Raw genomic sequence first — 264,147 nt, forward strand, 5'->3', positions numbered from 1 at the left:
GCCCTGGGCCAACCAAGCAGCTTCTTTTTTTCAGTCCTAGATTATGGGATGTAGCTTATACAGCAGTCTGGTTTTAGTGGGCTGTGCCTTTTGGTATTGCAGTGCTCTATCTCTGACGCTGTCTGTGTCCTCCTTATAAAAATGACACTTAGCATAAACAGCTAAAGATAAACTTAGACAAACATAACAACAGTTGCAATAAAAGAAAGAAATAGGTCACGTCAGCAGTGAGCCCACATCCTGTCAGCCACCTGAAGTCAATGCCATTGCCACTACTGCTTCTGCTCATTTTCTTTGTCCCCTTCTGCCTTCTGTTAATGAGCGTGCTGCCTGATGTGCAAATGTAGAGCCCTCTGTTGTGCTTTATTTCTGCAGTGTAATGAACAGAAAATGTGCAGGGCTAATGAGAACTGGTGTATGTTTTTTCTGCTAAACCAATAATGTGTAGGAGGTTAGTTCAAAGCCATCCAGTGTTTGGCACTGGGTAGGTGTTTTATGCATTTGGATTTGACCACTTATCCACCCACACACAGACAAAAGCATGTGCCCCTGAAACACCTGGCTCCTTTAATGCCAGGGAGAAGAGTCAGGAAACAAACAGGTATGCTTAATTAGCATACATCGTACCATTGAAACTGCTATGCTAATGTCTCCATAGTAAGAGTTTGATGTTGTCAGTTCAGTGGTAGCCAAAAATATGCTTCATTTTAACTCATACTGGGAGGTACTACAATGATTATAGGACTATGAGACTAATAAATAAGCATCATAAAAGTTGAGTGAAAAATACTAGTCTCATCTTCAGTTGAACTTGTTGTTCTTTATGGGCAAACGCTAAAGTGCTACTATTAAATAAGTGTTCAAAGGAGAAAGGGTGGAATTTTTCCAAAAGCCTCTAGCATTGGCCTAACTCTGCTTTCACTAAAGTTGGTGGAGCAGAATTAGGCCCACACTGAGCACTTCTGAAAGCCTTAACTTTATAAGAAAATGGAGGAAATGTAATGCTGAATGTTATCACTTGCCTCAGTGAGGAAACTGTAGAGATTAGACACCCAGCATAGTATGGATGGGGTGAATATAAGACTGACTTGATTTCCTGTTTGTACTAGGGTGACCAGAAAGCAAGTGTGAAAAACCGGGACAGGGGTGGGGGTAATAGGAGCCTATATAAGAAAAAGACCCAAAAATCGGGACTGTCCCTATAAAATTGGGACAGCTGGTCACCCTAGTTTGTACAAACTCTTATTTTCTTGCCCTATACAACCTAGTGGTCATGCTAAACATTCACAACAAACATCACATCCCCTATTCTGAAAAGAGAAGAGTGTTAAAACTTTATCTAAACTTTACTTTACACAAAACCATACAACAGAAATGAAGTATCAACACAAAACAAGAATGAACATCCCTATGAAAGTCAGAATAGACTATCTGAACCTTCAGCCTTGTGTCAGAGATTTATTCAATGCATTTAAGGTATTCAGCTACTAGTCCTATGGAGGAATAGGACAGTGGGTATTAGCCAGGATGGACAGGCATGATGTCTCTAGCTTCTGTTTGCCAGAAGCTGGGAATGGGAGACAGGGGATGGATCACTTCATGATTACTTGTTCTGTTCATTCTTTCTGGGGCACCTGTTATTGGCCACTGTCGGAAGACTGGATACTGGGCTAGATGGACCTTTAGTCTGACCCAGTATGGCTGTTCTTATGATCTTATGTTCTCTGACTTTCCTGAGTTCTCAAGATGTTATGTAATCCTTCAGGAAGACAGGAGGCCATTTTTTCTCTTGCTGGATGTCTCCTTGCAGGGCGGGGATCTGGAGGACAGACTGACACTTCTATGAACACCACCCAGCCTGCCCATATAGATTCAGTGTCAGGGTTAGTGGTCAGGGTGTACTGGAGGTCCACCTGGTGAGACAACAAGATGACACTGGTTCTGGATGATTTCTTCTGGCACCCTAACTAAATAGGATCAAGGTGTCCTCGCATATCCCTGTGCTGTCTCCTTTTCTTGAGAATCTTTCACCCAAGATTTCCTGGATTCAGTACTCCCAAGGATGTGACCCTATGGCTCCTGTCAAAGCCCCTCTTCTTCTGATGGGTTTTAGATCAATATTCTTTCTTCTGTAGCTCTCTGGAAGTCAGGCTGGCAAGGTCAAGCTGGGAAGGGATAGTTGGGATAATGGACCTCAACTTCCTTCCTATCAAGAGCCCTTCAGGGCCGAATCCATTTGCTGGAGGTGTTGACTGGAAGGCCAATAGGAAAAGATGAGGACCTGAGGATTTAGAAATAAGTTATGTTTTTGTCATTACTGCATGTACAGCTTCACCATTACTCTGAGGGAATTGTGGGCTGGATGTGATATGAGTGAAACCATAGATATCTGCAAATTTCTTAAAGGTATCAGAGGAAAACTGAGGAGTATTGTCAAAGATGATTAGCTCTGGAATCCCAAAATGGACAAAGATGAGTTTTATCTTCTCCACAACTGAAGCTGATGTGGTGTTGAGCAACCTGGCAACTTCAGTGAATCTTTAGAAATAATCAGTCCTCAAAAAATAGGTTGTATTATCCAGATAGAAAAGATTAATCCCAACTATCTGCCAGATCCTTTCTGGTAAAGCAGATGGTAGCTATGGCTCCAGTGTGTTGGTTATCATGTGAGCACATATCTCTTGTAGTTGTTTGCTTCATAAAGCTCTCTCCTTGCATTTTGTAATACCTTGCTGTCATTCATGCAGACTGCCAAGGATTTCCTGTTGCAGTGATATAGGGTAACCAGCTTTCAATAATTGATGTTGGTTTGTGATAAAATCCCCAAAAGTTTCTGACTGTCTGTTTTGTCCAGCCTTCTTTGCTCAGTAATTCATCAGCTTCTGGCTTCTTTCTCAGTTCTTGCAGGTGTTTTTTTGTGACGGGTAAAGTAGTAAATATTGCATCTACAAAACTTTCTAAGAGCAGCCCTTCCTGTTTACACTCTTGCTGTGGTGTGTCTGGTATCAGGGTCCTGGAGAGCTTACTTGTTTATTTTCTTTATCCCTGTTTTGCAGAGGTATTCTGTGATCTGTTGGGTCTTTAGTCAATCCCAGTCTGACACCATGCATAGATTAGAGACCCAGCACAGCATGGCTGAAGTGAATGCAAGACTGAGTTTATTTCTTGTTTACACAGACACTTACTTTCTTGTTTTGTGCCTCCTAAATATTCACAGCTAGCACCACAGAAACCACCTTAACATGCTTAGTCCCCATGGCCTTTTCAATTCTCAACTTCATTTCTGGGATTTGCCAATATGTGCCAATTGTGTTAGTAGTTTATGTGATTACCTGTCCATTTGGAACTGCATTGAAACCACCAATGTATGTAATAGAGACTGAAGAAAAGTCCTCATTATTTTTTCAAAGCCTGAGGTATACTAGATACAAATAAAATTACATGCCCTGAAGAGCTTACACCCCAATTAAATATGCCATTAGTAGAGCCAACAAAATAAATGGGGGGGGGAGATGACATAGCAAAATATTGATAAGTTAAACAGTGAAAATACATGTGTCATGGTAATATTCCTGTACAGGTTTTGTGTAAAACTATAACTTTTCTTATGTATTGCAACAGAAGTCTGTTTTCAGGAAGAATTTGAATGAGGAGAGAGTTGTAGTCTTAAGGACCAGCTGAGGAAGGGCATTCCAGCCATAAGGAAATGGTGTGGGAAAAATACCCAGATGGTTGTAGGAAGAATGGACATGAAGATGTTTAAATTTGATGCACTAGAAATGAATTTTGGCTACAATCAGTCTGGCTATCTATTAACTTTTTACATAGTACTGATTTGAACTGTTGATCTTCTGGATCTTTGCTACCATATGTCTTGTCTACATTGTGAGTTAGTGAGCAGCAAGCCAGAGTCCGGTTTTACAGCACACCAGCTATAGATTTACACCATGGCTTGTCATGCACTAACTCACCATGTAGACAATCCCTTAGAGAGCCCCTCTTTCCCTATGTGCTGCCATCTCTACAACACTGAGATCAACTGAGGGTGATCTCACTAAAAGTCCTCAAGATTTGGGGAGATGCAGCATGAGCTTTCTCAAGGGATAGTCCTCCATAGTGGAATTCATTGTCCTTGTCCCAATGAAGCCTGAGTTTGTTGACACTGAAAATGTGGTGCATGGCTCATGTATTTCTTGAGCCTTTGCCTGAGTGGAATGACTTAGTAATCTGAGGGAGTCGATTCTTGGTTGACATTTCTCTTCTCTTTGTTGTGCTTTATATTTCTATCATAGGTACTTATATGAACCTCATTACCATAATATCTGAGCACCTCATAGTCTTTAATCTATTTATCTTCACAGTGGATATGTGAACGCAGGTTTCCAGAACTGTAGAATAGTGCCCTAACCACTGAATCAGCTTTAATTTTCTGGATACTTGTCCAAATGTCTGATGTTGGGCACAATTTTATCCATTTACATCCAATATCATTGAAATCCAAAAAGAAGTAAACTAGTTTTATTACAAGTAAAGTTACCCATTACTAACCATCTTTCTATGTCGCATTTATGAAGCTTTGCAGTTGCTCAAGTAGGTGAGAGTAATAAAAGTCATGATTTTACATGGAAGGGTTAGCTTAGAAGGAGGTATGATAGAATTTTCCCATCAAAACGTTATTTAGGCACTTAGACCTGCTTTTATTTTTCAGTGGCTGATACCGTACTAAAAGCAGAGACTTTCAGATTTCAGATACATTCATTGATGATGCTATATTTCCCCCCACAAATGCAGTCTTTTACTTCATAAATACTAACTGTGGTCCTTGGTCTGCTTGTAAAATATGACTGTGTAAAGTCGATACATTATTAAGATGAGTTGTGGTTTTTAGGCTAAGATGTAGGTCTATTCAGTTTGAACATCAATGTCTCCTATTTCAGAAATGAGTTTTCAGGGAGTTTAGGAACACACACCTGCTGAGAAACACCCTGACAATTTCTTAATCTTCTGTTAAATTCTCTTTCTATATATTTTTCTGTATTTCATATTCCCACTATGTCTGCCATGAATTTTCTCAATAACTCTACTTTTTGTAAGCAGGTGTTACAGAAAACATTTTGTCTGATTCCATGATAAGTAGTCACACTTCATGGGGATTTTGTTAACCTTCTTTAAAGTCTGCTTTATTGAGTTGCTATGTAGAACCTGTTTGCAATGTGTTGGAAGCTATGTTAAGTAACAATATTTTAAATTCTGTGATTGCTAAATGAGTTGGTGGTTTCAGTCCAGTATTTGGTGAGCAGGTACCTAAGTTAACTAAAGTCCACACTTGTTAGCAGTCTCAGCAGCAGTCTAGGACTACGTAGGAGAAGGATGCTGAATTTTGTTCAACCTTATGCTCTCTCCAGGTCAAGGGAATAAGAGTTATTGGCAAGGAAATGCATGAGGGCAGAGACAGAGTACACGTGGAGTCTGTTTGCACTGACACTGCCCATGTTCTACTTGTTCTGTAGATAACTTGAAACTTCCCACTAGAGTGGTTTTCTGCCCTGTAAATTTTTCAAGAGTTCAAAAACTTTTCCTGTTCGGACTTGAGTTTCAAATTTTGAAATCTCAACATTTTCACTAACTGGATTTTTTTAAAAAAGGTTTGGACCAATTGAAACATTTATTTTGTTTCAATTTCAACCATTTTCACTTTTTTTGTTTTAGCTAGCATACATTTTGAAATAAAGTAATTTAAAACAAAAATGAGATTTTTCATATAGAAATGTCTAAATGAAATGTTTCAGACACCTTTTTTAACTGTTTTGAGTTGAGAAATTTGTGGAAACTGACTATTCCCTGTGAAAGGCTTTGGTTTGGATAAATCGACATTTTTCAACAAAAAATTATGCTGAAAAAGCCCTGTCCAGTTCTATTTCCTGCTGCCTGTCTGGTGCATTTAGCCAGCCGTCAATTTATCTTTAACACAGATGATTTAGCTACCTTATTAATGTTTCTTTAGTGTGATAACTTTCAACAAAACAAAAACAAAAAAAATTCCACGTAGGGAAGGAGCCATAAAATGCAATTTAAAAGTTTGGACATTTATTCAGATGTGATCTGAGTTTCTCCCCACACTCCCCTTTATTCCCCCACCCCCTCAAGGGGGAGTTTTTGTAGAAATGGCTTTAATTTGTTTGTTTTCTGAATTTGATTAAGCACCTAGACAAATCCTAAGCACTAAAAATACTACCAGAGTAAACATCTTTAACACAAAGGAAAAGACTCTGAGCCAGGCCACAGTAAAAGATCACCCACATCCTGATTTAAGAGCATTATGCTTTCCCCACTTCCACCACAGACAACATCAGCCACCCCTTGACAGTAAATCTATCAACATCACATAAAAACACCATAACATATTATGCTCTTATTATCGTAAAGCCCACCATTACAAATTATATTTTAATTGGGGCTTACATTCTTCAAGAAAATAACTTGCCAACCCAGTGGAGTTAACAGACCAGTTTTTGTCTTCTTATTATTGAAGTAACTTTAGATATCTGTGATTACTCAAAGCCTTAAGCACCTGCAGTCCCGTGGTCCTATGGTGCATAGTATGGGCCCTCAGCTCATGGGCAGTGTTAATAACTGTGAATGAAATTAACGGAGTTAGGTTTCTTGCCTCTCTCTTCCCCCTTGAGGTTACAGCCACTCTGCATCAGTGACTAAGAGGTGATTATGGGGATGATCAAGGGTACTAAAGAGCCCATGTCTTCTGAGGTTGCAGGGCCCCTCTTAATGTCTGACTGGGGGAGGGAATAACAGATGAATCATAATTGTGTGGGGTCTTGGCTCTTGCACTTAAATTGAATTAGGGTTGCTGAAGGAGCATTTGGCAGATGGGAGGATGTTATCTGGGGACACCTCTTCGGTGAAATGAAGAACTCTGGTGGTGTTCTCTTCTGTGTGTGAGAAGATTTGGCAAATGGGAGGAGGAACAGATACACTCTTTCACTAGATAAGAAAGGCCACCTTGAGAGGAGACAACTTCATATTGGCATCTTGTACAGCAGTTTTGTCAGTGCCAAGTACTGATGTCAGGATGATGTCTAGTACTCTATAAACGCATTGAGATGTACCTTTGGCTTCTATGGATTTGTGGATTTGTCATATCTTTGGGTGATTATATTTACTGGCTGACTAAACAAAAAGTCCTACTTTAATAGATGCCTTTTGGAATTTCCTAAAGGAGACAGAACTATTTATGCTTCACGCCACTAATGTCAGTGTACTGGTGTTTGACTCAAGATTTAACTCCAATGTTGAAAATGTTTTCTCATTGTATTCTGTTTTCCCAGACGGAATGAACACTGCCTCATGAGTATTCAAACCACCTTACTCATGAACAGATAATTGTATTGCATCTAGTATCCCCTCACTCAAATTCTCTTCCAAGACCTTGGAGCTGGCTCCGCGTCTCATTGGTTTAGAATCAAACCACCTTGTGTCATATACTTTGGAGGTAAGTCTCCTCAGAAGAACTTGGTGTTGCAGGAAGTTGTGTTGGTAGCTCAGTAGCTGTCACTGATGCTTCTACAATTTGTTCTACATTAGCACTTCCACAGTCACTGACGGAGGTAGAGCTGAACCAGTACTAAGTCAAAAGTAGAAGAATTTCAGAAAAACTTTGTGGGCTGTCTCTGTACCAGCCTCTTTCCAAAAATCGTCCAGTGTTCCCATCACAATGGCAGCAGCAACAGCAGGATCAATAATGTAGAAAAGTCACAGACCTGGCAGGACTAGATGACACAGTGGGTACAAATATAACTGGGTAGGCTAGACTTTTATGCTCCCTCTGTTGGAGCTGCCTTATATACATCAGTAGGGTTTCAGTGTAGATGGGCCTGCCATGTACCTTAGCAGCTGGTGCTCTGTACTCCCACAAGGGAGGGTCTTATATTAATCCTGTACAGTCATCTCAAAACACAGACTTTTTTTAACGCTTCCCAAGCATTTAGTAAAATAGTAGTAATACTGCTAATATAGAAATATTTGACATTTTAAGAGCCTCCAAAGAGAAATGGGTTTCGTTCTTTCTGCATCATATTGACCCTTCTGTGGTTCTCCAGGATTGATTGATCTGTTTTGAGAGAAGCTTTTGCACTGCAAGTGTCAGAGCACTTATAAAAATCAAAGAACTGTTTGAAAAAAAAGGGAGAGAGATACATAGAAAGAAATCTCTCATCTGCTCTACTGTATCAGTGTTTTTTTTATAGAGCTTATGATTTCTTATAAATAGGGCTATCTGTATTGTATGAAACAGCATGCTGCATGACAGCCCATTAGATATGGAGAAAGAGAGTCTGCTTTGGAACTACTTCACAGCAGCACCCCCTGTTACCCACACCACAATCCCTGTTTATGGTGGGATTATCTGCCAGCTGTTTGAAACATCATTTTAATACCAACAGAGAAAATTATGATTTTTCCCTTTCAAAAACATAGAATCATAGATTATTAGTGTTGGAAGGGACCTCAGGAGATCATCTAGTCTAACCCCCTGCTCAAAGCAGGACCAAGCCCCAAATGGCCCTCTCAAGGATTGAGCTCACAACCCTGGGTTTAGCAGGCCACTGCTCAAATCACGGAGCTATCCCTCCCCCACAACATAATAATACCCACAGTACTTTACCATAATGACCTAGAGCAATACAACACCAGTGGAGCGTTTCGGTCTGCTATGCTAGGATATTATAGTATCCCTTCACAGGTGTCCCTGTGGGGACAACTGTTAACATGTAGTTAGGCCAAATGACCTGGTTCATCAGAATTGGGTGGCTGCTATGATATAACTAAGTGGTTTATTGGCATGGAGTGTCCAAGCTGGGAATTGCAGCTCCTTTACAATACCCTAAGGGTATGTCTACACTACAATTGGATACCTGTGGCTGGCCCGTGCCAGCTGACTTGGGCTCACGGGGCTTGGGCGAAGGGGCTGTTTCACTGCAGTTTAGACAATCAGACTTGAGCTGCAGCCTGAGCTCTGAGACCCTCCCACCTCAGAGGGTTCTATAGCCCGGGCTCCAGGCTGAGCCCAAATGTCTACACCACAATTAAACACCCCTTTACCCTGAGTCCCTTAGCCGAAGTCAGCTGACACAGGCCAGCCACGGATTTTTTAACTGCAGTATAGACATACCCTGAGAGTGCTGCAGAGGCTAATGATGACCCTCTCTTTTGGAAGGCAGGCTGCAGCCAACTTCTGGTTACATAACTGACAAAACAGCAAACTTTTTAAATAAAAATGAAATGTGTTAAATATACAAGCTTTCCATGCTTTAAAAAGAATAACACAAGCTGACATTTATCTGTGATACAGATTAGTCCCAGGAAGCACCTCCAATCTAGCTAGGAAAGGCAGATAAAATAGCAGCAGAAATAAGAGCTGCCTTCTTTAAGAAGGAGACTACTGTGCATTGAAATTTGGTGTGCAGCAGCCTTTTCAGAGGCATTTTTGCCACCTGTCAGACTCTACTGATTGTACTTAATCCTTTGTCTGGGCAGTTATTTACACCAGAACCTGTCCCTAATAAAGGAACAGAATAGTAAACTGCTGAAAGGAAAACAACTAAACTCTCATCACATGGACTGTCAAGATCCCACCAGTTCTTTTTTTTTTCCTCTGGCCATGTGATGACCAGATTATTTTTTTATCACAGGTGCAACTTCCCATTGTGGAAGAGGGTAAAAAAGAATGTGTCTAGAGCAGGCTCTGGGATTTCTCCACTCATATTTATATCTTTTTACTAGTACTGTATTCCGCTTGTCAAAATACTCTGTTCTAAGGCCAAACTTCATTAAAGAAAAATGCTCCCCAGAAAATTACAATGGTGATTTCATAGCTGTTTATTAAGATTTATTATTTTCGTTTAGCCTTCAGTAGTTGAAAGGACTTAAAGCTATGAATCAATCTCTTTTTCAGCAGTACATATTAATAACATTCCAAGGCAACGGTGTAAGTGCTCCCTCTAGTGAGCTGTGTCCGGGCACATACGTTTTGTTTTAACTGCTTCCCTTGGGTAGCTCATGTTGTTACACTCAGTGTTTTCCCCCTCCCCCACACTTTTAGAGTAGAAATTGTCATACTCCATATTGTTTCTGTGCCCACAGGCTGCTCAAGACAATCTGCTGCCCTAGGCAAAACCTCAGCGTGCCACCCCTCCTGTCCCCTAGAATTGAGGTTCTCAACCCAGGTGGCACTCCCCCATCCCTCTTCCCGGACCTTCTGGGGGTGAGAGGCAGTGAGCGTTCTGGTTGTTTGGTGGTTATGGCAGAAGTGTGGGGGGGGGCACTTGGTCTAAGCACCGCTTATTCAGGTTTGGCCTGGCCACTCCTCCTTCATGACATGGGCGGTGGGGGGGGGGGGAAAGCTGGGTCAAATCTGGGTGAAAGGTGTTGTGACCTGGTACACAGGGTCTCTGCAGCACTCAGGTTTGGCCCAGCAGCCTGTGCAGCCTAGGTATCTGCCTAGTTTTCCTATAGCTAGAGTGGCCCTTGTCTGTGCCCCAGTTTACACATCTGTAAGATAAGGATAACAAATACTTACCTCCTAACCTCAGAAGCTGGGAATGGGCAACAGGGGATGATCACTTGATGATTACCTGTTCTGTTCATTCTCTCTGGCATTGGCCGCTGTCAGATGACAGGATACTGGGTAGATGGACCTTTGGTCTGACCCAGTGTGGCTGTTCTTGTGGTCCTACGTTCTTACAGTCTCATGGAGTGTTGATTGACTTTGTGTCTGTAAAGTGCGTTGAGCCACTCAGATGAAATGAATGAATTCTGCAAGTGCAAAGTATTTATTTCTCTTGATTGATTTAAAATAAATAATGGAGCACTTTTACCAGATGCTTGTGAGTTAGTGGCAGAGCTACGAATGAACTACTTACTGGCTTGCCATCCATTGCTCTGTCCATTTGACTGTGCTCTCAGTTTGCCCACACCCCCGGGCAAATTTGCTTAAATGTTCATATATTTGGGGATATTCAAGTAGAAATTATGAAAAGCATGTCAAAGGGATGAAGTAATAACAAGCTTCAGTGTGGGGAGGCAAGCATATGCATTGCTAGGGAGCCTAGTATGTGTAAATATCACATACTCTCTATAAACGCCAAACAATAAAACTAAACCATTACATGCCATATTTCTTAGGTGATTCTGTTCCTTCAGGATCACAAGTGAAAAGAATATGGAGGGGGAGTACATGGTAGTATTGCTCCAATTTATCATTTAACCTCAAAAATGTGAAAAATAAACACAGAAGGTCAAGTCACTTTAAAACAATTTTATGGTGATGTTCTTAGGAGAACTGACAGTGACAAACTATGCCTTCACAGTGGAAAGGCAAGGAACCTAAACCTGCATTCTCATTTATTTCCTGAAAAAAAGTATTTCCTTTCTGAACTTGGGCAACAACCTGAAAAAAATCCAAGATAGCTCCTAGAAGTTCTCATAGCAAATGTCAGTCTTTACTAGAATAACATGAGAAATGCACACATTAAAAGAAAAAAGAGAGAAATGTTTGTTTAGAATGTCTTGTCAGAGCCTCTGGGAACTCTGGATTTGGATAATCAAATTATGAGATAAGTCAGGGAAGCGGAACATGATTTTTTGAAACATTTCAATGATGAGGCTAGTCCCTAACACACACAAATAACTCTGCTTTCATATTAAATTCCTCCATGCCGAGGCTTGAGCTTGAGGGAAAAAAAAATAGATTGCACTAGTTTCCCTGTAGACCTGTGGAAAGAGCCAAAAACACTGGCCCACTGGAGAAAACAATAGTCTTGACATCTCTGCACCAGCAAACACAACTTTCATTCCAAGTATGATGAATGATAGAGATTCTGCCCTCTGGGCACAACTTAACTTTTTCTCATAACAGAAATATCCAAAGATGAAAGTATGTAACCTATAGCAGTAGTCTCTTATGGAAAAAATGTGTAGCATTTAATAATCATCTTTTTAATATAGATATTTTAAACTGCACATAATTGTCTAAAATAATATGTGTACATACCCTATTGAATTTTTCAGCAGTGGGTATATTTTCCAGTCTTTATTACTAGGAACCAGTTGGAATTTTTAGTTTTTGCTGAGGTATTAGAGACCACGGAATTAGCACAATTTCTAGATTTATATTATATCGAAACAAAATTGTATTCCATATTCTATTACTAAAATAATTCTGTCATATTTTCCCAGTCTCTTTGAAGTAAGGACTATGTAAAACTGAGGGCCACAATCTCTAATCCTCACTCAAACAAAACTCCCTGTGACTTCAAGGGGAGTTTTGCTCAAGAAAGGATTGGAGAATTTGACTCTGAAAAGGGACTTCAGGATTTAGCCCACACACAATATTGTGGTAATAGAAACCTGACTAATCCATGAAAACGAAATATTTTCTTTAAGAACTTTTTTTTTCTTGTGTCGATGCAAGGACTAATTTTGGTGTCAGCTGCTGCTGGCATGCATGGCATGTATCTTGTGAATCAAAATAATAGGAACTGCCTTCAGAAACATTCCTATTACACTAGCCACAATGGATGTCAGAGTGAGCTATTTACACAACTTGTATTCTGTTTATAACAGTATAGCAACATTTGCTTTTTTTAAACATGAGAATCTTTTTTTTCCTCAAAAGAATGTGAATGTTTTGGAGTCCTAATAGTGAATAAGCAGCACATCTCCCTGTTATATTTTGTAGAGATTCCAGAAATGACAAAATACTTGAGTCTAAAATGTACAACATCCATTTTGATAGATTAGCAAGACTATTTTTGGATTAGATTTAAAACTGAGGTCCTGGCCCACGAGAACTGAAAATCTCTAGGCAATTGTATTAGAAGTGTGGGTGTCACTTCAGCAAAATAATCTGAGTGATTATGTTTAACGTACCAAAATCCCATCATTAGTTTTATTTGAATGATGATATCACAACTCTTATTAGCTTCTGAGGGATTTCCATGCATGATGGTCTTGTATAACGATCCTGACAATTCAGTCCACCTGCAAACCAAAACAGCAGAACTTGATATAGATTTACTTGAAGAATTCTGGTGTTCTGTTTAGAGCTTCTGATTAATAAAATGGAGAGATCACTGCTGTTGGATATACAGTTCCTGCTATCTGTCTCTTTTGTTTAACTCAGCCTGGTGACAGAGGCTGAGTGGAATGTAAATAAGAGCCCTGTAGGAGAGCAATTGAGCTTGTGCTTTAAAATACAAAGGAATGAGTTCCCATTGTTCTATACAGCTCATTTTCATGGGCTGTTTTTTAAATAACATTTTCCTCATTCATACGGCTCACAGAGCTGTGACGTAGTGCTGACTGCTGCTAGGTATGGCTTAGTGTAATTGGCTAGACATTCATACTCTCTTGTAATACATAGCAGGCTAATCTTAGTCTAAAAGAGCAAGTAGACCAGCCAGCCTACAAACAATTTTACTGTGAGGTTTAGCTTAAACATAACAATATCCTGCCAAATCCTTGTTCACCTTACTGAGTCAGGTGAATATTCCTAGTGGAGCAAATGGACAACATCGGGAAGCAAGGCAAGCATCCACTGAGTGCAGATATAAATCTCAAATAATAGCAGACACAGAACATCCCTTAATTGTTTCCACCCTGTGACTCAAGAGACTAAAACCTTTGGTTGTAACTCTGCTGTTTCCCAGAGCTGACAGATTATTCAGCTGTTATTGACCTGTTGAATGTGTGGGTTTTTTGTTGTTTGGTTTGGGGGGTTTGAGCAAGTGATTTAGCCTTCAATTTTGCTTACAGGATTAAAATATAAGTAACCCCAGAGAGTGGATTCATGTGATCAAAGTAGGGGACTTAAAAGGAGTCAAGACTTCAGCATTCTGTTCCCAGCTCTGCCATTGGCTTACTTTGTCCCTTCAACCTCAGTTTCCCTATTTGTAAAATGGGCATTACAATATTCACCATGCCGGTGTGTTGTGAGGATTAATATTTGTAAAATGCTTTAAGATCCGTGGATGAAAGCTGCTATAACAATGCAAAAGTGTAGTATTAGAATTATTCCACAGTGTCTCTAATTCTCTATAATAGGCTCTTTAGAAATTACATATCATGCTTCTAGCAAAGCCACATAAGGATAGAATCTACTTTCAGTTAAACTAGTACAAATTTATTGATTTCATTAGTTATTTTGGATTCATCAGCCACACCATCAGGGGCTCATTCACCTGCACATCTACCAATGTGATATATGCCAGTATGTGACAGCAATGCCTCTCTGCCATGTACATTGGCCAAACCGGACAGTCTCTATGCAAAAGAATAAATGGACACAAATCTGACATCAGGAATTATAACATTCAAAAACCAGTAGGAGAGCACTTCAATCTCCCTGGTCACTCAATAACAGACTTAAAAGTGGCAATTCTTCAACAAAAAAGCTTCAGCAAGAAATTGCAGAACTGGAATTAATTTGCAAACTGGACACCATCAAATTAGGCCTGAATAAAGACTGGGAGTGGCTCGGTCATTACAAAAACTAATTTCCTCATACTAATTTTCCCCTACTGTTACTCACACCTTCTTGTCAACTGTTTGAAATGGGCTGCCCTCATTACCACTACAAAAGTGATTGTTCCTCCTTTGGTATTCTACTGTTAATTGAATTGTCTCTTTAGCACTGCCCCCACCCTCCCACTTGGTAAGGAACTCTCATCTTTTCCTGTATTATGTATACCTGCTACTGTATTTTCCACTCCATGCATCTGATGAAGTGGGTTTTAGCCCATAAAAGCTTATGCCCAAATAAATTTGTCTCTGATGTGCCCACAAGAACTGTTGTTTTCCCTTTTACCTAAAATCTGAACTGGCATGTTGCTAAGTGAGCTCAAGAAATATTAAATAACAATCTTTCCCACGGAGGCAGCTGTTTTACAATAATAAAATAAGAAAAAAAAGAGCTTCTGTAAAACTTGTGATAAGATTGTTGCTTAGATAACAGGTGTAGGTTAAATTTCTGGGAGTCACAACTGGCTATAGTTGTTTTGCATTGTGTTTTTTTTTTTATTTTAAGTACTGACACTTGAACCATTTTATCAATTTAACAAGAAAATGGATCAGAAGATGGAAATTATAGTCTAACAACTTGAAAAGAGATAATTGAGAGGAGATAATATAGAGATCAAATTAAGCTAGGTTAAAATAGTTCTAAAATATCATGTATTTAATAACAATGCTGAATTGTGGCATAGATGAGGCCCTGCAAAATAAATCCAGACCACATAACCTACAAGTAATAGGCTCAGCAAAGTTTGCTGAGAGTAATAACCAAATTATTTCATTGTCAAAATTATTTGAGGTATTGTGTGAAAAATTGGACCCTGACTTAGCAATACAGAGGGCTGTTCATTTATCTCCTTTTCAAGCCATGTTAATTTAGAAAGGAGTAGTGGGCAGGGAAAAATACTGGTGGTTCTTAATTTTTTCAGATCACAAAAAATATGTAAATGTAATAAAAAATACTAAGGTTATATTGGATGTTTAGTTTTGATAGTATCCAATATTATCCATGAGACCTGAAAAGGCTTCTCAAAAATTGTTGTTTTTACTATGATCTATCCTGGAAGACTGCTTTATATATAATAAATATATTTTTATCCTATGATGAGGCAATGATTTTCTGTTTTCAAGGTTTCCTCCTAAAACTTTAACTGTAAAATAAAGGAGAGATTAAGGATTTAGAAATCAACCATGAATTCCTCTCTCTCTAATTTCTAAAAATACCATAAAGCCAAATCTCAATTTAGATTTTCCTAGACTTTAAATTGTATTTCTTATTATTGGAATGTTTTGCTATGGGAAGAGTCTTGTATATTTTATAAGAGGCACAGGATAATCTGGTTTTTGATTGATATAAAACAGCAATATATATTTTTCTTGGGGATGGGGGATGAGGGGTGTTTCCTTAATCTGGTGTTTATGCCCATATTGTCCAAGACTATTTTTGTCACAGATATTCAATGAAAGAAGTTTAACAAAAAGTGGGAGTGGGGCAAATTTCCCAAATTATGAAATTAGCATTATTTTAGCAATTTGTTAGGTACCTAATTAATTTACTCATTTAATAAAAATGATATGCACATAACCATGTTGTTTGTAGCTTCTTCCAGCATCTTGTTTTGAGGATTGGAATTAGAGACTCAGATCCTCACATTCAGTTGACCAGCATGCAACACCTCTTGTGTGGGCTCTGTCACGATCATAAAAGGAGAGAGAGTTTCTCAAATAACATGGTCTGAAACTATTGAGCAGGAACTCTTTATGTTACGAGGCGAAAGGTCTTAGTCTCTGGTGGCAACTTGGCAAGAAATTCTTGACCCGCCAATTTGTTGAGCTATTTTACTTTGTCCTCCAACTGGGTGCAGAAGTTTTTGAGGTCTTCTCACAAAACTGTGTGGATTTGGCATGTTACTTGCTCCTGGTTTTCATCTTTTGTTTATTTTTCTTTAATTTTTGAGGAATTTGCTTCAGCAGCAGCTTGTGACAGCTGTCTCGGACAAAAATATTAGTTGGCTTTCTTACTTTTAGTGGTTTCTTTTGTACTGTCAAAAATTAGTTTACCACCATTTTTTGGTGACTATTTTACATAATACTACAATTGTGAAACCAGATAAAATCCTATTGAACAAGTCTTAGGTTCTACAGGTTAGGTTTGTTTAAAGTTATCCCATAATACTCCAGTGTAGGTTGTCACTTGAATCCGTGCCAGCAAAAGAATATAAACATTGAAAAAAAAAAAAGCACACAGCCACCTTATTTGCTATTGCTTCAAAATTCTTGGATCCAAGATTAGAAATTGAGACCTAAATTTGAGTGATCATTGAAGTACGAAAGTCATTTACATGTGTTTATTACAGTCAGTTCTGTATTTATTTAGCTATAGAATGTTTTTGACTTTTTAAAAATACCTTACTTCTATATACCTACTGTGTATTAAAGAGCTCCTATGTTCTACTGGGGTAAATTACATTTCTAACTGGAAATAACACTTGGAAAGAACATGTTTTCTCTCATGATATGTGAAAGCTGGCTCATTCTTAAAGGATTGTCTAGACTGAATTTCTCTAAAGCTGTTCAAGATGCAGTATGTGTTTCTTTCAGTATTTGTAATCAAATTTTAATAAATCCCAAAGGGTGTGCAGTGAATGCTAATTTGGCATACCAGTTTCTATAGAGGTTAAAAAGTAATCAGTCACTTTGTTTTGGGAGGGAGTTAATCAGTAAGACACTTGACTCAACTACAGAAGGAACAAAAAAATCTTTCCTTTGAAGCCTGTGCACTATAGAAAAAGCAATTTATCTCAAAAAGGGGACTGCGGTGGGGAGGGAGCTGTAATCCAGTGATTCAAGGCTAGGATTGGGAACCAGGAACTACATGATAATCTCAGTTCTACCGTTGACTTATCTCTCTAGACAGCAGCAGGCGCGCCGCCAGCGGCGGCGCGCGGGCGAGCGGGGGGCCGGGGGCGGGCTTTGGCTCGTTTGAGCTGCGCGGCGGCGGCGGCGCGCCGGCCGAGCCCGGCCGGGACGACGCGCTGCCGCAGCGGCGGCAGGGTCCCCGCCCCCCCGTCCCGGTACCGACGCGCAGGCATGGGCAGGAGAGCACAACAACCAGCGGGAAGAGGGGACCGCCGCGGACCGGGGGAGGCGGGCGCAGCGCCCGCGCTGCTCATCTATGGCCTGAATAAATCATGTAACCTCTCTGGGTATGACTACACTACACTACACACCACACACACACTCTCTCTCTCTCTCCTGAGGCAGCAAGTGTCAGAGCTCAGGTCATCTGTCTTAGGCTCGCAGGGTGTAAACCAGGAGTGCTCGAACAATTTGTATAGTGGAGGTGCTGAGAGCCATTGAACCACACTGTAAACCCTGTATAAAATGAAATCCACTTTAAGCCAGGGGGTACGGCAGCACTCCTAGTTCCAGAACCTATGGTGTAGACTTTCCCACCAGGATGGAGCCTGGGCTCTGAGACCTGGTGAGTAGAGGGGAAGGGAGTCTCAGAGCCTGGCACCTGCCCAGTTGGGAACATCTACCCTAGTATTTTTAGCCCTGTGGTGCAAGCCTGAGTCAGTTGACCCTGGCTCTGAGACTTGCTGCCCCAGGTTCTGTTTTTGCAGTATAGATACACTCAAAGTGCCTCCTTTATTTTCCCTCTCTGTAAATGATCACATTAAACAAGACACAATTAGGACTAATTATGCTTGTTGGGAAATAACAATATTAGACATAACTAGCTCCTCAGGGGTATTGTGAGGATTAACTGATAAATGTTTGTAAAAAGCTTTGAAGATGAAAAGAGCTAAATGTTGTTGTTGTTATTATTAGAAGAGCTTAACCCAGCTCCTACTGGTTGTGCTCCGGGTGAGGGTCTTGATTCACAAGGCAGAGAAGCTGCTTAGGGACCATTAGGGTGTGGGCCAAGTTTCAGCAGCAGGAACAGGCATGATGTTCCCATTTGGCATGTCCGTTCACCAGACAGTGAGCCCCAGTAACTGGTGAAGCCTGCTCTAGCTCTTGGCCAGCCGACACAACATAGCATAAGCTTTTTTTTTTTTTAATCTGTTTTATCCTAATTAATCCCTGTCCACATTTGTACTCAGTTGTCACTTTACATTAGTGGGGGTTTTTTTTGTTTTGTTAATACTGCACTCTAAGCAAAAAACTCATTGGAAGGTTAGAGAAAACTTGCGTTTTGTTGTGCTTATTTCTTTGACTTGGGTAACTGAGATCAAGTGCACTATTAACCTCCCTTTCCCTTCACTCTCTGGAGAAAGGTGGATAGATGGAACGGACTGAAAATGCCTTTAGGTGAGTTCCCTCCTATGAAGTGCTGATGTATTGAAGAACCATAAACCGCATTGTATTTCAGATTATGCTATAGTACCTCTTAAGTTTACTATATCGTTTAAAAAATTTGAATAGCGGTGTAAATATACAGAACACATTAGGGACTAAGGTCCTGCCTAATAACACCTACTAATAACATCAAGACAAGAGGCAGCAGCCGAGAAAAGTGAGGTTCCAGAGGCTCCTGGATGAGACGACTGTTGTGGGAAGTACTAACAGAATGCGAGGTTTAAAGAGTGGCTGAGAGAAAGAAAGCTCTTGGTCAACAAGAACGTATTTCTTTAAAGCACAGGAGACAGTATGTGAGAAAGAAATGAAGAGAAAAAATTAGGAGGATCCCTGGAAAAGAGAGTAGAAGGAAATGGGCATAGGTGTGCAGGAAACTGTGAGATACCAGAGGGCCTGGAAAATAACAATGAAGAGCTATTGCACTTTTCTACAGTGAAAAAAATTAAACCAAGGATTAAAGAAAGATTGGGATTGCGGTGAAGAAACAATTGTCACACAACACAAGAAAGGAATCAGACACTTTATTCTAACACTGAGCAATGTATTTTAATAATATAAGGAAATCAGAATAATGATCAAAAGAGGGAACCAGAGGGGAAAATCAGCAATTTAAAACAGTAGAAAAATTGGTGTTGTCAACATTTTTGTCAGTAATTTGGTGATAATTTTACAGATTTCAAAAGAGGTAAAGTAAACTAGTTTTCAGAGACTTTTGACAGGAAAAAATGGGTTTTATAATGCTACCACAAGCAAAATTTGTCTTTAAACTCTGATCTATTTAAGGAAAAATAACTTCTTCCTTCTCTTTGGAGTTTAGAAGATACAGAGCCTTTCATGTCCTATGTCATTGGTTTAAATTGAACCCTCATCATTACTGAATGAAAAATACTTAATATGGGATAGCTTTTCAGAGGTGTGTATGAAATGACATGGTGGTCTCAACTAAGTTCTCAATGCACAGATATCAGTCACAAACTATCATCACAATTTGCTACATTGCTGGCTGTGTGATCAAAGAAGTCAGGACTTGAATAGGTATGAAGACTGAAAGACCAGGTCAGAGCAATGTGTGGGGAGCTTGCACTGAGCAGCTGTAGGGCTAAGGAGTTGGCCAAAGTTCAGGAGTGGAACTCTTTTATGGACCTGTTAAAGATGTGCAGTATGCAGGGCTTTCCTGCAGTGGCTCCGTAGGCAGGGAAATTCTCAGGCTAACCTTCATAAAGGTAAGTTACTGTAGAGAGGATGTAGAAGTGAGTTATGGGTAAGACCTTTTATAAAAACATTATAGTTATTTTAAATAGCCATGAAACGCCAGGAAATTGTTGAGTGACAAGTAAAGATAGAACATGTCTATCTTCATATGAAGAAAAATCACTGGAGTGGAAATTGGTAGTTGCCTAGGGACCAGTGATAATGACTTGGTTACATTTAATATAGCCAAAGAGAGGGCCGTCCTGACAAGTAAACACGCGCGCGCGCGCGCACACACACACACACAGCTTCAAAATTATATAAATTCCCCAAAATTAATCTTAGTATTGCAAATGCCTTCAAGTATTATGTATCTGCCCTCTGGATCTGACCACAACTGAATAAATTGTAAAGTTAGGCTCTTGTGGATTAGTCTTTTAATTCATCTGCATCTTCACTTCTTAAATGGGTCTTCTGAAAGAAAGCTGTATGACATCCTCTTGATTTTAAGTGCCTCAAAGTTTTGATTCTCTTGCTGGCTTCATTAAGCCCCAGTACATTTCATGAACAAAAGTTAAAGGAGTTCATGAAAAAAATAGTAGTTGTTCAGCTGCTAATTGACAGCTTCTGAGTGCCTCTCCATTCAAAACAAAAAAACAAATCCCCACCCCCCTCCCATAATACCCTTCACATCACAGATTTCCAGTACAGGCAAATTCAGATCCCAGGTGGTATTTGCCTGCACTCGCCCTCCCTCACCTCCGAATTTGAATTAATTAGAAATCTGACAGAAATAAACCTATATTTACCTATGTGTGACAAAGTATATAAATTAATTAAACCTATTGCTTCAAAGATATGAATGGGTAAGTAAAGTATGTAAATGCTAATATGCACATGGTATATAAAAATGTATACCAAGAGACTAATGAATAAGGTAAACATGAAGTGACATAAATGATAATGCATGTGCAAATAAATAAATATATTATTACCATAAACATTATAAATATATTAACTTTAAGTATGGGTAGAAACATAAAAATAAATATACAAGTGCTCATGTAAAGTGATACATGTAGTCACAAATAACACACAAGTAGATAGTTATGAATACATTAGGATTATGTATATATTATAAACAAATACATTTATATCTATATTTATATGTCTAATTAGAAATGAGATAATCGTACTGTAGTTATGATGATTATATAGATATATTTACATTGGTTTATCAATATATTGAAAATATTGATTATCCAGCTATACTATATAGCTTGTCTAAGAGTACTAATTATACCCAATAACCCTATTTAATATATCAAATATTTCAAATAAATGTACATAAGTTGTTCTATTTTCCCATAGTTCTTTTTATTCAGATCTTATGCTCTCCATTTTCTTTCTCTTTATGAGAGGATCATGCTGTTACCCTTAGTGAGATCTGGTCTCAATTTTGGTAGTGCGTTTCAAGCATCCTATGGGGTTTTGAAGTATTTCACAGAGTCTGTCAGCTTCAGTATGAAGATCGCAGGATATCTGAGGCTGTACTTAATAACTGATCCCCTGAGAGCTCATTTGATGCCATTAAATGCTGCTCTCGTCTTCCTTAAACTTACAGAGAAGTCTGGATACAAAGAAAATTGTAAATCCTATACTTAAGAGTTCCTTTTTGCCTAGCAGCAGACATCAGCTTAACTTTGTCATTAAATTGTAGCAATTTAAAAATGATGGGTCTGGGGTTATTATTGTGCTTTCAACTTATGGCCCCTGCCACACAATGAGCCCTTTCAATCTCCAGGGGAGGCAAACTGGCATCCAATCCCAGTACCCCAGGGGTCCTCAAACTTTTTTTGCTGGGATGCCCTTTGAAAATATTTCAGGCAGTTATGACCTACCTCCCTACCAGGCCACCCTTGCTTCTGCGCTGCTGCTGGCAGCAGTGCTGCCTTCAGAGCTGGGCGTCTGGCCAGCAGCCACCACTTTCATGACCCCCCTACAGTAGTCTTGCAACCCCCTTTTGGGTTGGGACCCCTAGTTTGAGAAACACTACCTCAGAGAGTGTGTCCTTCAGAAAGTTAATCATGAGTTTTGCTTCCAGCACTCCAGGAACCACAGTAACTGCAAATTATTCCTGTGTGATCTGTTTTCGAGATCTTCTTGTTTCTCCTCAAGACTGGTTAGTCTTTTTTGCCTTAAGGAAGCATGCTCCATTTTTAACCTCCTCCGATGGCAGTTTTTCATAGGTCATTTGCTAAATAAGTCAAATGAGTTTTGACTTCTCCCATATATTTAGAGAACTCACATATACCTTGAGATTAAAAAGATCAAGTTTCGTAGTTAGACAGTCCTTTATAATTGCAAAGTCCTGTGTGAAAGACTGCTGGGTTTCCTCAGCCTTTGGAGAATCAGACTTGGGTCATTTGGCATTTCTGTTTTTCCCTTCAGGATCCATAATAATGTAACAAAAAGGGACACCCTGACAGAACATTACAGTTTAGATACCTGGGAACCCTTAACTGATGAGGATTTGTGCATGGGCATTGAGGTGACCCAGCTCCTACTTCAGGCAGCTGGGTCAGGCAGGTCCTACGTCTCTGTTGATCATGTGACCCAAGTATCCATATTTTTAAAAGGATGTTGAAAAACTAGAGATGGTGCAGAGAAGAGACACAAATTGTTTGGGGACTAGAGAAAGTGCCTTACAGTGAGAGATTTAAGGAGCTTGATCTATTTAGCTTATCAAAAAAGAAGATAAGAAAAGCATAAGAAAAACCAGCAGCTGGAAACTGAACCCCATTGAATTAAAATTAGAAATTGAGCACAAAATTTTAACAGTAAGGGTGGTTAGCCGTTTGAACAAATTTCCGAGGGAAATGGTGTAGTCTCCCTTTTTTGATGTCTTCAAATAAAGATGTTTGCTTTAATCAAATATAAGTTAATGATCTCAAAACAGGGATAACTGGATGAAATTTCAAAGCCTGTGATATTCAGAAAGTCAGATGACCTAATGGTCCCTTCTGGTCTTAGACTCTCTGAAACTAGGAAGTTATGCAAAAGTTTAAACTTACGATAAATGTAAGAATTGGGAAATAAGGACATGGACCCAGATTACTTCAACTCCACTACTGTAATGATGTCCTGAGACAAATCAACTCTTACCTGTCTATAACAAACAGCTCCATCTTCTAATTAGAGTGTAACACTAGCCTCATTATGTTCATGCATAGTTTGCAGAAACAGCTCTATCCAACTAGATCCTAATTAAGAAAATTGAAGGCAATCATTGTCACACTTCCTATCCCTCATTATGGGCCCCTTTGTGAAAGATGTTGAGGCTATAAAAGGATGTGGAAGATGGCAGCTGGTTTTACAACCATTCCACTAGCTCAGTGAGCTATGTTAAGAAACAGTAGACACAGCCACAGCCACAGCCACATTGTCCTCTGCTGATGACGGACCTTTGTGGATGAGACAAGGAAATAAAAGAGATGTGGTCCTCAGAGCCCAACAGGGACTTGGAGCCGATGGAACTACATGGAGGGGAGGGAAGGGAAGGGACAACCATAAATCTGCTTTTATTATGTAAGATTTTTTAAGAGGTTGACAGTTGGTATGGTGAAACTGTCTAACTCCTGTATCCACAAGCAACACTAACTCAAACTGCATATATACAGTTGAGTCCTGCCTGAGAGATGGTATAAAAATTAAAGCCTAATAAAACACAATGAAATAAAGTTAATATTCATGTTGGTAGCCATTTTTAAGCACTTTAGTTGCATTAATTCTTCATGTGTCTTTACATATGGGTTAGCAACCCTGTTGTTGCCGGCCCAAAGGGCCCGAGGAGGAGCAACAGCGGGGTTCGTTGCCCGGTGTGCATCGCACTAATTAACACATCAGGGTGGAGAAGCAAACCAAGTTTATTTGAGCTCAAAAAAAAGGTGCAAGGGAGAAATTACAATCTTAAATCCTGCACACCCGCACGCAGGCGGGGTCCCAGCATTTATACCCCCCTTGTTTTTCCCCCTTTCTCCCTCCCCCTTGCAACTGTTACACTTAACACTATAATGTAGCTTGTTAGAACTGTTCTCATTTGCATATTTAGCTATGGCCTTCACAGCACAGACGCATGCAGACTTTCCTCCCCCTTCTCCCTCGTCTTACTGCCGCTTTTTGCTGTTTCGAGCTATCCTGCAGCTGCAAGCTAAGAAAGCTGACAGTTACACATTTTGCTTGCTGTTTATTAGCATCTTAGGCTGGTTAAAGTTCACAGCATGGAAGAACTTTGGTTCACTCAGGCCCAGAGTCACAACTTTGGTTTACTTAGGCCTAGGGACACCAACACTGTTTTTCCATCCTATCTGTCACCTTTGATTCTCTCTGTTCCCCCTTTCTTTTTTGCTTCAGTTCTAGCTGCAATTTAAACATCTGTTTGTACAATCTTGGATCTGCTGTAGTCATGTTTCCTCTGACTTGCCTTCAGCTGTCATATTTCTGGTCTTTCCCAAAGACACAATTCATGTGCTACTTACAACTTTTGTTTATCTTGCTAGTTATTTAAGTGTGCTGTGCCAGATGCTATCCAAAAAAATGTTTTGCTTGCACTCTCCCATCTGTGCATTGCTCTTTTCTTTTAAATTCTCCATCTGCAGCAAGACATCTTCTCAGATAAACAAAAGTGTGTCATGTTTCATTGAGGGATTTGTGGTTCTGCATCTACATTTGTTTGCTTTGCACCCCTCAATTGCAACTGTATACAGTCCTCACATGCTCATCACTAAAGAACATTGGTGAGGGCGTATAATCATGACACATCTATTGGTCTAAGGTCAAAGGTGAAAGTAAGCCAATACAGTACAGTATGGAGTACCGGCAAGAGCCAGAACGCCGTGCCAGACTGCACTGGATTCTGCGGTTGGGATTAAAAGGGATCTGGGCTCCCCGCAGCGGCGGGGAGCTCCTAGCCCTTTAAATCCCACCTGCAGCTTCAGCAGCCGAGCCCTTTAATTTGCCCATGAGCCCCGGGGACTCCCAGCCACCTCTGCAGCTGGGAGCCCCGGGTTGATTTAAAGGCCCTGGGGCTCCCAGCCACAGCCGGTGCCCCAGGGCCTTTAAATCTTGAGAGGCCCTGCTTCTTCCAGTTGAGGCCACGCCTTTTCCGGGTGAGTCCACGCCCCCCTCAGGACTCCAGCAGTACCGGTAAGTCCTGTAAGTTACTTTCACCCCTGTCTAAGCTTGTTCAATCTGTTACAGCTTCTCTCCTTTTGTATGTGGTGAATGAAAATTCTTGGCTTTGTGGAGAACAACCAACCTCACAAGTGTTCCTGTCACATATTATCGTCACTATTTGCAACTTTGCTGGCTCTCTAAGCAAAGAAGTCAGGGCTTGAATGTACATGGAGTGTGAACTACGTAATTTTCTGAATCTGAAGATGGTCCCTCTAGGCCAGGGATGAAGAACATTGTGAGAGTAGAATGTGGGAAGCTTGCACTGCCGTGCCCACATGCTGTACCTGTACTTTAAGTGAGGGAAAAGAGGACTTTTGGTCTCCAGTGCTATCGACTATAGAGCCATTCATAAGTAATACAATTAATTTGTTAAATTTTCACATTATAAAGGAACCTACATGGAGATCTCTTGTTATTGAGATCTGACAATGAAATGAATATGTAGAGAATTCAGATGCTGAAATTCCTGTTAGATTCCAAAGCCACTGTTACGCTACACTGTGTATGAAAGTAACTTCATTAATCCATTCAGTGGATGATTCTATTATGTACAGCTCTTCTGATTTAGCAGATGGTGAGCTCATGTGCTACATTGGTAAAATAATATCTTTCAGATGAAAAAAGATAGCTTAGTTGTGGTAGCTAGTAGAAATCCAGTTATTGTTTATATAGCTGAATAAAACTGCTATTATAAACTAACAGGCCTTCTAGTTTGAAAAGTTGATGGCATTTTGGTCACATGGAAAACTGACCCGCATTTCACTGTCTGTGAATTTAGTTATTTTTATTGTATATTGCCGACGCAATATCAAATTTGGCAAGAATCAGGGATCAAAATATTGGTGATTGGTGAATGTATAGTTTGTGTGACTTTTCTGTGTATTGCCCCTTTAATTTTATACAAGCCACCTGTCTGTGGCTACAGTCAGCTATTTTGAGACTCTGGGCTCAGTGCACAGAGACAGAAGGGAGATGCACCTGTGAACTTTCTGATGGAGACTTAAATTTGTTCTTGCTTTTTAGGTTTCTTAATTTAAAATGAATGATGGTGTGGCTTAAAGTACAGTGGGCCACTTAAAAAGATACATCTTTTTTGAAGGATTCCACCAGTCTGAAAGATTCCTTCCACTAAATGAAGCAGGGATCCTGTGGGAAAATAGTATGTAATCATGCCATTAAAGACTCTATCATAATGCATATGCACAAGGGGGTTGAATTAAGGTTGCATAGACGGCCTTAATTCTGAAATTTCCTAACTTTTGAGTGTTTGACTTTACAATCTTAATATTATTTTAATATATATTTTTTTCAGATGTAATATACATACAGGGTATGGGCAATGCAAATTCTAGAATGCTGTAGAAATGGATGTAATTGATGGCAAATATGTTGAGAAAGTAAATATGGAACAGAATTATAATATTTTTTAAGGTTTCAAAAGTTTTTAGCTGTCATATTTGTGTTGCCCTTATTATTTCCTGTACCTCTCAATCTCCTGGCTTCTAATGGAAGGGAATATGAGAACCAGAACATGAAACTGAACTGTGTAGCCTCACTCTCCAAGCAAATCCAAGGATAAAAAGTAAGGCAAGTGGAAAAGTAAAACAAATTTTTAACATAATTTCCATGTTAATGATCCAGTGATCTGTTTGTCAGTAATACTGTATTGGAAGATTTTTAAAGTATAGTCAAGCCTCTTTTATCAAAGTCTCTGCCTAACAAACTCCATGGTTTGGTTATGATTATTCAAAGCTGTAGCATATCAATTGAGGTTATTTCCTTGAGCCTCTTTTCAATTACCCTAAAACTAACAGGTCAGCTCCTGTCTCTCCTACTTAGCTGGACCCATGACAATCCATATTTCCTGAATGTCCCTGAAGTTTAAAATAAATGAAGTTTTTATTGCATATGGACCAACTCTTGTCCCACTGAAGTCACTGGGAGACTTTACATTGATTTGAATAGAATCTTGACAGTTGATTAATGGCATTTTCAGTGTTCAAGAAGACACTATCAATTTGCATAATTTCCTCTGTCTGCACTCCCTATCTGGGATATTGTTGCTATGCAATATATGCAACGTATTGTTAGTTACAGGCTAAGAGCCACTGGATTACAAAAGACACTACAAAAATCTAGTTTAATTTAATTACTTCAGTAAAGAAGTTCATTGTTTTAATATTCAGAATGTTTCCAGACAATTTTGGGGCTCCCACCTCCTTTCCAGGAACTAATGGCCTTCTACAGATTAACTGGACCGTGTCCCAGTAAAGAAGCCTTTATCACATAGTAAATATTCTTAAACATGTACATATATTTATTAGCAATTAATAATCAATCAACAGAATACACGCACCAAGCATCTAATGCTCACCATGCCCAATAAAGCAGCTGGATGTCTCCCAATGGCCAGTCAGGATCCAATCTTGTCTGGGGCTCTGGCTTCCATCTCAGTCTAGTCATACAGGGGTTAAAAATCCTACCAGCTTTGATCTTGAGCCATATCCCAGAGTTAAGTTCCAACGAGCTGGTTTCCTGACTCTCATTATATAGTCAAAATGCGAGTTCTTCTTATCAATACCTTAAACAATTATTTTACTCAAAGCCTAGCTTTGCAAAAGCAGCAAAGAGTCCTGTGGCACCTTATAGACTAACAGACGTATTGGAGCATGAGCTTTCATGGGTGAATACCCACTTCGTCGGATGCATGTCAAAAACACCTTTGCAAAAACACCTACCAAATATTTGCACTATACTGTACAAAGATTCACATGCCTAAGACTGCCTATTCATTAGTTTTTGTATTTTTTTAAGTTAGTAAAAACTTCTTAAGGTCTACTTATCTTTATTCTTCATTAGTGGAATACATTTGCAACAGCAAAACCTTGTACTTTTAATTATCAGGAAGAAGCTGCAGGAACTCAAGGCTAGCTTGTCCTTTCTCTCCCCATTCTCATGACTTTGTGCATATAAATCTATCCCTGTTAGTAATGCTGCAGCTGCAGCTGATACTTTTCTGTCTGTCTGCCCACACAAGACCGAATTCTCCTGAATCTGTAGTTTTTGTTTCCAGCTTATGGTGGCTGAGCATACAAAATGGCTGTGGGTTATGCTAAATCCATACACAAGAAGGCTGTGGGTCATGTCAAGTCCAGGCCTCTCATTACACGAAAGGCAGTCATTTGTACAAATAGAATAGGAATTTTGCAGGGCATTGCAAAACCTCTTCTGGCAACAGGAGAAGCCTGGGGTTAATGAAGCAGCTTTTGTGGATGGGCCAAGCCTAAGAGAATTTGGGTGAAGTTTCCAAACACATAATGTTTTTCTCTAATTAACTTCTAAGAGAAAACCGTGCTAAGAAATAATTGAGGTGAAGTCCCATGGACAATGGCCTAGCAAATCCTTGGGACTGAATGTCACTGTGTGTGTGCTTGTGAGTGCAACAACATTAATGATGCTGCATTTTTCGTGACTTAAAGTGCTCAGACTAGAATGAAGGTTCAAAAAATATTGGCACTGTAATGCCAAGTGCCTTTTGGGCTCTTCAGAACTGGCGGGAGAAAGCTGGGGAGGGCCTAAGGACCATTCTATGTCCTTCTTGACGTCTTACTCAGAGCGTGGCCAAAATACTATTGCGAAGCCTAGTGTATTGCCCTTCCATGGGCTTTTATTTTTTGTAATGAAGTGGGGAGGAATAATGAGAAGGCAAGTCAATCAATATCATTATTCTTCACACCTTCACAGACCACAAAACTGAGTAGGCATGGAACCCTTTGCATTTTCTGTAGGGGCTGAGGAGCTACCCTCTCCAGCTGACTTTGACTAGCCAGAACTCCTTTTGGCACTAGTTACAATGCAGCCTCTACACACACTCCTCCAGCATGCTTCTAGTTCTCATGGATCTTACCCTGGCCTTTCAATAATTACTGGATCGTAAATGAACAGTACAGATGGTGTGACGTTGATTAAGGGTTAATTCAATATGCATTGGAAGGCCTGTTAAAAACTTACTTAGTGGTACTAAAAATCCCCCTACAATGGTTGGAATGTGTTATGTATTACATTTTGTATAGACTGAGGCTAAGAGAGGTGGAAGAGGGGAGGAGGAAAAAAGGAGGTACAGCAGTCTCTCTTGAAGAGGTCTTCTCAAACTCTTGTTCCAGTCTCTTTTCGCTCAGATACAAATAATAAGAGAGTTTGCATCACATTTCACCTGCCCAGCCCTGGCCACCATCTCCCCAACACCATAGCCTCAAAAAGAACAGAAAAGTTCATTTTAGGCACATGAAGACCTCATTACCACATATGACTCAGGAAAAAGTGATACTGATTACAGATAAGTCAGAATTTAAAAAAAAAATGTCTGCATGTGGAGAGTGTTAAGTTTGAAAGATGCTTCAAGAAATAGGGGGAAAATCGCATCCCTCTCTCTCTCTCACTGTTTTCTCAGGTCTTCTTTGAATCTCCTCTGGAGCAGATTGGAGCCTCCCCATGGAGCCCAACCTCACACTCTGAGAAACAGAGCTAGCATTCCTCAAAGGCACACCGTAGAAAGGAATTTTGTTTTCCTCATGAGCTCAGCCCTGGCTTTCCAAGTACCATTTCCTATCATTGCTGATCTTCTTGCCCCCTTACTTTGACCTTCACTTTCCGGTTAAAAGGATCAAATTATAATTAATTTCTCTGATTTTCTTTGTTTTGAAAGTCAGAATGGGAATTTCACACATCTCTGGACACTGCTCAGCAGCAGGTAAAGAATGTTACATCTTATGTAAGGGCCACTCAGAGAAAATAATCAACTGCATCGCCATTCTTAAAAGAACTTACCGTATATACTCATTCATAAGCTGCATTTTTTTAGTAAAAAAGGGAAGCACCAGAGAAGGGGGTTGGCTTATGAATGGGTATAGAGAGGGAGAGGTGGGACACAGCCCCTCTCCTGAACAGAGGGAGCAAGGAGAGGCAGCACAGCCAGGAGAGCCAGAAGGAAAGAGGTGGGGCCAGAGTCTCTCCGCTTCTGGCAACGCTGCTGTCCCCCAGCCTTCGAAGCAGCTGCAGCTCCGGGGCTGGCAGGCTGTAGCTGTGCTGCTCAGCCCCACCCCCCAGAACAGGCTGCGGCCATGCCGCCTGGTGTAGCGGCACAAACAGCAACCCTCCACTTTTGCAACTAGTTGCAATTTCCGCCATGCAAAAGTGAAGGTTACTGGGCATGCTCAGTTTGGGGGAGCATGCTCAGTGCACCCAAAGTAGTGAATTGGGAAAGGGAGCTTTTTGTGTCATCACACCAGCCCGCTGGAGCACAGTGTGGCTGCGCTGCCCAGCCTGCTGGAGCAGCTCCAGCCAGGCCAGAGACATCCTCCCCTGGCCCTCCCCAGATAAAGTGGGAAGGGATGGGATGAGGAGAGTGTAGGGGTCCCGGGCTAGGGGTGGGGTCATGTGAAGGGTGGTCACAGGGGTTACTCCCCTGACCCCCAGCTTCTCCCCCCCAAAAAATTTCTCCACTAGTTGCTGTCCTGGCCCGTCAGGGTTAGCAGCTGGCATGCCGGGACACTTTGTTTACCTCCGTGCCTGCAGACGTTCGAGGTAAACAAACCATCTCGGCCCGCCAGCGGCTTATGCTGATGGCCCGGGAGCCAAAGTTTGCTGACCCCTGAATTATAGGGTCGGCTTATGAATGAATCATAAAATTTTTCCATTTTTATTTATCCATCTTGGGGGGGGGGCATCTTATAAACGAAACGGCTTATGATCGAGTATATACAGTATTCTGTCCTCAGAAAATGGAGGTTTCACATCTCTGCACATGTCCAGCTTCAGATGCCCACTATTTTATGCTTCAGTTTATGGTGATTATTTAGCTATAACAGTTAAAATGGGGATAGCCCACATCAATCTTGATAGCAATCTTTCATTGTATTTTAACAACTGCAATAAGAAACAGCAGTATTCCTGGCTACTAGCATTATGCACACTGAATCTTCTTCAAAGCTGTAACTGTCACAGGACAGAGTAATAGCTGTTAACTGCCTTCACATATATGTTAATAAAGGAGACTGTCGATTCTTAGTTTAGAAAGCATTTGCTGCTGCTGAGAGAATTTCAGGTGAATATCAACTGTTAAGCACATTGTAAAGCTAGTAAGGAAGGCTGGTATAAGCCTTTCACAGAACAAATTCAGCCATAGTCTTGTTATCTCTCCTGTAGGATGGGCATCTAAATTAATCCCTACTCACCATGTACAGGGTTGAACGAAATGATTTGCTAGTGAAGAAAATCCTCCCTTTTCCTCTTCTGATGCAAACGTTAACCTTGCATCCGAACCATGATCAGAGTCCAGTTGAGGTGGGCTTTACATAAGTGACAGTGTCTTCCTTCTACCACTCCTGCAATCGGCGCCATGTAGGTGGGCATTGCATATATTTTTATTTAATTTTAGGACTTCTTTCTAATCTTTGTTATTTCTTCCATAAACTGAAATGTCAGCCATATAAACTTCCATAGCCTCCAGGCCTTTGCAGGATCTTGCTATTTTTTTTACTATGGGAGATTCTAGAGTACTTGTGATGCTGAACAAGAGATGACATAAAGAACATGATCTGAAAAGTCACAAGCTTGGCAGTATCAGGGTAGAGCGGAACTTGACAGAATCTGCTACCCAGAGAACATTAACTTTGAGACTAGCTTCAACAGTGGGGAGAATATATCAATGTCAAAATGCTCTTCTTAATTAAGAGCCCTTATAAAGGCTTCCATGCTTTCTCCCAGTCTTCTCTAATCCTTGGGTGAAAGCACACACAGTCCAGAGTGTTAAATTGCTTTTTGAAAGGCCATGTCCATCATCCTTCTGAAGAAAGATGTCAATTGTTCTGCCTTCTTCAGACTAATGACTGATCTCTATTTCCAGCTTCACTCCCCACTGCATAAGATAATGAGCTGACTTGTACTTCATTTCACTGTGTTAAGCATTGTTGCCATTCAGAATCTGATGATGCACTTGTGACATTCAGGCCATTCCATAGACTTGTCAAACTGTGAGTCTTTGGGATGGTTGAATTTGGCCATTCTCTTCTCCTCATTTGCCTAGGTTCAAAATGAGTTTACATCTGCCCCCCATCATGTGACAATAGTAAAAAATGATTCACTTCCTTCTACCACTGAACAAGGGATTTTTTTTGGAATAAAGAAAGTAGTTATATCCCTGAAAATACTATTTCTCTTGGCTTTGATGCAGAATGGCCTCCTTGGCCCCCTGCCTTTACAGCTTCAAAGGAACCAGACACATACCATTATGGAGGAGTGGAGAGGAAGGAGGGGAAATCTGAGTGTGGGTTTCTAGCATGCTGCAGAGGCAGGGTCCCAGACAGTTTCTGACTGGAAGCTGTGCATTGGAGCTGAGTCTCTTTCAGGGCCTTACTCTGCCATCACTGCCCTGCTGCTGCTGTTGTGGCCAGTGGTTGGTGCTAGGCCTTCCAGGGAAGCTGGGGATGCAGGGTGCAAAAGGCCAATTGTTTGTGAAGGTGGCAGATATTGGGAGGATACATGAGAAGGACAGTACTGGGACCTGTTGAGCCCAGATAGGTGTGGCTGATTGGGTGTGAGAGATGAATAATCCCTGCAGCCCTTCACCTCACCCTGCCCTACACTGTTTTATGGTTGGGCCAGAAGCAGTTCTAGGTAAATGGTTTATCTACTAAGTTTATTACCAGACTAGCAGTAGCAGACATCATCTTAAAAACCAGTCATTTAAGAAAGTCCTTTCTTTCCTATAGTGCTGTATGATCCTTTGATGGGACTCTGTACTAATCCACCAGCATCTACCTTTAACTGGCATTCTCCGTTTAATGGATATGCACTACATCATTCTAAGATTAATAATAAAGGCACAGTTCTTAATTTCAATTTTAGAGTCGGGGGTGAAGGGGGATATAACTTTTCATAAACATTAGCTCCAGCTGAACTGCCGCGTTCAAGGTCTCAGCTGTGGAACTATGTTTTTAATTAATTTTCAAATTTTCCACTCATTCTGAAAGCTACAGCAGGAGTCTTCAAACATTAATTTTAATCAGCATGGGTCAAATCCTGAAGTTCTTTTGCTCTGACACTCCCCCTGACTGCAATAAGAGCTTGCTTGAGTAAAGACTGTATAGTTTGACCCATAGGTGCAGCAATACCTAAGGCCACTGACGTGAGCTGAGGATGTTTGTTCATCCTTCATGCCCTAATTAAACCAGAGCACCGCAGTTGTAGGGTCCATGTTGAATGTGCACTGCAAAAGCATCATGGCAACAGAGAGAGTGAGTTCTGAGTTTCTTTTATTGATCATATGCAGATCTTTGTGACATTCTGAACCTTTAGATTGTAGTGATTTAATTCTGCACAGCCATAGCACAAGATAAATGAGGTAATTGTAAGCTCCCAGTTCTTTCTGGATGCAATACATGCAGAATTCAAAGAAGGAATCTGAGTAAGAATGGAAAACTTATTTATAAAAAAAAAAATTGCTTTGCTCTCTGACCCAGCTAAAACTAGCCCCTGCCACTTGTTATTTATCATCCCTGTTTTGTTCTGCTTTTCTCACTTCTTCATTGAACATGTTAGATCCCTGGTCTTGTGTTGCTATAGATCAAAGCTTGTACCTCTCTTGACCTCAGAGTGTGTGTGTGCAGCTTGAAGCTTCAGCCTTATTTCTGATGCCTGGCTCTCTCCCACTGAAGAGCAGGGCTTAGTCTCTTGTACTGTAGGTGAAGAGTTGCTTGTCACAGTGAGAAGAAGGTTCTGAGTAGCTGAGTGCTCGGCTAATGGAGCGGTACTTATAACTGGAAATATAGTTGTCTTAGACTTAACTGTATAGAAGGTTTCAGTAACTCAATACCTTGTTGCTAGTAGCATCACCACCAGGCAATTTAGCAGCACTTTCCAAGACTACAGGCAATAAAGATGTACTGAGACAGTCTTAATAAACGCTAATGGTTAGCTGGTCTGGCATGAACCAGAGTTCCTATGATTGCACCTGGCACCTGTTTTTCAAGGGTCAACTTTTATATTATATCTTGTATCCTAAAGAGTATAGTTGTTTGTCAGAGGTACCCTTCTGCACATCTGAGTTGGCAGCAACAAGGGCTGGGTTCAGTATCTAGGGGTTCCGTTTCAATAACGCAATGCAAAACGGGCTCGATCCCCCACCCAATGACCTGGGACAATTACATGTCACTCCCTGGGCGCCTCTAAGAGGCAATACTTCCCCTCTCGCAAGCATGGAGTCTGAGTGTAGCAAAAGCTTTTTAATAAAGGAGGGAAACAATGCAGCATTATGTTGGGGAAACACCATAAATAGGATTCATAACACAAACCATGAGAAAAAGACCCACCCCCAAGTAAGTTTAGCAGTGTCCTTTTCCCCCTCAAGGTCTTAAGTCCCGCAACCCAAAAAATCACCCAAAGTCCCAAAGGTCCAACACCCAAAAGTCTTTCTCTCCCTGGTCAGTGCAGCCCCAGAGTTCAAAAGTTTATCTGCAGAGTTTTACCTCCCAGCCTGGATGGAAATGGGGGGGGGCAGGGGTGTTAAGGAGCACCTTACATGGTCCGAGGCCGACTGCCCCACCTCTCCATGGGGTTCTGCTGCAGCCTTCACCGCGAGCCACTCTGCCAGTCTCTCCACTCCATCAGCCATTCCACGAATTGCTCTGCTAGCCGTTCCACTCCACCAGCCATCTCCCATACTGCACTGACAGCCACACAGCAATATATCTTCAGCCTCCCGCCACCCAGCACTCAGTGATTTCAGCTCTTAGTAATTTTAGCTCTTTAGTGATTTCAGCATGTAGTAGGGTAGCCTCATTGGCCCAAAGTGAATTCAGCTCAGCAGCCTGTAACTAGACTCCTAATGGAATCAAAATTAGCTCTCAAGTATCAGAGGGATAGCCGTGTTAGCCTGGATTTGTAAAAAGTGACAGAGTCCTGTGGCACCTTATAGACTCACAGAAGTATTGGAGCATAAGCTTTCGTGGGTGAATACCTACTTCATCAGACGCATCAAAATTAGCTCTTATATGCCACAGTGGAGAGAGGAGGAGGTGCAATTGGTGTTTCAGGCCCTTAAAAGGGGGCCTATACCATCAGGTACAAATGCCTATCCCCAGCCTCTCTCTCAATTCACTGGGTTTTGGAACCCATGTCCCTTGTCCAATGAGCACTACTTAGTTGATGGCGAGTCCCTCTGTCATAAATCAGTTCCACTGTCCTTGATTCACATAATCAGGGTAACAACACTTTATTCTTCCTGCCCCAATAACAGAGAAACTGGGGAGCCCACAGCAGCCAAAGTGACCATTTGGGCTGCTGTGGGCTCATGCTAGGCAGGGTAGGTGTGCCTATGCAAACAAGATCAGCCCCTGAAGTTCTTTCCCACAACTCGCCACAATTCACCACCAGATGTCAGGGTAGAGCTCATCCTGACTCTGCTTACACCTGAAACCAGAAAATTTGGGGGTCAGCTGTGGTCCGCCACATTAGCTTCATCTGAACTCTTCTCCCTAGTCTGGAAAGGGACTCCAAGGGTGCAGTGCAGGACTTTCCTTAGATAGTCTTCTTTGTTCCTCCTTATGTTCTAAGAGTGGTGTCCCAGTGCACAGTCTCCTCTTGGTCTTCCTACATAGCAAAAAAAAATTCCCTCTCCTGTAGAGCATGATGCTGCAGTAATGAGACCATGTTATGATGTGATGATGGAAAACTATAACAATTTCCACCTGAACTATTCACCTTATTTATGTCATGAAATTTCTATCCAGAACCAGATCTTTTCCATGCAGACTCTGGATAGACTTAACTATTACTCAGTGTTTTCAGATGGAGCTATGCAAATCTTGTCTGTCTCATTTTGCATGGACTTCAGCAAACTTTTCATCTATTTTGCTTTACTTGTTTTGCTTTATGATTCAGTTTCAGTTGAATCCAAGTTGGGAAGAGCAGAAACAACAATTACACCAATGAGTTTTGATAAGCTTAGAGTACAGACTTCAAGTCTGAAGGTTTGTTCAGTACAGAAGGCCAACCACGAGAAAGGTTTCCTAAGTTTTCTTATGAAATCATAGAACCTAGAGCTGACATACCTCTGGCCCTGGTGAGGCTGCAAAATATGGGAGGCGACCTCCTAGCTGTGATAGTCTTGCCAATTTTTATCTTGTGTTTGTGCTTTATGAAATTTAGTGGGATAAAACGCAGACCCCAACCAGTTTCTCTTGCAGTCACATGACTTATCTCTGAAGTGCATCACTTTTATTTCCTTACTACTGTTTCTATGCTGTTTCTAAGTACTCCTTACAAAGTGAACTCAACCTAGATTTCCCCAGAGCTGGTGCAGTTATTGGGTCTGATTCGACTCACATTTACGTGAGTGTTACATTGGTATAACACTACTGATATGAGCTGAGTTACTTTTGTTTCAGAGCGCAAAAGGAAAATCAGACCAATTATGTCCATTGCACCTACATTACTAATGTAAGGATAAAGGGCCTTCTCTGAAACTGAAGGCTAGCATACTAAATTACAGTCAAGATGAATACATGATTCACTGTAGTCTGTTTCCTGCATGCATTTTATCAGACATCATTAGGCATGCAGGAATGTGACTAGAAGCAATAAGTGAAAAAGAGATGAATTACTTTAAAATGAATGACAGGTAAAGAATAAGAGATCTGTTTTTTCAGGTGTTTTGTCTTGCAACTGGGAATTAGACAAGTTGTGCAGGCTAGCAGATTTAAATGCTGTTCTCCTTTATCTCTGATTTTACCTTTATATTTAAATAAATTGAATTTGTGTTGAAATGATTATTTAGTGCATCTTGGGGTTTTTTTAGTGTTATTAATGAAGTTATGGCACTTAGATCCTTGGATAGGCATTTTATTATTATTTTAAAATCTAAATAAATTAAAATAGTTATTTCTTCAAATGATATTAATTTTTATAAATTCTGACACTCATTTAGAGCCTTACTCCCCAAATATTTGCATTGATTTCAGTGAGCTTATTCTCAGAATAAGGTGACACTCAACATAAGTAAGGGGGCCAGAATCTATCCCTTAGGAATTGGAATGTAGTGCTGGTGAAATGTTAGAAATTAGCAGCAATGGAGATTAAAGGTGACTACTTCTCTGCTGAAAATGTGAATAAAGCTGCCAGTTGTGGTGGATTTTGGTGATACGAAAGTCTATCCCCAGTGATCTGGATGGAGACCTCCAACTCCTTTCATATGTGCCACGTAACAAGTAAACAGTCTCAGCAAAGAGGCAGATAACTGAATGTGCATAAGAACTAAACTTCCCTCTCACCCTTTTCATTTTCATTTGGGTTGAGGCCAGTTGATGGGGAAGAAAGAGCATGTATGTGTGAGTGTGAATATATAGAGGGGTATTTTGCTCTATTGTGGGCCTGCACTGTTCTGTGGTGTAGACCGGCATTCCTGGAGATTGAAGTCTTATCTTAATCTGGATCTTTCAGAAGCACAAATTACCTTATTCTTTGTGTGCCTGACCCCTGAAGTCCATTTTTAATAGCATGTTCAGTTCATCTGATACTTAGTCTATACATAAACTATTTTTTAAGATGTGTGGAAATAACATCAGGAAGCATAGCAATATCAACAATCAAAATAAATCCACTTCATGTCCAATGCTTATCTAATACAGAAAAGCAGTGTAATGATAGAAGGATGTAATTGTTTACTTGGCTTTATGGATTTCAAAGGCACCTAATATTTAAAAAAAATTCAGTAAATGGTGTGTGTGAGAAGCCTTTGAGTTAAAAATAAATTCTCATACACTAGTAAAACATAGTGCTAAACATTTTTAAGTGTCCAATTTGCCAATGACTTCCAGGTAACGTTAAAGAAGTCTTTCTATTCATACGATCTAATTTAACATGGCCATTACTTGTGGTGCTCACTTCATGTGAATTTTGGAAAAGAGTATTTGCCCATCACCTCACTAGCTCAAAATTTAATTACTCTAATACCTGTATCATAATGCATAATGAGGCTTGAGTGTCATCTACTGTGTATATAAATAGTATTGTCCCTTTACAAGGCAAAGATACTTTATTATGGAATAATACTGGTTGAATAGTCTTCAGCAAACCAAAAATTACACAAATTGCACAGATCTTCCATGAACCCTCCCTGACTTCTGTGAAAAAATTTGTGGGGGGGATGATGTTTGTTTGTTTTTGTTTGATTTTTCTTTTTGGTTGGTTGGTTTGTTTGTTTTTAAAATATTAACCCAGTATGTTGGGCAAAATTTTATCAGACTATAGAGATTTTATTATTATTAATACTGATAATCACAAACTGTAATTTGGCAATTCATAATTAATAATGTTTGTTTAATTGCATGGAATTATATCTTTTACCTTGTTGGCTGGCTAAAAATTTCAAATGGGAAAAAGAGATAAAAAGTGACACCATTCTTCTGGAACAAATTTCTGAAACTTACAAGTTAGGTGAATATTTTCATGAACACTGATGACCTTCTGAATAATTGTGAATATTAGTAATAGTAGTATGGCCTTGGAATAGTAGTAATTCAAATCTGAATAATTTGTTAAGAATATATTATGTATTTTGTAATTATTTGATCATGTCCACTATAAATTAACCAGTGGCTGCATTAATGTTAAGATGGCGAACAGTGCCTTTGTGTGCCGACACACCATTTCCTGTAAGTAATGTAAGTAGGAACAGCTATCGTTACTGTCTCTGCCTTTGGCTCTACCCCACCTGATATAACACAAATTTTGGTTAGATTGGCTGCTAACTATTCTGCTGTGATCACAGTAAATCACCCCATAAAATAAAAACACATTATATTATAAGAGAGGCAATTTGTGGCAAACAACTTGTGGCAAACTAAATCTTTATTTGCATAGATGTACAAAGGTTTGGACTAGAAACATCAGTGGGAGAGTGTTTATCAGGGGCAATTGCATCAGCATGTTCCCTCAAACTACCCAAGCAAGCATAAAGTGGCTGCATAGAAACCCTCTCATGGTTTTTTTCTTTAATGATACATGTACCCTGTAATCCTTTGAGAAGGTACATCGATGCAAGGAATAAGTGAACCTGTTCTTAAATACCATTTACAATTTGGGTCCCCAAAAAACTTCCTCCACTCTATCTGGGGAAAGACGGAGAGTAGGAATTCCTCACAACCCCTACTCTGATTCTGCCCTTTTCCTGCAGTCCCATCACAACAATAATGGTGACGTCTCTTTCCCTGCATCAAAACATCCATACTCTCCATAATGGCTATTATCAGCATAAAATTCTGATGCACTGTTTCAAATTGCTTATTCCGCAGTACTTGACAGGTTTTCTGTGTAATAAAAGGTAAATGTTTAATGGTGGGCAATGTCACTCTTCTATAATTTCCCATCCCTTTACTTTGTGTTCTGCTTTTCTCTTCCTAAAATAAGTCACTTTTATAACCTTATCTAATGTATTCTGTCCTGCCTCCACTCTCTTGCATTTGCAAGAATTCACACAGTCTGCTTAATTGACTTGTCATTGTAGGACCATAACTGTAGCTCCTATGCAGGTACTTGGTAACCATTCTGAATTCTGATGAACAAAAGGAAAGTTTCAAGACTGCAATGTTCAGGAGAAAGGGAACATCTGCAGGCAAAACACACAGTTATTATTCCTACTGGTTATTAGGCATCCGTGACTCACCACAAACACAGAGGAAACAGGGTGGTTCTACTATAATAAAAATGTATATACACTCTTACAGCATTTCAGCTGTTAGTTTAATTTAGTCAATTAAATTTACTATCTAATCTCTAGGACTATATTAATCTTTGCTGAACAGAGGCAGCTATAGTTTGAATAGGATAAATTGAAACTGAGTCAATCGAAGCCAACAATCTATCATAAGCCCCTGGTTCATCTCATCACTTTATTACTTTGGTAAATATTAATTTTTACAACGGAAGAGAATGGTATTGCTGGATCTCAATATCCTTTGTCACTGCCATGCAGCCCCAGTTCAGGCGAGCTCCCCATCCAAACATGGCACGTACACTTGGGCAATAAGAAGTGAGGAATCAGAATGCTCTGGGAGGCAGCCTTTACAGAGGTGAGAGGAGGGGAGTGCTCGCATAGGTCATGAGTGCCCCTACATCACCATTCGGGCCAGTGTACAAAATCTGTGTCTCTCTCAATAACCTCCTGAGATATAGCCAGCTGAAGGGAGCGTGATAATGAAATGCTGGGTTCAAGAATGATGTGGAAAACGGGTGGGACTCCAGAGTTCGCCCCCAACTCTCCCACAAAAGAAAAAGGATACTGTCTCACAACTAAAAGGATTAGCTCCAGAGGGACATGCTTACAATGAACTCTGCTGAGTGAAGCACCATTTACATTCTTCACTCCGAACCCTGAATGATTTCAATGCATTCCACCATGCAAAGTGAATTTCTAGTTATAGCTGAATCTGTGCATATAACTGTTTTGTGGAAAAATGCCTTTCGCTTTTAAGAGGGTTCCAGCGTACCTCTAAATCAAAACAAACTGGGAAATGCACTGCTTTGTCTGCCAGGACTACTAAGCATGTGAGTGTGAGATTGCTTTGCAAACCAGTACTCATGAGGCATCAGAGTACAAAAGAATTACCTCTACTATAAAATTGCACCTTCTCCTGCAGTGTCTCCAGCTTTAACAAACATTAGCAATGACAAAGCTACTTGGAGTGGCAGAGAGAAATTGCAGAAAAAAGGGGTTTTAGCCACAATAGGTGTAGGAGAGTCATGAGTGCACCTTTTATCTTTTACATTTTGCTATCAGCTCACAGAAGTTACTAGAGCCAAGACAGAATACAAAATTGTTATTGGCATCTGAGCCTGGCATTTGTCTCCATTAACATTAAAGAAGGGAGTGTGTTCATGTGACCAGGGGCGGCTCTAGGCACCAGCGGGCCAAGCGCCCGCTTGGGGCGGCATTCTGGGGAGGGCGTAATTTGGCTCCGGTGGAGCTCCCGCCGGTATGCCTGCGGCAGGTCCACCGGAGCCCGGGACGAGCGGACCTGCCGCAGTCATGCCTGCGGCGGGTCCCGTCTTCCCGCGGCTCCGGTTGAGCTCCCGCAGGCATGACTGCGGCAGGTCCGCTCGTCCGGGCTCCGGTGGACCTGCCGCAGGCATGCCGGCGGAGCTCCACCGAGCAAATGCCGCCCTCCCCAGGAAGCCGGAGCCGCGGGAAGAGGGGACCCGCCGTGGGACTGGGGAAGGGCGGCGCAGCGCTCCGCGCTGCTTGGGGCAGCCTACTTTGTAGAGCCGCCCCTGCATGTGACTTAGTCTCTCTCCTCAGCTACTGTGGTTTATTTTTAGGAGAGAAGATGGGAAGAGACAAAATAAATACTGACTAGTTTAAAATAAACTAGAATTCTGCTGTGAACCTAGGCGCATGCCCCCAAACTGCATTTTTAATGAAGTAATTGTGATACTCATTATTCCACTAGGATCAAACTATAGCTCCTCATGAAAATATCAAACTGTTTCCTAACCATGAACTACTTATTGTAAAGGCTTATTCAAATGGATCCTCTGCATTAGGAGCTGGAAACCAAATTCTAAACTTGCTTCCAAGGTCAATGGAAAATGGCAGTTTGTAGCGCAGGTACATTTCTGGGGAGTTAGGAGACAGGTTGTTATGGGCCACTAATATGACAATTAGTATTTTAGCTGATGGGGTATGAAACAGTACTGCAAAGAAAGCCTAGGTAGTTCCTCTATGTGTCAAGATGATGATTCTGGCGCAGTGGAGGCCTAATGCAATAATGGAAGTAGAAGGCCTCCTCCTAAGAAGCATTCATAGGAGCAATCATTAACCGATTCATGCACATACATAACTTTCCACTAAGATGAATAATTACAACCAGTCTGAGATACTGTACTGTTTCTTCTAATCACTTAGGGTATGTCTACAATTCAATTAAAAACCTGTATAAGCTGCCCCATGCCAGCTGACTTGGGCTGGCAGGGCTTGCTGCAGGGCTGTTTAATTGTGGTGTGGACTTCCAGGCTTGGGCTGCATCTGAGCCCTGGGACCCTCCACCTCACTGGGTTCTAGACTCTGCGCTCCAGCCTGAGCCTGAGCCTGAGCCCAGAAGTCTACAGTACAGTTAAATATCCCTGCAGCCTGAGCTCCGCGAGCCCTAGTCAGCTGGCATAGGCCAGCCATTGGTGTCTAATGGTAGTGTACACATACCCTTAGACCCCACATCCTGCTCCCTGAGCGTGGGTTGCCTCTCATGTTCCCATGTTGAAGGTTTTGTCCTGAAAGACACTGTCAGTTTCTCTCATGAAATAGAAACGTGTTGTAATCTTGCAAAAAGAACAAGCATAACATCATGATACAATATGATTATGTTGTTTTAACACGTTGTGATGTTATGTTAAAACATCATCACAACTCACTGTGTCATTGTTTTTCCAGACTGAAATTGCTTCCATGCAGAATATGGGAATTGCTTCAGTAAAATCAGGATGATTCCCAAAGTTTATGCGGGGTGCAGTTTTAGTTCCCAGAATCACTCAGCGTGAACCAGGATGACCTGCTATGCCCTTCCCGCATCCCTGTGGTGGTTCCATCAATTTCTCATGTAGAAGGTTAGCATCTGTGAAACAACCATTTTCTACCACATCTTCCAGTGTGATGAACCCTAACCTCAGTTGAAAAATTATGTTGTCCAAAGTAGGTGAAAGGCAGCAGTTTGTTCGGGCTGAAGGAAATTGCTAAGTGGGGTTTCTCAAGACTTCGAGTGAGACTACAGAATTGGTGCAGTAGCAGACCAGAATCCGCTGAAAATGAGAACAAGCACCCAAGTCTTAGAAATGTAGTGAAGACATTTTGGAGTGAACTTAAGTTTTGGGGGATATTCCCTTCTGTTACACTAATACTGGTGAAACTCCAGTCATGAGTGCTAGAGTAGATTATATTTGTTTTTTTGGCACCATCTCATCTCCCTTGCTCAGAGCAGGTCTCCTAAACAACACGATGGTTTAATTAAATAATTGATAAATAAAATAAACCCAGTGGCCATGTGAGTCCTGACTACACTAGTGTTCCTTCCATTCTCCTTCCACTGGAGCTGAAATGGTCATTACACCTAATTGTGGGAGAGTTTAAGCTTTAAATGAACATATGCACTGCTAGCAGGAAACAAGTTATTTGACCTCTGGTTCATGTTTCTATAAACATGTAATTTGGCAATGTATCGCTTTAGTTTGTCAATACGATGCGTTTCAGGCCCTTTCTCATTCATCATAACTGTCTTGTTTTATTGCGTTACAAACTATTGCTGTTAATGCTGTGTTTAATTGTGCTTAACATAATTTATGTGCTATCCAGTATTTGTAACTGTTGGACATAACAAAGTACTGTTGTTTTCTTTCCTACTTCCTTCTGCTTCTCATTTGTGGATGCTGAAAGCAGCTGGACCTGTTCCATGTGAATGGAAACCATTATGAGCGTATACAACAAATTCATTAGTCTCTAGAAAGCATCTTTTGTTTGGAACTAATTTTTCCAAGAGGTGTTCCCAATGATTCTTCTCCTCTCCTTATCTCTATATTTTTTCTCCCTTTAATTTACTACCACAACCCTCTTCCCATTAAACTACCCCTTCCTCTTACTGAGAAGAGCTAAAAGTGATGCCACTAGTGGAATCCATGTTCACTAGAGTTTATTAAATCAAGAAATGTTTCTTATCTGGTGACTTAAATGCCTAGCTAGTTCTGGAGGAAAATCTTGAGCCTTAGCTTAACTGACTTTTGGGCATAGGCATTAATGCTAATTTGAGGAAGTGGAATTATTATCAAGTAGGGGAATGCAAGATGTAAAGGCCAAGAATGGGCGACAGGGCATAGATCACTTGATGATTACCTGTTCTGTTCATTCCCTCTGGGGCACCTAGCACTGGCCACTGTCCGAAGACAGGATAGTGGGTTAGATGGACCATTGGTCTTGACCCAGTATGGCCATTCTATTGTTCTTATGTTATGTTCTTATGAAGATATGCAGTATTCGGAAAAAAAACAGATTTTCTGGAGATGTAATATTCCTTATCGGATCTTGGGTAGTTGTGGGGGGTTTGTTTGTTTGTGTTTGTGAGTGAGTGAGTGAGACATAAGTACTTACTGCACACTACTTAACATTGTTGTATTCAGGCCCAGAGGCCCCGGTTGGGATTTGGACTCCATTGTGCTCAACACTGTACAAACACATAGTAAAAGACAATTCCTGCACCTCTGGATTTACAATCTGAGTCGGGCAATCTACTGAACTAAACTGAAAGAACATACACAGCTTCAGTGGATGTCCCACACTTAAATCTGAGCACCAAAGTTAGCCATAAAGCAGCCCCTGTTCTGTCAGTGTTTGCATTGCATAGGAGGCCTTGATTACCTGCAGAGTACAGCAATACTGTGAGCAGGGTAGCAATGGAGCATCTAGCGTACATACTTCAAACTGCTCATTATCCACCCCTGATTTTCAAGATGGAGCACAGGGATTTGTGTGTGCACAGCCTCTCAGAATGGTTAATGATCTTACTGAGTTAGGAAAATAAAAATTGCTCCCGTGTTATGACACAACTTGAAATCAAAGCTTATGAAGGTTGCAACATTTAAATATAGCTGGGTTTGATCCTATCAAAGAGCACTGCCAGCTTCCGCATATTCAGTATCACATTAGTTCTGTTACTGCTATTACTTATTTATCACAAACATGTTTTGACACATGAGAACTGAGGCTAAAATTCTGCATTTGATGGAAGTCTTAGTGGCTCTATCAGCTATTGTTCAATGGAATAATGACAGAGGGGAGTCAATAGTAAGTATTGTACTCTTATGTTTGGCTATGGCAGAATACCATTCTTAGCATGTGAAATACAACCCCAATGTAAACACACAAAAAGAGAGAGGCTGGTTTGAAGCATGAACACATGCAAAGACCCCGGTATTTTTAGATGCAGACTGTGTGTATATGTGTAGGTAATACTAGCAAAGAGATTTCATGGAGCTGAGTAAAGAAACATAAGGAACTTTGAGTAAAGTACCGTCAGTCCGTTTTGCAGAGATTTGCGCCAGGTGGCAGTAAGTATTTTGAGGGTTGTCTAGTGGTGATTTAGCCTCATTCATTCATCTTATGGTGCACATGTGGATCTGACTTGCCTACCACATATGCAGTAGTGAAAAATTAACTATGGAGTAATAACAATGAAAATGTATCAGCCACTCTTTGCTGAACTCGGGTTTTTAGGTGAATTTTACTTATGTTGTAAATTCTCTTAAATTAGGTGATTCAGGAGACAGGTAATTGAATATGGAGCCTTTAAGTCACTAGTATGAATTTGCTCCTAACTGGTAGAAAATAAAAAATAAAGTGTTGCTTTATGAGATAACCTCATGGGCTCTGTGTCCTATAAAACAGGTGGAAACATCACAAGTTGCCATTATAAATGGTATTTAGTACTCTTCCTGCCTGAAAGAATTTCGTTGCTGCAAGTGTTCTGATCTGAAATCATAATCCTGTTTGTGATGTGACAATGAGTTGCTAGGGACTTTAATTTTATTATGCAAGAGATCATCCAAACCATTGCTAATGGAAATACTCTGTATTTCTGGAAATGGAGATCTTGGCTAACAATGGCTTCAATTTTGGCACAACAGTATTTTAACTTCAAAAGTTCATTTTTTACGATCATGTAGTGGTTTCTAGTCTCATGGCACTTTGATACCAGAGATGTTAGTGCAGTAGAAATAGAGAGCTACATAGTAGCTTTAAAAAAAAAGCACAAAAAAAGTAAAAGCTGAACTCTCTACGTTGAAGATCCGTTTAGTGGTGTGTAGCATACATACACTACACTTACCCCTAGCACAGGTCTGAACAGCCGTGTAGATGGGGAGGCACTACTAAACAGACTAGAGTAAAGACACTCCTGAAGCCTGTGAGTATGTATCCATGTATATAGTCACATGCCTCTCTACTTACCCAAGCAATGCCGCCCTGTCTGTACTGCTGATTTTAGCAGCATAGTGTCCCTCTGCCTGAGCTTTTCCTCATCATAGGGAGCTCCTGGAGCGTTTCCTCATTGCAGGGGAAAAGTCCTGCAAAACAGGGAGCCCAAGGCTCCAGCTGCTCCCTATTGCAGGCATCGTTTCTTGCAGCAGGGAAAAGCTCTGGCAGCTCCCCATTGCTGGCCTGATGCAGGAGCCTTTCCCTAGGACAAGGAAAGGCTTCAGTAGCTCCTTTTGAGAGGGCAAGGCTCCAGCAGCAGGGAGGAGGCACTGGGGAAAGACTCTGGCAGCTCCCCACTGCTGAGCCTTTCCTCTGTGCCTCACCCCTGCCAGAGCCTTTCACTGAGCGCATGTAGTTACCCACTGCAGTATGGAGAGTGTAAATATACATACAGTATATGCCGCTGCAAGAGGTGTGCAGCATGGATGTAGCCTGTGTACTTATGGCACACATTGTAGCTAGAGCTGACCATAGGGTGACCATTCCAAACACTTCAGTGGAACATGATATTTTGACAAATTTTCATTTAGCTGAAAATTTTTCAACCATCTCTAACTATGACTACAACTGAAACATTTTTGGCAAATAGAAATTTTGACAAAAAATGCATTTTGGGGAGGCTGTGAAACTACTTCCAAATTTGACAAATAATTTGTTTTCAAATTTGGCCAATTTTTAAAACTAAAAAAAAAGGTGAAAAACACCAGAAAACAACCAAACTGACTTGAAAGCATGAAAAAACAATTGTTCCAAATCAACCACAATGTTCTGATCAACTGAAAACAAACTGAAAAACTTTAAAAAAAAATTAATCATTGTGAGTCAACCAAAAACATTTTGGCGGATTCTAAATAAATTTTTGGGTTTTTTGTTTCCATTCAAATCCATCCAGATTTTTTTTTTCTGAATGTTTCTGTTTGGACCATGAGCTGAAAAATCGACTATTTGCTCAACTCTAATTGTGACACTTCTGTAAGTATTTAACACACTTTGCAAGCATTCTTAGGGAAACTCAGCTATTCCCATTTCAACAGTGGACTCTTGGATAAAGTGTTATCATACGTTATCTCCTATTCTAGTTCTGTATTTTCTAACACCTTTCACGTTTCCTATAATTTTTCTAGATGAAAATGTAAGGCATTTCCAATCATAGCTTTCCTACCTACGAAGAGGATGAATGAAAACTCTGTCTTCTTGAATACCAGCTTCTTATTCTTTATGGTATTGAGATTGTAGATCCCCTTTTTACCCTCCCCTTTGGGATCCTAATACACCATTTTTCTCCCTGCCGCTGTGAACCAGGTAGGCGAAATTAGAGCTACAGCCATTCCTTTAGTCAGATATCAGTAGGCAGAGAAGTCCTTCTATAAAAACTTTCTTCTGTTAGCAGCAAAATTTCTTCATATTTGCTTATGGAAAGCTCCATGCATAAACTAATTTGGAAAGAGTAAGATTATATGCTAATTCTAAAGCAATGAGACGATCACTCTGAAAGCAAAAGGAGTGGTAACAGCCTGTATGGAGGGAGAAAACTGCATGCTTATTTCTTCAGTGAGTGAGGTAATATCTCTGATTGGACTAACTTCTGTTGGTGGAAGAGACAAGCTTTCAAGCTTCACAGATTTCTTCACTTAAGACTCTATGGCTTGAGAAATAGAGACCGCCCCCCACCCCACCACCACTAATTAAGATTGTGGGGGGAACATCAGTTAGATCTGTATTTAGTATTCAGCAGAGCCAGTAAACCCTGCGAGAAGATTAGCTAGATTCATGGACCTCTCTAGGGAAGTAGAAGAGGTAAGGAAGTGTGACAGTAATTAAATATGTACAGATGCTGGACAAGAATAACTATATCAAACACAAATGCTGTTGTTGAAATCGGCACCATTTTAATTTGGCTCAGGTTAAATTTTATGCATCTTATATTTACCCTGTTTGTGGGTATTTTCCATGGAGTCTTAAATGTATAATTAATGTGAGGTTGAAGTGTGCATTACCCATGCTATTAAAATTTATCATGGCATTAGCTTTCAAAAATGATTTCCCTAACATGTTGCAGTTAATGCTGTAAAAATTAGTTTTTTTCATGACGAGCTCAATAATGTTAAATACTAATTTTTCTCAATATTATTTTATTAGTGCTTTTTAATTGCTATGGCAGATAAGCAGCACTGGCCATTATCTTGGCAAAACATTTCCATTAATAATGTCACATAATTTCTGACTGATATAGAATATTCCATCCTTATTAAGATCTTAATCATTTTAATTTGAAAAAGTCTAGCTTTTACAATGGAGAAGATCCAGCATGAACCCCTGATAGGTCTACTCTGTTTGGCTTCGATGTCAGAACCTAAATATATGACAAAATTGAATCAAGTCCTTTTCCTTTGCAATGTGGAGCACAATGGAAAAAAAATCTCAGATCATTTCCAGATTAGATCAATAACAACATATTATGCGGTGCTTGGTAATTAGAAAATTAGATGGTTAAAAAATTAATACAATCTTGTTTCTCTTTACAAGCCACAAATATGGCCATATTGCCATCCAGAACTGTACTTTCAGTTAAATTGTATGTGAATATTTTTTGTACCACAAAGGTATGGTATAAAACACAATCATGTGTTTTAAATTAGTGATTATTGAAGAACTCCATTATTTAATGGAATATTATTAACTTTAATAAGATTTTAGAAAAAAAGAAAGCAGTTCTTATTCTACATATCATGCAACTTTAACTGTAGTTTTTGTTCTACCCAAAGCTGTAATACTGCAGCACTAGCTTTTGGATTAGATTTAGCAAGACAGCATTCTAATGACACTGGGGGTGTTTATAGCATTAAAATGTCTAGATTTCTGAGAATGAATCATAGAGTTCAAGGCCAGAAGGGGCCATCAGATCATCTACTCTGTCCTCCACTAACAAGCCACTCACACTGTCCAGCACCCACACACTGAACCCAAAAACTGAAATTAGACTAAAATATTATAGACTAGACTACTGTATTATGTGCCACAGGTAGAGAGTAGGAGGAACCAAAGTGACTTTAAGACAAGAGGACATTAATATTGTAGATTAGAGTGATTTTCTAAAATGTGTAACCTGGCAACATTATTTTATAGGTATTTAATATCCTATTGGGTTCTGTAGTTATATTTGGATCATGCCTCTCTTGCATCAGAACACACTCAATTAAACATTGCAAAATTCAATGATCGGTAGCAGCATCACAAGAAGTGGTGGCTAAAGTTTATTCCAGCTTCCCTGTAATGAAGTATTTTCAGAACTGTTCCAGAAAAATTCAAATATCAATAATGGCTGCAAACAACTTCTGGGCCTTGAATTATCTTGAATTTATTCAATTCAGGACTGTCAGATGTTTGCATTATAACTTTCATAACATTAGAAATTAGAGATGGAAAAGAGGTAGTTCAGATCTAGTCCATTCCCAAAGCAGGATAGTTCCTTAAATCATAATCCCCATTGTTTTGTTCAGTGTCTGACTACAGAAGTATTAGACTAATGTAGGAAAAAGAATAGGTACAGAAAATGATCTACACAACATGAAGGTGAAGGGGCTGTGCAAGTTGATGGAAGTGGGTGGGTTTAATTTTTATGCTCATGGTAAAAGATAACAAGAGTGTTATGAGGACCAGACAGAGAGTGTCTTAAATTATGTAAGAGTAACTTCTGTAGGTAAAATAAAGAATCATTGACAAGGATGTCTACCTATGTCTTCACGGGAGAAATGTAACTGCTGTGTGGGGTATCATGCTTGCAAGATTAAGGGGTTATAAGTGTGTGTTGGGGGGGAATGGAGGGTCTCTCAAGCTCTGATAGGAGGTGAAAGATTCTTCATTTGATCTCTTGTTTATACTTATTTAATGTTCTGTTGGGTTCTGAGATTATCAATCTTGGATCTGATTGGGAAGGTCAGGGGTGGCTTCAGGCACCAGCACGCCAAGTGCATGCTTAGGGCGGCAAGCCGCAGGGGACGCTCTGCCAGTCGCCACGAGGGCAGCAGGCAGGTTGCCTTCGGCAGCATGCCTGCGGAGTATCCGCTGGTCCTGCGGCTTTGGCGGACCTCCTGCAGGCTGCCGCCGAATCCGTGAAACAGGGGACCTCCCACAGGCAAGCCGCCGAAGGCAGCCTGCCTGCCATGCTTGGGGCGGCAAAATACCTAGAGCCGCCCCTGGGGAAGGTAAAAAGGGGAGAGAGAATGGATTGAATATTTTAAGAATTGAATAGCTTGTCCTTTTATTTACTGGCACTTGTGAGATTTGCTTTTATTGGGCTGGAGAAGGGGAAAGAGTTGTATCTGAGTGAGAAGAAGCTAAGACTAATGCATCAAACAGTAAAACACTGGAAAATGGGATTTGTGCAACAAAAAAAAGCCAATTAATAGCTATTGTCTGCTAATCCTAGTGGAATAATTAGCAGAACAATAGTAGTTAAGATAATTTCCCACTTCTCAAGAATAATAGGATAAATGACTTGATATTTGTTTTAGAATGTCTTTTCTGTGGTGGTCTCATGCTGTTCCTCACAGGTTTTATGTTAATCCGGGATGCAGAAACTATGTGCAGATCAATAAAGGAAACTGCAGTTGAGAGAAAAATAAGGCACCAAATGGAAATTGCACATGTTAGTATCACTAAATGTTGTTTTGCCATGACGTACATCCCTGGCTGGAATGATTTAGTTGGGGATTGGTCCTGCTTTGAGCAGGGGGTTGGACTAAATGACCTCGTGAGGTCTCTTCCAACCCTGATATTCTATGGTTCTATGAATAGTTGGTGGTTTTGGCAAGAGTAACTAAAATGGGTGCTCTTTACCTTGCAGCCTTCCCCACTTTTTGTGTTTTGATCTCGATAATTAGCTTAACCTACTAGCAATTCGTTTTCAAATGTTAAGAACAATCCATTTCCCCTCAAACTTTTCAAAGTTGAGCCCCCTTCAGCAAATTGTAATCAATTGCATCCCTCTTTCTCTCTCTCTCTCTCTCTCTATATATATATATATATATACACACACACACACACACACACACACATACATATATACACATACACACACAGACTTTACACATTTTAATTTATGCCATTTGGATATGTGCAGTAGTAGAATAGTCCCACATGGAGCAGGTCTTTCTATCATTATGCAAGTCAACAACAACAAAAAATTATCAAACATATTCTTCATTGTCCCATGAAAATGGGGCACATGCTGCTTCATGGTTCTTAACTGATATCCCTGATCTCAGATTTATCCACAGAACAGCCAGTCCTTCACCTCTTTTGCTAAGACGGTGCCCACAGAACAGAACTAATAGGAGCAAAGTTACAGCACCATAGCCTATGATGACGTAACCCTGTACTGTAGATGAGCCTACCGCAATGGAAGAACACTGCTGTAGGAACACCACCTCCCTGAGCAACAGTAGCTAGATGGACAGAAGCATTCTTCTGTCGTCCTAGTCGCATCTACACCGGACGTTAGGTCGGCATAGCTGCAGCACTCAAAAGCGTGGATTTTTCTCACCCTTCAGCATCACAGCTGTATGGATTAGACCTGAGACTCCAAAAAGGGTGTCAATTGTAGGATGACTTCTGTGTTGTAAACATCTGCCCCCTTAGAAACTTGATGGTTAACACAAATTTATGTCATGTAACGGGTCACTAAGCAGATGGTTATAACCTGGTGTCATTATCAAACTGGATTTGAAGAATGTGGCCTTGATGATGTGAAAGATTCTGTATCCCATTTCTATATCACCCCTCTCATTTACCTCACTTAGACTGTACTCAGCTCAGCACATGAAATAAGGAAATAAAATTTAGCTTTCAAATTTAAATGTTTCCAGAAGGGATACTTAACTCACAAGGTCTTTCCACTCCACAGATGGAATCCACTTGCCAACAGCAGGAAAGGGAGGTGGTGGAAACAGAGGAGGAGAGATTTACTTACCTTGTACAGTAACTGGAGTTCTTTGAGATGTGTCTTCCTAGGTTGCTCCATGTGAGGGATGTGTGCACATCTGTGCACTCCTGACCATAGATTTTTGTCAGCAGTGTCTGTGGGTCTGTGCCTGTGCTCTAGATGCCCCAGCACTCCAGCACATGGGAGGGGTGGACCTCTGCCCCTGAAAAGGAAGTTCCTTGGGGAAGGCTGGAAGACTGCAGCAAGAAAGCTTAGTGCATGACTACTATTGTAGCCATGGAAATGTAGCTGTGTCAGTGGCATCAAGCAAGACCCGGAGAGATGTCTTAGCAACTATTTGGACTTCTGAAAATGAGGGTCTGAAATTGTTCTCCCTGAGCCTGATGCAGGTGTTCAGGCTGAGAACTTAGAATAGTTTGTAAAATTCTACTTCACCATCAGGACTTGATAATTAGTTACTCTGGATTGCAAAGATTCAGAGGAGTAGGTCTTGCAACCCAAAAGTCCAGTCTCTTTAGCTCTTTCCCTGATAGTGTTGAACAGAACCAATGTCTGTTTCTTTTGTTAGTGGCCTCAACCACCAAAGAGTTGGATGAAGGGTGTGAGAAAAAAATACTCTGAGCCCCTGGGTGGAATATTTCTTGTCAGCCCATTTGCACATAGGTGGAATGAGAGCTGGAGTTTGCCACACTGTGTGCTGGGACCAAGAGGCATCATTAATAGGCAGAGCAACCTCTGGGAAGATGTATGGAGAATGTCCAACAAGGAATACTGGGGTTCCTGTATCTCCTCTAATGGAATTTGTAAATTGTCCACTACACATTTTGTCAGGTCTTGAAAGGCCTTGAAATCATTGGGGTAAGATGGTGGAGGAGGCATGACAGCCTCATCTGGCAAAGAAGGAGGATTTGTGGAAAGCGGGTGTTTCTCCTCAGCTGGTTTCTGCTCCTCCATGCAATGTGCCTGAGGTTCAAGGCTCAACTGTACTGATTCTTCAACTGATGTGCCCTCTTAATAGATGGGACCCTGTACCACCGGTTGCCATAGGGGACTCACCCCTGCGGCGCCTCCTGCTGGTTGCTCTGCGAATTTAGGCCAGTCCAGCCCTGGAGCACCCTCTGCAGGCCGGTGATCCACCTGTTCGTAGGCCCCCCGTGTCCCTCCCTGGACCCGGTGCCCTTCTACATGGGGCGCTGCCCCCTAGCAGCAACCCCTTTCTCTCTCTGGGTCTCCCTTTCTCTCTCAGGGAACCCCCACCCTCTATCCCTACCTTGCCTCAGTATTTGGCTACTGCCAGTCATTGTCTAGCCCCACGCTCTGGGGCAGACTGCAGTCTCAGCCTACTCGTCACAGGCAAAGTTGGGTTTGGACCTGCTGCTTTGTCCTACCCCTAGGTTGCCCCCTGCAACCCCCAGTACCTTTGGCCCACTGCTAGGCCGCAGCCTGGGGCTTTCTAGGCTGGAGCTTCCCAGCTCCTCAGCCTTCCCCAGCCCTGCTGCACTCAGGTATCTAGTCTCAAGCCCTAAGCAGCCAGGCCCATCTCTCTCTATCGCCAGAGAGAGACTGTCTGGCTTCTGGCTTCCCTGCCTTCTTATAAAGCCCTGTTGCTCTGTTTGGGGCGTGGCCCCCAGCTGCAGCCACTTCCCTAATCAGCCCAGCTTTTTGGAGCAGCAGCTCTCAAGCCCTGCTAGGCCACTTTTAAACCCCTTAAAAACCCCGGAGCAGGGAATCCACCCTGCTACAGGAGCCCATGGCAGTATGCCCACTGAGGTGGAGCATAAGAGAAAGTAGGAGGGCCCTAAAGTCGTCTTTGCTATGGTCTCTGAATACATCATCTACTGGAAGTTTGCTCCTCATGTTGAATATCAAGGGAGAGAGGCAGAAAGGTGGATGGACAGCTCAGTCATATGAGTTGTCATCCCCCATGTCCATCGGAAGGGTGGAAAGTGGTAATACCAGAGATCAAGTAGGAACTGGATCCCAGAGAGAACCTGAATTTGTATTGGTACTGAGGTTTGATAGCTGGTTGGCTGTGAGGAGGTACTGGGAAATGCTGAGTCAATACCATCTTGAAATCTCTCTTGATACCCTCAAAGAGTCTGTGTGGGGACTATGTCTTTATCAGAGGACGAGTCATCATTGAAGATGATAGGGACATAGGTTAAGCAAATTATGAAAATGAGTCAGTACCAATGGAGAATCACTAATGGTGATTCAGGCTCTTCCAGAATGCAAAGGTCCTTGTGGAACAGGAGCCTGGATTGTACCAGGGACTCCAGACGGGGCTCTTCAGGAGCCCGTGTGTCAGGTGGTAATGGAGACAGTATCGAAGAACAAACAGTGCAGGATGATGAGCCTGGAGCCAATATCAGTGACACCCTGGGTCTGCAGCTTCTTGATATGCAGCTTCTCTGCTGGTGCCTTAGTATCAGTACCAGAGGGGATGAGAGCCCCAATGGCACCTGTAACAGGACATGAGGTCTCCTGAGACCTAGCCCAAGAGGGTCACATTACCCCTTTCTTATCCCATTCTGGACTATGGGGTCTTTTCTTCTTAGAGGGTTTGGGTGATGCCGCAGGGTTCCCAGGGTCTTTGCTTTCTGCCAGAGCAGAGGTAGTTGACAGATTTGATGTACAAGGGGATGACTCGGACCCCATTGGCCTCAGAGAGCATTCCATTAATCGGAGCGTTAGCCTGTCTTCCCTCAAATTCTTAGATCTGCTCTTGAAACCTGAGCAGAACTTATATTTAGAAGGGATGCGAGATTCCTCAAGTCAGTGGAGGCAGCTTGAATCTTTCACTGTGAGGAAAAGACTAATGGCATATCTGACAGGGTTTGAAGCCAGGGGTCTTGGACACAACCCAAACTTGAGGCCATGGATTGAGGCCCAAAGAAAAGAAAATTAAAGCTCAGATCAGAAAAAAAATAAGGAAGGGAAGGGGTAAGCACCCCACTCCCAACCACAAACTGTGCTAAATAACACAACAAATAAAATTAAAGGAAAATACTATGAAATAAAGGAATAAATGAGCAAGCAGGGTAGCAAGCCATGTGGCTAGCTAAATGGACATAGTGTGTGCTCTCTTTCAAGCCACAGGATCTGTGAGAAGAAACTGGAATGACAGTGGGTCTGTCCCTTCCTATATACTCCCTTCCTATATATATAATCCAGAATCCAGAGCACAGGGATGTCTATGGTGCAGGCACAGACCTGCGAACATTTCTGACAAAAATCTCTGGTCAAGAGTGCACTGTGACGAAGTGGGGGAGTTTCTTGTTTTTCTGTGGTTTTCCAATGGTTTGCATGCATAGGGGGTAGGACTCAATGTCCCTGGGTGTTACTGGTTTAACGAGGTGACAGGAGAGGGAGTTTGTTGTTACAGAGGACCAGAGAGGGGACTTGGGACCCAGTGATGGGTGACATGGGACCCAGAGGCCCAGCTCAGGAGTCGCAGCCAGTTCTGGCCAGTGGGAGGACAATGGGCTGTGAAGACCAGTGACCTAAACAGCCAGTTCCAGCTGGAGGGGGGCAGAGGACAGAAGCGAGGAGAGGAGGTCCGGGCGACCTGGTTTACTACCCTGTTTACCTGGAGATAAGACAATGGACAGAGGCAGGGCTTGGGGCCGGTGATATCCGATGCCGGCTGGGAAGCAGGGGGGCTCAGGGTTGGAGAGGGAGAGCAGGTAGGGCCCACCTGGATGCAGGGAGACTAGGATGTGTTGTGCTGAGGGAGGCCAGGCCTGAGGCCCGGAGAGTTTCCTGTGCTGTGTTCAACTCTCAATAAACCTTCCTGTTTTACGCTGGCTTAGAGTCACCCTGGGCTAGAGAACAGGGTTGCATCAACCCCTTCGGGAGGTGGAGGCCCTGGGGGTCCAGAGCGAGAGGACTCCCTGAGGGGCCCACGGTGAGAAAAAAGGTGTGCTAAGGCTCAGAGAGGTGCAGCTCCAGGAGGTTGAGGGTCCTGACCCTGGGAGAGAGTGGCCCCCTGAGAAGGGCTGTCTCACTGAAAGGGTTCTCCCTCACGGACTGCCCAGGGCCAAGAGTGGGCACGATCTGTGAGTCCGTGACATGCACAGGTGCACACACATCCTCACACGGAGCATCCACAGAGACACTATTCAAAGAAGAATCCAGTTTTTATTGCAGCTGCAGGAGGCAATGGTTTTGTTTGTTTGTTTGTTTTTGGGAGGGGGGGTGTTAATATAACAGTTTTTAAAACTGCCAGGCTGATTAGTCTGACTAGGGTATTGATGTCAGACTCTCTCCCCCACCTCCAGTTTTGGCAAACTGAAGTAGCTGCTGCGTATGTTCCCATCATCAATCACAGGGAAGCAATAGTCTGCTGAAAAGGGCAGAGGAATTCAAATTGTATTTCTAGAGCAGTGGGAAAGTCTTCAGTAATTACACTTCAGCTCCCTTTGTGCTGTTTGCTCTGAACCTCCGTCATAGTTGACATGGAAAATAGAGATGGGTGAACTAGTTCTAATAAAATTAGAACTAATCCAAACCTTCACTCCAAACTCAAACTGAACCTTTGAAAATTAATGTATTAAAACTTCTTGTCTTTTTAAAAACCTTTCTTATGGCAGGGCAGGGAGTCACCAGATGATGCAGTTTTACAAGTTCTTTTTCTTAGTGTGTTAGCAAGTTTTTACACCTAGAAGAAATGCTATGGTGGTAGTTTTTCTGATGCAGTTCTTTGAGGGGTGTGTGGAGTTATGCTGTGGGAGGGATAGCTTAGTGGTTTGAGCATTGATATGCCACCACCACCACCACCCGCTGGGATTGTGGGTTCAATCCTTGAATGGCCACTTTGGAATCTGGAGCAAAAATCAGTAGTTGGTTCTGCTAGTGAAAGCAGCTGGACTCAATCACTTTTCAGGGTCCCTTCCAGCTCTATGAGATATAGGCATATCTTTATTTATTTATAATCAGGCTCTCTGCTTTAATCTGTCTAATGAGAATAGATTCTTGAAGCGGAGTTGCTCCCTGGGAAACAGGCATTAAAGTTACTTGACATCTTCAAAAACAGGGTTGCTGTGTTACAAACTGACCCAGTATGAACACTAGTAAATTGCAAGTAGACCCAATCACTGGGTTCATATGCTTCCAAGCCACTGAGTCTGGGCAGAACTTGTCACTGTATCTAACTCTGGGCTAGACTCCTGGGCATAGGCCTCTTGTCTGAAAAGCTTCTCTCCAACTGCCCTAGCCTGTAAGACCAATGCCACAGACCTCCTGAGCCCCATCATCCCTTACATACATTTCCTCAGAGTTCCACCTAGATTGTGGACACTGTGCAGTTACTTGTGTAACCTCTTCAAGGATGATGTAGCAGGAAAGCTAAGTACTCAGACTTAGCAATGAAATTTCTTAACTGTATTGACTTTATTTTTTAAACACTGGAGAGTTGCACATCTTTGAAAAATAACAGACTAGAGAGGCACTCTCCCCTAGTCTGAGCTCACCCCTTCTTGAGAGTTTGTGGTTTATCAGCATTTCAGGTGGGGAGAGTTCCTCCTGCCCCCTCTCTACTGCATATCCTTCTTGTGCATGGTGATGGTCAGCCCCCTGCACAGAGCAGAACTCTACTCTTAAATAGGGACTCAATCTCTGCGCCATGTGCTCAAACTGAGATGTTCCAGACCCACTAGTCATGCTTGCTATCTGCCCTTGCAGACCGCTGTGTAGAGAGTCCATTGTTTCAAGTACACAGGCCAGCAGATGAGTCATTGAAAGTTGATGGCCCCAAATTGCAGTCTTGATGACTTCAGTGAGGTGTCAGATGTCTATCTCAGGCAGGGCAGCTGTCTGGAATGCACTATAATAGGCTGCCACTGGGCAAGTCCAAACTAGTGCAGCCCCTATGCCAATATTTCAACACAGGTACAAAACAGACAAACACAATTTGATAGTCAGATCCCATTCCATCAGAGCCTGCATGATGTTTGTGACCACCTCTGTTTCAGGACTGGTGTATATATGTAAATAAAATATGCAGATTCCAAGTCATTAACTTCTCCTCCAACATTAAGTCAACCTGCAAGGCCTCAACTGCTACCACACAGCATAATGACAACAATGTCTTCCATCTTCATGCACTTGCATCATCCAGGAAGTCAACAATTTTTTTAAAGGCTTTGGTCTAAGGGATAATTCCAAGGGAGTCCCAAGCCCTTCTGTGATAAATCATAGTCTCCCCTGATCTGCTGAAGAGAGAGCTGGGTTATCTCCTTCCATTAATCCTACTTATGGTACACAGCGCACTGACTCACTCTGTTATCATTACTAGTGTAATAGGTAAGTGCACTGCTGTGTGATTAAATTGCTCAGCTTTCCCATTACAAGCCTTGCGTCAAAGAGCATAGATTAATGCTATCACAACAGACAGAAGAAAGGCAGACCTTTACAGCATTACTATCCAAACCAATTTACTGGAAAACAGTGTTCCGTGTATGAGAGCTTTATACTGTTGTGTGAAGGGAGTGTGATAACAGCCCTGCTTTGGAGGAGTTCAGCTGTGCAAGACTGCAGCCTGGCTGGACTTAGGGCAAACTCCGAGCTTTGCTTTGGCCTAGAAAGCTGGTGTGTATGTAAGTACCACAGGCCAAGCTAGTACATTCTATTAAAGTATAATAAGAGGAGGGAAATTATATGCAAAAATCTAATGTCCACGCACTAGTGAGGCTGAGAAATAAATTAGCCAAAAAGGCAAGCATTGTTGAACAGAGATTTTTCTTGACATCATAACTTGGTCATTTTTTCCATATGTAGTATTTTCTATTCCTATTTTTGTAGCTAAATATTGACATTAATCAATGTCATTAATGAACTGCATAGCATAATAAAGATCAGTCATGGAGGCTGGATTTTTGCTTTGCAAGCCACATAGGACATTGGTTTTCCAAAATCCAAAATGGGCTTGACTTGGATCTGGTTTCCATTTCACCCAAACCACAAATGTTTGGGTTGTCAAAGAATGGGGGGTGGGAAAGATTCGTGTTTTAGCTCATCTCTAATATGTGCCCTATAATATATAGGATATGCAATGGGACAAGTAGATTCAAATGAAGTAAAAATCTTAAGCGAATCCACATGTTCCATAGAGTCTCTATGGATAGAAATTTCATGCACTAGTAAAAATATAACATTAGGGATCTATTATCGACCACTTGACCAGGACAGTAATAGTGATGATGAAATGCTAAGGGAAATTAGAGAGGCTATCAAAATTAAGAACACAATAATAGTGGGGGATTTCAATTATCCCCATATTGACTGGGAACATTTCACTTCAGGATGAAATGCAGAGATAAAATTTCTCGATACTTTAAATGACTGCTTCATGGAGCAGCTGGTACGGGAACCCACAAGGGGAGAGGTGACTCTAGATTTAATCCTGAGTGGAGCGCAGGAGCTGGTCCAAGAGGTAACTATAGCAGGACCGCTTGGAAATAGTGACCATAATACAATAGCATTCAACATCCCTGTGGTGGGAAGAACATCTCAACTGCCCAACACTGTGGCCTTTAATTTCAAAAGGGGGAACTATACAAAACTGAGGGGGTTAGTTAGACAAAAGTTAAAGGTACAGTGACTAAAGTGAAATCCCTGCAAGTTGCATGGGCCCTTTTTAAAGACACCATAATAGAGGCCCAACTTCAATGTATACCCCAAATTAAGTAAAACAGTAAAAGAACTAAAAAAGAGCCACCGTGGCTTAACAACCATGTAAAAGAAGCAGTGAGAGATAAAAAGACTTTCTTTAAAAAGTGGAAGTCAAATCCTAGTGAGGCAAATAGAAAGGAGCACAAACACTGCCAACTTAAGTGCAAGAGTGTAATAAGAAAAGCCAAAGAGGAGTTTGAAGAACGGCTAGCCAAAAACTCCAAAGGTAATAACAAAATGTTTTTTAAATACATCAGAAGCAGGAAGCCTGCTAAACAACCAGTGGGGCCCCTTGATGATCAAAATACAAAAGGAGTGCTTAAAGACGATAAAGTCATTGCAGAGAAACTAAATGGATTCTTTGCTTCAGTCTTCACGGCTGAGGATGTTAGGGAGATTCCCAAACCTGAGCTGGCTTTTGTAGGTGACAAATCTGAAGAACTGTCACAGATTGAAGTGTCACTAGAGAAGGTTTTGGAATTAATTGATAAACTCAACATTAACAAGTCACCGGGACCAGATGGCATTCACCCAAGAGTTCTGAAAGAACTCAAATGTGAAGTTGCGGAACTATTAACTAAGGTTTGTAACCTGTCCTTTAAATCGGCTTCGGTACCCAATGACTGGAAGTTAGCTAATGTAATGCCAATATTTAAAAAGGGCTCTAGGGGTGATCCCGGCAATTACAGACCAGTAAGTCTAACGTCGGTACCGGGCAAATTAGTTGAAACAATAGTAAAGAATAAAATTGTCAGACACATAGAAAAACATAAACTCTTGAGCAATAGTCAACATGGTTTCTGTAAAGGGAAATCGTGTCTTACTAATCTATTAGAATTCTTTGAAGGGGTCAACAAACATGTGGGCAAGGGGGATCTGGTGGACATAGTATACTTAGATTTCCAGAAAGCCTTTGACAAGGTCCCTCACCAAAGGCTCTTACGTAAATTAAGCTGTCATGGGATAAAAGGGAAGGTCCTTTCATGGATTGAGAACTGGTTAAAGGACAGGGAACAAAGGGTAGGAATTAATGGTAACTTCTCAGAATGGAGAGGGGTAACTAGTGGTGTTCCCCAAGGGTCAGTCCTCGGACCAATCCTATTCAATTTATTCATAAATGATCTGGAGAAAGGGGTAAACAGTGAGGTGGCAAAGTTTGCAGATGATACTAAACTACTCAAGATAGTTAAGACCAAAGCAGATTGTGAAGAACTTCAAAAAGATCTCACAAAACTAAGTGATTGGGCAACAAAATGGCAAATGAAATTTAATGTGGATAAATGTAAAGTAATGCACATTGGAAAAAATAACCCCAACTATACATACAACATGATGGGGGCTAATTTAGCTACAACGAGTCAGGAAAAAGATCTTGGCGTCATCGTGGATAGTTCTCTGAAGATGTCCACGCAGTGTGCAGAGGCGGTCAAAAAAGCAAACAGGATGTTAGGAATCATTAAAAAGGGGATAGAGAATAAGACTGAGAATATATTATTGCCCTTATATAAATCCATGGTACGCCCACATCTTGAATACTGTGTACAGATGTGGTCTCCTCACCTCAAAAAAGATATTCTAGCACTAGAAAAGGTTCAGAAAAGGGCAACTAAAATGATTAGGGGTTTAGAGAGGGTCCCATACGAGGAAAGATTAAAGAGGCTAGGACTCTTCAGCTTGGAAAAGAGAAGACTAAGGGGGGACATGATAGAGGTATATAAAATCATGAGTGATGTTGAGAAAGTGGATAAGGAAAAGTTATTTACTTATTCCCATAATACAAGAACTAGGGGTCACCAAATGAAATTAATAGGCAGCAGGTTTAAAACAAATAAAAGGAAGTTCTTCTTCACGCAGCGCACAGTCAACTTGTGGAACTCCTTACCTGAGGAGGTTGTGAAGGCTAGGACTATAACAATGTTTAAAAGGGGACTGGATAAATTCATGGTGGCAAAGTCCATAAATGGCTATTAGCCAGGATGGGTAAGAATGGTGTCCCTAGCCTCTGTTCGTCAGAGGATGGAGATGGATGGCAGGAGAGAGATCACTTGATCATTGCCTGTTAGGTTCACTCCCTCTGGGGCACCTGGCATTGGCCACTGTCGGTAGACAGATACTGGGCTAGATGGACCTTTGGTCTGACCTGGTACGGCCTTTCTTATGTTCTTATGTTCTTAATACAGTGGGGGGGAAATCTTAACCTTGAGAATTCCGACACTTTTCTTGAGTGGTGCTGGTTGTTGGTAGTGTATATTGTAGTGCCATCCCACAGATGTGCCAGGTATTCTACAAACATAGGAAGGCAGTCTCTGCACTGAGTGGCTTACATTTTAATATCTCTATCTTACCATTGCACAGTATGGGGTTTGTCTTGTTTTGTTTTGTTTTATTGTGTCTTGATAATTAATACAGATCAGTTCTCATTGAGGTGAACACCAAAGCATATGGCAGCAAGCCGGTGTGTAAATGTGAACCTGTCATAGAAGCTAAGACTGAAAGGCATGTAAGTCATAAATAACTTTTTCTGTTATACTTGGCATTCAGTCGTTCCAGCTTTTGTCATCTGATGTGGCAGGTGCGCTATCAGATTATTCTGTCTGGAAAGCAATGGCAGGCCTACTCAACCTCTAGATGAGTTATAATAATCTAAGTGTACCATTTTGGTGCAGGAATGTAGTCTTCGCCTGGAGTGATTCCCATGGTTCTCCTATGTAACTAGTTGTTGTTAATTTTTTTATTATACTAGCCTGTAGAGGCCCCAATTGAAATTGGGTCCCCATCATGGTAGCTGCTGTATTTATATGTAGGAAGAAATTGTAACAACTGAATTGTAACAATATTTTCTAAATACTTCCTTGGGACATTGTATTTTTACTGTAGAAATCTCAGTTCTGTTAACAGCCAATCCAGTCATCATTGAGGAATTTCTGGAATATATTAATTACTGGATTAGGTTGATCCGGAGGACTATACCCACTAGCAACCACTGAGGGACCCTCTCACCAGGAGGCTGGCTTGTTGTGTGATGTACTAATGGAAGGAAATGGAAACAGATCAAAGCATACATACAATAGCTGCCTTCAAGGACTTTTTTATATAAATAGTTGTGCTGCCACAAGCTAATAACAAGACTGTCACAAGATAATGTGACAGTAACATACAGAATCCATTATATTCATTGGATACATAATGACTTGTAGTGCTGTTATACGTTGCATGATCTCACACTGGCAAGATGATTAATTCATGTCGGTGCTACTCTGACACTGCAAGGCTTTCTGTATTTAGACATAGTGCATGGTTTGGTCTGCTGCAGCCAGGGTGTTCAATTCTAGGGAATGGTAGAACCAGCTCTTTAAGCCAAAAAAGTACTGATGCTGCAGGACTTGCAGCTGGTAGGCTCATAGGCCTGAGGGACAGAGGGAGCCAGAACACTATACACTTGGCCCTGGCCTCTGAATGTTTCAAAATCCATGTCAACCTTATGTATATTTCCTCATTCTAGTAACCAACCAAAATAACCTTAGTCCCAACATCATACTCCACCACTACACTACACTCCCCCTCTTTACACTCTGGACAGGTATTCCTCTGCTTAAAGCATTATAAATGTAGCAAAACCGTAACATTTCAGAGCATTGTGCAAAATAAAATGTAAAGGTAAAATTTCCTTTTGTGTGTCAGTTCCACTGCATGAAATGTTTGTGAAAGAAAACTAGATGTTTATTGGTGGTCCTGTTTAAAAACAAAACAAAGGGTTCTTTGGTATCATGCAGTTATCTGCCTTCTGATGTGCAGCAAAGCAAAAAGCGGATCAGATAACATCCATGACAAAACACAGTAGTAGTATTTAGGCACATACCCTCAGTGGCTCTTTAAGTCAACTCCCTTCTGGGCTAGACTAACTAGGAAATGTAACACACTGTAAAGACCAGATCAAAGACATTAATGGCATTAGTATTTAAAAGCAGCACAGTTCATGCCTGAAATACAATGCATGCCTCAACTATGATGCAAGCATATTTCTATGGAAGGCTCATTCAAATCATAATCCACTCAATTTCTAAATTGTAGAGATGGGACTAATGTATTATACATTTTTTGTTCTAGAAAAGCAAGTGGCCATTTCATTAATTTACATGTCAATATTTACCAATAGAAACCAGCTAATAGACTACCAATGTGCACAATCTCCTTTTTCCTATCACTGTTCAATCTCATCCTGTTCTCTCAGATCATTTGTGTGTCACACACACATTTATAAATTATATTATAAGCTGTGTGACTCTTACACTGTACAAGGCATTGCAAGAGATCGGGCGTTGGTTGTTACTGTAATATTGACAGCAACAGCAAGCACAATTGTAGCCTTCCTTATCCTAGATCCCACTAATTGGCTGTCCACAAAGCCAGTCATAGGGTGACCAGATGTCCCGATTTTTGGGTCTTTTTCTTATATAGGCTCCTATTACCGCCCCCCCCCCCCACACCCATCCTGATTTTTCACACTTACTTCTCTGGCCACCCTAACCTGTCATGATTTGGAGATATCAGATGTATGGGTTGAGAGAGAAGCTCACATGCTCATTCAACCTTTGCTGAGACTGCCAGAGTTGGGACTACTGGCAACTGGAGTGAGATTGTCAATGAAATCTTGTCTGTGAGCCAGAAGTAAGTGGCTGAATAGGAAGTGTGTCTCCAGGATGGGTTTCTTGTAATTCATATTAGGGAAGGAATCTTTTATGTCCTTGGTTCTAGAATGCTGGAATAAGGAGCACATTCAGACTCCTTCTACAGCTAATTGCTTGACATAAAACCTAATCTCTGTGTGGATCTGTAAAGGAAATACATTGAGAGCAAAAGTTCAAGTTAAGTAAATATTTTTGCTATTATCTGAAAAATGGCTCATCTAGCAGCACAGGGCCCTTCTAACACCATGGTGGGACACTGATTTAGCCTTGACCCAAAGGGAAGAGTGACACCTATTGCATCACCACACCACACCCCTTTTGCACCAGCTAATTCTTCATGATAGATCTCCCTATGCAAGCTACTCTCTATTTCACTGTATGTTGTTGAAATAGAGATGTCTTCCATAATCTGAGGGAAGTAATTACTGTAATTTGTTTTTCAAGATTCTAATTGTACATGAAGAATGCCAGTTTCTCTTCATGATGGATGAACATATTTCAAATGTAGATAATTACATCTTTTTATTTGAGCTGCCAGCCTAGACACTTCCAATTTGTGATGTAATTGCTAAACTTATTTTTGTCTCTAATTGGAGTGGTTCTGGCAATACCCCAATTGGTATATTTAGCCAGCCACTACTAAATTGCTTTAAATACAGTTCACTCTTGCTGTCACTGTCATTGTGGTTATTAGCATGAGATATATTCTTTAGATGAGTATCTTGTCACAGACATTTTGGATCAAGATAGGGACACTAAATGGTATATGTAAAATAAATGCATCAAAATGAAGCCTGCTGTATGTAGTTCATGACCATGTAGAAGCAAAAAGTCAAGTTCAGCTATCAATTCCATTTGTGTTGAAATTGAATTTATGCATATCTGCCTTAGTGTGGCTTGGGAGAGACTTTTTTTTTTCAATATATTCTCATAGTTGTGGCTATATAACACCTACCAACTCTAGGTGACTATCTTAGCCTTAAATGCAAAGATTGTGCTTACCGTGAGACTCCTGCCATTTGTTAGGAACTAAAGAACTTCAGTTCTTGTTTTAATGCCTACCTTTGTTACTGAAGAAAGAATGGATGGTAGTGGGCTGAAATAGTTATCTCTACTGGCCCATCAAGTCAACAGTTCTGGAGGCTACTGCCTAGATCGGTGGCCAAGAGGAGGAGGCAAGAGAGAAATCATACAATAACCAGATCACCTATGAGAGACTAATGAATGTAATTGTTCTTTGGTTTTTCTCTACTGGTGTTTATTTCTTGGCCATTAGAATGAATGAAATGTTGTACTGATGATTAATAGTATGAATGAAGTCATGGTATTGTAAGTGATAAAAGAATCAGATGTGTGTTTTCAGTTCCAGTCTAATAAAATATGTCCAACTGAGAAGATCAAGATCTTCCAGTGGGAAAACAGAAGCAGTTTATAATTAGTTTTACATTAAAAAAAAATTACTCAGACAATAATGCAATAGGAAACACAGAAATGCTAAAACGGTCTTTCAGCTTCAAAAGATTTAATGTTTTCTTTAGAGTTTGCAATCACTTCACAGTAGCTCTGGATATTTGTACCTATAGGAAAATCCACATTACATATGATCTACTTTATTAATCCAAGGAGGAAAACTAAAGTATCACAGTAAAAGCACCCTCCTTCACTTATGCTATTCTTTGAGAGGCCTGCAGCCAAAAAGCCTGAGACAATACGTGTCCTGATGGTCAAGTATTTTTGGATGATCAAATGAAGAGAGAATTTGAGACCTGTGATGGAAAATGCCTTGTCACTAGTCACATCCATGGTAAACAGGGTGCTGCAAATAAGTGTCTTCACTGATGACAATTGATGTGCTGTAAGGAGAGAGCAGCTCGCTTAGGTCATCAGGACTTCAACCATTTTGCACTTAAGAGCTCAAGACCAATACTTTCAATGCTGAAAGCAGAGTTTTGGAGGTAGTGAAGTGGAAGCAGTATTCTAAAGCATTTAATGTATTGGCAACAATATTAAAAGTTCTTGCTGCCTATGGTGAAAACTAGAGCTGACATGATTTTCACTACCCTCACACACACACACCAAAAGGAGGAGGGAGAGAGTGTTTCTTTCTTTAAAATTTCCTTTGAAATTTGGGTTTAGCAAAAAAAATTGAACCCCAAAATTTCAGTTTTCAGTAACTAAAATGCGAAAGTCTTTAGTTAAAGAAGTGAAAAACATCCAGTTTTCACTTGCCAGAACTGCAATATTTATTTAAATGGACTATTTTGTGGGAGTGGGAAGAGGGGGGATCCATTTAATCAAAAAGAAAAGAAAAAAACAATTTTTTAACCTGTCCTACTAAAAACCACTATGGATGCTGTGTCATCGTCACCATTTTTGTTCAATTTAGCATAATTTAACATTACATTTTTACCTGATGAATACGAGCTATTGACTTTGTGGGGCTACTGTGTGTGTGTTCCATCTTTAGATGTCTTAATAAGGTACAGGACAAGGTAGATGTGGTTGTGGCAAATAGCTACAAGTGTAACTCCTGGATAAAAATTCCCCCATACAGTACGTTGGCAGATACATGAAATTTCTTTGATTTAGTTGTGTTTTCTTATCTGCTGCTGGAGGTGAGCCCCAGATTGCTGTAGCATATCCATGTAAGACCTAATGTGGTCCCTAAAAAAGAAGAAATAAATCATATTAGGAAGACTCTGCTGAATTAATTCAAAGCTGTCTTTTTTTTAATATGGAACTGTGGGTAACACATTGATATTCTCGAGTTTCACAATTTCAATATCTGTTCTCTCATGTGCATACCTAAAAGCATCAGAAGTTGTGTAGCATTTGCAGTGTACCAGGCACTTAAACAGAGATCAACTTAAATTCCTGCCCTACAGAGATCACAGTTTAAGATTAACATCCATTGAAGTCATTAGAAAGAGTTCAGTGAGAACATGCTTAAAAGAGTTTACAATCTAAAATATGGGTTCTGCCTGCACATAACATAGTCCCATCAATGTATTGGTCTGTTTGTATAGACATAGGCGGCAGGTTTGTATAATTTGATATAAAATGAAGCTACAACGCATCAGTGCCACAAGATTACAAGGTTGGAGAAGGACAAGGAGCAGGGGGTTGGATGGGGCAGAGGTTCGGAGGGGCAGTCAGGGTACTGGCAGCAATTGGTTAGGCTTGGGTGTCCAGGGGGTTTTTCAGGGGACAGGTAGGGGGTGGGGTCTCAGGAGGGCAGTTGGGGACAAGGAGAAGGAGAGATAGGGGCTGGGGGGTCAAGGGGGACAGGGGGGCAGTTGTCTGGGAGGGGTAATGGGGGACAAGGACCAGTGGTGCTTAGGGGGGGGGGGGTCGGGGGCAAAATCAGCAGCCAGGGCTGGGATTCAAAGGGCTCTGAGCTGCTGGCAGCCACTGGGATTCAAAGATTCTGCTCTCTGGGCGCAGCCCAGAGCCCTCTGATTCGGCTGGGATTTAAAGATCTCTGGCCAGAGCCCTCTGATTATTTAAAGGGCTCTGGGCTGCCTGCACAACCGGGAGCCCAGAGCCTTTAATCCCAGCTGCAGCCGGGAATCAGAGGGCTCTGGGCTTCCTCTGATTGCTGGGATTTAAAGGGCTCTGGGCAGCCTGGCGGGCGCGGCAGCGGCAGGGGGGCGCTCCAAGCAGGGGAGAAAAAACATTGGTGGGGCAGAGCCCCTGCTTGGGATTTATTCATGGGGCTAAAGCCCCAGAGCCCCATATAAGTCGGCGCCTATGTGTATAGAGTGTGTCTTTTAAGGTTCATAGGAATTGCCATACCACTGGACTCATGTGGCGTACCTAGTCCTGTATCTTGCTGAACATCACCCAGTATCATAAGATTCAAAGGCGCATGCAAGTAGTAGACAATTATGATTAGGGCCCTACCAAATTCATGGCCATGAAAAACTCATCACGGACCCTGAAATCTGGTCTCCTCCCATGAAATCTGGTCTTTTATGTGCTTTTACTCTATACTATACAGATTTCACAGGGAAGACCAGCATTTCTCAAATTGGGGGTCCTGACCCAATAGGGAGTTGCAGGAGAGTCAAGGTTATTTTAGAGGGGTCATGGTATTGCTACCCTTACTTCTGCACTGCCTTCAGAGCTGGCAGGCCAGAGAGTGGTGTCTGTTCACTGAGCTCCCAGCACTGAAGGCAGAGCCCTGCCAGCAGCAGCATGGAAGTAAAGGAGGCAATACCATACCATGCCTTCTGAACTGCTGCCTTCAGAGCTGGGTGGCCAGAGAGTGGCGGTTGCTGACTAAGGGCCCAGCTCTGCAGCTCAGGACTAAACCCTGGTCTACATTGGAGGAGTGGAGGGTGTCGATCTAAGTTACACAACTTCAGCTACGTGAATAACGTAGCTGATGTCGACGTACTTAGATCAACTTACCATGGTGTCTTCACCGCGGTGAGTCGACTGCTGCCGCTCCGCCGTCGACTCTGCCTGCACCTTTCACCGAGCTGGAGTACAGGAGTCGACGGGAGAGCGCATGGGGGTCGATTTATCATGTCTAGACTAGACACAATAAATCGATCCCTGCTGGATCGATCCCCACCCGCCAATCCGGTGGGTAGTGAAGACATACCCTAAAGGTAGCAAGACCATACCATGCCATCCTTTCTTCCGCACTGCTGCTGGTGACAGCTCTGCCTTCAGAGTTCAGCTCCCAGGAGTCACCATTCTCCAGCTGTCCAGCTCTGAAGGCAGCACCACCAGCAGCAGCAGTGCAGAAGTAAGGGTAGTAGTACCGCAAACCCCCACCCCCACAATAACTTCGTGACCCCCCCCCCCAATCCTTTTAGGGTCAGGACCCCTACAATTATAACACCCTGAAATTTCAGATTTAAGTAGCTGAAATAATTACATTTATGAATTTTTAAATCCTGTGACAGTGAAATTGACCAAAATGGACCATGAATTTGGTAGGGCCCTACTTATGATTAGAGCTAGTCAGGAACTTCCCATCTGAATGATTTTCCAACACTAAAGGCCCTTTTCACACATTCAGTTTTCCACAGGAAAACAGATTTTTCTCTGTTCCCGATCAGGAAAATTGAAATGACTCTGCCCCACTTGTCTCTCTGGAAGACTCTGGTCAATTTTGCTTTCTGCCTGCAGGAAGGAAATGAAATTGATAAAAGCCTTTCTGAAAGGCAGCTGGGAAGCTTCAAAAATTCTGTTTTGTTTCTCCCTAAATGGAACTTTGTGGAAATTCCTTCTTGTGAAATGTTTTTGTGACTTTTGTTCCAACTTGTTCCAAAATAAATAAATAAATGCAAAAAAGGGAGGAATTTCCATTTTTCAGCCAGCTTTAGTTATGACTAGCCTGCCCTCAGAGTAGATTTCTTCCTAATGATTTGAGCCCTGATTTTGGAGGGTTTAAGCTTTTATTAAAAATCAAAGTGTTTTTGTTTCTTATAGCATTTGTCCCTATTCAGTGCTTGGGGTCCAGTTGTGCTAAGCATGTTACAAACACATGTGAAGATACATCAAAATAGTGACAGAACTGGAAATAGAGCAATAGAATTCCCACCCAGCCTCCATTTTTTCTTTCCCACCACCATAACACATCTGCCCATGTCGTCTTTTAATATTAAAAAGTCTAGAAGATAGGCCACATGACTAAATTGGAGACAGGGATTATATTCCTTCCTGTGTCCGTGACCTTGAGCAAATCGCTTCACTTCTCAGTGCCTCCACTTTCCTAAATGGGATTAAAACTACCTCCTTTGTAAAGGGCTGTGACATCTACCCTTGAAAAGCAATCTGTACAAGTAAAGCATTTATTCTTGTAGTACTATACATGTCAAACGTCATTGTTATTTAGAGACTGTTCCTTACATTTACTGTAGTCACTAAAAAAAAATGAAGTGTTCATCTTAACATTCTCCTCAAAATTTTCATATGACAACTTGAGACACTGGACTTATTGCATGTAATTACCAATCTGTAAATATGTCCATGTCTATCTTTTTCTCCATTTCGATCAATCATGTTTTTATTCTACACTGAATACAATCACACTACTGAAATTTATGCAGGAAAAAACTGTTCCTTCTTCCCTCCTTTCATGTTCTACAATGGGCTGCTTTCTATCAGCATTATCTGAATAGTGTGTGTTGGATCCAAAGTCAGAGGTCACTTCTGCGTACTTTGTTTATTTTATTTCTCAAAGTGTAAACAAAGCCCATACAAAAAGCTCTATGCATTTTAAAACTCCATTAGACTAACAATACCATAATAACCATAATAACCAGCAGCATTGACTCATCATATTTAAACTCAAACAGCCAGTAAAATTAGTAAAGCCCCTTTCACTCCAATTTTCAAAAAGAGTAATTTTCTAATCACATCTCTTGCAATTAAGACATGGGGAAACTCAGTACAGTATAATATTATGCCATTAGGATCCTTTTGTGAGTGCTGTTATCTCCTCCATCAATTATTTATACACACCCTTTTGTTAAGGTAAGTACTGTCTTTAGACAAAACTCACCGGGCAGTGGCAGGATCAAAGGCAAAAGATCCCAAGTCCATGTAGTATTGTGTTGTGGTTCTCAAAGCCATCCATGATTCACTAACCTGAAGTAGAACAAAATGGCTGGTGTTACTGGATTTGATACAACCCCAATAGACTACAGGTCTTTTGGTAGAACCATACCTAACCTGATATGCGAGTCATGTTCAAATAGCTTTTGTAGCATGGCATAAATTGCTCAGATAATTATATAGGAGGACTCAGATGGATCCTAATTCTGAACATTTTAAATCAAGCAGTAAAAGATGCCTGCAAAATCAGCCCACGGGAAAGCTGTGCAACCAGCTATGGATCTGATTATACAACTGTAGCATAGCTTGCTGTTTCAAATTCACACACAATAAATCACAGGCAAACCTGAAGCAAACTTCTGAGTTTTGTACTAAATTGAGTTTTGCCTCCATCCTACCATAAATAAGAGTCCCCTGTAGGGCCTCTGTATATACAGTCCCCTAGGGGGGCGGGAGGGGAGACTGAGGTCAGTACTCTAGCCATGAGATGAGTAAGGCCTGGGTGATCACCTAGAAGTCAGGATGGAGAGGAAAGTCATAGAGTTTAGGGATGTTGGTTCAGAGCTGATGAGATTTGATAACAGCTTAGCTCCCAGAGCAGAAGGAAAGAGAGTTTGAAGAGCACCCGTATTACAAGGCTGGGTGATGGAATACAGGAGAATTGTCAACACAGATTGGAAGCCAGACCGAAAGGAAGGTGCAGATGGTGAATGTAAGCTTGCAGTAGTATTGCCTGTGCCATAGCTGTGGCTAGAAGCCATCTGTTTCCAAGGCTATGAATCCAGCACAGTTTACCAGAACAAGGTTAGTCCGTAGCGAGATGGTGGTGGTGGTGGTGATGGTGGGGAGTTTCACTTTACAAACCCTTTATTTCAAGAGCAAATGTGCCAGATTATACAGGCCAGATCATCATCTAACAACTTTACAATTCTTAGAGGTAGGAATAAGGAAGCTATTGACTATAGTATAAGAGAATGTAACCATGAACTATTCATCCTAGGACTTTTCCAGGAATGAGTTCAGTAATGATGGAATTTTGGTGTCCCTTTAAAAGCCAGTACCATATCTGCAAACAGGCAATCAGAAGGCAACATATATATTTCCAATCTCATACACAGTGCAAAGTTATCAAAAAAATACCTGTTCAGCCAGAGTGTAACCCCATGCATTCTGGCTGTTGCTTGGATCCCAACAATTCTGAGAATATGGTGTTTGTCTTTTAAGTCGTATAAACTCATTTGCTTCTTCTTCAGACACAAATGGTGCTCCCAATACACCTGAAATGGAAGTGGTGCAATGTCATAATGTTTGTGTGTTATTTTAGAATTTACACTTTACATAAATTTGTAATCATGAGTCATTCCTTCACAGAACAATGTTAACCCTAAACCAATGTATTAGAGCTTGTTCAAAAGGAATATTTGAATCCAAATTAGGCCACAAGTTTAGGTTTTTGTAAAAACAAGATTTTACAAACCTACGTCCTGTGGAAGGGTTTCTGCAAGTTTTCATTTAAATCCAAATGGGAGAAGTTATTTAAAAATGAATCATTCCACTTTATTGTGTGTGTAACATAAACAGTCCACCAGGGAGAGTCAGAAAGGGGAATTGCTTAAACTGATCATTATCAATTCTGAGAGAAATAAAAAACATAAAACATAGCTAGCAAAAAGTAATCTAGACTTTACTATCCCTTTTCTTTTTGGTGTGTGAGTGATTTTTGTATTGATTTTCATTAAAAAATAGACAATGAAAAGTACAAAAACATAAATGATTTAAAGCTTGTTTGTTTCCAAATACCACACATTTCACAGGCTAGCCAATAGAATTACACAATGTCACAACATGTCCAAGTTGCAAGACCAGACAATACAAAACTCTTCTTCTCCCTCCATGCCCCTCCTTCCTTCCCTCTTCTACCTTTTCATGTCTTCTACTACCCTTTCTCTTATTACTCTAAGTTATTAGTACTATAGCAAATACATGTGTTCTCTACTCTTACCATCCAGGATGGGCAGGGGTCAGTCACAGGGAGGGGCCCTGATCTCCATCAGTGGTTCCATGGAAGCTACTTGGTGAATGGGCCTAGTTCATAGATGGAGAGGTGTTGTGTTTCTGGACTTGCTCTCAGCTTGTTCTGGGGAGACTTTTCAGTCCCCCCTGTTGCAGATCATCTTCTCTGTGAAATGAGAATTCCTCTCAACAAGAGGTGTTCTCTATTTGTCTCATTATTTCCACCGTATGTCTGGTCTACATCTAAAAATTAGCTCAACCTAGCTATTGCTTAGAGCTGTGAAAAATTTTGTACCCTATGAAACAGAGTTAGGTCATCCTAACTGTAAGGTGATGGAGTCACCTGTGAACTGGAACCTGATTAAACCCCATGGGTTGATGAGTCATGCTTGTGGTAGGCTCCAACCAATCCACAAGTCAGGTGCTAGTCTAGTGAATGCAGGGAAGGTATATAAGCCTCACAGGAGAAAGAGCAGCTCAGTCTGCTCAATGTCACTTCAAGGCTTCAGACTCTCCCCTGTCTGATAGTGGTAACAGACTCCACATGCCTTAGCCTGCTCCAGCCTTGCTCTTACTCTGGTCTTGCTCCAGCCCCACTCCGGACTCCTGATTCTGGCTCTAAACCCTGGTTCCAACCATAGGCCCAACTGCCATGGCTCTGACCATCCCCATCAGTTTCTCACACTAACCCCCACTGTAGATGCAGCTAGGTCAGTGAAAGAATTCTTCCATTGATCCAGCTCCCACCTATTGAAGAGATGTATTAACTACATAGACGGAAAAACCCTTTCCATTGATGTGGGATGCATCTACACTAGAGTGGTGCAGCTGCAGTGTTGTAGTTGTGCTGCTGTAGTGTAGACATACCCTTAATATAGTAAAAGGTTTTCCCTTTCCCTCTGCAACCTTAACTTCAGATCTTATGGTTTGTGTATACAAAAAAGTTGCAGTTTAATTTAAATTGTTATTTTAAACCAGTGTAGTTAAACTTGTAGAAACTTGTGTGGACACTCTTGGTTTAAAAACTGAAATAAAAAAGTCACTCAAACTGAAATAAGTGTGTCCATACACAGGATTGCCCCCATTTTAGCTAAACTGGTTTAAAACAACACTTTATATTAAACTGGTGCAACTTCTGTGTTTATACAAGACTATAGATTCAAGCAGAGTTCTGTACTCTTTGCACATTGCATCCAGTACTAGGAGTTGTGCAGGCCAAACTATGGAATCACTGACCTCTATCCAACTCCACGGCTTCTACTGAGTTTGTACAGGGAAACTGATTTGAACTTAGTAAACCCTTATGTTGATTATGCACAATAATGGATAGAATCCAGCTCACTCCCTCACAGTTAGCCCAGTAGTGTCCGTTCTGCTGGGCTAACTGGAGTAAAAAGCATTTGTCACTAGCAAGACCATGTACAGGGAACAGATTTGTGGAGTAAAACTGCTGCTTATATTTACAGTGCTGCTGCTTTTCAGATCCAAAAAGCACTTGAAAACTAGACTGGAAAACTGAAGAGAAAATGTCATTGTTCATAAACAGGCTAAAATGGGGCCCAATCTGGCTCTGATCTTCAGATATTGGAATATAAATGTAAAATACTTATAATACTAGATCAAACAATTTTGCTTTGCCAGAAAGATGGACTAGATTTCCTAAAAGGTCTTCTAGCCAACATTTGATATGCTTCTCATGCTTTGCTTGCTCAAACACTAAGTTAACGTGATTAGAAACAGGAAGCAGAAATCCAGTCATCTTCAAATAAAACTACTCTTCGGTTGAACCAACTATACAGATGAGCTAATGCATATTCCATGGCAAATTGTCTTAGTTTTAAGCATAAAATGCTGTTTCTTAGGTGACTAGGAAATAACTAATTACTCCTGGTTTTCTGAAAGCAAGAAAAATTCCACAGAGAAATATTTTCTGCCTTTGTGCATGCAAGTAATACATGGCTGTTTCAGAGTTCAAGAGATTCAAACAAGGCTTTTACCGAGAGTGTAATATTTCTTAGTCAACTTACTATGAGCTTCTATCTAGGCATATATTTTTATTTTTATTTTTTTTCATATTGAACATATTTTGCGAACGTCATTACTATTCTGTGGTGAGATACTTGAACTTTGGTCAAAAATAAACACCATAATGTGCATTGCAGCTAGGGTGACCAGACAGCAAAAGTGAAAAATCAGGACAGGGGATGGGGGCAGGGGCGGCTCTAGGATTTCTGCCGCCCCAAGCAGGGCGGCACGCTGCGGGGGGAGCTCTGGCGGTCACCGGTCCCGCGGCTCCGGTGGACCTCCTGCAGACATGCCTGTGGAGGGTCCGCTGGTCCCGCGGCTCTGGTGGACCTCCCGCAGGCATGCCTGCGGATGCTCCACCAAGGCACGTCTGCGGGAGGTCCACCGGAGCCGCGGGACCAGCGGACCTTCCACAGGCATGCCTGCAGGAGGTCCACCGGAGCCGCCTGCCGCCCTCCTGCGGGATGCTACCCCAAGCGCGCACTTGGCGTGCTGGGGTCTGGAGCCGGCCCTGGATGGGGGGTAATAGGAGCCTCTATACGAAAATGACCCAAAAATTGGGACTGTCCTAATAAAACCGGGATATCTGGTCACCCTAATTGCAGCTATCATAAGACTTAACCTTTTTAATTGAAAAAAATGTAGTTAGTTGGAATCATTGATGTTGCTTAAGTTTTGTTGCCGAAGAGTACTTTGGCCTTGTGACTTCTTGGTGAGTTACAATAAAAAGCATAAACAGAGTAGCTGTAATATTTCTCTTCAAAGAATGAGCATATAATATCTACTTTGTGGGGCAGTGATGTTTTAGCTTGACTCCACTGGTGGCAAGTTCTATGTTTTAAAGGTATTAGCTTAAATTTTTAATGGATACATATTCTTCCTAGACTGCACCAGTAGCCAATGGAAAATACCCTTCCATGAGAAATGTATTCTCATTTTCTCATGCAGAATTAATCTGTGCAAGAATGAGTGGGGCATTTTACTGAGAAATTACATACACAAAAGGAACTTTTTGACTGTTTGTAAACAGACAACTGCATACAATGCTGTTAGAACAAAGAGAAAAGATGGTCTTGTGAGTCAGAAGGTCTGGTTTCCATACCCATTCTGCCTCCTAACACCCTGTATGATCTTAAGACATGTTCCCTAACCTATGCCTCAATTTGTGCTTCTGTAAAATGGGTGTAATTCCTCTCTTCTTGTTGAACAGCTTGATTAATGTTTGTAAAAGAATTTATAATCTCCAAATAAGTATTTTATAGATGCAAGTCTTACCTAACAATTTTCTGCTGTATGCAATTCCAAATCTAGCAGCACTCTTGCACCAAAATTAGAAGAGCAGAATGTTGGCGCATCCAGCTGTGAGCAAGTGTGATGGATAGGGGTCAATTGCTCACAGTGCATAATAGTATCCTTAGGGACACCGAATATTGAAAGTTCCAGTGAAACAAAGATAAGTCAGTGGTAAGAAGGTCAAACAATGTTAGATATGTAAGTTTTTACTCTGTTTCTTTCTTCCCCTCAGGATGAAAATATTATGTAGGAATAATACAGAGTCATGGCCAGAAGGGGAAGATAAGAGGAACATCTTTGAGGAGTGAGCTGCTGTGAGGATTACAGCAGCTTTTACCAGGTTGAGTGTTTGATTCCCTGCATATATCACTCATGTTTTTGGAAGACTTCACTAAATATTCTCACACCTAAAATGAATCTTATTAAAGTCACCAAGTCATGCTTGGTGGCTTAGTTTTTATAATCACTGTCTGAGGCAGAGAGTTTGGTCTTCCCTGGAGATATAAACAATAGTTATCACTATTGTCCCAGTGTCTTCAGAGCATCTCATTGTGGATTAGTGAAAGCTGGCACAAGATTAAATTTGACCGTGAAGAAATGTGACATTCCCCAGGATACAATCTGGACTGCTGAAGAGCTGTGTCCCCTCAATTCTCCAACCTGGGGTCATGGGTGGCAAGTTTGTAAAAATTTTGGTGGGGCCCAGAACCCGCCCCCAACTCCGCCCCCCCAACTCCGCCCCCACCTGCCTAAGGCTCTGGGAGGGGGCTCGGCGGGGGAGGTCTGGGGTGCAGATCCTGGGCTGGGGATTAGGGTGCAGGAAGGGTGCTGGGTGCAGGCTCTGGGCTGGGGCAGGGGGTGGGTGTGCAGGAGGAGGTGAAGGGTGCAGGCTTTGGGATGGAGTTTGGGGTTGGGAAGGGGTGTGTGGGAAGTGGGAGGGAGTTTGGGGATAGGAGGGAGTGCAGGGTGAGGACTGTGGGGCTGAGGATGAGGGGTTCATGATGCAGGAGGGGGCTCAGGGCTAGGGCAGAGGTTTGGAGTGTGGGGTGAGGGCTGGGGATGAGGGGTTCATGATGTGGGGGCGCTCAGGGCTGGGGCTGAAGATTAGGGTGCAGGGGATGAGGGGTTCATGCTGTGGAGGTGCTCAGGGCTGGGGCTGAGGATTAGGGTGCAGGGGGATGAGGGCTCTGGCTGGGGCTGAGGATTAGGGTGCAGGGGATGAGGGGTTCATGATGTGGGGGTGCTCAGGGCTGGGGCTGAGGATTAGGGTGCGGGGGGAATGAGGGCTCTGGCTGGGGCTGAGGGTTTGGGGTTGGAGAGGCTCAGGGTAAGGGCAGCCTGCCTTGCCAGTAGTGGTGAAGGGCAGGCACTAGGACCCTGCGGCAGCAGACAGCAAATCTGCTGGGAGCCCTCCAGGCAGCAGGCAGGGGAGAGGCACGCTGTGTTCTGTCAGGCAGGGACGCAACACAACGCGGCGAAGGGGGGGAAACACACGGAGGGGGGGTGGCAGGCGGGGGCTGGGACCTGCTCCAGGCAGGGTCGCGGCGGCAGGGGGAGACCTACGGTGGCCGGGGCCGATCCAGGCAGGACCGGGGGGGCGGGAAGAGACCCAGCTCCAACTATTGCTGGAGCAGGGCGCCCAGCCCTGAATATTGCTGGGGCCCGGGCCCCACACAAATATATAACCTGCCGCCCATGCCTGGGGTGCCTTTTACATTGCTTTGCTGTGAGAGCTGCCACTCTTGGCCTTTGTCACACACAGCCTCTAGCATGGAAATTACTCCCAGCTGAGTTACATGAGTGCTTCTAGCCAGGCACTCCTGAATTGTATTGCAAAGTGATACCAACAAATTCCCAGTCTCACACTTGTCCCCCAAAATATACGTCCTTGTACAGCTCTTTCCTTCTGGACAACACGAGCTCATAGGAAGTCCATCATTCCGTTAATAGAAAATGATATGCACAAATCCTGTTATCTCAAGAGGAGGTTCCCAAACACTTCAATCCAAACACACACAGGTTTAGATAAACCAAGTTTATCTAACATAGAAAAATGAGTTTTAAGTGATTACAAGTAAGGAGCCATAAAAATCAGAATTGATTACAAAGAAATAAAAGGTAGAACACAAACTAATACCTAACTGAACAAACTAAGTGAATTTAAAGCTACAAGGTTTCTTTCACTACATATTTACAGCAGTCTGGCTGGATCTTTCAACCAGGACCCCTCCCTCAGTTCAATGATGCTCCTTTTGTCTTTCAAATGTTGTTGATGCCATAAGTGGAGATGAGGGGAAAGAGATTATACGTGTCCTCTGTTCCTCATTTTTATTTGTTTTCCTCTGCTTTGAGAATCATCTCCAGCTGGGGTTCAGGGATAGCCAATCTGTTCACACAGGAACTCCCAGCTGTTCCCTTGCCAAGATGTAAATGTCTGGTTCATACCAGTCTTCCTGCCAAATAATGGCCATTTACCTAGGTGATAGTCCATTTGATTCTATTGACACCTGGCTGAGGCATCACTTTTCCTTTTGTCTCTGGTTTGGGCTGCTTCTCCAGATTTGGAATATGCCTTAGTAACATCATCAATGTTATGTACAATGTTGCCATACATATTTTACCAGGACAATACTGATCAGTGAATGATGAGTTTTCAAATGATACCTCACAAGGCATACTTGGTACAAAATTTATCATAGCTTTGTAAAAGTGGTGAACATAAGAGTACAGTCTGTCACAAGAGAATCTGATTGACTCTTGTCATCTCTGTTCAATTAGTGAATGTGTACTCAATCCAGCCTGGAAGGTCAAAACTTGGCTGTGGAAAGGAAAATTAATTGGATTTAAATACTAGGATGGAATGAACTGAGGCAGGTCAAATATAAAAAGAGGGTAAAATTAACTTGAGTGTAGTTCTTAGTTTAACTTGTGTTTAAACCCTTAACACAAGTCCTGAGTGGGACTTTAAATCTGCTGCACAAGGACAGATTTCAGATAATGATTGCCAGCTGAGCACAAATCCCAGGAGTGCACAAAAGAGAGTTCCTTTTGTTCACCTGGTGGAACTCCAGGCTAGAAGGATCCCAGTACAACTATCGTAATATAAGGAAAGATTTAAGAATAGGTGCTTAAAGTTCAACTCCTGAGCCTTGTTGCACACCTATATAGATGGTGTGATTTTTCTGAAGTGCTGAGCAATAGGAGCTGCTGTGTGCTTAACACTCATGGAAAAATCACCATCTATATCCATGTCTAATTATGGACCTGGGATCCAAACTTTACCCACTCTTGAAAATCTTGACTATATGGGATGCAGCTCCCAGATCTTAAGTCAGCACTAGTATTTCACTACTAATTGGCAAGCTTTGACAATTGGGACTATATCTATCCCTTATGCAACTCCACTGAAGTATAGGATTTATTTTGACCATTGATATTTACCCCATACATTTTAATCTTTAAAACAATGTGTCAGAGGGTAGCAATGTTTCAGTAATTGGTTTCCATGCACATTAGCAAATAAAGCTACTTTTTCTTCCCTTGTTTTCTGATTTTTTCCCCCTTGTTTTTGCATGTCCGCCATTATTTCAAAACCCATAAGTAATTATGTACAGCAGTAGAACTTTAAAATTTGTAAAGTCTGCAGTTGCTATGGAGCCAATTCTTCTCCTTTTGCGTAATGTTTCTTTTAACCATCAGCTTTGAATGTGCCTGGTCAGAATGTCAGATTTAAAAAGCAGACTTGTCTGTGATATCAGATATTCAAGCTAGCACTACCTGGATTACAGCTGAACTCTCAACCTCTGACCCTTTGGTCCTGTTAACGTTGCTGATATTGACGTGTTGAGTACTTTGAAAAGGTAAACTGAATGCTGCTGCTTAGGGTTATTCCCTAAAGTTAGAAATGAGCCAAAACCATGTCAGAATCTCAGCTTCAAATATTGCCCCCCTCCCCCTCTGCCACCCCAACACACACACACACACACAAAACGTACTGAAGATTCAAGAATGTGGACCAGAATTTTGCAGCTTCAAACCCATTGCGATTTGAAATCTGTTTCAGTTGTCCTAATCAGAATAATTCATTTCATACTATGTGCTAGACACATTCATGACAAACATGAGATGGGGTTTGATAATGCTCTGCAGAGTCAAGAGAAATCTGGATTTGATTCTTATCTGTAGTCATTGTCAATTCCTCTGAAAGTTTCTGAGGGCTGGGAGCAGTATACTGAGTCCTTTGGAGAAATATAGAAATTGCTGCTTTGGTAAGAGTTTAGCTCAGCTACATTAACTATGAGCGATCATGTGAAACTTCACAGAGATCAAAACTTGCTGATTGGACATGACCCTTTTCAGGTACAGGAAGAGGGCTGCTATGAGATGCATTTTAGATTTCCACAGATTGCCTTTGAGATGCATGTTATGCTCCCTATGTTATAAGTTGTGATTTGAGATCACTGATCAAGTCAAAAGATATAAAACTAAGTTTTGATTTGACGTATTGTAAAATTGGTAACTTGTAAACATTTGAAATATAAACCTCATAAAATATAACCCTAGGCCAAAATATTTGTATTTGGATGTAGGCCCTTATATCAAGATTGAAGAATCTAAATAACCAAATAATTCACTTGGAGCTGTGGATACTCAGCAGCTCCGAAATACTGGCCATTTCTTGTTAGGTAACTAAACATGGGTAAAGGAACTCAAATTTCAAAGTTTTGGCCCTATTTGTTTGCCTTTATAGTTCTAACTATGGCAGCCTCCTTTACTTTTGTCCTATTCTTGACTTTTCCAGCATCAGGTCACACAATAACTCTGTGGTAGAACCAAGACTAAACCCAAGGTTTCAATCACTATATAACACACTTCCCAAAGCGGGGGAGGGAGACTGGTGCTGCTGGAGGTCATTTGGAAGGATGGTGAAGTGTAAGGTTCTAACCAGCAGATCCTGTGGGGCATGTTTTAATCCTCACTGCCTTGATTTTTACTGAAAGACCCTTCGTAGCTAATGAATGGCTGAGTACATAACCAATGATCAAAAGGGGCTGTAAGAGCCTATTAATATTAGTTGTAAGGAAAGCCTGAAAAGAGCACAAGTAAGGGGGTTGTGAAAGATGGAAAGGAAAATGAGATAGGGAGAAACAGCATTTCTCAAAAATTAATATCATGATACTTTATTGCTCAGAGCTAAACTGAATGTAGGTTTTGTGGTGGGCTTTAATGAGGGTAAGTGCAGTGCAGGTAGAGGGAACAGCACCCATGAAAGGTGTAAGTCCCTCTACTCAACCAACACCTGTTGTAAAGTTTGATTAAGAGGAGGACTAAGTGCAGAGCAGACCAGACAAGTGGAATGGGTGAGGTCCTATCAAATCTTGGAAAGCAAGGCCTCTAGGTGCCCCTTCCCACACCTCACATGCAGAGAGAGTCACAACATTGCCAACATATCCACTAGGGATGGGGAACATGCAGCATATTCCTCCTGTTCCCCGCACTATGGAGCACTGCTTCAGTAAGTCCATGCATCCAAGGGGCTTTGCAGGAGAGACAAGGGGCTTGGCCAAAACAGCAGTGGGAGGAGTTAATAAATAGTCTCACTTTGTAACAAGTTTCCCCTTCACCACAAATCTTGTTTTTAATTATTGCTCCCCCTCTGCCAGATGTTTGGTGTGTCTCTCTAGGCCTTTCAAGAAGAAAAATTGGTCTCAGCCAGGACTAGAATCCATATTTAGTTCATGAGTCATGAGGTGATTAATTAGTTCATGTTTCCTAAGTGTTATGTTTTGGTTAAGTTGGAACAAGTCACAATGGCACAGTTTCTTTATTGTCATTAGATACAGTCGGTTGCATGAGGTTCCTGGATCAACACTTTCAAAAATACTTGGTTTGGCAGTCAATACATTCACATGCAGGGGAACACCTCTTTATGTAAGGGATTAGCATAAATCTACTGTTATATCTGGTTACTGACTGTAGAACACAGCAGTCTTAAAGCATGTACGATAATTATGGTACTAGTTTGGGTTTAGGTGAAAAGTGCTTCTCTTAGCCATAGTGACATTTCACTGCAACTACAGTTCAACTTCAGACATTTTCAAAAATGATTAACGACTTTGGGTGCCCAATTTCAGATACCTTTTAAGGGTCTAACATTCAGAAAGTGGTGAGTATCTGCCCTCTGAAAACTAGGTGCCCTAAGTTGTTTGAAAAATCATGAGCTTCTTATGTCAAGTTGGACCATGCATGCATATGAGCTATTTGTTTTCTCAATAACTAGTAATAAGGTAAGGTAAGAATAAAGTTTACAGAATTATTTTTTAAAATAATAAGCATTTAGCATTTCACAAACCACGCATTCATCCTCAGAAAACCTCTTCCAGCTATGTAAGCAGTATTATCCCTGTTTTAAAGATGGGAAAGAGGAGAGAGGCTAAATGACTAGCCTAAAGCCATAGACAAGGAGCACAATCAGGATTTTGACTCAGAGATCCTGTTACCTAGTCTTGTGCTCAAGCCACCAGCCCATGCTCTTTCTGCTGTCCCCTTCAGTCTTTTAGAACACCTCTGCTTTAGTACTGCGATGCCTGCAGTACCACTTCTCCTGGCTAACTCTTTCGTATGAAATAAGACAATGACAGAATAACAGTACCAGGTGCTTACCTGTAAGCAACAGAACTGACACAGCAACTTGAACCATTTTAAGAGACATCAAGTGTAGTCTGGAAAACATTCTTCTTGCTTAACTATGGATATTCATGCATTTTGTACTTTGCTATCTTTAGGTTTATAAATCATTCACCAGCTACGTGTACGCAGTTGGTGCAGACAGAGGGCAGGGTACAGTGCTTAGTTCAGATTTGTCTTACGTGCATCTCTTTGTACCCTTTGGACTTTGCAAGCTGGGCTTCTAATATGCCCCAACGGTTATTTTTTACATGTACACATAGATGTAATTTTGTAACATGAAATAGCACATCAAGCTCATTCTGTAAATGTAGCACATGGCAGGGGGCTGCACTTCAGTGTAATATTTTCATAGATTTCAAGGCCAGACGGGACCATTGTGATCATCCTGTCTGACTTCCTGTATAACAGAGACCATAGAACTTCCCCAAAAGAATTCCTAGAACAGATCTTTTAGAAAAACATCCAATCTTAATTAATTACCATCATAGTTAAAAATGTACAGCTTATTTCCAGTCTGAATTTGTCTAGCTTCAGCTTCCAGCCATTGGATGGTGTTATATCCTTCTCTGCTGGATTGAAGAGCCCATGATTAAATATTTGGTCTCTATGTAGCTTACAGACTGTTAAGATCTTTGTTAAGCTAAGCAGATTGAGTTCCTCAAGTCCATCACAAGGCAGGTTTTCTAATCCTTTAATCACTCTCATGGCTCTTCTCTGAACTCTCTTCCCATTTATCAACATCCTTTATGAATTGTGGACACCGGAACTGGACATGGTATTTCAGCAGAAGCTGCACCAGTGCCAAAAACAGGTGAAATAACTCTCCACTCCTCCTTGAGATTCCCCTCTTTATGAGTCCAAGAATCGCATTAACCCTTTTAGCCACAGTGTCTCACTGGGAGCTCATGTTCAGCTGATTATCCACCACAACCCCAAATCTTCTTTGGAGTCACTGCAGTCCAGGATACAGTCCCCCATCCTGTAAGTATAGTCTCCATCCTTTGTTCTTAGATGTAAACGTTTACATTTTGCCATATTAAAATGCATATTGTTTGCTTACACCCAACTTAGCAGGCAGTCCAGGTCTATATAGGGGTCAGTGAGCTGCCCTCTTCACTACTTACCGCTCCCCCAGATTTTGTGTCATCTGCAAACTTTAACAGTGAGTATTTTTTTCTTTCCTAGGTCATGGATAAAAATGTTACTTAGCATTGGCTCACCTGGATAGGAACAGGTGGGACTTGTATAAAACCAGGTAGCTGAGGGCAGAGAGGGCTGCAGTGAGGCGGTCTGCTGTCCCTCTCTCTCAGGCTAGGGAAAGAGAAGGGAGCTTGGCCCAGATGGAAGGGCATGCCCAGAGGAGTGTGGCGAAGGAGCCTGACAGAGGCAATGTAGGAAGCAGCCCAGCGAAAGAGCAGCAAGGTGTGGGACGGTGCAAACCTTAGCTGCTGGTTTTAGGGTCCATGGGCTGGAGCCCAAAGAAGTAAACAGGCTTTGGTTCCCTTACCAGCCACTGGGGAAGTGGCACCATTGAGGGGCAGTGAATTGGAAGACTGCCTGGGCCAGTCGGTACAGAGAGACTTTGGTACATACACCGCCAGAAGAGGAAAACTACAGTAACCTGGCCAAAGGCCCAAGCCACGAAGAGAGAGCACCATGAACTGTAGAGTGAGAAAGAGGCATGGCAGGGAATGTGAATGAGCTGCAGGAAGAGGTGTCAGACTGGCAGAGCTAATCCCCAGACCAGCCAGGATGAGACACCCTCGTAGTGAGAGCACTCCATGACACCTAACAATTTTCTTATCACTATTTTCTTCAGTCTTGAAACTCTGTGTTCCCCACAGCCAGGTCATTGCTGCAGTCAGTATCTTTCATTCATCAGGTTTCCTCATATTCCAACATTCCGACCCATGCAGCAATTATCAGCATTACAGTTGCCTCATATACGCTGACTTTCATTATCGAAATGTCCTTATCCTTCCAGTCTTGCCAAGCTTTCTGAATGCCATAGTAACTAGTCTGATTCTTCTTTTTATGTCTTCTTCACAATTCCCTTTCTTCTATACTAGCCAAGTTAAACACATTTTTTCCACTTGTTCTAGTTCTTTGTCTCTGATTTTACCTTTTCCTCTATTCTTCTGATTCTTCTCCATGCTCGTCTTCAGTCCTAATTTTCTGCCATCCCGGTTTTCTTGTTGGTTACTCTCTGTAGAGCCTCCTTGGTCAGTGCTAAGAGGTCAATATCATCTGTGAAATTATGGTTAATCACTGTCCTCCCACATAGCATGACTCCTTCCATTTCATCTGTCAGTGCTTTAGCCATTACTGCTTCCAGTACAAAGTTGAGCAAATCTGGTACTAGCATGCATCCTTGTCTCACTCCTACAGTCGTCATCTTTTTGTCAACTTCTTGTATACTCTAACCACACTCATTGGCACGCTGTATATGTTTTCTGTTAGTTTAATCAGTTTCTTGAAGATACCATATAATCTCAAAAGTTGCCACAACCTTTCTGCCCGATGTGACCAAAAAGTTGTTTGATGTCTATAAAGTTGTTTTACAAGCTCGATTGTAGTCTGTGTACTTCTTCAAGATCAGTCTTATCACAAATAGCTGATCTATTGTACTTCATCCTAGTCTAAATCTGGCCTGTTCCTCTGCAGCCACTGCTTCCACATCCTTCTTCTCTGCAATGTCTTGGTGAATGCTTTTTGAAGCACACTCCTTAAGCTGACTCCAGTGTAGTTCTTATTTTTGCTCTTGTCTCCAATTTCCCCCTCTAAGATCGGTGCTGCTATTGCTTTCCTCCATTTGCTCAGCCCTTGCTCTTGTTTGCAAATGTTGTTGAATAGCTCGTGCATCACCTTTACCATGTGTTCCTCACTTGCTTGCAGCAGCTTTGTGGTTATGTTCTCACTTCCCAGTGCCTTTTTCTTTTTCAGCTGTCTATAGAGATCCTTACTACTTCTACAAATTCTGGCTCTCCCTTGTTCATACTGGAAAACTTCTCCAGGTCCTTTTCATCTACTTGTGTTCTGCATGTTGTACTGCTCTTCAAAACATTCATTCCGTTGCTTATTCAGCCACTCTCATAATCCCATTTTTTACACTCGTTCATATCTCTTCTATGATCGTTTCTTCTTTCACCAAAAACTGATGGTTTTTCTTTGTGGCTTCTTTCTATTCTTTCCTACTACCTGGCTCTTTCAATTTGTCCATGTAATAGATCTTAGTTCTTGGCACATTTTTCGGTTGTTCTCAGCTTCATGCTCATTGACGCCAGCAGTAATTTGTGACCCAGTCCAATATCGGCTGCAAATGATCTGCATGATAACCTACTTGATTTCCATCTGTGATTCACAAATATGAAGCCTATCAGAGTCTTAGTTTGCCCACCCTCCCCAATGTCATCAGACGCTACTGGTGTGGTGCTCTGCTCTGTTCAAAGTTGAGATCAATTGGCTGTGTGTGTGTTCCCTCTGTGTGCTGCCCTGGCTCTGCGCAGATAGCTAACACAGCAGACTCCGAGAGACCACAGACTCAAGTAAGGTACGAAGGCACCCGGGTACAGTTTCCAGCTCCCTGGCATAGAAGTCCAAGGTGCTGCTAAAGTGCTGCTAACTAGTACATATGTGCTCCCTGACAATGGACCAGCTCAGTCAGTGGCGGGACTTTCCACTGCCCCCTAGGCTGAACAAAGACATCCATTCAGGGGTGCATTCTTATACAGAGGGACAAACAAGTTACACATCACTCCTGACGTATTGAGGTGCAACCCCTCTACGTAGCAAGGTGCCACTTCTCACCTTGTACATGTTGGTTCGAACAAAACAACTCTATCCATCATATTACCCCTTTGGCCCTGTCATTGGGATGGGTCAGCTTGTTCCTTGTTATCTGTGTGGAATGTACAAGTATGCAAATGTTCTGATATCTGGTGTCCAGTACCTTTTAGGTACGTCTCTTTTCGCAGCATCAGCCCTGTCCTTGCCAGCTTCTGTGAGCAGGGCCTGCCTCTGGCTCACAGCTTAACTTTGCTTTATGTTAGCAAAGTCTTGACCATTACTTTAGTTCAGGCCTTGGGCCTCTGATACCAAGGTTTATATCTCAGGGTCTCCTCTTACTACACCCCACATATCTCCTTGTACAGATTGGTTCAACACAGGGAATGACAAGCTTCTTTTGTCATATCCCCCACCCCTAACCATAACCACCATGGCAAAACTGAACAAGCAGCTGAGTGTCAGCCTGACCCATGCTAGCACACACTGGCTAGAAGTGTCCCCTCTCTTAGTTGACATCTTACTGAACAAATGCAATAGCAGAGCTAGAACAAATGCTATGGGCCAGAGAACCATGTGCAAGATGGGCTTCAGCCATGAATGTAAGGTATTGATACAATGTGGAAAACTTCCAGTTATAAGACAGGGGGAAAAACAACAAATACCCCAGGTTGGGAATTTTGGGAAGGTGTTGGGGGTCTCCCAGAACTCAAGTTGACTGTGGCTTACTAACTCAGCAGCACTTAAGCTTCAACAACCCCCTGATGGGCCATCTAGTATGAGCTTAAAGCACCACTTAACGCAAGCTAGAGATTCTTATGTGTGGGCAGGAGTCAGGCTGGGGCCAATACTCAAGTTCTATCTTGAGCTAACACTGCAATGAAGACAAACCCTTAGAAACAACCCTCAGCATGTCTCGAATGTTTAAATGCATACTGATGGCTTGTCTGCTTTCAAATATCTCCTATAGCATGTAATGCAGGAGCTCATTATTACCTATTTTTCTCAGGTGACAGTATAAATGGATGAGCGTGTGTGCTGTGCATAGGATCAAATTAAGAGCTATGGTGATCGTTTATTGTGAATGATAGCTAACAGGACTAGCATTCGCTCCTACTTGAAAAGCATGACACTTTTAAAATGCATCACAGAAGAGTTATTGTCATACCATTAAGTGTTTATCATGATGAGGTTGAGCCATTTATGTGCATTTTATAGCTTCTAGCACTGAGAATAGTGTCACATTTTAGGTTAGCCCGCTTACTTTGAGTAGTCATAGTTTTTGATTTGCCCAGCCAGGACAACATTTTCACTCCAACTTCTGGGCCTGAATGGAAAAGTTAAAGAATTGAGATTAGAAAATATGTACTGTATCATAAATAAAAAACACTCATAATTGTAATGAGAGGTGGGTAGAGAGTGGAACCCAAATTAAGTAATTGTGTTGCTAAGGATCCGTAAACAACACTAACTATAGAATTGTCTCATCCTCTTTCTGCTATCTTCCTAGGAGAAAGGGCAGTCTTAAAGGTGATCTGCAAAAGAAACTGTTGTTGCCCTGTATTGAATTCTTATGATATATAACTGTGGCTCAAAATTGTTGATCTCTTCAAAAACAAATCTGTTTGTTTTTTCCCATTGGAAATGTCAGTCCTGTTTCTGCAGTCACTTTCACCAATGCCAAGTGAATATAAATACTGTTTGCTGGTTTGGTAGCTTTTTATAGTCACTCTGCCCTCATTTTTCTCTGGTGTACATAATGGCACAAGGTGGCTTATGATGAAGAATCAGACCACTCACGTCTTAGATTCATTACCTTTTGCTGGAAGACTGGAGCAAAGACATACTTTATAGGCTGCCACTGAAGCCATAACTTTCCCAGCCTTCAGCTGAGGGAGGAGAAGAGGACTGGTTGAGTCTGGCTGTTTTAAAGTAATTTGCATGTTTAACCCAAGTCTAACATTTAAAACAATATCAAAATAAACTGTTTTGTTCCCTCTCTAAACCTTTAGCTCCCTGAAATTACAACTCAGCTCTGCTGCCCTCACAGGGCTTGCTAGATGGACCAGCTCTTGCTTTCAATGCTTGAGTATACTCTATGTGCCTGTGGGTGGGTGAGGGACAGCTACCAAAATGCGACCAGCCCTATGTCCTTTCAACGTGAATATAATGTCCCTGTAGCAGGTTTTCTGGCACGCAGAAAAGGGAAACACATGGCATAGGCAGATCTTCACTTCTCCCACCATGTTCTAAGTCCCTCTGGCCAGGATCCATGAGTGAGGTGTGGTGTGGCTGCCCTTCCAGGGGCCAAATTTGAGTGAGTGGCATTGCAACATGGCATATGGTGTCACAGTGCCATATGACCCCATGTGCCATGTTACAATGAGCAGAGCAAAGAGCTGAGCCCATCCCCACAGGCAGGGGCGGCTCTAGAAATTAGGCTGCCCCAGGCAGCGCGGTGTGCTGCGCCGCCCTTCCTCGGTCCCGCGGCGGGTCCCCTCTTCCCGCGGCTCCGGTTGAGCTCCCGCGGCATGACTGCGGGAGCTCCACCGGAGCCGCGGGAACAGCGAACCTCCCGCGGGCACGGCTGCGGACGGTTCGCGGGTCCGGCGGCTCGCTTGAGCTGCCGCAGTCATGCCTGCGGGAGGTCCAGCTGAGCGCGGGGACGAGCCCCTCCGCAGTCATGCCTGCGGCAGGTCCGGTCGTCCGCGGCTCCGGTGGACCTCCCGCAGGCATGACTGCGGCAGGTCCACCGGCCCAGCCTGCCGCCCCCTAGATTTGGCCGCCCTAGGCAACAGCTTGGTTTGCTGGTGCCTAGAGCCGCCCCTGCCCACAGGACAGGAGCTTCCACTGTGGAGTAAGTGCAGGGCAGGCTTGCTCTCCAGCCCCATGTGAAAATTTGTGTAATATGTCTCCTGTTGTCAATGACATAATACACTTGAACAGCATTGCCAATTGCCATGGTAAGTCCCCATGGTGCAAAAAAAATTGCTTAGCAGCTCCATAGCCTGTATTATCAGAGTTTGGTCAACTTGGTGATTTGTTTTCTGTTGGTCGCCATCATCACTTGGTACAAAGAAACCCCACCTCCATGCTACCTTCTGGGTTTTAATGCCTGACTCCACTGCTATTGAAGTCACTGACTTCAACAGGAGCAATCCCTTCATATTTGTGTAAACAGCAGAAGTATAATCGACAAGCAACTTAAATGCATTGGATTGCAATGTTTTGATATTTGGTAAAGCTTCACAGAATTGTTGGCACATTTTAGTGAAAGACTTCCTCTCTCCTTGTTTCTTTTTCTTATTTTTTGGAACACATGGTTAACATATGAACTACATAAGAATTCCGGGTCATACTGCAATATTGGTTTTATTCAAATTATAGTGGAGTCTGTTTTAAATGCCATACTTTTGAATGTTGTTATAACATGCCATTTGAAATAAAAATCCAAAAATATAAAAGCTAAAAAGAAAAAATACTTTGACAGACGTGATAAACCTTAGGAAAGCTACTGCTTCAGTTCATTGGCATTTTAAAAACATTAAAACCGAATGTTAAATAAAATGAATGCAGAGTCCTTCTGCATGGATGAAAAAAGAGGTCCTTTTATTCAAAAGGGCAATTCTGACTCTTCTACTGCAAACAATTCCCCCTTTTAAATATACTGTGACAGGAATTAAGGCTTAAACATCCTAAATTAACTGTCAGTGGGGCTGAAAAAGGGGCTCTGTGAAAGCATTATGAGTGTTGCATGACTGAGCGATGGGCAAGAGGCTTTGTGTAGGAGACTGTTATGCATGGTGCCAGGAGCTCTGTAAAAAGGGCTGGGGGTGCTCAATGCCCAAGGAGAGCTGATGGGTTCTGGGAGGATGCAAGGGGACTAAGGGGAGAAGGATGTTTGGGGCTGCAGGAGGCAGGCTGGTGGGTGCCTGAGAGAGGTGGGACACGCAGGATGCTGGGTGGTTCTGGGTGGCTAGGGGGATGCAAGGGGCTGAGGCAGTGGGTGCTGTGGGGGTTCTGTAGGTGCCCAGGAGGGGCCTGGCTCATCCCCTGCCCCTTATTAGCTCCCCCACTGTCCCTACGCCTGTGAGTGGAGTTCAGCTCTGCCCACTCTCTTTAGGAGGGGATTTCCCCTTTCCTGTTGCAGTTGGCCAGACTCTGGCTTGCAAAATGCGGCTCCTCCCCGGGGTCCTGCCTCAGGGGAGGGGTGACTTGGAGCAGAACATTCCGCTCCCTTCGCCCCCGCTCAGGCGCTGCGGTTGCGTTGCGCGCTGCTGCCGCCGCCAGGGGCCGCCCCGAGCGCCTGGTCCCAGCCCCGTGCGGCCGCTAGGGGGCGGCGGCGGCTTGTCCCACCCGCGCCGGCGGCGATGGGCTCTGCCGGGCGCTACGGGGCTCTGCGCAGGGCGGAGCTGAGGCTGGACTATCTCCACGCCAACTCGTGAGTGGCTCGGCCAGGCGGGCGCGGGGAGCTGTGCCTGGTGCACGCCGGGCCCCCGGCCGGTCACAGCAGCCTGGGGCACTGCGGGTGTTGGGGGGCAGCGGCAGGAGGCGTGAGCCGCTGGGTAGCGCGGTGGGTGCAGGCCCTGTGCTTACAGGCGGCTCAGGCAGCGGGAAAGGGCTGTTCCCTCTCGGTGTGTGCTCGGGCTGCTGAGTCATACACTCTCAGGTCTTCCCCCAGTAAATGGTCTGTTCTCTTTAGAAGGCTAAAACTAAACCCACCCCACTCCCCCTCCGGCCCGGGCCCCTTACACTCGCCAGCTCACTTTGCAAGGGGAACTTTCCAGCTGTTATAAAACCAGTTCCTATCCAAGTGTTGGCAATTCCCTTTCAACAACATAGGGCAGTGGTCCCCAACCTTTTTGTGGCCAGTAGCACATTCATGTTTTCAGAAGGGTGTGGTGGGCGCCAACAATTTTTCAAGGCTTATTTTGTATTTGTACATTAAATAATATGAAAAACATTATATTTAATATTACATAATATATGAACCCATAAGATAAAAAAGGTAATTTTACATGTAAAAGGTATTAATTAAATTATTTGGCAATTACTCTTTCACCTTACCATGTGAATTTGCTCTTTTTTATCTACCTGTAAGAAAAATTAAGGAGTTTTTACAAAATAAATATCATAAACAGTTTTCATCTTATTTATTTTTAAAAAGTAAAACATTATTGAACTGCTGGTCCAAATATATTTATTATTCTTACTTTAACATAGAATGAAGCCTGCAGCCCCGGAGTTCTCTGCCCCTGGCAGGGTCGGGGCCATGGCTTCGAAGCCGGAGACAGAGAACGCCGGCGCCCGCAGCCTGCAGCCCTGGAGTTCTCTGTCCCCAGCAGGTGCAGGGCTGTGGCTTCTCTCCCCTGATGGGCATTAGGCGGGCCACGTGCCTGCCGGGGACAGAGAACACTGGTGCCCGCAGCCCCGGAGAAACTGGAGAAAAGCCGCAGCCCCGCGCCTGCCAGGGACAGAGAACACTGTCACCTGCAGCCCCAGAGTTCTCTGTCCCCGGCAGGGGGGAAGCCAGAGAGAAGCCGCGGCCCCGCGCCTGCCAGAGACAGAGAACACTGGTGCCTGCAGCCTGCGGGCCCCGGAGTTCTCTGTCCCCAGCAGGTGCAGGGCTGTGGCTTCTCTCCCCTGCTGGGCACTAGGTGGGTGCACATAAATGCCCCGGCGGGCGCTATGGCGCCCCCGGGCACCACCTTGGGGACCACTGACATAGGGAATGTCTTTTAAAATAAACCTCTGCTGTCTCCACTCAGTCTGTAACAACGACTGCTTCCACAGCACTTGCATCTGTAGCTCTCGAGCTTTAAAAGGGTAGGTATGCTATTTCTCAGGTAGGGAAACTGAGGCAGGGGGTTAAAGCATATATTTTCAAAAACATTTGCTACTTCTGGGTACTTAATTTTCTGCCCCAGAGTGCAGCGTTGTTCTTTTCCTGAAGCATTGAACATCAGCAACTGAAGGCAAGGGGAATTGCCAGCATCTAAGCACCCCAAAATAGCAAGCATTTAAGATAATTTGGATTGAGTGACTTGTCCCAAGGGACCTACATCAATTTGATAGCTAAATTAGTAACAGAACTATACCCCTCTGACTCCCACATCTATGCGCAGTCCATTTGACTGTAGCTTCCTGAGTTCAATAAAAGTTGGTTGTGGGGAGGAAAATTTAGCTGGTCTTCCTGCATGAAAAGCTGAAGAAATCTGGCAAATGTTAAGAAGCCTATGATGTGTTCCTATCTGACGTGCTTTCTTTTCCTGCGTATTTTGTCTCCCACGCTTGCACCACCACTGCAACTCTAGTGGCAGTAGCAGCCATCGCTGCTGCCTGCAGGAGACTGAATCAGCACTGGTCACAAACTAGTGTACACTGGCTGCTGTTGTCTTAACTATTGTCTTCTAATCTTGCTGAGACATAGGCAACAGTTTTACACACTAGCAGCTAATCTATTCTGGTTCTCCCTTGAATGGGTTAGGTAACAGTGGCAAAAAAAAAAATGCTGTGGTTGTTGGAGTCCCAGGCTGCATCTGCACTAGAAAATGCTACACACATTTTTTCCCGCCTTTGTGCCAACAATGACTTAAGCACTGTTGTACATAGTGCTTGGGTGGCTTAAAAAACTCTCTTTCTAAAAGGGCTTGGGCTCTGTCTAGTCTAGCACTTATGTTACTGCTTGCACTGGTGTGGCTGCACAATTGCTGGAATATGGGTGCAAAGTAAAAGTAGTTTAGTTAGGACAAGAAGTAATGATTTTTATTACCACTTAAATAACCTTTTGGGTGGGAATTGAAGGATATTGTTCCTTACGTGAAAGAGCAGAGTTTAAACCCTCTCTCAAGAGTCCTGTGTTGCTGTCATGTTTCATTTTTGTAGCTCAGAAGTTTGAGATGTACAAATAAACAATATTTGAATTTCAGATGCTCTTTTAATGTTAGAATAATGCTCTGCCAAAAATTCTTCATTGAGAGTATAGGATTTTGAGGACAAGCTTTAGTCTATAATGTGTCTCTTTATATCTCCCTATAATAAAACTTGAAAATACAGTGTTAAAATGAAAAGTCTGACAAGTTCCGTAACTAGAGCACCATTAGTATTCTTGCAGGCAGCAGTGGGCATTATCAGCTGTTGGTGTGACTTAAAGCACAGTTGTATTTAACACAGTTGAGCTAAATCCCTAACTCTGTGGAGAATGCCACCTGCCTTTGAGTCAGTCTGTTAATCTGGCTCCCATTCTCCAGCTCCTGTACCTTAAATCACCTGCTGTTGCTGAATGCAGGATGAATTGATCCTTATGTGCAAGTTTTTATTCTCGGATGCACAATTGCCCAGATGCATTGTTGGGGCAGGAGAGGTGGCAGAAGCACCACAGATTGGCCACAGCTGGAGGTAGGACCACGAATGGGTCTAATGCTCCTGAGTTGGTACAAGGAATCCTCTGAATTAGATGTCTGGCTGGTGGATCTTGATCACATGATCAGGGTCCGACTGATTGCTATATATGGGCGCAGGAAGGGATTTCTCCTGGGTCATATTGGTAAGGATCTTGGAGGACCTTCCTCTGCAGCAAGGGGAATAGATTGCTGTTGGGATTATCTAGACATAACTCACCTAATCAGTTCCTTGCTATTGCAGGGGTCTTTGGCATTGGTAGCACCTCAGTCTCTCCTGTTCTCTGCCAGTGGCACACAATAGTTTAGATGCTTGAGGATGAAAGTGCTTACTTTAACTAAAGTTATTGGGTTCAGTGTGGGGTGTCTGGTGTAATTTAATGGCCTGTGATATACAGGAAGTAAGCCTAGTTCAGTGTTTTCACCCTTTTTTCATTGGTGGGCCCCTAAAAAATGTTGAGTGGAGGTATGGACTCCTTTGGAAATCTTAGACATCGTCTGTGCTCCCCAGGGGTCTGCAGACCATAGGTTGAAATTCACTGATCTCGATGATCTAGTGATCTGACCTTGAACTATCTGAAAATATGAAATTGAATCCTCCTTGGGGAGATATGGCCTGATTTTAAATCTCATTAGAATAGTAAATAGAGAGTAAACGCACTGGGAATGGAGTTACACTGTTGTGAGACCAGAACTAGGCTCAAGAATATTGATGTCTATATAGTTCTTAATAGGTCGTAGCATCACAGGGAGCTTGTATTGCTACTTGCCAGTGCCACAAAATGAAATTAGCTTTTTCTACAAACTTCAAAAAAAAATCAACAGTGTACAATTTTTTTTGGCTTATATCGTAGCAGAAAACAAGCCCTTTTAACTGCTTCACCACTAGGGTAGTGAAAATGTTCTGATGTGTAACACGCATAATTAGAGAATGCAATATACATAACAGGTTAAAGTGCAGAGTGACCAGCATATTCCGCCTGCAAATTCAGTTTTTAGAAATCTTTACCACTAACCTTCACAATAGTATGTGTGTATTTGAATCTTAAGTTAAAAGCTGCTTTCATACAATTTCATGTATTTCAGTGTCAGGAACTGAACATATTTCTTATGTAGATTCCATAATACACAGATATTACCAATTGCTTGTAGGTTTTAACCAACTTTTACCTTTATTTTAGCACCACTCACAACTTTCTCTTTGGAGCGATTGCTGAACTGATTGACAACGCCCGGTAAATATTATACTTGTAGGACCCAAGTTCTTTTATTTATGGGTTTAAATGTTTTGCAAGGCTGACTCTGCCAGTGAGAGGTGGAGAAATGTTTCCACAGGTGAAAGTGATAAAGTAATTTTTAGGATTGCCCGACACCTTGTCTACACTACAAATATTTTGCTAGTTTGTCTATCTCAGCATAGCCTCCTAGTGTCAATGCTGTAACATAGACACGGCCTAAATTATATACAAGTGTACTATGGGACATGATCTCAGTGAAACAGTACTTGTCCTACTTCAGTTTTAATTGTTCTTCATTAATTGAAGTTGTGAAGCATTTTAAAGCGCTAATTCTGAGAGGCCGGGTGCCCCACTGGAATTGAGGTCACTGAACATTTCGTAGGGCTGGTCCCTCAAGTATCAGGCCTACAGTGTGTCTCACTAGCAAATCATGGTAACTTTAATGATTGAATGTAACCATAAAAGGTCTGATTCTGCAAACTAGGTGTGATACTTACTATTCACAGTAGCAAACGCTATGCTCAGTGTTTAAAGGCTTGGGTGCAAAGACTGCACATAAGGTGACAAAAACAAGTAAGTTCAGACTTAGGTGTCTTACGGAGGATTTGGCTGCAGGCCTGTTGTGTAGGCCTCACTGCATACGTGTTCTCTCTCAAGTGGGTTAATGCTGGGGTGGTGTTACATACAGGGCCAGCTCTAGGATTTTTGCTGCCCCAAGCAAAAAAAAAAAATTTGGCCGCCCCTCCTCCCTTTTTTTTCATGCCCCCTGGCCCCTCCCCAACTCCACCCCTTCTGAACCCCTTCCCCAAATCCCCAGCCCCGCCTCCTCCCCCGGGCGTGCAGCATTTCCCTCCCCATTAATTCCTGGGGCACCCATGACCTCCCACCCTAGCTCACCTCCGCTCCGCCTGCTCCCCCCCCCCCCGGTGTGCAGCCGCTCCGCTTCTCCCCACTCCCTCTCAGGCAAAGGAGGGCAGAGAAGTGGAGCAGCGGCGCGTTCAGGGGAGCAGGCGGAGCAGAGGTGAGCTGGGGGGGGGCGCAGGAAATAACGGGGGATAGAGGACCACTCCCAGCTCCAGCTCACCTCCGCTCCACCACTGCCGCCTCCCCCGGGCGCCTGCCGCTCAGCTTCTCCTTCCTCCCAGATTTGCTGCACAAAACAGCTGTTTCGTGCACAGCAAGCCTGGGAGGGAGGAGGGAGAAGAGAAGTAGTGGTGGCGCACGGAGGCGAACTGGTGGGGCAAGTTGGGAGGGTGGGGGCACTTTTTCCCCATGCCCCAGAGTTGGCACCTATGATGGCCGGCGCCAGAATGCTGCCCCTAGAAATGTGCCGCCCCCAGCACCTGCTTGTTTTGCTGGTGCCTGGAGCCGGCCCTGGTTACATATGCTGAGGCCAATCCTATACTCTAAAGTTAAATTGACAGCTATATTGCTTAAGGATGTGAAAAACCCATGCCCTGAGTGATGTAGTTAACCGGCTTAACCCCTGGTGTAGACTGTGCTAGGCTTGATGGAAGAATTCTCCTGTTGAACTAGCTACAACCCCATGGGGAGGTGGATTAAGTAAACTGATGGGAGAACCCCTCCCATCACTGCAGTGAGTGTCTACACTGAAGTGCAACAGCGGCACAGCTGCAGCATTTCAAGTGTAGACAAGCCCAGTGTGGTTAATAGTAAATTGATGCATGAGAAGTCCCCTTTATTCTGCACCCATTCATCTGCTTTCTTTGTACCTCTTCCCCTTTTTCTTTTCCCTTCTTTGTGCTCTCCCTTCTCATAATATAGAGTGTTTCCAATATGCCCTAACCCCTAGGGCACATCTGCTAGTTAATGTTGACTGGGCTCAGGTCTTGGAAATGGCTGTCCAACACACTCTGAGGAGATACTTGTGATTGGCTGTAGTTTTGCTAGCTGCAGGGACCCCAAAGTATCAACTAACTAAAACATTTTTATTGTGCACACATACAGCTTCATTTTAAGAGTTTAGTTGTTTTAAACAGGTCCAATTCTTTCAAGTATGCAAAATGATTAGTCACACTGTGCGTGACTCACTAACTGGGAAAGTATTTCATAATGCAAAGCTGGTTTTTGTAGTTTGTGCCACAATGCTCAAACATGGAGAAATTGAATTTTTAAACTTTTTCTTTAACTTAGTAACTTTGAGTATAGCTAAAAATAAAATAGCTCCTAGGGTAATGCTAGGTCTTCAGTGTGCTATAGGTTTAACTACTACCAGTTTTCAATGCACAGTTTTCCTATTATCTCCAACTTCAAGTGGCAAGAACTAGAATGTCAGACCCTGTTTCTGTTATGAAACATTTTTAAAATAGAAAAGATAGCTGCCTGGTTAGACTCATTAAGCTAAATTCAGTAAGAATAACTCTTCAAGTACCAAGAAAAATCTTGGCTGGCAGAAAAATCTTGACATGTCCTTTCAACTTGTGCAATAGAATTTTGCTAGTTAAAATGAAAGTTTGGGAGATATATTTCTGATGAATGAATTTTGCCGGATAGTCATTAGGTATAGGCACATGACAAGCAAGGAATGACTCCTCAAAAATATGCTTTGTTGATTGACATGACTAGTGTAGGTAAGTTTTAGTTCTTTATGATTCTCCATGGCATTTTAATAAATGTTTCTAGTATTTTTAGTAATATGAAGCCTTGGGAACTCTCTATTAAATACTTCCTAGTAAATAGAGAGGTGACCATTTTATTTTGCATGTGACTTAAAGGATTAACCAAGTTCTCCTGCACTTGTGGAAAAACTACTTTTCCATGGATATTTTGCATTGCATCTAGTCTCTTGAAGATTATATGTGGGATAATTGCTAATAATAGTGAAGCAATTAAAGAGGGATTGCACCTGGATATTGGGAAGAGTACAGAAAAGTTTTATTGGGCCAATATTTGTCTATTCCCTTTGCTGCTGCTGCAGACTTCTGATCCCTGTAAAGTTACTGGCATAATTCTCCTACATGACCCAACAGTGAAATCTGAATCTTATCTCTGCCATCAGTGAGATGCCGTGGAAAGATTTGTGACAAATTCAGCTATATCACTTCATTAAAAGATCAGATAAGAGGAGGTAACTTTGACAGGAAATGGGTGTTTGATGCTAAACTAACTCTCTCTAAAATCCATTATTAACCATTTTGGTCTGAAACGTGGAATTTCTTCCAGATCAGTAGCTCTGAGGTGTTCATAGAAATAGGTGAGTAACTGACAAACTATCAACATTTAAGGCACTTGATCTTTGGATCATGCCTTCTTTTCTATGCTAGACCTTATGTCACCAAGATTCCCATTAGCTGGTGCTCTGAGTCTCTGACCTACCTTCATTGGAGTGTTTGGATTTGAAACAAATCACAGATAGTAATATGAGAATCATGATTGTTGCATATTAGCATCAGGAACATTTAAGTGCTTTTTTCTTCACTGTCCCTGACTTATTTAAGCTTCCTGACCTTCCCCGCCTCACTGGCACTCTTGGGGCTGGTCTACACTGGGGGGGGATCGATCTAAGATACGCAACTTCTGCTATGTGAATAGTGTAGCTGAAGTCGAAGTATCTTAGATCGAGTTACCTAGTGTCCTCACGGCGTGGGATCGACGTCCGCGGCTCCCCATGTTGACTCCGCTATCGCCGTTCACGTTGGTGGAGTTCCGGAGTCGACAGGAGCGTGTTCGGGGATCGATATATCGCATCTAGATGAGACACAATATATCGATCCCCGAGAAATCGATTGCTGCCCGCCGATACGGCCGGTAGTGAAGACGTACCCTTGGCTTCATTTCTTCTGAAAGAGCTTCCATTCTAAAACTTGCTAATTCTTAATCCTTTTATTGTCTCTTTTGGTATCAACCATAGATGCTGATCTGACAGCTCTCTCCAATATGTTTGTGATCTGAATGGCTTGGATAAAGGCCAAAGAACATCGTGTCTCCTGGAGGGTTGTAGTAAACAAATATTGCATTAAGGCCTTGCTTCAGGCATTTTTCCTTTGAAAGACAGCTGAATTCTGTAAAGCTTGAGAAGGACCCGTAAGAATTGTTGCTCTTGGCCATTTTCATCGGTTGTGGGCCCTTTGGCATCCCTGTAGCTTGCTACAAATGGATATAAATGGCTTTGAAGTTAAAATTACATGTCTTTGTGGAATGATTTTGTCCCAGTCCTGTTGATGACTTATTAAAGGTGAAATCCAAAACTTTTTGCTAAGGCTTGAGTTCGGGGATCTTTGGTTCCCTTGGAACAATCAGTAGCATTGGAGTCTTACATGGTAACCTAGGGAGGACACAGCTATCTCCTCTGCTTTAGATGTTAGTGGTGCCATCCACTGTTGTAGGGGAAATCCAACAACCTGCTCCTGGAACTTTGCGGGTAAGTAAGGGCATAATTCTGGATTCCTTATATTACTTCAGCTCTCATTGGAGGCAAAAGATTTGGGTAGGCAAATAATGCAGGATTGGGCTCTAAAGGAGAAAGTGACTTTTCTCCACTTGGACTCTAACTTTTATTTACAGTTTCAAATTAATATAATTTTCTTGACTGCAAATTAATAATTTTAAGTCTACACACACTGAGTGCCAGTAACATGATATCCTCTACAAAGTTACCACACTGTAGTATGAGATAAATATTGCTTTAAGTGTAATGGATTACTGTAACATTTCAGATACTTCAGCAGCAACTGTTAGTAGAGGGCTTGTTATTGTTGTCCAAATGACTCATTGTGTGGTGTTGGTATAACCAAAGGGTGCTATACACATCTAGAAAAGAGACCATCTTTTCCTGTAAGGGCTTACAATCTAAAGACAAAACAAAGGAAAGGTAGGGGATGAGGAAACATACAAGCATATGAGCCTGGTGAAGAATTGGTACAGCTTGTTAGTCACATGTATTCTCCTTTTTTTTTTCTCTATGGGCAGAGGAAGGTAATTTTGTACTCTTGTTTTCAGAGATGCAGGAGCCACCAGACTTGACATATTTACTGGTAAGTGCTGTAAAAAATAGTTAAAGGGGGCGATGCCAGTTGTCAGCAAGAGACATATCAAGAGGGCATTGGTCTGCATCTGATTCCTCAGTTGCAGGTGTCTGCCTGCACGCTATCATGGTAGTTGAAAATTTGGCTTTGGAAATATCAGGTGATGGGGTTTCCATTTCCCTTGGGAAATCATCCCACAAATAAATGGATGTTGTCTTTCAGGAGGCTTGTTTAACTGTCGTTAACTATTTCTTTCAATGGCTGGGGTACAGAATGTATAATGGTTCTTCATGCTTATGAGTATTGTTGGCAGTATCAATGAACAAAGGAATGCAGAAGTATTTCAGCTTTCTTGTAAAATCAGGTTTTAGTATTTTCAGCAGGGCTGTTCAGTAGAGATATATAAGTAGCTTAAAAAAAATTCACTGTTTCTCCTCTCTTTTTTCTCATTTTATTCTGGTGAAACATCTATTTTGCAAAGCTGAACTCTCACTGACATTTGTATTGTTTGGCCAGCTAATCCTACTGAAAGCTGGAGTAGAGCTGGCCTAATCCCTTTGCCCCACTGAGTTACAGACTAGCCAGATTCCCACCATATAGCTTCCCTTATGGGATGCTGAGATGTCTCATGCTGGTTTCTACCCCTTGTTTCTACCTGTTTTTCAAGTTGCATCATTCACTTCACATGCCTCTGAGACCTCCAGCTGAGATATTGAACAGACATCAAGACTTGCACAGCTCTCTTTCTTTAGCTAAGTCAGGTTGGAAAGTGGTGTCCTAACAAGTTTCTTTTTTGCAGAACTTAGAACACACACACAAAATATCTTAATACTTACAAACCACTGGGTTTAGATTACAGAAAATTAGAAGTATAGTAAAACAGCGGTTTGTCATTTTATTATTTCTCTTCTTTGCTGAAAAATGACTTGTGTGAGTTTTGGGTATCAGTTACAGGGATCAAAGGGCAATCCAGACCAGTGAGGGGTTGTGTCACCACTTGTCCTGCAACCCTGTGCCTTACAATGCTTTGCTAATATAGCTCCTAGCTGAGATGCTCACAAGCAGCCTACAAGTGTCCGTGTGGTAGACAGCCCTGATTCAGCAGCTTTAACCTCAGCAATACCTCATTCTGGCTTCCACCAGCCTTGGTCACAGCCAGCAAGGTGACCCCTTCATACTCTCAGTCCTGAGTTTTCCTGAGACCATGTAGTCTATAATGTCCACACCTTTTCTGGATAGTTCAGAGAAATAAGGTTTGTTGGTTCCTCTAAAGACACAAAAGCACAGAACAGTTTATAAACTGAACTGGGGTAAATATACCCTTCCCTTTAAACATAGCACTGAGTTAACAGTAGGGCATGAGTTAAGTGATGTCAAGTAAAAGGAATAAAGTTAGAGGGTTACGAGCAAATAAAAGTGAAAACATGCATCTAAACATCTAAATCTTAACCTAGCAAGGTACAACCTTTGTTGAAGATGGCTTCTCACCTATATTCAGTTTCCAGAGACTTCTAACTCCCCCCCAATCTTTCTCAGCTTGTAAGCACTCTGTTCCCTTGTCTGTGTAGTGATGGATGCCAAAGATGGCTTCTGTCCTTGCTTAAGTTGAATTATTGTTTCAAGAGGCAGGAGGACCTCACACTGTTTTTTCTTTCCTGTGGCCTTCATTTCCTGTATGGAAGTGGAGCATCCAGTATTTTGATCCCACCAGACTTAATTTACATAGGATACAGGTAATAGCTGCCTTCTTTCCTGTTTGGCCACAGACTTTAAAGCATAATTTTATGAAGTATTATTTCTCCATATAATGTTAATACATTTCACCATGATATTACCACTAGTGTGTCATTAGCTTTCAGAGAAGACCTCACTCTATGCATTTTTATAATACAGTAATATTATATACAGTCAGTTGATTCAATCACTTCTCACTTGAGATTCAGACCCCTATGGCTTTATATACCAGTAAACATTTGAAATTATTTCTTCTGAGGGTTACCCCTCAATGTAAAGTTTATTCAAGTTGTGAGGAAGGCAACATGGAGTCTGGCGGCAAAGGAAGCACCATGCTTTTTTTTCTTTCCCCACTTGTTATCTTAATACATTTGTTTACCTAAAACATAAAAATGGACCTTCATCGTCTTTGCGTGGCAATCAGACTAGTCAGAGAATCAAATATATATTCCTTTGTCTGGGGCACACCTGTTTATCAACACCCCCTGACATGCCATAATTCCGGCATACATCCATAACTCTTAATACACACTGCGTACATACAGCACATAAGAATATTAACGATCAGTCAGTTATTAGTTTTCATATGATACCTCACAAGACATATTTTGTACAAAGATTATTACAATCGTGTGTAGGATGTGAATAGAGGGCTTGTTAGATCACAATCTCCCTTACCAGCAAATTAGGTTCTACAGGTATTTCAAACACGTATTTCTCTTTTTTTCAGTGGATAATGACAAACTCCAAGGGGGATTTATGTTGTGCTTTTTGGATGATGGATGCGGCATGACCCCTAGTAAGTTAATTATAAAGATGCTTAACTGGTTGTTCAAGGGAATATTCTGCAAATAAATAAAAATACCAAGTATATAGAGACATTATTTAAAATTATATATATATATACACAAATTTACTTACTGTTTTTAATATTTTTGCTAGCAGAGTAAATTAGTCCTGAAGTTTTTTTTAAGCTGTGCATAAAATGACTAAATTTTCTTGGAGAAATTAAATGTAAAATATATGGATTATTACAGAAATATAATTGCCCTGCTTTTAAAGCATAGCACCAACCACATATCAGAAAATGGTCAGAGTTCCAGGCACAGTATTACCAGTTAATTCACTGTTTTCAAACAAACAACCAAACACAACCAAACCGGGAAACATTCATTTGTTGTTAGGATCTCTCCCATAAAAGTATGGAGTTTAACATTGCTGTCCTAGCCACATTTAAAATCCTGCTATAATTACTTTTTGGCTCCCTGAACTTCCTCTCTAGCTTGCATTAGACGTGATATTTTTCCCACTGTGCCTATGTTTTGTCAAACTGCTGTATTTCAGTGTTCGATGATGCATTCCTTGCTTACTATAGGAGTTCCTACACTGTTTTTTTTATTAAAACAAAACAAAACAAAACCCCCTGGGATAGTTCAGAATAAAGGCTACAGTGAAAATGTAACATCAGACTAATTTCCACGTATCACCGTATTTCCAGCCAATAAATAGTGTACTTTCCTGTTCCCTAGGATGGTCACTTAATTATGCCAGTTTCAGGGAGTCTGTGAGCCCTGGCCTGCTCCACTCCAGTTGGGCTGAAGCCCAGAGCAGAGCCTGGCTGGTCCCTGGAGTTTTTATAGCATGTTGGTCTCAGAAAGGAAAAGGTTGAGAACCCCTGACTTAAAGCACACTTCAGTGTACATCATAGGCAGCAATCAAAATAAAAATAGTACTTGTTGCTCTGAATTTGTACATGACATTGATCCCTTGGTGCAATCAGTTGTCAAGTGTGAATATCACAGTTGGAGGAACAGAAATGATACAGGAAGCAGCAGAGATGAATGTCTACTTGATTTATTTCACCTAACTATAAGTCTTTATCTCAGTGGTGCCATTTTGCTTATAAGAAGAGGATCAGTAGATGTTCACCTCCGTATTCAATGGATTTTTTGTGTGTGGTCCCAAATAGACAATTCCCCTAAAACTCTAACAAAGGATCTTTATGATGGGACTTGCATTGGTTTAAGGAGTGTTGGGTGTAATTCTGTATATTTTGCTATCATATTTTTGCAAAAGTCATGGGGGTATTGTAATGCTATAGTACTAGGCAATGTTGTGCTACTAGCAGCTCAAGACTTTTCAGATAAAATAACATTGTACCAGTTTGCCATTGGTGGAATCCTTAGTAGTTTAAAACCTTATTTCTAGTGTGTTTCTCCTGCTTCTTTTTTAAGAGTGAATTTATTTTCCTTTAAGTATCCAAACAGCCTTCTATTGACCAAGCTGTTTTAGTTCATTGATATTATGGCAGTTTATGCTGCTCCTAAGTAGATAATGGAGAGTCTTGATCTTCAGGTTAGGTTGATACATGCTGTAAATAAACTGTTCCCAGAATGACTGTCAGACGTTCTTGGACGTCGTCCTTGCTAGTTAATTCTTTGAATGGCATTTGGCATGCGAACTTCCACTGCAAATGGAGAGAGCTACTCAGTACCTACTGCAGCTATCAACTGGTGGATTTCTTTCTTATGTGGAAAAAAACTATGCAGAAAGCATTTGCAAAGGGGGAGGTACTATTTTTTTGGCACAGGAATGTGGATCACAACCTAGCTTCTATTTCAAACTTGACCAGAGATCTTGTATTGTTTTGGGCAAGTCATGTAACTTCTGGTGCTTCAGTTTCCTTATTAAAATGAGCACAGTGCTTACCTCATGTGCTGAGGATCAACTCATTCTTGGTTTTTAAAATGCGTAGTTCTTCCAATGAAATGAGCTATAAATACAAAATAATATCTAATATTTGTTATGATTTAATTGTGGTGTGTACAATTCCAAGACCTACTGTCATTCCTGAGTTAAGAAGGGAAGGAGTATTAAGATTTGCTATATTTGATCAAACCATTGGTCCATTGAATCTGGTATCCTACTTTTCTCAGCAGTGATATCCAATTACAGTATTTGTTTGGCTTCCTCTGTACTGAGTCAGAGAAGCATGGAAACAACTTGTGTCTGAAATATATCTTGCTCCACGGCTAATAACACACATCATAAGATCTCAACAAATCCTGTGCTATAGCATTAATCAAGGTTTAGTTATGCAGGTTTTTAAAGTTTTCAAGTCCTGATGTTTTCTAATGAGTGTCCTATTTGCATGTTTTATTAATAACAATAAAATTCTATTGCAGAGGAAGCAACTGATCTGATTTATTTTGGAAGGTCTTCTAAGCGGACATCTCTCTCAAGAATGATTGGACGCTATGGCAATGGACTTAAATCGTAAGGGTGTTTTCTAAATCCTAGTGTCTTGATTGTCTCTGCCTCAGTATTTTTTTTAAGTATGATCCTTAACTCAAAAACTAAATGGAATAATGGAATATAATCCTAGAAAAATCAGTGTTCTATTTGGTCATCTAACCATCTCAGTATTGTTCCTAATAGCGCATACTGAAGCTCCTGATGGTTCTGGTTGTCCAGTTATATCTAATGTATATTTCAAAAGTGAATATATTCACCATATTGCCCTCTGCTTTCTCTTTTTCTGTAAAGGGAGGGAGAGTTTTGGGGGGAATTCCAACCATTTTTAGGCCAGATTCTTGCTAGTGCAAGGAGGCAAAAATGGTACCTCCTGGTGCTAGCCTGGCCCTGTGTGTCCTAGGGAGGAGTCAGTCTCCTGACAGACGACAGATGATAGACTGCTACTATCATTAGTGGTTCCACTGGGCAAAGGCAGCAGTAGTTGCTGCTGAAGGATCTCCACCAAAAGAAACTACTTGGGGGGTATTCTGGCGTTGAAGCCCAGTTTTGGTGTAGCTGGCTGACAGAAAGACCTTAGCAGAGAGCAGCTGGTGGAGACCTGCCACCACATCTAGAATTGCTTAAACTTTGGTATGGTATTTGTTTCCCTGTACAGCTGCTTTGATGCAACATTAAGCAGCGCTGTGCATCCTTTAAAATATGTTGATCACTGATCCATGGCTTGTAATAGTTGTATCACTCTGTATGTGTTTTGCAACCAGTAGCGTAAACCCACAACTTTTCTGTTAGTTTTGTGCACACTGTCAACATGATGTGTGGTTATCTCATTTTGGCTGAGGAGGGTTAGATGAGGAAAGGAGTCCCTTAAGGTTTAGGCACTCCCTCTTCCCAAGAGCTGCTTTTTCCTTGTTCCAAACTCCCATTGCCAGGAGTAGAACTGTAATTTGAACATGCTAGAACAGGGCCATTAGGCCAATTAATGATATGTTCTGTCTGTGTTACTTAAAGTAAATTAACATCCTGACAACAAGCTATCTGACAGTAATTGGCATCTTCTGTATCTTTACTATAGTGGATCTATGCGAATAGGGAAAGACTTCATATTATTCACAAAGAAAGAAGATACAATGACATGTGTTCTCTTCTCTCAAACATTCTGTGAGACAGAAGGCCTTAATGAGGTATCATTTTTATTTTTATTTATTTTTTTTGCTTTGTTTGTAAATAGTTTCAAATAGACCCTAGGCAAGACTTTGAAGTGCTTAGGTCTCATTGAAATTCAATGGAATTTAGCCTCCTAAAGTGGATGGTACTTTCTCAAGTGTCTTCTGCAATTGCTCTGAATGTTATATATTGTGCTGTAAAGCATTGCTTGTTAAAAATAAACGAAACTTCTCATTTTTCATTAGAAATATTATTTATGAAATACAGAGATGACTGTTAATGTAGGGAAAAAGTTGTCCAAGTCTGCTTTGTTTTGAGTTTTTTATGTTTTTTTTTTGTAGAAAAGGTGAAGCAGAGCTTTATCACGCAGTATGCTCTGCTGACATCTGAAGGATAAGCATAGATCAAAACTGGTACTGTATTTCAATCTGTTGGCTTCACCTTAATTACAGTCAACAAACTATATTCTTTGGACCCTTCCTGTGAGCTCTTATGTCAGATGGTGACCTGGAAGGGCCTATGAGAATCTTTTTTCTTTAGCAACTCCTTTCTATCTCTCAAAATGGACTAGATGGGATTTGGAAGCAGCCATGTGTAGCCTTCCTTCCTGGAGCTTTGATTGACCGACTGCTTGTACAGCAAAGCAACTTTAAAGGAAAAACTACTAATTAGGGTGACTAAGAAGGAGGTATGATGTTACAGCCCAAAGGTTCGTGGGGCGAGGAACAAGGTGAAGCTCAGGAACATGAAGAGCAAGGGATAGGACTGAAAATGAAAATAAGAAAAAGGAGGGCTCAGTCAAAGAAAGGAACAAGAAATGGAAAATGCAGCAAGAACTATCTACGTGGTATCGTAATAGGACATCTACTTGTAAAACAGCATCTGGAGACTGTAAAGGCTACAGCTACGCTACAGGCTATGGGTGTGATTCCCCTGTTCACTTACACGTATGTGTGCTAGCTTCACAAGTATAAATGGCAGTGTAGCCACAATAGCATGGGTAGCGGCAGCAGAGGCATGGCTGAGTCATGCGGAGTACAAACCTGCTCGAATGGGTGAGTATGTACTCATCACAGCTCAGCTGTGGCTCTGGTGCGGCTAGCTGTGCTACCGCAGCTACACTGCTATTTATACTCATGCTATCTCTCATCAAGCTAGCACAAGTATGTGTATGCGAACAGGGGCATCACACCACTGGCTTGTAGTGTAGACGAAGCCTAATGCCATGTATACGCCAGGGGCATCTACTGGTGTAGATATACTCACGGCTGGCCTTACCATGAGGTGAACTGAGGCAGCTGCCTCAGGTGCCAGACTGTGTGTGTGGGGGTGCCACTAGGACCCAGAGTGTAGAAAATTTTGTCTGCTGCTGGTGCATATGTATTCTCTCTGCTCTAGCTGCACAGAGATGGTGGAGTGCTGTGCTGGAGGAAGGAGGGCACAAGAGACATAGTAGGCAGGCAGGAGAAAAGGTGAGAGAGAATAACAGAAAGCAGCAGGAGCTGCAGGGAGAGAGAGGATGAGGAGCCTCTTATGTACCTCTCTGGAACCCCCAGGAGCCTGGGCTGATTAACACCAGCTTCTCAGGGAGCTTCCTGTTTCCTGCTGCTTCTATGAACCCACTTGAGGATAACAGGCAGTCAACTGAAGTGGTAGGAGCCAGTTAGGCCCTTAAGACACTGATATCTTCCCTCACTCAGGCCCTGCTACCAGCCTGCTTATTTGTCCCCTTCAGCTGAGTGTTGAGAGCCGCTATAGCTGGCAAAGAACAGCAGTCATGAGTGAAAGAAGAAAATGCCCCTCTGGGGCAGCATTCAGAAAAAGAAAGACAGCAAAGGAAGTTTTTCTGTCTAAGCAGGAAGGAGCTCTCCTGAGATACATAGACACAAATGGTCACGGCGAGCCTTCCGGCCCCAGTGAGGATGTGAGTGCTGAGGAGATGCCTGATCTTCCAGTTAGTCAGAGTGCAGGTGACCTGGCAGCTACTGCAGCATCCATATCTTCATCTCAAATAGATGTAACCATGCACATTCCTGAAGAAAAATGTAGATCAGAGAAGAGTGTGGTGGAGGTGCAAGAAACAGCTGCTGCTGAGTTTAGTTCCTTAAGTCTAGATGATCCAGGACTGTGGACCCACTTGAGCAGTAGCCTGAGGGACTTCCTTGTACTGCATGGGCCACAGCAAGTGAAAAACTTCATGTTCCCCAAAGACAATGAAAACAGAAGTTTCCATCCAACACATTACTGGCATGAAATCCCCAATGGAGAGGCCATGGCTTATGTACTCAAAAACCCAGAATGCTGCATACTGTGTTTGTTGCAAACCCTTTTGGTCTAATGTTCCAGCCACATTGGGTTCTACAGGAACAAAGGGACTGGAAAAATCTGGCTAGAAATCTAACATGCCATGAGAAGGCAGCAAATCACCAGAGAGCATTCCATAGGTGGAAAGAGCTTGATATGAGACTAAGGTTACAGGCCACCATAGATGTTCAGCATCAAGAGAAGATGGCATCAGAGTCTCTTTACTGGCAAAATGTTCTGAAAAGGCTCATTGCCATTTTGAGAATGCTTGCTACCCAAAACCTAGCACTGCATGGCACTTCAGATCAGCTGTATGTGCCAAACCATGGAAACTTCCTTAAAATTATGGAGCTGATGGCTGAGTTTGATGCTGTACTCCAGGAACATCTAAGCAGTCTCACCACCCAAGAAATGTACACACACCACTACCTTGGAAAAACAATTCAAAATGAGATCATACAGTTACTGGCAACAAAAGTTAAACAGAAGATTGTGGCAGATCTGAAGTCAACAAGATACGACTCTATTATTCTGGACTGCACACCTGACATCAGCCATATGGAACTGTAACAGGGTGCTGGCTAGGAGATTCAAGCCAGGCCCCTGTTAGCCCAGCTCACCTTAAAAGGGGGATTAGTTAGGACTGGCCCTAATCACCTAAGGGGATGCACCTGCGGGCCTAAGTGGCCAGCCTGCTATATAAAGCTGGCTGGGAGGAAGCAGAGGGGAGAGACAGGAAAGGGAGGAGCAAGGAGCTCTAGATCCCTGCTGGCAGGAGAAGCTAGCAGTCTCTCAGGGTGTTGGTCTGAAAGATATGTAAATAGTAGGTGGTGGGAATAGGCATGAACAATAAAAGAGCACTGGAGCATGTACTTTGGAGTGGTCTCCGACTGAGTTTGTGGAGGGGCCGGGAAAAGGCACCGCTACAGGAACAAATGACTTTAATGGTGCATTTTGTAACAACAGAAACCTAGTGAAAATATCCCTTCAATGTTGACTGTCAGAGAGCATTTTCTAGAATTTATTGACATTGATGATACTGCAGGAGCTGGTATGACAAATGTGCTTCTTAAAAAGCTGGAAGGTACGTGAATTGCGATAGCTGACATGAAAGGCCAGGGCTACGATAATGGTGCCAACATGAGAGGAAAGAACAAAGGAGTGCAGCCATGGATCCGAGAGTTAAACCCTCAAGCTTTTTTTGTCCCATGCAGTTCTCATTCATTGAACTTGGTGGTCAGTGATGCAGCATCAGCTTCTAGTGAGGCTGCTGAATTTTTTAATGAAATTCAAAGCATCTATGTGTTTTTCTCTGCATCAACTCATCGATGGCAAATTTTGAAGCAACATCTGGGAACATCCTCTCTGACACTGAAACCACTGAGTACCACATAATGGGAAAGTCGAGTGGAGGCGATAAAGCCTATGAAACACCAAATTGGGAAGAAAATGATTCATAGTTGTCATTATGGAGGATAATGCTATGACAGAAACTGTTGGTGGGAGAACAGTGGCAGAGGGAAATGGAATCACCAGAAACATACATAGCTTCAAATTTCTGTGTGGCTTAGTGTTGTGGCATGACATACTGAAATAAATGTTGTAAGCAAGAGACTTCAAGGTGTTGACCTGGATATATCTGGAACTATGGAACAACTAGACAAAGCAAAGTCATACATACAGTCTTACCAGTTAGATGAGGGATTTCAAAATGTTCTGAAGTGTGCACAGAAGTTGGCAGAGGAACTTCACACTGAAGCTATTTTCCCACCCATTCAAGAATACAAGAGTCACCGAAGAAGAAGACTTTTTGATTACGAGGAATGGGATCCCATTAGAGACCCCAAACAAAAATTCAAAGTTGAATTCTTTAGTGCTAGATTGTGCAGTCAGTCAGTTGAAGAACGTTTCATGCAGCTCAAGGAACACGGCAGTATATTTGAGATGTTCTATGATATTCCAAAACACCTCACTATACTTGAAGACCTACACCAGCAATGCAGGGCACTAAAGACAGTGTTGACACATGATGACATGCGGGATATTGATGCGAATGATTTAGGTGATGAACTGAAAGTCCTTTCAAGATATATTTCAGCAGGATCAACCCCAAAGGCTGTTCTGGAATATATGTGCTTGAATAAGATGACCACCCTCTTTCCAAATGCTTTTATTGCTCTACGCATACTTCTAACACTTCCTGTAACAGTTGCCAGTGGAGAACGCAGCTTCTCCAAGCTGAAGTTAATAAAAACACATCTACGTTCCACTATGACACAGGAGAGGCTGGTCAGCCCTGCAACCATCCCAATAGAGCATTAGCTGGCCCAGAGTGTGGACCTTCAGGAAGCAGTTCAAATCTTTGCAACCAAGCAGGCACGGAAAGCACCACTTTGATTATTCAAACAGATAAAAATGCCAGTGTTTGCTATGCAGATAAGTAAAGTTACATTTGCTGTTCAGGCATTTGAAAGTTAAGTGTTGTTTAAAATTTTTGAACAAGGCATTTTAAGTTGTTAGTTCTCCTTTATTAGGGTAGGTAGCAGAGCAGTACCATGAGAGGAGTAGAACAGGAAGAAGGCAGAATTGAGACCTTTCAAAGTTTTGGCCCAAGCAAGGGACATGGGGGCGTCATTTGAGCTCCCTGCCTCAGATGCCAAAATGTTGTGGGCCGGCCCTGGATATACTATACCAGCAAAACACCACTCTTGTGGACAAAACAGTGTTTTCTACCAGTACAGTGAAACCACCACCATCCCATGAGAGAAACACTTGACTGTAGGTCAGGACTGACAAATTACCCTTCTTGTCCTTAAGTTGGGCTTAACCCCGGAGCTTATGAGAATGGGGAAGTAATAAATGGGCCTCTCTCTCTCCCTTTTTTTTGCGAGGAGAGGAAAAGGGAAAAAACAGATTTATACTTTCTTAGAGCTCTGCTCTCTTGCACTCCAGGGAATTTTTATGTCCCTAGCTAGCTGAGAATAGTTCCCTTTGTGTTTAAAATGAAACATTCCATTGGAAATGTTTGAAGTTCAGAAATCTGCAAAAGGAGACATTTTGATTTCCCCGTGGATCTGGCACAACTATCATGTAAACCCTCAACAGTCCCATCCTATATTAACACACACTCTGTACTGTATATGAAGACGAAGAGCTATTGTAAATATGACCGTGGATAGCTGTGATAGGTGGCTCTATATGTGTAATGTTGCCTTATTAGTATTTGTAATAGCAACTAGCTGCTAAGGTGATGAACACTAAATATATATGAGGTAAAAGATGTGTGAATGTTTGAGATTGTGGTATATGCTAATCTTTGTACTTCAAGTACAGTATAGTTTCTCGTAATAGAAATGGGCTCTTCTTGACTAGAGGAAAATAATTGGATTTTCCAATGACTGTTTGTTTAGTCCACGCTTTTTTAGCCTTGTAAAGCAACTTCATTGTTACATGTATTCTAGATCTCTGTGAGGTAGGGTATTATATTAGCTGCATCTGATGCACAGAGACTTGGTTTATTGCCCAAGGTCACGCATGAAATCTGTGGTAGAGAAGAGAATTGAACCCACTTTTCCAGAATCCCAGGCTAGTACTTTAACTGTCCTTCCCCTCTAGGTTCCAAGACTGGTTTCCATAGCTAGGCATTGATGTTTGCCTCTAAAATAATCCCTATTGCCAGGGCCTGAGAGTTTATTCTGCAGAAATTGTTGGCATGTGATACATTGTGGGATTGTGTAAATCCCAGGTCGGGAAATAAAGAATCAAACCTAGTTTTTATCAGATTTCCTCTGTGGTTTTGTTTTTTTGTAGCAAAGATTGATTTAATTTAGTAGCTTTCTGTATCTTAGCTGTGTAAACCTGTTTATCTTAAAAATAATTTTAGCATTATAATTTCTCCACAAAATAATTAAAAATAAAAGGACAGCAACAATCAAAAATTTCACCTTGGTCTTTGATTATTTAATATGTAATTGTCCCTGAAATATATTTTTCATAATGTTTTTTGCAGATGATAGTCCCAATAACCTCATGGTCAAGAAGTACTAGAAAACCTGTCATAGATGATCTTGAGAAATTCACTGTACAGATGTCTATCATCTTTAAATACTCCCCTTTTACGAGTGAAACTGAATTGCTGCAGCAATTTGACACGATCTATGGGAGAAGTGGTAAGCTTTGCCAAACAATGCAATTTTCATGTAAACAATTATTTAAAATACAGAAATACTGATGTATCATTAGAGAAGCAATGTGCTTTTAACTCTTATGGAGAAGGTCAATTACTGAAATTCTTATTTAGTCAAACCTTTTTAATAAGAAGAAAATAAAAGGATTGAGGTATTTACCTTACACCCTGGTTGCTATTATAAAGAGAATAAAATGTCTGTTCTACTTGAATGTCAAAATTGAAATGTTTATTGGCGGGAGGAGGAAAGCTAGAAAGAATTCTGAAATTCTCCATGCACTTTGGTCCAGACTACTTAGATTTCCTCTCCACTAGTTGTTCTTATTTGACTGGCCTCTTCTGTCTTTTCACGCAGTGTAATGCTTAATGCAAGAGCCTTGTCCTCTGCATCACCTTCCATCTGGAAGAGCCTCTCTCTCACTCTACATCTCCTTTCATAGTTCCTAAGAAAGTGTCTGTTTTCTCCTTTAGTCTTATCTCTGAATTCTCCCTCTCTCTTATATCACTCTGGCTGTATGAATCTTAGGCCTTGTCTAGATGCAGAGTTAGTGTGCAGCTGGGGTGTAAGTCTCTGGTGCACTAACTGGCAATGTGGAGCCTGCTAGTATGCCTTAAAATTCCCTAATGCGCTTTGACCTTCTGCTGTTTGAAACTTTTATATCCCAGCTTGCTGTGCACTAACTGTATCTAGACAAGCCCTCAGTGTCCATAAACTCAGTTTGTATCAGACACAATACAATAAGTTGTACATACATATTTCCATGGTTTTTGTTTTAAACAGGCCACAAAAATTGCAGCTCTTATTCAGATATTATTTAGACAGGCTAGACTGACAAGATTAAAAAGTACAGAAGCCCCTGAAAAGGATCTTTTAAAATATTCAAATAGTTGCCTTTAAAAGATGTATATTTTCTCTCCCCAGGCACTTTCATTGTTATTTACAATGTAAAGCTTATGCTCAGTGGAGAGCCAGAGCTAGATATTAGAACTGACAGTGTGGATATTCAGATTGCTGGTCTTCTTGATAAGTGAGTGGCATAATTACATTACTGGAGCAAAGGTTTGGATGAATATCTGTAATCAATAGTACATGGTTACATACACCAGTAGAAGTATTTTATTGGGGAACTGTCAATTGATTAGGAACGGAAAAACAGCATGGATATGTTGTCATTCAAAAGTAATGCAGAAATGCCTTTCTTTGACTGGCGGGTGGCAGGGTAACATAGGATCAAAAGGCAAATATGGCATGGTTGCCCAGTTGTGCAAATGACCTTTTTCACTCACTAATAAAACGGGGTAAACCATGAAGATGAGAAATTGTACAACATATAAACATTCACTGCTCCCTGTGCTGTTTGTAGCAAATGGATTGTATGCTCTGCTACCTCAGATGTCCCATTGTGATCAATGTTGAGGAATTGCCAGCCAATATTAGGGGCAAGTAAGAAAGTGAGTGCAGTTCTTTAAATGAGAGGTATAATGTACCCATTGGATTTAGATGACACTTGATTTAGTATATCATCTTTTCAAAGCATTCTGGGTATTGGGCCCTCAGGTAGGTGGCCACAGTTTATTTCTGTAGGGAACTCACTAAGCCAACAGGGCTCCGCTTCTCCTCACATCTATTGTCATTTTAAGAAAGGGATGATAAAACTTTCTGGTTCCTCTCTTCCTTCCCTTCCTCTTCCCTCCTCCCCCCTTCACTTTGCACCTGGCCTACAGCAACCCCTGCAAAGAGATTCTTAGAAAATACCAGGGTAAAAACTTCATAGTAATGGGATTCTGTTGTAAAGAAGCCTAAGCAAGTTAAAAGCCAAACTCCCATTGAATTTCATTGGGTCTTGTGTGCCTAATTCTCTCATGCTTCTTTGAAAATCCAAGGCTAAAAGACTTGGGTTTCTGAATAACAGTTGTCCACAGATCTCAAAGCAAAAATTATGCAACCACTGTAATAATTTCTAATACACTGGAGACAAAATTGATCATTCAGATAACTGTAACTTAGATATTTGATCTTAAAATGCAGCTAGTTAAATTCTGTCTACTTATGACACAATTTTCATCTTCTCTGAGGCTGATTGCTGCAGCACATTTAAAATTAATTTACAGTTATTAATGCAATAATTCCAAGACTTGAGGTTTATTTTTAAATTTAGAGATCTGAAAAGAGTTCCAGAACTAAATCTTGACTATAAGATAGTTATTCACAATTGAAATAAGACCTTTTCTCTACTTACATCTCAAGTACAATGGAAATTGTTTTGGGAGACATTCTATGTATTGTATAGATAGAGAAGTAGCAGTAAAGATGATGTTGAAAATAAGGGTATGTCTACTCTATGAAATTAGGTTGAATTTATAGAAGTCTTTTTTTAGAAATTGTTTTTATACAGTCGATTGTGTGTCTCCCCACACAAAATGCTCTAAGTGCATTAACTTGGCAAAGTGTGTCCACAGTACCGAGGCTAGCATCGACTTCCAGAGTGTTGCACTGTGGGTAGCTATCCCACAGTTCCCGCAGTCTCCGCCGCCCATTGGAATTTTGGGTTGAGATCCCAGTGCCTGATGGGGCAAAAACAGTGTCACGCGTGGTTCTGGGTACATGTTGTCAGGCCCCCCTCTCCCTCCCTCCCTCCTTCCCTCCCTCCCTCCGTGAAAGCAACGGCAGACAATCGTTTTGTGCCTTTTTTCCTGGGTTACCTGTGCAGACGCCATACCACGGCAAGCATGGAGCCTCTGTCCTTCATGCCCTTGGAGACTTTTTCAAATATTTTGGCATTTCGTTTACTGGAGTTCAGCTAGCACAGATTCGTCTCCCTATACAGTGATCAGATGCAGTACCTCCCGTTCGGTCCATGCTGGAGCTCTTTTGCGATTCTGGGACTTCATGGTCACCTGTGCTGATGAGCTCTGCATGGTCACCTGTGCTGATCAGCTCGCTACGCTGGCCAAACAGGAAATTAAATTCAAAAGTTCACGGGGCTTTTCCTGTCTACCTTGCCAGTGCATCCGAGTTGAGAGTGCTGTCCAGAGCGGTCACAATGGAGCACTGTGGGATAGCTCCCAGAGGCCAATACCATCGAATTGCGTCCACACTACTCCAAATTTGACCCAGCCAGGCTGATTTCAGTGCTAATCCCCTCGTCGGAGGTGGAGTAAAGAAATTGATTTTTAAGAGCCCTTTAAGTCGAAAAAAAGGGCTTCGTCATGTGGACGGGTGCAAGGTTAAATTGAGGTAACGCTGCTAAATTTAACCTAAAATCATAGTGTAGACCAGGCCTGTGAGTGCACATTTAAATTAAAATGAATGATTTAATGTAATATGTATTTTTCAGATGAGACAGTAAAGAGAAGGGACAATAATAAAAAAATTAGAAGAGAGGGAGAAATAATGGGCTGAGGAAGAAAGAAAAGAAAACTCATTTCTAGCCAAATCAAGAACTGTACCATAGTTTTTAGTGCCATCAGCTGAAACCCAGTGCATAAATTGCAGTTTATTTGCAAGGTTCTGACAAACTTACTCTGGAGAAAACCTTCAAAAATCTTTTAATACCTACAGAGAGCACTGTGGGGATCCAGCACATTTTAGTTTAATGAGTCTGGGGGTGGGCATGTTGTCTTAGGTTATTATGCATCTGATTTTTCCATGTAGTAGAGTTCACGCTTTGTGGTCTTGCTTACATACTGGATATTTCAGCCTTCCAGAACGATGGTCACTCAGAGCCTATACAGCTGTATTGTATTTTGACCCGCATATGAGGATATTCATTCAAGCTGAGAAAGTAGAAACTAAGCACTTGCCTTACTGCTTTTACAGACCCAGGTGAGTAAGCTTCCGTTGCTGTTACACTCTTAAATATTTTAATTTTCAAACCAGTGCACTTGAAAGCCTAAATAGCCTTTTTGTCATGGTGGGAAATTGATTTTGATGGCAATGTGACTTATAATTTAAACAAAGTTCAAATCGCATTGGCAGGCAGGTCTGCTGAAGTGTAATCATCTGTGACAAATGCTTGGCAGTTACCTCGACCCAGGGCAAAGAACATGCTACATAAGATAATCAACTAAAAAGGGATTTTTGTTTTCACTTCAGTGCATCAAGGTGCTTCTGTTCTTGTACGAAAGATTCAATATAAAATTATAGGTCACTTATGCGGTTTATTTGTAATGATCCTCTAATTCTGTTAATTGATAGTTTTGTATGGGGTTGCTTCTACAGTAAATCTAACTGAGCCCAGTTAGTGCACTGATCATATTCTAGGGTGACCATGAGAGGAAGAAAATATTGGGACACAAATGGGGGGGTCGCTGGTGGAGCAAAAAAAAGCCGAGTGCTGCCAGCGGGACGTGGGACAAACGCCTAAATATTGGGATGGTCCCAATTTTATCGGGCCATCGGGTCACCCTGTCATATTCCCACTGTAGTTAGGGGCCCAACTCCTTCTGAAGTCAGTGGCAAGACTCTTACTAAGTGTACAAACCAAAGTGATCAGTTACCTAGTAGCAAAATTTTTAACGTCTTTAAGGAAGGAAAAAACGGCTTTCATTGTGGGTATAGCTGCGTGGTTGGTTAGCTGGTGTGTAGTCTGCCACAGTGATGCTAATATAAAAAACTAGCAGAAGCATAACAGTGTAGTTGGGGGCTTAGACACTGGAGTCCTGTTAAACCAGGCTTGTATTTTAATATCTAACATGAGATTTTTCAGCCCACGTGCGTAGGGTTTCCAAGCAGTAGAAAGATTAGTATACACAAATCTTGGGGTTTTCTAGTGTCACATGGTGAGATTTCTAAAGTGCACTAAGGTGTTGCACATTAATTGGTCCATGGGGACCCTGCTGATGATCTTTAAAGTAGTACTTTTTGAAACATTACATTGAGGAGCCTTTAGTGTGCACCAGCAGGGTCTACATGGACCAATTAATGTGCAAAATGTTAGTGTGCTTTAGAAATCACAGCCCAATAGAGTGCATGACCCTACTGATGCCCTTAGTCTTCATCCTGTGACTACCATGATGGGCTGAGACAAGAAAAACTTATGGCTGAAAGCACAGTCCGAGAGTTTCACCGAATTTAAACTAAGAGGCAAATGTTGTGACCAGGAAGACAGATAAGAGGCATATTTTAGAACTTGGAACTAAAATATGTAGGTTATTACTTGGTGCCCAATTGAATGTTTACAGAAGTGCTCAATGTTGGTCTAAATTTGTTCCTATTGAAGTATGAGATTTTCTTAAAAGAGAACAGAGTTTGGACCAACATGGACTAATTTTGAAAATCCCACTGTACATGTTGTTGTCAACCATCCTAGGATCACTTCAGGGGGAGTCATCATGTATTCTATCTGGCATCACACAACTGGATTTTATGAAAGTTACATCTGTTTTCAAACTCGAGTATCATTTTTAGACATGTTGTATATCATGCTATGTAAATACATACATGTAACTCTATATAGCAATCAGACTCGAGAGCACCACTTATCTACTGCGTAATTTAAACAGTGTTCTGACCACTGATCAAAAGGAAAATGTCAAATCAGTGACTCTAGCTTCTACAATTTATACTTCTCAAACTACAGATCATAAACTCGTGGCTTTTCTCCACTGACCATAGCTGACTTAAAGATTCCTTAATGCCCTAACTTTTCCTCAGTCGAAGATCACTCTAGCTTTACCCATCTCTGTTTTATCACCCTGTTGGGCCTGCTGTAGGGCTTTCCTGGAGCAGCTGACATTTCTTAACCTTGTTAAGGGACTTGGATTTACGATAATAGTTCTCGGTTCTAAAGCCACTAGCTCTTATCCAAATACTGGGTACAGCTCCTTCTAATTGTGAACTTTATTCTGTGCTTAATAGATTAATAATAGAGGAGAGACAGAGCCTGCACTGTAGAGAGTGCAAATCAAAGGTAGAAACAGTTCAGTCACACAATACAATCAAATTAATTACATCTCCAAAGAGCTGGGAATGTGTTTGTAAAAAAAATTAAACTGGGTTAGATACTGCATATATTGGTGGATCACAGAGTTTCATGGGAAAGCAGCAAATGGAACGATTTGAATGAGGCACAATTGAAAGGGGGAGATTCAGAGTGCAAAGGGCATCTTGTACAAATATTTGGTAAGTTAGAGAAGGATACCAAAGGGGTGCAAAGATGAGTGGCTTGGGATGAATGTAGACCAAAGCATTAAGGGGAATAGTAGGAAACAAGCTGACATGTAACCCAGTGGAATCATTCAATTTCTATCCTAAACTGTAATTGCCACATTACATCTGAGAGGTGGCTGCCTGTTAAGTGGCGTGTCAAGTAATCCTTTTGTGTAGTTTATCAGGTTAAACTGGAAAATACTCTGAGTTAAAAGTGATTATATAACTGTTAGGTCACTAATCTGTTGGCCTGGATATAATTTGTAGCAGCAGATACCCCAGTGTAAGTAAGCAAACTATTGTCCTATAACTTGCACCCTTTAGAACATAACATAAGAACATAAGAAGTCATCTAGCCCCCAGTATCCATCCGACAGTGGCCAGCCCCAGCAGCCCCCCTGAGGAGTGAAACCCCACAGGCAATGATCAGTGATCTCTGCCATCCCAATCCATCTCATCCTCCATCCTCCAGAGGCTAGGGACACCATTCTTACCCATTCTACCCTAACCCATTTTCCTACACTTTAGCTAATAGCCATTTATCCAGTCCTTTACCCAGTTTTTATTAACCTAGCCTACAAACCTCCCCTCTCTCCTGAGAGTTCAGACCAGGTCAGCTGCGTTCCACTGAAGAAGAAGATTTTATTTTTTTTTTTTATTGTTTTTTATTTTTAATTCCTTTTATGAATATTTTATTTTGTATAATATGGTATTATGGGAATATTTTCCATCTTCACTTTTATCCACTTTCTTTTCATATACTCATATTTTATATATCTTCTCTCCTTCCCTTTCTTCTCCCTCCTCCTCTCTTCTCTCTTTCCTCATATGGGACCCTCTTCCCTCCCTATCATTTTTTCCCTCCTCTTTTTTTTTGCTTTTTTTTTCTACCTTTTCTAGTGCTTTAATATCTCTTTTTGAGACACAGAGACCACATCTGTAGAGCGTACAGATGATGTAGATGTTATATATATATTTATATATATATTTTATATTCTTATTTTATATTATTTTCTATATATCCTTTTATTTTTTTTGCTTTTTTTTACACTTGCTGCACCTGCTGAGATCTTCAGAGAATCATATCCATAACTACAAGATCTTTTTTTCTGTTTTCCTGACTCACTTCAATTAGCATCATATTGTATTGTGTATTTATTTTTTATTTTTTTTTTTTACATTTTTCCACATTTAATTTCATTTTTCATTTTTTCATTTTTTTTTTTTTTTTATTTTTTTTTTGGTTTTTCTTCTTTTTTCTCAATCTTCTTCTTATCTCTTACTATCTTTTAGAGTAGTAGTGTGATCACAAACTTCACTGTTTCTTTTTTTTGTTTCTTTTCTCCAGATCATTTATGATGAATCCTATAGGATTGTTCCTAGGAGGACCCTTGGGGAACACACTCCATTACCCTCTCCCATTACCATTAAATTTTACATTCTACCCCCCCTTTGTTCCCTTTCTTTTAACCAGTTCTCAATCCATGAAAGGACTTTCCCTTTTATCCCATGACAGCTTTTTACGTAAGAGCCTTTGAGGGGGACCTCAAAGGGAAATCTAAAAATCTAAGTACACTGTGTCTACCTCCCCCCCTTGTCATGTTTGTTATTTGTTCTTCAAAGAACTCTAATAGATTAGTAATTAGTAAGACAGACCTTAGAAAAACCAATGCATATTATTGCTCAAGTTTTTATTTTTTTCTATGTGTCTTTTTTTTTTTTTTTTTTGTATTGTTATTTTTTCTGCACAAGCGTTAGACGTTAGACTCGTCTGTCTGTAGTGGATCACCCCTAGAGCCCTTTCCCGCTCCCCAAGTCAGTGCTCAAGGGGGAGAGATTGCTTGTCAGAATCCTGCTGGCATGTCTCAATATATGCCACTTTGTGACTGAAGCTTAGGATAATTTCAGTGTTCATGTTCTTGCAGTAGAGTAATAGTCCTCATATCAAGCTAAGTGTTAAAATCAATTTTGCAGCACCAAAAATATCATTTCTTCTGAAAATAACTGGTGTGAATATCCTAATAATTGTAGCAGTGTGTGCTCTAGGTGAAATATTCACTCTTTCAATCACTTTCAATATCTGTTCTATTTTAATCTCCTATGTATTTTTCTCACTCTGTTTGTGTGGCTCTCTTTATCTGATCACTTTTGAATATTGAGCCTGTTATCCTGGTTCTCAGTTATTTTTAATGGACTGTTTTGAGACTTAGTTCTATATCAAGTACAAAGTGTCAGTTTCCTTTAACATATTGTGTCTGCTCTTGCTCACTTTTACAGTGAAATGAGAATCCTTTCAGCCCTTACGTTGTACTGTCATATTTTAACAATTTGTTCCAAATTGAGAACTTGATGTTAGAATGTAATGAGTTCTTCAGGATTCCTTATTTATAGATCCATCTTTCAACAAGGAGTCCCCTCCCCCCCCCTAAAACTGCAAAATTAGTCTCTGCCACCAGCTTCCCCTCTCCCTTCCCAAAATAATTTTTGCTTCCTCAGTTTATGACTGGCTTTAAGTAGAAGTCAAGGAAAGCTGCTTGAGTAATTCCAGAAAATGCTGGCTCTGTAGTCCATATATTGGTCCTATATCCTTTCTCAGTAGTGGAGATGAAGAGGGAGCAAGCATATTAATCACGTTGGCCAACTTGAAGTGGTGCAAATGGAGCCTTAATCCAGTCTGGAAGCAACGGAGGCCATGCCTCATTCCTCTGCTGCTAATTCCTTGTTGCTTTATACTTAGTGCTCAACTTAGAGAGAACAAAAATAAAGTGCTACAGAAGTGCTATGGGCGGGAGAGAACAGAATAAAGGTGATCCAGAAGCCTGGGCTCACACCTCTCCTGAGGTAGACATCACTTCTTTTCAGGCCGCCTCATTGCCAATCGGCTTTCCCCAAATGTGGACACCCAGTGTCTGACTTTCCATTCTGATGAGGTTCCTTGGAAGGAACTGTTGCTCCACTCTAACTCAGAACTATATTCTGACAGCTTCTTGTGCTCTCCAGCATGACTCATTTCTTTATATGGCATTTCATCTATCACCCAACAATCTGGGAAGACAGGGTTTTGATCAGGCCAGCTCTGTGGCCTCACAAACTTGTGTGGGGAATAACTGGCCACATTTCATCTTGGAGTTTTCTGTATAAGGGTTTTCGTTCTCTGCCAGTGAGAAGTACCTTCTGTAATTTTCTCACCATAGGGTGCTTTGTATGGGACTACACCCTATATAGTTCATTTTCCCCTAATGCATTTCTGCCTAGTAATTTCTGCTTCCTGCCAGTCATTATTAAAACCCACCCAAACTCCATGTGTTTTAAATTCCCTGATTTCATGGATGGAATTGCCTGTGTTCTGTAGTACAATAATGAATCCTGTAGCTGGAGGGACACATGCATTTTTATGTCATGGGTTAACAGTTTACACATCTGATCCCTTGCTTTCACTTGATCCATAGAACTCTTGAAGAAAAGCCAGGTTAGACAAGGACACAGGCTCTTCTTACAGTTAATCGTTGGCTCATATATTTGTCTCCTTGACTTCCATGAGCTTATGGAAACTTCCACTTTCCCTCCACACCCTCAGCCATGTAACCTCTCTGTTTATTTTTTTCCAGATAAAACTGAAATGGAAAAGGGTTCTTAGATATTAAAAGTGATTTAACATGCTGGGATACGCCCAGCCAACATCTGAAAAGTGAATTAGTCTCATTACGAAGGCCTGGTGTGCACTTAAAATTTAGGTTGAATAGCTAGGGGGACTCAGGGTGTGACAATCCATGTTCTAGCTATACTGACCTACTCTTCTCCCTCAGTGTAGACACAGTTAGGTCGATGGAAGAATGCTTCTGTCAACCTAACTTTCGCTGTTTGGGATGGGGGACAAGCTACAGCAGTGGAAAAATCCTTTGCGTTACTGAAGAAAGTGTCTACGCTACGGCGCCACTGCACAGCCCATAGTGTAGACAAGCCCAAGGTTGTCTTTAACTAATGATTCTGTGAAAATAACCAGACAAATAATAGAATCTCAGGGTTGGAAGGGACCTCAGGAGGGCATCTAGTCCAACCCCCTGCTCAAGCAAGACCAATCCCCAGACAGATTTTTGCCCCAGATCCCTAAATGGCCCCCACAGGGATTGAACTCACAACCCTGGGTTTAGCAGGCCAAGGCTCAAACCACTGAGCTATCCCTCAAGGAGCTCGGACTGTAGGGCTGTTTAGTTGCAGTGCAGACTTCCAGGCTCAGTCTGCAGCCTGACCTCTGGGAAACTTCCGCCTCATGGGGTCCTAGAGCCGAGGCTCCAGCCTGAGCCCAGAAGTATAACTGCAATTAAACAACCCTGCGAGCCCAAGTCAGCTGGCGCAGGCCAGCCCCAGGTGTCTAACTGCAGTGTAGGCACACCCCCTACAGTCACATAAAGACATCATAGATATTCTGGATGCAGATGTGAAATTTTTCCTTTAGTCAGTAAAAGTGGGCAAACTATGGCCCACAGGCCACATCCAACCCACGGGACCCTCCTGCCCAGCCCCTGAGCTCCTGGCCTGGGAGGCTCGTCCCCGACCCCTCCCCTGCTGTCCCCCCTTCCCTGCAGCCTCTGCTTGCCCTGCTGCCGGCGCAATGCTCTGGGTGGCGGGGCTGTGAGCTCCTGGGGCAGCGCAGCTGCAGAGCCTGGGCCTAACCTGGTGCTTTATGCTGCATGGTGGCATGGCTGCTTGTCCTGCTGCTCTGGGCAGCGCAGCTGTAGTGTCGCGAGCCACTGGTGCTCCAGGCAGCGCGGTAAGGGGGCAGGGAGAGGGGTGGTTGGATAGAGGGCAGAGGAGTTTGGGATGGTGGTCAGGGGGCGGGGGTGTGCATAGGGGTCAAGGCAGTCAGAGGGCGGGAAATGGGGGTAGTGGTTCCAGGGGGGGCAGTCAGGAAGGAGGGGGGGGTTGGATGGGGTCGTGGGGGGCAGTCAGGGGCAGGGATTCTGGGGGTGATCGGGGACAGGGAGAGGGGTGGTTGGATGGGCAGTTGTCAGGGGGGGTGAGAAGTGGGGCGGGGGGCAGGCCACGCTTGGCTGTTTGGGGAGGCACAACCTCCCCTAACTGGCCCTCCATACAATTTTGGAAACCCGATTTGGCCCTCAGGCCAAAAAGTTTGTCCACCCCTGCTTTAGTGCCATGGATTTCAGAAGTGCATCAGTCAGTCTTTGTTTTGAAAATAATATTACAGAGGTGAGATGAAGTTAGAGGTTCTAAATTGCTTCTGGGAGGTAGTCTGTCTACAACTTGTTTAGCACTTATTAGCAGAGTGGCAGTTTTGTGGCAGACCTTGTTGGCATTGGCCTCTGAGAAGGTAAATTAATCCAAAGGTAATGTGCATTGTAACATATACTGCATAACATTTGTTTGCTCCTGTGAGTGCTCTGACATGTGTTGAAAATGCAGTTTGTAATGATTTTACCATTCTGTCTTAACAGAATGTACCCATACATCACGTCATCATTTAAATGCACTGCAATGAAAGAAATAAAGAAGGCAGAAGTGGATGTGAAGATTGGTATGCAATATCCTGAATTGGCCATTTTTATTGTACTATAACTTGGCTTTTTATTTCAAAATTGTGGCTTAATTATGCTAGTAGTAAAACTCTTTTGTGAATAGAAATCAATAACCCTTTTGTAGCACTTCATATTTTGATATGCTCAGAAATATTAGCTAAACTCCCATAACTGCTCTGTTGCAGTTAAAATATAAAATACAGAAAAAAGCATAGTCACAAATTGCCTTGCAAGGTACGATGGGGAGCTTTAATTCAAGAAAGCAAGGAATCTAAAGAAAAGTAGTGATCCTCCTCCTAAATCCAAGGTCAGACTGACATGGTGGGGGGACTCTATCATGGGAAGCAGTGACTCTGAAAAAGATTGTGGGCGTCATGAGGAATAATCAGCTGAACATGAGCTCCCAGTGCGACGCTATGGCCAGAAGTGTTAATGCAATCCTTGGACTCATAAAGAGGGGAATCTCAAAGAGGAGTACAGAGGTTATTTTACCTCTGTGTTTGGCACTGGTGCCACTGATGTTGGAACACTGTGTCCAGTTCTGATGCCCACAATTCAAGATGGATGTTGATAAATTGGAGAGGGTTCAGAGTGGAGCCATGAGAATGATCAAAGGATTAGATATTATGCTTTATAGTGATAAACTCAGGAGCTCAATCTATTTTAGCTAGCAAAGAGAAGGTTAAGAAGTGAATGGATTATAGTCTGTAAGTACCTAAAAGGGGAGCAAATATTTAATAATGGGCTCTTCAGTCTAGCAGAGAAAGGTACAACACAGTCTGGCAGCTGGAATTTGAAACTAGACAAATTCATATCAGAAATAAGGCGTAACTTTTAATCAGTGAGTGTAATTAACCATTGGAACAAAGGATTCTCCATTGCTGAGAATTTTTAAATCAAGATTAGATGTTTTTTCTAGAAGATATGCTTTAGAAATTATTTTGGTGAGGTTCTCTGGTCTGTTTTCTTCAGGAGGTCAGCCTTGATGATCAGAATGGTCCCTTCTGGCGTTGGAATCTATGAATCGTCTGTAAATCTAAATTAGTGACTAAGTATATTAGTACCTCAGGAGATGCTCACATGGTGCAGTCTCAGTCATTCACTAAGTGCCCTTTATTCCCACAGATTTCAATAAAACAGAGGATGCTCAGCACCTCACAAATGCATAATCTGAGATTTAAAACATTTAACAGTTCCAGGTTGTCATAGTGTTTACCCAAAAAATGTTCTCTTTTTCTGTAGAGCCGGTATTTTATAATGTCTCTAAGCTGTACTTTAAGTAATTGCTTTGCTTATGTTTTCTAGCTGAACAAGCTGTAGAAGAAGCTAAATGCCAATTAAAGCATTTAGAAGAATCTCTTCTGCATGAGGTCAATGAGGTACTGTAGCAATGATAATATTTCTTAAGCATATTCAGAAATATTGCTTGTTAGAGCTCTGCAGCAACCCATGTTTACTGGCCACAGGTGTCAGTGTGGAAAATGAACAGTAGTAGCTTTTTTTGGAAAGGTACCTAATTTCTTTTTAATGTAATTTTTCAAAAAAATAGGCTAGAAACAGTTGTAATGACAGGTTTTTTAAATTTAGCTTACAAGTAATATTAAACACCAGGGAGGATAACCAGAACTACTTTTCTGTCAATTACGTGTGTACCATTATTGAGGAGTTTTACAAAGATTAAGTGGTTATTCGTACTGGTCTTGGATTCAATTACATTGCCAAGAAAATATTTTAAGATGACCCGCCCCCCCCCGGTTGCCTTTAAATGTGATAATGATAGTGCTTATGTATGGAGATATTATATCCATAAAGCTGTAATAATAATGCTCCCCCCCTTCATTGGTCCGCCAATCTTCTGTCCCCATGCATGCATGTAGATTTGAATTTTTCATGATTTGCCTGCGAAATGCTGAAGACAAGGCTTGCTCTCAGCAGAAGGGCATATGTCATTTGCAAAACGTGAAATTGTGGTAGATGGAAGGAGAAGCAAGTATGGTGATTAATTCTCAAAATCTATTTTAAGGGTCCATCACCTGCAGCGTAACTTCTGCTCTCCATTCAAAAATATTGTAATGATTGTTTCTTTCTCTTGTAGAGTGTCACTGAAATCAGTGTTGGTTCTGTTTTGACTGGTCAGAAACACCAATAGTTTTTCTCCTGTGTCTTACCCTGCCGTTGGAGATCATTGACTGCTCTAACTTACACTCCATGCCACAGGTGTTTGGGTGCAAAGTGAAACAGACCAGAATCATTGAAGTTTCATTCTGTGGCCTCAGATGTATATAAATGGAGGAATAGAGTTAATTAAAACCTACTGCCTTCTGCTCTGTTCCTTGGGGTATTGTGCTCTGAGCAGCAGAGTGAAAATTTAACACTGATTCTAATATATCCTAATTTAATCTCCAGTACACTAACTGTGTCTGGAAGCATCGGGGTTGGTAGCAGACTGTAGTGATAGGTTTGGAAGTACAGTGGGTGTCCAGAATATTCACTTTCTCAGAAGTAGCTTGGGGAAAAAAACCATAGGGTATTAACTGATGCTAAAATAACTTGTTTTACTGCTTTTTCAAAATCTGCTTAGCTTGCATTACAAGATGCTCTAGAAAATGCAAAAAGAATGCGTGAGAAGCTGGAGGAGAAACAAAGGCAAGATGTGAGACTATTTAATCAGTGTTTCAGAAAAAGTGGTTGTGTACTGTATGTTGTAAATAGTTATTTGATCCAGAGTCTGATACTTAAATAGTGCTTTCCCAAGTTGCAGCTGTTTGTCATTTCAAGGTGCTTTTCAGTTACTTTGGATGCTCCAATCCTTTACCCTTTTCTGGAAAAAATTTTAATCCTTGTAATTTTTTGGTTAGAATCTTTTAGAATGAAATTCTTTTATCTGTTTAGAGACTTGGGTTTCCTCCCATACATCAGATGAAAGCAAGATTGTTTAATATTTATAATATGGCTACAAACATTTGAAAGAAGCTCAAATGCTGGTTCTCTGATGTTGAGACATTGGCGAAAAATCAACCCTGGGTTCATTGCTTCAAATCTAATCAATGTTACACAAGACATTTTGAAAGCACTACCTTGTAGCATGGCAATTCAGTTAGGAATAGGAGCATGCTAGAGACCTAGGGCTATTGATCCTGCATAAAAGCAAGTATTTTTAGGAGTCTGCTTCTGTCAAACCCTGACAGTATTTTAAGGTGTGCTTGAGCCTATAACACCCATCTGTTGGCTAGATTAGAGTCAGCTGCTTCTTTTTCTAGTTAATATCCACAAACAGCAGTTTGAATCAAACACCCTCTCTTCAGGGAAAAGAGAGATTTGTAGTCCCTCCATGTGGGTCCTTTTGGGCAGCCAGAAGGATACCCAGAGGCTGGATTATATTTTGTTTACCAGATCCTTTTCAGCATGGGTCCAACGGGTGCCCAAAATTTTTCCATGAGGAAATGATTATTCTGTATCCTACAGGTGGACATTACAGTCTCCTTGTCAACACGGCTAAAGCATAGAATCTTCTTTTAGAGCAGGCAGTAGCTGTTTGTCTCTATTTTTATGACATGCAAAACAGATTGCAATTTAACAGAATATAGGACTCCACCTCGACATACAGGCATATTTGTCAAACCAGGAGTACAAGAGAAGGAAACAGAGATTTACTTCAGTGTCCAAAGAACCTGGAGATTATAGGCCTGTATTACCCAGGTTGAATGATATAAAGTAATGTCCACTTTCAGACTGATATCCATAAGGTCAGACATTCAAGTAGCCAACTGAAGGCATTCCTCTGTTTACAGGATCTGAGAAACACATACTTGCACTTAACTGGGGTTTTGTTTGGATTTGAGGCCACTTACATAAACATGTTGCTGCATTATAACGCTACTTAACACAATGAATTGTTATTAAGTGAGGTGGATGTCTCACCCATTTCCCCATACCCTGACTGCTAGAAAAGAGGAAGCTTTCCTTCTTGTCTGCCATCCTGGCTGTTGGGAAATTATTTGCCCTCTTAATTCTTACCCAGGTACTATCAAAGATGCAGGTCTTGGAACATAAGAACATAAGGACATAAGAAAGGCCGTACCGGGTCAGACCAAAGGTCCATCTAGCCCAGTATCTGTCTACCGACAGTGGCCAATGCCAGGTGCCCCAGAGGGAGTGAACCTAACAGGCAATGATCAAGTGATCTCTCTCCTGCCATCCATCTGCATCCTCTGACGAACAGAAGCTAGGGACACCATTCTAGCTAATAGCCATTTATGGACTTAGCCACCATGAATTTATCCAGTCCCGTTTTTAAACATTGTTATAGTCCTAGCCTTCACAACCTCCTCAGGTAAGGAGTTCCACAAGTTGACTGTGCGCTGCGTGAAGAAGAACTTCCTTTTATTTGTTTTAAATCTGCTGCCTATTAATTTCATTTGTATTATGGGAATAAGTAAATAACTTTTCCTTATCCACTTTCTCCACACCACTCATGATTTTATATACCTCTATCATATCCCCCCCTTAGTCTCCTCTTTTCCAAGCTGAAGAGTCCTAGCCTTTTCAGTCTTTCCTCATATGGGATCCTCTCCAAACCCCTAATCATTTTAGTTGCCCTTTTCTGAACCTTTTCTAGTGCCAGTATATCTTTTTTGAGATGAGGAGACCACATCTGTACACAGTATTCGAGATGTGGGTGTACTATGGATTTATATAAGGGCAATAATATATTCTCAGTCTTATTCTCTATCCCCTTTTTAATGGTTCCTGACATCCTGTTTGCTTTTTTGACCGCCTCTGCACACTGCGTGGACATCTCCAGAGAGCTGTCCACGATGACTCCAAAATCTTTTTCCTGACTCGTTGTAGCTAAATTAGCCCCCATCATATTGTGTATGTATAGTTGGGGTTATTTTTTCCAGTGTGCATTACTTTACATTTATCCACATTAAATTTCATTTGCCATTTTGTTGCCCAATCACTTAGTTTTGTGAGATCTTTTTGAAGTTCTTCACAATCTGCTTTGGTTTTAACTATCTTGAGCAGTTTAGTATCATCTGCAAACTTTGCCACCTCACTGTTTACCCCTTTCTCCAGATCATTTATGAATAAATTGAATAGGATTGGTCCTAGGACTGACCCTTGGGGAACACCACTAGTTACCCCTCTCCATTCTGAGAATTTACCATTAATTCCTACCCTTTGTTCCCTGTCTTTTAACCAGTTCTCAATCCATGAAAGGACCTTCCCTTTTATCCCATGACAGCTTAATTTATGTAACAGCCTTTGGTGAGGGACCTTGTCAAAGGCTTTCTGGAAATCTAAGTACACTATGTCCACTGGATCCCCCTTGTCCACATGTTTGTTGACCCTTTCAAAGAACTCTAATAGATTAGTAAGACACAATTTCCCTTTACAGAAACCACGTTAACTATTGCTCAACAGTTTGTTTTTCTATGTGTCGTACAATTTTATTCTTAACTATTGTTTCGACTGATTTGCCCGGTACCAACATTAGACTTACTGGTCTGTAATTGCCGGGATCACCTCTAGAGCCCTTTTTAAATATTGGCGTTACATTAGCTAACTTCCAGTCATTGGGTACCGAAGCCGATTTAAAGGACAGGTTACAAATCTTAGTTAATAGTTCCACAACTTCACATTTGAGTCTTCCCCTTTTTACTCCTGCTTGAAGAGTATGATGTGATTACACCTATCTGTCTTCTGTTTTTTCCTTATTAGACTGTGCTTGTTGCCTAACATGGGCAGAACAAATGGAGTACTAATCAGATGCCCAGACTTTGCAAGAGCAACTAGTGGGCTGAGACTAATTAGCATGGAGATTGTAAAATCTTCTTGTGTGTGGCAATCCATACCAACTATCTAATGACCCATGGATATGTCCATATATAATCTATAAAGAGGTGAAATTGGGTTCAAACCTTGCTCAGAAGAGTAATCTCTTGCAGGTGGATTGTCTGGTGTGTAGGGATGATAACAAAATAATAGTGGGTAGATTCCTATTTCATTGGGCTATCATTCCTTTGTTCCCCACAAAACCCTTCACAGTATAGCTAGACAGTTTCCCTCCGTGCACTCTGTCAACAGAAACTTTTAAGGGAGTATGAGGAGAGAGCAGCTATTGCAAAAAACACACTACTTCAGTCAGTGCGGCAGAAAATTTCTTTGATTATTTTGCTTTTATCCTGCAGGACAAGTAATTCTATCACATTTGCCTCTTTGCTTCATGGCTTTAAATCTCAGTTTGGTAATACTTCCTCTGAACACTGCATCACAATGATGTGATGCCCAGAGTTTATTTTAAGACTTCCTGGGAATGACCCAAGAATTTTGGAATGGATAGCAACTCTGAAACAAAAAGTTTATAGCTTTGTAGGTTCCAAGGCCACAAGGGACCATTGTGATCGCCCAGTCTGACCTCTTCTATAATACAGGCCATAGAACTTCCTCAAAATCATTTCTGTCTAAACTAGAGCATATCTTTCAGGAAAAAAATCCAATCTTTAGCTCTTTAGGAGTCAAGTGTACAGCTGCCTCTTTAGGTAATAGCGAACACATTCTTGCTTATGTGACACCTCACTTCAAGGAAGTCCAGTACTATCATTTACCGAAAGTGAAATCTTCACTTCCTGAAATCTGAAGGTCACCTGTAGTACATGGGCTTCGTGTAATCCTTTAACTGGATAATGCTACATTTTCTAATGTTACTGGCAGATGCAGCATACAAGTAGTGATTACATGATGGTGCTTACCTAGGAGTTCTCATACCAATTTTAATACTTTCCATTCCTCAGGCCTACCCCCCAAAATGTGGTTCATGTTAGTTGAAGCTCCTTGTTCATGATTAGTTTCTTTGACTCTGGTAGCTCCTTTGCAGAAAGTTCTGCAAAGCCAAAGGGCACTTTAACCCTCCATTCTCCAGTAGTTGAATGGGAGGAAACATGAAGTGTATGGAATGATACAAGTCAACTCTGAGAACGAAACTGGCTAATTTTTGTGTTGCTTACTAATGGATGATGGTTACAGTATGCCTAATTTTTAAAAAAAAAATCTATCAGCCAGAAACTTTATGATATGAAAACAAGTGCCAATTTGGTAAAGCATTTTTCCTTTACAAATGCAACGAAAGAATGTCTTTAGCTATTCTCATATTGATAAACATGAAAATCTTCATAGCAATGGCTATCAGTCTTAATTTGCAGGTTAACAGCTAATGCTGTCTTCATTAATGTCAAGCTGCCAATGTGCTACTTGGCTTGTGTTTGATTTTAAGCAGGAATTTTCTGTTTTCAAAAATGGAAGAATGTGATCTGCCTCTAATCAATTTCCAGTATACAGAAGTCTGTCCTATCAGTTTGAAAACCCAAGAATCATGTTAGCCTTTAAAAGTTTGCATGTTTTTGTGGTTGATACTACTTTTTTATCATTTATATTTCTGGCTAAAGTGAACTGTCCAATCTCTGTATCTCCTAAACCAGATTAACAGTGGCTATTAAACTGGTAACAGTAAGTAAAATAAAATTAAATTAAAAACTTTAAAAGGAAATTTATAAAAGAAAACTGCTTATTGATTTTGCATTGCTTAGAGAATTGAAGAGGCCAAAGAAGCTCTATTTAATATTTGGAATAAACATAGAAAACAGAAGTCAAGATGGAATGTTCATCTATAACAACAGTCGCTTGGTCAGAATGTATGAGAAAGTGGGACCACATCTTAAACAGGGGTCTCGGTAAGCTTTCTTTCTTATTTATTTATTATTATTTATTTAGGGATCAGGTTTAAAACCTTGTTTTAAAATGCAGGTATTCTTAATACCTACAGGAGTCTAAAATCCATGATCCCACCTGAAAGAGGTTAGTTCCTTTCCAAGCATATGCGCAACATGGATTATTTATATATTTTTGAATGTTATATACATGCGTTAAGGGAAGAATAAATCATTCAAAATATAGTTCTGCAGTTCTCAAAGTAATTTTTTAGAGGAACTCACTGTTGTTGAATTTTTTATTGCAACTTGGGAGTTCTTGAGTTCTCAGTTTCTCTGAGGTTTTACCTGCATGTAAGTGTTGCTCTTTTAATATCCTCCAAATCCTGGTGTCTGTTCCTTTCCCTATCCTGCCTATCCCTATTCTGACATGTCCTCACATTTTAGAACTTAATATTTTTGAGGTTTATTTCATGTATTCATTTGAAATGAAGTAATTTAAATATAATTCTGCACATGACTATGATCAGACGGGATGCTAGTCTCCATTTTCTATTAGAAAAATATTACTTAATATGAAATACCTGTTTCTAAAGTGAGTCAAGGGCAGCTGCAAACAAAATAAATGACTTGTTCTTTGAACTTGGATCAAAATGCTTTGAACTGACGTTATTTCAATTTCAGCGGTGGTGCAGTTGGAATGGTGGATGTGCCCTTAGAAGCCATGGAGCCAACACACAATAAGCAGGCCTTTGTCAATGTTAAAGAATATAACCACTTGCTGATATCCATGGAGCATTATCTGATCCAGTACTGGAAGGACATCGGAATAAGTAAATCTTTATTGTTTAGCCTGGCTTGTTTTATATAGCTATTTTAAAAAAAAATCTGTGTCACTGTTAATTAATCAAATACATCCGATAAATCGGAAGTTGGTGTGACAGGTTCGGTCACAGAGACGCCCTTGGGACTGCCACCTGATGTGCTGAGACTACCTCTAAGCCCATTTTCCCTGCCAGGTTGGGACTTCAGAACCCTGTCTTGTTGAGCCAGCCATGCTAGCCTGCTGCAAACACAGACCCAGGTCTGAACCACGTCCCCCAAAGCTGCAGGCTTTAACTGAAAACCACTTAGCAGGTACTCCTATCTCCAGCACCCAGATACCCAGTTCCCAATGGGGTCCAAACCCCAAATAAATCCATTTTACTCTGTATAAAGCTTATACAGGGTAAACTCATAAATTGTTCTCCCTCTATAATAACACTGATAGAGAGATATGCACAGCTGTTTGCTCCTCCAGGTATTGATTACTTACTCTGGGTTAATTAATAAGCCAAAAATTATTTTATTAAGTATAAAAAGTAGGATTTAAGTGGTTCCAAGTAATAACAGACAGAACAAAGTAAGTTACCAAGCAAAATAAAACAAAAACATGAAAGTGTAAGCCTAATACAGTAGGAAATTGAATACAGATAAAATCTCACCCTCAGAGATGTTCCATTAAGCTTATTTCACAGACTGGACTCCTTCCTAGTCTGGGCCCAATCTTTTCCCCTAGTACAGTTCTTGTTAGTTTCAGCAGGCATCTTAGGTGAAAAGCAGGGGATTTGACATGACTGTAGCCTTCTTTCTTCTGTTTCACCCTCTTTTATAGCTTTGGCACAGGGCGGGAATCTTTTGTCTCTCTGGGTCTCCACCCCTCCTTCTAGATGGAAAAGCACCAGGTTTAAGATGGATTCCAGTACTAGGTGACATGGTCACATGTCCTGTGAAACCCCAAGCCTTCATTCTTCCTGGCCTGACTCACAGGAAGGCTTGCAAGTAAACTGAGCCATCTACAGTCAATTGTCCTGGTTAATGGGAGCCATCAAGATTCCAAACCACCATTAATGGCCCACACTTTGCATAATTACAATAGGACCTCAGAATTATATTTCATATTTCTAGTTTCAGATACAAGAATGATACATTCATACAAATAGGATGAACAGTCAGTAGATTATAAGCTTTGTAATGATACCTTACAAGAGCAAGAGATCTTTTGCATGAAGCATATTCCAGTTACGTTATATTCACACTTATTAGCATATTTTTATAAAATCATATGGAGTGGAACGTCACAGTTGGATCAGATTGTAGCTTTTAAGAACAGCCACCCGAGGGAGTCAGTGTGGACCAGACACTGAACCAGTTGCAATTCCTAGAGGCATGCTGCACGCAGAAAATAGAGGCAGAGAGATTACTCACTATTCAACTGTTGCTGCCTCTGGGAGCACACACGGGAGCAAAGGTTGCACATAAAGTCCTTTGATATGAAGTTGAGATGGAGGTGCTATAACAATGCATGCTACCTTTTCAAATGCGAATCCTAGGATCTGGTGGGTCAACCAGATAAGTTCAATTTGTGTAAAGCAAGAAGCCCTAGAGCCAGGATGACAAAGGGTAAACCCAAATGGGTATCCAGCTGTAAGAGTCAAAAGTACCGCTGAAGGAATCCTAAAATGCAACCTGAAATTGCTCTTTCCCAGTAGCCATAGGATGAAGACAAAGGAAACCAGGTGCAAGTTTTATGAGTAGTGAAATCAAGCGAGCATTTTGGCTCATCTAGTAAGGAGTTGGAAGTACAGGCAAATGTTACATCTGTTCATTTTTTAGATAAATTGATTCTACGTGTATTTACAAATTAGATGTGACCCTTGCTGTGTCCCAGTTCAAACAATGTTGTTTTAACCAATGCTGTAATCTGCTTTTTGTATAATTATTCATTAATTTCAGTGTGCACTAGAAAACTTCTACAGTGTGAAAAATGCACGGAGCTCCTGCATCAGATCTTGGTTTTGAGAATAATCAGATAATTTTGGGTAGCTTTCTTGTCATATAAAAGATGCAATATCACTATTTAATTCAGATCCATAGTAGTACTTGGAATAATTGTGCTCTAGTTTGAGTGAAATTATGGCCTTTTAAAAAAAATCTAAGCATGATTTCGTTCCTTAAAAAATAATGTGCATTTCTGTCTAATGCAGAGAAGTTGTAGCTCAAGATGTCCAGTTTCACCTGGCTACATTTATTTCCAAGCCCAGCTCCCTATCCCACACTGTCCCCATATGCAAGATTTTAGGCTGTCACAGTGGGGTTTGTGCTTTTTGTTTCTTTGTTGTAATATAAACATTTAAAACAGAGCAGGTGGTGTGGACATGTTTTGTAAAAGATCATCCCTTCCTTCCTCCTGAAGTATTCAAGTCCTTTTTGTCTAGTGTGCATATCTATAAAAGCCCCCGAATGTTGCAAGTATGTCAATTAACCAACGGCTATGTACCAATAGCATTAACTCCCCACATATCTGGTTCCTTTGGGACAAGTGTAGCCTCAATCCAACCTTGGACAAGTGTGCCTTCCTTTATACATGATCGATCTGCCAGTATTGCTCTGTATGAAAGAAAGCACAAGAAACACTTACATCTACATAGGCAGTTAATAGACGGTCTTTTCTAGGAAAAAAGTGGTAGAGTGTTTTTAAACTCCAGTGTATAAGAAACTGCTCCTGAAACCTTAAAACGGATATGTATATAGTTCCTTACTTTTGAAGATGGCTAGTGAGAAGAAGTTAGTTGAAGTAAACAATTACGTGCTTGCATGGATGGGAGCAGTGAACAGGGTTTCCTGTAATGCTGCATATCCTTATGCACCATAAGCTATATTGATGTTCTGCTTCCACTTAGCTTTAATGTAGGAGAAGTTGTTTAGATGTTCATAAACTACCCATTTTAATTTTTGGAGCAACTTTGTCTTTTCGGACCTTGGCTCCAAATATGTCTATGACATACACAACCAATCCACCTCAGGATGTCTGTGCACAGAGTCCTTTCTTTCAGTGCAGGTCTGAGAATCAGCCATCCAATTGGTCTTGGTTATTGTTATTTAATATTGGTGGATAGCACAGGTGTGCATGGCACTTGTTGGAGAACAGCATATAAAAAGATATGTTATGGTGGCAAGAGAAATGACATGGAGCAGAGAAGGAGAAAAATCTTACACAGAACAAGATAGAGGTGGCTTGTTTTGCAAACCACTAACGTGTTTTGGAGTTTTTTTAGTAGGCCGATATTAGAAAGTTAGCATTGGATCACATATGCATATGGAGAGGATGGACGTGATGGAATAGTGTTTGTTAGACCCTGTCAAATATAAAACAAAGCAGAGTCCCTGCCTTTGAAGGTATTTGAAGGAGGAGAGAGAGTGCAAGGCTCTTGGTACCAGATGTTTGAAGCTGCCCATGGAGATGTTTGAGGGGAAAGGAAACTAAGGGAGGCATGAATTGAAGCAGAATTGGTAGATCAGAAGGCTTAAGTGGGGCCTTACGTAAAGCAGACTGACTTGAAGCAGAGAGGTGCAATCCATGACCCTTCTTTCCTACTTTCTCCCACAACTTTCACAGATAGCAGCACACGTTTTTATTGACTTTAACAATTCTTCCCACTCCAAGCACTCTGCTTATGGTACCCAAGTGAAGTTGTGGCTTTGTCAACTTCCTAGAGCTAGAAATGTTTTGAAAGAAATACCAAGTAATTATTGCCCTGCTCTTGGATGCTACATTTACCATGAGAGACTGGAACTGATTAACTCTGTTGACTGTATTTATGTGCTTAAACAAGCTGGTGGCTTAGATCCAATTTTTTTTGCTGTTTATAAGATAAATTCTTAAAGTTTAATCCTTTAGAGCCTAATTTGCATTTACACTCTTAGTCTCATTGAAATAAATGTGGGAATAGGGGGCACAACATATGAACCTCAATGTAATAAGCAAGGTCCGCAAAGGGTAAAGTATCTGACAGAATAAGTTTATCAAAGTAACTGATCAAAATTAAAAAAATTACAACAATTCACACAGCTTTTCTGCCAGGTGTTTATGAGCAAAATAATTGTTCTTTCCAGTTAGTCTGTACGTAGAGTCATAGAGTTTAGGCAGAGACTGCCAGATCATCTAGTCTGACCTCCTGTGTGATATTCCTAGATAATCCTGTCAAGTGACCCGCACACACATGCTGCAGAATCTGACCTGGGGGAAAATTCCTTCCCCCTGATATGGAGATCAGTTAAACCCTGAGCATGTGAGCAAGAACCAGTTAGCCAAGTACCCTAAAGAGCCCTCTCAGAGTCTTGGCTCTCCCCATCCAATGGCCCATCTCAGCCATGTCCATCCCTGACACCTCAGAGGAAGGAGATAAAAAACAAAACAGAATACACTGCAACGGGTACATCCCTTCCTGACTGCTGCCAGTGACTGGCTGAAGCCCTGGAGTGTAAGCTTTTTATGAATATAAGACACAAAGCAGAAGTGAGCCCCACAGCTGCCGAGCCCCCTACTATCACATCATGCTTGCATTAGTTCCCTCTTTTGCTGATTGTGATGGTGTATTCCTAGTATATACTGTTGGCTCTCTGGGAGTGCGGTCTAGTGCTTGGATGAGAAAACAGTGGTTGAACACCTCTGGATTCTGTTTCTAGTCTGCCATTGACTTCATGTGAGCTGGAGCAAGTCACCGAAACTTGGGATAAAATTTTCAAACCCAGATGCCGTAAGTTAAGCTCCTAAATCTGTCTTTAGGCCTTCAAAATAGAATTTACAAAAGTACCTAAGTGACTTGTAAGCACAAATACCATTAACTTTAAATGGTGACACTGCCCTAAAATCATTTAAGCACTCTTTTCAATTCTACATGGAAGGCTTAAATACAGATTTAGGAGTCTAATGGTTTAGACACCCATGTTTTAAAACTTTGGCCTCTGTGCCTTCATTGTCCTATCTAAATTGAGGATAGGAATATGTTCTGCCTTGGAAGTCTTGTAATAATTTATCTAAAATATATTAGAAAATACTTCTCATGTCACTGGAGCTTTTAGTGAAAGAGGAGTGTTTCATGAATATATATTAATGTTAATTTTTTTTTGTCTTCAGTTTTGTTTTGTTTGGTGGCTTAAAAATGTGTGAGGACAGAGCTTCCTTTGTGGAGCAGATCACCGTTAAAAAGTTGAAGATTGAAAATTACTGCTTATCTCTGCAATGCACTGGATAACTACAGACATACCTAGTCTTTTTCTTAAATGTTTGTGAATTGGAATTTCACAGTAGTCTTTAGCTTATAATGGAGTTGAGCTGATAGAATGGTATTTGAAGGCTGACCCACCGGTCTCTCTGTGTGTTACTACCTTATTCGGTATAGAAACTGTAATATTTACATAGTGCTATGTATCTTCAAAGTACTTCACAAACATGGACTAATCATTCCCACTCATATAATGTAAGTAAATATTTGACTACACAGAAGGGGATGTGACTTATTTCAAGGCCACGAGAGTGTCCATTTCTAAACCCACATGAATGCTTTCCATCTTTCAGTCCTGTTTCCAGACCACATCTTGTTCCCACTACCTTAGGGATGGGCAGCCTATGGCATGCTTGCTGAAGGCGGCACGCGAGCTGATTTTCAGTGGCACTCACACTGCCCGGGTCCTGGCCACTGGTCTGGGGGGCTCTGCATTTTAATTTAATTTTAAATGAAGCTTCTTAAACATTTTAAAAATCTTATTTACTTTACATACAACAGTAGTTTAGTTAGATATTATAAACTTATAGAAAGACACTTTCTAAAAACGTTAACATGTATTACTGGCACGCGAAACCTTAAATCAGAGTGAATAAATAAAGACTCGGCACACCACTTCTGAAAGGTTGCCGACCCCTGCGACTACCTTCATGCCCACTTGCAACTTCTCTTAAAAGCTACTGGTCCCCCAGTTGCAAAGCACATTCTTTAACTAACATCTGTAGTTTACATATAAACTTATTCTTAAGTTCTGCTACTGAAAATTATATACTTCTTTAGGTCAGAAAGGAGTAACTTCATTCTGGAATGCGTTTGGCTATCTAAGTGACAAATGGCTGGAGAAACCCTCAGATGCAATTCAGTATAAGAGAAGACGTGCAGTGGAAATTTCTGCCCTGGTTCAGTGTGGTGAGTTTATATAATTGGATACATAAAAGGAGAAATAAGGAGAGGATTTAATAGGATAATAAAAAAGGCCTTTAAATTGAAACACCTTAATCCCAGCTTTCCCCAGCATTTGACACTGTATACTGCTGTGCTTTCATGTGCTTCTTCCTTCAGAAGATCTTCTTATAGCCCCTATGTTTCATTTACCATCTCCCCCTTAAAAAAATCCATTCGCGACAATTTTTTTTTATAACTGTGCATGTTCCACTTCTGTATGTTTCATTGCATCATATTTAAAGGGTGCCAACAAACTGCGGTTTTGATATGCTCCAGAGTGAAAGGGTTATTGGTGAAGAACTGCAGAACTGGAGCACAGCTTTGGCTTTTAATTGATAGTTAACCATTGTTTAAAATTAATTTGCCAAACGCCTTTTACAAATTGTCCTTACGTAACATGTTTTTGTGTGAAGCTGTTTCATTCTTTACAAGCAATGCACCTCTCTGCCATGCCAGGTTGGGTCCTTTATTGCTCTGCATCAGGACAGGATCAAATCTCAAACTGGACAGTTTTTATTTAAATTGGGTTTTTTTCAGCTTCTGTTAATTTGTTTCTTGCTTTTTACCAACATTATCTTTGTAAAGACACCTTGCTTTTTTAACTTTTGAATTATTGTCTGAGCTTCCCATTTCCTATGGCAAAATCTGAGTTTACAGATGGCTTGCTATGCCTCTGGTATCCTAGTATGAAATTGATCTCACATTTCAATTGATCACAGTATAATTTAATATTACAGTGCTTTGTTATCCTACTAAGTAGCTTTGAGCTCCTGTTCCTGCAGTTCTGAGTCAGAAGTTTAATAATAAGTAAATTCTCCCACATCAATGTCACAGAAATAAAGTGTTCCCTACATTAAGTTGTCTGCTCCCAGAAAGGAAACTGCTAGTCATAACACGGTGAGCACAGAATATGACATTTAAATTGGCTCTTGAATTTATAGCATATGAGAAAAATTTAATTTTTATTTCAGAAACTCCAGTTAAAACTTTTGTCAAGTAAAAAACATGGATGGAAAACATTGTTTTTAAATTACCCATTAGGGTACTTCTATACAATTAAGATTCTGAAGCTATTCTAGCGTAACAAAAACTTGAACCAGTATGAAGTCCAGAATTTGCTGTTTAGTCTTGGCTCAGTGCCAAAATATTCCCCCCCCCCCTTCTCCCCCACTACACAGAGGAACTTGTGATATACCTTGAATTGTCAGGACTCACTAACACTTGCCATTGATCACCAGACAGCTGGAATGTTCAGCTTTACAGTGGTAGATACGGTATTCATTTCCAGCCATGTCAGTGCATGCTGCTTGTTGGAAATCACATCGATCTTGTCTCCCCATCCCATTTCAATACAGTTGTAATCCACCATTTGGGAGAAACCCACTGCATTTCAAAGCAGTCTGGAGTTTATTTCTTAGACGCACAAAGCATTTTGCAAATTTGTCAGATCTGCTTGCTAAATTCATGTCAATTGAAGAGGGGCAAGGTAAGGGAGGGATGGGGCAAGCAAGACAGCAGCAACCTATTTAACATATAATATTTCGTGACTTGTCATGGTTAGATATAGTTTAACATCTTGAAAGCATTTGTACTGGTTAACTGATCCATAAATATTTCAAAATGCTGATCCTGCTCTAGAAATCCATAAAACTTTAGTTGCTCTAATATAGTTGGCACAGTAACTACCACTATTCAGAAAATATACTCCTCACCTTAATCCTAATAATAAGGCATTAAACCCAAATTGGATTAGTTCTTCCCCAACAGGTATTGCAGCACTTCATATTTTCCGAATGCCTGCTGCAGTGTGGTCAGCTACCTTTTGGAAAGTGTTCAATAACAAGTGTTCCCGGGGTAGAAATAACACCAACATAAGTGACAATGTTGGATAGCATACACTAATTATCTAAAGTTACAATAGTAAGCGGAGTATCTGCCAAACTGTATGTAAAATGTGAAATTATACATGGTGATTCCTTTGCTAACATGAGTCCAACTAACTGGATTGCCCTCAGAGGGAGAGAAATTATAACTAACGCATCTTAGAAACCTCTGAAAGTTATGTGAAACTGATATGATCTATGAAAACCTATTTCAAGGCCCCGTATCTTCTGTTTTAGTGTGACTGGAAGCCTTATGCCATAGAATGTGAGCTTGGTTTCTGACTTTCAAATAGAGGTTTGGGGTGGTAGAATCAGCCATTTCTAGCCTTGATGGGTCATGACATTCAAAACCCGTCACTTGTTCAGGGCTGAACACTGCCTGTCCTGGAACTTGGGAAAGATGAGCTTTGGGGGAATAGGGAAAGGTAACATTTATGTTGTATGTTGCCTTTTTTTTTTATGGCAGTCGTTTGCTGGAATTTCTCTTAATGTGCCAAAATTCTGACAGCTTCAGAGAGACGTTAGTAGACAGAGGGAAAATGAGACGGTCAAAGCTGCATGTTGAATTTCATTAATCACATTAGCACAATAAATGGGGGGTGAGGGTTTTTTTAATACGTGCTGTGATATAGTCATTTTCTTCTAAATACTTAATTAGATATCTGCCTTAAATGGAGGGTTCTGTCATCGTCCACCGATATCGAAAACAAAGACCACTGTGGAATCTGGACTTGTGAAATGATCCCTGGTCCTCTGGAAAACAAGTAACCTTTTGATTAGCAATACTATATCACTGATTAGCATATTAATAATGAAGTATCATTTATTAGCCATCTCCCTTGAAGCCAGAGTAATAAACAAATGCAGACAGTAAAGCATACATGGTATAGAAATATTTGCAAAAGCAAATACCATGTGAAACTTTTGCTATTGTGATCATTATATTAGAGAACAGAGACAGAGTAATGGGGGTGTATCTAACCTTGTTAACTGCGCTAAGTGGCAGGTAGTATGTGTATCAGCTCTGCTACTTTGGACACTTGCCACTGATGGTAATCCCTATCCCTGCTTTAATGATGAACTCCGTCATTGGGAGAAGGGACATTTGGGGGTCACTCACATCTAATCTAAATCTGAGTCTGTCTGGCACACACCATGATTTTAGTGCCCAAAGCTCCATTGCGGAGAAAGCACGCAAGGCAGGCAGCAATGTGGTTCCAGCACGAAAGCTGATCCTGTATTAATTATTCAGGCAGAGAGGTGTGTGTGTGTGTGTGTAAAGAGAGAGAGATTCCATGCACAGATTTATTACGAAAGGTGACTCTAAAAATGGCATCTGATGTCTGTACTAAATACAGTGAAACTACAGGTAAGTATTTTTTTCTGACTGCCAGTCCTATAATCCTAAACAAGGACAGTCAAGTTTGGTTCCATCTTTATCACACCATTAAGGTTCTAATGGCAAAACTGGGCCCTCGGGCCATGTCTACACTACAGAATTATATTGACCTAACTTAGCTTGGTATACAGCCACCACAGTTATTAAATCGCTTGTGTGTGCACGCACACTTGGCTCCTTGGGTCAGCGATGCGTGTCCTCACCAGGAACGCTTGTATTGATTGTATCATCAGTGTGAGGCACTGTGGGACAGCCCCTGAAAGCTGGTTACAGTCAATGTAAGCAATGCAGTGTCTACATTGACACTGCATCAATCTAATTACATGAGGCACTTACGTCGGTGGGAGCCAAATTTAAGTGAAGACACGTCTACAGCTGGGTTGATGCAAGGCAGCTTTTGTTGACCTAACTGTGTAGTGTAGAGCAGGGATTCTCAACCTTTTTCTTTCCGAGTCCCCGCCCAACATGCTATAAAAACTCCATGGCTCATCAGTGCGACAACACTGTTTTTCTGCATATAAAGCTAGGGCCAGCATAAAAGCAGGGCAATTTCTCGGGTCCCCATGCCATAGGGGACCCGAGAAGCTGCTAAGCTGCTCAGGCTTCAACTTCAGCCCCAGGTGGCAGGGCTTAGAGCCCTGGGGCTCCAGCCCCACACAGCAGAGCTTCAGCTTTCTGCCGGGGGCCCCAGCCAGTCTAAAACTGGCCCTGCTTGGTGCCCCAAAACCTGCTCACAGCCCCTCAGGAGGCCCTGGACCCCTAGTTGAGAACCACTGGTGTAGAGCAGGCCTTGGTGGCCGCTGTGCAATTAGCATTTAGTATATTGCACAGGCATATCTGCCTGGGTCATGGTAAGTAATTCTGGTGCACAGGAAGGAATAGAAACCAGCTCTCTTCCTTTAATCGGTGTTTGCACCCCAGAACTAACGAGAGTGAAAAGTAGTAAAGCTAATTTTTGTCACTGAAATTAACAAGTGATGTGGAGTATATTCAGAGAACAGTTCTATTGTGTAAGATGGTGTCTCTTTTAGTCACTTTGGAGGGCAGTACTGTAATTCGAACCACTGAAGATAATTCCTTGCCAGACAATACAGGATAACAGAGCACATATTCCTTTTCACTCATTTTTCTCTTATATCGATTTGAAACCATATTGTAGGTGCAATAGACCAGAACGTTTACCCTCCATCCCTTTGGGTACTTTGAACAGACTATCACTGTCACCGAATGAAAAAGAAAAACTCCTCATAGATTCAATCCAGCGACATCAAAAGAAGCTGGAAAACTTGCAGTCCCAGGTGAGCTGTTACCTTTAGTTTACACTGTTTTCCTGTGAGCTGTCTGGAGTTTGTCTTAGGGGAAGTTCCCACTAACTCAATGTGAATCTAAAAGTTAAACATTCTTGGTTTGTTTGGTTTGTTTTGTTTTTTGAAAGAATGGGGAGAAAAGCAGAATGTGTAAAAACTCTGATTCAGGTAGAACATGTGCCATGGCAGTATTTTTCAGTGATAGAGTTGGAATTATTAATCAAGTGAAAACAATTTGATTAACTTCGGTTTAGTAACTATCAAATTGTGAGTTGATCTTTGTTTTTTTCTGAAATACATCATGGGAAGTGAAATTAAGTTCTACTAGTCGGTAAGCAAAGCAATATGTAATTGATACTATCTTCAGAGGTGAGAATTGCATAATTTGCTTTTCTCTATCATTTATTTTCTAATAGAAATTAGGATTCTGGAAACTGCTGCTGCAATCTTCATTACCAAATTTTGTCTGGAAGTTAAATATGCACAGTCCATAAAGTCCAGAAATACTGGTACCTTTTGGTAGACTTAATATTTACTGGATACTAAAAGGATAAATAGCTTGATTTCCAGATAAAAAATAATCCTCTCAAATTGGAGTGTATATAAACATTGTTGTCCTTTTTAGGGTGGTAGTAGATATTGGGGACTTGTTTGTTTCCTGTAGGAGGCGAAATCAGTGGAGTAAGGTCAAAATATTTTCATAGTTGTGACTAGTTTGTTTTACACTACATACATCAGTCATTGAACAGAGCTGGTCACAATCAGCATGCAGACAAATCCTTCTTTTGGGAATACAGCCAAACACCAATGCCTGGCTTCAAGGGGACAACTCTTTTGAGCTAGGTTTCCAAAAAATAACTCAATTCAGAAAACTAACAGCACAGCATTTCTTCAGACTGAAGAGTGCTTGTGCTCCAAGAAGAAAGTTGTAAAACTCTGGAAGAGGGCCATAACAATAGTCTAGGAAAGGCCATTCTGTCAAACAAACCATTTCACAGCTTGCTTACCATATTTTTCGGCACTGAGTCTTATATCTTAGTCCTATACTTCAGAAGTAAATTCTAAATGCCTCTGAAATTCATTTATTATCATAGCTGTAGTTTTTCTCCCTAGTTACTCATTCATAAGTTTGCCTAATTCTGCTGAAGCAGTTCCATGCAGTGGGGACATACTCCACGATTAGATTTCAAAAATCTTGCATTGTTGCTTTTGATAACTTAGCACACTTGTAGTTTGGTCAGCTCAGTCTCCTTTTTTCCTGTTGTCTTATACGGTTAAATTGAATTATTCTGCGCCTTCTTCAAGAAAGATTTTATATAAGATTACCTATAATCATCAAAGATGAAGTCAAAATGTCTCGTATATAGGCAACATTGTCTCTTACTTTGTAGTAGCAAATGGAAAGAACACTATTTAACACCTGGTTTGCCTCTGAAACCACTGCTGTATGCTAAGATTTCAATATTTTTCCACAGTGATTAGCTTTGATTAGTTACAATTTTCTTATTTTTAGTATCTTCTGGAAACCTAGAGAACTTGTTTCCAGGATAATTATCCAATTCATTGATGGTATGCACAGGCTCCCATGGAAATGCTGAGGTTTAGCATTGGACTGTAACTAGTGTTATTGCGGTAATACAAGTATTCGCTATAGTATGGTTGTAACAATGCTAGTTCTGGTGGGACCCAACTGAGAGAGCCAATTCAGGACAAATTGCTTAAATCAGGGCAGCCCAAGGCTGGGGTTCCTTTACTATTAAGGCAAACAAAACCAGCCAAACAGAGAAGACTTCGGTTTTACCCCACTGGCTAACCACAAGTCACACAAGCAATTCCCTGAGACCCTCCAGTTTCCCAGTATCACCACCAGTGCCACTCGTTATGGGGACAAATGGTTATGAAAACCAATACACCAGTAAAAGAGAAAAGGTTCTCCTGATCCCAAAAGACCAAGCGCCCCAGACGCAGATTAATATACAAATCAGATCTTACCCACAAATCACACTGTTGCCAATCCTTTAGAATCTAAAATCTAAAGGTTTGTTCATTAAAGGAAAAAGATATAGATGAGAGCAAGAATTGGTTAAATGGAGTCAATTACATACAATAATGGCAAAGTTCTTGGTTCAGGCTTGTAGCAGTGATGGAATAAACTGCAGGTTCAAATTAAGTCTCTGGAATACATCCCCCGCTGGGATGGGTCATTCAGTCCTTTGTTCAAAGCTTCAGTTTGTAACAAAGCCCCTCCAGAGATATGAAGCAGGATTGAAGACAAGATGGAAGAGCTGCGGCAGTTTTTTATTGTCTCTTGTCATGTGGCCTTTCTTTCTTTGTTCCCAGGACATTCATCCAGCACATGGCAAGAAAAAACCTTAGAATTCTGTGCATAGGCATGTCCCTGCATACCTTGCTGAGTCACAAGGTGTATCTGCCTTCTTTCAATGGGTCAGTTGTATAGCTGATGGCCCTTAATGGGCCATCAAGGAGGCTAGGTAGTGCTAATGCCAATTGGCTGGGGTGGCACCCAGAAGCATAGCATAAGTTTGAAATACAGATGGTATAGAGCCAATATTCATAACTTTAAATACAAAAATGATACATGCACCCAGATAGCATAATCAGTATAAAATAGATATAATAAAGAACCCTGAGGGGAAGGGAGATCAAGAAAGGTCATCAAGTCAGCCCCCTGCCTTCACAGGAGGAATTTTTTGCCCCAGATCCCTAAGTGGCCCCCTCAAGGATTGAACTCACAACCCTGGGTTTAGCAGGCCAATGCTCAAACCACTGAGCTATCCCCCTCCCCCCTGCAACCATAACCAGCAAACCATAACCAGCAAACCATAACCATGTCTTAAACACCTTATTTGACTCCCTTTATACAAGATTTGGTGCCACTACAGGACCTTGGTTGCAACAATGATCTGTATGGTCACAGGTTATGTCAGTAACGTCACAATGGTAACACTAATTACAGTAAGATGCTAAATGTCAGTGCTCTTATGGTAAATTACTGGTCTCTTGTATGTGGACAGATGTTCACCAGTTCCTAGAACTGACCCTGCAGAGGCTGGAGAGTAAAGGGGAGCTTGGCTCATCTCTTGCCAAATAGAAAAGCTTCCAGCTATGTGTTTTCTTCTCTTCTTCAGACAGTGTTTTTGATGCAGCACTGTATTGTACCTCCTGTTTTTCTTTCCTTATCTTTGATTGCTATCCCTTGTCATATGCCTTTTGAAAATCTAAGTGTAACTACATCCACTGAATTTGCCTTTATCTTGGTGGTAATACCTTCAAAGAACTCCAGCAGGTTCAGTAAAACATTCTCTTCCTTACCTGAATGCATATTGGCTATTGCTCCAGCTGAGCATGCATCCTGCACGCTTTACAAAAAAGTGCATACGTTTTATTGTGACAACTTAATACTATTATTTTTCTTGAAAAAATTGTAAGTGCTGATAAGATTCAGCATAAATATTGAGTCCCATTTTTTTCTTTCTCTGAGCTGTTACAGTGGGAGTAGCATCTTTGGGGACTCTCAGCAGGCAGAGAGGAGCTGGCATTCATTGGGCATGTGCTGCACATAAGGACTTTTCCAAACAAATTAAAGCGTTTAGTCTTACAGTTAGGTTTCAGGAAAGTGGACAAGAGGACTTGCTAAACCTTTAATGTTTCCAGAGCGTAATGGTAGCTTTTGTACTGAAGGAAACAGAACATTTTAACTACTGAATAGCTAATCTTTGCACGCTGTAGTGTTGTCTCAGGCTTGCACAACTCAGAAAGCAGCAAGGGCCATATTACTCCAAAGAAAACAGCTGAGGGCCGAAACACCCCCCCCCAGCACTGCCCAGCCCCCCCAAAACACAACTCCCCCAGCACTGCCCGCCACGCGAAAATAACCCGCCCGCGCCGCCCAGCACCTCTGAAACAACCTCCCTCCCCCCCCGCCACTGCCCACCCACTCGGATCCTCAGCCCTCCTCCCCTGCCGCCAGCTCACCTGCCCCCCGCCAATGCCCGCCTGCTCGCCTCCTCAGACCCCCACTCCCCTGGCTCACCTGCCCCCCCGCTTGTCTTCTCAGCTTCCCCTCTCCCCCGGCTTGCATACTCACCCCCCCCCCACTGCCCACCCGCTGACCTCCTCAGCCTCCCACTCCCCTGGCCAGTATTGAGCTGCCAAAATCTTAACAACCGGTTCCCTCCTCACCCAACAAGGGGGTAGTGGCCCGCCCCCCGGGACTCCTGCCCCATCCAACCCCCCGTGTTCCTTGACGCCCCCCTCCCCCGGGACCCTTGCCCCATCCACCCCCTTCCCTGTCCCCTGACTACCCCCACCACCCCATCCAATCCCCCTCTCATTCCTGATGGCCCCTGGGACTCCTGCCCCATCCAAGCACCCCTGCTCCCTGTCCCCTGATACCCCGGGAACCCCCGCCCCTGACTGCCCCATCCAACCCCCTCCTTCCTGACGGCCCCCCTGGGACCCTTGCCCCCATTCAGCCCCCCTGTTCCCCACCCTCTGACTGCCCTGACCCCTGCTCTGCTCCCCAGCTCCCAGGCTTGGGGTAAAAGGGGAACTGCCCCCCAGCACTCGCCGGCAGCGTGACTGGGAGCCAGGGGAGTGGAGCAGGCTGGGGCCGGGTCACTCCACTTCCTGCAGGAAGTGGCCTGCCTCCCTCACCCCCGTCTCCCACGAAGGTCTCAGGTCACCTCCCCCGCCTCCCCACGGAGGCCTAGGGCAGGGCCCCACACAGCCCCCCCCGCGGGGGGACTGCGTAGGGCACCAAAATAGCTAGGGATGGACCTGGATTCCTGGGCCGGAGTGGGGGCACAAGGTGAAAGTTTCGCCTAGGGTGCGAAATATCCTTGCACTGGCCCTGTATGTGATACTAAATTTGTTTAGCATTGGAAATCAACTTTGAATCATTTTTAAAACTGTTGTTGCTTGACTAAATACACTTGAATTTGGGGCCATACTTCTCCAGGTGATGAGTTTATGTAAGAAGGTATATCTACACAGTCTACCAAGTTACAAAAGATTTTGGTCAAATTACATTTTGTGAAAATCATTGCTTTATAACTCATTAAAATGCCTCCTGGCTACAGTGATTATTTTTCAATATTCCTACATTTCATGGGTTGGATATTATTCAGAATAAGTCCATTGATTTTAATGGAGTTGCTCCAGTTTTATGCCAGTGGGACTGAGGACAGAAATGTGGCCCTAGATACTTAAATACATAATATTAAACTAGATGTATAGCTACCCCATATGAAAGGGGAGGTAGGATTTGTCTATTCGGACTGCTGTTATGTTACACCTGTAATAGAAGTGTGTGCTGGTGAACCATTTGTATGCCAAGATGTACTCTTTGTGCAATATTGCTGTCACAGTTTCAGAGTAACTGCACCTGTATTTCCCCTCTATGGTCACTTGAGGGCATAAGATTTCTGGCTCCCAGCCAGCACTTCTCTTAGGTTGAGACCCACACCTCCCTTCCTGTTGATAAGGGATTTTAAGGCTGTACAGCCCCCTGCCATGCATTGTGATGTCCCCAGCAAGGAAGTCTGCCTAAAGGCCAGCATCTGTGTGTTGTCTTCTCTCCAAGCACAATGTTTTTAACCTTTGACCACACAACTTTTCCAATAAAACTCTTTCATTATAAGAGGAAAAAACACCCCCACATACACACACACACACACACACACACACACACACACACACACACACACACACACACACACACACACACACACACACACACACAAAATTTAAGAAAGTTCCTACATATTTAGTTAACATACCAAAAATCACCCATCTTCACATAGGGTGTCTGGTAGGCAATATCCCTTCCAACCCTTCAGCAAGAATGGGAGTCCCCTTAGAACCAAAGGTCCTGTCCATCTGCTGAGTCAAAAAGAAGGCCCTGAGTCAGGTTAGACTCAGCCTTTTATACCCAAAGCCCTTTCTTTGTCTTTTGGTCTTTGGAAAAACCGGTTTGAATGAGTATATGCAAGACACCCGAGGGAGTGGAACTTCTCTGGAGTTGTCCTCAATACCGGGATGAGTGTACACACATACACACATTCTCTCTGTCTCTCTCTCTCTCTGTCTCTTTCTCTGTTCCTGAAGGAGTTGTGGTAACCCTCCCCCAGGAGTAGAACTGTCATACAAGAAACCATTCATAAATTTCAAACAGTGATTCCCCAAAGATATTGCATGGGGTTGAAATATTTATCACCACTGCTTTACTAAATTTCTCAGGGTAGCACAGCATATTGTACAGTGTGTATATATGTACTTAACTATCTACTAACTCACAAAGAGGCAGAAGCTAAATTGACTGCCAAACTGTGGCTGCCGAATTCACCCCGGCTGCCAAACTGTGCTCTATAATCTAAGCTTACATTTAAATATATTTTTGTTCAATGGGGGCACAAAAAAACTTAACCAAGTGGAAATCAGTAGTGCTGAGTGTGCAGTCAATCTGAAACAATAGCCCTGAGAGGTGTGAAATGCCCCTTTCATCTAAATGGTATCCATTAGCTTTAATTTGAGGATGACAGTATAAACCTCTACATTCTTAACTAGCTACCTGCTGGTAACTTAAACAAAATAACTAAGGGTGTCAAGTGATTAAAAAAATTAATTGTGATGAATCGCACCGTTAAACAATAATAGAATACCATTTATTTAAATATTTTGGATGTTTTCTACATTTTCAAATATATTGATTTCAGCTACAACACAGACTACAAAGTGTACAGTGCTCACTTTATATTTATTTTTATTACAAGTATTTGCACTATAAAAAAAAAACCAAAAGAAATAGTATTTTTCAATTCACCTAATACAAAGTACTGTAGTAAAATCTCTTTATCATGAAAGTTGAACTTACAAATGTAGAATTACGTACAAAAAAACTGCATTCAAAAATAAAACAATGTAAAATTTTAGAGCCTGCAAGTCCATTCTGTCCTACTTCTTGTTCAGCCAATCTCTCAGACAAACAAGTTTGTTTACATTTGCAGGAGATAATGCTGCCTGCTTCTTGTTTACAATGGCATCCATCTGAAAGTTGAGAACAGGCATTCACATGGCACTGTTGTAGCCAGCGTCACAAGATATTTACATGCCAGATGTGCTAAAGATTCATATGTCCCTTCATGCTTCAACTACCATTCCAGGGGACATGCGTCCATGCTGATCACAGGTTCTGCTCAATAACTATCCAAAGCAGTGTAGACCGATGCATGTTCATTTTCATTATCTTAGTCAGATGCCATCAGCAGAAGGTTGATAAATATATATCTATAGATATATAGATATAGATATAGATATATATTGATGGTTCAGGTTCTGTAGTTTCCGCATCAAAGTGTTGCTCTTTTAAGATTTCTGAAAGCATGCTCCACACCTCATCCCTCTCAGATTTTGGAAGGCACTTCAGATTCTTAAACCTTGGGTTGAGTGCTGTAGCTATCTTTAGAAAGCTCACATTGGTAACTTCTTTGCCTTTTGTCAGATCTGCAGTGAAAGTGTTCTTAAAATGAACAACATGTGCTGGGTCATCACTCGAGACTGCTCTAACATGAAATATATGGCAGAATGCAGGTAAAACAGAGCAGGGGACATACGATTCTTCCCCCAAGGAGTTCAATCACAAATTAAATTAGCATATAGTTTTTTTAACGAGCATCATCAGCATGGAAGCATGTCCTCTGGAATGATGGCCGAAGCATGAAGGGGTATATAAATGTTTAGCATATCTGGCACATAAATACCTTACATTGTTTGTTTTGTTTTTGAGTGCAGTTATGTAACAAAAAAATCTGTTTGTAAATTGCACTTTCACAACAAAGAGATTGCACTACAGTACTTGTATGAGGTCAACTGAAAAATACCATTTCTTTTGTTTATCATTTTTACAGTGCAAATATTTGTAATCCAAACTAATATACAGTTTGATTTCAATTACAACACAGAATACAATATCCATGAAAACTTAGAAAAAATCAGAAATATTTAGTAAATTTCAATTGGTATTCTATTGTTTAACAGTGTGATTAAAACTGTGATTAATCGCAATTAATTTTTTTGAGTTAATCACAGTTAACTCACGTGATTAATCGACTACCCTAAAAATAACAACAACCAGCAAATAGGCTTATTGCACAATTCCCAGCTGCCTCACTCCTCATTTTTTTTATTTATCTGAATCCACAGTGGTGCTTATAGAATTTCCCCCAGAGTACCATTACTGAGGCACCTGGCCACTGAAGGAAGGTTAGGCTTACGGGGGAGTATGTAGAGTTTTGAGCCTGTTTCTTGGTATTCTCTTGTATCTCATTAGAGAGGAAATTTACTGCATTTCTGATCAGCCTGTGAAGAACAGGAGTTGCTTGGGGAACTGCTCTCCATTTTCCTCCAGAAACTTGAGGAGTCTACTTGGGTAGTCCCTGAAAATAGAAGTTATATTCACTTTTTTGCCTAATTGGCTAGCTAGCACGGAGATGCTGGGTGGCCTTTGAGTTAGAATTCTGACCACTAGGTTCTTTGGTGGGAATTTCTAACCAATAAACCAGGCCTTTATAAAAACTTGTTTTACTTCAGAGTGTGCTGTGGTGACTTGGTGTTGGGGGACGGAATTGGGGGCTAACCATGCTTAATTCCCCCCCCTTTTTTCTAAATAAACACACCTCTTCAAAAGCCTCTGCTACCTTCTTGAAATGTAACAGATAGCAGAGTCAGTTCTCTATAAAACTCCTTAACTAGAGATGCCCCAGAAAGCCTCATTCTGCATATATTACCAGGTGAGTTGACTTCCATAAGGATGGGAGGGGAAGAAGTATTTAAAGAGGTTATTTATAACTTATTTCTGTGGTGAATGCCTCCTGCCCATAATGGGAGTATTAAAGATATTAAACTCAAGAGTTCACAGTGAAAATGTAAGATGGTAGGAACAGTCCACTAGTGAGTCCTTACTGATTTTGTGACAGGCATAAATTACTGTAAACTCCTGAACTGCATATGTTTACATTTACATTTATTTTTATAGAAATCTCGTTTAATCAAACCGCACACGGTTACTCAGTGTGGAGACAGCAGCGGAACTCTATTAATAAATGTGAGTAACTAAACTCTTTGGATAACTATTTTCCATTGTGAACTAGCAGAGGCAGAAAAGAAATTAAAGACCCACACTAATTTACCTCAGACCTGTACATGTCAGAATTTTGTCCTTTGAATGAAGCGATGTTTCATCTTGCAGAGGAAGTCTGCTAACACATTAAGAGTCTGATCCAAAGCCCACTGGAAATTAATGAGAATTTTTTCCATTGGCCTCTGTGGTTTCTGGATCAGGCTTTTAGTAAAGTCAAACTTTGTGTATTTCAAGAGTTATGAGGTAAAATAGTTTGTGAGCTTTCTTGTTAAATGACCCAACCAAAAGAGAAGTGGTTACTTTGACATAACTGACAGTTTCCTTCCTTTAAGAAAAATGAAAGTGTTCAGAAAACAGTGAGTCAAAGAAATGCTTTCCATAGAGAGCCAGCTCCCTCATCTTCATGCTTGGATAACTGTAGCAGAAAACAACACGTGCAAAAAAGAGGCCCTAAAAGATGGGATATTTCAGGGCACAGGGTTGTTTCTCAGAAGAAAGCAAGACCTCATGAACGACAGATACCTCCTGTTTCCCTATTGGAGAAGGATCACCGAGTTTCACTGGTGTAGTACCACTTTATTTCTTTGTTTTTGATTTCCTTCCTAAAGTAGCTTGCTTATTAGTTTGATTTATACTGGGTATTTATCAACTTGGAAGGTGCATTTCCAATAAGAAAAATTTAAGAAAGGGCAAATACTATAACACAAAATTCATGAACTTTCATTAAAATCTTTGCAGTCGTTTTAAGAATTGCAGCCCTTGTTAACTGGCTTTCCATGATCAGTGAGGCATTCAATCAAAGTGGATGTGGCCCATTCCCAGCAAAACTTCAAAAACAGACTTCGGGGAGAAACTGCAGAACTGGAATTAATTTGCAAACTTGACACCATCAAATTAGGCCTGAATAAAGACTGGGAGTGGCTGGGTCATTACAGAAAATAATTTTCCCTCTGTTGATACTCACACATTCATGTCAACTGCTGGAATAGGCCACGTCCACCCTATTTGAATTGGTCTCATTAGGACTGACTCTCCCCCCCTTGGTAAGGCAACTCCCATCTTTTCATATGCTGTATATTTTATACCTGCTTACTGTATTTTCCACTCCGCGCATCTGATGAGTGGGTTATATCCAATGAAAGCTTATGCCCAAATAAATTTGTTAGTCTCTAAGGTGCCACAAGGACTGCTTGTTGTTTTTACTGATACAGACTAACACGACTACCACTCTGAAACCTGAGACAATTAAATGACTGAAAACCAGGGATTAGAATGGAAAGGTTTATGCAGCTTCGAAAATAGTATAGTGGTAACACCTGCTACAGTTCAGCTTGCCTGGTATTTCTTTGTAGTAGCTGGAAGAAATAAAACATCTAAAAGCAGTAAGACAGACTAATAACATTAGCAGTTAAAATGGCTAGAATAAAAATACACTGGTGCTATCAGTCTTCATGCTTCAGGGCATAAAGTGAACACTTGCAAAGCTCAGGAAAAAGTCACTTTCCCCATGTCCCCTCCCTCTGTTCCAAACACACCCAGTGGGGTAGTATTGCTCATTTGACCATTAGGGCTCAGCATTGTTTGCCTTCCTCTGGCAGAAATGACTGTTGAGGATGGCATACATTATTAGGTGGACTATTGGTTTAATGTGATGTGGTCATTCTTTGGTGCTAAATGACTCCTGGTCATAAACTGAGTGTGAAAAGACAGATGGCTAGTATATGCTGATTTGAATATTGTACATTGACCTCATTTTAATACCAGGATTAAATTCAGGGGCAAATATTCAGAAGACACAATTCAGTCGCAAGTACAAATTTTACAAGTGGAAATGACATCTGGAAAATGAACACTGCCCTCTTGAAAATTTACCCCTAGAAACAGAATCAGATTTGAACTGTGGATATTTCAGCCCCTTGGTGCATCTTGTGGAAATGTAGCAATACAAAAAATGCATGTTTTGGGCATTTTTACCTAAAAAGCAGAAGGCAAAAGCAGCAATGCCCGGTTATTAAATAATGCTAAGATTTCTGAAATATGCAGGTTGCCACACTGTTTGAATAGGTGTAACATCCTGGAGCATTATTTTACTCTCAATCCTGGGTGATGTGGTGTGCTTCAACATCTGTGCTGTTGGCATGCTAAAATTAACTCTAAACTTGTTGCTTCCAATTCTCATACCTTGTTGCAGGTGCCTCTTCCTAAGAGCCAACACATGCTTCTGGAGAAATCTGAAGTTGCCAACATTAAAAAAGAAGACAGTGACCCAGAAATCATCTGTGTAAATAGCCTTTTTACCTTTCTTTTTAACCCATAAGCACTGTGTAAAATAAGCTGTAGTCAATATCCATAGTGAAGATTGAGTGCATTGATACCTCAATTTTTCCTATTAGAAACCCATTTTTAGAAATGGCTGCTAGCACCATTGTGCCAACACTGGGGAGGCAGCATAATTTTGTCTAATCAGATTTTAAAAGAATATCTTAACAAAACATTTTACTGTCCACACTGCCTGATAAAAACCAGAACGAATTTTTACGTGGTAGAAGGATGTAACTTGGTAAATGACTTAAAGCCGCTAATACTCTCAGTTGATTGGCTTTGAGCTTTCTAAACCCCTGACTTGAAATGCTACTTGCCTTAATTACTTGTGGATCATCTGCTCTAAAATGCTGCTTTGTCATGAAGTTTGAAAAGGTAGTGTTTCTAATGCAGTGAAAATCAGTCCATAAAACAGTAAACCTACTATGTCCGTGCAAGTAGCACATACTTACAGTTAATCTTAGGAGCATAATTTATTCAGAATAGTACAGAAACTCTGAGAATAACAGCCTTTATCAACTCAAGGTGTTCTGTCCATGACAAAAAGAATATCAAAAATAGCATAGTTGTTTGATATTAATTTTAACAATAACTCTAGGATTCTGGTGATAGCAAGATGCACATAGAGCAAAATTGCAAAGATAAAGTAAGGAGAAATCACTTCCTGAAAGCAGCAGGAGAGCTGCAGTTTCTCAAGGAGACAATATTAAAGGCACACCTGCAAACTTGGTCCTGACTCAGTGCAGGGGGCTGGATTCGATGACTTTGTGAGGTCCCTTCCAGCCCTACATTTCTGTGATCAAGTGTGATGACCAAGATTAATTATAATAGTTGTAAGTCCTAGGTATAGTGTGTATTTCCTATATAGAAATGTCTAGCAACATGCAAATAGTGTTTTTTTTAGGAGGCAGCATGGTCTAATAGAGATGAGAAGTAGGAGTTGGGACATCTGATTTATGTTCCTAGGTGTGCCACTGACTCACTGAGGCACACACTGTAAGTGACTTACCTAACATCAATTTTCCCATCTTTAAAACAGGACCTATGCTACTACCATACAAACAATAAAAATAAAAGTTGTGACTTGGGCAGAACTTGTTCAAGCCACTCTTGTCAGGAGAGTAGGCTCTCTCGTCCAGTACTTACTCTTTCAGAGTTGGTCATAAATGTTATGTGAATCACGTTGCTTGTGGTATTCTGGCATTTTTACTTACAGTACCAGCCAAAAAATGAAAGTCTGAACCTGGGGAAAAAATACCCAAACAGACTGGGATTGTTTGGAGTGCAAGTATGGAATAGTTCTTTATCGCTCACTCTACTAGATACTTTTCAAACCATTTCAGATCTTGTTATTTCTAAAGTAACTCAAAGTTTCACTTGCAAGTGAAGTATTGGCAGATCAGATGTCACTTGGACCACGTAGCTACTTATATCAAGTGTAACTGTTTGGCTCCTGTTTTACTAATCTGCATTCTACCTTCCAAGCAGTTGTTATAACAACATCAAAACAGGGGTTAGATTGGACCAGCTGTCACTTCATTTCCTACTCCAGACCACCTACACATACTCATACTGTCGATGAGATCGCTAGAACAGGGAAAGTTTAACATATGATTGAGTTAGCAGTAGTAGTACAAATATAGATTACCTAAAGATAAGAATGGAATTGCCTTTGGAATCAAACAGTAAAGTGGTACATGACTGCTGAAATGACATAGTACGTGGGTTAGGAACAAGGGCCCAGCACCAACTGCTTTTACCATCCACAGATTACGAGTCAGATTGTATCGCTACATTTCTGGCTCAGACTGGGGCAGTGTGGAGTCATGGGAGCTCTGAGATGCTATCTCATCCAGAAGTTAGTTCATGTCTGAGCTTCTTGGCATGCAGTGTGTACATGGCTATTCCTCTTCTCGGTTTTGAGGAGAGCTGAAGCAGTGAGTGCTAAGAGAGAATAGTCCCAGTATTCCCTCAGCTGGAAGAACTATTACTGTGTCCAACCTTTGTGCAGGAAACAGAAAAAGTGGCAGTGTGCCTTATACTCCACAGCGGCACAAGTGTCAGGTATAATCTAACCTACATCTGTTTTCAAACAGTGCTTAAATACTGTATTGCTGGTGACCATAGAAATGCCTATAACATTCTTGACAAATGCTACTGTTTTTTCCCTGCTAAGTGGTGGTGTGACTCTCCACTTCAAACAGTGCTTCACACTTAAGGTTTGCATCTCCCTTGACATGGAGCACCCCCTTTACTCAGTCATTCTGCCGGGTCTTGGAAGGCTTTTCTTAGTTCACATATACCAGTTTTTATTTGTTTTAAGGAAACATCATGTTTGTCATTTATCACTTGCTCCCAGTATATTTGTGTGATCACAGCTGGCAATCTAATCTCAGGCTGCTGGTGGTTAATTAAGTTAGACAAATACCTACTCTCCGTAGATATATCATTGCTTTTCTGTTATGCTGTTGTTGCAAGAATTAAATTAGGAATTAATTGCCTTTTACTGCCTTGGCAGCTTTTGTTATATTAAACCAGACAGTTATTGGCCTGCTTTAGTTCATCTTAACCCCTCCCCTGCTTGCCATAAAATGAGACAATGGCTGTATGCAGATTCTTACATCTCTTGCCATATAGACCCAGGTTGCCCTGGCAAAACATATTCTCACTAAATATCTTGACTCAGACTCTTAGCTAGTGTAACTGGGATAGCGCCTTGTAAGTCAGTGGAGCTGTGCCAGTTCACACCAACTGCAGATCTGGCCCTTGAGCTGCCAAATGAAGTACATCAAAATGGCTCTGGTGTATGAATGTAGATGACTCCTACAAAGTACAGGTAACCATGTCCGTATCCGTGTCCTGGGTGACGTGAAATATCTGATGATCATGCTTCATACCATCTTCTGTACCAAATGGGTATAGAATGAGTAGCTTTGATGGGGTGTACAGACCCCATACTGAAGTGGAAGGGGTTAAGGAGCTACTCTGGGCCCAGGCAGCTCTGCCCTGCTAAACCTTCAGTGCATGCACAGGCTAGAGGAGGAGCTGAAAAGGGGAGCGGAGTAGCTCGCTTGCATATGAGCAGACCTACACTCTGAAACTCTCCAAAAAGAGCCCTGCTGGGGTCCCTGACTATTGATGGTCTGTCCAATCTGCTGAGGGAAAAGGACTCTGGACATCTGCAAGGTTGAAGACTACTTTGATTTATTTTGTTCGCAAGCTTTTGCATTTCCCTCTTGAGCAGAGAGGCTGGTAGGAAGTGATCTAGGAGACCTGGCACTTCAGGATAGTGGGTTCAGCTGCCTGCCTTTGGGCCCTGGATTGGAACCTAGTGGAGGGAGGGTGGGCCCAGGTTCCCTTACCCACGTCCTGATGGGGCTGGAGACTCAGGACTAGGAAGACCCCATGTCTCAGAGAGTCCCAAGTCTGGGGCTTTGGCCAGGTAAAGCCTGAAGCCACTTGCTGGGCAGAAGAACTAGCTCTTTGTTGGAATCTTGACATACCCTGGAACAAGTGGACACAACTTGTGGCCCAGCCAGAGGGCCAAGCCATAGCAGAGGACAGATCACCAAAGGCTATCAATAGGAGATGCCAAGATAGAAGGGCAATTGTCACACCCTCACTGACCACGAGGCGGCATCTGTGGAGAGTAGATCCCTTCACAGTAGCCTATTAGCTTCACCACTTTTCTTCGTGCCTGAGGCAAAAGTCTCAGACCTTAACTGTTATATCCCACTTCTAAGATACTCAGTATATTCTCCAGTAATAACTATCTTTGTAGATCACTTGTTTTGTAGACAAAAATGGTGCTGTCACCTTTGCATGTGTCTTCGTTTATCTGTTTGATCTGGGCTAATTAGCTGTTTTTAGATATAACTCACCTAACAGAGGCAGTATAGTAAATGCTTCTCTAAACTAAATTGAAATCCTAATTCTGTTAATAAAATGTAATTCCTTGGCATTTTGCTGTTTTGCACATAACATCCTAGATATATGAGCCAGGACAGCAGTATTGATTTATGGTAAGGCAACTTTCTTTGTTCTTTTTACTTCCTTTTTAACATTCCTATACAGGGGCGGCTCTAGAAAATAGGCTGCCCCAGGCAGCGCGGTGTGCTGCGCCGCCCTTCCTCGGTCCCGCGGCGGGTCCCCTCTTCCCGCGGCTCCGGTGGAGCTCCCGCGGCAGGTCCACCGGAGCCCCGGGACGAGCGGACCTGCTGCAGGCATGACTGCGGGAGCTCCACCGGAGCCGCGGGAACAGCGGACCTCCCGCGGGCACGGCTGCGGACGGTTCGCGGGTCCGGCGGCTCCGCTTGAGCTGCCGCAGTCATGCCTGCGGGAGGTCCAGCCGAGCCGCGGGACGAGCACCCCCTCCGCAGTCATGCCTGCGGCAGGTCAGGTCGTCCGCGGCTCCGGTGGACCTCCCGCAGGCATGACTGCGGCAGGTCCACCGGCCCAGCCTGCCGCCCCCTAAATTTGGCCGCCCCAGGCAACAGCTTGGTTTGCTGGTGCCTAGAGCCGCCCCTGTTCCTATATATTAGTGACTTGCTTTAAGCATGCCTTATGCTTTAGTGTGATGATAATTCTAGTCGAATAGATTACTTGGTTTCTCATCACTTATATCTGCATCTAATGTCTCAATCTTGGTTTAACTTTTTTTGACAACCTGATTTATTTGTAGCTGATGATCAATTTGCCTTTACTGCAGACTGTATTAAAGTACTGTACACAGGCCCGTCAAAAAGTCAGCCTTGCTAGCTTCTGTGCAGATAAACCTGACGGTGCACCTGAATGGAGAAGAATCAGTGTCTGTGTAAAAGCAGTTATCATTCTGTATTTCAGCCTCTACTGTTGTCAAAATAGTGCTCACTACTCTCACTATAAATAAAGCCCTGCCATCTGTTCCATTATAAATCCCTGTTTTTTAGCATTTGTAATGGCTGTAAAACCTCGCTCCAGGCTAAAACTTGGTTTATGAGGCTTAATGTCTAGGAATGATGTGAAATTATCCGGGTGCTTTTTAATAGGTAATAAAACTTAGCAGCTCCATCAGTAGTACACTGTATATGGCATAAATTATGATGAAAAAATGGCAGGACAGAATAAAGAACATTGTACATTTGACCTAAGCAAGCAGTGGATCAGATGGAACCAGCGGAAATGAGGTGGAGATCTTGTATCTGAAATAGTTCCTGAGTTGGCCATTCATGAGGGTTCTGAGAAATTGAAACAGATGGGGGATAAAATAGTGATGGAGTTGGAGAGGACTGATTTGGAGGTGCAAATATCAACAAAATGAAACCAGTTAGATACCTGGGAGGGGTGGCTGCTGACAAGAGTATGAAAGGTTTCACACACTGTGAGGAATCTAGGTAGTTTTATATACTGTTAGAGATGTTAAAATTTGGAGTATTACTTTAAGTAATGGAGTATCTACGTGATGGAGTAGGAAATATCTCCCCAGTACTCTGGGCAGTTCTTCTTCTTAGAATATGTACTACATGCTTCAGGTGGCTTCTGACCAGGATTCATCGCTGAATTTGGTCTGCTGGTTGGATCATTCCTTCCCCAGCCCAAGCTGGGTACTGTCAGGGAGCGCAATGTGAATGCTGATGCATGCCTCCCCTGGGCACTATATCCCCATGCAAGAGGAGACATCTGCAAGGGGACATGCATGCAGCCAGAGCTTTCATGGTTTTAGATGGCTCAGATTTGCTGCTCCGGGGAGCTTGCTTCCAAATGTGGAGATCAGAAGAAGTAATTGCTGAGGGACAATCTATTAGGATTGTCATTAGCTTTAACTGTTTAGTTCTTTCTTGGCTGAATACCTTTTTCATTATTGCCATCTCTGAAAACATAGTAATATGCCAACTCGTTATTTATGGGGCATTTTTTTAGTATTCTTTCTCCATTCAAACAGCGAACAAACTTGTGAACAAAAGAAACCATATCACAGGTGTGGTAGCAGCCAAGGCACATAGTTAACTGGCCTCTGAGTCAGCAGAGGAGATTTTATGCTTGATTACCTGCCACTGATTTGACCGCATTACCTCAGACAAGTCACTTAGCCATCTTACAGATAGGGGAAGAGAGACTCAGAGAGATTACTGCTTACCCAGCTTCATGAAGCACTGTGACATCTCTGGATTCGAAATGATATCGAAGTGCTAAGCAATATTGCCTAATTTTCATGTGGAAGGTGTGAGTTATATACAGTGATGGTCCTCCTCACTCACTTTCCCACTAGGAAAGCTGAAATCCAAGTTAAACGTAGGTCTTGTCTCTATGAGCCGGGGATTAATCCACAGTTAGTTGCTCTGTGTTAATACGCTATACACAAGCTGCAGTTAATAGTGGGCACATGGGCAGCTGTGCTCTCTTTCAGTTCTCATCATTGTATGCACAGGGTGGGGGCTTGCTGCATACTATGTGTGTGGCATTCTCAAAGGGTATTCCATGGTCCTTAGCTTCGCTTCTGAGCAGTGGGCATTTCTGGGATTTCTCTCGCTGTACATTGTGGGATGAGTAGAGGAAGCCAATGGAATTCTGGGACTTGGAGTCAAAGTTTTTTTTAAAAATCCTATGATTCCTCTCTCTCTCTCTGTCCAATGCTTCCTCTCCGTCTTGCTGGGCTAGCACCATTTTGACATTGCTATCAGCCAGCATATACTTAACTGCGTTCCATGCTGCTGTGCTGACAACCGCGAAGATGCAGAGGCTACTTGGGCTGTATTTCAGTTCTCAAAGTCAGGCAGCTTTGCGTTTTGGACTGTGCCTGATGCACCACCAAGCACATGATGTGACAGCAGCAGCTTCAGCAGCGGGGGAGGAAGGAAGACAAGGACAAGGTTGATACCAAGCAACTGCTACTACAGGAGCTGTTCTTGGAGCAGCGTCACACATTACAGTGCTGTTTCTAGGCTTAGAAAACCAGTGTGGATTGGTAGGATAGGATCACTAGGCAGACTTGAGATGACCAGCAGTGGTGAGAGAATTTCAGGATGGCAAAGGGTGACTTTTTCTGAGATCTGTGCTGAACTAGCAGCAGGAGCAGCATACCAACCTGCAGTGTCCCCCACACATGGACAAGCGGGTCGCAATCACCATTGAGAAAACAGGCCACTCTGCAATGCTACCAGTCCATAGCAAACCAATTCAGTGTAAGGAGATCCACTGTTGGGGCCATTGTAATGCAGATGTTTGCTGCCATGCATAAGGCACAGTTCCACAGGCTTATAAAGCTTAGGAATGTATTTTGAAAGAGTATTACACAATTCACGGCAAACGAGGGGTTGCTGCACTCTAATAAATTCTTTCTTGTGAGCTCAGGCATTTTCTCTCCAAACTAGCTTGTGTAACTGCGGTTAAACCCCCCAGTATAGACAAACCTGTGATTAGGTGCTAATGCTACCGTTTCTGGACACTAAGGCCTACAGTAATCTGTGAGAGATGTGCTGTGCCTTGTCTTTGAGGATACTGGAGGTAGCTTAGTGCTGTTGCTAGGTCACTATGGGGAAAGATTGTGACCCCTATTAACTAATTGTATTAATCACATTAATGCACTATCCCAGAGACCCATTGTGTTAGGGACTACACATGTACATACGCAGCCCCTGCCCTGAAGAGTTTACAGTCTAACTGGACAAGACAGACAAAGGGTAGAAGAAGGAAATGTTATTCCTTTTCCATGTGAGGACCTGAGGCACAAGTTAAATGACCAGGTGAAGATGCGTCAGCTCAGGGTCCAGACATCCAGAGTCTCAGCTGAGCACATTAACCATGCTTCCTCCTGCTAGAAGTTCTGCTTACAATGGCAAAATGAGTTGGCAGCTAATTTCTCTCCCTCTTTATTTTTAGCCCTTTATCTCTCTTTTCCAGGCAGCAGTGAGCTCTTCCTGTGCATCTCCACCACTACTTCTTCTCTAGGAGCCATTGGCGCACCAAGTTCTTTGGTCCCCTGTTTTACAATGGCAGTGCCTCCCTGTTGTCTCCACCCTGCCCTCTCAGGGCAAAGCATCCCAGGGGACACCAGGCAGAAAGCAAATACTGCTTTGTTTGTGAGACCGATTTCTTACAGCGTTGAAGGGGACTGTGCCAAATCTGTTCTCAGACAGTGGCCTCTCATTTTCTACCAAGGTTAGAGTCCAGAGGGCTTAGTTTGCACAGTCAAAGCAAATGGGGCAATGGATGAAACGCTGCATAGCACTGAAAAGATCCCTCCCTTCCCTGCAAGACATGTCACGCTGAACAAAAATCTGAGTGAAAGAACAGCGGATTACATGAGAGGCCACTATTCTGAAATAGTCACACAAGGCTAACAGAAAATCACCACTATGGTGGGCTTCAGACTGGCAGTCAGAATACTTTAGACTTTTTTCTCTTTTTTATAACATGAGAAAGCTAATCAGATCATACGATAACTCATTTTCAGCTTCCTATCTTTAGGCCACTACAGAGTTCCTTTCATATGTTGCTGCTATGAAACTTTCATAAGCCCGTGCCTAACAAAGCATAGAGGTAGATCTACTGTATTCAGTGGGACTGCTCATGAGTTTACTTTCCTGAATAAGGGCCAGGATAAGGCCATATTTAGAACATTTTAAAAATATCAAACTGCTTGCTAAGCAGCATAATCTTTTTCACCAGATCTACAAAACACGTGTTGTTTGCCCACGTTTTCCCCGTTTATTTACATCTGGTTAAAAACAATGGAGAGTTGATCTGTAAAACTGCACAAGTACAACATTGAGCTGAGAAGACAAATATCAAGGAAACGTGTAAGGCCTGATTCTGCCAGTATAATTCGATCGACTTGATGGGGTTACTTCTGACTTATGCCTGTGGACGCAAGTTCAAAATCAAACCCAAATTGAATTTAACCTGGAGTTAACCTCCAATTAACATGTATTATATTGGGATTTAACTTTGCTATGTAGATCCATGGCTTTTTAGGAGAAGACAGTTTCTTAAGATATCGAAAGATAAACTAAATTTTATGCATTTTAGGTAATGTCGTCTGAGGATGAGACTGAAGATTTGTCTAAGGGTGTGGAAAGTAAAGAATTTTTTTGGTTGAACAAAGGTAAAATAAAAAAGTGTTTTGTACTTTCAATCTAGACTATGGTTACAGAATTGCTGTGAATATTTAAAACAAAATAACAACATACACAAGAGGGACTTGCAACTGACACTAATCTCACTATCATATGACTATTGGGAAATAGTTAATTGGAAGCAAAATCTTTGTGTGCTTAGGCCAGGAAACTGAATATTCACTTGGAGGACAGATTTCAGTTTCAAGGGACAATTCTAAATGACTATCTTTAAAATGATAACTTCCTTTTTCAACATAAGCTAGTGTTAAAGCATTCTTTAAAGAAATTACTTCAAAGTGGTTTCTAAAGTCAACAATTTTTTTTTCATCTAATATGTTTTGCTAAATGTTTAGGTTCATTTGGAGGAAAACAGAAACAGCGTGACTTACAAAGGTATATTTGTTTTGATCAGAAGGATGCTACAAAAATAAAGGGAAATAATTTGCCTTCTTCAAAATTGGAAAGGTGAGAATATTAATATTACCAAAATGCAAAGGGGCTGTTCCAAAATGTTTTGTAATGGTGCTATAGCTAATGATACCAAATATTGCAATGTATTGCAAACACTGAATATGCTGTACAAAATACTGAGTTAGGAATACAGTAATGATCTCACAAGTTATAGTGGTAACTACCAGCTTCAGTGTGCAGTTAAGAATGTTTTAGCATTTTATGTCTTCCATTTATACTACATTTGTAGTGGCTTTTGCAGTATATAGATATTAAACACATTTTTACTGATCTTACTTATCACCGCTAAAAACTGTTTTAATTTCAAAAGACTCACTTTCAGACTTAAGGCCTAGTCCAGTCATCAGTGTAAATTGGCACTAACATTTTTGCAGTCAGTGGAGTTACATAAATGTAAAATTAGACTGAAAATAAGGATTACTCCCTAATACTTACTTAAAGTGTTCTTTAGCTCTTATTTAAAGTAAAGTGGTAATTCTGTTTAATTTTGAAAAGTTGCTAATGCATAATTGTATTTTACCTGCTCTTAACTTTTTTGCTCTAAATCAGTGTCTTCTGAAATAAACTATATCCAAATTATGCTGCTTCAAAATTCCTTTTGTTTCCTAATAACTTGATTTGATAAAATTTCTAGTAATAAAAGCTCTGGGCCAAATCCTGCATTCCTGTTGCACATACAGCTCCCATTCTTTTCAAGAGAAAGGCAGAGGTTTAAAAACACAGCACACTACAACCAAGTGGAAAGGGCTAAAAAATAACCTGCTGTCAGGTGTTCACTCTATATATAAAAGCCAAGTTTTCTTCCAAGACTTCAGATTCCCTAATCAAGTTAAATTATCTTCAACAACTGGTATATTCTTTTGTGTGAAATGAGACCCAATAATACCGTATGCAGCTACAGTACGATACCTAACTGTGATCCTACATGTAACTAGATTTTCATTCAAATATGCATACATATAAAGGCATAACTTTGCAAGGAGTTGAGCACCTCCTGTCAGGTGATTTTTGCCACCATCCTTAACTTCACTGGGTGAGTGGATGAAAGAGCTACAAAGTTTTTCTGTTCAAACATAAGTAACCTAACACAATTAGGTAAGCTCACTGCAAAGTAGACAGAAATAAATCTGAGTAGCCTAAATGCTGACTTTAAAATAATGCTATATCAGGTTGAGATGGTAAACAGGTAAATATTTTTTCCACAATAATGAACTCAGCCCTTTGCCTAGGTTGTATCTTTTACAGCTGGGTTAATTTCTATGCTTGATGACATGTTGCGGAGTTGTGGGAATTTCCTGGTATATTTGTCTTGAAATCTCAACCAGAGGAAGCACTCTGAATGACATATAAAGCAGACTCCATTTTAATATCTTTTCTCAAATACAAGTAAACTATATGATGTTGATATAATCTACTCAGCCTATATTGTACTGAAAGCAATAAAATATCTTGATAGATACAAATAAAGAAAAAAGGCCAAAATATGTCGTGTGTGTTAATTATTCAGCAAATTATTATCTGTTGCCCACTCTGTTGCTGCTGCTACACAAATTTAGATATTCAGCTATTTTGTTGATACTTTTGAATCTGCAACACCAGTTTAATAGTACTAGGGGCTAGTCAATTCCAGCTCTGTGCTTAATACTTGCTCTTTAGTAAGCTTCACAACTGTTTCAGAGTAGCAGCCGTGTTAGTCTGTATCCGCAAAAAGAACAGGAGCACTTGTGGCACCTTAGAGACTAACAAATTTATTTGAGCATAAGCTTTCATGAGCTACAGCCCACTTCATCAGATGCATGCAGTGGAAAATACAGTAGGAAGATATATATATATATATACACAGAGTACACGAAACAATGGGTGTTACCATGCACACTAATGAGAGTGATCAGTTAAGGTGAGCTATTACCAGCAGGAAAGGAAAAAAAAACTTTTTGTAGTGGTAATCAAAATGGTCCATTTGCAGCAGTTGACAAGAAAGTGTGAGAAACAGTAGGGGGGTGGGAATAAACATGGGGAAATAGTTTACTTTCAGATGTAAAAAATTATAACATTCAAAAAACAGTTGGAGAACACTCCAATCTCCCTGGTCACTTGATTACACCTTCTTGTCAACTGCTGCAAATGGACCATTTTGATTACCAGTACAAAAAGTGTTTTTTCTCTCCTGCTGGTAATAACTGACCTGAACTGATCACTCTCGTTAGAGTGTGTATGGTAACACCCATTGTTTCATGTTCTCTGTGTGTGTATATATATATCTTCCTACCATATTTTCCACTGCATGCATCTGATGAAGTGGGCTGTAGCCCACGAAAGCTTATGTTCAAATAAATTTGTTAGTCTCTAAGGTGCCGCAAGTACTCCTGTTCTCTTCACAACTGTGCATAACTTTAATTTGACTATATTTCTAGTAAGTTTAAAATTATGAGTTACCGTATTGATGCCCATAGATATACAAGGATCGTCAATGCAGCACAACTTGATATTACTGATTTCTGGCTTGCAAAATTTCCTGTTGATTAAAGTTTCATTTGTGCATATCAGATCCTCAGTGCTTTGCTGCAAGTATATCAAGGACTCCCAATTAGCCAGTCATCCTTTACGCCTGCTCCGACAACCTGTAATACAGGCTTTTTTCTGTTAAGCAGACACCTCCCCCCTGGATGAATGGCCCAGAGCAAGCCATCCATCATTCCCTAAAATCAGAGGAATCAGTCACGATTTGTAAGAGTTTGCACTTTAGGATTAGAGTAGTGTAGAATGCACATTTCCAAGTCTGCTGGGCCAGTATCCTCAGGTGACTAAACATATTTTATGTTCTTCCTAAATCCTTTGGAAAATCAGGATTCCATGCTGTCTCTTTTATTTGTACCTTACTTCATTGCTCCCTCTAGGAACTCAGTGGGGTTGATAAATAAGATGATAGAAAGTATGTCTCTGACTTCTTTTGGTGTAATACTTTAAAATGATCTTTTGTCTACTTTCTATCTAGTGCATTGGCTGAAGATCAAAAAGGATGTGCTGAAGGAAAAGCCCAAGTTGCAATGCAGGAGACGGGTGCTGTGGCACACATAGCAGAGTCTTCCCAGTGTATGTCTGGAAAGAAAACCGTAGAAACATTAACCTCTCTTTTAAGGTGAGTGTTTTGGTGGCTAATGCCTTGAACAGTTCTAATACTTTCATTGCATCAGAGCAATTGCAGCTATTGATCTGGCCTTCACTGAGCAGTGCCATAATTTAAGTCTCTATTTCAAAGGTTCAGAAGGGAATCCAGATTGAATTGGAATGCTCTGTAGACTGCCAAAAATATTGCAAAAATTGGATCAGATCTTCAAAAGTGTATGCAATGCACTTCAGTGTGCCCAGCTTACATAGATGTTTCTTCTCAGATGCACATACATAAACCGGGGTCTACATAATTAGACTTTTGCAGAAGTTAGGCTCAGTTTTGAATATCTGGTCCATTAACTTTATTTCACAATGCAGCTTGTATATTTAGAAAAATCAAGTTCATGCACTAGCAAAGCTTTTAACAAGAACATGAATTTAACTGAGAATGAAATATATTCCTCTTTTAACCAGTTGAGTTCCTGGCTTTTGGTATTTGTGCAACTGTAATCCTAGTTTCCAGGATGTTGGCTCTTTTCCCGTCACACAACCTCACTGTAATGCCAGATTTAACAGGGTGAAATGAGGGTTGCATTTATCTGCCTTTGAAGCAAGGTGTGGGAGATAATCATTGCTGACCATAGTCCCCGTGGCTGACTATGGACTATTTCCCAAGCCACCAGGAAGTGAAAGACTGATTGTGTACCTTCTTGTGGATAGTGGGTTGGATCATAGGTGAAGGTGCCAAGTGGGGCCAAATGAGATGCCTGCTGCTGAAGAGATGGATCTTAGTGGCTGGGGACATTATTACGCCAATTGTCTACATAACACTTAGCAAAATGTAGTGTATGTGAAAAAACTTCAGAGATTTGGATTAGCAAAACTATGAAATTATTTCTTTTTGCATCTGTTCAATAGCAGTTGTCAGCTGTATCTTTAAGATTGTGAGTACACATATTATATAACCCACTTTGAGAGAGTGAGGAATCTTTCCCAGCTAAGTAGAACAAACATTCAAAAACAGTTGAATGTACTTTAACAGTCTTCAGAGGAGATATTGCTAGTTGTTGCTACGTTTGTTATTTGGGGAAGAAATACTATGTACAAGAAGAGAGGGGGTGTAAGCACACAGCTAAACACCTTAAAATATATTCCACCTTAACAAGAACGATGTTAAGTACGCATAAGCCAGTGGCTCTCAACCATTCCAGGAGTCTGATTTGTCTTGTGTAACCCAAGTTTCACCTCACTTAAAAACTATTTGCTTACAGAATCAGACATAAAAATACACCAGTGTCACAGCACACTATTAGTGAGAAATTGCTTACTTTCTCAGTTTGTCTGTGTGAAATGTTAGTTTGTACTGACTTCGCTAATACTTTTTATGTAGCCTGTTGTAAAACTAGGCAAATATCAAGATGAGTTGATGTACCCACTGGAAGAACTCTCTGTACCCCCAGAGATACATATGCCATTGGTTCTCAACCAAGGATACAAAGCATACAGAAACATAACAAATTAAAGTTAGAAATTTAGTGGACAAATAGCTGCTGCAGGAGAACGAGGTGAGATTTTAGTTTCATACATTAAACCATCTAGTAAAGTTGTAGATTAGAAGTAAATCAAAAGGATAAAACAGCCTTGTAATTATCATGTGGCATAAATTGACCAGAAGTCCACTAAAATCACCCAAAGTACTAACTATTTCTTCAGGTGACAGCTCTGCCAATAATAATAAAAAAATGCATTAAAGCCATCCTTTCAGCCTAGTTCTGTAGGAAAGTGGTTGACTTAATGTGTTTGTATCAAAAATAATTATCTGTATAGGCTTCTGAAATCCTGTCAAAATCAGATTTTATGGCCAGGCTTTCTGCAGATAAAATGAAACTTGTAGGAAACCCATTTCCCGTCCTCATTTGTTGCATAGTAATTGACTGAATAAAATGGGATCTTACAAGAGCTTACAATGGAGCTGTCATAAATGCTGGACTTCTGTCTTTGATCCTGCATATAGTTCAGTTGCTGGCGCTAACAGTGGAGAATTTAAAACGTAGGAAACAAAAACTGCATAGGAAATATTTAACTATTCAAGAATCAAATGCTCCAAAACAACGATGACTGGGCTTGTGGTTAAGCCATGTAAATAACACAGTTATCAAATAACATTGTCACACACACTCCTCCATTCTCCCTGTTTCAGCTACCTTCTTTACTGCCGTGTCTGTAAAGGGAAACCACTATCCATTCAGCCAGTGGACTGAATTGACTTTGGAGCCAAGCCACAGGTTCCAGAAAGGTTAATTCTTAGTATGGGCAAGTCACACTATCCCAAGGGCAGAGAACACTGCTATGCCACTTCCTTGGGCTGAGTGGATTGGCTGGGAGGGATTTTATTCTGTGGCTTTCCAGGGACTAGATCAGAGCCTGGAGTCAGAACCTTAGTGCTGAACCGTCTTGTCCTCTCCCACTGATTCACTGTGATTATGAAAGACACTTAACCTCTCTCTACCTCAATCTGTCTCTCTCTGAAAAATAGGGATGACACCTCTTTAAAATCTTTGGGCATCCTTGGTTAAAAGGGTATCTCTTAGTGTAAAATACTATTCCAGCCCATTGTTGGCATAGTACTGAAGACCTGAATTGAGAACTGCAGCAGAATTTCCAAAAATTATATCCAGGCCTCAGTTCCAGTTCCTTAATTTTAGAAACAATGGATTCCACAGTGGATTGTGGCTTCCAGAGAAATTAATATTGTTTATTATTGTATATAGCTATTTGAAAAACAGGATATTATTTTTCCCAATTTGGTGGTGGTCATAAAAACTGTATTTTAAATCAAAATTGCCAACTTTGCAAAATTTCCACTAGCCTAAATAAAGTGTGTTACGTTTTCAAGCAGTCTTTGGATGTATAGTTTTAATTTCTCTACAAATAATACGTTTTGTACTGAGTATGAGGCATTATAGTGCTATAAGCTTTTTCCTGGCATATCTAAAGCACAGTTTGCTTTGTTCCATAGAGTCCAATCCATGGTACCAGAGTAAGAGAGGTGTAGGTGTCTTAATAAGAAGCATTCTGACTGCGTCCCCTAGTCTCCACAGTACAAGACTTGAGGTTAAAGGAATCTTGGATACTGACACATAGCACATTTTGTTGACATTTTTTAGGGAAGTCCTGCTGTATTTTTTGCCAGATTGCAAACTGTCAAGAGAACAGCTTAATTGCATGTCTGCTGAGGATCTTGTATCTATGTTTAAGGTATGTGAACTTGTAGTTTAAGTCGCTGTGTGTTCTAATGGGTAATAGAGTGGTTCCAGTTTAAAAAGTTCACACGTGCGTTCCGCACCTCAGTATCTAAGAACATAGCCTTTCCGAATCCCAGGATGGGGGAACATCCTGATTTCTTAAAGACTACGTGTTCGTAAATTTTCATAGTGACCACTGTGTGGAGCCTTTTTTTTTTCCCTAAGGTCACTTGTTTGAATCTGCCCAGATTGATGATAATCTCAAATAACCTGACAGCTGTTGTATGGAACTGTATGAAATTAGGTGTTCTTCAGTGAACAGATGTCCACATCATAAAATCACTCCTCCTGTTGCTACTCATACAATATTTAAAAACTGGGGACCAGGAAAGAAGAGTCTTAAATACACTGATTTTAATGCATCCAGGTATCTTGTTTAACTGTGTTAAGAATTGGGACACAGTTGTAGGAGTTAGAAAAGTCTTACAAGCTTAGTGTAACGTATTTTAGGTGTTTTTTTCCTATACAGCAGTTTTGAAGATAAATTTTAGTTTCCAGAGAAAAAATATTCCAGTTTGAAGTAATAGGTAATAATGGTTTGCACAACTTCTTAAATATGAAAGGTTTGTTTTATACAGTGTTGTTGTATCCATGTTTTTCCCAGGATGTTAGAGAGACAAGGTGAGTGAGGTAATACCTTTACTGGACCAACTTCTGTTGGTAAGAGAGAGACAAGCTTTTGAGCTTACATAAAGCTCTTCTTCAGGTCAGGATTTGTTTTGGTTTTTCTGTGAAGCAGTGCCTAAGCCAATGGTCAGCACATACTGCTAGGGACCAGGTCCTGCATCCACTGAAGTCAGCAAAAACTCCCATTGACTTCAGTGGACTCAGGGACAGACCTGTTGAGGTCTAAATAAAATTGGCTTGATAGTGCATATTGGTCCCACAAACTAGGTCTGTAAAAGACAGCATTGGCCTCTTCTATTTTTAGGAAGGGAAAATGTACCTTTATCCCACCCTTAGTTCCTTTGAAAACAAAGGGAGATTAAGGCGTGGAGTAAAATACGTGAACGGGGAGTAACTTCTTAGGTAGAATCAGACCCTAAGGTTGCAATGTTCTGTCCAGACTGGTTTCCATAAGATGAATTATTGCCCTCCTCCCATAGTCAATTTGTCATCTATGTGTTTCTGAAGTTACTTTGTATGACAATAGGAAATTTATCAGAGAGAACAGGTACAGCTTTAAAATGACAGTCAAGGATCAAATAGCCCTTGCATTCAGTGTTTGGATCGCTTGCCTCGACAACCAAATTGAACTTTAAAAATAAATACAAAAAGTTTCTGAGAAAATGCCTCCTGCATATTGGTAAAGTTTCTTGGCATTGCCAGCCAGATGTGCCCACTACTAGGGACAACGTATTGGGAGAAAAGTCAGCAGTTGGTTATGTTAAGTCCATTTACATGTAGGTAGAATTTTCTAACATTTGACACAAAGGAACTCTGCAGTACAACGTGTGATGTTGCTCTCCAGCAATTAGACCATAGAGAAGATAAGAAGACCTATTATTATAGCTGGCTAGAGGAATTTTCCTTTGATCAAGTGATAAAGACTTATCTTCTTAGTACTAGAGGATGGAAGGTTCGTCAGGTTTGCGTGACTCATCCCATCACTGTTTTCTGCACCTTTTAGAGGTTTTTACACCTCAACCTTACCTTAAAGATGTAGGTGAATAACTCAGTTGTGGGGAAAGTTTCACTATCCTCCAGTGGGCACTAAAGATTTGCTTTGCCTCTTTGGAGCTCTTGCAACGATTCTTAGAAACCTGCATTTCTCTTCTCCCAGGTCCTCCTGAGCTGGCTGACTGACTGACTTTGATCCTTGCCCTCCTTTTTCCTCATTTCTGTATTTGCTTCTGTTTAGCTGCTTATTATTATACAAATGTTTCTTCACTCCTGCTAAGCTCATACATAAGCTTAATATCCTCACTATAAATATTAATTCTGCTTTATTTATAAAAATAGCCACAGGGGCCTTCAGAACAACTAAAGAAGCCAACATTGTGCTGCAGCCAGGTAAAATTATTTTATGTAATTCGTTTGTATTCTAAACTGATGTTACATCAGAGAGTAATTTTTTGTGTGTTGGTTTCCAAGGAAAAGAGCATTCTTTCATATTAATTATTGAATTAATTAACAGCAGTACATATAATACCCAAGAGACGCATTCTCCTCCAATGATATACAGTGCATAGAAAAGGTTAAATTTAGGTCAGTAAAATGGGGTTTATATTTTGCCTTCAGTTATGCCCTTGCAGTCAGAGGTACTTATTGGCATGACGAAGCATAGAATTTAGCCCACTTATTCTTCTTTGAGTAGTTGCAGACCTGTATTCCACTCAGGTGTGTGCAGGCCCAGCTCACTGAAACCAGAGAAATTCACTTAGCAGTACCTGTCAAGGCAGTGCTCATGCCCTGCCAGGGCTACTTGAGGCCTGCACTGCTCCAACCTCCTCAGTAATTTCTTACCGCCCACAGTTTGAGTCAGAGCGTTCCGTGTGGTACAGTAACTCCTCACTTAAAGTTGTCCCAGTTAACATTGTTTCGTTGTTACGTTGCTGATCAATTAGAGAATATGCTCATTTAAAGTTGCGCAATGCGCCCTTATAACTTTGTTTGTTTGGCAGCCACCTGCTTTGTCCACTGCTTGCAGGAAGAGCAGCCCTTTGCAGCTAGCTGGTGGGGGCTTGAACCAGGGTGGACTGGCAGCCCCCCCATCAGCTCCCTGCTCCCCTAAGTTCCCTGTGTGGCAGCCGCCCAGCAGGCTATCAATTGCTGGCAGTTCAGCTGTCCCACCCCCCACTGCCATGTGTTGCTCCTGCCCTCTGCCTTGGAACTGCTCCTGGGAACCTCCTGTTTGCTGTGCAAGGGGAGAGGGTCGGTGCCAATGGTGGAAGACGGGTGCCAATGTCAGGGTGTCCCCTTCCTCTCTGCTCCTGCCCCTCACTTACCTCTTCTCCATAGAGCCGGGGGACACAATAGGGCTCAGGACGGAGGGGGCTTGCTGGCCACAGCTGCTGTCTCAACTTCCTGATCTGCTTAAAAAGGCAAGAGTGGTGTCAGCATACTTAAAGGGGCAATATGCATCTCTCTCTCTCACACAGGGTGTGTGTCTCTGTCTGCCATGCTGTCTCCCCTCCCTCCATTTATGCTGCCTTGTACAGTGTGAGGCTACATTAACAACAATGTGTTAACCCTTGAGGGCTCAGCCAAATGCTAGTTCATCATTTAGCGGTAAGGTATTCACTGGGAAATATCCCACTTTCTTCCACCCTCTAACTTCGCCACCTCAACCAATCTTCACAGTCATCATTGCTGTGTACAGTATTAACTTGTTTGTTTATACTGTGTGTGTGTGTGTATATATATATAGAGAGAGAGAGAGAGAGAGAATAGTTTTTTGTCTGGTGAAAAAAAAATCCCTGGAACCTCGCTCCCTGCCCCCCCACTCCATTTACATGAATTCTAATGGGGAAATTGGATTTGCTTAACATCGTTTTGCTTAAAGTCACATTTTTCAGGAACGTAACTACAACATTAAGCGAGGAGTTACTGTATCTTACCTCACACTTCTGCTGTTCTCTCAGAGAGTTTACTCTCGGTATTTTGTATATAGTTAGTAGTAGTACCCTTAGTGTTAGATTACTTAGTGTAATAGTTGGATTTTACCTGGTGCAAAACCTTTGCTAGGTTTCAAGCACTATCTCTCATGTAGAGTAGCTATCCTCAAGAGTAATTTACATGCTCAGTGCTTATTGTGCCTGAGAAGGGCATATTGAAGAGAAAGTACTCCATTTGCAGGTCCTTCAAAAAGAGGATACTGGTGACTAGAGACTTATGCTTGGCCCAGCACCCTGTGGAGCAAGCCATGAGGCCCACTTTGGTGTTGGGATCCTCCTCAGATTGCCTGACCCCTCAGCAGGCTTTGATGCCACCGCAAGACTCTGATTCTTCTCCAATGGGAAGGAAGAGATTGTTTTCCTTCTTGTCCACCCCAAGAAAGAAGGCTCAGAAAACCAACAGTAGTCATTCCAAGGCTCAGGGAGATTCTACCTCCTCTTCTAAGAGGAGTGTTGGGCAACAGCAGGATTCTTCAAGTATTCAGAATAGAGCTGGGCTGTCTTCCCACTCTCCAATATCAAGATGATGTCATTCTAGCACTGTACCATAGACTTCACTACGGTCCATGGTGCAGCTGTTGAGTCCGGTACTGACAACACCAGTCTCAGCACCAACCCTATCAACCCCACAGTCTCAGATTTACTTTGCCTCTCTGTGCTAGACTCACCTGTGATACAGGAGTCCTCAGCTGTGTGGTGTCTTCTGCAGTCCTGGGACTATCAGATTTGATTGTATCAGAATACAAGTTGTTGGTGTGGTCATTTCCAACACTGTTTAAAAATCAGACTGCAAAGACAAGATTAGTTTCCATAGCAATACTGAGAGATCCATTGTCAGTATCAGTTCCATTTTTGGCTCTAGAGACCATTTCATTTTGTACAGGCAAGAGCTACACATTCGGTACTGGCCTCTACTTCAATACTGATATTCTTTTCAGTACTGAGTGTTAGTCTTGCCTCAAAGACACCACCAGTTTTCCAGGCTCTGGCTTCTGTGCCTTCATTGGTACCAAGGAGGCCCATGTACTGGGCTTCAGACAAGTCAGAGCATGTGATGGCTTCACCAGGATGGCTCCTCCGTTCCCTTCAGACTATTTGGAATGTTCCTCACATTTGAGTTCAGAGACATCTTCTGCTTCTCTTTTTCTGTCCAGACACCAATTTCAAAAGTTTTGAGAGCACCAGGGGATCCCCATCAGCACTGAGATCAGTACTGTTTTCGCAGTAGAGATGGCAGTTTTTGGCTTGGTTCCTGCTGGCCACCAGTGCCATATTACTTCCCTCAGTGGCCTTCATGGAACCCTTGGGATGTCCCTCAATCTTCAGGGTTCGATCCTCTTCTCATTCCAGAGAATGTTGCCAAACCCACCTGCTGTCTCACTTGCTGAACCAACTAGGCTGGAGACTCATACTGAGGTTGCTTCTTCTGAGCTGGAACAGACTAAGCCTTTGTTGCAGGAGTAAACGGGGTCACTTTGGGCCTACTTCCTTCTTCATCTTCCTTACCAGACGATTGCACTATGCCAGATTCATCTTCTGTGCCTAAAGACTGTGTCTGATCAAGATCTCCTTAGGGGAATGGCTACAGTCTTGGCATTCAGGCCGAGTTCATTCAGGAGAATACCCATAAGTTGGTGCACATTCTCTGATCATCAGTTTCAGGGAGAGTAGCTCTACCTATAAATGAAGTACTTTTGGGAAATGGCATTATGTCCCTATGCAGAGTTTTGAGTGCTTCTATTAATATCCAGCATTCAACCTTGTCTTTACAAATGTGCATTGCTAATCTTCAGGCACTGTTATCAAAATATAAACTTGTAAATTGGAAGGCTGCGTCCAAATTTAGAGACAAATTGCCAGAATCCTCCAGGGAAGAGTTTTTAAGGCCCTCATTGTGGAAGGTTGTCTGTTGTCAAAGATGTTGCTGCAGTGAGCATGGCATGTAGCGGACACCTACTCCAAGATTATGTCCTCTGCTGTAACAATGAGAAGAAGAGCTTTGTTACAGAACTCTGACATACCTCTGGAGGTCCAGCAAGGCGCAGAGGACCTACCTTTTGATGGCCAGTTTCTGTTTTCGGAAAAGACTGATGAGATGCTACATTCATTTAAGGACTTGTTGAGCTACTTTCATTGTGGGTTTATAACCCAGTGATTGAGAGGACTCATTATGGAGGTCAGCAGCAGCAATACCATAAATATTCCCAGCTGTATTTCAGGAGTTGGCTTACCTTGCTAGACAGCACGACTTCTCCAGAAAGTGACACGATTTGCACAGGTGAAGGCTTTCCAGTTCTAACTTGAACCAACTCTCTCATCCTCTATCAGTCATTTAGACTCTCCTACCAAGGGCAACTTACTAGTTGTCAACTTCCAGACCAATTCCCTGCCATTTGGGGACAGACTGTCCTGCTTCTACGGTGCTTAGGAAACAACAACCACAGGCAAATGGTCCTAAGCACTGTGAGATGGAGTCATGCTATCCAATTCCCCCTTCTCACTTCCATGCCCCACCCCTTTTCAGGGACTTCTCTCATGAGTCACTGCTCCTTTAGGCAGTAGTGGTCGCTTGTCAGGAGAATCAGAATTCACGTCATCCCTTGCCTGGATGATTGGTTACTGAAAGGCAAGTCCGAAGCACAAGTCTGAGGCACAAGTCCTCCATCACATCCAGTTCATACTATGTCTCTTTGATTGACTGGGCCTGATTTTGAACAAAGGAAAATCACTATTAATTCTGATGCAAAGAATCAAGTTCATTGTGGCCCTACTAGACTCTACAAGTTCCATGGCTTTCTGCCAAATGAATAATTCCAAATAATTCTTCATCTGTGTCTGTCCTACCAGTTTCACCCTTCAGCTATGGCATGCTTATGCCTGACGTTACTAAGTTATGTGGCTGCATGCACTTACACACTCCAGCATGCAAGTTTGTGCCTTCGTCCTCTTAAATCATGGTTGAAGTTGATCTATCACCCATCTTCAGCCATTGGACAGGCTTGTCCAAGTGCCACTGGTGATCCTGGAGTACCTAGAATGGTAGGCACATCAGAGCAGTATGTGCAAGGGTGCTTCTTTTGCCCGTCCTCCACTGACCCGGACTATAGTTACCGAAGCCTACACAATAGGTAGGGGGATGCATCTAGGGATATTGAAAGTTTAGGGTTTATTGGTAGAACAGGAAGCTTCCCTTTGTGTCAATATCGTGGAACTTCACAAGGTTTACAATACATGTCAGGCCTTTTGGGCTCAGATCAAAGGGACAGCAGTTCAAATGCTTACCAACAATACCAGTGTATTGTATTATGTGAGCAATCAAGGAGGAGCCCACTCTAAGCAGCTCTGTCAGGGAGCAAAACAGTTTTTTGGCATTTTTTCTAGCAAGGAAGACTCATTCCCATAGCTACACACTTGTCGGGAGTTCAGAATCAGTTGGCTGATCACCTCAGAAGGAATTTCTTCCAAAATGGCAAATGGTCCATGAAGCACTGTGCTGCAGTCCATTTTCAAAGAATGGGGCATTCCGATGATGGACTTGTTTGTAATAAAAGACAACAAGAACTTCAGTCAGTTTTGCTCTGGAGCTAGACTTGATCCAGGCTCACTAACTGACATCTCCCATTTGAATTGGAGATCAGCACTGATGTGTGCTTTCCCCCTAATCCCGCTTATCCCTCAGGTTATTCTAAAACTAAAGGGAGATCATGCCAAACTGATACTCATTGTTTCAGTTTAGCCAAGATGATGTTGGGTCTCCAATGGTCTATCTGTCTGACTTCCCAGAACTCTTCCCCTCATGCCCTGCTGACACGACTCCACAGTCAGATATGGCATCCAGTGCTGAGCAGTCTGCACCTAACAGCCTGGATACTCCATGCGTAGTGAAGAGGAAAAGTGATGTTCAGAAGCAGTGCAGCGAGTCCTACTTACTTAGTAGAAGGTTTTCTACTAATCATCCTATTTGGCTGAGTGGAAACATTTTTCAATTTGGTCATTGGCTTTGGGAATTTGGCCAGTGCTAGCACATATTCAGGACATTTTGGATTATCTGGTATATCTTAAGTCCTCAGGACTGTTACTCAGCTAGTTGAGGGTCCTCTTAGTGGCAATTTTAGCATTTCATCCTCCAATCCAAGGGAAATTGGTATTATCCAGTTCCATGGTAGTTAGATTTCTAAAATGTGTTGTCTACCTCTTTTTGCCTGTGAAAGAAATTATTCCCTTTTGGGACTTCAGTACTATACTGGCTGCCCTCATAAGTCCTCTGTTTGAGCCCCTAGCAACTTTTCCCATATTTCCTTTGCCAAAAGACAGCTTTTTTTATTGCCAGAACTTCTGTGAGGAGAGTTAGTGAGCTGCAGACCCTAATGGTGAAGCCTCCAATTACAGTCTTTCAAAGGCAAGGTGGCCTGGAGACCATACCCTATGTTTTTGTCTAACAGAGTTTTCATATTTTCACCTTAACCAAACAATATACTTACCTGATTTTTTTCCTAAGACTCACTCAAATGTGGACGAGAGGAGCACTTTCTGTCCTTGGATGCAAGACAATCCTTGGCGGTCTGTGTAGAAAGGACTACACTGTTCCATGCATCACCTCAATTTTTTATCTCTTTTGTGAATCGGATGAAGGGTCAGATGGTTTCCACACAGATGATTTCCAGATGGATTACTTCCTGCACTACAAGAGGATGTGGGGTAGCTCAGGCCACACTTCCACAGAGGTGGTTGGCTCATTTGATGAGGGCCCAAAAGACTTCAGTTTTGTTTTTCAGTGACATTTCTATATTATAAATTTGCAGGGGCACTTCCTGGTCTTTCATACAGACTTTTACCAAGCATTATGCTATTTCAGCTGCATCTAGATCAGAAGCAAACTTTGGAAAGCTGGTTGCAGTCATTGTTTCAATAGATTCTGAGCCCCCTCTCCTACGAGTACTGCTTATGAGTCACCTGAACGGAATACATGTCTGCAACCACTGGAAGAAAAAACGGTTACCTGCCTGTACTATAATGGTTGTTGTTTGAGTGGGTGCAGACATGTATTCCATGCCCCACCGTCCATCTTCTCTGCATCAGAGGCTTCACCCTTGGATTCCAATGCAAAGGAACTAAGCAGGTGTCAGGGCAGCACTGCCTTCAAGAGCCCTGGGAAGGAATGCGAGGAGCCAGAGCGTGTGAGCGTCACCTCGATAGGTACTGTTAAGCAAAGTCCCCTGGCTTCGGCATGCTGGGTGTGCGCACGCCTTAGTGGAATACACATCTGCACTCACATCTCAAAGAACAACAGTTACAGTACAGGGAGGTAGCTCTTTTTTTCTATTTACAAACTTATTCTAGATTGCCTCTTTTCAAATAAGTAATTTTTTAAAAATGCGGTAAGCACTGTGACTGCCAGTGCCTTAACTGTAAAATAAGGGATGCTGATCTTTTTGGAACCAGACATTTGCTCAAAAAACTATTCCATGAATTATGTTTAATGTAAATGTCTAATAAAAATAGTTATGCGGAAGCACAGCTATAAGGATCAATCCATTTTTTACAAACTAGAGCAGTTAAATGATATAAGAACTATGATAAAGGCAGAATTAGTGCATTAAAATTAAATTGTATAGGCTCATGCTGATCGTTCTTATTGACAAAGGTAGTTCATTAATTTCCATGGGGATTATTTACAGGAACAAGGGCTTGTCATGTAAGTAAGGGAATGTGGTTTCATACCCTTAGTGTGTTATACAATCCTAATATGTCCATTATCTGTTGTTATTAATGAGAGTTGAGGATTGTTAATGTAATCTTCATGCTGTTTGCAGCTGTAAATAAACACTAACCATGAGATTTGCAAGGGATTAAACTAATTTCTTAATATCCTCCTATCTCCCCAGGCCCTTTTCTCTTTCCCAAGCTATCGATTCAAGTATCAGTTCTAAGTGAATAAAAATGGGACTAGGGAGGGTTGGTTGGTTGAGACGGGTGTTTTGGTTCTTAAAAAGCCATTTAGTGAGTCTAGAGGATATGTTGAGGATTCCCTTCTCCAAACACTGTAATAAAATAGCTGAGTGGAACCTGGTTGATTTCACACTTAACATCTGTTTCTTATGCTAGATAGCTATGTTCTGTGAGATTAAACCTCCCAAAATCCCTCTAGAGCCAAATTATTATTTTCTCCTATTTCTCTTCAAATTACTATTGGCAAATGGACTCTAATTTAAGAGTTGCAGATAGATGAACATTAAACTTTTTAATCCCTGACTAGTAACTTTAAATATTATAATAAATTGAATCTAAATCCTTCCTGCACCATCAGCTGTCTCTTACAGTTCCACCATTTGTGCCTATCCTGCGCATCTTGTTTCATATCCTTCATGTTGGTCAATTTGATAAATTAGTAGTGAGTAATTTCTCCCTTCTAAAAGCAATTATAAATGTATATTTATTGTATTTCTTAATACAAATATATCCGAGTTGGTTTTGCTGCTTTTAGATCAAATAAAATGCCTGTGTACCTCTATCTCCAGGTCATGAAAGACTATTTTGTTCAGCATGAGAATAAAATACTGAGAAAAATTCAGTCCCTAACACGCCATTCCTATGAAGTAGCATATGTTAGTGAACTGCAACAGAGACACTGTGAGATACAAATAAAAGCTACTCAAGAAAAACTAAAGACCCTTCGGGAGAAGATGTCAGAGCTAATAAGGCGAATTCACCCAGTGAGTGGTATTTAATTCAAATATTTATTATTAATGAGATTTTGGTATTTTTCATCAGGAAAAAAGTGCAATTTGTCCTGGATTAGCTGTTTCAGACTACAGTGTCTCTGTCAGAATAAGTGTCTGTGCACATGGATTTCTAAAACGAATGATGCTGCACAGACTGGAAAGAATCTAGCGTCACTTAGATGCCAAGTTAGGTTGGCAATAGGGCAGTTTAAAATAACGCCCTTTTACTTGTAAACTGAGCAGTTTTTGTTCTGGAATCATTAACATACTATCTGAAAAAGACTCTAAAATGGATTACAGCAGAGCATAACACACCCCTACTATTGAGGAGTGTTGGTAGACTATTGACTATTATACCAAACAAATGATTGTATATTAAACATAAGATTTTCTTTGAAGCATAGTGCTGCTGAATACCCAATCCATGTTATTCAACTTTAATTTGTGTAATATCAAGTGTATTTAATTATTTTCAGTATCATTAACCAAAAGGCTATAAGGAAGTAATTTAGTAATTTCTTAGTATTCTCATTTATGAGGTATAATTTCTTTCCCCCCTATTTTTTAGGTGAAGTGATGTTTTGTCTGTAATGTTTGAGCCAATCCCATGATGAAGGCAACAGTGTCGCCAAAATGCTTATATAGAGAGTTTTAGTAGAACTAGAATAGCACCTAAATAATCCATCTGACAATTGAAAAACAACATATGAAATTAGTTTTCAAAGGTATATAATAAACTTTACAAGAGTCTCTGGAACTGAATAAAAAGGGAAACCAGTACAGACCCAAGAATTAGAAGTTAATTACCATTTACTCAAGTCCTTGGTGTGAATTGTCATAGCTTCATCGAAACCATTGGAGCTGTGACAATTACAACAGCTGAAGATGCTGACATATTTCTAAATGTAATATAAATATTGAAGTGTGACAGATCATTTAAATGGCACTTCTGGTTAGACATTTTCTAATTAATATTGCTGTGATGAAGATTATAATTAACTCAGAACCCTATTCCATCTTCTGTATATATACTGTTGGCTATATCCTCATTTGATGTAAACCATCTTAGCTCTGTTAAAGTCAATGGTAATCTTACAATTGACTTAAATGGAACCAGAATTTGGCCCTAAATGCATCATGTATTAATTGGTGGGTAGGTTCTTGTGCATTGATGTGAATTGTGCCCTTGGAGAGCAGAAATAGTGACCTGCTCGTGTGCTGTATACTAAATTACAGACTTACAGCTTGCCAATAAGGTCTGTGTGTCTTCATGTGTAAAGACATTACAAGGCTTCAAAGAATGATAGCAGATTCTATCAGATTAATTTAACATGGAAGTAGCCAGATCTGGGAGCACTAAAAGGGTATGTGAGAAAACAAAGCTAAAGTACAAATAAGAAATCTAAAAAGTAAAGTTTGCAAGGCACTCATAGTGATGGGAAGTAAACTGGATTTGCTCTGGGATCTCTCCAGGCATCAGCCTGAGACATGGTCATCTTCAGTACTAGCTGAGGTCTTTTTAGTCCAAAGTGCTGCTACTCCTACTTTGGAGAAACCAGAAACAGTATAGGATAAAGAAAAAGCAAATCAAATTTTCCTCTAATCAATTTACTTTACTTTACAGGAGTCGTTGACAGAACTCAGGAAGTATTGCCAGTCAGTCGAGGAAAAACATGACCTTTCTCTTGAGGTAGGTGACCTGCTCATTTTCCTGGCTACAGTTAAGATTGTTTCTTGGTCACTGAGTAAATGAGCCAGCTAAACATTCTAGATGGTGTATATGCCCATAAATTTACAGCCTCGTGTTCCCTTCCATTGCAGAGGCTAATGTTGCTTATATATTTAAACATCAGAAAGATTGGTGAGAATCTTGGTGTGAAAAAGCTGGGGTTATGGTCCTTGGTCCCTTGGATACTCCACCATAGAAGTAACTCCTGTGTTTTGATGTCTCATCATTTTCATCGTGTGATAATGATTTAACCAGTCTTTCCATGCCTACAGTCTTCTAGTTCTGAAGCGCTCCATTACACTTACCTGGGTGTTACATAATGTCATGAAAGGAGGTTTTGAAACCTTACAAAGGCTCTTAATGGTATTATGAATTGTGTCCATTTTCTCTGCCATGTGAGTGCACCTGGGGTTACCTCCAAGGAAGGGCCTGGCATCATCAGTGCTTGAGTCCAGTTGCCATATGGTCTGCACCTCTCAGGTGCCATGAGAGCTGACTTTTTTCCAGGTTCAATGGACACCAGCTACAGCTCAATCATCTAGTGAAATCACTAACCAGACTGCAATTTTAGCTCAGTAAACTTTTATGTATGAGGGCTTTTTGCTGGTGGTGTGGAGCTCATTGGAAATACATCTTGCCTTTTTTGTTGCACCAGAGCGCAGTCCCTTTTTTCTTTATCTATTTCAAGCAAAAATATCCTGACTAATACAATCACTGCATCTCTTGAAATTAAAGAACATCAAAATATTGAAAACAGCAAAAATCTGCACCCAATAGTACATTTTTTTACATCAGGACTGGAAATGTTTACGGTGGAGCAGTGAGTTGGTTTATCTTCTGAAAAAAATGTGGCTAATGGGTACTGTAGACATCATTTTTTCAGTCCTGACACCCTCTCTAGATCCTATGTCCGGAACTGAAGACACTCAGCACATTGCAAGATAAGACTGTAAATGAGCAACTGGTTCTCATAAATCGTTCATGTCCCCTTTGATTCCCTTCAGTGGTCCTGTCTTTTATTGCATCAGATGCAAGCTTCTCATTCTCTCCTACAGGGTTCTATATAATCACACCCTTACCCCTCTGTTTGTATCTCTGCTTCCTTTTCTATCTGCTCCATGCTTTGTCTTGCTTTCCCACCAGTTTTGTTCCTTTCATTACACTGCCCATAAATCTAGAACAGTCTAATTACTTTACAAGGCTGTCTTTTTCTCTCAGATCCTTGCCTTCCTGCCTCTACAAGCAATCTTTCCTCCCTTCCAGTCACTAATTGCCACACACACTCCGCTCCTGGGCTTTTTTGTTTGTTTGTTTGTTTTCTGTTTGCTTCATATGCTTTAGATTGTGTGCTCTTAGGGCTGGGTAAACACAGTGATATTTGTTAGTTTCTTTGTAAATATTATTTGTAAATTATTGCAAAATGCTTATAGATCCATGCATGTTTGTTTTTTAGGGTGACCGTGTAGATGACTTAAAACAAATTGATGGCTATCTTGAAGAGCTCCTTAAACAAGACGTGTGCCAATCTGGCATTGTAAGATTACCCAGTGTAGATACAAACACAGCAGAGTTAGGAGAACCTGTCATGCCCTGTGAAGAAATTGTGGATGCTTTCAAGAACTGAGGTGGCTTGGTCTCCATTGCTCATACATTTATACTATCACAACTTTTAGGAACACATTAGAAAATTAATCTTAACATAGATACGAATGTAAACTGTTAACATTGAAAATTATCATGGTTAGATTTTAATATAATTGTGCTCATATTTTTGGGAAGTTGAACCGGTCAGCTTCTCCTTTGAATTTTTGTGCATTATGCTCTTGAGAAGTTGTTTTAATTTACCTTTGAGCTATAAACACTACTTCTGATTGTTTGATGTAGAAACTTCATAGATACACACAGACCTGTGTATCATATGTTAGTACTTTGTAGTAATAGATATTATTGAAGATTTACGTTTAGTCAATGAAGATAAAAGACTTGAAAAATGTTATTTTAGAGTATCTTTGCTACATGTTTCCTATTACTGGATATTACAAATACAGTTGTTTTAGAGAGTTTGCAAACCTTTGGCTAATTTATTTATATTTATGAAGGGAATGTTTCAGGCAGTTCTGTATTTAGTCTACTTTTTTCAGGCATTACACAAAGAAACTCCTTAGTACAGGAGCTTGCTTGAGTTGCAAATTCCAAACTCAGCCCTGTATCTGATAGCATATTGGTAGACTGCTGCACCCATACAGAGTCCCACTGAAGGACTGGAGCCCAAGAAAAGAATTCAGCATTTGATCTATTGGGATTATTTGAAAAATGTTTTTCATGACAGCTAGTTTGTAATGTAACTTCTTATTAAAGTCCTGTCTGTCTTACACAAACCAGACTAGTACATACTTTCAACCAGGGCCGGCTTTAGGCCTATTCCACCAATTCCCCCGAATCAGGCCCCGCGCCTAAGAGGGCCCCGCACCCAGTGAGAATCTCTTCCTTGGCTAGAGGTGCCTTTTTTTAATTTTTACTCACCTGGCGGCGCTCCAGGTCTTCAGCGGCGGGTCCTTCACTCACTCCGGGTCTTCAGCGGCACTTCGGCAGCGGGTCCTTCGCTTGCTCTGGGTCTTCGGTGGCACTTCAGTGGCGCGTCCCTTAAACTGTTCGAATTGGGCCCCGCACTTCCTAAAACCGGCCCTGCTTTCAACAAATATTTGGCTACTGAAATATGCTTGGACGTCTGGTTTTACTTAGTTTTAACACGCCAGCACTTTATTTATCTTATGGAACTTAAATGAAAAGCTCAGAGTGTTAAAAAACCGAGAGTCCACAGAGTTAAATAATAACAATGTCTCATATCTTAAGACTCAGCATTAATTTTGGCAAACGTACTACTGAGGAAGAATTTTCCAGTCTACACTGGCACTTCCTTGTTCTTCAAAAGAATTAACTACAACTAGTCCAGTTTGCATTAAATTGTACACCTACCCACGTCTCCCTCCTCGATTCTGCAAAGGTTAAGCATGTTCTCCCTTTAATCTCTTTTATAAGTTTAAGGTCAGATATGGTCACATCACCTATACAGTAGAGTGCAATTCCTTTGTAGGCTTGAGGCCAAATTTTTGAAAGAGCAACCTTGTTTCGTGTGGGTACATCATGTGCTAGAAAATATAGCCATCTGCAAAAGGAGGCTGGGCCTCATCCCTCTTAAAAATTAGGCCTTTATAGTTTGTGCAGTTGTACAGGAATTTGAAGGACATCTGCATCTGTGTTCTGCCCTGCAGAATGAGACAGATACACCACCTTTTTCTCTTGCATTACTCTATTCCCTCCATTTTGACACACTTTTTGAGTTACCTTTAAGAGTTACTGTATAGGTCATTCCTAAATAGCTAAACAACTATATTAATCAGTTTTGGCTGCTGAGACCTTAAACCATTAACTACCACCACATAAAAAGTACTACGAATGTAAAGGACCATTTAGGTCTTTGTGTATAGCGTACAATTGCTGTTTGTTCTTTGTCAGAGTTTGTCTTGAAAGTCATCTTGTGTAACAGGTTTAGTCTATAACTGCTCACAAAAATTATATAAAGAGCCACATGGGTAAGAGAGATTTAAAAAAAAAAAGGCAGTGAACTATTATATATGTTGGCGGTAGCTGGCCAAAGTGTTTTCAGATATCCAGGTATGGGTACAATAAGTGGGTTCAGATGCTTCAATGAAAGGTGCTATTTAAGTGCAAACTATTAATTTCACTCTTGTAGTATATATTTAAAAGCCTGGTACTTGCTGTTACAGTCCAAGTCCCATGCAGGGAGATCCAGAGCAGCAGCTCTTGATGCTTCATCATGTTCAGTGGCAGCTCTTTCCCGGTCTGGCCTTGTCTCTGTGTAGTGTATAGTGGGAAGTGAAGGGGAATACAGCTCAGCACTAACATAAGGGGCAATAAGAACAGGAGTACTTGTGGCACCTTAGAGACTAACAAATGTATTTCAGCATGAGCTTTCGTGAGCTACAGCTCACTTCTTCGGATGCATAGAATGAAACACACAGACAGGAGATATTTATACATACAGAGAGCATGAAAAGGTGAAAGTATGGAACACATACAGACTAACACAGATACAGACTAACACGGCTGCTACTCTGAAACCTGTCATAAGGGGCAATAGTATGCTGCAGTTTTGGATAGTTCTCTGAAAGCATCCACTCAATGTGCAGTGGCAGTCAAAAAAGCGAACAGAATATTGGGAATCATTAGGACAGGGATAAATAATATGACAGAAAATACCATATTGTCTCTGTAGAAATCCATGGTACGCCCACATCTTGAATACTGTGTGCAGATGTGGTTTCCCTCTCTCAAAAAAGATATATTGGAATTGGAAAAGGTTCAGAAAAGGGCAAGAAAAATGATTGGGGGTATGGAACAGGAGAGATTAATAAGAGTGGGACTTTTCAGCTTGGAAAAGAGGCAACAAAGGGGTGATATGATAGAGGTCTATAAAATCATGACTGATGTGGAGAAAGTAAATAAGGAAGTGTTATTTACTCCTCATTATCCAAGAACTAGGGGTCACCAAATGAAATTAATAGGCAGCAGGTTTAAAATAAACAAAAGGAAGTATTTCTTCACACAACCCACAGTCAACCTGTGGAACTCTTTGCCAGAGGATGTTCTGAAGGCAAAGACCATAACAGGGAAAGAACTATATAAGTTTATGGAGGATAGGTCCATCAATGGCTATTAGCCAGGATGAGCACGAATGGTATCCGTAGCGTGTGTTTGCCAGAATCAGGGAATGGCAACAGGGATGGATCAACTGATGATTGATCCATCTGTTCATTCCCTCTGGGGCATCTGGCATTGGTCACTGTCAGAAGACAGGATACTGGGCTAGGTAGCCTATTGGCCTGACCCAGTATGGCCTCTCTTATGTTCTTATGGTCAACAAGATGATATGAGCTAAATGGTAAGTGAACCAACTTACGCCATTTCCTCATATGCAAAGCCGCTGCATATGAAACAGGACAGCTGGGCCCCAGAGTTTAGTGAGAAACTACACCTGACACACCCCTATTCCTGTGAAATATTGATACAAGCGTTTTGCAACTTTTTCAAAATGCCTGAATCTCCCCTCATACATACCCTTTTTACATTGGTTTAACTCCATAAACCATGGTGTGAAATCAAAATCTGGCCAGCCTCTCCTCGTTGTACAGTCTGTCCCAGCACCATGGGCATTGAGTGGGAGGAAAGAGTATCATCAACTGATAAAACCTTTCTGCATTTAAACTGGGCACTGAAGGTAATCTCACTAGGATGCTATATTTACCTAACCTATATCTCTGGAGACCTGTAAGAGGTTTATAGTAGCTCCTAGATGCCGAGTTAGTGTCTAAATGATAGTTGTCGGCAAGCCATTAGAGCTAAGCAGCATAAGCATTTGGATGAATAAATACTGAAAAAGGGTTCTTGGAATGTTTGACACTATGGGTGCCAATGGATCAGCAGATGATATTAACGCCATGGAAATCCATCACTGGTACACAAAATTTATGAAGGAGTGCCCATCTGGACAGCTTTGTCTGCATGAATTTAAACATGTTCTGGGTCTGCAAGGTCTTACTCAAGATGCAAACAAGTACGTTGAACAAGTATTTCACACTTTTGACATGAATAAGGTAAGGATTCCTACTTAACTACATAGCTTTGTTAAAGCTGTGTAATATGCTGCATCAAATGGTATATCTCAATGTTCTGGTCACACTGGTTATTTAGACCTATGGTTCACATATAGCAAGAAACTCCATGTGAATATATGTAAGTAGCCAGAAGCTAATGGGAGTTTGCCTTTTTCAAAAATATCTGTGTACAATCCTAATAGTACTTTCTGAATCAAATCTAGTCACTTGAAGACTGAATTTCTAAGGCTGTTTTTAGTGTGTGTTAGACAGTGGAGTTTTTTTTTCCCCATAAATCTACTTGAAAAAGAGTAATTGTTTGACTGGGTCCACATATATCAGTGCTTATGAAGAACTATTAAATATACTGTTCATTGAATGAAACATTTCTTCACAATGCTAAGTGTGTTGTACATTTTAGTTTGAAATTAATCAAATGGCCTTCTCCAGAGATGGCTCCAGCTGCCCCATATGGACTTTTATTCCTCCCCCAACTCTTCAGTGTTTGATATTGCACAGTCGGTTCTACAGCAGCTGTTCCTGCCGCTCTTAACTCTGTGCTTCATACAGGTTCCCTCTAATCATAGGATTCACATCCAAAAGAGCTCACCTTAATTCCCTCCTGGGTCTAGGAAACACCTTGCAATATTGCCTAATCTTACTCCCACTGAAGTCACTAGGGTTTTGGCCCTTGACTGAAATGAGAGCAGGCTTGGGCTCCAAACTAGCAACTCCACATCACATCAATGGATTCCAAGGTACTCTTCAGCAGAAAGATTCAGTGGGCTCATCCATGTTACACACCCATGGAAAAAGCATACGGACATTCTCTTCCTGTTCCAATGAACCCAGTGAGGTTGGAATGACTGCATTACTAGTAAAGCAAAATGTGTTAATGCTTCATATCAGGGATTCCAGCGGGGATTACAGTTGGTGATCCAAGGTGCAGACAAGGAGCATTAATCCCATCTTGTTTTAATCTTTAGAAAATCCCTTTCTCTAACATACTTCATTATGAATACAAGTTAAATTAGTGTAAGAGCATTTTTTAAATAATAGAGATTTGGGGTGTTTGTGCATGTGATCTGTGTGATGTTACATTGTGCCTAACGGCTCAGGAATTACTAGAGCTAATGTACAGTGTTAGCTAGTCGTGATAAAATAGGATACTGGTAACATTAATATTAATTTGCTTTAACAGTTTTTTAGGTTTTTTTAATATTGAGAAATTATTGTGCTTTAATCTATGTTTATGTATTCTGAGTACTGCTGGTTGCTGTAATACAAGACTCCATGGTATGCGATAGAATCTTTTGCTTTGTCACAAATGAACTACGTAGTATTGACAGTTGCTATTTATATTAAGTTCATTTATCATTGGAGGTCACTAGACAACCACATGGAAGGACTGACTAGTAATTGGTTAATCAGAATCAACTAATTCAAGGAGTGTAGCAGTATGGTTGACCAGCTAGCAAATTCTGAATCCATTAAAATGAAATCTGATTTGGAGGGAAGATCCCAATTTTTTTCTCTCTTAATTACGTACAAATAATCTGTTAATGGTTACACTTCAAATATAGCTTTAACAACATTTTAGAGACTCTTTTTAGCTGCTACGGAATTTCTTGGGCCATATGTTAGTCTTCTCCAAGAACTTCTCTCTACTCCCCTATAAGTAATCTATGGTCCACAAAGCCAGATATCTAAGTGCTGTTAATTTTAATTCAGAAATTTTATTTTAGACCAATATTTTTATGAGGATCTAGTATTTTATTGGTGCCTCAGCAAATCAGGGCCTCATAAAGTGTCTGAGGTTAGATTTCCAAAAACCAAGGATGGGACCTGAATACTTTCTGGGAATCATAGTTTTTAAGGTGTCAAGTTGAGCACCCACAAATGGAAGCACACAGAATTGCCAGTCATTTCCCAAAACTTTGGCCTAGATATTTGAAAATGTCTGCTCTTTTGATATAGACTTGTACATTATGATATCTGCAAGATTATTTTCTGATGTCTAATGCACTGACTTCTCTGATTTCTATTGGGATTTATCCCTTGTATTTATCAGGTTGTACGCAGATAGAATTTAAAATATGTCTGCATGAGATGGAGGAATTTTATGCTATTAAACTATGGTCCTTCGTTACTGAAATTTCTGGTTTTAGCAGGCAACTAAAAAGTTGGCTCAAAGCTTTGGAAATATGCATCCTCAAGAAATTAATGAAGTTTTAAAAATATTTCTACAAAGATCTGTATACGTACCAAGATCAATAAATCTAGAAAAGGAAAACTGTTATCAAAATAATATATAACCATATCTTTATGGCTGAAATTCTGTATTAGAGAGAAGAACATGCTTCTCATTCCATCTGGTTAGGGAACCTTCCCCATTTCAGAGAAGTTAGACAACTCGTCTGTTTTAAGACTTAATAAAATCCACCATAAAACAACCTGTCCCAGACTTTTAGCTTCATGTTTAATGATGGGTTTTGAACTGATGCTGCTTTCCCATTCTGCAAGATATTTCGATATTGTTTAATGCTCATCTATATGCTTTTGTAATCTAAAAGACGAGAGTCTTTCTCCTAGGTTGTCACAGCAGCAGATGCAGGAAAAGTTATTGAAAGAGCAAGAAACTGGTTGGCACCTATAATATTTTTTTCTTAAAATCAGTGGTATGCTTAAGACTTTACATTCTATACCTTTTACAACCAATACAAATAAATAGGGTGGCATCTACCTTAAGATAAAAGGCTTTTATCCTTTCCCTTTGCTTGCTCTTTTTGTAAAACTTTTGGCTAAAGAAAAATTGAACATCTATTACAATCGAGTGAACGAACTGGTGTGTTTTACTCAAAGCAGGATGGAATAGAGATATTCTACAGAAGATAAAATGTAATCTATCTCTTTAAATAAATACATCTATTTAGGGTTACAGAATTTAGGTGTACTATCTGATTGAGAGTTGACTGCTTTGAATATGGAGAGAGGGTTTGTGGCAACTCAGGGCCCATGCTTGGGGAGTCATGGAAGTTCTCAACTTGAGGTTCGACCCCTTTCTGTTTGCTCTGATGTGAAATATATAACTTCCTTGTTGTAAAATAAGTTATCTGCTGAGCCATTCCACAGGCTTGCAGTCTGGTATCAGGAGATAAACTTAATTTAGACGAAACAAATGATTTGTTAGCATTTGAGCCATTCTACAGTGAGACGTGCTGGGTTTTTATGGCCTGGTTCAGATTTTCTCAGTAGCTCTATAATCACTGTGTACTTGATCATCTGGAATATATTGACAACTAGTGACAAAAGTAATAACTTAGCAGTGAAGTAATTCATGAGAGAAGTAGACAACTGTAGCTGCGATAGATAGATAGTACAGTAAGTGCCTTCTGCCTGTGAAGAGCATATCAAAGTAAAGCCTGTGGCTACTTGAAGTGAAAATAAGCTCATAGCAAAAATTCTCTCAGTAATGGGCAAATTCAGTCAGATAAGTCTTGGGAAAATACAACTTCAGAGAAAAGTAGTGCTTTTGCCCGGAAATGTTTGCAACCATGTGAAGGTGCTTAAACTTCACCTCATACTAAAAACCTTTTCATGTGGTGCAAAGGCAAAAAGATTTCAACCTTGATTCTTAACCTTCATAGCTGAAGAGAATATCCATTTTTTTTTATCTCCAGTGGCACAAATATACCTATCGCTTAGCAAGTGAAGGCCACATCCTCAACTCCATTTTTTCAAAAGAGCCGAGCCAATTTATACCTGCTCAGGATTTGGCCCAAAATGTCGAAAGGAGAATTTATAAATTGGATACAAGTTGCCCAGTTATTAAGTTTTGTAGACAGCATGGATTGTCTTATAGTACTGATACGTGAGTGCTGGAATAGAGTCTTTGATTAAGAAGCTATATATTGTAAAGTTTCTTAAAGTCCTAAGTAAGCAAAATGGTATAGTATAAAAATACTGCCATACCCAATGTATTGTGTTTGGAATTTCTTCAAAGCATAGAGAAAAAGTCAAAGAAGTTCCACTTACTGTTTTTATAGTTTACGGGTAACATCTGTCTACTGCATTAACTCTTTTCAGTCTTCAGTGGGTCGTATTTGAGCAGTTTTGCATTAACTCTTTTCAGTCTTCGGTGGGTCGTATTTGAGCAGTTTATATAGGAGTAAAGAATATCAAAGAACTACATATGTTTTATCTAAGGGTAAGGATATTTTAAAGACAAAACTTCACTGTTACACAGGTTTTGAAGACATCTGATAAAAATTTAAGCAGACTGTTTGCATTTATATTCTCAAGTTACTCTAATGCATATAATTCCATTGTAAGGATTTTTTTAGCCATTTTGGACATTAACTAAAAGCAATATATGACAGATATTTTTTCAGATTATTGAAGTCAAAATCTATAAGGTTTTATTTTGAGATTTTTATATATTTCTTTTCAGAGAGGATATAATAAAGCAAAGTTTCTTCAATTTTATTAATGTAGTACATATCTTAATAGTATGATTGTATCAGGAATATCTTCTCTCCTTTACAATAAAATTCAAAGCCAAAAATTTGAAATTGATAGAAGGAAAACGTACACCAAACCTAATGTGCCTGTGAAACTCACTGCAACAAGAAATAATTCAGCCAATGTATTACCAATATTCAAAAAAGGCTCGGGCCTTTACACAGATAGTAAGAAGATCCTGAATTGTAATAGGAATTTCTAAATATTTGGCATGTTAAGGTATTTCATAGTAACCAGAAAATGGTTGCCAATTTCTATGAAAAAGAATGGAAGGGAGGGGGGAGTTCACCCTGAATCAGGATGAAGATCCAAAAACTCAAAAATGTTCATGGAAGTGGAAATCTGCAATATTTCATTTTGGAAACACCAAAACATTGGTGTGAAAGTTTTGGTATTTCTGAAACCGAATATGCGCCCTGGGAGCCACAGTGCCACGTCAACCAGGTGGGCTGCAGAGGAGCCAGGGAGGTGTGTGTGCTGGCTGGAAATAGGCAGATTTCTGACAGAAACATGCCTGGTTTATGTCAAAATTATATTGAAACTGACACATTCCTATGAATCATCATTTTCCAACAGAAAAATGTTCTGTTACAGAATTCCAGCCAGATCTTCATAGTTTCTTCCACCTTCCTCGGAAGCGTCTGATGCTGATCTACTGGGGGAGATGAGACTGAACTAGATGGGCTCTTGCGCCAATATCATACAGCAATTTGTATGTTCATATACACAATTGCTTACCATCCCCGTGGTACCTGTAGCAATTGATTCATAAAGTAGCATTACAAAAATAATGTATTCTTAGTTGTCATCCCTTCTTAGAACTTACACAGAAGTAAACTCTATAGAAGTAGGACCCAGTTTTCTATTTTCTATGAGACTTTCCATACCAAATTTATTATCTCAGAACCTTTTGAACCAAGTAGCTGTATCTGATCACTTTATCTGCAATACACTGTGGTAGATGAGAAAGTGAGCCTAGTTTTTCACCGAGAGCAGTCTGAATCTAGTGACTTCAAACACAATTCTTAAATGTGTAAGGCTTATGTGAGTTAGATACCTTTCCAAATACTTTCTAAAGCCACGTCCACACACCATACAGTCACAATGTGTTTGCTTTCTGGAGTTTTGTGGGCTTTCTGGAGTTGCTTTCTGGAGTTCTGTTAGGGGGCTTATTCCTTCACCCACTCACTTCCCTGGTCCTTCTCGCATGAACAGAGTGCAACAATACCTGAAGTCCAAAGGCACAAACAATTTGATGTTTATTGGGATGAACTTCCAGCAAGCATGATTCCAGTTTCCTTCCTCTGTGTCCCCCTTCCCAGCTCTGACACCACAGAGCCTTGTCTGTGTCCCTGTTCCCATTCCTCCCACTTTAGCAAAACATGATTCAAATTCCCCCACCCCTGTTCCCATTCCCTCCCTTACTTCCTGATTGACTTCAGACTATATAGTAAAACTTGAGTTCTGCTTAGCTGTACCTTAACCAATCATTTACTAAAATTTAACTAACCAATCCTAACACATTGTAACCTGATTATTTAACCAATTATATCCCACCACCTTAATTGGTTTACACCCAACAAAATTAATTATACAGCAGACAGAAACAATCACAGAACCAGAGATTATACAGACAAACAATAGGGAAGTGGAGTCTACAGTGATAGAACAATACAGAAATAAGGATTTTACACCCCAGCTATTGATAAGTGAGTTCTTGCCAGACAGGATGCGATCAAACTACATTTCCTTTACATCTTTTAGGCTCTTCCCTTTCTCTGGAGGTGATAGATTGGATCACCTTTCTAACAGCCCCAGATTGCCTTATTTCAATGTGACTAGTTTGGAATGTGAGGATGTGACCATTCGCTGATGCTGCCTCCGCTGCTTAGCCTAAGAACAGGGCCTCAGACTGTCACAATAAGAGAAGGCCTTTACACCGGCAGACAGTGATTTTGAGTCTTTCTTTTATACCTCTATAACTAGCTAAGTGACAAGAATACACCTAAATTCTTAAAGTATAGGCCTTTGCAGACAGGCCTGAATATCTATATCATAACAGTTACTAAAAAAAAAATTAATCAAGTTCAACTCAAGTCTTTTCCCGGTGCATAGCTGATCCAAAGGAACCTACTTCATCACTGTTCAGCTCATACTCTAGGTCGTTTTTATATCTCCCTTCTGTTGAGATGGATTAACAAGCCTCCTACCTGCTCTTAATTCTTTCTCAGCAGAATAAACACCTGCTATCAATGGGACATTCTAAGGAGAAAGCTGCCAGCCTTCTATAGGTCATTTGTGAAAGATCTTAAAAAACCCATCTTGAGGCTTCATAGCTCTTGGAATAGTTTCAGAGGTTTGCAAGAGTATCTAGATTCATTGCTGTAGAGGTTACTTTTCTCACAAATTGCACGGCAGTTTAAATTTGCAATTCAATCACAGGTTTAAAATTGCAGGTTCACAGTTCTAGTCAATGCTCGTAATTCATTAACTTGCATTATTAAAATGTTGGCATTTAATGCACTTCTGGACAGTGTGACTGACTTGTCACTGGTGAAATAGCTTGTGGCCCAATAGTTCCCATTAATTCCAATGGGATTTAAGGGCACTCAGCGCCTCATGGAAGTTGGGTCAGCCCCTGGCAATATCAGAGCCTTAACTCTCAGCATTGTACAGGTCGTGCTTTTTATTTTTTATTTTTATTTTTTAATCTAAAGCATATAAAACAGATTGCAGTGCCCTTGAAGGTCTGCAGTGATGGAGATGCCCAGCGTCTGCAGCTCAGGAAATTGGTGTTTACAATATATTGCTTACTGTTCAGCAGAATGAGAAGAAAAAATAACAGTCTGCAGAAAGTGGGCTCTCGGTCTCTCGGTCTATTCCTGCAGCCAGGAAGGAAACTCTACTCTTGGGCTAGAGAGCATTTTCAGAGGAGACCTGAAACTGATATCCTAATGACTTGAGGTTATTAAAGATCCCCAAGCCAGTACTTCTGCACAGAGTACTTATAAGTGGTATTCTGGCCGAATGTTAAGGACAGGTAATGAATTCTGCCTCCTGAACAATCCCCATAGTTTTCTACCCAAAGAACTGATATGCACAGTTACTGTGCCCTGTGTGACAAACCCAGACCAGTGGGGTACAGGACTCTGGTAGAGGGCAAATACACTGGCCACTGGATGAGTAGTTTTCTGTTCCCTGAGTGACCAGAGAGGGGCTGCACTAGAGCAATCAGGAACCTGCTAGAACCAAGTAAGACAGGCGGGCTAATTAAGATATCTGGAGCCAATTAAGAACATACAAAAATCAATTATGGCAGGCAGACTAATCAGGACACCTGGTTTAAAAAGGACCTCCCATCAGTTAGTGGGGTGGTGCAAGGAGCAGAAAGTGAGAAGCTGCTGGAGGACTCAGGAGTACAATCATGATCAGGCTTCAAGGGGAAGATCCTGTGGTGAGGATAAAGAAGGTGCTGGGAGGAGGCCATGGGGAAGTAGCCCAGGGAGTTGTAGCTGTCGTGCAGCTGATACAGGACACATAGACAGCTGCTATCCACAGGGCCCTGGCCTGGAACCCGGTGTAGAGGGAGGGCCTGGGTTCCCCCCATCCCCTCAACTCCTGATCAGACACAGGAGTTGACCTGGTCTGTGAGCAACACCAGAAGGGAAGGTCTAATTTGGAAAGGGACCTGGCCTGTCCCCGACCCACTAGGTGGGACACAGAGACTGTGGGGCTTGTTCTCCATTTCCCCCATGCTGGCCAGTGATGAGGTTAGCTGAGTGAACAGCAGGTTTGAGCCTCTAGCAGACGTGGCCAAACTGAGGGCTGCTGTGAACCTCTGAGGCGAGCAAATCCACCAGAAAGTGCAGGACCCACCAAGGCAGAGGAGGAACTTTGTCACACCTGTTACAAAGCTGCCATATTTTACAGTAGAGGTGGCTACATCTCAGTAATGGATGATGTGATCTGTGTACTGTATCCATTTGGGGTGCAGATTTCTTTGCATTTTTCAGGAAGATAAGTACTACAGCCATCTAAGTATTACATTTGTTCTAGTATTTAACATTAGCCTGTCATTGTTAAACCTGTATTTCTGTAATTGGTTTCTTTTCTAAGAAAAGCTACGTTTGTAAATCAAGGAAAAGGTCTTTGTTTACAAGCTTGTCCCTCCCGTGTGCTTTGTTAGGCACACCAACATTAAAGCTCTGGGGAAAGTATCTGACCTTTGTGTTAAGAATTTGGAGTGTTTCCTATTTTCAGGTGAGACTCTAGAGAACAGGTCCAGTTACAAGTTGTCATAGGTTTTTCCAGCACTTGGAGCTGTTGGGTTCACAAGATGGGGACCTGCATGGACTCCTCTAAACTAAAATCCTAGTTTAGATCTGGTTCTCGCTGCCACCAGTCAGTTTTTAAGTGTCTGACACTGCCTGTTCCCCAAACTTCCCCTGGGGAACCCAGATTCAAACCCCTTGAATCTCACCAGAGAGAGAGAAACAGCTAGTTCCCCTCCCCCCCCTTCTCTCTCTCCAGCCTGCTCCGGAGAGATTACACACCGAGTCAAATCCTTGACTCAACACAAAGAGGGACTCACCTCCCCCTCCCCTTCCCTAGTCCTGGAGAGAGATACCTTGATTCAAACTCCTTGAATCAAACAAAGAGGGATTCACTTTCCACCCCCCCCTTCCCCTGAAAATCCAAACAAGGAAAGAAATCACTCAAGTTCTAAAAAAGAAAAGATTTTATTAGAGAAAGAAAAAAGTACACTATCTCTATATTACCAGGATGCAAAAATACAGGGTTTAACTTATAAAAACTGGAGAGACTTCCCCTCCCTCCTCCTCAGAATAATCAGAGTAACAGCAAACAGAAATAAAGAATTTCCTTCAGCAAACACACAATTGCAAATGTAGAAATCAAATTATAAGACTAATCTGCCTTTCTAATTAATACTTACTATTGGATAGTAGGAACTACTCCAGGAGAACTTGGAGACATGACTGGCCTCTCTTAGATCCAAAGAGAGCACAGAGCCAACAAGGAACACAGACAAAGGCTTCCCTCCACAGAGATTTGAAATTATCCTGTCCCTTGATTGGTCCTCTGGTCAGGTGTTTCTCAGGTTACTGAGCTTGTTAACCCTTTCCAGGTAAAAGAGACCTTAACCCTGATCTGTTTATTTATGACACAAGTCTACATTATCTGAAGAAAGAGCTTCTGAAGTAGAGTGAATTGGCCCTTCACAAGGGCAGGCCCTAGTGATGGATGATCCGGATGCCCTGTCCTGACACCAACATTTGGAGTCACCAAATCGTTGTATTCTGAGGTGTCAAATCCTTGGAGGGTGGCGTGGAGGATTGGGGGATTTTTTGTGTTTTGCAGTTCCAAGAGCTAGTAAGAAGGGTTCCTATGCACTACAAACTCCTCAACATTTTGCAGAGCATTGAGCCTAGCAAGGTACCACTCCCCATTAATGAAGTCATCTTAAAACTTGCCAAGGTGGTCTGGCATACCCCAGCCTCATGCATTCCTCCCCCACAACACACACACACTCCAAAGAGGACAGAAAAGAAATAGTTTGTGCCAGGGAACAGAATTTTTATTCACACCTCTTGCCAAACTCTTTTGTAGTCCAAGCAGTTACTGAAAGAAACAGGCAACATCAATCCAGATCTACCCCTTCCAATAAGAAATATAGCTGGCAAACTCATAGCTGGAGATCAGATCAGTTCACCTGTATGTTAGTTTTGCTCGGAATAGGCATTAGTCTTATAAGAATGTATTTAGTGTTTAGATTCTATGAAAGGGTGCTTCTAAGTTGCTGCATGCATCAATCTCACTTGCAATGTCTGTATTCTATTCTATAACAAAATGCCTCAATTTTGCTTTATAACTTTGAATATGTTTGCTCTGAACTTGTGAAGCCAGGCATGGGAATTTTCTCCCCTGCTCATCTAGAAGGGTGATCAAAATCAGAAGGGCCATCAAGGAACATCGCACTACAAAGACTTGGATAATGGATCTCGAGTAGGAGTAGAGAGGTTATTTTATCTCTGTATTTAGGACTGCTGGAACAATGTGTCCAGTTCTGGTGCCCACAATTCAAGAACGATGTTGAGAAATGGCAGAGGGTTTGGAGAAAAGAGACAATAGAATGATTAAAGGATTAGAAAACCTGCCTCATTGCAATAGACTCAAGGTGCTCAGTATGTTTAGTTTAACAAAGAGGCTAAGGGGTGACTTAATTACAGTTTATAAGTACCCATGTGGGGAACAAATATTTGATAACGAGCTCTTCAGTCTAGCAGGGAAAGGTATAACATGATCCAATGGCTGGAAGTGGAAGCTAGACAAATTCAGACTGTAAATAAGGTGTAAATTTTTAACAATGAGAGTAATTAACGATTGGAACAATTTACTGAGGGTCAGGGTGGATTCCTTTCTCTGGCAATTTTTAAATCAAGCTTGGATATTTTTAAAAAAGATTTGTTCTGTGAATTATTTTGGGGAAGTTTAATGGTCTGTGTTGCATAGGAGGTCAGACTAGATGAGCACAATGGTCCATTGTGACCTTGGAATCTGTGAATCTATTAATCTTTAGCTGTCTCCACTGATCCAGCAATTTCTAATGTACATTTTAGGGCCACATCAGCCTCTGGTGATGGCAGTTTTTTGATTGCTTCATTTTGTTTACCGTACACAACCTGATCCCAAATCATCATTTAAACTCTCTCAAAACTGGCAGTGTTCTCTTATATTTCCTTAATTCAGCCACACAATTGGAAGTTATTTTTTTATTGTTTCATATTTTTTCCTGTTTATAAAAGTAGTAATGTGCTATCACCAGTGGCCTTGGGGAGAGGTGATTTTTGGAGAATTGCTGCAGTGTCAGTGAATGCTTTGTCTGTGGGTTTACTAGAAGCTGTTAAACTATAGCAGATTATAAATTTTAGCCCCCATTGCATTCCATAAAACCACCGGCTTTTTCCATCAGTTATACTATCAGCTATTAACATACTAACTAACATACCCTTAGTGAGAGACAGAATTACGTTCTCTATTTTACATTTATTATATTCTGTTGCAGTCTCTCCATAGAGGTGAGACAGTCCTTTACTGAACTACAAAATCCATTTTCCCCCATATATTTTAAGCTGCTGTTTACAGGCTTTTTAGCTATTGCTAAGTATATGAAATACCATTCCAGTATAATGTAATATCTGTTTCGGGATCCCTTTAAAGGATGTAGCACTTTTTGTGCATGTCCTATACAAAACTGTATAAGCAAATTATGATGGAGGTAACATACAAGCACCACTAGATGACTGAGACCTGGAATAAAACCAGGGCAGAGTGTTGGATTTATTTAAATCCATCAGTGTTAGAAGACTAGAAGTCAAAGAAATTGGTTTCTGAGCACTACTCAGGAAGCACATCAGGAGGGAGTCCACCAGAACTTTGGTTTAGAAAAGGCTCCACTCACCCACAGCTTTGCTGTCTGAGTTCTCCCTGGCATCACACATGCTCGTTAATTCCTGACCTTTTCCTTCTTAGTTACAACATGAATTGTAGCCATTAGTTACAACCATTTAGGGATCAGACTTTTGTGTGTCATTAATAGTTACCATACAGTTTAAAGACAACCAGTTTGAGGATATGCTAACATTTTTGCTAATAGTTGCCTTAACTATCAGTGGAAAAAAATCTACTGGATAGAATCACATCCTTGGGAATTTGAAGAAACAATCTTTTAAGTATCTCTATTAGCTTTGACTTTAAACATGTTACAAAACCTTTCTGGTTTAAAACTGGGTATTGAAGGTAATCTCACTTAGGTTTCTATTTTTAATTGGCTTGTATCGGCTCTGTCTCATAAGAGGTTTACATTAGCTCTTTAGGGGCAGGGCTTGTGTTTGAATTTTAGTTGGGTGCAAGCCACTGAAGTTGAGAAACGTAAGTTTTTGAACAAACATTGAAAAAAAGATACTCATTGTGTGATACTATGGGAGCCGGTGCATCAGCAGCAGATGATATCAATGCTCCAGAGATCCATCAATGGTACACCAAATTTATGAGAGAGTGCCCATCTGGGCAGCTTAGTCTCTATGAATTCAAGACACTTCTGGATCTGCATGGTCTGAATCCACAGGCAGACACATATGTTGATCAAGTGTTTAATACCTTTGACTTGAATAAGGTAAGCTTTGTTTAGTTATAATAGTACACATTTTATTTTACTATGCAACCTGTGATCTGCTTTGAATTGCTCATAAACCTAGCACTGCAGAGGGTTATGTAATATAATTTGAACTGCTTACAAATAAGTGTGGCTATTTAGATAAAGATCAACTTCCTTTGTGTACTTTAAGGGGCACGTTTGGAAAACTAAGGCTGTGCTCATGATTTTTATTAAGAAATCCTCTTGAAAATTGGATTGAGTTAAAAGTTTGCTATTTGTTTATATGCTTTATTCTTCTGCTCATTACTCTAGTATTTGAGCACTTCTAAAACATACATGAAATTATCAGAGGGGAGCCGTGTTAGTCTGGATCTGTAAAAAAACAACAAAGAATCCTCTGGCACCTTATAGACTAACAGAAGTATTGGAGCATAAGCTTTCGTGGGTGAATACCCACTTCGTCAGATGCATGGAATGGAAATTTTCAGAGGCAGGTATAAATATGCAGGCAAGAATCAGTCTAGAGAACAAGGGTAGCTCAATCAGGGAGGATGAGGCCCTCTTCTAGCAGTTGAGGTGTGAACACCGAGGGAGGCACCTTCAGTCCATTTGGTATGATGTCCATCCATTTGCATTTGGAAAGGAAGATGATATCTGTCTGTACTTGTGCAAGTTTCTTCATGAAGTTGATGGATTTCCACTCCATACGGCTGATTCTTGCCTGCATATTTATACCTCCCTCTGGAAATTTCCACCACATGCGTCTGATGAAGTGGGTATTCACCCACGAAAGCTCATGCTCCAATACGTCTGTTAGTCTATAAGGTGCCACGGGACTCTTTGTTGCTTTATACATGAATGTACTTTCACAACACCCATAGGGCACGTCTATACAACAGAAGCTGTGCACAGGCTAGCTTGAAGCCAGCACAGCATGGGCCAGCAAGTTGAGTATTTACCTCTGGTCTGTGCCGGGCACATATGACCCATGTTGTTCAGTCTTCATTGCTATTGTTACTTATACTAGCTGGAGTCAAGCTAGATTCGGTAGGCTAGCCTGTGCACAGCTTTTGCTGTGTAAACATATCCTTAGTGAGAGAGAGAGAATTACGTTCTCTATTTTACAGATGGGGAACTGAAGCAGAGAGAGAGAGCTGTGACTTGCCCAGAGTCACACAACAAGTGGCAGATCTGCAAATATCATTGTAGTGAATGCCTTCACTACAGCCCCAGATAGAATCATTGAATGAATAAGTGAAGCAGCCATTTTAGTATATCTCTCTCTTTTTTATACCATGTCAATACAATAACAGTTTATATAGCATATTCAAATTTGTCTGATTTACTCCAAAATAAATCATATTACAGAAACAGTCACCTCTTCTATCTGATGGCTATTATACAGACTAATAATTGTATTTTACTTATATGCAGTCTAAATGTTCCTTCATTCCATTTTATACCATTTCTTACAACATTTGATTTCCATTAAGTCAAATTACATTATTTTCCTTAATTTCAAAGGCCAAATGACCACTACTACTTAAAATACACCTTATGCAAAAATAATAGAGCCAAAAATACATATCCCCAATAATTTGTACTTTGATAGGTTTGGAATAAAATGGCACTGTGCCAAGCAGCAGTGAAAAATAAGAGTGTAATTGGTTATGTAATGTGTAAGTGTAACCTTTGGGTGGGCTAGAGATTATTTTATTGCCCTTACCCAGTGTCTAAAAACCCCCATTTCCCATGGAAAAGCACCTGGAGACCAGAATTCAGTCTCTACGGGTTTTCAGCAAGGATTACACAGGGTCAACCTTTCCACATTCAAGTCCCAAAAAAAACAAAAGGAATTAACTTAATTTTTAAGAACCAATTTTATAAAATCGAATGATAAAGAAACATAATAATTAATAACTACAACTTAATTTTCTACAACATAACATGGCTACTTCATAAGCCACATACATTATCTTCACAGTTATACATAACACAAATAAAAAACAAATTAAATCTAAACAGGTCAGGCCCCACAGAAACATAGTGAGAAGAAACTCTGAGTTCCCAAAAGCTCAGGTTGAGTTCACCTGAGTCTCCGTTAGAGTCCTTGATCACCAAATCTGTAGTCTGCTGAGTCAAAAAGCAACATCTTCCCTCCACTTGCTTATAGAAATCTTCAGCTGAAATCTATGCAGACTCTTCCTTCTCCTATGTTGAAATCACTGTTAGCTAGTCAACTAGCCAATTAACCAGCCACTCAGCTAAGTATATAGATTTTTTTAAAAGCCCTGTTACAAGAAAATACAAAACTGAGAATAGCAAAATACAAATGACTCTTTCCCCATTATCACATTTAAATAAAAGTCGGTGAATCATACCAGCTGAGTCAATTTAATTAAAACAGTTTGACTAAAATCAAACAATATTCAAAGTATATTGCCATGTTGCACTCCATGTATTTTATGGAAATACGCTTATGAGTGTGAATATGATGTAACTGGAATATGCTTTATGCAAAAGGTCTCTTGTAAGGTATCATAACAAAGGTTATAACCTACTTTATATATTCCTCCTATTTGTATGCATGTACCATTCTTGTATCTGAAGCTAGAAATATGAAGTATAACTCTGAGGTCCTATTGTAATTATGCAAAGTGTTGGCCATTAATAGTGGTTTTAGAATCTTGATTTGGCTCCCATTGACTAGGACAATTGGTTGTAAATGGTTTATTTACCTGCAAACCTTCCTGTGTAGGAGTGGGGCAACCCAGGAAGAATGGAGACTAGAGGTCTTACAGTGACATGTGACAGGAATTTACCCTGTATAAGCTTTATACAGAGTAAATCGGATTTATTTGCGGTTTGGACCCCATTGGGAACTGAGTATCTGGGTGCTGGAGACAGGTAACCTGCTGAGCTGTTTTCAGTTAAGTCTGCAGCTTTGAGGGACGTGGTTCAGATCTGGGCTTGTGTTGCAGCAGGCTAGCGTGTCTGGCTCAACAAGACAGGGTTCTGGAAGCTGGTAGGGACAACAGGCTCAGAGGTTATTTCAGCATATCAGGTGACAGTTCCAAGGAGTCTCTGTGACCAAACCCATCACATATACAATTAAAAAAAAATGAGTTTTCCCTCCCAATTTCCCCTTTCTATAATTAACACGGCCAGGCCTGCCCTATTGGAGGGTTAACAATATCACTAACCTGCTGCAACATGCTTCAGAGTTAGAGAAAGCAGCCTGTTTTCTGTTCCTGCTTCTCGCAACCCACACAGTGCACGTGGCCTTTTGCAAAGCAGCTGCCCTGACAACTTGCCCTCATGGAGTCTGGCACTCTGGCTCTAACAGACTCTCTTTGCCCTGTGCCTTCTTCCCACTGTTTTTTTCCCCTCACTTGTGCTTCCTTTTTTGACCCAGCAGCTAGTCAGAGTTCAGGGTCCTGGGGATGGTCTAGACAGGGACAGAAATTGCTGGAGTCTGGTATTTTCTTTCCTGCAACCTTATTTATATGCAAATAATGTACAACAGCCTGCTTATCTGAATGCAGGAGGAACCAGAAATAAAAGAATAATTTCTTAGTTGACAGCCCCAAACCAATCAAAACCAGATCCCCCAAACCCCTCTTTCTAGATTTTTCAAGGGTCATATGCTCACAGGCTGCTTCCTGTTTTACTCACACTCTCTCTTTCTTCTCTAAAACAATACCTGGTAAAGGGAAAGTTATATTAACATCAGGTCAGAAATCAAATTCGATCCATTTTATAGTGTTTCTATGTGTTTAGCTTTTCCTTGCTAACCTTAGTGCTTCTAGCCAAATGGGAAGCTCCAGACAGACATGGGTAAAATACATTTTAGTCAAAGCTAAGGATTCACTTTGCATCATCTTGTCACCACACGATGCTTTGCCGTTGCTTCCAGCTCAGGAATGGTTTTCCCAGTCTGTGATCATTGATTGAAAGCTCCAATCGTTCCTCTTAGCAACCATTTCAGAGATGCTAGAAACTCAGAATTTCAAGATTCTGTGGCATCTTACTGCAGAAGACATAGCTTCCTTTAAAGCAACAGGCTTAAACAAAAACATCTGCTGTTTAAATACAGATTGGTTTAGACATCCAGCAGTTCTTGCCATCCATTTTAATTATGTGGGATATTTTGTTAAATGTTCCTCATTTGTGTATACGCCTGTTAGAATACATAAGAGGGCCCAGGGCACATCCATCTTCTCTTCATGGTAGAAAGCAGCACATTTTTCTTCTAGGAGACAGTCTCTCAAACCTAGCTAGGCCACTGGGAGCGTCTTCTGAGGAATAGTATGGCCTATGATTCAGCAAGAGTGTCTTGAGGGCAATCATAATAGAAGCCAAATATAAATGTCAAAACTCAACTTACCCTCCTTATTGATAACATCATGTTTAACAATTGTTAAAATTGTTTGGCGATGTGGGGGGAGGAGGATTATGCCTAAACCCCACAAGTTTCCAAAGAGATTTCTTGTGAAATCTGAATCAAAAGTGTCCCTTCTTCAAAATCATAAAAAATAGTGTTTAGTTTTCTATGGCACTGGGTAGCACAAGACTTGAAAAACTTGCAACATTTTCAGTGAAATTTGTCATCAATCTGTTGGGGGGAGGTACAATTTTTATGCAGAAACAAAACAGAAACTTCATTCCTTTGGGCTTGCAAAACCATTTCAGCACTTATGACATTTCAAAAGGTACCCTCTCACCTCAAAAGATGCATGTCAATCCCATATTGCTTTCAGTCAAATTAGCCATATATTCCTCTACAGGTGTCTGGCTGCAAGCAGAATTTGAGAGCTCCAAGCATCACTGTTGAATGTGTGGTCACAAGGAGACTGAGCTCACATCCTAAACTTATGTAAACCACCGTAGGTCAGCTGAAGTCAATCAAACAATAGCATGTTACATCAGGCGAGGATCTGCCCTTGCGTGCCCTGCTCAGAGGAGTCTATACAGTCATTGGCCAGAACTTGGTCTGCTTCCACTGGGCCTGGCCAGAGCGAGCTATATTCTAATGCTTGATTTGGACAATGCTTCTGTAAGCCACAAGTTATACCTAATACAGTCTTTTGGAGGCAAAGGGAACTGGTTGTACTATAAGTTGGTTTGTGTGTGTATGCATGCGGGTGGGGGGGCATGATTAACATAGAAGTTTGCCAGTATGGGGATTCTCTCTCTCAGGAAGGCTTCTTATCTTTCTTTAAACTGCTGGGTCAAAAAAGGCAGCACAAGTGAGGGAGAAAACCAGTGGGAAGGACATAGGGCAAAGAGAGAGTCTGCTAGAGTCAGACTCCATGAGGGCACATTATTGTTGAATTGTGTATAGTAAAATATAGACTGTCCTTGTAATGGAAAAGCTTTCATACCAAGTATAATACAAGAGAAGCACCAAAAAGAGGAGTAAGTATTTAGAAATTTGGTCACTCTTTCTAGCATACTCACAAGATGAAGATTCCCCAGCCAGCAAACCAGAATCTTTAGCCAGGTTCTTTGAATATTAATTAGTAATGTACATATACAAGTAATATCAATATGTAACAAGTAATGTATGATGTAATATGTTAATGTTTTATTGTAACTTTGCCTTAATAAAATGTTTTATATATATATATATAATACACCTCTACCTCGATAGAACACTGTCCTTGCAAGCCAAAAAATCTTACTGAGTTATAGGTAAAACCGTGTTATACTGAACTTGCTTTAATCCACCGGAGTGTATAGCCCCGCCCCCCTGGAGCACTGCTTTACCGCGTTATATCCAAATTTGTGTTATATCGGGTGGCGTTATATCGAGGTAGCGGGGTGTGTGTGTGTGGGTGTGTGTAAAATATATAAAAAACAATCCCGTGGGCTCACTCTCCTACTGCTTCTCCTCTTTTCCCTGCTCCCTGGACATGTTGAATGGTCACCTGGTCCTCCACCGTGCACTCCATGGATGTACTTCCAGGCAGAAGCTCCTTTGTTTATACAAATTTAAGTAGTTTTGAAGGTGTATGTTCCTTCAGCAGCTCTGTGTGCATGACACAGATCATGTTTCAGAGATCTGATATATGTTGTGGGCACAAACACATTCAAGAAGCGAGATTACATTAACCCTGATGCAGTAGGCCTCTCTAGAAATTTTAATGCCTAGTGCATTGACTATAAATGACAATTATGTTTTTTTAATCATTCTTAAACAGGAATATCAATATGGAAATATTTCCTAAATGTTAAATTGCTGCTAATTAAATATTCTTATCCTAACCTATAGATAAGGATGTCTTATTTGTCAGTTTATAAAAGAAACCGAATCATAATGGTACAAGCAATTAGGGTTTGATTTAGTGTAAGGAGAAAATCCTTACAACCCAAATGTGGATGAAATCTTGTTAAAATTGGCTACAATACTTTAATGAGATTTACTTTGATATGAAAAGTTGTATTCAAAGACTTTTTTGATCATTTAATCAATGCATTGCCATGCATTTCCACATGCTTATAGATAAGCTACTTGTTCTGTTGTATCTCTGTTAAATGTAGTAATTAAATAATGCAAAAATCAGTTGGTTAGGTTCCTGTGACCTGTGAAGAACGAGATTTTCATACTTATTTAGCATAGGGAACTATATACTGAAAATAGGATCTTGCTATCCAAGTTCTTATGCTATTTATTATGGCCTTAAAGGAAACTAGCCAAAGGAATAAATGACTGTCGTATTATAAGAAAATTGGTTTTTAAAATGTAGGTTATAATTAGTCCTCCAGTGCTACAAGCCAAAATCCTGTTGATCCTTTTTACTTTTCTATTCTGAGAGTCCAGTGATTTTCTGGTAATATTTCAGAAAGAACTGGATAGACCTCATTTGGAGAATAGTGTCTTTTTTGTCATCTCACCCAAGAAAAGTTGAAGTCCAGAGGAATGGAATCTCCAAAGCAAGGAGGGAGTTATATATGAGGAGACAGTGATAAGAGTAGCTTTGAAAGCTGACGACCAAAAGGTGACATGAACAAGTATTTAAACTACTTATGTATTAAATTAAGCTGTATCTGATATCACACTGAAGAGATGAGATTAAGAAAAGATAGATTTAAGAGGGACAATTATAAAAAGTATTTAAGGAAACATTCTAAAGAGAGATTGGTGAATACGCTGGAGAACTTCCGGAAGGTGGGGGGAACAGCAGAAAAGTTTTAAGCAAAAGCTGGTTGATAGCATGGAATTTAATTTAAAAGAATATTTAGTTTTGTGCTTGGGAGGATAGTTATGTAGTCATATAAACAAAATCATTCATTTTGATACAGTCCCATATGATTGTCTTTCTGTCTCTGGTATCAGTGCTGAATTGGGTTGGTTCATAGTGACTTAGCCAAGTTGTGCATCTTTTTCCTGGAGACAGTCTTCTTTTGCTCCAGAATCTAAGCTTTCCTTTAAAAAAAAAAAAAAGTCTCTAGTTCTTGTATTTGCAAACAGAACCTTCAAACTGTGACAGATATAATGTTAACAAATGATGTCTATTTGAATCTGTAGACAGCTTGCCATAATTCAAGAGAGGTGTGAACTGCTCCTTTACATCATTTGGAAAATTAACAATGTTCACATTGATATAATTAGGCTTCAGGCTTAACTTCTGGTCAAAGCACACAGGAAAGGAGAAGGATGATCATGTTATGAATATTTACTCAGTCTACTATGAGCAGTGTTTTCTTTTGGTATCGCAAGTGTGCAGAGTTTTGTGTAAAGGGAAACGTGGTGGAATATGTAACTTAGAAGTACCACTTCTTTCTTTCCCAGTCTGAGCCCAGCTTCTAGCATTACCATCACCAGCAATCAAGTTTCTGATATTAAAACTTTGACTTTTTCTTGTTTCATGGAAAAAACAGATCTTGCTCTCCCATAGCCTTGTTATTTGCATGGTAAAGCAGTAATAAAAGCTTTTGTATCAATAAATTAAGCAGATTCTACACAAAGATCTAGAGGGAACAGGTAAATATATAGGAACAACACTGATCATCATCTTTCTTACTACAGCTGGAAATGACACCACTATTGTCTCTCATATTTAAAATAGAGAGAAAGAGAGTGTGTGTGTCTGTGTATCTATACACACAGCCTCGGCTAGTCTGAGACACAAACCAACAAAAAGCATTTACCCCCTCAATCAGTTTATTGTGCCTAAGTGATGCTGCATAAACTTATCGTGTATATAAAGTAACTCACGTTTTTGGTCTGCAACACTTGGATATTACAAGGCATCTTATTAGTAAATTATGAATTGTCAACTTTGAAGGGATTGGGTTACATTGTTTGGGCCCCATATTCAAAGGACCCTTAACATTTAGTTCATCTTTGTAGAAAATCCAGTGGAATGCAATAGAAATTAAATTGGTATATGTTCTACAAATATTGAATTGGATTCTATAGAAATTACTTTAATAACCTATAAATTCTATTAGAGAATTACATCCTTTCCATAGATTTTAACTCCCTAAAGAATTGTATAATCAGATTTTTCTATTACACTGTGCAGGATGGTTTAAAAAAAAACTATCTCAATCTGTTAAATTGTAGAGGACTTCCCCAGAACAGCAGGTACAGACCTAAGCTTTAGAAGATTTCTTTATAACTGTGTTGTATAATGGTTTGGCTAAGTGCACTCTGGCTGGTTATATCATTGTACTGTCAGCTAGGTCCCCAGGCTCCAGAGGCTAATATGCTTTCTGGTGAACTTTAGCTATTTTCTTGTTACAGTGAGAAAAATAACCAGAATTCATCTCATAACATACACAACCTTCCTGTCATATTCTATATATCTTTTTTTTTAATGTGGTAAACATCTTGTGCATCTGTTATGACTTTATTCAGTGTTTGGAGATGTCTATTACCTGTCTCAAAAACAGAGTTGTGTTACCCTTTGACTAAATTTTGCTAGCGACTTTTCACATTGCAGCAGTGTTGCTCTGTCGAGAAGAGCTAAGTATTGATGTTCTCTTAAATAAATTGCTTTTTGATCAAGTCCTTCAGTGTATGGACTTCTAATCTGTTCATTTCTAGGTGTATCTAAGGCTGCATGTCTTATGGTGATATTCATGACTTTCAGCAAAGTCCAGGAACTGAGATTTAACATTGTCACATATGAAACTGTGGTATCTTCCAGAGTCACTACTTCTGAGAAGTTGCAGGAACAGTCCATTATGAATAATCATGTGGCTGTGTTCCCAACATCAGTGAGGACTCCCAAGGGCCTGGGTTCTTTCCACTGAGCTTCTCTGTATCTCAGGAAGTCTCCTCATTTGCTTCCTCTTTCATCTGTGGCCAGAATGATTTCTCTGACTTTCTGCTGTAGTCATTTGAAGACACTTTGCATTTATCCTTTCCACACCTGACTTCTTGTTCCTGTGATTTTTTTCAATACTAGTGCTCCCAAAGTCATAGACAGTTCTTTTATACTATTAAAATGCAGGTGAGAAGGGTTAACTTCTCCGTCCATTAATTGTAGCTTGTATTATTGCTTGAAATATGTCATCCTTGGTTATTTTTCCTTCCATTTCATACCATATTCTTGCTGATCTATCACATGATGCTTTTACCATATTCTCACATTATTAGTGTTTGTGCCAGATAATCTGGTAGCATGTGCTTCGGAGATACCATTGCCCTCCCTGCCCCCAACTTTTGAGCACCTTAACTTGGCAGGGGGACAATGAAGGGGTGGCATTATGGTGGAACCCCTTCTCTGTTGGTATGATGAGGGGTGACTAGGCCAAATTTGAGTGGCGTTGTGCCCATGTTGTAGCACCATGCTCTCAGAATTGGCCAGGTTGCTCCTTCCTGGTGGACGGGGTTGCAACACCACTCAAATTTGGCCTGTCTGAGTTGCTTCTGCCCCCCACCCAACATGTTATCCTCCCCATACATTCTTCTTGCAATCCTTCTGGTGCCAATGCCTGGTTGTGTCATCAAACAAAGCATGCGCTCTTGAGAGCACATCTGTTGTTAATGGGTGATGTCCTGGCTGGGACCAGGGTGCATGTTTGGCGCTGAAAATCAGGCCCTTTTCAAATGTCAAACTGGGCACCTACAAATGGATTACTCTGTTTATAAATCTTGGCCTGAATTTCCTTTATCTTCAGGTGTCTGTATGTTCAAAAACATCTGACTCTTAAAATAATGAAATGTATTCCCTGTGTGACCAATTTCTCTCAATTTCTTTCAATTATTAGAAATTGACTCTTGGATTTATTGGTTGCTGCTTCCAGTACTTTCTGCAGTTAATATTTACGAGCAGTGCTGCCCCACATCCAGTTATCAATGTACACTTTCACTCCCAAGATCCAGTGCTCAATGTATTCTAAAAGGCAATATCGAGAAGCAGTAACTATCAAAATGCATTGAAAGAACAAATCTTGGCGCTGTGTGTCCCAGAAAAAGAAGTTTTGTCAAGACATCTGGTTTCTGGAAGGAAATAAAAAAAAGGAAAAAATCAGCTCCTGTCTTCTCCATAAATATTTTTTTCTTTGTGGAAAAAGTGGAAATCTTCCTTTTTTTAAATCCTCGTTTTCTCATTCAGCTCCTCAAACTCAACACAAAGTTTGTTTCCATCTTTGTAGCAATAAAGGGAGTGATCAGATTCAGAGTGTGGGTTCTTCTAATCTATTATTAATTATTATTTGTAAATTTATATTACAGTATTTCCTAGAAGGCCCAACCAAGATTGGACCTCATTTATTTAGGTACTGTAAAAATGAAAGCTGGTCCAATTTTATATTTTGCGATGATTTTTGGTATTGAGAAATGGGCTTTTGACACCAAACATTTTGTGGGGGAAAAAATTCTAATGTCTCCATTTTAAATTTCAAAATAAAAAGTTTTACCAATTCAAAGTTGGTTGAAAATTATCATTTTGAAAATGTGCAGAAATCCCAGTTTTTTAAACTATCCCCAATTTTTTTCACTGGGAAACAGGTTTTTAAAAAAGTGAAAGGAAATAAGTGGGGACCCCGGGTTGGATATCTGCATAATAGTTAATCGAAGGGTGGCATGTGAGGGTCACTACAGAGAGCCAGTTGCTCCCTGGTTGCCACAATAATTGTGAAATGTATGTATGGGTAGTATTTAAGAAGCTATGTATCTATACTGAAATCTATATGTTCTTAAGTTCCAGGAGTTAAGGCAGGTCACTGAGAGGTGACACATCTCTGACATGTTTCTTTCAGGCAAGAGGTAACAGACACCTATCTCCCTGTCAGGCCATTTGTGTATTGTGTATTTTATTACACACACTATTTGCATACTTAGCCAAAGACTAAATAAGATTGTGAAATTGACAAAAGAGGAAATTTACAGAATGGAAAAAAAACAGCAGGGGGCAGGGTGCCCTGTTTATGAATAAAGACCAAGAATTGTTCTAGTTTATCTTGATGTGCAAAGGAAAACACTAGTATCTTCACCTAGGAGGCAAGCTGACAGCCTGCTTTTTTCATGAAAGGAGGATCACAGGCAATCCTGGCTATAAAGTGTTGCAAGCATTATGATACAAGACATGTGAGTATCTTGTTAATTAAGTCTAAGCTCTAGAATGAGTGTTATGATTTTTTTGTATGTATAATCATTGCTTTCCAATACTTGCTATTATTTGAATCTCTAGGCTTTGTTAAATACACTTATACTTGATCTCACTATAAACACATCTAAGTGCTGTGTGTTAAGTGTAGCGGTGATCGGAGCTGTAACTGGTAAGCTAGGGTGTATTGCTTCTTTGGGAACAGCAATTCTATAAATACTGCAAGTGTCCGTCCAGTGGCCATGGGGTTGGACACTTCAGGGAGATGTTCGGAGGGCTCAAGGGAGCCTGTTACCTCTAGAGTAACAGCAGGGCTTGCAAGGCCTAGGAAGGGAGTGCTTGCGTAGCCAGTGGAGTTGACCCACAGCAGGCACAGACAAGGTTTCCTTGCACTAGGGGCAGGTGGTAGTGATGTGTGTCATGACCCTGGGTACCCCTGCAGGGTATCACCAGCAGACTGGTAGCCCCTGTGAAACATGAAACACATCAGATGTTCTTTCTATTACAGGCAACTTACTTCATAACCTCTGGATTAGCTGTAAACCTCAGACAGTTAGTCTAAGCTATCAGAATCTGATACTTGGCCAGAGCAAATACTTAACCTCTTCCTTCTATTTTATCAGGTTTCTTAATAAGTGTTTTAAAAGTGTGGGGTGTGTTAGTAGTCTAAGCCTTGGATTTGAAATCCCTAGACTCTCTAGATTTACAAGTTTGTCATCCTGGTAGAGTCAACTCAACCCTTCTGATGTAGCTAAATAGAGTTCTGTGCAGTTTACTGCGTAGGAATCCTTCAGATGCAAACTTAAAACCAAGATCCTGCTTGTTTGCATAGCCCCTTAATGAGCCCAAAGTACTCTTACTAAGACTGAGGGTTCACCGTTAGTGTTCCTTGCCAAAATGTCCCCTCCCCACATTGTTAAGCAGTGGCAGAGTACAACTGGGGGCAAGGGGGAAGTAATGGGTCATTAGTGGTGCTTCCCTATTCAATGGGTGCATTCTGCTGCTATAATCTCCTCCTTGCCCTACTGAGGGGGAATGGACCACCTGCATCCTCCACCCCACCACCATAACTCTAACACTGGCCCAGGGGAGGGGAGGGAAGGGAGAGCAAGTGAGCAAGCATGCCCCACATTCACCCCACAGGGGCAGCTCCTGTCCCATGGCACCGGACCCAGCTCCCAATTCTAAGTGTTGTGACCTGACCTGTGGGATTATAGCACCATTCCGGGTTGGCCCGGCTGCCCCGTATCATGACAGAGGGGCAGCCAGACCACAGTGAGTGCTGTTGTGACATGGTGAATGAGGTCACAGCACTGTGTGATGTGTTGTGCCCCATTGCACTGCCCAGAGTGGGAGGCTGGGCCCAGCCCCGTGGGACAGGAGCTGCCACTGAGGCTGAGTGTGAAAATTCATGTCCTGCACCTCCTATCAATTGCATAATAGGTTTGAAAAGGCACCACACATACACCTAACCACACCAGGCCTGGGAAGCAGGGGAAGACAGTTGCCATCCCTGTTAGTTCTGCCACTGCTGTTAAGCAGTGTGCTTTGTGCTAATTGGTTGGCTCACTCTCTCCCACAGTTGTCTGCATTTCAGTGGCGCTGCTTTTGCATGGTTAATGAATTGCTTTGGGATAGAAGGCATTATGCAAATTCTCAAATTATTACTAATGTACACAGCTTTGATAGTACTGGCTGAATAGAAACATCAGCCATCACATCTACCCTGCTTTATGTTAATTCTGATTTCAGTGCAAACGTGAGTCTCAGCCCTGTTAAATCAGTTGTGCATTCACAACATCAGAAGTGACTGTTTAAAGTACTTGCAAATAAATTCATTAGGAAGAATTGTTTGAATGGCCATTGGGAGGGCAATGTTTAGAGCTTTTTAACTAATTCTGAAGATTATCAACACTATTCTAGATACACAAGGATAATGTTCTTGTTAAACTCCTGGTGCTAGAGTATTACCTAATTATCGTTCCATAATGTCATAATTCCTTTAGTGCCCCATTTTCTTTTTACAGGCCACAGAGCTCTGGTGAGTGACTAAAGAGAACAGCCGCCAGCAATTGCACACAGCTGACATTCTAAAGCAATATCCTGTCATAAAAGGATGAAAATAAATTGCCCCGTTCCTTATGAGATGCAGCTACTACTGAACAAACCCCCTTTCAACACCTCATCAGCCTTGCCAGCTGCACACTAATGGCTTCTCATTACATCCAGAGCAGGAGCTTTCCCCTTTTGCATTTCATGTGATTAATCTGTCAAATTAAGTGCATAGAAATGCCTCACATAATCTGGTTTTGATACAAATGCCACACAAATCCTGAAAGATTGTGTATCATTCCCTTCAGCAGAAGCATCGTATAATTCAACTAAGATAATTAACTGGAAGTAAATAATGCTCCTATTTAGCCTTTCAGTGTTAACCTTTGTTTAGTAACTAATCATTTAATTTTCTTCTCTCCACTCAATTTTTTTTCATGGTTTCCAACCCAAAACATGCAGAATTTGGTTGCTTCAATTTAATTTTGCTGGGTGTTTTTAAAGATATTTGAAAGCCAGCTCAAAACATAACTCCCCCGTCTCCAGTTTTAATGTCTGCTTTCTCCAGTGCTCTTTAGAGCTGAACAGTTCTCAGGGGAGCAGGGGAAAATATCCACCACTAAAGCCCACACACACTGAGGAGTCTCCACTGACTCACTTGAGGAACTCCCTCCTCACATGATCTGTTGACTGTCTCTGTGGGGCTTTTAACCCTGTAAGCATAGTGAATGATATGGCAGCGCAATGCATGTTGAAACCTGCTCTAAGAGGCAAAGGTTGATTCAAGGAGGTGATGTGCTAGATGCAGTGGAACAGAACTCTACTCCATATATTTCGGGAGATTTAATAAAAATCAGGAAGTTGCCTAATAAGGGTAGCTGCTTAGACTAGTTGCACTGGACTAGTTACAGGGCTAGCAAGTCCAGATTATTAATTTTTTTTAAGTTTTATTCAAATGCAAGCTTCTGGTGTTGTTGTAGGGTCTATGTTGTCACAGTGCATTGAGAAAAATTGCATAGGAACTGAATAATAAAAAACAGACCCAAGAAATAAGTTTTTGGTGTGTGAATTTGCTCATCTGTACTAGAACTAGATGTTGCTGTTTTGTTTTGTTTTTTTGTTTTGTTGACTAGTTTTTTGTGGGTTGTAGGTTGGTTGCTAACCCCAAAGCTGGGTGTTTTAGGTCAGGGATCCATTTTATCTGAATTCCCCAAGTTTATTTTGTGTAGCTGGCTTAAATAAAGGGTTTTGGTCTTTGTTATCTCAAGAGTTCAGTGTTCATGAAAGTAGCTAGGCTGATGTTTAGGTTTAGGACAGTAGAGTTGCCTCTTTGTCACTTTAAAGGAGTGCAATGCTCCCCGTGGGTTGCCAGGTTTGCAAGGCACCTCACCACCTCCTGCCTTTAGCATGATGAAGTCTTGTCTGTGCTTGTTGTGGATCAGCTCCCTGAAACCGCCAGCCTCTAGCAGCACAAGCGCTGCCTTCCAGGCCTCGTTCTCTCTGTATTGGTAACGATGGGCACATACCAACCCTGCAGTGTCCAGCCCCTTATCCACAGAATACTTACAGAATTAAGTGACCTGCAGTTTCCAAGGGAACAGTACACACCAGCTTGTAAGATTCAACTCAGGACCATCACTGTGCTTAATACCGCAGCACTTAACTATATTTATCATGAAAACAAGAATAAGTTTATTATCAAAGAACAAAGACCCAAGTGCTAGTGAGTAAGAATTTTGGAAACAAATGATTACTTATAAAACAAAATCATAACACACTTTCTAGAGACTAAACTTAAATAACAGGCTAACCTCCCATCTAAAGAAGCTTATCTCAACCAAAGTTCTTGACAATCTTTTGAACCAAGCTTGGCTGAGATCCCTTTTTCCATCAAGCAAACGTGCTGTCCATTTACTTCCTCAATGAAGGGTGCCTGGGTGTCTTTTTTTGTAGAGTAGAGTAAGCCTTTGACCTGCACCCTCAGACAGGGATCCCCCTCTTCTGCTGTTTCTCTCTTCCCATTAGTGTCTTTCTGAAGTTCCCATCAGCTCTTCAGTAGCATTTAACATAAAATGCTAATAGTTGTCCATTGTGAAAGAGACAATACTCAGTTTGCATGTAAACAGATGGCTGAACACCTCGTCTGACAGAAAACCTGTTTTTCATCTTTGCTGGTGACCAGTACTTAGTAACAAGCTGTAAGAAAGAACATATTTTCAGGGTATTTACATAACTCCTTACGCAACATTCGTAAATGCATTCTGCGATGTAATTGATGATCAATGTGACACCAGCTTTTGAGACCTTACATGACATGCATTGGGGAACTAGACTGTAGATGCAAGACCCAAGAGATCCCTGTAACCCCTCTGAACCCCCTTGCCAGTTGGCATCTAGAGGTTCTTGGGTTACAGAGAGGCTGGTGTGCAGTTCCTATGACATTGCACCATCCTTTGTTTTCTTCTCCCCACTAGTTTTCTGTACTTATACAGGCCTGGGCCCAGGGCCTCCTAGAAGTTAAATGGAAACAAATTATAGTCATTGTAGGATTTTTGCCTAATTTTCTAGTGCTCGTTCCTAAAGTTGTACCCAGTCTTAGAGCTGTGATCAGAGTAGTCCCAAAAAAAAAAAAGCCTTAGTGGTTACTGAGTGTTAATGGGCTCCCTGTTGTGCTTGTCCTATATAGAGAAAGAACAGCTTAACTCTTTCCCATGGAGCCTCAGAGTTAGCACAAGAGATTAATTTTATATAAGCACCAAATCCCCAGGCCTGTTTGGAGTCTCGTTGGCACAGTTCTATGTTTTGTTAATCAAGCACTGATACTTTAAAAAAACCTCAAACGAACAAACAAAAACAAAATACCCCAAGCTTGCAATATAGTGAAATATACAGAAAACTCTCTCACTTTGCCTCTCATTCACCAGATCAAATTGGTAGAGGCAAAATCTATCTTTTCAGAGCCTATTTGATTCAGTGATCTGTGTAAAATGTGTTCTCAGCCCAGTTCCTAGGGGGCAGATCCCCACATTGCCAAATTCCTGTCAAGATTGTCACTAACCGACATCCTTGCTGGTCATCTTCGCAAAGAGGTTGAACATCTGAGTGGGCATGGAGACTGAACCAACCTTTAACCTACTAAATATGGACAGGATAGCCCAGGCAGCCTATCATGTGCTACCAAATGACAAGGCTTGAGACTATGGGTGAGTAAAGACAGCCATACTTGACACCTTGGACATTACCCTGGAGACCTTTTGGGAAATGTGAAAGGCTCCCCTGGTCCCCCTTTGAGAGGGTTGCAATGTACCTGGTGGGGCCCCTTGCCCAGAGCATCTCCAGGTTCCTCTATATCCTGGTGACTATGGATTACGCCACCCTCTTCCCCAAGACCATCCCACTAAGGAACACCACCGCTTGAACCATCATGGTGGAAGTTTTGAAGGTCTTCGGCTGGGTGGGCTTGCCCTGAGAGTTCCTTACTGACCAGGGAGCAGATTTTACATCCTGGCAACTCCACCAGGTCTGTGGGCTCCTGGAATCAAGAAGCTGCAGACTTCAGTCTATCACCCCCAAACTGATGGGCTGGTCAAGCAGTTCAACAGAATGCTGAAGGACATGCTCTGCAAGTTTCCACCCAGGGACCTGTGCCAGTGGGACCAATTAATCCAACCCCTGCTGCTCACCATCAGGGAGGTGTCCTAATCCTCCACAAAGTTCTCACCCGTCAAACTGCTGTACAGTTGCTAGCCTCTGGACCTGCTCAACCTAATGGGGGAAACCTCAAAACAGACACCGTCGCAGGCCCAGGGCCTCTACAATATTTGCTACAGTTACAGGATGCTTGGCTCGTGCCAGATACCTGGCGAGGGAGAGCTTGCAGGCTGCCTGGGGGGCACAGGTGAGAACATACAACAAGGGAGCCTGGACAGAGGCCTTTGAACCCAGTGATTGGGTTCTCCTCTTACTTCCCTTGGAGGACTCAAAACTCCTAGCCCAATGGCAGAGGTGATATGAATTAATCCATCACCTATGAAATCCGGCAACCCGAATGACAGAGGAAGTGACAGCTATACCATATCAATCTCCTAAAGCTGTGGCACAAGTGGGAAGGTCTGCTGATTGCCCCATACCTCCCAAATCAGACCTGGGTCCCCAGGTCCCTGGAACCGCTTACTCCAAAAAGCCCCTACTCAGAGACACCCTCATATAGGAGCAGCAGGCCCTATGCCTGTTGAAGACCTTTCCCAGAATCTTCACGGCCTTACTGGGCCAAAGCACCCTGGTCCAGCACACCATCCTGACAAACTCAGGAGAGGTAATCCATGAGGCAATGTGACCCCTCCTACGGCAAATGTGGGAGGTGGTAGAGAAGGAAGTCCAGGTGATGGTGGACCTAGGGGTTATCGAAAGGTTGAAGAGCACGTGGTGCAACCCCTAGTGCTGGTCCCAAAGCTGGAAAGGACCCTTTGCTTCTTCATCGATTTTCAGAAGGTCAGTGCCTTCTCCAAATTCGATGCCTACCCAATGCCCCAGATTGACAAGCTGCTCAATTGACTCAGAGCAGCCCGGTACATAACAACCTTTGATCTCATTAAGAGTTATTGGAAAATCCCACTTGATCCAGGATCAAGTGGAAAAAGGGCCTTTGTCACCCCAAGCAGGCTCTATCAGTTCACCCAGATGCCTTTCGGCCTTCATGGCACCCCTGAAACCTTCCAGCGCTAGTGGGTTGCCTACTCCAGCCCCACACCGAGTAGCCACCACTTATCTCGATGACGTGGTGGTATACAGTTTGCCACTGGGAGGACCATCTGAAGCCCGTGGCAACTGTTCTGAGGGCTCTCCCCAGGGAGACGGAGGAACCCAAGAGACCAAGGTACACTCAGAAGGAGTAGTAAGAAGTAACCCAGGGACACCAGATATTAGTTCAGTTGTGTTGCCAGAGTCTAGGTCAGCATTTTTCGGTGGGATCCCCGATGACCAAGTGGCGGAACCCTCCGCCGCTGTCAAGGCCCTGGGCTGAGATCCAGTGGACTAGAGCAGGCCCGGGTCCCCCTACTTCCCTGCCACCTCCTCCTTTTGGGGACTGGCAGCCTACTCACTTGAGGCCAGCAGGCCTACTCACAGAGCCCTTAGACTGCTAATTCCCCTGTTGGGCACTGCACTTGTAGGCACAACATAGAGAGCTACATGAACCCTTAATTTTGAAAGGGGTATTATCTTTGTAGAGCTGATGGATGTCATGTATCTGGAGACAGGAAATATATTTCAGTCTCTTACCAGCACTCCTGTGTCACACTTCTATTACAGTATGTATTGGGTAGACATGCCGCTTATCTGCCTGCATTTAAAAAAGAATTTTGATATGAGCTTGGGAGTCTGGTAAGTGTTCTGCACAGCCTCTCGGTGCCTCAGCCAATTTCTACACTACTAAATTTTGTTGGCATATAGCCACTGAGTTATTAAGTTGCTTGTGCACACTCTGCTCCTTGTGCCAGCAGAGCGCATCCTCAACCGGAGCACTTGTATTGATTGTATTGTCAGTGTTGGGGCAGTGTGGGACTGCTCCTCAAAGCCAGTAACAGTTTACATAAGCAACGCTGTGTCCACATTGACACGGTGTCAACCTAATTACATTGACTATAACTCTACGCTGCTAAGGGAGGTGGTGTTACTAAATAAGTGTACAGAGGCACTTATGTCAGTGGGAGCCAAATTTTAGTGACGACACCTCCACGGCTAGGTCAACGTAAGGCAGTTTACATCAGTCTAACTATGTAGTGTAGACCAGGCCTCACTCTACCCAGATTACCAAATAGAAATGGATGAACTTCAATATGTTCAGAGTTCTGTTTGGACAGGCATCCAACAAGTTACCCTTCTTTAGTTTTTCCAGACATTTGAGCTCCTAACTGAAAACTGTCAGAACTAGCCAAACCTCCAGTCCTGAGTAAACAAAACTGAGTTGGAAATCTTAAAAAAAAAAAAAAAAAAAAGTAATTTTAATGTGATTTTTTGGGTCTCCTTATCCTGGTACCAGATGGAAATATTGTGGCAATTCCTTTTCCAGGAAATGGTTACTAAATACTACCATGGGATGATGCTTCAGGGATAGATACTCAAGAAATACTCATTTACCAAAGGCTAACCCTGTTACTGTGACAAAAGCATCTCTATTCCTCCCTTCCTTTGGTACACTGGCTGCTCAGGCTCAGATGTGGCTGAAGGTCTTTGCAGGTCTATAGTTTTTGCTGGTGAGGCATGATTAGCTATTTTGGTTTCAGTCTCACTGTTAGCCAGGCTTTTCATCTTGGCCTGACAGCCCATCATTACTTAGGGAGTGGGTGGATATGCACACATGTACATTCTATATCAGCATCCTGTAGCCCAGCATGCTAACAGATTAGCTAATAAACTTTCTCAACTGTTGACACTTTTTTTTAAAGCCAGAGAAACACCAATGGAACCAGAGTACAGGAAAGACACAGATGTGATGCCATTCTCCAAAAACCAAAATAAAATAAAGTGAGAGAGGGGGGTATGTCTACACTATGAAATTAAATCAATTTTATAGAAGTGGATCTTTAGAAATTGATTTTATATAGTTGGTTGTGTACGCTCCCCTAAGCGCATTAGGTCAGCGGAGTGCATCCTCAATACCGTGGCTAGCATCGACTCACAGAGCAGTGCACTGTGGGTAGCTATCCCACAGTTCCCGCAGTCTCCGCTGCCCATTGGAATTCTGGGTTAAGCTCCCAATGCCTGATGGGGCAAAAACATTGTTGTGGGTGGTTTTGGGTACATTTCATTAGTCTCCCCTCCCTCCCTCTGCGAAAGCAATGGCAGACAATCGTTTTGTGCCTTTTTGCCTGGATTACCCATGCAGACACAATAGCACGGCAAGCATGTAGCTTGCTCAGCTCACCACTGCTGTTGTGAGCATTGTAAACACCTCACACATTATCCTGCAGTATGTGCAGAAACTGGCTAAGAGATGCCAGCACGAGGACAATTGTGAGGAGGACATAGACACAGACATTCCTGAAAACATTGGCTGTGGCAATTGGGACATCATGGCAGCAATGGGGCTGGTTGATAGAGTAGAATGCCTATTCTGGGCCTGGCAAACAAGTCCCTGGTGGGACCACATAGTGTTGCAGGTATGGGATGATTCACAGTGGCTGCGAAACTTTTGCATGTGTAAGGTCACTTTCCTTGAACTCTGTGAGTAGCTTTCCCCCGCCCTGAAGCGCAGGAATACCAAGATGAGAGCTGCCCTGCCAGCTGAGAAGTGAGTGGCAATAGCCCTGTGGAAGCTTGCAATGCCTGACTGCTACCTGTCAGTCAGGAATCATTTTGGAGTGGGCAAATCTACTGTGGGGACTGCTGTGATCCAAGTAGCCAATGCAATCACTGATGTTCTGTTATCAAGGGTAGTGACTCTGGGAAATGTGCAGGTCATACTGGATGGCTTTGCTGCAATGGGGTTCCCTAACTGTGGTGGGGTGATAGACAGAACTCATATCTCTGTCTTGACACCGGACCACCTTGCCAGCCAGTATGTAAACTGCAAGGGGTACTTCTCAATGGTGCTGCAAGCACTGGTGGATCACAAGGGACGTTTCACTGATATCAACGTGGGATGGCAGGGAAAGGTGCATGACGCTCGCATCTTTAGGAACTCCAGGCTCTTCAAGCAGCTGCAAGAAGGGACTTTCTTCCTGGACCAGAAAATTACCATTGGGGATGTTGAAATGCCTATAGTTATCCTTGGGGATCCAGCCTACCCCTTGCTTCCATGGCTCATGAAGCCGTACACAGGCAGCCTGGACAGTAGTAAAGAGCAGTTCAACTATAGGCTTATCAAGTGCAGAATGGTGGTAGAATGTGTCTTTGGACGTTTAAAAGCTCACTGGCGCTGTTTGCTGACTAGGTTAGACCTCAGCAAAACCAATATTCCCATTATTATTGCTGCTTGCTGTTTGCTCCATAATATCTGTGAGAGTAAGGGAGAGACTTTATGGCGGGGTGGGCGGTTGAGGCAAATCGCTTGGCATCTGATTTTGAGCAGCCAGACACCAGGGTGATTAGATGAGCACAGCTAGGCGCGCTGCACATCAGAGAGGCTTTGAAAATCAGTTTAATGACTGGCCAGGCTATGGTGTGACAGCACTACTCCATATCATAGAAACTACCAAACTGGATCAGATCTGTGGACTATCTAGTGTCCCATCTCTGAGAGTGGCCAGCATTACATGCTTCAAAGAAGGCACACAAAATGCTGCAGTAGGTGTGCCATATTGTCCGGAGTGGTTCATGAGCAAGAATACCAACCTCAGGGCAGATCATTACAAACCAGGGCATAAATCCCACACTGATTGTGAGTTCTATCATTCAATTTCACAACCAAGCAACAAGTGTAAACTCCTCAGGCACTATACAGTCTTACCTTGGAGCCACACACAGTCCCCTTGGGCATTCTGGTCTATCTTGTCACCCAGGAAAGCTTGACTCGATGATAGATTGTCCCTTTTACACAAAAGATCACAAAATATTCAGGTTACTCCCAGCGCCAAAGGACCAGTCACTTACCCCAGGTCAATTTGCACCCTAGATCTCACACCAAAGACATGGCTTGTAGCCAATCCTGTAATAAGCTAACTAAAGGTTAGTTAACTGGGAAAAAGAAGTGACAGTTATTTACAAGGCTAAAGCAGGTAAGCATAAACACACACACAAATGAGATACAATCTCAAATTCAAAAGATAACAGAAGCGTCTGTAATAGGCAAGTTTTTATGTCATTTGGGGCTAACCCAAGCCAAGCAGCTTGGGGATCTCTTGCTAATGTTTAGGAATCTATGTCCCTCAGAGTCCAGACAGCACAAAGAGACCCTAATGCCCTCTGGTCAGCTCAGGGATTTATTATCTCCATCTCCCTAGAGCCTAAGCTGATAGGACAAGCACTTCAGCACATGGGTGGGTGGTGGGGGAGCAATCAACAAAGTCTTTGTTCCACAATGGTCCATTTGGATTCAATTGTCCTTCCTGATGGGCAGGAGATAATACCTCCTCTAGAAATCCAGCATTTTGCATTAGGTGAAGTTTTTTTTCCTATTTGGTGAGTTAACATAGTTTCAGAGCAAACATTTTACAGTTATGGAGCAAAGACTTAAGTATCACCTTTTATAGTATGGGCTACCAATATAATAAGTAGGATTAATACATGCAGCATCGTACAAGCATTCCATAAAGTCTAAATACTTCACACGTTCTTATAACACTAATATATATTTTAACTATACTACCCCACAGGTAAGCCAGACTGGTTTCCAGCTATGCACTTGTTAGGTTGGGGATTTGTTATAGAAGTGGGTGGGTGAGATTCTGTGGCCTGCATTGTGCAGGAGGTCAGACTAGATGATCATAATGGTCCCTTCTGACCTTAAAGTCTATGAGTCTAGTGTTCAGTGAGGCCTGGGCCATGGCATGGTCTACCAGCATCACAAGGCAGATGTTGGCTATTGTCCCCCACATAGGTCTTCTCCTAATCCAATAGTAAGAGACTGGTTTAAATTCTGAATCATCAGGTTTTTATAGCCGTTCCAAAATTTGTTAGCTGGAGTCGAAGAGAGATTGGACACTTATGTGGATAAACAATATCCAGAGTTATAGTTAAAGCTAAATTCTTGGCCCCAATGTCCTGTAACAATGACCTCCCACTGAGAGATCAAGTTGCTGCCCTTTTTTCCCACCCTCAAAGTGAAATTGCCTCTAGATCTCCCACTTGTGTCCCCAGCACTCCAAAGTCTTGCAATTGCTAGTCTACCTAGCAGTGGTGGTGTTTATGCACTCTGGCCATCTCTGGTCCTGTCAGTCACTGCTGGGGCAATACTCAAAGCTTTCTGTGTTATATCACTACTACCAGCGGTGGCCCCAGGCACCAGCGCTCCAAGCGCATGCCTGGGGCAGCAAGCCGCGGAGGGCGGCCTTCCGGTCCCTGCGAGGGCAGCAGTCAGGCTGCCCTCGGTGGCGTTTCTGCAGGAGCTCCGCCGATCCCGCGGATTCGGTGGCAGTTCGGCGGCAGGTACGCCAAAGCCACGGGACCAGGGAGTAGGCAAGCCGCCGAAAGCAGCCTGCCTGCTGTGCTTGGGCGGGGGGGAGGCAAAAAAGCTAGAGCCACTGTTCCTTTATAAGTAGGCAGCAGTCAGAAAATGAACGGGTTCTGGATCTCTGGGGGACATGAGTGGTGCCACAGCAGGTCAACAGTAGGATAGTGGGACAAAGAATTCAATGGGGGAGGGAGGGGGAAAAGGGGAGATACCCACCCTAATACGGTTTTACTGGTGGAGTTTGCCACATGAACACCACAGGGAGCAGGTCTGCTGGGTATGAAGATGTCATTTTTCAGTCACTTTTTCAAAGCAGATACACATTTTAATGAGCGTCATTTTGGCTCATTAGTACCAGTGGCGACAGGCTGCTGGAATTCCTCTTTGGGGCATGGAAGTATATTGAGAAGCCATTTTCTGTATTCCATTCCAGACAATGTCAGTATCAGCTGCTTAGCTTGTACTAAGGCTCTTTTCCATATTGATTTAGGCTGAGCTATGTATTATCCTTTTCAAATGCCATGGACGGTTTTCACAGCAAGGTGCTTTATAAATGAGCTTATATTATATTGTATTAGATGACTTGCTTATGCAAGATTGCTGCCAGAATGAAAGCCGACCTTACTTGTTAAACACTATTTTTTTAATCTTCCTTAGGATGGATTTATAGACTTTTTGGAGTTTATAGCCGCAATAAATTTGGTTATACGAGGGAAAATCGACCAAAAACTGAAATGGTATTTTAAGCTATATGATGCTGATGGAAACGGATCTATTGACAAAAAAGAACTCCTAAGCATATTCACGGTAAGCAAGTTATATACAGTAGCAAGTCCATTTAACCTAGCACATTGCCTTTGGCGTAGGGATTTGCCATGTAACGTAAATGCTTCAACTACAGTTTACCAAATGTTTCTGGTTGGAGATGTTCTCACCATTATTTATGCTTGTTGAAGTACATGTATCTGAGTATTTTACTTCAAGCCTTATCCTCCAGGTGTACCATTTGAGTCAAAAAGAAATACTATAAATCAGTTATTTACTGTAGAGAGATTATTTTGATAAACTGCACTATACAGAAGAACAAACCTGTACCAGCATAATGAATAGAGCTGATCAACGTTTTTGGAACAGTTTTTTCATGGGACAATGGCCTATTCTCAAACTAAACTTTTTACACACAAAAAATGATGCTATCACAATTTCCCAATTTTTGTGAAATTTTCCACAATATCAACTTTTATTGAAATAGTGTTCAGAGCAGTTACATTTGTTTAAAAACTCAATTATCAGTAAGCAAATACAGTTTTGGTAAATTTAATGAAATGTGGAAGAACCTCAAAATTATTGTGATATAATTTTTGATAAAAATTCAGAAAATTTCATGGAACCAAACAATTTCAAAATTATTTGCAAAATCATTTCCCCATTCAACCAACTCTGATGAATAATAATTTACATTTAAATAGTTCCTTTCATCTAAAATGACTTAAGGTGCTTTGCAAACTTATGGAACTGTCTTAAAAACAAATCAAAAGTATAGGAGGACTCTTTACAGACAGGTAGGACAAGGTTCTTGCTCCAAAGAGCATACAATCTAAATGAAGACTTAACATGAGGCAAGATGTGGTAGCTAGGTTAGCCATAAGTTAGCAAGAGGGAAGTTGCTGGACCTCATACTTCTGAGCTGCTCTGAAGAGAGAGAGAGGAGAGGTTGCCAGGCCCAGATCACTCACTGGCTCCATGTTGAATCTTACGCTTCTCTAATATAGGTGTTACACCTCTTATGTAGCTGGGGAAACTAAGGTGCAGACTCTGTGAGCTGCCTTTATCTAACCAGGGCAATTGCAATGATTTTAGTTAAATTGATTTTTAAACCAATAGTTAAAGCCAGCACAGCCCCCGGTTTGGACATTCTTCTTTCAGTTTGAATGTCTTACTTTAGTTTAACTTAATCCAGTTGCCAATTGATTTAACATAAACTAAAATAAATCACTTATGCCAAATAAGATTGTCCACACTTTGGTTTGCATCAGCTTAACTGTACCACTCACTTTGTGCAATAATAACCAAAGTATTCCCCACACAGGAAAGCTGAACCACTGTAAATCTAAGATGTGAATGTAAAATGATAAAGTCCTACTCCCTTGCTGTAACCACTACACTACAAGTAGCCGTGACAGAGTGTATTACTTTCTACCCAAAGCTTCAGTAGGTTCATGTAGAATGCTAAAAATGGATGTAATTTGGAGTATGATCAGATGAATGCAGACTAATTCATATAGCTATTCTTAAAGACTGACTATTGCCCATAAAATAGCTCAAGGCAAGGACAGTTATGGTTAGATTCCCACAGCAGATGCTGGATATGATACACTTTAAATTTCAATATTAAGATAAAAGTAATAATAAACTCTAACATCTGATTTTTCTGTACCATTAGGAGTGTGACAATGTCTATATCCATAGCTGCTTATATCACACAGCAAATTTGTTGAGCGTATATATTTAATGAGTCTGTTGGCATCATTTACAATTAAAGAACCATACTTTGTGGCTTTAGCCCATTGATACAGAGAACACAGTGGTAGTGAGGCCCACGTTTTTGATTGACAGCATTTTACTTAGCCTGAGGTGTTGACTTGTCATCTCTGTTGCTAGATTGAATCCTGGGTGGCAGTGATTAGAGATGAACACTAATCTTTCTACTTCATGATCAGCAAATATTTGTCCAATGACTTTTTTTGGTTTGCAAAAATATCCATGGAAAACAATATACCCCTGTGACTGCATGCAAATTTGTGGGCATTTTGAAATGCCGGAGTCCTCTCTGCCTCTTCATAAGTGCCATCCAGTCAGTGAAGAGATTTACATGACCAATCACAAACAAATAATCAATAGCTAATCATTACAAATAGCCCATATACTGAAATATATTCAGATACAATGCTTGGGATTTATAGATTGTATTATTATTTATAAACTTGCAGGGAGGGGGATAGCTCAATGATTTGAGCATTGGCCTGCTAAACCCAGGGTTGTGAGCTCAATCTTTGAGGGGGCCACTTAGGGATCTGGGGCAAAAATCAGTACTTGGTCCTGCTAGTGAAGGCAGGGGGCTGAATTCAATGACCTTTCAGGGTCCCTTCCAGTTCTGTAAGATAGGTATATCTCCATATATTCAGGAGTCATTTGAGTTAAAACATTCAACAAAATCTCTTTGGAGATGATTTAGAAAGAGGATGACCAGATCTCCCAATTTTATAGGGACAGTCCCAATATTTGGGGCTTTTTCTTATATCAGCACCTATTACCTCTCACCCCACCCCACCCCTATTTTTCACACATGCTATCTGGTAACCCTATTTAGGAACAGAAATAAAGGGCTAATATCATAGCCTCAGTTCTCTTCTACCAGTGGATCAACAGCTATAGGAGTAACTCTAAGGCCTGATTCAGCAGATCCCTTAAGCATTTGCCAAGTGCATTGTGGAACTGGAGTCTCAGTCATTATTAGTGGGCAATACTTCTACATCACATCACAACTGGCACTAAATGACAATCTTAGGTGGAAAAAAAAAAATATACTTAAGCGCACCAGATAACTTCAGCTAGAAGTCGAGAAGTCTTATATATATATATCGATAACACCGCGCGATCGGCGTCCGCCGGATCGTCGTCCGCCTCCGCCTCCACCGCCGCCACCGCGGCTTAGCGGTGATCGTCGATCGAAAAGAGCTGGGATATATCGATTCGATGAGATGAGAGATAGATATCCATCCGATCCCGATCTGAAAATCCGCCGCCGATACGGCGGGTAGTGTAGACGTAGCCTTAGCAGAGACGACTGCAACCGAATGGGACCAATTTGCATTTTCACTCCTAGAGATAAGTCCCTCCACCAACAAGAAAGTGGTAGAGAAGCTTCTGTTTAACTCAATTGAAGGATAAGTAAAGGCCTTCAATATCCAGGGCTATCAGTCTGACATTTATTTGTGATCACTGAAAAAAAAAATTTTTTTTCAATAGAAAAGTTACATAAATATTCTCACCATGTTCATTCCACTGTGTAAAATATAGTTGTTCTTTTTTAAAATTGCACAGAACATTATGCATCGTCCAAACCGTAGAATTCTCTAGGGCAGGATACACGTCCTGCTGTGGAATCTAAAGTGTGATTCAGAATTGAGGTGTCACGTGGTTTGACAAGACCTTTAATGGTATGTAAATTAGGTCTATAATTCTTCAGGCTCTGTTATGATAATTAAATTTCCAATCCTCATTACGGAAGATTTACTTGAATTCATAGCTGTTTCTTTTAGTGGCTCAAATGGATTGTTAAGCTGAAGTGTCACAGCCAAGTGCCTCAGTTGCTGCCGCATCCTTTCTTAGTTTGAGGGAGCAAACCCTGAAAACTCTTCCTTTATTTGTGTTTTCAGGCTATCCAGGCTATTAATGGCAACCAGAGCATGACTCCTGAAGAGTTCACAAACATGGTATTTCAGAAGATAGATGTAAACAATGATGGTAAGAGTCTGTACCTCTTCACTTGACTTTGTCATTGTTTTTTCTGGGAGGAATAGGGGGAATATTGAATATATATGTATACAAAGATTGAAGTGATTAGCAGTAGTGGTAGACCTCCTTCTTCTCTCATTTACATGTATGTCAGAGGAGTTACTCCTGATTTCAACTGTTGTATCAACTAGAGCAGGGGTGGGCAAACTACAGCCTGTGGGCTGGATCCAGCCCGTGGGATTGCCACTCCTGTGGCGCCGCGGGCCCTGCGCAGCTGCTGGAAGTGGCCGGCACCAAGTCCCTGCGGCCCCTGGGGGAGGGTGGGACAGAGGGTTCTGTGCACTGCCCTCACCTGCAAGCACTGCCCCCACAGCTCCTATTGGGCGGGAATGGGGAACCGTGGGCAATGGGAGCTTCAGGGGAGGTACCCGCAGGTAAGGGCAGCGCGTGGAGCCCTCTACCCTCCCTCCCCCAGGGGCTGCAGGGACGTGGTGCCGGTTACTTCCGAGAGTGGCGCGGGGCCAGGGCAGGCAGGGAGCCTGTCTTAGCCCTGCTGCGTGCCACTGCCATCCTGGAACTGCTCCAGGTAAGCGGTGCCGGGCCAGAGCCCGCACCCGAGCCTCCTGCTGCACTCCAACCCCCTGCCCTGATCCCCCTGCCACATCCAGAACCCTCCTGCACCCCAATTCCCTGCCCTGAGCCCCCTTGTACACTCTGCACCCCTCCTGCACCCAACCCCCTGCCCTGAGCCCCCTAACCTTGAGCCCCCTGCTGCACTCCAACCCCCTGCCCTGAGCCCCCTGCCACATCCAGAACCCTCCTGCACCCAACCCCCTGCCCTGAGCCCCCTAACCTTGAGCCCCCTGCTGCACTCCAACCCCCTGCCTTGAGCCCCCTGACACACCCTTCCTGCACCGCAGCCCCCGGCCTCCTGCCCTGAGCCCCCTGCCCTGAGCCCCCTTGTACACCCCGCACCACTCCAGTGCCCCAACCCCTTGCCCTAAGCCCCTTCCTGCACACCACACCCCCTCCCACACCCCAACCCTCTGCTCCAGCCCTACATTCATGGCCCTGCATGCAATTTCCCCACCCATATGTGGCCCTTGGGCCAAAAAGTTTGCCCACCCCTGAACTAGAAAGTATCATCAAGCCCATTGACTTACATGCACATAATGGCTGTAGGGCCCCCATATTGTTTTTTTCTAAAATACTGTGCATCACAAGACAACATAGAATTGAAAATGCATTTGGAAACTAAAATCTTGATCCACCATTTGGAGTTGGGGCAAATGTTTATAATATGAAGTTGTCAAACTTCTTCATAATCTTAATAGTGTCTTGGGGTCACCTCTCCTGCCAGTGGTGATCAGGCAGACCACATCGCCCTCCCAGTAGCAATCACATAACATCTGTGTGACTATTACCACAATTTTTTAAGAAAATATTGTGTAGCAAGGTCATGCATTATGAGGTTTTTATTGTATAGCTATTGGTACCTAACGTTTACTTTTTAAAATAACCTGCGTGCAGTATTTACAGACCATAAATAGTATCCGCTTGGATGCACTTTTCCTGTCACTTGGCTCATCTTTTGTCAGAGCTCAGATTCCAGGCTCCAAATGTCAAATGCCAATGTTCTGGACTCTACAATCAATCATATTGTTCTGCTTAATTTTGTTTCTGTTATGAACATCTATTCATTACAAGAAAATATGTATCTGAACTAGACCTGCAACTAAAAATATAATATCAATAAGGTGGCATGCTGTGAATTAGAATGTGCTCAGGCAACCGCGCCTCATGATGCGCCCATGTCCCCTCCAGGTTAGTCCCTTCTCAGACAGTGACAATGGATAAGCTGTAAGGGAACAGGGTTGCCCCAGCTTGAGAAGAGGAGCCAGCTCTCCCTCCTACCCCCCAATCCCAATTTTAGCCAAGGAGGGAAGCTGTGCTCCCCCTGCATTTAATCCCTGTAAGACACAGAGAAATGTTGAATGATGCCTTTCCTCATACTAAAATAGGAATAATCCATGGTTGTGGGTTGATAATGAAAGCAGTTCTTATGCAGGCGAAAGTCCTGCTGAGTTCAGTGAGACTTAAGTGTGTGATTGCCTGGAGTGAGTGGCCCTCTGGAGTCCCAATCAGTGGGGATCTCATGATGTAACCTCCTATCCCCTCCCTCCCTCCTACTTATAATCAAAATATTCTCACATGCATATAGCTGAGTGTTCATACAACTGTTATAAACTTGGACAGGTTGGCTGGCTGTGGGGAGGAGATAGATCAGGGCAGACTGGTTGGAGGCAGAGGGAGGATTGACTTGAGCAGGCCAGTATGAAGGATGGGAAGTGCAGAAAGAGGGAAAAAGATGTAGAAGGTAATGTGAAGAGGCAACAGCCAAAAGGTCCCACCTTGTAGAATAGCCAAGCCAAGGGCAGGCTACAGGCAAGGGGATGGAAGGTAGCAGAAGTGGCTGGGACTGAAAAGGGGATCGCCACAGAGGAAGTGGGGCAGCGTGAAAAAAGCCCAGGATACTGGTTCAGTTCCCATTTCACACATTGATTATATAATGGTGGTGTGATGTATGGAGAAGGAGTGAAGACCATGCACAGAACTCCAACTCTCTGCCTCCCTGCAAGGTCCCCTTCTAGTGTGAAGCCTCCTGAATGGCAGTTTCTGCAGCCTGCCAGCTTATACGTGAGGCTACCCAATAATACAATGTAGACTATTCATGTGAGACAAGGGTGGAAATGCTCTTTGCAGACTGTAGTATACTGAATATTTACCTTTATATACTGTTCTAGAGCAGACATGTACTAACTAAACTGCATCAACACACTTGAGACTGGCCTTTGACTTTGTTGCTGAAGCCTGTGAGGGAAAATTTGATGTTTCTCCTGTTCCTGGTAGAAGGTGTGAATTAGTTTTCAAAGATGGCTTGTAACTTCCAAGGCATTATAGGATTATGGGGTCTCCCAAACAGCGGGGCTCCAAATGGCCACTTCTGTTGCTTATAAGGATTTTCCTGATGAGATCACTAAGCACCACTGGGCTCTTTTACTGCACGTGATAATGCAGTGGGTTCACTACAGTGTGGCTATCTGAATACATAGTAAGAGTTATAACACAATGGACAGCATAATTCAGGATTCTATTGCTTTAATATCTAATGCCAACTGGTCAATTTTCAACAGTAGGGCTAGTGAGATTAAATGAAGTGTAATCATGGGATTTTCAAAAAAGCCTAAGTGTTAGGAGCACAGGTCCCATTGAAAGTCAGTGAAACTTGTGGTCCCAAATCACTGGGCTCTCTTGAAAATCCTACACTGAATTCTTAAAATTCATTCCTATATTTCTGCTGTTAATGAAACTGATTTATGTAGCAATTGGACGGTAATCAGTTATCCATAGCAAAAAGAATCTGTAAATAACATTGCAATCAGACCAGGATTCGGGCCTAGTATTTTGCAGGAGGTGCTCCAGCGCGTCTGATGGTAGAAAATCAGACTAAAAGTAAACTGTTTCTTCCTAGTTCTGATAGCTGCATCTCAACACTGTCTTTAAGTAATTCTGAGGTTCAGCACAGACTCTGGAAATCTGGAGCACTTCACATGAGTCTGTCATTATCTAATCAATATTTGTGCTCTGAGTGTCCAGTTACAACACAGTCTTCAAATACATCAGGACTGATTACTACAGCTGAGAATAGATGTCACTGTGTAGCTGGCTCACTGTAAACACCATAGTTTGGAGGAGCTTGCCTGCATAAGTGTTATCATTTCCTTTATAGGGCAGTTAAGTTTTGCTTTTATGCAGCTTTTACTAGTGGCCTTTTCCCACCCAGGAAATGCAGAGCATTCACAGCTGCCATTGACTTCAGTCGGAGTTGTGGTTGATTAGCTCCCCTGTTAACAGACAAAAACTACCTATGATCTGATTTTCAGAGTTTGAAATAAAACAGGCAGGGTAGGCAATGCCAGTTCTTTACTCCCAGTGATCTCTGTTCAGATCTTGAGTGAGACAGAACAGGAAAACAACAAGGGACTCAACTCACAGAAAACAGCCATCCCTTGGGAGTTGTGTTAATTTAGATGGACCCTATAGGTCCAAAGAGTCAAAGGAGTTAACATATCCCAGTCACTGCCCAACATTAAACAGTATTAAACAAGATTCGGGGTTTGGTATACAGGCACCTCAGCTTGCCTAGTGCTATGGCAAACACATCATTAACAATCGTTTAAACCATTTATTAAAGATACAGGAAAAAAAGGAAAAACAGTCAAAGCCTTTGAAAAGTGAGATATTAAGTAAGGCAGTGGTCCTCAATGCGGTGCCCGCGGGTCCCATGGCACCTGCTGGGGCATCTATTTGTGCCCACGTACTGGCCTGCGGACAAGCATCTGCCGAAATGCCACCAAAAAGCGGTAACGTCAAGAGGCATCACTGCCAAAATGCCACCAAAAAATAGCGTCATCAAGAGGTTTTGCCTCTGAAATGCTGCTGATTTTCGGTGGCATTTCAGCGGCAACGCCTCTCGATGTTGTCGCTTCTCGGCGTCATTTCGGCAGACGCTTGTCCGCTGGCCATGGTCCTCAGTGGCTCGTCATCCAGTGCCCGCCAGACAAAAAAGGTTGGGGACCACTGAAGAAAAGCTTTCATTTCAACTACATCCCTTGTTCCCTTTCCCTTTAGCTAGAAACTTTTAAAAGAAAACCCTTTTCTTCGACAGTCTTTTAGTTGGTATTAAAGATGGTAACAACTGCCCTTTCTGGGGAAAAGAGAAGTTAGTTGGACTGGAGTTACCATTGTAAAGTTGGATCCCATTTCCTGACAGACAAAACAAGACAAATACGCTAAAGGGGAGAGAAAAGAACAGCAAAGATAGAAGATGCAGCTTCTATCTCTGGTGTTGACTTTCACTTGCAACCTCACTTCTGGAAAAACATAGGCATGGCACACAGTCTATTGAGCCACTCCAAGACCTGGCATCCAGGACCTGTGTCAGGCTGTTAGGGCATTGCTTTTAGCTGCCTTTCTGGTCACAGGTTTACAGTGGTATTTCAAAATGGCCAGCTAAGCTAGACTCTTATTAACAGAAGGAAAAAGTAGAGGAATAGAAGAGAAGAAATTAGGTGTGGCAGGAAAAGGATAAACAACGGGGGTGGGGCAGAGGGAGGTGACAGTCTTTCACAGCCCAGGTGGTGGTTGGGATTCAGCCAGAGTCAGTGGAAGTGGTGATGTCATCTTAATTTCTCTCAAGGCCTGGTCTGGTCAGGACATTTCTTGATATCAGGCTGACAAATGCTCAACAGTATTACAGTAGATCCTGGGGTCCCTGGAGATGGTGGGAGGGTTAGCCATGATGGTTAAGCTCACTGCAGAGGTGTCAGTAGACAGCTTCTTTTCTGCTTCTTTTCTAATTTCCCTCCCAAAGTCTTTTCTTTTAAGGCTCCCAAAAGAGATTGATGGACAGAATAGCTCATCCGCTCATTATTTGTCCACCAATTAGGCCCAATTTCTGACACATCAATTTTGGTTCACTGATTTCCAGTCCCACACTCCTCTTGTTTACCAAGCATGACCTTGACACACTCCTTGAGTTATATCAGTTGGCCTTTTTTTGTTTGGACTAATTCCATCTTTCTGTTTCCCTTTTGCACCTTTTCTCATCAACATTTATTGTGACATTTTATAAACTTTAATCCATTTTCCCACAGTGATGCTCACAAGTGGGGTAAATTTGTAAGCCCAATTATTACAACAAGGCTAAGAGGGATCTAATAACCTCTGATGTCCAGTTTCTAAACTGCATTTTATTTCATTTTAGGGGAACTGACATTAGAAGAGTTTATCAATGGTGTGGAAAGCGACGCGAGCCTGTTGGAACTGATTTCAAAAAGTTTTGACCTTTCCAATGTACTTAAAGTCATACAAAGTGGAAGGCGGCACAGCATCTGAGGTTTTCTGACCCTGAGTGGGGTCTGTGACACCACGGATATTGAAGGGAAGATAATATTTAGTACTTTCACAGAGCTTTAAATCTTCCAAGCTCTGCATAGACAGTCACTGACGTCAAAGTCCAGGAATAATTGTCACTTCAGAGATTTCACCCTTGAGTCCGGACCTTTTTTTCTTTCTTGTCAATGGATGCTGCAGCCACTGAACATGAAACTTTATCTGCACGCAATAGTAAATCTATTTGTTGCAGTACAACAAGCCTCTCCGATCACTATCAACGCCGTTCTGAGTAATGGATAAACACTGACAACAGTACAAAAATTAACCTTTGCAGAAGACCTTCAACTAATGAATTGCTTCTTTTAAGTACAGGTTGTTTAACCTACAATTTACAATGTGGTGATAAACCATTAGATAGGATTGGCTTCTATCTGGATCAATTAAGAATGAAGCTTAAAATAGGAGTGGATTATCTGGGAAACACCTCAATCAGCTTACTGTGCCAGAGATAAACATCCATTTGGAAAAGCTGTTCTTGGTTTTATTACATCTGTAAATTAAAATGACTTAATGCTTTGATATTCGATGGGAGGCTTATTAAACCTAGTTTTCTTCTCACCTTAATCTTAATGCAACCATTAATCAATTCATTAGCCTTTGGAACTGTCGAGTAACACGGCTCCATATGGAGCAATTATTAAAAAGTCCAGAAGACAGTTTAAAAAAAACCCACAATTTTACTTTATAAATAATAAGATTAGTTGCCTGAGCTGAAAAGAAACGTCATGAGCAGACTGCAAAGGCAGAATTATAGTTCTCTCTGGTTCCACTGAGGATTGAGTCTCTCTCAAATCTGCAACAGTTATCAAATTACGAGTATTATATTATAAGAATAAATTCTCATTGGCTGATCATACCATGGGGCATGACACCGATGCTTGTTTCTTTTGAAAGCACCAGCTTCATGCACGTTAATGCTTGCATGGGCTCTTGCACCACATAGATGAAAGAAAATTATCAAGGCTTGAAAATGAAAATGTTTTTCTCCCAAATTCACTTCAAATCTGTGTCCAATTGCACATGATATGTGCTACATCATCTGTAATTATTATACCCATTGCTGGTTTGATCAATACAGCAGACAACCAGGGTATGCAACAAGCAACACTTGACATTATAAACAGTCCTGACATTCTATCTTTGACATTTAAATCTTTTATTTCCCTTCCAAAAAATGGAATGACAAATGAGACTGCTGGTGGGTTAGAACTTTAAAATCGTCTATTTATTCATTATAGACACATTACTATGTCAACATCAGTCTCATTTTTTTTCCAACTTAAGGACTAAAAAAGGGAGCTTGAAAAAAACGATAAGGGATATCTCTGTTTTAGACTCTTTTGAGGGCATTTATCATTCAAAATAGGCTTTGATTTAACACACAAAGTTCGGTGTTAACAGTGTTATTTAATCAATTTGAGTACATTGACATTTTTAGGTTTTGCGCTCTTAAACAAGTGAAGTGATTATTTTTTAAAACTGATTACTACACATCTATTGTGACCTTTTTCACAAGGAGTTTTTACTATGCAGAGATTTTTTTTAATTGCCTAACTATTGTATCTAACAGTAATTACATGATAGAAATGACCAGATCACAAGGAGTGTTATGGTCTATGAAAGGAATAATGAACATGAGAAATCTTTGTTAAACTCTGGGCAGGTCTACTCTTAGGCCATGTCTATACTTACAAGCTTACAGCAGCACAGCTGTACCGATTTTTCACACCCCTGAGTGAACAAAGTTTTGCCAACACAAGTACTAGTGTAGACATGGCCCCGCTGTAGCACTTCAGTGGAGATGCTACTTACATCGAGGCGGTATCTATGTTGATAGGAGAAGTCTTCCCCTTGCCACTGTCCACACCTGGGAGTCGGTGGGTTTAATTGCATTACTCAAGGGTGTGGATTTTTTACACACCTGAGTGAAGTAGTTGTGCCAACCTAATTTCCCTGTCTATTTCAGGCCTAATACTTAAATGAGGAACTGAAATGCCAAAATATCCTACACTAGGATTATTACAATTATTATATTTGTATTGCTGTAACACCTAGGAGCCCTAGTCCTGAGCCAGAACCCCATTGACCTAAGTGCTGTGCAAATACTAAAGGACTGTCTAGCAGAAACCCAGGTCATTAAGAGACAATTAGCCTCTTTCTGTTATGCCTAAATATTGCAGCTCATTTGCCATCTCAAAATGTTGCTTATCATTGGTCTCTGCGTTAGTTCTTCAGATGTTTGGTCATGTACAAGGGTTTGTATGTATAGACATATATAGAATTTTTTTCTTAGTTGCTTAAGATATATTTCCTTTAGCTAGCTCAGAAGACAATTTGATGTACAGGTGCACTATGAAACAAATGCATTATGGCGACAGATTTACCATTGATTCCACCCCTTTGAATTTGTCACCTGCTCATCTAGTACATGCAATGAAATTGGGTGACATCTGAAAAATGTGTCAATTTTGACAGCCTAAAGGTTTGCTCAGAGCCAAATTACAACAGCAAGTCAAGACCCTGGGCCCCACCTATGATGGCTTTGGAGCTGTACTGTAATAATCTATTAATAGTGTTTGTTGATCTGGTTATTGGAATGTTTACGGTATGGATATACTGGTTTTATCACAGGGGCAATGTAAGGAAAAACTAGCAGGAAGCCAATGAATAGCTCAAGATAAGCCACCTCTAGGCAAACACTTGAGAGTTGTTAAAGGACAATGTCAGAGGCCTTTGGCTTGATCTCCTGCTGAGCCTACCAGAGCGATTTTGTCCCAAACCCTCACTACACAGAAGCACAAAAAGATTATAGCAGTTTATAAAGGAACAATTTCTTCAGGATAGGGGGAAATTATTTGGGGGGAACCAGAGACTGACACCTGCAGGGGACATCTGAAAAAACAAGACCTGTCAAAGGGTACGTCTTCACTACCGGCCGGATCGGCAGGTAGCAATCGATTTCTCAGGGATCGATATATCGCGTCTCATCTAGACGCGATATATCGATCCCCAGATGCCCACCTGTCGACTCCGGAACTCCACCACCACGAACGGCGGTAGCGGAGTCGGCATGGGGAGCCGCGGACATCGATCCCGCGCCGTGAGGACGGTAAGTAATTCGATCTAAGGTACTTCGACTTCAGCTACGCTATTCACGTAGCTGAAGTTGCGTATCTTAGATCGATCCCCCCCCACCTCCCCCAGTGTAGACCTGCCCTATGTAACCATCAGAGTATGGTAGGGGTTTGGGTAAGACAGATGTGTGTGTAAACTATTTGTAGTTTTAAAATCCTTTTGCTCTTTTTGAGTTGTTCCTACTGTTAAAATAAACAATACTTTGGTTTAAGACAGCTGTCTGGTAACTATTCACCACTGGCCACATACTCCTGCAGGGAAGAACTGCACATGCCAAACCCAGTTGGACCTGTTGATAAACACAGTTGCCCAGGACGCTGTCTAAGGTTATCTCTACACTACCCATGTTAGGTCGACCTACAGCCACCGCATTAATTACTGCAGTAGCTGATGTCCGCACTACCCTCTTTCTGTTGATGGTGTGCTTCCACTGACTGAAAAGGGGCAGTGTGGGGAGCTGAGAACCACGGCTCTGAGCTCCATGCGGCTCCACACAGGGAGCCCAGCTGCCTCCTGGGGCTTTTCGCCTTCCTGCTCCAGCCTGGGAGCAGGAGGACAGCCACTATGGGCTTCTCGCCTCTGGCGGGGAGATCCACACCTGGAGTCTGGTCACCTGCTGTGCTGCCAACAGGAAACCGGAATCCCGGGGGGCAGCAGGGCTCCCGACGGGGAGTGGAGAGCGCAGGGGCAGCCCAAATTGGGAGCCTGGGTGGCAGCCCAGCTCCTGAGCCGTGAAATTGACAAGCATGACAGTCAACAGGTGATATAAGGAACAGTGTCTACACAGACACTGCGTTCTAACTGTACCGACATAAGCCCTATGCCTCTCGCTGAAGTAATTTTATTATGTCGGGATAGCAGGGGAGTTCCATCAGCAGGAGGAGCATTTCACTGTGTGTACTTCCACTGTTTTGGCGATAAAACTGTGTAGCGTAGACAAGGCCTTAGAGTGGGACAATTGCAGAATTTCACTCTGAGATAGATAAAGATATGAGACCTGAGAGGGAACATAGGTACAACCAGCCATGTAACCATGTGTCACCATCTTGTAGCCACTCTGTGTGCCCAACTCAGAGGTGAGGGTTCCACGTGCATGGAGCAATTGCATGACTGAGCCCTAGATATTTTCTAGGGATTGGCAAACCCCACCTACGCTTCTAAGCCTTCACTGAGCAGACAGTATAACTGTGGCTTCTTTGATAGCTTTGCTCTCCGCATATGAGCTTTTTTCATGTTAAAATGCATTCATGTGTATATGCTCTTCTTATTCCATTTGGGGAACAACCAAAGGTAATCAGCGCTACAATCCCCCTTTCTTAACTAATTTATAAATCCCATCAATTACTATCTTAATTTTTTCAGTGTTCTTCTCACAATAACTTAATTTAGTGAGAACCTAACAGCTAATTTTGTCTATGAGAGTCTAAGAAGCAAGGCTACAATGAAATTGACTTTTTCTAGAGTTAAGCATTTGCATGTTCATTAAAGTGACATTCCTACACCTGATGCTAAATCCATACATCCCCAAAGAGGTAGAAAGAAAGCCTGATGTTATGTGCAAGAGATATAACTCCTCCATTTCATTTTTGACCTGATGCAGGATTGGTTCTATCATACAGGTCAACTAGCAGCTAAATGTTCAAAACTCTTTGTGTGGGTGACTGCATGCTGGGAACTAGTAGAAATTTGTTAAGATGCTTAAGGAAGCAGAAGCTTATAGAATTGGCCCTGGATTGACCAAGTGGAAAGGTTTAAAAGACAACTGAATTATCAGAAAAAGAGATCCAGAAAGTAACTTAGGATGCGAGTTGTTTGTACAGTATCAATTGTCAGCTCTGAAGTATATTTCAGAAGAGTTGAACCAAGCATGCCAGATCTTGTTTTTACAAATGCCCTATTGACTTTCTCTTATACAAAAAACAAACACACACGGAGATGATTCAACTTTGAATTCCATTTCATCCAGGCTATCAAAGGTCAAGAGTGATAGGGGATGGTGTTGTCAGGTAAATATTTGCTTCTTTTCTTTTTGAGTGCTTGCAGTTTAAGGAACACGAGCTAAGGAACACACCGTACATTTTTAAACTAACTGGATTATCTAGAAATATCCCATGACGGGGAACAGAAGCTCTCCATGCTTTCAAGAAAGCTGGGAATTAACGTCATGCTTAAACCTTGCATAAGTGTACCAGGTTGTGGCACTGAAAGCCTAATCCGGTTCTGAGGATCTAAAGGAACCTCTACAGTAACTGCTGTTTGCCAGAAGGAGGAAGGGTCTCTGAGGATTTGTCTACACTTAAAATGCTGCAGCTGCACCACTGTAGTGCTTCAGTGTAGACATTAGTGCAACAGGGGGTGTTTTCCCATCACTGTCGTTAATCCACCTCCCTTAGAGGTGATAGCTAGGTGGACCAAAGAATTCTTCCGTCGACCCAGCAGCATCTACTCTGGGAGGTAGGTCAGCATAGCTACTTTCTCAGGGGTGTGAGACCAGCCCCGAGTCAGCAGAACTGACTGTGTAACAGGGCTGAATTAAAACCCAAAATAGGATTTCTCAGTATGACATTCAACTGTGTAAAATGGCATCGGTTTTGTTTTTCTAGCTATAATCAATGCATTCCACAAACCTCAAAAACATAACCTGAAGGAAGAAATTTGCTGAATGCCATTTTTTTTAACTAAGCCAGCTGATCAACTTCATCAATTCGCAGATCCATTTTAATAAAAAATAGAACATTTGTTCTTGCATTCCCTCACTCAGAGAAACAAACCACAATCATGCTCTCTAACGCCATCTACAGAAGCATTTGAAAATCAAACATCACTCAAACATATCTCCTGCTGAGCTTGGCTACCTAATGTAGATGGGACTTAATTGTGATGCTAGTAAACCAAGTGCCAGCTCTGGCCAAGGCTGTAGGCATTAGCTAAGAACTGACAAACTCATAGTTCAAAATAGGTATTAGTCTTATAAGAGTGTATTTAGTGTTTAGATCTATTAAATGTTTGTAAGTTGCTGCATGCATTAATGTCACTTGTAAAGTCTGTATTCCATGCTATAAGGAAATATGTAAGTTTTGCTTTATAACTTTGAAAGTGTTTGTTCTGAGCTTGTGAACCCAGGCATGAAATTGTCCTCCTCGCCCATCCAGGCAGACATCAAAAATTAAGTGGGCCATTTTAAGACAAAAGTTTTGTTAGTTGCCCCATCCACCCATGGAGAAGTACATGCAGAAGGCCTTGTCCCATCGGTTTGAATGCTAGAAGAAGGAAATAAAATACTTGACGTGAAGATTGTTCATTTCTTTGCTGTTTGAACTCTTACAGGGCCAGACACATTAAACTAAGGTAGAAATCCCCAGGGGTTACTCTTTGGTCTGCCCTGAAAGACATTTTGAATTGACAGATTACCACATCTCTGGCATTTTTAAGAATCAAAGATGGTAACTCATTTGTGTGCATATACTTGCTTTCATTAACTTAAAAAATAACTTTTTTTCCCTTTTTCCTAGTTAATACTTTACTTTCCTAGTTAAAAACGTTCTTTTCCCTAGTTAATAAAACCTGCAGATCGCTTATTACAGGATTGGCTTCAGTGGTTGTTTTTGTTGTAAGATCTAGGGCAGAGTTTCTCAACCCATGGGTCAGGATCCAAGATTGGGTCGCCAGAATGTTTCAAAGGGTCGCAGTTCCTGTGGCTCCTGTCCAACAGGACAGGATGGGCTCACCTCCCTGCTACGGACACTGCATCCTCACTGGTCCCAGCACCACTCAGGTTTAACCCAGCCATCATGACAGTGGGAATCCTGGTAGGTCATATTTGAGTGACTGGCACTGCAAACCCATGAGCCAAGTCACAACTCCACTCACACAAATTTGGTCCAGTCAGGAAGGTGTGGCCAAACCTGAGTAGTGCGTGACACTAACCGTGTCAAGACAGTGTTCAAAAAATGTTTTAGCAGGAAAGCACCTGCTAGTAAGAGTCAAGGCTACAACGTAAATTGGACACTGTTCTAACAACGTTTGGCCTAGCTCACAATGTCTGGCAAAACTATATTAGAAATATAGCTGGTCAAAAAAAATTAAATATATATATTCATGCTAATTTTGAGGTTACTTTCATTTTAAAGTGTTTGAAATGGAACTATTTTAAAATGTAAAATGTCTTAAATTTTTACCAAAATGGTTAATGAAATCCAGGTTTTGGTCATCTAAAATTTTCTAAAACCATTGCAGCAATATTTTTGATGAAAAGGGTTTCCAAAAATAAAAATACTACATTTTTCATGAAAAACAAACAAAATCGTTTTCAAAAAAGGCCACTGATCATCTCTCATTGGAAAATAATCCTAGTAGAGGTAAGATTCTGAGGGGGCCCTATGCAAAGTAACAAATGGGAGGGCCTATCTCCCCTTGGGACCAGGCACTTCTCTCCATGGTCTAGCCAAAGCCATGCCATCTTTGCCAGTCTGAATGCATGCTCAAGCTTTGGCGATCCAGTCCTTCCCTCTTTCAAGATTTGGCAGCTTCTGGTGACCTACGAAGCCAAGAAAGGAGCTACAAATGGTGTCTGGGGAAATGGACAGTTAGGGAATTCTTTCTGTCTACAATTGTTGGGACCACAGAGTGGAGAATTAAAACTCTGGCTAGTGAATGAAGGGTGTGTTTGGTTGTGCAAGGCCTCTGGAAGAGTGGGGCCATATGCTTTAGGACTAAGGCATGCTTAGGCTGACAGCCACGCTAATGAAAGGGTGCATTTGTGGTGTGACATCATGGCAGCTGATACATGTTATCAGTCCTGGGCCTCCAGATCACATAGAACGATGAGGGTGGCAAGGGTATTTTTACAAAAATGTTTAAGCTTTAACATCTGTTTCTCTTCCAAATATGTGCCTGGGGTTGATAATGGCATAGCAGATGCATTGTCTCATTTTCAGATGGACAGATTTTGGGAGCTGGCACCAGGAACCAACAAGGACGCCGAATAGATGCCACTAGCACTGTGGAACCTTGGCATAAGATGGCTGTCAGTGTAGCGCAGAGATTGGTGGCTCCACAAAGATTGCAGAGCTATGAGAGGAGTGTTAATGATTTTGTTCCATTTTAGGAGCTGGAGGGCCTGTCACTGATATGGCGGTTACAGAGGACTGGGTGCTGCAGTACGTGGTGTCATTAGCAACCTGACTGCAGTACCTGGTGTCATCAACCATCTCCACTCATCTATTGGCCCTTACATTTGTCAGTAGGCTGAATGGTTACCCAGATCCTCGTAGCAGGTTTTCAGTTCAGAGGTTTCTAGCAAAGTGGTCTTGAAGCACCAACTCTAGGCAGGATACATGTCATCCCGTTGCTGTCAATATGCTTAGGGATCCGGTGCAGAGCCTAGAGTACATATGTTGTTGTGGACACAAAGGGGTCTTATTCAGGGAAGCCTTCCTGGTTGTGATTTTTTTGAGCTTTTAGGATCAGTGAACTAGTACCTGGGTCCTCTAAGGATTCTTCTGGAAGGGCTTCAGAATTGAGGGATATATGTTGGAAGGGGTGATCAATGATATTAACCTTGAGGATGTCAAAGATGGATCAAGCAGGATGGGGTGAATACATTATTTTACAGGAGGGTGGAAAGCCCAGGATCTGCCCTGTGGAGGCTGTGAGGGCAAACATGGCAATAAGACCACGGAGGTATGAGCCCCTCTTTATTCACAGTGACAGGAATCCCCTCACAACATACCTGTTTGTTACAATTTTAAGATGGGGACTAACAAGTTTGGAGCTTCCAGAACATAAATTTGGTTTCCATTCATTTAGGATCAGGAAGGAAACAGCAGTGGCCCAGCTGGGTCTGAGGGCCAGGGAAATTCAGCCACTGGCATTCTGAAGCATACAAAACATAGGTGAAGCCCCAGGTAGGGAATCAGTGTTAATTTGTCTTTGTGTTTGCATCAGGATGCCTGCATATGGGTGGTATGGATCTGCTGGCACAGTATTGTTCAGTGGGCACATAGGCAGGCTTCCAAGTTGTTTGGAGGTTCACAGCTTGGCCTTGATGGTGAAGCAGTCCTGAGCTGGCATGGGAGGAGGGGCATGTTATGGGACTAGCTGATGCCCCTTCTGTACACTGTGGTGGCCTGTAAGCAGGCACCAGATATGACTGTGGTTCACCTTGGGGAAAATGGCTTGGGAATGTGTAACAGGATTGATTTAATGATCAAAACTAAGAGGGACTTGGGGCAGATCCAGGAACTTTTCCCAAGAGTAAAAATTATTTGATCAGACATGTTGCAACACAAGGCATGGCGGGGAGCTGTTAAGCTCCCATGCGTTGACAAGGCTAGGAGGTAGGTGAACACAGAGGTGGCCAAGTTCATAGAAGGCATGGGTCGGGGTTGGTAATTTCTCATCTTGGCATAGCAAATGGGGCACCAGAATTATTTAGGGAGGATGGGGTCCACCTGTCAGACTTGGGAGTTGATACGTTTTTAGCCTATATTAAAAAAAAGCATCAGGAGACATCTGGGAACCCAAGTAGATATGCAGGACAGGCAGCCAAGCTAATTGCTGTCACCTCCTTGCAGCAGATGTCCTTTGCAGGTACTCCATAGGGAATTAATAAGGCGATCAGAAAAAATAGATTGGGAAAGGATTTAAAGGAAGTATTCTTCAAAGGAGTTTGTGATGGGGCATTCACTCATGGGGTTAATAGAGCCTTGAGGAGGCTGCATGGGGAAGTGGCCAATAGGAGAGAGGCTGTAAGGAGCAGCCAATTGGGGTCCAGCAGAACTATATAAGAAGAGCCGCAGGGCAGAGCAGTCAGTAGCTGCCTGGAGGTTGAGGAGAGAAAACTGTATCCTTAGTAGGCTGCAACCCTGTAGCACCTTGGACAGAGAAGTGCAGGCGGGGACCCCGGGAATGAGAAGGAGCTGAGGATGGGCTGCTGGGACTGAGTAGGGTGCTGTGACCGCAGGGAAGCAACCTAGGGAAATGCAGCGGTAGTCGAGATAAAGGAACACAGTAAGTAACTGTGGTTCAGAAGTTCCCTAGGTTGGGACCCAGACCCCCAACTCACCACTGGGGAAGTGGCTGGACAGTTGGATGGCCGTACTAAACCCCAGAAGGGGGACACACACATAGGGACACAGCCAGAGGCCATGTGTAGTGAGGCGGCCTGGCTCCCGACGGCCCCTGAGAGAGAGGAACCAGAACAGCCACCTCAGTGGGCGGAGCCACCACCACCTGTTCCCGCCCCCCGGAAGTCAAGGGGCGGGACAGGAAGTATAAAAGCCCGGCCTCAGCACTCAGTTGGAGCCCAGCGGCCGGAGAGGACGGATGCTCCTGACCGGGCTCCTGCCGGACCGAGCCTGCCCCGAGCCAGGTACCCTGACGCAGACGGACCGAGCCTGCCCCGAGCCAGGTATCCCGACGTGGACGGACCGAACCTCCCTCGAGCCCGGTACCCCGAGGTGGACCGCCCGAGCCTCCCTCGAGCCAGGTACCCCGAGGTGGACTGGCCGAGCCTGCCCCGAGCCCGGTACCCCGAGGAGCGGCCCGAGCGGCCCCTTAACCCGAGTCCGGAGGAGCGGCCCGACCTAGACAGCCCTCAGCATGCCGAGGAGCCCATGGTGTGGGACCCCGCTGCCGAGCCCAGCGATGAGCAGGTACCCATGGAGGGGGAGATGGGAAGTAGCCCGGGGGTAGCTGACCCCAGTCTGGCTACGACAGAGGAAGAGCCGATGTCGGTGTGTTTCGGTCAGGACCCCACCGACGCAGCAGACTGACTGCCGCTGTTAGGGCCCCGGGCTGGGACACAGTGGAGTGGGTGGGCCTGTGTCCCCCCTGCCACCCCACTCACGGGTGGCAGACTCCCCCTCCTACCAGCGGTCAGGCAGAGAAGCCTGCACTTACCTGCTGTGGCTCAGCGCCTAACACAAGGACCTGAGCCCCGGTATTGTTGTGACTGCTCAGCTCCTGCTACAAGGACCTGAGCCTTGAACTATTGGTTACTGCCCCGCCCTGACTAAGGGCCTGGGCTCCCTGAACTAGTGTTGTAGCTCAGCTCCTGCTACAAGGACCTGAGCCTTGAACTATTGTTTATTGCCCCGCCCTGACTAAGGGCCTGGGCTTCCAGAACTATTGCCATAGCTCAGATCCTGAGACAAGGACCTGAGCCCCTGGGACTATTGTTTGTTGCCCCACCCTGACCTAGGGCTGGGGCTTACTGACCATTGTTGCTCAGCTCCTGATGCAAGGACCTGCGCCCTGAACTCTTATTGTTGCTCAGCTCCTGATGTAAGGACCGGAGCCCTGAACTATTATTGCTGCTCAGCTCCTGCTGTAAGGGGCTGAGCCTAGAACTGCTGTGTTTGTTGCCCCGCCCTGATTGAGGGCCCGGGCTTAGCTTGTTAACTTTGACTGCTCAGCCTGCAGGAAGGATCTGAGCTCCCTGGACTCTTGGGTGCTGCCCCGCCCTGAGCTAGGGCTTGGGGCTTACTGACTTTGTAACTGCTCAGCTCCGGCTGCCAGGACCGGAGCTTAGAACTGGTTTGCTGCCCCGCCCTGAATGAGGGCCGTGGCTTATTGACTGTATGGGTGCTCAGCCTGCGGGAAGGATCTGAGCCTAGACCTAGTGTCTGCTGCCCCGCCCTGACTGAGGGCTGGGACTCATTGCAGTAACCGTGTGCCTTCTGTTCAGCCCCTGCCTGAGGGGCAGAATCCCAAGACCTTCAGAACCCGGAGACTGATTTGGGCCGTGTAGTGAGGCGGCCTGGCTCCCGACGGCCCCTGAGAGGGCACGGCCCCAACACCGGACTATTACACCATGTCATGAAGAACGTGTTATGGTCCCTGGAGTGATGCAGATCAGAGAGCAGACGTAATGGTGGGCTAGGCACCATCGGGAGAGGGCATACCAATCTGAGGAGCTAATCCCCAGGACAACCATCAGGAGGTGCCAGTGTGGTGAGCAGAGCCCTGTCACAGAACTGAAATAGGGAAGGTTTGGGGCTTCTATGACTGGTATGGCAAGGAGTCAACTCCTCCTCCTTTATAGCCCCCCTTAGCCCTCGTTTGAACAGCGGGGCCTGCGGGAAAGCTCAGGTCACAGCAGTGGATTGGCTGTGGACCAGGATGGGTAAGGAGAAGGGCTGCCAACAACCCCCTGGGTATAGGTAAATGATTATGGAATTACCTTCACTGTTCAGTTTTATCTGCCAAATACTCTCAGACATTAAGAAATAAAGTTGCCATCTAATTAAATTACATCCAGTGTCTCCTGACCTCCTTCCAGCATAGCCAGACAAAGAACTGATTTCTCATGAGCATTGCTAAACTGGCAGTGCTGGAGATTGACGTCCTCTATCGATTGACAGATCAGGGTACAGCAGCAGCAAAACAAACTTCTCCTCCAATGTCCCACATAGCTCAGTCTCAGCAGCCAGTGAAGACTCTGCCTCTTAGGCTCTAAGAGTGTGCTAGTTCTAATTGTGGCAGGGATTTTAGTGACAAGGAGAACTCTCTACTTGGGAACCAAACAGAAATCACCAAATGCATTTTACATCAGCCACCAGTCTATCTAGACTGGATTTGGGCAACTGATCTAAGGGGGAAATATGTGGCATTGCTTTCCCAATACCCTGAGCCATCTAACCTTCCAGCTCTTCTTTGAATATACAAATTGATTACAGATTTTTAAATGTTCTGATTTTCTTGGAAATCATGACGTATACTTAGAATGATAAATATTTCTGTATATAGGAACCCCTTCCTGAGCCTAGTTAAATTAGTGGGAGTTCTGCCATTGATTTCAAAGGGGAACAGGATCTCTCCATGCTAACACCCTGATTTATTCAGCATCTTATTAAGCTTTTATGCAGTGTTACATTTCTGTGGGCTAGGGTGGAGAGAAAAATACAGAAAGAAAAGTTTTCAGAACACTAAAATGATGGCAGCAATGATACATTCCTTTTAAAAGCAATGAAATATTCATCACAAGCATTGGCCTGGTTTTGAGTGTATTCAAACAAACTACATTTGCTTCAGATTTTAGGCATTAGGGTTTCATTTTCAGCATCCATTCCCACGTTTCTTCTATCTCCTTCCCACACCCCCGAGCAATAGAAGTGACCGTCTTTTGCCTTTGAGGCATTTCCTCTGGCATGCAGCTTTAGAGGTTCCAATTAGTCAGGGTCATCCCTAGAGGGGTGCAGGGCCCGGGGTAGAAGCAATGAATCCATCACTTCCGAGACCAACCACGCCGGCCAATTGCACCAGGGGGTCCCCCAAAGCGTGGGGCCTGGAGCAGTCATCCCGATTCGCTGTACCCAAGGGACGGCTCTGCTGTTAGTTTAGGTTTTTTTTTTGTTATGTTTGTTCTTCTATAGCTAGTTCATCTCCCTTTAACTTCAGTATATTTGACAAGCATTATTTCTAATCTGGAAAAGCTCGAAATCCATAGAGATTCCAAATACAATGAACAGTTTTAATTTTAAAGAGCTGCTAACTCCTGCTGGATGGCCCTGAACATTTTTATTTAAAACAAATCTGATATTTTGCAAAGGGTCAGAGGAGCTTCTTCCATTATTTCCTTATAATGCTAAACAAGATTACACAAAAAGAGGACCTTTGTTCCATGGTTCATCATCTTTCACCATACTTGAAGTCAGTTCTTGAAGAGTACTCTGCTATTAGGTAATATGTTTTGTATGTTGATGGCTGAGTAATGCTTTTCGTTACTAGGGACATATTGCTGGAAACCATCTTATTTCTTAAATGTTCACCTAATGCTTATGGTGCCTCACCTGACTTCATAATCCTCTGTTTGTGACATCATATTCATCATCACAGCATTGAACTGTGATGTCACAAACCAACTGCATGGCCTGCCTTGTAGATGGGCTTTAATTAGAATAGGGTCTCAAGGAAAAGGGAGTGGAAGTGTGAGCTTCCTAAAGTCGTTCTGCCTTGAGCTGCAAACCTTGGAAAGATTTAAGTTAATTCCTGACCTCTTGGCTGGGTTATTGGATACCCTCCATAAAAGCTCACTGGTGTCAGTTGTTGCAGAACACAGCAGCAGGTGTTTTCAAAGGCCTTTGCCCACCAGATATTGAGACTCCTGTGGTCTGCAATTTGTGCTAACTTGTAGGGAAAGATTAAGCCTAAATGAAATCCAAATAATGTAGCATTCCAAAGCCCTCCTCCTCTCCCACACCACTAACATTCTATATTTTCCCCTAGACCTACATAGAAGCATAAATTTGCAAGTAAAATACACAAGTGTGTAGTGCCTCCATTTTTTATTTTAAATGTTTGCTCAATTTTCCATCCTTTTCTCTTGATCCTTGTTTCCCTTTTTCATCTTCCATTCTTCTTCCATTTCTCTGACTCTGTTACAACTCACTCTGCCCTCATTCATTCACCCTATCTAAGGAAATGAGAAACTGAAAGGGCAATTTATTTCTCTCTCATGTTTCCAGTAGGACTAGAGAGGCCAAGGGATCTTCCATTAAGAGGAAATTAATGGTCCAGTGAAGGGGATAGTTATTCTCCCCAGCCCTTTTGTGCGAGCCGGTGCTGGGGGAAACATTTTCTTCCCATTCAAACTTGGTAACAGAGGAATAGTGCTAAGGTTTCCTGCATGGGCGGAGACTGAGAGCGGAGCAGGGGGAAGTTCCCCCTCCCCAAACTGCAAGACTCAGGCAGGCATGGAATTTGCCTCCCCCCCACATAAGGAATGGCGTCCCTAGCCTCTGTTTGTCAGAGGGTGGTGATGGATGGCAGGAGAGAGATCACTTGATCATTGCCTGTTAGGTTCACTCCCTCTGGGGCACCTGGCATTGGCCACTGTCAGTAGATTGGATCTTTGGTCTGACCCAATACTCCATTCTTATGTTCACACGCACACACAGCCCCGTTGGCCTGACTGGAGCTGCCCCCACTCCAAATACAGAAGTATAGAAGAGTAGGCTGGTCAGAAAATCAAGTTTGACTGACTAGATGTCTTCTTCATCCTCCTCAATATCTCTAAGCAGGGGCACCCACAGAAAAGGGTGGAGTCAGAGTAGTTTGACTGACTAGACATCTCCTTCATCCTCCTCAATATCTGTAATGGGGGGGTGGGCGAGCACCCACAGAAAATGTTGGAGAATCCTCAATACCAGAGATGTACAGCGGGGGCGGGGGGGTCTCCTGAGCTGAGTTAAAAGCAGATTGAAGGGAGAGCTCCAACATCAGCAGTCTCGATTTAATCTCTCTGTTCTGCCTTGCCCTGGATTTGAGGGTCAGGTAGACATGGGACTCCCACAAGCAACAGCCATGCCTGGAGTGGCCATCACTGACAGGTATGGCCCCTCAACAAGAGAGGCAGCATTTAAAACATGGCAAGCCAGGAATGCCCTGCCAGGAGGGAGGATAAGGATCTCCGAGGGGAAGGAGAAGAAACAAGTCAGTCCTCTCACTACTTGTAGCTAACTAGCTAACTACACTACACTAATCCTAAACAAACCACTATCGGTAATTGTACATGAGATAGTCGAGCACAAAGGAATGGAGGGCGGTTCAGCTGCACAGCCCTATATAGCCTCTGTGTAAGCACAGGAGGCATGTGAGGGCTGAACAATCACTGCTAATGAAAAATCTCCAATCAAGGGCTCCAGAGGCACATGCCAACCTGAAATGGAACACCCATATGGACGTTATTCGAAGAAGAATGATGCTTTCATCCTGCCAACCTCAGAAAGTACTGTACAGACAGTAAGTTCTCTCTCTGATGGGATTCATGCAACAGCAGTCAAACCCAACTCCCCTGTATGGCAGGGCATCGAACTAACCTCTGAGCTACCTCTATACATAAAAAAAAGTAAGCAGCTTTCTGTCAAACTTCTGTGAGGGACAAAAGTGGATCTGAAATGGGACTAGTTTACCAATGAACTATTAATTTAAAATAAAAAATGCAGTTAAAAATCCTTCATTGTATTTTCTGTGGCGGGAGGATTAATTGTGCCAGAAAATTGTGGTTCCTAGCATTTCAGTTTTAGAATGTGACTGCGCGACATGCCCCGTATGCACTCTGTTCAGAAATATGACTACGGCCAGATGCTGCTTGAGCACTATATAGGCACCTAATGGGAGTAGAGAGCAAGAAGCCTTTCTCTGGGATAAACACAGTTCTCCATGTATGCACAGAAACTGCACCTTCCTACCTTAACACAGCCCAAAGTGTGGAGGGGAGGAGGTGAAAGCAGAGCTCATTCTCTCTACCATATTGCAGAGCTGGATGTCTGCAGAAAGGTGAATTAGCTCCACCATCATTTAGGATGGTGCCTTAAGTAATCACGCATAATGGAAAGCGAAACCCCTCCTAAAGCTTCCTCTGGGGCAATGTTGTACTTTGCCTCTCCCCATAGCAGAGCTGCATTTATCAAGCTAAATGGAACCCTTAATATGTAATGATGATTTCCTTTAAAATGTTGCCATTGATGGTATTAGTATTTGTGGCTAAGGATCCTGCCCCATGCCTCTCTATGCTCTCATAGTGCAGAATGAAAAGCTGAAGCAGCCTGAATTAGCAGCATGTGGCACATGTTACTAAACTGATTACTTTGGTCCTTTATTGTAAGCCACTTAGCTATATAAATACTAAGTATAGCACATTTAAATCCACCTCTAATGCCCACCCCCCAAGCTAAACCTAAATCTATAACTATAAATGAAGCCTGATCCTTATGAATCAGAATGTTCCTTATATAAGACACTATAAGAGGTTCCCCCAAAAATAAATGAGGGATTTGGTCCCTAAAAGTAGCCGTTCCCCTTGTGTCTCCTCAGTCATACATAAGAATGGCCATAGTGAGTCATACCAATGGCCCATCTAGCCCAATATCCTGTCTTCTGACAGTGGCCAATGCCAGGAGCTTCAGAAGCAGTGAACAGAACAAGGCAGCTATCAAGTGACACACCCCTGTCAAGCCCGGCTTCTGGCTGTCAGAGTCTTAGTGATATCCAGGCCACGGGGCTGTGTCTGTGGTGGCTAACAGCCATTGATGGACCTATTCTCCATGAACTTACCAAATTCTTTTCTGAACTCAGTTATACATTTGGGCTTCACAACATCCCCTGGCAATGAGTTCCACAGGCTGATTGTGCATTGTGTGAAGTACTTCCTGCTGCCTATTAATTTCATTGGGTGATTCCTGGTTCTTGTGTTATGTGAAAGGGTAAATAACGCTTATCCTCTATACCTTTCATGATTTTATAGACCTCTATCATATCCTCCCCTTAGTCATCTCTTTTCTAAGCTCAACAGTCCCAGTCTTTTTAATCACTCCATGTATGGAAGCTGTTCCATATCCCTAATTATTTTTGTTTCCCTTCGCTGTACTTTTTCCAATTCTAATATATCTATGTTGAAATTGGGGCAAAATTGAATTTCAGCTGCCATTTGGTTGCCCAGTCACCCAGTTTTGTGTGATCCCTTTGTAAATCTTCGCAGTCAGCTTTAGACCTATTTTGAGTAATTTTGTATTGTCTGCAAACTTTGCCACCTCACTATTTACCCCTTTTTTCCAGATCATTAATGAATATGTTGAACTGCACTGGTCCCAGGACAGATCCTTGGGGGACCCCACTATTTACATCTCTCCACTGTGAAAACTGTCCATTTATTCCTACCCTTTATTTCCTGTCTTTTAACCAGTTACTGATCCATGAGAAGACCTTCCCTGATATCCCATGACTGCCTACTATCCCTAAGAACCTTTGGTGAGGGACCTTATCACAGGCTTTCTGAAAGTCCAAGCACACTATATCCCCTGGATCACCCCAGTCCACATGTTTGTGAATACCTTTAAAGAATTCTGACAGATTGGTGAGGCATGATTTCCTATTACAAACGCCATATTGAGTCTTCCCCAACATATTGTGTTCATCTATGTGTCTGATAATTCTGCTTTTTACTATAGTTTCAACTAATTTGCGAGGTACTGAAGTTAGGCTTACCGGCCTGTAATTGCCAGGATCCTTTTTGAAAAATTGGCATTACATTAGTTATCCACTAGTCATCTGGTACAGAGGCTGATTTAAGTGATTTGTTACATACCACAGTTAGTAGTGCTGCAATTTCATATCTGAATTCCTTCAGAACCTTTGGGTGAATATCATTTGGTCCTGGTGACTTACTAGTGTTTAATGTATCAGTCTGTTCCAAAAACTCCTCTATTGACACCTCAATCTCGGCAGTTCCTAAGATTTGTCACCTGAAAAGAATGGTGCAGGTGTGGGAATCTCCTTCACATACTCTGCAGTGAAGAGCGATGCAACAAATTCATTTGGGGGGTGGGTCTTTTTACTGTTTTTTTTTTTAAATTTGGAATATGCTTAAATTTTAAGCCTTTATTATGGTGTTTTTAAAAAGGTTCCATGCAGCTTGCAGGCATTTCACTCTCATGACTGCTCCTTTTTTATTTCTAAGTAGCCTCCTCATTTTTGTGTAGTTCCCCTTCTGGAAGTTAAATGCTAATGTGGTGGGTTTCTTTGGTATTTTCTCCCCTACAAGGGTGTTAAATTTCATTACATTATGGTTGCTAATACCAAAAGCGGTTCAACTATATTCCCCTCTTGGACCAGATCATGTGTGCCACTTAGGACTAAATCAAGAATTGCCTCTCCCCTTCTGGGTTCCAGAACTAGCTGCTCCAAGTATCAGTCATTAATGGTGTCTAGAAATTGTATCTCTGCATCCTGTCCAAAGGTGACGTACCAAGTCAATATGGGGATAGTTAAAATCCCCCATCATTACTGCATTTTCTGTTTTTGTAGCCTCTCTAACCTCATTGAGCATTTCACATGCACTGTCAACATCCTGGTCAGATGGTTGATATTATATTCCTACTGCTGTACTCTTTATTATTCAAGCATTCTATGGTACTGTTTTATTCATTTAAGACTTTCTTTCACATATAGAGCCACTTCTCCAGCAGTGCACTGTTATTCCTATATATTTGTGTCCTCGTATTACCATGTCCCATTGATTACCATCATTCCAAGTGTTTGCAATGCTAATATATCAATATCCTCATTAAATATCAGGCACTCATGTTCACGCATTTTAGTCTTTAGGCTTCTTTCATTTGTATACAAGCATCTATAAAATTTGTCAATATTTAGTTGTCTGCCTTTGTGTGATGTAATTTGTTTGAATGTTTCTTCTAGCCCCAGGACAGCATGGAACTCTCTCCCCTGCTAGACAATGTGAAACTCTTAAAGAGCAAGGAAATCTAAGGGTATGTCTACACTTATCTACCGGGGATTGATTTATCGCGTGTGGTGTAGACGCGGATAAATCGATCCCCGATCGCTCTGCCGTCGACTTCAGAACTCCACCACGACGCGAGGCGGAAGCAAAGTCAACGGGGGAGCGGCGGCCTTCGATCCCACGCTGTGAGGACTCGAAGTAAGTGATTCTAAGTCGGTCTAAGATATGTCAACTTCAGCTACGCTATTCTCGTAGCTACGCATAGCTCGATTCCCCACCCCCCAGTGTAGACCAGGCCTAAGTGAATGTTACTTCATGCAATATAAACAGTGTCAGAAATGTACAGCATAGCTGCCAACATTAAAAATAAAAGTACTTGGAATAAGTGTGCAAAGAAGCTAGACCCCTGTGTGAGCATCCTAGGGAGTTTTAAGTGATTTTTTGTTGAAAATCTGAAATCTTAGGCCTTATCAGGCTTGAGGGGGTTCAGCTAAGCAGTCAGAACCGACAGAGGCTCTATTATATATCAAAAAACAACTTATCTCCCCCTACCCTTTACAAGCAGGCCCCCAGTGTGCAGTTGTCTTCCTGATGAGAGGCTCTGGAGCCTCACTCCCTTGCAAACACCTTCAGGGAGAAGTAGCAGGCCCATACCACACTCCGGGCTCTTCAGGGGAATTTCCCTACATTCATTCTTGGCTTCGATTGTGTGGAGTGTCTTCCCCTCTTTTAAAGGAAGACTTCCACATATCTCCTATTTGTCCCTCTGGCAGGAGTTGGGGAGATTTTCAAGTTTCCTCCATTCCTTATGGCACTCCCTTTGTGCTTCTCAGCCCTTCACCCATGTTCCACATCCAAGAAAAATCAATTCTTCCCCCAGAATAACTCTTCCCTTTCCAAAACATCTTTTTACTGCCATGCCTCCATTACCGCCATGCCTCCAAAACAAAATCTGTCTTCTCACTTTGTCTGCCCAACCCTCCCCCCTAGTTCCTACAAGCCGTTAATTCTACTGCTTTCCTTGTGTTACAGGCATCCTCTGGCTTCCCTGAAGAGATAATACTGTTGCAGCACAGAAAGCACACATCACCTTCTCTAATATCCCCAAGATGGACCTATACCGAGGAGGGACAGAAGTCAACATCTCAGGACTCTGCCAACTCATTTGTCTTTCCACTGAGTGACATTAAGCATTGGGAGGACTCCCCCACAGTCTTAGGAAGCATGGATTTACTTATTTAGTTTAAATCCTGGCATCAGCGACAAGCCAAACAACAGGCTGGAGCTGAGTGTGCTGGAAGCCAGACAGAGTCACTCCTTGCTGTGCACAATAGCCCCTAGTGGTGAGAGGCTGGCAGTGCAGCAAACTCTACCCACCTGGCCCACTAGCCAGGACTCTGGTTTGCAAAATTTGACTGTTCCAGCATATTGATACTGTTGGTCGCTATGATTTAACATGAGCTTCTTAGGGGGAGGGGGAGAAGGAGTCCAATAATCAGATAGCATCCCCCCACCACCTTCCCAGGTTTGGAGATAGTGGAGCTCCAATGGAGGGTCTGCCATTGGAATGGGAGAAAGAGAGAATGATGTCACAGACATAGCACTCCTCTCTTTCTGCCTCCTGCAGCAAGGATCCCTTTGGTTTTCACCTTCCCACTTGTGGGGCTGATCTTATTAACTGTCTCCAGCTGGTCTATTTCCTGTCTTCTCTTGGTCAGTATTAACTATTTCCCTGCTCTCCAGTTGCATAGTGCTTCTACAGCTCATCATGCCAAGAGTATTCATGCTAGAAGTGCTCCTGTGGCCATTTTGAAATTTTCCTTTCATTATTTACACAGTAGATTACTCAAACATGAACGCAAATGTTCATGAGTAACTTGCTAACAGGGAGCTGGTCACATTGTTTTAATAAAAGTCACTTGATCCAATAAGGGAATGGGAACAATGCCATGTGGTCTAAGTGATTGGTCACATGGCAATATGAATAGCAATGCTTATAGTGACCAGTTCAAGAATAAGCCCTAGGCTAAAACTGGTTTGCCCCATTATTTGTTAAACAATTGCAAATAAGGAACAAATTCATAAAAATCACAACCTGTTCACAGATAATTTGTGCACAAAAGAGCTGCATTGCTCAGCTAAATCATTTGCAATGAATAATTCTACCATTCGATACGGATGCAGAGCTTCTGAATTTACAGAACATTATGGAAATGTGTCTTGAGTCCTCATGAGACACAAATATGTTAATTTCTGGCACGGAAGGAAGGCTTGAATGAGAATGTGATTAAACATTTATAACTGCTTGCTGTTTTCTTGGCTCAATCAATATTCTTTTCAACAAACACTTGGACGATTTTAGAAACACCACCAATATTTGCTGTTCAATAAGTATTCTTCTTTGTGGTTGATCTTAGCAATGAGTAACATTGATTACATTGGGCACTGGGTTCAGCTTTTTTAAATAATTTGATCTCCTTGTTCAGGAGGAAGGCTAGGGATCCATGCTGATTTTATTAGATCGTTCAGCAGCCTTCAATACAGCCGATATGCTTTGTTACAGCCTTTGATACAGCTGATCATGATCATTCATCTGTGCAACCTGGCAGGAATGTCTGGGATATCTTTAGAATGGTTCTTTTTGTTCCTTGTGGATAATTACTCATTCTTCACCAGGGCTACATATGGTGGGGGGACCTGTAGACTTCCATCCTATCACCCACCCTGGTGTAAATGAAATCACTAAGGAATAGCAATATTGGATCTGCTCCTGCTCTCAAATTCCAAGATGAGAAAAGTGGTCCAAAGTGCTTTTTATGATTTCAGTCTGCCACTTCAAGATGTAATGGAAGGTATTGTGTCTCTGAATAATGGGCACCTGGCTTTCCTAGTAATTGCCTCTCTACCTATGCCCTATCATGGCAATTGTGATCAGCCAGAATACTTCTGCTGTCTGTCCTCAGGACTGAACTCACAGTGGCTTAGTGACTGGAATTCAGCAAAGCCCGAGACTGAGGGTTTCTAAGGAACAGTGCAAGACATTGTTCACTCTGACTTTTTACTTAATTTGGGCCTGTAGCCAAAAGGCTTTTTATCTCATGTGCGAACAGGGCTGAGAAAGGCTTGGATGGGTTTAGTCTGTGATAATGTTAGTAACCAGACATATGTTTCAATATGTGCATAGGTATTAGGATGTGCATTCTATAGGAATTGTGACTATAGCTAAGGTATAGTGTGGTATAGCTTTCACACTGCCCCAGAGGGAGAAGTGAAGGCACTGTGCCTCAGAGAGGCAGTACTGGGGCTCTGTGCCTGTCATGGCTCCCCTCTTGCATTGTGGGGAATAATTTACTACACTTTTTTCGGTATACTTCCCTAGCCAGCAGGTACTGCTCTGTGGCTACATCCACTCCCTACCCAGATGCTCACAAAAGGTACAGCCAGGTAAAGTTCTTGTGTCCTGTCCAAACACTCAAGAGTGTAATATACATAGACCTACACCAAAGTGGGCCATGCCAAGGCTGTGGAAAAGCAGGGTGAGCAAACTCCCCTATGTGGCCAAACAGACAGAAGTATCTAGTCCTAAAGTGTAGACATGAGTATGCGTTACAACATGGTAGCTTAACCTGACACTGTGATTTGGGCTGTGTATGGAGAGAGAGGTTTACAGAGTACACATGTGGAAATCCCTTTTTATGTGGCTCTGCAGAGGCTGCTCCTAAATTATTTACAGTTATGAATACCAAATAACAACATAAGAATGGCCATACTGGGTCAGACCAGCATTCCATCTAGCCCAGTATCCTGTCTTCTAACAATGGTCAGTAACAAATGCTTTACAGGGAATTAACAGAACAGGGCAATTATCGAGGGATACACTGCTATTGTCCAGTCCTAGCTTCTAATAGCCAGAGGTTTACAGACATCCAGAGTATGAGATTGCTTCCCTAACCATCTTGGCTATGAGCCATTGATGGACCTATCTATCCTCCATGAATTTATCAAATTCTTTTTTTGAATTCATTTATAATTTTGGCCTTCACAATATCCCCCTGGCAATGAGTTTTACAGGTTGACTATGCATTGTGTGAAGAAATACTTCCTTCTGTTTGTTTTAAACCTGTTGCCTATTAATTTCAATGGGTAACCCCTGTTCTTGTGTTATATGAAGGGGTAAATAACACTTTCTGATTCAATATCTCCACACCATTCATGATTTTATAGACCTCTGATATCGCCAATCAGTTGTCTCTTTTCAAAGCTGAACAGTCCCAGTTTTTTTAATCTCCCCTTCATGGAAGTTGTTGCATACTCCTAGTCAATTTTGTGCCATTCTTTGTACCTTTTCTAATTCTAATATATCTTTTTTTGAGATGAGGTAACCAGAACGACATGCAGTAGTCAAGCTGAGGGTGTATCATGGATTTATATAGTGGCATTAGTATATTTTCTGTCTTATTATCTATCCCTTTCCTAATGGTTCCTCACCTTGTTAGTTTTTTTGACTGTCACTGCACAATGAACAAATGTTTTCAGAGAAGTATCCACAATGACTCCAAGATCTCTTTTTTGAGTGGTAACAGCTAATGTAGACCACATAATTTTGAATGTATATTTGGAATTATGTTTTCCAATATGCATTACTTTGTACTTATCAACGTTGAATTTCATCTGGCATTTTGTTGTCCGGTCATCCAGTTTTGTGAGATTCCTTTGTAACTATTCACAGTCAGCTTTGGACTTAACTATCTTGAGTAATTTTGTAGCATCTGTAAACTTTGCCATCTCGCTGTTTACCCCTTTTTTCCAGATCATTTATGAATATGTTGAACATCACAGGTCCCAATACAGATCCTTGGGGGATCCTGCTATTTACCTATCTCCACTGTGAAACTGACCATTTATTCCTACCCTTTCCTAGCATTTAACCAGTTACTGCTCCATGACAGGACCTTCCCTCTTATTCCATGACTGCTTACTTTGCTTAAAGGCCTTTGGTGTGGGACCTTGTCAAAGGCTTTCTGAAAGTCCAAGTATACCATATAAACAGTATCACTCTTGTCCACATGCTTGTTGTTATTGTCAAAGAATTCTAATAGATTGGTGAGGTGTGATTTCCCTTTACAAAAGCCATGTTGACTCTACTCCAACATATCTTGTTCATCAATGTATAAATAGTAAAAGATATTGACCAACTGGAGGGAGTTCGGAGAAGAGTAGCAAAAATGGTTAGTGGGCTCAGAAGGACTGATTTATAAGGAAAGATTAGAAGAACAATATAGAGTATGAGGTTTGGCTAATTGATGATTTAGGGAGACCACAATAACTTCTACAAGTTTATGAAGGAAGTAAATACCAGGAAGAGAAATTATAGAAGGGGTCATAAATAGGAGTAATGAGACATAAGTACACTTGGCAGAATTTGATTTGCATATTTTTATATAATTTTGACAGGTAATATCACTATTTATTTTTAAACTTTTTTCAATTTTTATCAATTTAGATTGTCACAGTTGCACAAAATTATAAGTTTTAAGCATTCTTATTGATTTACATTTGTTTACATTTAGATTTTCACAGTTGCATGAAATTATGGGGGTAGGGGGATCAGACAATTATTTAGTGGCAGACACTGAGATTCAAACTTTGTAACAGTTAAAACACACAAATATCCTTAAATCAAACTTTAATAAGTTCTCAAGCAGCATTTTTCTTCTTTTGCCTATCTATAAATTTTGATGATTACTGATGGAAATATTTTTTCATCAGTTTGTGTGAGTATGGTGAAATCAATGTTTACCAATATTTACCAACAAAAATTTAAACATTCCAAGCCTAGACATAAGGCCTGATCCCACAAGCTATGTTGCACGCAGAACTACTACTGAAATCAAATTAATTAAGGGGAAGTTGTTAAATAGACTTCCAAGAGAAACAGTAGAAATCCTACTATCCTAAATCCTTGCTATAGGAATTTCAAAACCTTGATTGGACAGAAAAGGTTCTAAAGCGATCCAGTACTAGGACCAAATAGGTTTTGTCCTTTGGAATTTCTATGCTTCTGCATCATATTAAATAACATTTTATTTATCTCTGAAGGCACTAAATGGTTAATTACATTCCATATAGGATTAAGAGGATAAGGGCTATTTTCATTCCACAGGAACTATATCTCTGACATAAGTAATGTTTTTCTCATCCTGTGGCTGAGCATCAGAGGAGGGATATTAAGCTCTGTGAGTGTATAGTCCCAGAATTCTACAGAACTGCTTTATCCAACCTCATCATACTGCTTGGGTTTTCTTTGGAAATAGCTTTAATTTTTATATAATTTTTCTTTCTTTCCTTTTTCTCATTTGTTTTCCACAACAGCACTACCTTACTTTGCAGTCTACACAGGCACATTCTCTGGGCACAAGACTGGCAACCATGCATTACCTGATGTTTGCTGACTTCATGAATCCTAAGGTCACTGAGGTTGGAAGTTTTGGTTACGTATAATTAAACAGGTGACTTCTCGCATACAACAGCACTGTGCGTAACTGCACAATGCAGCCCTCATTCTTTCAAATGGTTCGTAGAATAATTCCTTTGTAATTGAGTGCTCCTGTCATTCCTGTGAAATATACCATGAATTCAAAACAGCCAAAATTAACTACCAGCTATACTGTGCTGGATGGCTGATCTTCTATTGATGATACTAGAATGACAAGAGCATACTCTATTTTTCTAAGTTAGTAATCACTCCCAATAGAAAATAGAAAAGTCAAACAAATATTAATGTTGCAAAGTCAAGCAGTTAAAAGTTTGGAAATACCACAAATAAGACTGCCTGTGCAGCTTAATTCAGCCTCCTTGTGCTTATGCTGTATGATAGTCTTTAGTTACATGATCACATGCTATTTTTTTCCATAAGACCCCTGCCTCATTCAGAGACTTGATTAGTTATTCAATATTTCTCTTTTTCTCTTCTCATTCACTGTGCGTCCTGAGGTCTTGTTTAAAACACATCATCCAAAGCCTGCTCTAAATATAAAACTATTAATTTCCTCTTGGTATCTGTGGGCTTCACAAACATTAATTAATCTTCACAACACTCCAGTGAGCATAAGTGGTATTACTATTCCCATTCTACTCATGGGAAACTGAAGGTCAGAGAGACGAAGGCCACAACTGTTAGGTGTCCACTAATTTTTGAAGCCCAACTTAAGATATGTAGATCTTGAATTTTTTTCAGAGTACTTGGCATTCTTATAATACTTGATAAAAGAACATACGGTCCATCTAGCCCAGTACCCTGTCTTCCGACAGTGGCCAATGCCAGGTGCTTCAGAGGGAATGAACAGAACAGGTAAACATCAAATGATCTATTCCGTCACCCATTTCCAGCTTCTGGCAAACAGCGGCTAGGGATATCCTGGCTAATAGCCATTGATAGACCTATCCTCCATGAATTTATCTAGCCCTTTTTTGAACCCTGTTATAGTCTTGGCCTTCACAACATCCTCTGGCAAAGAGTTCCACAGGTTTACTGTGCATTGTGTGAAGAAATACTTCCTTTTGTTTGTTTTAAACTGGCTGCCTATTACCGTAATTTCATTTGGTGACCCCCTAGTTGGTGTATTATGAGAAGGAGTAAATAACACTTCCTTACTTACTTTCTCCACCCAGTTATGATTTTATAGACCTCTATCATATCACCTCTTACTTTTCTCTTTTCCAAGATGAAAAGTCCCAGTCTTATTAATCTCTCCTCATACGGAAGCCATTCCATACTGCTAATCATTTTTGCTGCCCTTTTCTGAAACTTTTCCAATTCCAATATATCTTTTTTGACATGGGGCGACCACATCCTCATGCAGTATTCAAGATGTGGGTGTACTGTGGATTTATATAGAGGCAATATATTTTCTGTCTTATTATCTATACTTTTCTTAATTATGCCCAACATTCTGTACTGCTGCACATGGAGTAGATTTTTCAGAGAACTATCTACAATGATTCCAAGATCTCTTCCTTGAGTGGTAACAACTAATTTAGATCCCATCATTTTATATGTATAGTTGGGATTATGTTTTCCAATGTGCATTACTTTGCATTTATCAGCATTGACTTTCATCTACCATTTTGTTGCCCAGTCACCCAGTTTTGAGAGATTCTTTTGTAGCTTGTCGCAGTCTGCC

The 264,147-nt window shown here is 41.6% G+C and overlaps 3 protein-coding genes across 15 annotated transcripts; 2 read left to right on the top strand and 1 right to left on the bottom strand.

The window, feature by feature from the left end:
* Window positions 1–46,055: 46,055 nt before the first annotated feature.
* MORC1 (MORC family CW-type zinc finger 1) lies at window positions 46,056–216,041 on the top strand. Of its 12 annotated transcripts, none has more exons than XM_039481931.1 (31): window positions 46,056–46,371; window positions 47,331–47,410; window positions 47,563–47,740; window positions 76,878–76,985; window positions 95,700–95,753; window positions 100,716–100,750; window positions 103,206–103,274; window positions 105,661–105,751; window positions 106,803–106,911; window positions 113,208–113,367; window positions 114,307–114,412; window positions 117,085–117,210; window positions 124,989–125,068; window positions 126,375–126,448; window positions 127,651–127,715; window positions 132,659–132,802; window positions 133,457–133,611; window positions 139,666–139,794; window positions 142,372–142,477; window positions 144,272–144,410; window positions 153,475–153,543; window positions 153,912–154,142; window positions 155,771–155,860; window positions 164,908–164,983; window positions 165,350–165,461; window positions 168,463–168,606; window positions 171,746–171,836; window positions 173,846–173,896; window positions 182,019–182,213; window positions 183,847–183,912; window positions 185,405–186,001. In XM_039481931.1, exons 7-31 carry the CDS (start codon window positions 103,235–103,237, stop codon window positions 185,573–185,575), a joined length of 2,820 nt encoding a protein of 939 aa, XP_039337865.1. In that variant the 5' UTR covers window positions 46,056–46,371; window positions 47,331–47,410; window positions 47,563–47,740; window positions 76,878–76,985; window positions 95,700–95,753; window positions 100,716–100,750; window positions 103,206–103,234; the 3' UTR covers window positions 185,576–186,001. The 12 variants fall into 12 exon arrangements, 11 of the variants coding, with proteins under 11 accessions (XP_039337865.1, XP_039337858.1, XP_039337868.1 ...); XM_039481924.1 differs by having other exon boundaries at window positions 46,056–46,367; XM_039481934.1 differs by having other exon boundaries at window positions 46,056–46,261.
* On the bottom strand, window positions 66,256–83,415 carry C1H3orf85 (chromosome 1 C3orf85 homolog). Its single transcript, XM_039481979.1, has 4 exons — window positions 83,309–83,415; window positions 72,455–72,591; window positions 71,262–71,347; window positions 66,256–67,405 (listed from the first exon to the last, which is right to left on the bottom strand). The coding sequence occupies exons 1-4, from the start codon at window positions 83,376–83,378 to the stop codon at window positions 67,327–67,329; spliced, it is 372 nt and encodes a 123-aa protein (XP_039337913.1). The 5' UTR covers window positions 83,379–83,415; the 3' UTR covers window positions 66,256–67,326.
* Window positions 189,407–237,686, top strand: GUCA1C (guanylate cyclase activator 1C). 2 transcript variants are annotated; one of them, XM_039481965.1, is made up of 4 exons: window positions 189,407–189,626; window positions 226,708–226,857; window positions 230,490–230,577; window positions 236,396–237,686. In XM_039481965.1, exons 1-4 carry the CDS (start codon window positions 189,423–189,425, stop codon window positions 236,524–236,526), a joined length of 573 nt encoding a protein of 190 aa, XP_039337899.1. In that variant the 5' UTR covers window positions 189,407–189,422; the 3' UTR covers window positions 236,527–237,686. The 2 variants fall into 2 exon arrangements, with proteins under 2 accessions (XP_039337899.1, XP_039337903.1); XM_039481969.1 differs by lacking the exon at window positions 189,407–189,626 and adding an exon at window positions 202,081–202,341.
* Window positions 237,687–264,147: the final 26,461 nt, after the last annotated feature.

The sequence above is a fragment of the Mauremys reevesii genome, linkage group 1, assembly GCF_016161935.1.
Source record: "Mauremys reevesii isolate NIE-2019 linkage group 1, ASM1616193v1, whole genome shotgun sequence".
Classification (NCBI taxonomy): Eukaryota; Metazoa; Chordata; order Testudines; family Geoemydidae; genus Mauremys; species Mauremys reevesii.

Bases quoted from the DNA above. Each gene is read 5' to 3' on its own strand.
- C1H3orf85 (XM_039481979.1), bottom strand. From the start codon at position 83,378: ATGTTTTCCAGACTACACTTGATGTCTCTTAAAATGGTTCAAGTTGCT. The intron at 71,348-72,454 runs GTATTTTTTTGA...GTTCTACTTCAG, and splicing joins GTTACACTCTGGCTGAACAG to GTTAGTGAATCATGGATGGC. The intron at 67,406-71,261 runs GTGAGTTTTGTC...CTTCTTTTTTAG, and splicing joins TTTGATCCTGCCACTGCCCG to GGACCACATTAGGTCTTACA.
- MORC1 (XM_039481905.1), top strand. From the start codon at position 91,489: ATGGGCTCTGCCGGGCGCTACGGGGCTCTGCGCAGGGCGGAGCTGAGG. The intron at 95,754-100,715 runs GTAAATATTATA...TCTTGTTTTCAG, and splicing joins GAACTGATTGACAACGCCCG to AGATGCAGGAGCCACCAGAC. The intron at 139,795-142,371 runs GTGAGTTTATAT...ATACTTAATTAG, and splicing joins TTCTGCCCTGGTTCAGTGTG to ATATCTGCCTTAAATGGAGG.
- GUCA1C (XM_039481965.1), top strand. From the start codon at position 189,423: ATGTTTGACACTATGGGTGCCAATGGATCAGCAGATGATATTAACGCC. The intron at 226,858-230,489 runs GTAAGCAAGTTA...TTGTGTTTTCAG, and splicing joins AACTCCTAAGCATATTCACG to GCTATCCAGGCTATTAATGG. The intron at 230,578-236,395 runs GTAAGAGTCTGT...ATTTCATTTTAG, and splicing joins GATAGATGTAAACAATGATG to GGGAACTGACATTAGAAGAG.